This window comes from Aythya marila (assembly GCF_965140915.1).
Source record: "Aythya marila genome assembly, chromosome: 1".
NCBI classification, from domain to species: Eukaryota; Metazoa; Chordata; class Aves; order Anseriformes; family Anatidae; genus Aythya; species Aythya marila.
The window spans coordinates 95934653-96223010 of record NC_139042.1 but is presented as its reverse complement, the minus strand read 5'-3'; the positions used below and the strand labels follow the sequence as shown (position 1 = coordinate 96223010).

Genomic DNA, 288358 nt, shown 5'->3' with positions numbered 1-288358 from the left:
TGCAACAGCATTTTGGCTGACATACTGTGACAAGGGGTGCTTAAAGGCTCTCAAGCACAAGCCATGATAGCTTTACAGATGCCCACTGGGGCACAGTCAGCCTTATCCAGAAAGGTGCAGTGACTGATCCTTTCATGACCAGCTGGACATTCATCACCAGAGTTTCGTAAACAGAGCTGCTTGTTGCAAAACGTGCCCATGCCATCATGATGGAACCGAGCCGCAGATATTTCTGGAGCACTGCCGACTTGCTCTGGCGGAAGGTCTGGCATATGGGTTGCTTATGCAGTTCACCTTTTCTCATTTTGAATGTTTCATCCTCTTCTTTGTGGTTTTTGGTTGTGCTCTGGTGTCATGACTTCAGCTGTAGTGGTCAGTCAGGTATAACATATCTCTTGAGAGTGTTGGTATCCAAGAAGTTAGTTTACATTCATTGCTGTTCCTAACTGTAGGTTGGATTTTATACCTGGAGGCACTGTTTCTGTTAGAGTAAACATTAGGGTTGCTAGAGGAATTGGACACGTGCAATTTACTTACATCAATGCTCTGGCCCTGCCCAGTTTTCCTTCAGTACCTACAGTCAGATTTTGCATTGGCAAGGTCCAATAATACTTCAGATTTCGAATACCTCTTTGTCCTTCATTCTTAAAAGGGTGCAGTGTATTTTTCCAGGACACCTGCACCATTCAAATTCTAAGTAGACTTATTTAGGGATGAATAAGTCCAGTTTGGAAAGGGCTTTGCCACCATTCTGGAGGCTCAAGAAGTAGATACCTCTATAGCTAAATTTTAAAGCAAAGAGTTCAATGGCTTCTATTACTTTGGGACTAAAATGCAGTGATCAAGTCAAAAGAGTAGTTGCTTCTCAGGGTCAGAGTGGCTTTCTCTTCCCTCTAACCATGGTCATTGCTAGAAGAAACAGCATGCAATCCTATTAATGAAATGATGACCAGATACAAACCTGTTTTTGGGGGTGAGCGTGAAAGGCTGGAAGGAGGGGGAGGCTGAAGTTGGATAGCAATATAGCAATGCAAATCAGCCAGTGAGTCAATGACAGGAGGGAGGGGACCAGGGCCTCCAGAAATTTAATGCTAAAATGTAAAAACAGAATAAAACCACTTGTTCCCTAAAGAGACCTAGTCAGATGGAAACCTGGTCTCCATAGCAGGCCTTGAAATATTCTGGACACGTTTTACATATCGTAATAAAAGTGACTCAGTACCAGCTTTTATTTTAGTAGTGCAATTAAAATGCTTTTAAAACGCAAAATAAAACCAAGAGACACATGATCAGCATGAAACAATTATTAGTAAAACTACAACAATCCAGGATTAAAATACTTTATTAAATAAAGAGCAAATCAGTCTTCATACTGAGTTAGAATTAACTCACCAAATGAAAGCCAGCTCTAAGCAATCTCAAGCCCAACTCTAGAAGGCAGAATATGAAGTTTTGCTACAAACCTCACCCAAGTAACTATACTGAACACTGAAATTATTAATTTGAATTTAGTTGACTTTTATAATGAGTTCAAGGGTTATTTTGATTGCCCCTCTGCTTTGATTAAGAGTATATTCTTTAAATTGCATTATAGTTTTACACGGCACCTTGAAAATTAAGAAAGAGGCTAGTTTGTCCACACAACTGCTTAAAACAAAAGACAAGAGAAGTTGTTCCACGAGGAAGAAGCTTTGCTTCCTGTGGGTTTATGCCCCCTCTCTCTCAGCCTCTGGTTTCTTAAATTCTCTTCCTGTCGGGCTGTGCAGGCAGCTGGCCGTAGGTGTGCTGACTGCCTGGCTGTTGGTCCCATGCAGGAGCACAGGTCCCAGACCTCTCCCTTGCCAGGTCAGAAGGAAGGCACAGATACCTCACCTCTTGGACACCTCCCTTTCTCCATTATTTGGGCAGAAATAAACAGCCAGGTTGCAGAGCTAATAGCTGGGCGAACAATGTAATCACTTTAGCTTTGTGTCCTTGGGAAACCAGGCTAGAGAACAGAAGAGTAAGTAAGAAGATACTAAAAATACGAGGGCAGTGCAAGCTCTTCAGCTCTCAGTCTTCTGCATGCTTGTGTAGCAGGGGCTGGGAGTGCACAGCAGATGTGGTACTGTTTTGCTGGCATACTGCTTTCCACTAGGAGGGATTTTTCAGTCTGGAGCAAGGAAAGAGATGATGGATTAGTCAGCTACTGAAGGAGCTTTTTTTAATGTCTGTGCAGTGACTTGCTTTTCCCCAAATGATAGCTGTTGATATTCTGAAGCATCAGTATTCCCTCAGGTTGCTTGCTGACCCATAAGACAAGGCTTTTCTGCCTCACCCTTGAATTTTGTGGGTTGCCTTGCACTATTTCCCTTAGGGCCAGGCATCTTTGTCCAATCAAGCTTGAATTAGGTCACTGTTAACTAGTGTCAACTTGGAGGAGTCTTGCTGAAGCTGGCAGTCTAAAAAAAAAATTAAATATTTTCCATGCCACAGAGACTATTGGTCTGTGACCCACCAAAATATCAAAAATCCAGATGTATAAGACCAATTCTGATGAAGTTGGCGTAGTCTTATCTGGGTCAATTGTCTTAACAAGACATTATGTCACCAGTTAGGGGAAAATACAATCTAAAACCCCTAAAAATAACTAATGGGAAAAACCTTGCACAATAAAGCCAGTCGCACAGCATTTGGTCATCAGAAAAATAAAAATAATTTCAGACTCATGATATATTTAATCATCTGTATTTATTCCTCTGCTAATCTAAAAACAGGCAAATGTTCTTTTTCTTCTTGGAAACAACACAGTTCCGGAAAACTTCATATTTCAGGCAGCTCTTCAAACAGCTTTTCTGCTAAAACTTAAATTTCATTTTTTGTTAGGAGGAAAGCAATTGGAATGAAAAAAATTTGAATTTTATATAAGATCCTTTACCATACCAGCTATGTTGAGGAGAACTATTCTGTGGGCTTTCAGAATAGACACCAAAATAATATATTTTGTATGTTTCATTACAGAAAGAGAACTAAGATTTTGTGACAGTCATTCTGATCTGGTCTGGATAAAGCAGAACTGAAGATACCTGAAGGAAGCTAGACCAAGAATGAAAAAGCATCAGATGGGAACAAATATAATTAATCCATATTAGCTGCAATATTGCCCAAGAAGGGGAGTGGCAGCTCCGTAACAGCAGCAGCAGAAAGAGCCCATGAAAGAAACAAAAAAGCAGCGGAGTCTCTCGTGTCACGTGTATGTAGAAAGCATCCTGTGCATGAATTATTTTGCTGTGGTGATGACTGAAGCCTTCAAGATCACTTCTTCATTAGGAGAAAAGTTAGCTAGGTATCCTTAGACACCAGCTTCCATTTCCTTTTTCCTCCGTGGCTTTTTCATATAAAAAACATCAAGGCAGGAGTACACCAAACTATGGTATTGAGTCCAACCATTTATGGAGATTTTCAAGACCAGCCTAGATTTGAGAGGAAAAGAAAAAAAAAGCAGTGCAAGGAAAGAGTTGTAAAGAGGATCTCTAAGTCTGTGATGCTGCAAAAGCTTGAAAGGTCCTGTGTTCCTTCACCACAGCATTATCCAGAAAACACAAGATGCTTTCAGTGAGGGGATACCTTTGAGAAAGGAGATGCAGTAAAGCATTTCAGATGCCTTGGAGTTCTTGAGGATCTTGAAAATGCTTGTTTGGAGCTTTTTTTCTTTTTCTAAGTGGATTAGAGATTTGGTTGGATTAGGGCCTTAATAAATACCTACAGTGTTTGTCTTTCATCTGCAAAATGTTTGCTTGCTTTTAAATAGACTATTCTTGTTTGCTCCAGTGTTGTCATGTTGATGTGAAACTCTGGAAACAGGAATTCTGCCCTTAATTCAATAAAAGGATTTGGAAACCTGAGGCCAAAACTTGCCTCAAATATAACTGGTATAAATCCAGAGTAGCAGGACTTTATTTCAGCGCTGGAGAAGCAGCAGGAGACTCGCTCCTTGACAATTTTTGATGTCTGGATGACTTGTTTATGTGCCTCATGATAGTTTGTGGTAGTGTAGCTATTATTTTTAAAGCTCAGCCCTGGCCAGAGGGCAGCCGTTCCGTTCCACACGATGGGGAAACCCAGCAGAGACAGTTCCTTCGTCTGGAGGACAGAAGACTGCTGGCTATGGCAGAGATGAATGGAGAGGCCAGGCCTGGCCATCTTTGCTGGTCCGGTGGCCATGAGATCATTAAACGAAAGTGGATCTTGTTAAACAAGAACAGATCTCATGAAATCTTTAGGTGGCCTTGAGTCAAAGATGTGCAAGGAAAGGTGCAGTGCAACAGTGCTTACTCCTGGTGCTGTGCATCACTGCTGCTGCTCCTTTGCCTGTTTTTCCTTTGCTGAGTGGCTTGGGTGGTCGAGGGTGCAGATAAGCCTGTGCATACGATGCTGTTGAGAAGATGCTGCCTCCTCTGTATCCATAAACAGAGGAGCCATAAAACCTAATCCCTGTCACTCTGGCTATCCTTTGGATGCTCTTAACTAATGAACATTTCAAAGGTTGTAACTCAATGATGACAATTTATTGCAGCGATTTATAACTTCAGTCATGTACAATTAACAACCTACAGGAGGGTAATGATGAACATCTACTGCAACCATTTCTCATTTGTGTTGGTGGCCAGAATAAAGTATGTCAAGGCACAAAGGTCATGGACCGAGGAGTGGGAGCCACCTGCCAGCTTTGTGGACAGGGAGGACTCCAGCTCGGAGTGCTGACTCATGCCACTGTCATGAAGTCATGTTATGGCACTGTCTTCATGTCATGAAGACCCCCTCTCAGTCCCTCTCCCATCGAGGCATGCACGGGCCTGGTTGTGTGCTGGCACCATGGGGGAAGTTTCCCATTGCCGATGAGGCTGAGGCAGAAGGTGACAGTGGGACTGTCAGCACCTTCCCTTGCAAGGTGGGGTGTGAGGTGGAGCTGGAGGCATGGGGAGCTGCACGAGATGTAATTGAGTCATCACGGCAGGCCTGGCCCGTGGTGGCAGGGCTCGGAGGGTGTTCAGCAAGACGGCTGACTCCCACCATGATAGTTGCACCTGCTTCCTCCTTCTTGCCTACTCCCACTGCTCATCCCGCTCTCACTGCTCATCCACCTTCACCAAGAGATGGTAGCAAGAGGCAAACAAGACCCCTGCCCATTTTGGTGGCAGCGAGATGTGGGGCTCTCTGGAGTGGCCGGAGGGGACACGGGCCCAAGCCTGCTTCCCAGCCATCTGGGGAAGTGGTAGGGTTGTGCCTGCTCTGCAGGCAGAGATCTGTTTCCAAGGGCATTATTGACAGTCTCTTTGTAGAGCGGAGATTAGCTCAATAATGAATGCCTCAGAATAAATCAATGGTGGGACAGCTTCTAGACCTGGTGATTTTCCACCCTCTGCAGCTTCTGGGTAGCACACGAGTGCTGGCTTCAGCCCAGCAGGGATAGCAGGGCATGCTTCAGCTCTGCTGGAAAGTGCTTAAGGAGGGTACTGGCTTTTGCCTCATTTCAGGAACGTGGCCTTTTTCTTCAAGGTGCACCTCAGCAGCATTTTACGTATCCTCCAGGCTGACTTTTTTGCTTCAAGGAGCTGTAAAGGTCACCTACAGGGCTGTTCAGATATCATTACTCACTCTTTAATACTGAGTCCTTTGCCATCTGATCTTTTCGTATTTGTGATGATGGAGAGTGGTCTTCGTTCTGCCTGATGAAGACAGCTGCTAGCTTGCAGTGTTTATTTCTGCTCATGTAAAATCTTTTAAGAGAACTGTATTGATCTTTATAAAGGAAAATTACAAGGTCATAAGACAATTATCACACGCTGAATTGCATAGTGTACATTGGTATTGAAGAGGGCAAGTCCTACAAGTAAAGGTGAATTTTATGTGTGGAATATAATGAAAATTGACCTGCGTGTAACATCCCATAAGGTGATACAAATTATTACAATGTGTTACTTATATTTTAAGAATCCCATTTTTCTATCCACCACAGTCATATATGACAAAAAGAGTTTCTGTCCCAAAGCATTTCTTTTGGCAATGTATTCATGTGACAAAATGCAAGTAGGAAAGAGCAATAAGAAAGGAAGGTGGCAAAGGATGCAAAAGGACACCCATCAACCCAATGACCACAAATGTTAGCATACTGTCTACCTGCCCAATGTCAGCTGATTTGTAGACATAAACGACTGTTCAGCCCCATTTTTTTCTACAGAGATTGTTTTCAATACAGCCTTTAGCAGTCTTCTTGTTTTGTTTTGTTTTGTTTTGTTTTGTTTTGTTTTGTTTTGTCAGATTAGGACAGCAGTAGATGAGTTGGTATTAGACACACACACAAGGGAAGAAGCAAAGAAGAAACCAGAAGGTTCATGTCAGACTGGAGAGTCAACAGGGAAACTGTTTTATGGTGGTGAGAGAAAGATGTCAAATGACAGGCGGAACAGTTTGGGCAAGTGGAGGTGTTATTCTTTGTGTCATTTTAATGGCTGATGATTAGAAAAGAAGAAAGAGAGGGCAGGCAAGAATATTTTGCTATTAAAAGGGATAAGAAAGAAAAATTGTGTGATCTCCTAGGACAGATCACACGCCCAGAGCGAAACTTGTCACAACAGAATCAGGTTGATTCATGAGTCTGTGTGCTGCATGTAATTATACCTTATTTAAAAATAATATTAATATATATTAAAAAAAAAAAAAAGGAATGGTCTCCAGGTTCTGTGGCGCTGCTCCTGCAGAGCGAAATCCTGCCCAAATTAGGATGGAGGAAGCGCTGCTGGAAGGCCCTGAGCCGCAGGGCTCCTCCTGGCCAAACCAAGATTCCTTGGGATGGTTGAGGCAGTACGTTCTAGAAACGAAAACACACCCGGGCCTTCCTCCAAAGGCAGCTGTCGTGCTAGCAAGCCTAATAAACTAGCCACCCCCCAAAACCACACGCCGCGGTAAGCTCTTGCGTGAGCTTGCCCACATGGTGAGCTGGTCCTCTGTGCTAGCTCTTTCTTGAGTGTGGAGAACCTGATCAGCTACACGGGCCGGAAAAAGAGGCCCCCTACATCTGCTGAACAGCACATGATAGGATTTAGCCAAGAGATGACTTAATTTCTGTGGAAATAGCCTGTTTTTTTTTTTTTTTTTCCAGAGTGGCTGAGCACCACGCACATCCTACTGAGAATGAGGGGAGGGGGAAGAGTCAGGCGCTCAGCCTTGCTGATGACCACTGAGACGGGCTGTGCTCCTCGGTGCAACAGGAAGGGCTGTCAGGTTCTGCATGTCTTGCAGATGTATTTTTTTTTTTTTCTCTTGCAAAATTCAGCAATGGCTGAAAAGATCCAATGAAATTTTTTCTGACACAAAGTGGGGAAACTCCAGCCTGAGCAAAGAATTGCTCAGAAGTGTAGGAATACGTGATAATGGGATTCAAAAAAAACCCACAGTGTTGTGGCTCAAAGTGAAGCCATTGCTGCCCCAGGGGCTTGTGTATTCTGATCAGGAGTGGGAGGCAAATTAGGCTGGCAATGCCTCTGTCTAGTCACCCCACCTGCAGAGTTTCCGAGTATGGTGGTTGCTTTCTCTATTAAACAGCTGATGTTCAGCCCCTTCTGCACTGCTAAAACCATTTCTCTCTCATGTCCTTGATTATGTGATGGCTACTGATAATGTTCATCCTCTTCTGCCAGGTTCCCTTGATCTAAACTGCCACCCTTAGCAAGGACTTCGAGTCCAGCTGGCTGTCTTATTTCCTTCAAAACTGCTGTTTTTCATGACTGCCTCTGGCCAGGAACATAGCGAGGAAAGGAAGGCAGTGCTGCACAGAGGGCAGCAACTGGGATGGGACACAGACAGCCCAGGCTGCCAGCAGACGGGGGCCAGGAAGTGTTTGGAAATACCACGATCCTTCTTCACACTTGCAGATTCTGGCATCAAGCAGCGGTGCTGTACCCTGCTGTCGGCGCTATCAAGAGTCTGGAACTAGGTCAGTTAACAACGTGCAGGCTTGAGCTGTCCTCTGCTCCCACACAAGTTAACAGCACCATTAAATGTCAAATAGCTTTTGTCACCATTTTCTGCTCTTCGAGTGCCAGGTCTTAAACTGCATTTTGCTCATGTATGCCATACCTTCTCAGTGTTTTCATCTTCCATCTCTTGTCATCTCTTGCTTTGCCTTGCTGGTGTCATGATTGCAGCTCTGGAAGCTCTTCAGTCTGGGGCATGTGTATTTCTGAGGCATGTGTGACTGGTTTTGCATTGTTCTCCTGCACCCTGTTGACTTAACGGGGGTGGCACCTCTATACCGAATAGCAGAGCATTGCTCTCTGAATGTGAAACACGTTAATAAATAATACCCTCACTGACCAAATGCCAGCTGATTTTGTAAGCCTTGAATGGATAAACCAGCAATAACTTGGTATTTGCTTGTCTGGTATGAGCCGCTCCATTTTGTGAGCCCAGTGTGGGATAGGCACAGAGATGTGACCATCAGGCTCATCTTTAATTCCATTTTTAGGGCTTGTTGGGTAAGTCAAAGCTCTCATGACACATCCTTGTCTGTGGACACAGTCTTATGCTGATCTCCATCCATGCAACTACTTTCCTCCACATGCCTACTCCCTGTTGACATAACCTCTGCTTTGATTTCCTGTGGTCATGCTAGTGCTCGTGTGGCCGCAGTGTCCTCACAGCAATTTAGGGGCTAGCTGCTGGCAAGGGTGTGAACCAGAAGGAAAGGACTGACTCACGGTGAACAGAGAACTGTACTTGGAATTATGGCTGGTTGTGTGTGACTCCACACAGCTTCTTAGAAGAAGCCAAGGGGCCATGACCTCTTGCAGTATCATGATTTTGGTGAAGGCATAAAGATGTCCTAGAGGCTCAGTATCTGGAGGACAAGAGGTTTCTGAACATGATCTGAACGTGACAGAGCTCTTCTGCCAGGTGGCTAGGTTGTTTTTTTTGGTCACTTTGCACTATGTAAACAAAGGGCTGGATGGAGCTCAGTTTGTAGTTGTGAGTGCTCAGGCTGCCCCGTGCTTTGCAGCATTGATGTTTAGGCACCACAAAAAAAATGTGGAATTGAATCCTGCTTTCTCCTGAGCAGAGTATTGATCTTTAAATAGGAAAAGACCAAACCATAAACCGGAAACTCTATATCCATGGAAACATGGAGCTTAGCTCCTACGACTCAACAAGCACAACAGTAATTATTTTGCTGTCATTTTTACAACTTCATAGCTTAATGGTATTAAACGACCCTCAGCTGCTCCAGTTGATTATTATCTGTCATTTGTGGTTAAATAATACTGTCAATAGAATATCACTGACTGAAATTTTATGTTCCCACTTAAAAAATAACACCTACCACATAATGTTGTATTAAGTAGTTCTTGAGTTTTTAAAATTAGATAGATAGACAAATAGCTAGATAGATATTTTGGTCTCTTTCCCCCCTCTCATTTTTATTTTATTTTTTTTTTAATTTTATTTTTTTAAATTCAAATACAAACGCATTCTTTAGTTTTATTAGAGCCTTGATAGAGCCTGTTAGCTACATTTTGTTTCCCTGGTTGTCAGGTTGGTCTTTCACTCAGTAGCAAAGGAAGCCTTTTGTACAAAAACACTGTTTCAAAACTGAAAAGACAACAAGAATACATCTGGCAGGACCAGTTTATGCATAAAGACTCCTTTTTTTACTGCAGCATCAATACTGATGGGACTGGTTTTAACAAAGAGCAGAACTGCTCCTGCTAGTGAAAGCTTTTTTGGCTTATCTCAGAGCTCTGGGGAGCAAATGGGGGGCCATAAGAACAGGACGGGGATGGGGAAGGTGGATCTTGAGTGAACATGACCAAGCTTTGGGTGACAGGAAGGTTCTTATTTTAAATAAAAGGTATTTAACTGTGTTGGATCCCATGATTTTTTTTTTTTATTATTATTATTATTTCATAAATATCCACTTATTCACATTGTGGAAGACTGTGTCGTGCCATATGTAGAACAAACTAGCTTTAGATTGATTTTTTTTTTCTCTTTTTCGCCAGCTTTGTAACAAGCTGGTGGCAGGCTGAAGACAGCGTTGGAATACATGCATTGAATCCTGGGGAGAAGGAATGAAAAGGTCTGATTTCCTTACCAGAGCTTGCAGGATGCTCCCTAAGTGTAACAAGTGGTACTGCAACTCGCAACACAAAGGGCTCATAAACAAGGAAACCTTTATTGCAGAAAAGTTTCCACTGCAGCGAGTTCTCAAATGGTCCATAAAAGGGCATAAATTGGCTCTTTCATTTCAGAAAAGTAAAATGCCTTCCCACTTGATAGCACAAATAGTAGAACCCGAAGCCAGCTCTTGTTTAAGGCGTTTACAGGACTGGGCAGACACCAGAGAACAGGAGTGGAGGAGGGCAAGGGAGGAGCCCGCGCCTCCCTGTCTGGCTGTGGCACGTACCTGGGCCCAGAAGACTCAGCCAGAATTTATGTCAAAAGAAGCAAACAAACAACACCTTAAAGGTTTAAAATGCACTGGCAAAAGAGAAGCACCAGGAAATGTGCTGGTTTTGTTGCAGTCTGACAAAGAGAGAGAAGGCCTTTAATTTTAAGAGTTCCAGGGCTTTTTTTTTTTTTTCTTTCTTTTTTTCTTTTTTTTTTTTTTTCCTCAGTTATTCGCATGAGAAAATAACTAGGCATTCCAACAACATCATTTGGCAGAAATGAAATCTAAGTGCTCCAATTTGAGTTTCAATAAATCAGTACTAGAATTGGCTCTGTCACTCTATAAACTCTTGGGCATTGGCTTTTATACCCTTTTGGAGCTGGCTGGCTGCTCTCTTAAACATGCTGATCGTGACGCAGTGATGGTTTCATCATGACACGCACTAATCAAAAAAAAAGGCAGGCGAATATTTGTACTGCCCCCCACCCCAAAGATGAGCAGCATTTTTAATGGTTTTGTTACAGCCTAATCAAAAAAGAACTGTTTAACATTTACACGGTTCCTCTTCTTTTCTCTTTCTCTTATTTCTTTTCTTTTCTTTTCTTTTCTTTTCTTTTCTTTTCTTTTCTTTTCTTTTCTTTTCTTTTCTTTTCTTTTCTTTTCTTTTCTTTTCTTTTCTTTTCTTTTCTTCTTTTCTTTTCCCTCCTTCTTTTCTTCTTTTCTTTTTTTTTTTTTAATGATTTAGAAAAAATAAAAAGGCAATATGATACCACACAGCAGCCACTACTGCTAACATGATCTTTCTGTAATGGTGTGTGGAAAGAATGCACAACAAAGGAAGTAGAAAAGCTTTGTAAATATACATTGCACATTTTGGCAGAGAATAAACCCACCTGATTATCTTTCTGCTACTGCTGTAAATGATATTGCCCATTTATTGAACAGATGCAAGCCCTTCCAAATCCAATTAAAGGCTTCTCAGGTGTGCCCACATGAAGAAAGTCTGGATGCTGAGGTGTAAGTGCATTGGTGCTGCTACCGATATAGGCTGGCAGGTAGGTGTCATTTCTGCCATAAAAGCTATGAAGCTTTTATGAAGGCCTGGGTGTCAGTGTGCGTACATGGGGGACACTGCGCGTTTCTCCAATGTAGACACGCGGTCAGAGACTCTTAGTACCAGTGGATATGAAAAGCATTGTTGTTTCTCTAAATGTTATGGCAAAAGCATGAATGGAATTACAGCATTTCTAAATATTTTGCCTAATTAGTCTGTTGGGAAGAATTTGAACTCCACTTGTCCTGGATGTGAATGCAAAGTATTGACTAAACCCAAATATCGCACTTGCTGGCTGTTGGGAAGGCCCAGGGTCAGTGTCACCAGAGAGCTGCAAATCCCAAAGGCCATTTTTCATGAAATCCTCCCTCTTAGCCTTTGCATTTTTAAGTGTTTTTTTTTTTTTTTTTTTTTTTTTTTTTTTTTTTTGACTCAGTACCAGAAATGTCTCAGATTACAGGCCCAGGTCTTCCTCCCCTGGCTTACAGAAGTGTGATACAAACAAAAACAGAGGCATAGGCATTTAAATAAAAAGTAGCCCAGGAAAGGATTGTATTTCTCTAGAGCTGCTACTCTACTAGGCCTGGTCCAAATGGCCGTGTTCCTTTCTGCTGCATCCATCAGAGGGGAACCCTTTGGTGTGTTATTTCCTAGCTTATTCAAAAACAAAGCCTACATTCTGTGGTAGGTAAAGCAGCTGCTTTCCCACAGGGGAGAGAAGTTGGAGCGAGGAGATCTGCCTGCTGCTCCATGGCTGTTGCTGGCAGGGCTGGAAGTGGTGGGGCGAATATGGTTCATCAGTGTGACACGGGGCTGAAAAAACAAAAGGTCTTCAAATGCTCTCTCTGCCTTTGATCCTCTCTGCTGTGACTACCAAGACCACCACAGTAACAGTGAGTGGTAGGGTTCGCCAACAGAGATGTGATCCTCTTCTCTGAGTCTCCCTGGGATCCTCCAGCTCCTGCAAAGCTCTGGAGAGCAATGCGAGCACTCCTCACAGGCTCTCTGCCCACACCAGGAGGCTCTGCAGAACAGGGCCATGCTCCCAGGTAGCTGAGCTACCTGCACCTTTCCAGTGTAAATCCAATGGGAGCAAATCTTGCATCCAGTTGCAAGATCCACATAAGTCTCTGCAAGAATTTGGAGCCAGCAAAGGAGAGAAACAGGATGATGGGGGAGCTCAGCGGTGGGGAGAGGACATAGCAACAAAATTGAAGACATTGCTGAACTGGAGGCAGATCAGTTTGTCCTCATTCTTCCTCTGTGGGCAGGTGATAGATGGAAGTTGTCTGTTGTCTACTTCTCTTCCATGAATAGGCAAGATACATGCACTCCTTCCCAGAATTTGTCTTAGTCAGTTAAGAGAGGGTCTTCTGCTCTGTGTGATACTCAGAGGCTCTTGGGTGCCAAAAGCTTTTCCAGGTACCTTTTTTCTGCGTATCTCTTTGGTTGTCCTTCAGGTGTCTGCCTGTTGCAGAACACCTTAACGGTGGTTGTCTGGTATATGAATCTCACTTTGGTTTGGACAGCCAATATTCATGGAATCACAGAAGTGCTGAGATCGGCAGGGACCTCTGGAGGCCACCTGGCCCAACCCCCCTGCTCAGGCAGGGCCACACACAGCAGGTTGCCCAGGTCCACGTGCAGGTGGCTTTTGAAGATCTCCAAGAAGGGAGACTCCACAGCACCTCTGGGTTCATACTGCTCCCTTTCAGAGAGGGGAAGGAGCAAAATCTGGGGGAAAAAGTCACGCTACTTCTTGTCCAAGGGCTGAGCTTGTGGAAGTGAAAATATAGGTGCTGTTGTGTGTGGCAAGCAAGTCTATGTGCAAGTCTATGATGCAGGCTAACCTGCCATCACCTGGTAAAAAAATTCACAGTCTCCTAATAAAGCCTGTTCCCACTAAGCTCACTTCTGCCTTCCACCACTTTTCCCTTCCCTTCCCTTTTCTCTGTTTCAACCAACCCCATATCTCACCAGGGAACAAAAAGCCCCAGCTTTTCACCTCCTGCTTTTGCACTGACACCTTACCCTGCAAAAAACTTCTGCAAAGACGGAGGTGTCATACTCCTTGAATCAAGGTGCACCTGCAGTCACTTCAGGAACTAGCCAGCGATGTCCCAGGTATACTCTTGAGGACCCTAGCTGTGAGGTACTCTGAGACCTAACCTCTGTGATTCATGCTGGGTACATTCAGAATCACCCAGGCTGTGAAGATGGATTTGTTACATTTAAATAAACAAATAACTAGGAAACAGCATGTTAAAAAAAAAAAAAAATCAGGAGAATGAGAGTGAGGAATCAAAATTAGTGAGGAACAAAAACTGGCAAAAATGCCTACTTAAAGGGGAAACAGCCAACAAATTCTGTATTAGTGAAGCTTGTTAAATTAGCAGCCTGTTGTGACTGAGATTGTAAGACTGCTAGTGGGCTTCCCACTATGCTGTGATACACTAAGTCTATTAATGCATGCTTCAGCCCCGTGATTAATTTTTCAAGCAATTTTTACATGTGAATTTCCTCTTCTTTAGTTTTTTTGTGGCCAGCGTTAATTCTCTGAAAAGAGAGGCGAGGTGTCTACCAGGTAATGTGTTCGGTATTTAAAAGGCATCTTTTATCCACAGCCATCATGTAATGCTATCAGGAAAATCGCAGTGTTTTCTCATGTTTAGAGTAGGAAATAATCATAAGATCTGAGATGTCTCACTGAGGTTACGCACACCAACTGCAGGCAATTGAGGAACCTTCAGATCCTTTTCTTCTTGAGTTAAGTAAACCACCAATCTGTCTCATTTCTACACGTAGCCCGCGTTTGTGGTGAATTATTCTTTGGTTATATTCTCATGTGCCTGGAGGCTTCTACCTAGAAGCTGAAATTTGTTCTTTTGTTTCAGGAAGTTGTCTTAGATAGGGTTACAGCAAATGGCCCGTGGCAATCCTTAATGCTAATCCTTCACACACTTCAGAACATTAGGTTAAAGGGAGGACAAATACAGCACTTGCTCATGCAATTGATATGTTGCCCCTTTCACTTCCCAAGGTTTTAGCCGTAAAAGTGAGGACACTGCCATTGTGCACATCCTTTCTATAACTGCTGGTAGTCCTGCTGGTGATCAGGCAGCACAAGTGTGTGTTATGCCATTGACCTGCACACAGGTCTTGTACTTCAGAACAGGACTTGTCTGTGAAGTTTCTGCTCTGATTTTTTCTGAGACTTCCCCAGGATGCACTGACTTAGGACCATGTTATCAAGGGCGTGCTGTGTGTTACGATGCCTTGTTTCTGAGCTGTGAAGCTGAGATACTTGGGATTTGATTTTCAGACCAAAGAAGTTCTTGCAGTGCCACCTGCAATGGGTGGTTGTCCAGCAGGAACTCAGGCTCAAGCGAACCCTCCTTAGAGGGATGCAGAATGGGTGCTGCTTCTGAAAGTGCTCGCTTCCTTCCTGCTTTTCTTAAAAATCACTGCAAGTATTAATTTCCCTCATCAGGAGATAATTTGGCTGATAGCCTTTCTAGTCTCTGTGGGCTGTTTCTGTCTGATGTGCAAAGTGACTGAAAGTGTCAGATTTAAATTAAGCACAGACTGCATTTTCTTACTCGGTAACATAGCCTATTTATTAAGTTCAAGGTGGCTCTTCCTACTCCTTGGGTGCGTAGTTTATTAAGCGAGTACATCCCTAGAAGCAGGGAATGGGAAACATGAATAGATAACACGGGGAGACGTTGATTCATCTTCATTTGTAGAAGCGACTGCTTAACAAGTCTTGAATAACAGTGACTTCTGGGACCGAGTCCATCTGGGATGAATAACTTTTATATAACGTTTGGGGGTCTAAATTAAGAGCTGGATTCTGCCCTTGGCTGGCCCCCACAAGTAAGAGCGTAGGGAAGCACAGATGGTAGAAAAGCTCGGTTTAAAGTAGTGACCTTACATGCAGTATGACTGCCCAGCCAACAAATCTGCTCTCTGCACTGGGAGATATTGCTCATGTAGCAGACTGCGCGCTGAGGTAGCTCTTAGGAGCTAGAAAACAGCGAATGGACTATTTCTTCCGTGAGCATATGCACGTGCTGTTCTCAGCTGCAGAGGCAGGTGCTGATACAATGTGAGGTCAGTTGGGAAGAGGGGCACGGAGCATCCCATGGCCCCAGGCTGCCTGGTGCAAAGTGGCCTTCTGTGGCTGTGCGCTCGATGAACTGGAGCCAGCAGTACCTCTGCTATTTGCCAGCTGGGTGGGATGCATTGGCAGGGTGGTCCCTGACACTTGAATGGCAGCAATCAATTGTTTTAAGTACATCTCTGCAGTATTGGGCTCATCTTTTTGGTTTTTTTTGGGGGGTTTTGAAGACGAGGGAGTGGGTGTACATCCTGCTGGAAGAATGCCTTTCAGGCCAACTGATGCAGGTGACTGAGTGCCATTCCTTGGCTGGTCTTCACCAAATGGGGGATAAAAAGAAAGGGGAGGAATATGTGACCTTCCAGCCTTACGCTCTGCATACCATTTGACTGGTGGGTGGCATTAGCAAGGCTCCACTGTTCGCTGTTGTGGGTGTCTTTATGAACATTAGCGACAGAGAGCCAGCGGGCTAGCAGTAAATACAGGGAGGCACCACAATCCACTTTAGCACTTCTCCAGTTCATTGACAACAGAAAGGCTATTGGAAGTGCTCTCGTTTTTCGGAAGTTATGTGTCAAGTTTGGTTTGCAGTGGAGAGGTATTTAGGGCCATGGTGACATAATCTATCCCACCAAGCAAGCAGTATTTGCAGGGGACTGTGTACAAGCCAGCTATATGTGTGCTCTAGCCCTACTTAAAATAAACCTACACATACTATCACTTTCTTATTTTAGGAACCAGCTGAAGGGAACGAGGGCTGCAGCAGCTACATATCAGTATATGCTGCACATACGCTGATTACTCCCACTCTTGTCATGGCCATTTCTCCTCAGCATTGCCAGCGCTGCGGAGAGGCATAACTCATGGTATTTTGGAGAATGCAGGAACAGGGTAGTCAATGCTTGCTTTGCCCCCTTGCTGTTGTCAACCTAGGTGATGGATTTCAAACTGCACGTGTGCATGTGTGCACACCCAGCTGGGTTAAATTTCCTTGCTGGTGTTGAAGACAAAGGTGTATGCACTGAGGGGCTCCCTGGAGCCCGCAGGAATCCATCGGTGGTGTTAAAGTTGTAGTGTTACAACCCTAGTGATGGCAAAGCAGCAGCATGGAAAATGGGCTTAATGCTCACTCAGCAAAGTCTACAGACTCTGCCACCCCCCTCCCCTCTCCCAGTCCCCCCATTCTTTTCCATGCAAGTATGCTGGATAGCTGGTAGAGCTGGAAAAATACTTTAGGATAACGATGCTGAGTCATTAACCACGAGATGGAAACAATTCATCCAGTTATCACCAGCCAGCTCCACCTCCAGCCTCCCAGTAGCTGGGGGCTGTGAAATGGCTGTCCCTCCTCCCCAGAGCCTTCTGTATAACCAGGCCCTCCATCCACGCCCAGGAGCATGCTGTGATGTACATATGGCTCATAAACTGGACACCACACTACCTATGGTAACACTTTGGACCCTTTCATATCTAACACAGTTGGGAAACTCTGAACTATGTAGAGCGGGGGGGGGGGGGGGGGGGGGAGAATGATCATCGCCCCATTTCTTCTCTTTTACGTATTTAAACGAGTACCCAAAAAATAAATGAGTACCTGAGTACTTTAAAAGAGACCTCAGCTTGGCCTCTGAAGCTGTAAGTCTCAATTTTCACATCCATTTCTGCGTATGCACCATCCTGGGCATAGGTGTGCACACACTGCAGATGTTAGTTTGCATGTAGAAAAGCTATTTGTGCAGTTTAGAAGATGTGGGAAAAGCTTTTCTATATGCAAACTAACAACTAGATTTTGAAAATATGTCATTAAGTGGTAGTGTGTCACAGATTTTTTGCCTTCCTTCCTTCCTTCCAAAAGGATGTACGCGTGTGATTGAAATACTGTGTGAGCTGCTAGTTGGAACAGGATTTTCTGATTCTTCAGTAATTTATATTTACTTCCACCTAACAATGAAAACTGCTTACCGCACACAACTTTCGGCCTACTATGGATTAAAATGCATTTTGGAAATCTCCCCAGATTCCTGGCACATTTATTACAACAACTCGAAATATAGAGCGTTTTGGATCTTTAATCTTCACATTCCTGTAATACGAAAAGTTGTATAATCCATCTCTGAAGGACAAATCCTTATGAAAATATTGCAACCGCACACTGCTAGTAGACTTGCGTCATATTAAATCTCTCATCCATATTCAGTGAGGACAAACCTCTCATTTTCTTGCATTATGACATTTATTTGTTTGCTAAAAAGCACCCATGAAAATGCATTATTTTTTTTTTCTGAAGGTCCATTTTCCACCCCCCTTTTCTTTTCCGCACAGCTGGCTTCCTGATCATGTGGAATTTGTTGGTGGGCAATGACAGCATCCGAACAGAGCCTGCTGCAGTGCCATACCACCCAGGAGAGGGAAAAGAGGCAAGGTGCAGGGGATGGACAAGCAGATGGAAAGGCAGGGGCAAAGTATGGTGTACGCACTTCCTGCTCTTCCCTCTGTGGTGTACCTATTGCAGTAAGGAGCAGTCTTTTTCTGGCAGAGGTCTCATAGGTCATTTCCATCTCCAGCTTCTAAAGTGCTAAAGTTAATGGCGTTTTATTGCTTCATTTTCCAGTTCACCTCTAATAACTTGGCCTCCGCACACCGCAGCTGCAGATAAAACATATACATGGAGGAAAATTCCACTGAACATATTGTTTTTTTGCTTTCTCTTTGCTTCCAAACACCACTCTCAAAGCACGCAATGCCAAGTTACATATTACAAATTAGTCCTTCTTGTTCTATTCCTGGGCCCAGTACAGAAACCTGTTTGTCGTCTGTAAAAGCAGCCGAAGAGCAAGAAACAAATGCATCATTCTTTTATATGCGGGCCAGATAGAAAAACAGCTGAGCTGCTCTGTTGACAAAGACTTAGTATTAGAAAGCATACAATTTCCTGGAAAGGTGTGTTGTGCAGTGATCATCTATCTAAAGAGTGATCTCTGGATGTGACACAACAAGAAAAAGTCTAACTATTACTTGGATCCTTTCAGGGTAGAGACATTTTGGACAGAGCCTGAGGAACATGAGAAGCCAAAAAGAATCTGTTTAAACCAGAAAATCCCTTGTGGACAACAAACAGTGATTGTTAGGGATGTTACATAAAAAAAAAGGGGGATTGAACATACCAAAACTTCAACAGATTCAGTTCAGAACTTTGATAGTCTTTTGCTGTATGACATTTATATCAATCTTTTTATCTATAGATATAGATAAACCTCTTTCCCTTGTCAAATGAAAGGATACCTATAAGTCATTCACATAAAAAATGAGATATGGGACCATTGTTTATATGACATGGAACAATTTCATTATTGTTAATTATCTATTTTGGTAGAATTTTGACTCAGAACCTCACTAGGAAGTGGTAAAAGCCTTTTATTTTTATTTTTTTAAGAAAGATAGGAAAAAGCAAAATTAAAGTGTTCCAGTTTCTTTGGCATTTTCATTATTGGTAATGGGCTTGCTCAGCTTCAAGACTTAGAAATGCTGAGAGCCCAGGAAGTTAAGGTTAAGACAGACAAATTTTGTCTTACCCCTCTGCTAAAGATGTGTCATTTCCCTTGCATTTCTAAGTGCAATTTTATTGTACTTTCAACTGTGGCTATCAAAAACCCCACCACAAATCTTATGCAGGTTGGAATTGCTTTTTTTTTTTTTTTTTTTTTACAAACAAGTGACTGAACTTTTGTTTTGTTATTTTCCTTTCTTTGTTATCTCTGTGTTGTGTGTTCACCCCCCAGTTCTGCAGCCTACACTCACCTGGAGCAGGGCCCGAGTGTCCTGTGCACATCTCTGCAGTGGATGTAGACAAGGGGTAGCACAGTTCCCACAGCAGCTTGAACCACCAAAAAGACACAATTACAGCAATTCTGGTAGTGCAGCTCCACAGTTTTGTGTTTACACTGCCACCAGAAACATGGTCCCACCTTTCCTCTGCTGCTCTTTCCTCCCCACATGCTCATTCCTCCCCTCTCTGCCTGCCAACAGTAGCATCTATCTGGCTGTATGTGGAGCCAAATCACGGGGTTGATCTGGCTGAAAATTAAACCAGCCCCACAGCCCCTCCATGAACACATCTGTGTGTACACACACACACACATGCATGCCTTTGGAGTTTGTGTAGAGTTGCCACCACAGGAGGCAGACACAGGTCACCAACCTGTAAATAGTTTGGGCATTGTCTTGTTTTGTGCTCACAGTGTGCCTGGCGTGCACAGAGCACTGGACAAATAACATTTCCATGGAAATGACCACAGCCAGTAATAAGGATGATCACTAGGATCTGTGTCTTTCGAAGTTGAAGGAACCCCTGGAAAATCATTGTATTGGTACCCCAGGTAAGGGAAAAAAATTTTGCCACTTAATCATTGACAACAGCTGAGACTTTAGCCTCCCTGGCAGATATTTCATGAGCAAAGAAACTGAAGGAGTGTTGTAGAGGGCTTTCTGTCTGCCAAGAAAATCCCTAGCGTGAACACTGCCTGGAGCACCCCGATGTTTGCACTGGTCTGGGACCACCATGGAGAAGTTGTTCTCACCGTCGGTACCAACCTGAGTTATTGCAGCCTGTAGTGGGAGCCCCGGACAGCACGGTTCCTTTGTGCTTGGTTCCCTCTTTGTGCATGGGAGGGCACAGCTCAGGCTCAGCTGAAACCAGTATCTAAATAGGTGAACAAACAAAGGAGGGGAGGATGTGGTGTTGCTGTTCTAATTTTACATCAGGGGATGTTGGCACAGCGCTGAGCGTGAGTAGCTGGTGGTGCCAATGGAAACCTGCCAGAACTGTCAGCTACTGCATGGCCAGTTCTGGAGGGGAAGAGGGTATAATTATGTGCACTGCTGCACCGTTAGCATGAGGTAGGTGTTTGGTACCTCCTATCTCAGAATCTAGATTTTCCATGAGAACCAGGAATGGGGCACATTAAGGAAGTGCCAGCTGAAAAAAAATGATCTCGAGAATTAGTGATTGTATCATATTCTCTGCACAATTTTGCGCAGGGAGGGAACCACGCAGACATTAATGCTAAGAAGCAAGGAAAGGAGTTGCTGTTATGTCCTGGGTTGTTCTGCTGAGAATAGCACAAGTTGTTCTGCCTAGCCAACTTGTAACGTCTTATTACACAATACAGACAATTCCACATCCCATAAAGCAATGATACAGTTCATTGTTTCACGGTGTCCACTTTTTTTTTGTATCTAATTTCACCAGCGGAAATGGGAATTGCTAGGATGTTTTTTAGTGTATCAGCATTCATGACATCTCTGCAAGGGGCTATTTGATTTCCTACTTTCCTGCAGCTGTCATCTGTTTTGCTATTTCTTCCACATATTGTTGTGTGTTTCTTTTTTTTTTCCACACACATTTGCTATAGAAATAGTTCCGTGACTTACCTAATCATAACTTCTTTACACAGAGCCTGGTATTTTGCTGATACAATATACAGTTCTGAAAGCAATGTCCTGTTCCGATTCACCTCATTTTTTTGTAGCGTTGCCAACTCCATAATTGCTCTGCATGCATTGAAAGTCCAGTATATGTGACAGTTAGATCACCTTCCACTAAAAAAAAAAGGTATGATTTTTTTCCCAGACACTTGTAGCTGCTGAAGCAAGCCTGAAAATCCTTATTTTAATAGGATGCACTGCTGAGGAACACTGTGGTACCTCATAAAGACAGTCCCATTCATTCTCACTTGCTGAACAATAACGCATGCATGCGTGTGTACGTGTACGCTCCCTCTCCTGCTCTGGGGAGGGCTATGTACACTTCTGCCAGGCTCCATGCTTGCCCTGACTTGCTGTGCCTAGTAACTCAGGTTCAATGTACTCTTGCTCTTACCAGGCTTGCTGTGTTGTTAAATTGTGTGTTAAATTGCAGAACAGACCCAGCAGGACTGTAAATAGAAAGCAAATCCTACTGATTTTCTCAAAAGCTAAGAAGAAGGCAGAGATTTGGGATATAGATTGGTATCCATAAGAAACGATGCTGCAAATTGTTTTCAGCTGTTGCTTGTATCATTTTTGTCTCCTGTTTTGAAGTTGCTGTCCTGAGAGAGGTTTCTGAGTTCTGATTCAAAGTATGGAAGAAACAGCTGATCTTCTGTTTTTCACACATTCCGATATTCTTGCTTGTACATTTTTTTCCCAAGGCTTTTTCTTTGTTACTTTACTGTGAATAAAAAAAAAAAAAAAGGACCGAACAAGCTGGAGCTTTTTCCCTCTTACAGATGGGACGGAGCTGATTATTGCATTACATTGAGTTAACTCGGCAAATTCACTGAAAGCAATGGGATAGCTAAGATGCCATTAAGGCCATAAAAAGGGCAACACGCTTTATGACTGGAAATGATGCTTATGCTATTAAAAAAACCTCCGGATTGATCCTCAATGCCTATGGTTTTATCAGGTCTGGGGGGTAGAATACGCTTTTATTTCTAGGTGGAGCACCGTTCCTGCAAAAATAACAGATAAAAACACAGAAGCCCCGATTCCTTTTTTTTTTTTTCTTTCTTTCTTTTTTTTTTTTTTTTTTTTCTTTTCATGGCAGAATCCCTTTTAAAAGTTCAAACTAATTGAATGTTTCATGCTCACAAATGCAGAGTTGGCCTCTAATTGTCACTTACACAGAACTGTAGTGTTCTGTCACTTCATTCACTGAGGGACTTGAAATATATTATGCTGAAAATTTATTACAAGATTCATTAGCTTTTCCGAAGCCACCAAGTTCTTAATGTGGATTGGTTTGAATATAGCCATGATTTAAATATGGTAGATCCATGCACTGATTTTGTTTGATGGGAATTAGATATATAGCTGAATATATTTACCACGCAGATATGTCTTATTGCTTGCTATAAATCATTTCTCAGAATCCAGTATTTTAGTTACAGTAAATTTTTTAAAAAATATAATAAAAACCAAGACAGCAGATTACTTATTTAGTATACGTTTCATTATACTGTATTCCGTGAAAAAAAATGGTAGGCATGTATCAGTTCCTTGTCTTAAGGGAACTTAAAATCTAATTGTATTTGAATCAGATGGGTAAAAAAAAAGTAATATCCAGAGGTATTATCATTGTGTTGAATATTCATTGTTTAGCTAGAAAGCTTCATTGGGATAATTTAGTAGGGAATTAAATATTTTGAGGAGAAAGAAATGCATTCGGGCGACCACAAAAGTTCTTTCCAAATCAGTCTGTCCCAAGGGCAGAAAGAATATTGCCTGAGTATCCTTTTTTGCGTTAGCATTTTGTAGTGTGAAAACATCCCACACCATGCTTTTCCCCAATGTGTTTTCCCCCAGTATCCACTAAGATAATTTAACATCTGTAATACTTTAATTTCTGGTGTCATTTTTTCCACCTGCGCACTCTTTCCTAGCTCATTTGCAGTGTTTTATCTTCTCGATTAATGTGAGAGATGAAAGCAAACAAAAATAGGAACAAATGTGCGTGTTTATTTAAGATCTGGGTCAGTTGTTTTGGCAGCTCTGTATCTGCAAAGAGGAGAAGGGAGGAGTAATTGGTTTAGAAATCTGTTGTAATTTTAGTTCACGGTCACGGATGATCCTGGTCTGTCACCAGACAGCATCCCTCTGGTACGTACATCTCATGAGACACCTTTGACTGCAAGACCTCAGGATGAAACACCAGTTTTGTACCTAGAAATACCTTCACTTTAGAGAGGATCTTCAGCTGAGCATTTTCAACAGGGTTATGCTTTTCCTTGTGTGACTTCAGAAGTGCAGAAAGAGCAAAGTTAGGCAGGGATGCAGCCTCACTTTCTGCTCTTTGTTGTGCTACGTGAGATTATTCTCATGACGCAGGGATAAACTATTCCACTTCCTCCCAATGAACATACAAACTTTTTGATTTATGGTTTAAGTGAAACTTGGAGAAAGCATTCCTCAGAGCACCCGGAACCAGGAGTGAGTCAAGTGGGAGGTTTCATATTCCCCTGCTAACCGGAGGGGCAGTGCTTTAAACAGTGGTAGAAGCTGGTGTGCTTGCTGGGCTCTTGTGGCATTTTTTCTGTCCCACCATTACTGTGTTGGTCCTGCTTGACTTCAGAACAAGCTATTTAGTGCTCCCTTGGCCAGCTGCTGACCTTTTATAAGCTAGCTACCATTTCTCTGCAACCCAATTGACTGTATTTGTTCAGAAGACCCAAAAGACGGTCAAGGCCATTCCAGTGCAGCATATACCAGGCTGTCTTATAGCTTTTCCAAGACCTGGAACTTTCTTCTCTGTAAAAAAAATAAGAGATTCAGACATGCATCTATAATTTTATTTCAAGCCCCTAAATCTTGGGGGAATCCAGACAGATGTTCAAGCTTTCACTTTCGGTTTTGAAGTCCTGTTGTTGTACGGGATTTTGAAGAACTACCAAAAAGGCATTTTGTTAATGATCTCCCATCCAGCCAGAAAGACAAATTACCAGAAATTTCACAATCATTTCAGAAAAACTGTTACTGTAAACTCACACAATTCTCAGCTGATCTGATTTCCCAGGTAGATGATATCAGTAACGTTAAGCACCTGTAAGTGGCCTGCCCTTTGTAAAGGATAATACACTTGCACAAATGTAAATTGGACAAATTGAGTAACAACTGCATTAGTCACCTGTAAAAACTGAATGTGAAACTTCTGGTTTTAACAACATACACATCTCCTGTAGGTTGTGTATGCAGGAATAAGTCTATTATCTGAAAGATTTTGAATTCTCTAATCGAACTCATTCATATGGCACCAGATAGCTTTTTTAACATAATATTGCTAAGACTAAACTCCTAAATTCCTCTGTAGTATAACTACAGTGAACTGGAGTTAATACTGGGGAAAATATAGAGTCCTGTTTATTACAGACATTTATCAATTGTTGCGCCATAATAAAGAAACCCATAATAAAGACTAACAGCAAGGCTTTTTATTTTTAATTTTTATTTTTTTCTTTTTCTATGACAATCTTTCAGTGGCTGGCAGCATGAGAGGCAAACAGAGAAGCCGGCTGACAAATACTCTTTATGTCATGCCAAGAGAGAATTCCTGAATCTTGTGGAACGAAAGATGTGGGATATATAGCACATCTCAAAGTGGGAGTAAAGCATGTCACAGCTAGCTTACTTGCCAGGTGGGCAGCCTGGGGAGAGGTAGATTTGCCTCCTCACCTGCTAAACATACTTGGTTTAAGCTGACCATTTCCTCCAAATGTTCCTCTCTCTTCTCAATGGATTCTTAACTGCTCTTTCCTCTGTTCCTTTGAAAAAAAACATAGTGTAATTTAGGATTTAGCTCTAATTGTTTCTAATTTCTGCAGTATTTCTAATATCTCCACAAAGACTTATGGGGGTTATTTTTTATTCATGGAGATTGCTCAGAAAAAAAAAAAAAAAAAGGGAGCATGTTCTGGATATCGTGTGCTAAATCTGAGGCTTTTGGAGTTATTAGACTTGCTCTGCAGGGTGTTTTAGGTGGTCTGCAAATGCATAGTACGTCCAAAACATCCGTGCAGCATCAGAATTCCTGCACAGGTACTGATCAGCTCTACAATACCTGCACAGTAGATCTCATGCTTCTTGGAAGCATCAGCCTCCCAGTGCACGAAGCATAGAGGTGATCTGTGGTTACGTGATAGGCGATTCAATGATCGTTGGACACCCACCAGCCAGGCTCAAAGTCACACTTCCAGTCAGGCTGTCTGGTACCTGAAAATCGTGGAGAAATGTATGAAATCTGCATTTTCTGCCCAGACACAATTTTTGAATGGAGAAAGAATAAATGTCCAGGGAAGCCTGGATAAATGGTAACTTGGAGCAGAAATTATTATGCCCAGAAGAGAGTCAGAAATGAAAGCTGACTGAACATCCTTTGCTTCAATAAACTAGAGTTTGGGAACAGAATAGTCTTAAGCCAGGATGCAGGGCTTTCCCCTGGGAAATAGGAGACAGGTGGGCTACACTGAAATGAGAGAGAATTATACTTCAGGATTTTTTATCTTTTTTTTTTTCACTTTAATCATATATTTACAGGATTATGAGCATACATATACATGTCAGTATCACTAATAGGAAAATAATTGCGTATTTTTTTGCTTGTGTGATTTATAAGGGTGATGGGGTCAAACCTCATCACATCTCTAAATTAATCTGGGTTAGGGATTCCTCTGAGTGAAAGTAGTTTTAAACTAGATTACACAATTGGATCATTGTAGATTATTATATTTCCACAACACAATTCATTATCAGCAAATGCCCTCACACAGAGCATGGCAAACAGCTGTAAAACTAGGGAGAAGCGTTGTGCATGCGGGAAGTGACATTTTAATTTCACAGAATTGCATTATAGCTTTCATAGCACTAGAAAAATGCCTCAGCGATAGACACAGTCTGCAGCCATTGCCAACATACAACGCAACCTTCACATGGGTTCTCTGAAGAGGAAACCTAACTGTTGACACAAACACTGCTACAGCATGACAGCAGTGCTAGAAGGTTGATGGTGCTGGCATGAACACCAGGAAGCCTTGGGTTTTACTCCCACTCGTGTCATGAAAGTTTTGTGCAACGTGAGGCAAGTTGTTTTCCCCTCTTTGTACCTCTGCTGCTTCTCGCTCCGCTTTCTTGGCTTGGCTATGCAGAATATCAGGCCCCCAGGACAAGGACAAGGACGTTTGCCTCCCAAATGTTTGCAAAGTGATGCAACAAAACAGCTTTTCAGGTTCGTGAGAAAACCTTCCAGTCTCCTCATAAAGGAGAAATGCTAGTGCTTGTTTGTCTCCCAGGTGATGGGATTTCAATCTCCTTTGGCCAGAAATGCACATGATGTAGCTAGAAAAAAAAATTCAGATAAGTTACCAGTGAAGGCTTAATGCCTGTTTTTCACGTGTAATAGGAATCCCCTGCAGCAGTAATTCAGCCCTTTTGGCACAGGCTGCGTCTACTTACAAATGTAGAAGGTAGGAAGAGGCCTCAAGAAATTCTCTGGGGGTCAGCAACCTTTCAAAATTCGCATCCAATTTCTTTCTCCCTCCTTTGAGGTTACGTGTGCTGGGCAAAGCTTAGCGATAGCTGGGAGATGCTTTTCCCAGTGATGACACTCTCCCGGTGCCACGACTCCAGCTCCAGATGCTACACAAGCCTTTCAAACATGTGCCTGCGAGCTATTACGCACACTTGCCTGACAAGCTCCGGCCCTTGGGTCTAGTACGCCCTTCCCAACACAATGATGTCTTTTTCAAGGGTGTTTTAAACCATCAGCACCAGAGACTCAGTGACCTGCCCTGGCACCAAGGCTTCCTTAACCTCCTAGCTAGGCAGGTGTTCCTTATGCATAGCAGAAACCCTAACTCCAGGCACCATTTAAGCTCCCTGCCTCCCTCTCGGCATGGGCAGCACTTGCTGCCTGTCAGCGAGCAGCTGCCTTTTACATATTTCAGGACCGTTATCACGTTTCTTCCCAGTCCTCTCTTCTCTAGACTAAACAAATCCAGTTCTTAGAGATTTCCCTCCAGGGTTAGCTTCTTAAGACTTTTAGTATTTTTTGTTGCTCTCAGGACTTTCCCTGATTGCCCGTTCCCCTCTTAAGCCCAGAGTGAGCCCATTTTCCTGACTGAGACTTCATCAGTGCTGGGTAGGAGTGGAGAAATTTTTTCACATCTCACCTAAGCAGTTTATACATTTCAGCACAGTACTTGCTTTCCCACACCGGTATAGCATTGCTAATTCGTAGTCAGCCTGAGATCGACCAAAACCTCCCAGGTTTATTGCCCAAGTGTTAACAGATTACACCTGTACTTGCTGCATGGACTCCTTGTGTTTTCAGACCTTTTCCTCTATTAGTCAGGATGCCAACCCTGCTCACAGAACTTTCTCAGCAAATTTGATAGCTGTTCTCTACACATCGCCTTCCTAAACACAACAAAAGTAGTGAGTGGTGCAAGTCCCTGAAAGGGCATCTACAGAACTGCTTTCTGTAATTCTTCCACATCAACAATGAGTTGATGATAATTACTCTTCTAACACTTTTTTTTTTTTTTTTTTTTCCTTTCAAGCAGCTCTGAGTCCACCTTACAGCAGTTTTGTTCTAGCTCACTTACAAGAAATCACAACAGACTGTGTTGAAAGCCTTGTTCAAGTGAAGATACGCAATATCTATTGTCCATATGGCCCGCTACTTGTCAAAGAAGAAAATCAGCTCGGTTCGGCATGATGTGTTCCTGGCAAGTCTTTGTTGGCCTCTACTTATCCAGTCATTATCGCCCATGCACAAAAGAAAAGTTTGTTGAATTACTTGTTTCAGTGTATTCCCAGGAATTCCAGTTAGGCTGTTTTCTCTGCCTATGCTCCTCAGACTGCTTTTCTTCTTTCCTTAGCATGGGTACTGCCATCGCCTGTCTCTGGTCTCCCGTTCTCCAGGTTGTTGTGGGAAAGGATCCCAGTTCTCCACGTTCTTTCACGTGAGTTGTGTCAGGTCTGGCTGGCTGGAGAATAACTCAAGTAGTCTGTTCTGTTCTTCCTGTTATTTAGCCTTAGACATTAACAGTTCGTCAGCTGGTCATAACTAAATCTTTTAACTGAGGAATGAGGGAGAAAGGCATTAATCACTCTGGCTTTTTCTGTGGCACCTCTTACTAGGTTTCAGTCCTGGTCAAAGGGTAGATCATTGCTTTGCCATTGTTTTGCTCTGATTTGTAACGTACAGAAGCACTTTCCTGTTACTCTCACTTTCCTTTGTTAATTACATTGCTTTTTTTTTTTTTTTTTTTTTTTTTTTCCCCTGGTCCTTTCTGGTTTTATTCCTACAGGCTCCTACTATTCTTTTATTCGTGTCCTTAGTTTGCTGTAGCATATGATCACACTGGAGGACCCACTTGCTGAGGTTTAAAGAAGTGGCTGCCCGTAAGCTGGGGCACAGAAGCTGACAGTACACCTACTGGGGCTCTGAAGCTTTCTTTCCAGGGTCTTTTTCTACATGCTCATTTTATAGAGGTGTTTCCTTGTCATCTTTTATCCCTGGTAAGCTACCATTTGCAACCTGAACGCTCCTCCCCAACCACATCTTGATTTCCACAGCGCCAGAGCCAGTACCTTCGTCTGGAAAAACTGGACACCGTCAGAGTCCCCTGACCCTCCACCACCACTCCCATCTCCATGTAACTGTGTTTGACCTGTTCACAGCAGCCTTCCCACACCATCTGGGATTTGGGATTTTGGTGGGCAGGACACTTCCTTGGATATCAGGCTGGACAGCACAACTCCTCTTCCTCCTCTTTCTGCATAAAAGAATTCCCAGCCTTAAATACTTTTTGTTACCTCTTGGGTGCAATGGTTTCAGGATGGGCTTGGGTTGGAAGTATCTGTAGTTTAAGGGTTTTGTAGATTTTGACAGCTCGGTTTGAGACAGTAAGTATTTCAAGAAGTTGCTATGCTTTCCATTCAGAGCACTTTATATGTCCAGCACCAACTGAATTCATTTTCAGCTGGGATCATTCAGCACTTCTGCAAATTAGACCACAAAATCTCAATTGAGATACCCAGAAACTAGGAGCATGAAATTTATGGCCACCTGCAAAAAGTGTGGTTTAACCGACTTATCCAGCGTTAGAGAAGAACTGTGCAGCAAAGGAGGGATTGAATCCATCCCTAAGGCAAAGCTCAGCTGTTTTAGCCAGGACTTCATCCTTCTTTTTCACATGATCCTGTACTGTCACTTTGCTGCACATCTTCTGTTTTCTGAAATAAATGTGAAAAAACTCATGAAGATGGTGGCCTTCCCCACTATGTAGCGCCTGACATAGCTCCAGAGCAGCTCCACCCTGAGAAGTAAATGTAGAATAGACCCCATGGAAAGAATAGTATGCAATTATATTATTTGCAATTATTTGAAAATGCGTATGCAAGTGAGAGGAAGGATAAAATTACACACATTATGTAGTATTGATTTTGCGACCTAATCCTCATTTAAAGCAGATTTTATATGTGCAATTAGCTAGCTTTTTAAAAAGCAAACAGTTAAAAAAAAAAAAAAAGAGAGAGAGAGAGAAAAGAAAACCCCTTCCATCATGTGGCATCATATTGCTATAAATGTCATTAGGGCTGGAGCCTTTAGATCTATGGCAGAGAGCCCTGCCACTCTGAACTAACAGGGAAGCTGATAAGAGCAGTGGCTTGTCATCCATGTGTGGACAGGGGCAATATTAGACAAATTACTTTGTCAGGAGATTCACCGGTATTTGCTGACAGAGGAGGACTGGTGGCTGTGGGTAGGCGGGAAACCCAGACGTGCATTTTTATTAGAAGCTCTGAAGTACATCATTCTGCCTGTTTGCTTCTAGCATGGCCCATTCAACTTCCTACTGCCCCATCTTCCCCTACCCTAGTCTTCTTCAAGACTGCCCTATCTGAACCCTAGTCTTTCTCCATCCATTCCTCCCCTTTCCCCCCTTTTATATCCTCCCTTTAAACCCTACTCCCAGTTTGAGAGCATCACACCCCAATCTGTTCCACATTCCTTCCTCCTTGCTCCTGTCAGCTCTGCTCTGGGCTTTTTGCCCCAGACTTTATCCTTTTTCTTCTTTGATTTTTCCTTCATTTCTTTCTCATCTCTGTTTCCTTTCAATCCTCCCTCCAGGGAAAACCCTTCCCATGTTCCCACAGCTCCAGCTATTACTATCATCTCCTTCTCTTCAGCCTGGCTTGCTCATCTTCTCCCTCGGATCAGATGACTTCTGGCATTTCAAAGCTCTGATCCAGCTCCACCCATCACTTCTCTGGAGTAGGTTTAAACCACAATCACTGCCACACTGCAGAGCCACACAGGTATTCCCACGATGGCTTTATATGAGCTAGTTCACTTCCTGTTACTGCAGGTATACAGTGCTCAGCTACAAACCCTGCCAGGAAGGTGAGCAGATATTAGGGAGAAGAGGCATGTGTATCTGTATCTGTATTTGTATCCGGATCTGTATTTCTATTTGGATCTGTATCTATATCCCTGTCTGTGTCTATAGACAAACACGAGTACAAGCAAACAAAAATACACTTGGCAGTGTATCAGTGTACAGCAGATCTCTTTCCACAGGCAATTCCTGTTTTCTACTAATGCCTCTGAAAGTCTGTCCTGATTTGGAGTTCAAGATGGGCAACATCCTACTACTAAACCTATGATAAATTTTGATTTTGGGTTGGTATTGTGTGAAGTATCACAGCTAGAAATTAAAGCTTTGATTAAGAGGAGAGTATTGGCTTTTCTGTGGTGCACAGAGTACTTGTTTCACAATGAGGTATACTCCATCATAAGAAAGAAATCACAGAAGCACAATATAGTTATGCTCAGGCTATTAAATATCATCTTAAGGTTTTAAAAACGCACAATACATTTTATTTTCTTTTCTTTTTTTCCCTTAATTCCTACCATACTGGACCAGCTTCTTCATCAGAAGTCTATGAGATATCGCATGACATTTCTGAATTCCCCAAAACATTTCCAAAAGCTTTTTCAGAAGATAGGTTTTGTATTTACATATGCATATAGGATGCACGAGGACGTATTTTTATCCTGTGCTCTATTAGAAAGAGTGACGTTACTCATTAGTGCTCTCTGTGCTGCTCACTGGCACAGGGATGGGTATGAAAGACACTAAGGGGTAGAAAGGACGGCTTGCCTTTGTAGCACCCTCAACCTCCAGCATGAAAAAGCCATGACTCAGGCCTCTCAAGTCACATATTTACACTTATTACTTTTTAAAAATAAAATAGAATATCGGGGGGTGGGAGCGGTTTATGTTTGCTTTCCAAGTCCTCAGGGCACGGTCACTACATGTTTCTCAGACCTTCCCCTACTAGTGTGTGTTTTGAAACGGTAAACGAGAGTTTCCTACTGTCTTTGGATACTTGTGGTTATTGCTCTGAGGAACAAACAAACCCATGAGATTCAAGGCAGCAGTGGACACGCTGCAACAGCAGTGAGAAAGTCAAAAAGTGTGAGGAACTCTCACGAAGATACGGGATGTCGCAAATGCACGCAGTAGCCAGCTCATGAGTGAGTGTGCACAGCTGGACGTGGGCATGGAGCCTGAGACCAGAGGTCTGCATATGTGGTATTCAGACACAGGTTGATAATCACTGTACCTGCGTCACTAATATGCACATCAAGAGCCCCTCAAGCATGGAGATCTTGTTCAGAGAATATACACGGGAGCATGTATCTGGGAGTGTGTTTGTTAAATCTCATGCACAACCATTTCTGTGTGCGTGAACAGATGGCAGGCCCAGGCGTAAATGGGCTCAGGCTCACTCTTATGTTGGTGAGGTCTTGAGATGTTGCGCTGAAGGACACGTGTGGGTGAGGTTCACAAACAGGGAAGGGGGGCTTGTTGGCCACATGCAGAGGTGTATTGGTGGGGCTTGGATGTGGAATGTAGCTAAAAGTGCATGTGAATGGTGAATATAAATGTACATCCAACTGAGATTAAATACTGACATTTGAGTGGTACTAGAAATTTCAGTCTATAGACTTGGGGATTTCTGTGCATGAGAAAGACTTCAGGAAAGGAAGTTGAATGTGTTTCTTTTTTTTTTTTTTTTTTTTTTTTTCTGGAAGATGAGTATTTTAAGCAGGTAGAGCATGGGTAAGAGCAGCAGGACACAGATTTCATTCTATGGGACGAGAACAGTGTGCTCATGTGTGACTGTACCACCACCAGCAGGGTGGGAACTGCTGTCCATTTGTGTCTGTGTGGCAGGGGTGTCTGGGCACCCTCCCCTCCATAGGGGACCACCATTTGCAGACTATGTGGATCTCCTCTGGAATAACTCAGGCAGCTGTTCAGGACAAGGAAGAAGCTCTCTCCACACAATACCATATAAAAACCAACCAACCAACCACCACCAGCAACAAAGAAAACACAAAGCAAAGTGACCCAGGGAAGGCTTGTATGTGGTAAGCACCAGCAGGCAGTAAATTATACCTGTCAGCTGGCAGATTGGCAATGAGTGCCAAAGCACAGGTGTTTACCTGAGCTGGGGGGTGTAGGCTGGGAGTATGTGTAAAGACTTGTGCACAGGCAATTTATCCTGAACAGCTGACAACCTGTGGTGGTGCACAGAAGTGCCTAATAAAACACAGCCCCTGTGGGTGCTGCCTCACCTGTAGGGAATGACCTAGAACTCGAATTTGGAGAAGATGAGGGATGCCCACAACGTTAGCAGTGCTGGCTGTGCTGCAAGTCGCTGTGGGAAAAGTTTTCAGTTAGCAGTGCTTGCATCTCGGATTCGTTTTACCAGCTACTATATCACTGCTGTGCAAACAGAGCAAAAGCAAGCAATGCCAAGTTGATGGTAATTTTTTTTTTTATTATTTTTTGGTAGAGACGGGCAGGGATGGGCAGCTGAGGCCTCTCTGACTGGGGTGGGGCTGTAGGCAGGTAGTCTGAGTTTCTGAGTTGGTGAAAGTACACGTCAATGCAGAGTGAGGTATGAATTCCCCTTCCATTTTACAAGGAGGTTAAAGATGTACATAAATGATGAGTAAGAGGTTAGGCACTATTGAAGAAAAGAGCAGGGGGCGTGGGATTTCCAGCATATTTTGGAGAGAATGTGGGCTCAGTGTACAAGGGGACATGGGCATACAGCAAGAAGCTGGGGTGCCAGGATATTTCATTAAAGTTTTTTAGTCTGGAGACCTGCCTTCTTCCCTGCATCCTCATCACCTGGAGCCATGGCTGGTGAGGAGAGGAGAGATGTGCCACCTTGTGAACATAGGCAGGGCCAGGCCAAGAGGGCTTCAAAACCCAGGGCAGAAACTCAGCACGAGATCTCTCTTTAAAGCCAGCTCTGTGCTGTGTTTTTGGGACGCTCTTAAGCGTGTGCGTGGGATTAGGTGGTACCCTCAAGGCATGTTTCTATGCTGTAGAGAACAGAAATCCTTCTGAAACCAGCCTGACCATGCCGTGAGGCTCTTTCAACGTGCCTCTTCTGGGGCCGTGGGTGTTTGTGGACTGGCAGCATGGTCAGGGCTGGGAGCTGGTGTGTGGTGACCCTCCACTGGGGTCGCCTCACCACTGTACCTCAGCCTAGGTGTCCCTCAGGCACCTACACACAACCACGTGCTGCACTGAGATAAAAAAAGAAGGAAAAAAGGACAAAAAAAAGAAAAAAAAAATTAAGAAAACATTCACTGGGAGCGACCCCAACTCTGTGGGCACCAGGACGCCTCCACTCAAGGGCAGCCAGCTTCCCGTGAGGGAGCAGGGCGGCCACGCCGCCGCCCTCAGAAGCTTCTGGAAGGGCACCTGGGGCACCCACCACCCGCGGGCCCCCCTCGCCGTGCCCCCCACCCGTGAGCGTGGAGCCGTGGCCGCAGCCTCCCGCCCGTGGGCTGCGAGGCCCCGCCGGGTGCCGAGGGGGGGAGCGAGGGGCGGTCGCAGTGGAAATTTCCACTCCCTGCAGCACCAGCAGGCAGGAAGGCGGGCGCAAGCCCGGAGCCACCGCAGGGGGGGGGGGAGGGTGGTGGAAGGAGGCGCGGCTCGGGGGGCTTCGCCATCGTCCCCCCTTGTCCCTCCGCCCCGCTGGGGGCCGCAGGAGGAGGAGGAGGAGGAGGAGGAGGAGGAGGAGGAGGAGGAGGGAGGCAGCGGACCCCGGGCGGGCGTGTGCGGGGCAGCGGCGGAGGCGGCGCCAGCGGCGGGCAGGGGGCGGAGCGGCGGAGGCTGCGCAGCTGCCGGCGCCCTTTAAGCCGCGCCGCCCGCCCGCCCGCCCCGGTGTCTGTGCCGCCGCGGAGCCGCGCGGGCAGGAGCCGCCGTTGGGGACGCGCCTTCCTCTTCCTCCTCCTCCTCCTCATCTTCCTCCCTTCTCCGCGCACCGCCGCCCCTCTTCCTCCCCGCTCGCCCTCCGCATCCCCGCTCCTCCTCCTCTTCATCCTCCTCCTCCTCCTCCTCCTCCTCCTCGCGCCGCCGCCGAGCCCTGCGATGCCCCGCTATGAACTGGCTTTGATCCTGAAAGCCATGCAACGGGTGAGTGGGGGGGGCGGGAGGGGAGGAGGGACGGCGCCTCGCGGACCCCCCCTCAGCGCCCTGCCCCGGCCCCTGCCCCCCCCGGGGGCACCCCCCTGGCCCTTCATTTTCCTCCTTCCCCCCCCAGTATTTTGGAGCCGAGCTGCGCAGCCTGCCCCAGCCCCCCGCCTGCGCCTCTCCCTGCCCTCTCTCCCCCTTTTTTTATCTTTCATTTTTCTCATATTTTTTCCCCCCAAAAAGACTTAGTAGCCGTGCACCTAGCAGCACAGCCCCCGCAGGTCTCAAGCCCGAGCACCAGGGTCTTAACCCCCTATACCCCCCCCATAGCCCTCCCCAGCCCCATTGACCCTCGCCCACCCCTCAGTCCCCCCCCTTGGGGTGCTGTGGGGTGCTATGGGGTGCTGTAGGGTGCCCATCTGGTGGCCTCCCCAGCCTCCTGGCCTCGCCTCAGCAGAGGCAACACTGCGGGCATCCCCTTGCTGCGGGCAGGAGGCTGCCAGCCCTGCGCCCCTCCGGCCCTCGGAAGCCTCAAAGCATCATTTTTTAAAATATATACGTACATATAGCGTAGTTAGTTCATTTAACGCGCTTATTTTCCGTTGGTAACACCAGTTGAGCCCCGCTGATAGGGCCGGCCGTATCGCCCCTCCAAAGGGCTGCCGGTGGCGGCGTGGCGATAAGCCCGGGGTGACGCGGTGCTGGGCCAGGGGTGTGCGAGTGGACCTGAGCGTAAATATTAATAACACAGAAGCATCTCCATCTAGGTAGGACCCTCTCTCTTTTTTTTTTTGGGGAAAACAGTAGCTGGTGCTGGTCCTCCGCCAGTCCTTCCGCAGCCTTTTGTTTATCTGCCACCTTCCCGCTTCATGTGCGGTGCTGGGGTGGGAATAGCAGCCCTTCTGCTAGCCTGCAGCCCTTCTGATCTTGCCCGGTGTGGACACGCTCTCTCCTGCCTTTAACCTTTGTTTACAGGATCACCTGTCTCCGCAGTAGCATATCAGGAAGCTAAATAGCGTTGCTCTGTTTCCTCCGTAGTTACGGGAGCACGTCTTCATGCTTTACATGTGCTACATATACTAGTACATTTCCATTCATTTTACATGTAGCATCCACATGTCAGGGTTGGCTTTTTTTTTTTTTTTTTTTCAACTTGGCTTAACTGCAGAAGCTGTAGTAGACTTCTCAGGTGAGTCCCCTAGTGGAGAAATACGGCAACTGGAGCAAATCTGGTGGCATCGCTGCACCACCTCATGGAGCAGCATTCAGCCTGACAAAACACGCTTCTCTTGCTGGGCTTGTGTCACAGGGTGACTTCCATCCCCGTCCCCCCAGTCCACGTGTAAGCCGTAGGTAAGGTGATGAGATGCTTTCTGTATATATGCTGCTCGTGTGGGAGATGCACTGCTCTGTGCAGACCCTCTAAATGCAGAACAGGGCAGAAGGCATAGCAAATCTGACATACTGAGACACCAATAAACTGACTGCCCTGAAAGAATGTCATAGAGTGCTGTGCTGGTGAAAAGCATCTTTGACTCCAAGTGTTTGAGCACTGAGATGCAGGGATAAGCTTTTAGTTGCAAAATGCTTCTAAGGAGCCATTGATGCACTCAGGATTTAACATCTGCAACCTTTTTCTCTTTGGCTCTCTAGTACGCTCTTTCCTAGTAGTAGATGTATCTTAATGTGTCCTTTGTGGTGGTGGTAATGCACCGAGTTTTGGTTCAGGAATACTGCTGTTTCTAACCTGCCTTTGTCATAGTTCTAAAGTCAAGGGAGTTAATCTCTAGATGCTCTTTTTTTTTTTTTTTTTTTTTTTTTTAAGTATCTTACTACTGTTGCCATTTCTGAGCAGTGAAAACACTTGGAAGAAAATTTCTGTATGGGTTCTATGCTACGCAGTGTTGCTGCATCCTGACAAATGATCCTAATGATCCTGTAACAACACACAACCTGAAGCATAATGCTAACTTTAATTAGTCAAAATACGGAGACCTGAATTCAGTCTGAAATTACACAGCGACTACGTACTTCTTTCCTGTGGAAGCTGGAGTTTTCCTATGCAGTCCTGAATAAATTACGTGGCTTCTTAACGCTAGTGCTCTCCGATACAACGACCCCAGGCAGATGCTCACCACGCTAGCGTGTCGGTCCCTCTGTGCTGTGGCTGCACGCTCTAATACCTCCCTCGGTCTGAGACTGGAGCGAGTGCTGGCTCTTCTCTTGGTGTCTGCGGTATTCTTCCTCATCTGACAGCTCCCCTGCCCTGCAAAAAAAAATAAGCCCCTGCAGCCTGTCTTTCTTACGCTTTTAGCACTGTTGTTAACTCCTGCGGGCTCCCTGGCAGCTTGAGCGCAAACCTTCGCAGAGCTGCAGTCTGGTAGGCTTTCACAGCTCTTTCTTCGGAGGCAAACATCGTGATTCTACGGGGTTTCCCCCGCCCACAATTGTTTTTAATAGTTGCCTTGGCATTTTCATAGATCTAGGCGGAATAACCCCTCCCCCCCCCCCCCAGATCATTTTTGTTGCTTTAAACTCCCTTGCTCCCTAGTACTACCTGTGTCTGAGGTGGGTTCAAGTCATTCTTCTCTTGCACGTGGCTTCTGCCGGGACTGGCAGAGTTTGTTGAGCAGCAGCAAGGCTCCTCCGTATCCAGCTAGCCTCGGTGTGGTTGCAGGGCCCTCTGCTAGGACATTGTGACCCTACAGTCCCACCTGATGCTCCTGTGTCCATTTCTTGGCAGATTTCCTCCGTCTCTTCAGCTTTCCTTTTGTTGCCTTAAAAAATGCAGTACCTAAAAGCCTGGGGGGCAAGGGGAAAAACTGAGACTTTTCAGACTTTATCACTGGTTGCCTGCATGTACTTATCTCAAAAGATATGATGACTTTATCAACCATTCTCTGCCCTGTTGTGTAGGTAGTGTATGATCAGGTATTTGACTTGTAGTAAAAATCTTATTTGCAGATTGTTTGTGCACAGAGTTCTCAGTCAGCAAGGACCCTGGTTTGACTCCCAAGAAAAATCTAAATAATAAAAAACCCTAAAAGTGCCCCCCAAAACAAATACCTTAAACAGAGCAAAACCCCACAGCATTTCTTTGTGGCTTCACTGTCTTAGAGAAGCAGCTGCAGGGGGAGGCTTGGATTGTATTGCTGTGTGTTTGAGTACGAGGAGGAGATGCTTTTGGAAAAAGAAGGATGTGAGGCCAGTGAAGTGAAATAAGTGTAACTTATGGTGGAAATAATGAATTTTGCCTATGTCTGTGGCTCTTTACACTCAAAATGCCAGTGACAAATAGCATGAGGAGCTTGGAGAGGTTGATGGCAGGCTTGTTGCTGGTTATCAGTAGCACACAGCCGTGTGTAAAGACACACTGCCAACCTTCCAGAGCTGAAGTCAAAGACTGCAGTTGTGGGGAGGGTAGAGATACGAAGTGAGGACATAGCTGTTCGTGCTCCAAACTTCACTCTCCATAGCCAGAGATGATTTTCTAATTATTTCCAACTTTTTCCCAGGAGAGCAGCTTTCAGCGGGGGGGTTCTGGCAGGACGGGACCGCCAGCAGGAAGGGGCAGTGACCTGCTAGAAAATTTGCAGGAGCTCTCCCTGTGGGGAACAGGTTGTTTTCCAGGCAGGCTTCCTCTTGCTGCCCTCCTGATCCTGCCGAAACTCCCGTGGGAGCCTGGGGAAGGAAGGAAGGAAGGGAAAGGGAAGGAAGAGCTGGAAATGGTTTCCTCGTGCTCTGCTGTTGAGCAGCCTGATAGCCAGGCGGCAATGCGAGGCGCCCTGCTCCGATCCCTGGCCACCAGGGACCCCCACACTGCTCTCACTGCTGCGTGGCTCATGGAGTTTGGGCGCCTGTCCTCAGCCAGACAGTGCTGCAACCGCAGCTGAAGTGTCTGGGCAGCTTGAAGACTTCCCCTTATAGAAGAGTGAGAACACTGAGAGCGAGAAAGCGTGTTGAGACTTTACAAGCAGCATGGTCTTCACCCGCAGCACATCACGAATCCACAGTATGTACCATAGTCTGAGCACCTTGTTTCAGCAAAGCCCTGGGCTGGGGGACCCTCTGTGCCCCGCTGCAACACGATGGTAAACCTGGGCTCTCAGTCTGGCTAGCAGGTTCACATGGCGTGGCTGGTATTCAGCACCTCTTTGTTGCCTTCTGAGCAGGTTGCCTCATTTCAGAAATGCCCTAGCTGCCTTGGAGATCGTTCAGCTATTTTGAGAAAGCCAAAGTAATGGGCAGTAGTGTTGCTTGACATCTTGACTATTACACTTAATTGCTGCGTAGGCAGCAGCAGCAATTGGGCTTTTGATTTCTGCTAGGAGGAGGGTGGGGGACGCGCAGAGGGCAGTAAGCAGGCAGGTACTGTTTTTATTTTCTTGCCTCTTTGGTGAGCCTACCTGTTCTTGCAGCTGAATTACAAGTGCAGTTTTTCCTGCACACTCTTCCTCCCCTTCCTGCACCTGGTTGGGAAGGTCTTGTGTACTGGGGGAGGTGCTGGAAAGAAGGCCAAATAGCTGGAACCAAAAGAGGATTGAAAAGCCACAGGGTCTGTAGTTGACTGTCCTGTAGTCATCAGCCTTTTGTTTCCTGCCCTTAGCGTTTCTGTCAGAATTGCTGGAGTTGACCTGTTGGGGGAATGATACCCTCTTGGCTGACGTTTGCCGTTTTTCTATCTGAAGACCCAAGAATAGCCTGTCTTTTAAGTTTCTGCCAAGTGTGGGATATGTGCCTGGCTTGGATATGGGGGAGGTAGAGGATTATTCTCTTCCACGACGTAGTTTAAACCTTTTTATAGCAGATAGTTGTTAGCGAGATGAATTTGGCAAAGTTGTCCAAAGCAAGTACTAAGCTGATGGCAGGAATAAGATAGCCAAAAGCCTCTTGGTTTAAACAGCCTTCAGCTGATGAACGTGTGTACTGGGATGTCCAGGTTTAACTCTGCACCTCTTGTTCCCGAAGCTTTCAAGCCACGAGCCTGAGTGTTGAGGCAGGACGCTGGGCAGGACCTTGTGCCCGTGCTGGGACAGACAGACTTCGGTGGGATTTGGCTAGCTGCTCGTCAGCAGGCAGAAACGGCGGCTTAAACTTTAAGATAAGAGCTCCCCTCTTTGCCCCTGCTACCTGTCCAAGCTGTGCTGTTCTCTTTTGGCTCTGCATCTCTTCGTTTGCTCACTGTGTGTGTATATGGATATACGTACACACAGCACATATGATCAGGGAAGCGCTTGTAAAATGAATGAAGGAGAACCTGTTGTGGTGATAAAATCATGCCATTGCTCTTTGTTGTTGTAAAAACCCTTGAGTGACTCTTAAAGATGTCCATTACGTCAGTTAGACTCACCTGCTAAATTAGCTCAAGTCTGAATGTATTTATACACTTGCTTTCTTCTCTATAGTTTGTAACAATGAAAGTTCTTGCTGTCTTACCAATTCTTTCAGGATCTCATTTCTCAAAGTCCCTTGTTCCAGAGCTGTAATGCTGGTGGTTTCCACCAGAAACTTGCTTTTGGGGGTTGTTGTCTATTGATCAAGTCACTTGTCTTGTTTTTGTCAGACTCCAACCAGAGCAGGCTGTCAATTTTTTTGTGCCACAGCTGCTCAGAGCTCCTCCGCTACAAATCTCTGGTAGTGTAAATGTTGATTATGTGCAAACAGTTGTCTGATAGTGCTGCTTGTATCAGCCTCTGTGCTGTTTAACTGAGAGCGTAAAGAACCACCAGGTTATTCCCTTCCAAGCTGCCTACCTGCTGGACCAGCAGGGCTGGCTCTGGTGTGCATCCTGCAGAAGAGGCAAGAAAGAGGTGAAAGGGGGATTCAAGGAGGGGGAGGACAGACGGGTGAAATATACCTAGTTGTGTAGAAGAGGGACAGAAAAAAATGAGAAGTGTAAATTCAGAAAGCAGAGCAAGGTTTTTTGCAAGCTAAGGACCTGTGCCGTGGGAACACCAGCTCAAATACTGGCGCTGGAAATGAGAGACTACAGAAATGTAGGCTCCTGGTGCAGAGAGGGAACAGAAACAAGCACAGGGCAGCAGATGGCATAGAGTGTCATCAACCCTGGAAATGTGAATGGGAGGAACTACACATGAACTGCTGTTCTGCTATTTCTTGCCTTTTTAAAATCATTTTGTCCTGCTTTGTCCTGTTTTTGTAGTCTTTGTACTTCAGTTACACAAATGTTTAAGGAATAATAAGTAAAAGCAGAGGTACATGCAGAGCATGGATGGAGGGGGGGAATGTGTTCAATAAAGCTCTTGTGTTGACACTCTTTTAAAACAAATTGGGTAGCTTTCACTGTAGGTAATTACAAAGAATAGTACTAGTTGTTCTTTAATCAAGATAATTTCACTTATGCCTCATTTTGGTGTCTTGAAATGCCTTAGCAGGATCAGGAATCTGGCAAGACCATCAGCAGACTAAGAAGCGTGGTGGAAGGCCTCAAACTTGAACTCTAGGATTATATATGCCCCAAAAAACTTCGGTCTCACCTATCAATTAAACTTGTGATGCTTCATGTTGTTGGAAAGATGGTGGGCAACCATAAATGTGATAGAAATATGGCAAAGTCCTGAATAAGCTTAATGAGGGTGTGTTTTGTGTGTTTCTCTTTAGTCTGGGAAATTCTGGGAAGAATTGCTTCCTCTTCTGCCCAGTTGCATGGTGACTCTCACTTCCAGTGCTCCTTTCTCTTTCTTCAAGTAGGTTCTGAAGTCCCTACGCTCCTAGTCAAAATCCTCTTCAGATGGGGTGAACCAACACATTTTTCTATCTGAATTATGTCAATTATTTTAGTTATTGGTGAGTGCTGGTAGTAACCACCAACTGGATTGCATCTTTGTGCCTTGCAGCTAAAGAAAATGATCATCTTGAGCAGTGGTAGAGAGATGCATTTGCTTTCTGATGGTGTGCTTCTTACAGGACGGTAACATCTGTCCTACTCCCCTGATTATGTGGTCCCAAGTCCTCTATGGAAGTCAAATACTTGCATCCATTCTCTTGTTTTTGGTCTTAATCACTAACTACTTCATTAAACTGATTTATCCACAGATAAGTAGTGCCCGCCAGTGGAAATGTTGGCGCCTCTGAACGTCGAATAGGCCACCACAAGAAGGAATTCGAGTTTTCAGGCTCAGTGTTCCTCCACAGCTGCCAACATAGTATATCAGCTGACATCTTTACAAACTTACCTGGCATGGCAAATTCTGCCTGATGCCAGAACCTTCTCCCTTTTGCCATCTCCTGGAGGAGTCACCCCTCCGTACCCCAGTAAGAATGGCTTGCTGTCCCTCTGTCCCCTGTTGTGCTCTTTACCTAGTTACTGTTGACCACGTGCATTCTCTGTACCCTCCTTCCTCTTTTGCTTCCAGTTCCTGTGTAGGAGGAAGAAGGTCACGTGTCTATCTGGAATTGCAAAGGAAAGCATGGTTTTCTTGCTGAGGGAAGGAGCTGCCTGCTCATAGTGACAGCCCAGCTGTGGGCATCCGAGCCTCGTGTCCATCTGCTGGAGTTCTGGTGAAGGCATGAACGATTCTGCTCATGTGCCAGAGAAGCGTGGTCCAGTCCCTCAGCGGCGCTGAGCAGCTGTACTTTCTACTCTCCTCAGGAACTGATAATATCTGTCACCTGTGTAAACATCAGCCAGCTCTTTCTTCCGATAAGCAGAAGAGGAAGTCCCTACCTATGTGTTTTCATTGAACTAGTAGTCAGTTTAACTTAAGCTGATGGACTAGTCTTCCTTAAGACCCGAGTTAGCAGATTACGGTATGCCTAGATAGGCATGGAGCAAATGGTCTTTCTCTCTGGTAGCCCTCTGTTTTAATAAAAAGGAAATTTCTGCTTCCCTTCTTCTGTCCTTGCCTTCCTCCCCGTAACTGTGTGGAGTTCTGAGGAGAACGGTACAAACAAATAATCTGTTACTCCTGGCACAGTGCTGGGGATTTATGAGGAAAGAAGCCATCCGAATGTGAAAGCCACAGGCAGTGGCATGAAATGGCTTGCTGAGGCACTGCTAGTGATGTAGGTTCCAGAAAATAAACCATCTTCCTCTTGCTTTGTCATTCTTTAGTAGCCTTGGAGCTTCTGCTGTGCTGGGAAGTGCTGCGTAAGCACTACAGTAAAGCTGCATCCTCTTCTGCTCATTTTTTTTCCCCCCTTAATTTGTGACTTGGTGGGGGAACGAAAGAGTTATATGCTTTGAGGACAGGAGGTTGGGAGATAAATATTATATACATGCATATATATAATATATATTTATTTATATTATATTTTTAAATAATAATAATAAAAAAACAACCTTGATCTACTGTGCTAATGCTGTCAGTCATACTGGCCTTCAGCTTCAGCTGGCCTCACGATACTCTAGTTATGACTTCTGTAAGAGACCACAGTAGCATTTCCTTCCTCACGGGCAAGTGTAGCACACCTCTGTGAAGATGCATTTCTCTGTTTCTTCTGCTGAACTGCGTGCTGTGAGTTACTTACTTCTCTCGCGTTTCCTTCAGCAGTCCTTTAGAAAAGAATGTATTATGGAGCAAGCTGCTGCTTCTGATGCTGCTGTAGAATGATGAAGAACAGCATTGGAGTGATTCCTGAGACCCCAGCCATAAAAGCGTGTTACATGTTTGTAGTAACTCCTTTGAGTGGCCGACTTGACTTGAACTTTGCACCTTAAATCAGGCTTTTATGGTGGCAGCAATTTACACAGGTGCTACAGAGGCACCTGTGTTCTCCAAGGTGGCAGAAGTGTTAACGTAGGCTCTGCAGCCCCGAACTGGAACTATGTGGCAGACAGGCTGAGCCAGGCAGCTGCCCGGGTTAACTGTAAGGATGTACTCCTCCACTCCAGCATGTTGAGCTGCTGGAAATGATGTTGCAGGCTTTATCTGGTTTATTAGATGCTACAGGTCCACTGCTGCCTCTGAGGTTTGCCTTCTTCCTGTGATGTACCTATGTCTGTCTCGGGTGCGATCTCGCCTGTCCCATCTGACCCAGTCATTTTTGAGGGCAAGTCCTGAAACTCAGTTCCTGGACGTTTAGGGTTGTGTTGAGCAGCCCCTGCTTTCTCAAGGTCATACATTAAGAAGGCTACATTAAGAATAAGCTGATACATATCAATTTTTGATGAAGAACATTTTGTTCTCCTTCTTTTTTTTTTTTTTTTTGTATTCTAGAGTGCTGTAATAAAATGTAATACATGGAATATAGGTTTCTTTTTTTTTTTTTTCTTTTTCCTGAGAGATAGGCTGCCTCAGACAACCTTGTGTTTACTATGGAGCATTGAACAGGTAGGAACTTACTTGCGTTTCTGTAGCAGGTAGCCTGCAGTTTGAAAAGGACAGACAACACGCTCGAGGGGTTGAATGTTGTACAGGCCTGCTCAAGGTGTGAAATCGCGGAGAGATCAGGTGTTGAGCCTGGCAGTCTGGGTACGTTCTGCTTATGCAGGTGAGTTGTGCAATGGGTGAAATGCTGCTAGAATGAGTTACCATACCCCTGGTTGAAAAAGTGAGAATGAAGAAATGCTATTTCTGAAAAAAGACCCTCAAAACTGCTCTGTAGCCTATAAACAAAGTTAAGTATATGCTTCATTTACTAACAAGTGAGAGTGGAGGCTACTCCGTGTGATACATGGCTCTCTGTATCCTCAGGTTAACCCTTACAGCTTTGGTCATTGAGACCATCTCTTTAGCTGCAAGAGGAAAGGGAAATAAACTGGGAAACTTCCCATCTGCAAAGAAGAGAAATAGACTAAGCACAAACCAAATGGTTGCTTCAGGGCTAGAGCAGTTTGATTCTGGCATATTTAAAGGCCCATCTTATTAGAAAAGCACTGTGGAGAAAGTTTTCCTTTAAAGCAATCATATGAATTTCTCCTAAAAATCCCACCCTCAATCTGCTTCACATTATCTAGTATCTCTTGAGGGAATTGAGACTTTTCTTCTCTTATAGCATGGGCTGCCTGTTGGAGAGAGATGAGCATTGTTTCACCAGAGTTGTAGCCTTCTATCTTCACACAAGAGGGAAAAACATTGTTTTGCGTCTTTGATACGATCCAGCCAGAAAACAGCTCTAGGGAAAAAATTCACAGTCCTTGGCAGCAATGCTGTCTTTCTGTCTTTTTTTTTTTTTTTTTTTTCTGTCAGTGCCACAATGTATGCTGCTCTAATAACTGGAGATTAAACTCGCATGGGGCGTCTCAAAAGTCCTTCTCAAGACTTGAGGTCATAACTTGCTGAAAGTTCAGAGGGACGAGTCTCATTTTCGTAATGAAAAAAAAGTTCCAGGGTTATTTTAGAATTAGGTCTAATAAGAAACTGGTACAAGAGGCTACTTTAGTGCAGTAATTTAGTGACAGTGCAGCAAATTTGTAGCGGCTACTGAAAACTTTCCACCTTCCTCCTAGAGCAAGCTGAACCCTGCAGATTTCAGATGTTGATTACAAAGGTGATGGTACAAAGCCTCTGTAGACTGCTTGTTTAAAATGCATGATTTGGCTGTACCTTCCAGTGGAAAATAATCAAGAAACTTCACGTATTGTTTATTTTGGTTAGGACTAGCCCATAGTAGTTGGCAAGTATCCTAATTGAGAAATGTCACAACTTATTCAAGGGCAGCTGCATCTTCTACTTACACATTTTGCAGAGGGATTGAATGTGCCTGTAAGTAGCCATACCGTGAGCTGGGTACCTCTTCTGTCAGGTAGATGTAGTTTCATTGAATATTGTCATGATTTATATATGTCACAGTATAGCATAGTTCTGCAAGGTCATTGATTAACCTACAGGGAAAATGTTGGAAAGTGAACTAAAGTTCAAGTCCAACATTTTTTCAGCAAAAGAGCAGGAGGGTAGAAGAGGGAGAGTGTAACTACTTACAATTTCTTTATCTTGCCCATTATTCGGACTCTCTGTGTAGTAGTTTTTCTTCTTTCCCACCATGTGTCAGTTACCTCTTCTTCCACTTCCCTTAAAATGCTTGCATTGTTGGCATAAATGTTAGAATGTGGTTGCACTTGAAAACTTAGGGAAATGTAGCAAAAGAAGCAACACTATTGAAGTGTTACCTGGAAGTGCTTAAGAGCAAGAATAGCATGCAACACTTGCATCTGATGGCACCACACCATCCGCAGTGTCTAGAATTTTATGTTGGGTTAAACTAAACCGTGGAGTAGACCACTTAACTTCTGCTGCAGTTGTGGGTGGGGATAAATACGAATTCTTCTATGGAAGAATTTAAAATACATCTGTGGCTTGAGGCTTATGAGCACGATAAATTTAGCACACTACTGTAATCAGTCCATTTTGTGCCATGTCTCCATAGTCTCTCATTATTGGCTATAGCTCCCGCAGAATGAATATCTGTATTCTCATGTGGGTTTGTGGTGGTGGTGGGGAACCCTTATTATCTCGTTCTGATTCTGAGCTACTGTTGAAAAACAGCCAGCTCATCCAAGTAACATGATTGTGAATTTCTCCTTAAGGCTGAAGCTGTGGTTTGCTGTAAGCTTTTTTTAAAAATGCATCTGCCTTAATGAGAAGTGCGCATTCCTATGTCAGCACCTCCACTGCCATCATGAAGTAAGGCAGAGGGTGTGTGCACACATGTTTTTCCACCTGAACTACAGCTTATTATGGTCTATTTGAGAACGTGTAATGTTTTTATTTACTTCTAAATTTTTAACAAAGTGAATATACTACAGGGGTGCTGAACAGGAAACCGCCCATATACTGGTATGTTATCTAGGTGCTTGTATTAATCAGAGATGAATTCAAGGGGAAACGTGAGCTTCAGTGATTCTGCAAATGAGATGGAAGGGGGGAGTACCTAAAAGCGATGCTTATAGGACTTAGAAGGCTTATAGACATTATGGTCAGAACAGCAGTTGGTGATCTGTGTACCTACCTTTGTTAATGTGCAGGAAAGAGGAATGGGGTCAGACCCTGTTCTGAATAAGCTTGAATACCAAGGCTGTGCCTATTAGGTAATGGGACCAGAAAAACCTCATGTTCAGCCCTTTGTAAACCCATTAAATGGTTTTGGATGGGCATAGGTGAATATTTTCCAATGTAGAAATAGGAGATAGGAGCATCCTTTCTCCATGGGAGAGACAGGAATCCTAATGCAGCTCTTTAATCCCCTCATCCTTTCCCACTGTCTTGGTTATCTGCCTGCAACCCTTTTTATTATCCCCTTCCCTCCACTTTGAGTGCTGCAATCCTTGTTGTTTAAATAAGTTCCCGTGTTCACTGACATGCTTTGGTGGAATGGGGTATGACTGGGGGGCTCAGGAATAGAACAACAGGGTATGCTTGGCTTCCAGGATTTCTGCCCCTGAGGTTAATGGGATCCTCTTCATGCTTGGGTGCAAAGGGGTGGTGCTGGGAACAGCACTTTCTGACATCCTAGCAACTGGAAGCTGCCAAAATCCACCTGGTTCTTCCTCCTGGTGCCTAGAGTGCTCCCAGAGGATCCCAAAACCACATGGGTGCAGGTATAAAAAGGCATGTGGAAGACAGAAATACCCTAAAGTTGGATGTCAGGCATAGTTTTGCTTTTGTCATCTGGCTGAATGGGACTTTCTTCACCCTGTGTGTGTGTGTGTGGTATGTGTGAAGAGCTTTCAGAATAAAATGTAACCCTGTTGTGATAATCTGTACCCCAGACAGGTGCAAACTTGCTTAAAGCCTGCAGAATAACCTTGATTCTCCAGGGGATCTTAAATGTATGTTGTTTTTTGACAGCATTATGTCCTCACTTTCCTAGTTCTAGCAGCCAGCTGGTGTCTCCAGTGCATGCATGTTACATCAGGATCTATCAGGATTTGTGGGGTGAAGTGCTAGAGAAATGCAGGAAATGACTAGCCAGGGTAAAGTTCCTTTGTGTTTTCTCTTTTTCCTAAGATTGTCTGCAAGGGGAAGGCCTTTTTAGTGGCTTGAGAAATAGACTTGAGAGACTGTAAAGTAATGAAATAATAAAAATGCATTTGTGTTTCTTGCCTTGTTCTGGGGAATTTGGGTCACTTAATAGTCCGGAATTGCCGCGCCTCTTAAGGTACTTGTTAAAGTTGACTTATAAAAGGAATTACGTCTTAGTTTTACAAGTATTTAATGTATGTGTGTTATGGATTGCATAAATGCAGCAGGAAATATAAGGGGGAAAAATCTGTGGTGTTCAGTGATTGTTTTGCTAGACTTCAAATTTTTTCTCATTACTTCATGAAATTCTTCTCTAATTCAATCTTTGTCTTTTGTCTTTGCTGCCTTGCAGGGTTGGTACAGTAGGCCTCACTAAACTTAGCTGCAACTAAGAATTTCTCCTACATCAACTGAGTTAAGGCTGATGCTCTTGTGGAATGTGGATTAAAAGTGCGTGCTAAGTTCCAAATTTCCATTTGAGAAGCGGAGAAAGTAAATGTACCACAACCACCAGCATCAGGACAGCAAACCAAGGGACAAAGAATTTGATCCGCAGTGTTGATATATGTTAACTGGTTCACGTGTTGCTTAAGAGACGTTTGCTGGGGGGCGAGAAGTGGACGTCAGCTGTGCGAAGTCATTTTGTTTACAAAAATGAGGGCTTCTTTGGAAACAGCAGACATTGCCATTGTGGCTCTGTACTTCGTGCTTGTAATGTGCATAGGTTTTTTTGCCATGTGGAAATACAATCGAAGCACCGTAAGTGGCTACTTCTTGGCAGGGCGTTCTATGACCTGGGTAGCTATCGGTGCATCTTTGTTTGTGAGCAATATTGGAAGTGAACATTTCATTGGGCTCGCAGGATCTGGAGCGGCGAGTGGATTTGCAGTAGGTGCATGGGAATTCAACGCCTTAATGCTTTTGCAGCTTTTAGGATGGGTCTTCGTCCCCGTCTACATCCGGTCAGGAGTGTACACCATGCCTGAATACTTGTCCAAGCGTTTTGGAGGGCATAGAATTCAAATCTATTTTGCAGCGTTGTCTCTCATTCTTTATATCTTCACCAAACTTTCAGTTGACTTGTATTCAGGGGCACTTTTTATCCAAGAATCGCTAGGTTGGAACCTCTATTTGTCAGTAATCCTCCTTATTGGAATGACTGCGCTGTTGACTGTGACTGGAGGTCTTGTGGCTGTCATCTACACAGACACCCTTCAAGCTCTGCTTATGATTATCGGTGCCCTCACACTTATGATCATAAGTATTCTGGAGGTTGGTGGGTTTGAAGAAGTTAAAAGAAGGTACATGTTAGCATCACCAAATATCACGTCTATCTTGTTAACCTACAACATTTCCACTACCGATTCCTGCAATGTGGACCCAAAGCCTGACGCTCTTAAAATGTTGCGTGAGCCAACAGACGAAGATATTCCCTGGCCTGGATTTCTGTTGGGACAGACCCCAGCTTCTGTCTGGTACTGGTGTGCTGACCAAGTCATAGTTCAGAGAGTTTTAGCTGCAAAAAACATTGCTCATGCCAAAGGATCCACCCTGATGGCAGGCTTCTTAAAGCTGCTGCCGATGTTTATTATAGTTGTCCCAGGGATGATTTCACGAATACTGTTTGCAGATGATATCGCCTGCATTAATCCAGAACACTGCTTTCAAGTCTGCGGGAGCAGAGCTGGATGCTCTAACATTGCCTACCCACGGTTGGTGATGAAACTTGTGCCAGTTGGTCTGCGGGGACTGATGATGGCTGTGATGATTGCTGCACTGATGAGTGACTTGGACTCTATATTCAACAGTGCCAGCACCATATTCACGCTTGACGTCTACAAACTCATTCGGAAGAGCGCGACGTCTAGAGAACTGATGATTGTAGGAAGAGTCTTTGTGGCGTTCATGGTAGTTATAAGCATTGCCTGGGTCCCGATAATTGTAGAAATGCAAGGCGGTCAGATGTACCTTTATATTCAAGAGGTAGCAGACTATCTGACCCCACCGGTGGCTGCTCTGTTTCTTATGGGTATATTTTGGAAGCGTTGCAATGAACAGGGGGCGTTCTATGGTGGAATGGCTGGGTTTGTCCTCGGAGCCATACGGTTGGTACTGGCGTTCATCTATCGCGCTCCGGAGTGTAACCAGCCGGATACTAGGCCAAGCTTTATCAAAAACATCCATTACATGTATGTCGCTACAGCCCTGTTCTGGATCACTGGGATTGTGACCTTTATAGTAAGCCTGCTTACGCCTCCGCCTACGAAGGAACAGGTTCGGACAACCACTTTCTGGGCCGTGAGAAACAGGAATGTGAAAGAGCATACTGCAAAGGGGGAGCTGTACAAAGTGCAAGAAAAGAACATCTTGAGGTGCAATGAAAACGCTAATCATATCATTCCAAACGGCAAATCTGAAGAAAACATTAAAAATATTAAGCCTGAGGATATCAATCTTCTGGTCACTTGCAGAGATGACAGCAACCCGGTGATTTCTGTAAGTCACTCTGAAGTTGAGACACCAGTTGATTGCTATTCGAACGGACAAGCAGCTTTGATGGGTGAGAAAAAGCGCGAGGAAGAAACTGATGATAGAGAGAGACATTTGAAATTCATAGATTGGTTCTGTGGCTTTAAAAGTAAAAACATGAACAAGAGAGCTGTTCGGGAGATTGAGGAAGAGACTGTTTGTTTACAAATGCTGGAAGAGACTCCAAAAGTTAAGCTATTACTAAATACTGGACTGGTCTGTGTCTGTTCACTTGGAATATTCATGTTTGTCTATTTCTCTTTGTGAGTGAATAGTGAACTTTTAAGGGTATGGCTAAACATACAGAAGTTGATACAGGTCTCTGGAGATTTTTTTATTTTTTTTCCAAATAACATAACCGCAACCCAGGCATTGTTTACGCTATAATTGTAAAATCAACTCAACTTTAGCCTATTTAGAGACCATTTGAGACATGTTGTCCTATCTCTGCTGAAGGCAGAATGTGTTGTGTGGTGTCTTTCCCTTTTCCCCTTTGTCTTTTTTCTTCTCTTTTCTTTTCCCCATTTGCAGTATTAACCTTTTCTTTTTCCACAAATACGTGTATAAATATACCAAAGGCAGGCAGGTGGCTGTGTTTGAAGTCAGGCAGCTCTAGAGTTCAGTCAACATGAAGGTGAAGATAACAAGAAGTAATCGTTTACCTACGTGTAAAATCTGAAACGATTAAAGCTGTGTTGAAAGATTTTCAATGTAAGGCTGTGATACACATTATTGTATAGTTGTTCTTTGTAACGTAACTGTGTTACCTTGGCCAACTTAATACATATGAATTTCGCTCACTGCTTCTAGGTGTTTCAGTTTCTCAGTTTTCTTATGGCAACAACAGGATGATATTTTTTCTCATCTTGTAGTATTTAAAATGTGATACCTATCAATAGCTTTCTGTCATTTTTCCCTGCAAGGAAATGTCTTTTCTTTTTAATTCACTGTTAATTTCATTACTGAAAAATTGGTATATCTGAAAACAAAAACACCCTGAAGATTACAAACCCTCAATGGGGGGAGGAGGGAAGGAATTCTCTTTATTGGACACTTGTAGTATGCTGAAAGATTATATACTCAACCTTGTCTGTCCCAAACCTTTAGCCTTGTGTTGTCATTGACATAATTAGGGTTAGCCTCTTTGTAGAGAGAAGCCTCCACGTAGGTTCTACCACATGGGAGAAAGAGAAACGGGAAGCTTGCATGTCTTCAGTTTGGTAAACACACCAAAAAATAACCATCTTCCTCTGTGACGTATGTCTAAAAGGGAATATGCCGCAGCCCTACCACTGCTGGATCTGTAAGGGGACAAAAAGAAGGGGGAAGGGAGGAGGAGGGGGCTGGGGAAAGGGGTGGAAGTGGTCCTTAGTTTCTAGAGTCCTTTTACCTAATGCCTTACCCTACTTCTCCTTTTGCTCCCAGACCTTTTTTAAGGAATGAGTCCTGAGGCATTCTTTGTCAGGAGATGAGGAGTGACTGCAGTAGTCATCTGTGCTGGCATTTGAGGATTCCTCAAAAAAAAAAACAAAAAACACAACCCCAAAACCTGAACCTTTTCCTGGGCAGTCACAGGTGGTTAGTAGGTGTTGAGGCAGTCAGGGTCTCTCCTCCCAGAGGACGGTGACGAAACCCTCTAGTTCTGTGGGGTACATGTGCTGGCGGGTCCATGGGCTCCAGCAGACCAAAAGGCAGCAGAGGGGGGGTTTTGGCCACTGCCCCCTCAGTAAAACAGGAGGACCTGTCCCCAGCCTGGATGCTTTTGCCCTTACTGGAAACCAGCAGTGCTCGGCTTGGTGGCCATCACTTAGCCAGGCCACGGCCTGGTTACGTGCATAGTCACAGGCTGGACGAAGTCAGGGCTGGGTGTCGGGCACTGAGGCCTGCTGACAGAGAGTGGCCGTACACCTTCGAGCTGCCTTACCCCACAGAACTGCCTCCAAAATTAATTTCTGCAGCTGTCTTTGCTCCTGAGCTTGTCTGGGGAATTGTATGGGAGAGCAGTAACTGGCCAGGCCAAAGACAGCCCAAGGGACCATGCTGACTGTGTAACGGTGTAGATTCAAGGGTCTAGAAACGTCTCCTTGGCACAGTCTAATTTCTTAATGTAAACTTAAGAAGTTCTGTAGAGATGAAATTTGAGTTAATCTTGCCATTGACTGCTAGAGAAAGTTTGCTTTCCATTAGAGTGGTCCCAGAAGCTGCAGGCTGTCTAAAGAGCTTATAGTAGTATGACATATATAATGCATATTTTCAGATAAACTGATCGATGTCTAGTTGTGTGGGGGATTTTTTTGTTTTGTTTTGAAATCAGTTGAATCCTATTAGTTCTGAGCCTTTAATTGGAGGATGTGATGTCTAACTTTTGTCCACTTTTAGTTGTTGCCACTGGAAAGTAGAATAACTGGAAATACGGTAATAAGTGTCAGAGCTGTCTTGGAATATATGGAGGAGAGTTACCGTACCTGAGTCTTAACGTTAATACCAGTGCGACAAGACACGTTTTCTTAGTTTGTGTGGCTGCCTTCATTCAGGAAAAAAAAATAAAATCTTTTTTAATAGGACTAGGTGAAGCCCTAGTATGTGAGGTATGTTAATGGAATCTTAATTCATAAGCGGGGGGAACTGGGAAGGATGATATTATATGTAAAGTAAGATACAAAACATAATTAATTGCTTCTATTCAGGATAAAGTAGCCTAGGATGAAACTTTATTGATCACAGTGGAGTGAAAGATAAATTTGGAGGGTAAGGATAAGCCTCAGATCAGCAATATCTCCTTGAAAAGCCTAGGATCTAGAATGTCAGGTTTTACACAAGGAAAGAGACTCAGGTGCCAGGCACTGTCCCGTAACAACTCGGTGTATTTTTCCATCAGTGGCTGGTACTTGGGTTTTTCAGACCAGTCCTCTTGGCTCTAGTACTAACAAATACATTGCCACCTAACCTGTGAAGCCAGGTTAGCTCAGGGACCCTGTTGCTTCATCCTTGCTTATTTTTCCAGGGTGCCTTACGTGGTTATGAAGCTGAAGGCATGGCTTTTATTGCCACCTGAATAGTGGTTTGCTTCTCATGTCTTTTCCCTGGTTGTTTTTCCTCATTTCTTCCCCCAGGCCATTTGCTCTTTAAACAGAGCTCTGTTTAAATAGTTAATGCATAAGATGCATGTATCCTGGGCAGTATAACTACAATCAGATCCATGATGAAATTGATTCTCTGACCATCATATGGAGTCACAATCCTCCCCAAATGTGCAGTGCAACATTTGACTGTTGAATCTGAGACACTCTGCATTCCAGTTAATATATTCCATCTTTTGCTAAACTAACAAGTTGCTGAATTAATCACAGTGATAATTGGCAGGCAGTCAGAATCTTTAAGAAGTATTACTTTGCATCCCCCCACCTTTCAGACTGTTATTGTGAAGAAGCTTTTAAGCAAATTGTTTCTCCAGTGTTTTTTTCTCTTAGTTGAAAATGTTTCTATGCTACTCTCTGCCTAACGTCGGCCTCTTCAATTGTGTTCTGCTTGTATGTCTTAGAGGTCATAAAACTTGCTAATACTATTTGCTGCATGTAACCACCTAATGAAAACCCTTTATTCAAAAAAATAAATAAAAAATAATAAAAAAAAATAAGGCTTCAAGCAAACTGTTGGTGAGCAAGTACCTCACCTTGAGTTACGGACTACAGTGTAAGAAGCTGCTTGAGGGTTTTTTATAGCGTAAACATGCCTTTGCTAATTTTCTGGTCATGACCTACCTAGAACCCCGGTTAATATGTTTTGGTTCAAGCACCAACTTTCCAGTCTGGTAAAACCACAGAGTGTCTCCCACAATGGACAATCGGTTCCATAAATTTTAATGACTGGCCTCCTCCGAGGTGGGACTGGCTAGCTGTGCAGGGGTAGAGCCAGGAGGACACTTGGCTTCTGTCTCTGCAGCGAGGGGTTTATTTATTGCCTTGAACTTAGAATGACAGTCTTGAAAAAGTTGTTTTGGAATGACACCTTTTTTATTGTTATTCCCCTTAACTTATTTTTCTGTTAAGATATTTTAATCTTCTCCCAGAAAATTGTTAAAGCCTTTTATTTAAATTAAAAAAAAAAGTCAAAAAAAAAAAAGAAGGCTTCTTGAGCACTTAATAGTATGTTCTGGGAGACTATTCTTATTTAATTTTTTTTAAATGAATGATTTGAAGCTATTCTCTGCCAAAGGTTTTTTTTTTAACTGTTTTGTTTTTGTTTTTCCTGTTAGCTTTTGCTAATACCTGAAAGGAAATGGTGAGAGTTTTGTAAGAAATTAAAATGGCCTTCAGTATACCCTTTTGTATTTTTTTACTTCTCCAAATCTGTGTTTCCCTTTTCACCCTTATCCCAGAAGGGCCAGCATGAGACTTCTGATGCAAGTCATGAAAGTACTGTAACTGAGTAGTGGAAAGGATTTCCCACAAGGTTACAGTGAAGTGGGCAGAGCCGTCAAAGGATCTCTGCATGAACACTTAAAGCAGAAGATGCTTACAACTTTAAAACATACAGCTTTATTTTTTTTATATATATATTTTTTTAAATCCTGAGATAAAGGAGGTGTTGGGAGATGCTCCCTTTCAGAGAACAGGATACGTGGAAGAAGTTGGAGTTGATAAGCTCCAACTCTTTTGAGGAAATCTTTGGATTTAGCATGTATAGCAAAGCAAAAATACTCATCTGTTAATTTGGTATTCTGTATGTTCTGTGCCCTTAAATGTAATTGTTTTTGAAAATAAAACTAACCTTGTTACGTGATGTTAAAAAGCAAACTTGTGTGCAATGTTTTAAATTTTTTTAAGAAAATGTTTGTATATAATTAAATGGTTTAATGTGCTTTAATTGGCCTAAGGTAAAGAGTAGTCCTAGAATGTAAACATATATAATTAGATTTCTGATTTCACTGTGAGATCTCTGAACTCTCTTGTTTTGCAAAGTGGTTTGTTTTGTTTACAAAACACTTTCTATGATTTCTTTTATGGTGTTGGTTCAAAGGCATTTGCTTCACTTCTGTTCTAATATTGAATTCATGGTATAGTGACATCTGGTGACACTTAGCATTATCAGTTTCACTGTGTAAAGTCAGACACTTTGAGCAAAAATGGTAATGATATGACAATTCTCTGTGTCTATGAATACACGTTTTTAAATGAGGTGGTTATAAAAATAGTTGCTGTGCAAAATGTTAGTAGTCTTCTTCAAGAAGAAAGCAAATTTTCTAATATCACTAGAGCAGTCTCTTCATTCATCTTATTTTTGAAGCACAGTGTCAAAGTGATGCTGCTTTACCTTGTATCTCTGATATGTTTTTTTTAAATATCTGTGAAGTATTTTTTGTTGCTGTTGTATTTTTCTGCAGATTTTATATAAAATACCAGTTAATGAACTGCCTTTTTTTTAAACTATTCTACTAAGATACATTTCAGACCAAAACCAAATGATATCATATAGCATTTGAAACCTGCCTTTTTTCCTTGTCCCTTGTTTTTTTTTCTTTTTTTTTTCTTTTTTTTTTTTTTTTAGGTTCTGTTTTGTTTTGAAATAAGCCAAATGGGCATGTAGATAAGATCGCTATAATGGATCCAGGTCTCTCTTTTGGTAAAGTGTTATTTAAAGGTCTATTAAGATCTTATAAGACAATATACTGAAAAAATTATTGTAGTAGGAATATAGTTTTAGAAGTGTTAATGAGATTAATACAGCTTAATTATACTTGTAAGTTGCTACTGTCCATAATGACAAGCTTTTTGTCATAGAAACGATGTATGATAAATTAATTTTGGTCTAGTGTATAGAATTATCATATTGCTATAAATCTTTGAAGTAAATCTGATGCAAATTTTCATAGTTAGCATTGCTGGCCCTGTGTATACTGTTCTTTGTATACTGTATGCATATTATTTTGCCTACTGCATTAGTCTTCAAACTAAAACTCTTGTTAGAGAGTATTTGGATACTTCAGACTGTGTTTCTTGCAGTTTACATTCCTTTACCATGGCATTTTGTCCTGTCTAAAAGTATTGTATGGAAATGTTTAAAACTTCTGTACAAAGTTTCAATAAAAATAGAGGAAAAACCAGAATAGATACTTGTGAAGCTATTTTGCAGAACCTGTACATAATTGTGTCTCACGGATTCTTGCCTGTGATAAGCCTCACATCTACGTGAGAATACCTCCCCCCTTGCAGAAGGGCAAGCCTCTTGAAGCAGGGCTTGGGCACTTGGTTGGAGGAGTAAAACAAATCGAGAACAACCATAACAAAACCCAAGTCCTTTAAAAACTTCAGCAAGAACTTAAGGATGCAAAATATGGTCTCAGAACTTGGCTGCAAAATTTAAGGCCAACTCATGCTGTGGGTGAGATGTGTGGGTGCTGTGATGATCTGCTCTTTCTGCAACCAGGAGGTCAGGATGCTAGCAGGGGAAGGCTAGCCACCTGATGCACCTTGCAGAACAGCAGCTTACATGCAAAACAAATTATGGGTGAGCCCTAAACTCAGTCTTCCTGGACACTGTAAAACCACATTTTTTTTTCTCTTATAGGCCAGCTGTTGCTGCATTAAGCAGTTCTGGAATGGGACAGGCACCTTTATTCTTGGTACTGGAGTGTACTTAAATACCTGCAGTTGTGCTGCCACTATCCCTTTGGGACAACACCAGCCTTGGTGGCTTTCTTCTGTTTTACTTCTGACACTGATCTTGAATCAATCCTGGTGCCTGAGCCCTCCATCAGCCTGTGCTGGTGGTCATGCTCTGAGAATGATGAGTGTGATGCTGTTTACTGCCTCAGAGGAAGCAGTTACAGCTTGCAAGAGTCAGTGCTTACATCTTGGGGCTAGGAGGGATACCTGCTCATGATTTGGACTTGAAAAAGATTTAAAAATTGGCTCAGTTCTGGAAGAGGAGACCAAATGGGGTCTTCCGCTTCTCTCCCAGTCCTTCATAATGACGTATTTGAGCTAATAGCCATGGAAAGTGTGGTGTGAATCATGATTTCATTGCCCAGGGAAGAAAGTTCAGCAAGAAGGGGGGCAGGCCTGGTGATTAAACACCTGTTGAGTGGTGTCCAAGATCTTCCAGAACTGGGAAAAATTAAGGACACCAAACACAGATTTTCAGCTGTGCAATAAGTGATGCATCCATCAAAATTATTCTTGATATTCTCTTTTGCTGCCGTCTTTTAAAAGAAAAGTGTAAGCTTGGTTGTTGTTTGTTAAAGGAATGAGAGGAAGGCTTGGGCTCGGAATGAAAAATAAGCAGAGCTTCTTGCCTGCAGACTTAGTGTGGATTTGTGATTTCCGTGAGGGAGTGGAACCCTTGTGTTTTTATTAGTTAGCTGTTAATTAATTGGTTATCTAATTAGCTTATTAGGTGATTATTCAGTGAGCAGCTTTCCATTTCATTGATTTTAAAGGAGGTTCAAGAAGCCTTTGTCACCAGCTGGTTCTATTTGCGTTAATTAGCAATCACTCTCTCAACCCCCAATTTGTGGACGCTTGAGACCTTAATATTTCTTTGGGTGTGGAGTCCTGGCCTAGGCAAGTTGTGGGCACATTTTGCAAATGCTGCAGCAGCGTTTATTTTGAGGGTGCACTGGAAAAACTGAAGGAGATGGTGGTAATGAGTACTCTTTGCCTACTGGCGCTAAAGTGAATTCTCCCTCCTTGGATGTGGTTGCCCTAGTTTGTGCTGTGTGTGCGTTGTGCCAGGAAAGTCAGCGAGGCATAAAGTTTGAATTCGGTGCTTTTTTCCCCCTGTCTGCCTACTAAGTGCATTTAATCAGGGTGTAATTTGCAATTTGTTTTTTTTGATGTTTTTTTTTGAGGAGTATGTAGACTGATAGGGATAAGGTGATGCTTTGATTTCATGGCTGTCATGCTTATAACCCTGAGCTAGTTAATTATTTTTAATACTTACCTAAACCATGAAACTGTTTTTGTAAATTAGCTTTGAATATCTCTGTATATGTATGTGTGTATTTAAATATACGTGTTGTGCATAGGAGAATTTCACCAAGAAATTACCAAGTTTCAGTTTCGCTTCTGCACGCCAACTGGTCGAAACAGTGTGATTTCCACCCTACGTGCTATTCTGGGTCAGAGTCGAGGACAGTTAATTTTCTGCATAAGCAGGAGGATTTTAAACCTATGGCCGTGGTCCCACACATTTGTAAAGTTTATTACTTATTCAGTGTTTTTCTTAGTCCTGACACTTGTTATATAGCACTAAGGATGACATTGATGTGTATAACAACTAAATAGTAGGAATCAGACCTCCTGTTCTAGTCTTTAAGTCTAGTCTTTAACATTTCTTTCATTTAAGGGCTTAGACTAGTCTGGTGCTAATGGTACACCCTCACTCTAGAGTGTTTGGGGCTTCACGTGAATATATCCCAAGACTTGATGGCTGCAGTGGATGCTTTGGACGGTTGCACGTAATTATTCAAGGGTTTGGCTCTTGCTGGAGCTCTAAGGCTGGAAGCTTTTGACCAGGAAATGTTGAAATTAACAGTCTGTGGCCTTTGCAGCTGTGACTCTACCAAACTGGCGTTTCCCTTCTGTAAGGTGTGCAGTGCCAGCCTCCTTTGCTGCTGCGCACGTTTCCCCCAATTACAGAAGTGTGAAAGCTGACTTGAAAAATACCTAGCGTGCTGGAAGTGTCCGGTGCAATTACACTGAAAGAATCCCTGTGGGTTTTGAGCTGCCTGTGCGTGTGCTGTGTCAGACAGCGAGCTGGTCCCCGTGGGGAAAAGCACCAGGCTCAGTGTCACCTACTCAGGGCTGGACAGGGAGGCAGCCAGCATTGTAAAGGCTTGTGATGTTGTGTGCTGTTTGCAACACAGCGAAGCCCTTCTTGTTCATGATCCCTCTGACTTTGTTCCTGAAGTGTCCAGGACAGCAAAGTCACAGCAGCCACGTGACAGAGGTTTGATTCACCTCCCTCCCCTGACTTGCACAGAAGCTGAGGATTTGAGGTGATGGGCAGCTGAAGGAATTGCTCAGCTGTGCGTGTTCAGGCAGCCTTTTCCTTTCAAACACTGATGGTAAGCGGGAAAAATGGTTTTGGCTTACCTTGGAATAGCAGCCATCACTTTTGGACCCCTTCTGTCAGTTTCTGTAAGTCTTCCAAGCTGTAGTTAAATGCGTGTAAAGAAGAAAATGAGAGAAAATACTAGGGGAGTGAGATATGGACACATACACACAAAAGAAGTACAATAGAAAGTAAGGAGATGGAAACAAGGATGAGAGAAGAGATACTGGAAGAGAGTGCTTTTCTCAGAATAGATATCTTAACCCAGAATTAAAATTCTGACTTGAAATTAGTCTTGTCTTGAGAAATTTGATAACATAGATGACATTCTTGGGAAGTATGTAAGTCTCGATTTAAGTCTGCTGGGTAGTATGAATAGCCAGTTGTGTTAGCAGCAGCCTGTTTTTGTAGGAATTACGTCTTATTAAACATCGTAGCAAGTAAAATTGCACCAAAGGACCTCTTATGCAGAGAAGCCATAACCAGCTTTCTCAAGAAAGCAGTAAGCTTTAGGTCAGCTGTGATATTGGAAGATGGGGAGGAGGAAAGAGCAAAACTCTTCTCTCTGTGGTGTTTAAAATCCGGATGATGTCTAAAAATACTGTTGTGAACTGAATTTCATACTTGTCTAAGGATGACTTGATGCAGATCTTTATTAGATTAGGCTGGGCAGCTTAGTTTGGCTTTATGTTGCTCATCTCAAGGCTTTTTGAAGGTGGAGGCTGGGCAATTCCAAACCAAAAGCTTGAGGAATCAAAAGGAAAGTTTGTGAAGTCAGAAGAAGTTTCAGTTTTGTTTTATTATTGTTATTTTTTATTTGGCAGTTGATAGCTCTGGGGACGAGACTTGATTACCCAAATGGGCAAATTGTGCAACCACTTACCCACTCCTAATGTACTCAGGTGGAGGTTTACCAATGAGAGGTACTGGGATGGTAGAAGAAGCTTCTTGACTGTGGTTTCAGCTTCTGTATCACAAAATTGCAGAAGACTTCAGTTCTTCTCACTTCCCCCATTTTCTGTTCTTACTGTTAGCTTTTTGTTCCGTTCATTAGAATGCATTTGCTTTTTCATCTTAAACCTGACAAATATGGAAACAATAGGAATTGTAGGTGAACGTGTGTACATGCACATTTCAAACACCACAGAGAAAAGGCTTTTGGGAATAACTCCCAACATGCTTTTTTCCTTTTTTTTTTTTTTTTTCTTTTTACCATTTGAGCCTATTTAAGCTTAATGAATATTTAAAATAAATCTGATGAAATGTTCTTCATGACTTTTAGATATGGAGTACAAGGCTTACTTGTAGTTTCTGATAAGTAGACTTTAGCTGATCAGGAGCGTTAGATTGAAGTCTGTGTTGCAATTTATTGTGATTGAGAAGAAGAGGGTAAGTTTCTAGGTGGTGTTGTAACAAAGATGGCTCTCCAGTAGTATCCAATTATTAAGTTCAATGTTTCTAATAATAAACCACTGAAATGGCCCTGCATCACTGGGGATTTGGTTATAGTTGGCCAAGATGTTCAGTTCAGACTTAGAAGATACCTTCTAGAGTTCTTTTAGAAAGCATCAACTCTTATAATTTCTAAAAACGAAATAATTATAAGCTAACTTCAGTGGTGAGACTAAAGTGTTAAATTCACTGAAACTTGGTCTTTATTTGGAACTTGTATTTATTGTGTTTTAGTTCAGTTTTGTAGCTTTAATAACTTGCTTTGATGTTAAACATTGGGTTAAAAATATTGTGGAATTTAGGTTCTTTGAAGAATAAAGGTGGATTTGGGGACAGAAGAGAGGTTAGCAGCACTTTGACTTTAAAAGTTGCTTCCTTTGCATCCAGGTCCCTGGGCTTCACATTTGCATCAGGTGAAGTTGATAATGCCTTGGCTTACTCTCCGTTAAAATGCAATTAGAGAGCTGTTTCTGGGGGGATGCAGTGCTGCATTTAATAATTAGCACTGCATTATTAAATGGGATAATGTTGGTCACTCCCCCAAACTTATCTTCAGAGACTTGCCATCTATAACTTCACTGTTTTCCAAATCCATTTCTAGAATAGTATCATGCCTTCTTGACTAGTAAATTTTTGGTGAAAATATCATCCTCGGTTCTGTCATTTGTTCCTTATTCTATGTCTGGAAAATTACACCATCATAGTTAGAGAAATCAGTTCCTACCTAGTGCTGCTCTGTGCCCAACTTCCCCTAGATAGTTCCCTCCTCACCCCTGCCTGGCTCTGAACTTTGAATGAGGTGTCTGGAGTCCTGGTTCTTGTTGCTTGCTTTTCAGAGACCCTGCCTATTATGCTCAGAAGTCGCACGCGGGTCATTTTTAGGATGGGTGCAGCAGGGCTAGCACGCTTTCTGTTCACTTGATCTACCACTTTGATTTTTTTTTTTTTTTTTTTTTTAATACTACGTGTCCTTCCACGGTTGTGCTCTACTCGCTGCTGCTGCTCCGTGTTGTTTATGCTTTTACGGTAATTGCAGCTTTGCATCTTGCACCGGGACTTCAAGTTTGATCCCTAAGCAGATAAAGAACTAACCTGTCATGAGCTGGCTTGCATGCCCGGTACGTTTTTTGCTAATATTAGTGCTATTTTGTTCTTTGCTGTCCATTCTCAACCTGCTGATTGGTTTTTCATCTGTCTGCTGCCTCTTGTTGTGTACTAAGAGAGGGTGCGAGAGTTGAATGACTCTCCAGCTTCCCCTTGTTCCTCGTTGTAAAGTTCATCATCTTTCTTTCTTGTTGATCTTGGCAAGTTCACAAATGTATGTGTTTTTATCATTTTCGCTAATAAGTTTTTAGTATTTAATTACGTATTCAGTAACGATATGGACGTGTTTTCCAGTTTTACTGCTTTTGAATTGCAGTTTTTAAACATAGTTTTTGCAGTCTTTAATTTCCGCCTCAATGAATAGTCGCAGAAGAACTTTAACTGTTTAATAACCAAAAAGACACAGTTTTATGCTACTACTACTGCACTGAAGGGAATTTGAAGACTGCTGGATTCCTTTTTGTTTGTATTTTGAAGAGGTGTGCCCACTGGTTTTTAAATGCTTTGTATTAACAGAATGAGTTAGTTCAGAAGGACTTGAGTATAGTCCTAACTGACCCTAAAACTAGGCCTTCGGTGTCTGTTTCCTGTTCTACCTCTGAAGAAAGACTCTTTTAGGAGGAGAGCCCTGGTGGCTTGAGAAAGCTTCTTTTTTAGCCAGTTCTGTTTATTTCTATCCTTCTGACTTCGTCTCTCGAGCTCCCTCTGGCCAGCTCACTAGGTGGGACATGGAGCAGTGGTGCGATCTTTTTAGGTGGCTCTAATTACAGCCACAGAGTTGTCCTTTCCTTTAGGATCGAGCGGATGGCTCCTTGGTTTTTAGGAGACATCAGCATTACAAAAGCTTTATTTCATGCTTTTACCAATTTTCTGGTCTTTCTCAGCAATGCTTCTTGTAGCTTCATAGCTGACGAGCTCATCTTCATTTGGTCTCCAGTAGAGCAAAGGATACTTTGCCATCAGTATATTGCCTGTTTTTTTTTTTTTTTTTTTTTACTTGCTGGTTGAGTGAGTTCTTTACAACTGCTAGAAACTGTACTATAGTTTTTACTCCTGCTGGTGATATATAACAACTTCCCTTCACAAAGAGGTTGTTGGAGCTGTGTTTTGGTACTCGTTGGTTATTGCTGTGCGTTTGCGGCTTTGCTCTTGGGTGACAGCTGGCTGGGTGCCCCCCACCTGTTCCCATTTTTGCAATCTCTTGAGATCCTGAAGAAGTCTGTACATTAAATAGCTTTTTGTTTCCTCGTGACATTTATGATACACTGTAAAGAGCCACAAAGGACATACCATACAGCTGAAGATCTACCCAAACCAACCTTTGACATGGGGTGGCTTTGGGTTGCATGGAAGAAGGGGTGCAGTGTAGACAGGCCTCATTGACTTGGGCATCAGTCAGCTCGGGTCTGCATAGAGGCTATCTGCACTGGCAGGTGGTGGTGATGGTGGTAATGCTGCATGAATATGACCAAATGCCTTCCAGAGCCGGGTTGGCCCATTTGTACGGTGTGATGCCATCTTGTGCTATGGGGATTTACCATCAGGCACTTGATCTTACAGCCTGCCCCCTATGACTGGACAGAAGAAAGACTGGTGAGGAGAAAGGGACAAGCTGTAGGTATGGGGAAATGCCTAGGGCATGGTATGCGGCTGTGGTTTCTGTGATATATGGGGCTGTGCATAGCCTCTGGGCCCGCGGGAGCAGCAGCGTTTCAAGTAAACTTAGCTGGATTATTTGTGGAAAGGCGCCCGCTGATCTTGTGGCATTGGCAGCAGCAGCACCAGGTTCACCCTGCTAAGTGTGGCCACAGCATTCCTCATCTCTGGAGACAGCCAGCCCTACGCAGAAAGTGTCTTTTGTAACGTGCCTCTGCTGTTTTTGCTTGGTCAGCCAGCTACAGGCTTGACTTGCTAGTTGACACGTTTCCTCTGGGCTGCTCTGAGTTTAAAAAGTGCAGGGCAGAGGGGTGAGGAAGGTTGATCCATGGATAATTGTCCTTTAGTTATGTTTTCCAGGGGCAGTTTTCCAAGTAAATGCACTTGGTAAGTCTGCGGTGAGTTCCCCTGTCTTCCTTCCACAGCTTTGGTAGGCTCAGTAGATCTGTACCCCTGAGAATAAGGTAACTCACTCATGACCAAACAATGGGGAACTGAGTTCACTAACGAAGTTCATCAAGTTCACTAAGGGTGAACCCATTCGAAAGGGCTTGATTATGCGCCCAGGAGGGTGAACAAGAGCTAGAATTACATACCAAGGTTTACACACTCTTTCTAGCACTTCCTGCTCTCCAACATGGGTATTCTGGCACTGACTGCCATTTTCCCCTGCCTTTTTTTTCCTTTTTTTTTTTTTTTTTTCTTTCCCCTCCTTGTTTCCCCATATCTGTGGTACTGGAATTGCTGCTGGCTGTTCAGGAAAAAAATGTTGTGGCTCCTGGGTTGGGAGCCAGGCAATACCATTTCCTATGTCCTCAGCTGGTCTGGCTCTGAGGCAAACCAAGGAACCTGTGTCTGTGGATATTATGGTTAGCAAAGGCTAGCCTATATATAGTTTGGTTGATGGCTTTAGGCAAGCTATGATAAACCATGATCTTTTTTGGAGAGGAGGAATGAGAGGGATTACAGTGACAAGCTTTCAAAACCAACAGTTTATGTTTTCAAAGTACTTCCACAAATGGGGAGGTTGCAAAAAAGCGTAATATTTTACAATCCTGGATGTAGAAATCTGTGGCTTTCTTTTCTTGTTCTTTTTGTTTTGTTTTGTTTTTAAATATATAGGACTTTGTCTTAGGCTTCATTGTGTTTGGAAACTGCACATCATGTTGGACATGCTGCCACTCAGGGAATGTGCTGATCTGTTGGCATGTATAAAAGAGACGAAAAGCTTATGTGTCATTTGAGGGTAGGAGGGATGCAGAACAATAAGCTTATCCAACACCGTTTAACTCAAATATGCACGGTTGTTATAGCAGGGTATGTCAAACAAGTCCACAGCTGGACGTACAGCTGCTTGTATAAAGGTCTCAATCAATTACGGTCGCTTTCGACCAGAGCTCTTTTTATGGATCAGCATTTTTTGTTTGAGTGGGAGACAAGCGGCAACAGTAAACTTAACGGTATTTTTATTCATTGACCTGACAGATTTCTCCTGTGATAATTGCCTGAGCACCACGAAGGCTTCTGCAACCGAAGCATGCACAGCAGGAGAAGAGTTGAATGGCAGATCCTGTTGCTTTCCAAGTGTATGTTTCCCAGCCTAGTGCTGGAAGCTCTACAGGTGTGCTGTAATGCACAAAATACTAAAGCTATTAGATAAGTTGCCCTTTCTCTCCTAAAACTGCTTTTTTCATTGTAATATGGGTAAGTAAAACCCTAATGGTCAGTGTCAGATTCTCGTTTTGAAGTCAGAACCTTCTAGGAAGTAATATTTGCATCGGTGCTTGTTTCACAAAGGCAGCAGTTCTTGTTTTTTCCCTTCTTTCTTGAAAACAGGTTTCTAGTATGGTTCTTAGAGCATGAAGCTGTTACAAGCAAGAGTGCTGAGGTGTGTATTGATAGAAGCAGCATAAAAACGTGTCCAGAGTTTGCACCAGCTTCTCACACCTTTGTGTCCTGTAAGGTGAGCCAAAAGAGGCATATAAGGAACTTGGAAAAACAGTTTTTCCTGGGGAAAGTCTTGAGAGGAGCCTCAGCTCTACTCTTACCCCTTTCTTACAGCATTTGTGGAGAATGGGGTCAAGTAAAGCAAAGCTCTTACCTTTCTCTAGCTGTCATTGATGTTTCTGCAATAGCAGAAATCGTAACAAACACTTTCTGCTGTGGTACAACAAAAGATGGGTGTGGTGGAAAGTAAGAGATTTTTGGTTTATGGTCGATGTTGAAGATACTGTGAAAATGCTGCTTGATCTACTTACTTGGCTTTCCAGAGGGCATGACTTAAACATAGTCTTCTACTACTAAGGACTCTTAAAATAAGGAAAATATTAAGGAAGATATCCAGCATTCAAAAAATGCCATGTTACTGGCCCTTGTTACTCTCTTCTGTTTCAAATAAATACCTTCAGAGAGAATGTTAGTTGGGTAAGCTTCTGCAGCTTTTGGTTGCTAATATGCCACGGTAACACAGGGAGGGGTAGAACAGACCTTGAAAGCTGTGTCTCTGGCAGGCTCTGTACCTCATTAGCAAGATTCTGATCTTATTTTTAAGAATGTTCCTATTGTGGAATTTAGTATATTAAATTAAAACTAAAAAAACAAAACCAAAACCGTTTAGAATTCTGTTCCTCACTTTCAGTCCTGTCAGCCAACAGGTGTCACAGTGACCCTTCCTTCCTAGTTCTTGAGTTCAAAGTAATTCAAAGTAATGAGGTAGTAACATCCTGCAGCTGTTGCTTCCCAATTCTTCTCTGATAGTATTTGCTTGTCCTTCTAGGGCTTGCAGAGAGAGAGAGGTCTGTGTGTGTGGCTGCTTGGTGGTAGTTGTCAGATGTACAGAGGATGGAAAAGATGCAAAATATAAGCACATAGAGAAGACTAAGAATCCAGTCTTGGAGGATAATGCTTGTTTTGGTGGGATACTTTAGTATTTGAATGTAGTGTTGTAGTAAGCAGCAGGGTTTGAGAGATGAGGGAGATTTAAAGGAGGAAGAGAAAGTATTAATGTGGTCACCATCAGCTGTTGGTCAGCAGCATCAATGTGTAAATGCCTACATAACTTCACAGAATTTTTTGATCTATTTTTCTAGCAAAGTGAGGCCTCTATAGTTGTGGTCTACCTATCCATCTGTCAGTCTCTCCTTGGTAAGTTTTGAACACCCTGGTTTTGTTCCAGATAAGCTTGAAGGAGGAGCTGAAGTCAAATTCAGACACCTGTAACGTTTGTGGGAACAGCTTGCTTTGTGGCAAGAGGGCAAAAAGAGTTGTAGGGAAAACAAGAGAGTTCTCCATTTGGGGAAGGAGGTCCGAAGCATGAGAGACGCTTACTTGGAAATGTAATAAGTACTGATGGAGGCAACCAAATGAAGTCAATTGAAAAATAATGTTATTCCTGTTTTTGAGCTAAAGAGTGATTTAAAGTAATATAGTGTAATCCAAAGCTCTCTTAATAATGCCTTCATCATATTTTTTCATGCTGTGACAAGAGATACTTTAGTATTTCTCTGTTGTGAGAAACAATAGGTTTAATGCTTCAAACTTTGGCGACGTAGTTCAAATGTGAACCTCTGGTCCCTGTGATGGTTTTACAACACAACCTAAATATATATTGGGGAAAAAAAAATCCCAGGCGTTTTTGCTGACCTCATAACTGTTTAGGCTCTTTGTGTTGAAAATAAATTTCCCAAACAGTTCATCTAGCTGGTGAGGGGGAAATAAAATTTCTGATTGATAGGAGCAGTTAGGTGCAGACTCTTGACTGCCACACGGCAATTAACTCATGGAGGCAAGGAATCGTTTCAGACCATCTGTGCGTCGGGTCTTTCAAAGAGCAGTCAACGTTGCAGCATGTAATATGCCGAACATCTTTGCTCTGCATCTGGAGGCTCTTTCATATCACCTTGCATTTTCAGCAAAAGGAAAGAAATTCTACATGCCTGCATATAGTGAGGTTCTAGTACCACCTTTCTTATGAATTTCCATTAAGGGACTGGGGCATTAAACAACTGTTAGGTGTACATGTCTCCTTTAGACTTGGGAGACTAACTTTCAGTTGTCATATTCATGAAATGATTGAAAGATTACACAAGTTTTCTCCTGGCTGAGAAAAGACAGTGAAATTATTATGGTGATGTGATTTCACAAAATACAAACTACTCAGAAAATCATCTCTTTCATTACTTTTTCATTTACAGTGATTACCATCTTCCCAAACAGTAGACTTGGGAGTATATGTTGATGTGAAATGTTGCAGGGAGCAGAGAAGGAAGCTGTGCAGTTTTTGTTTAGTAGGATATCCATTTATTTTACTTTCTTTGTAGGATATCTGTTTCTTAAAATGCTTCTTGTCACTGAGAGTGTATACCAAGTTTGTAGTTGTTTTCAAAACAGTCTAATTTATACTTTATTAATATTTTTCATAGATATTATTGAGTGTTATTACAGAAACAATTCGGCGCTTTAGAGCTCTGTTATGCAATAAGCAAGAAAATATTTCATCTGCTTTACCTACTGCTTTTTGGCTGCCTGTCCCTCAAACTTGTTTTTCTGAGGAGTGAAATCTCTGCGTGTTAGTCTAATTACTGCATGTCAGTTCTTTAACTCTTAAAAAGGCTCATATGTCAGCTGTGCAAAAGCAAGGAGAGGTGCAGTGACTTAACCAAGGGTCCAAATGCCTATAAAGCATGTGCAGTAGCAATGACAATGCCAAATGAAGGTGGTGCTGATTATTGTCCCCTTAGCAAGCCACAGATTGGTGTTCCCCCCAAACTCTTCACTTTTAATGCTGTGGTGAACGATATTAATTAGCATCAATGCTCAGGGACCTTAAGTTACTCTTTGCCAAGTGTATTTACTCATACCTGTGCAAGGGTCAGCCAAGGTGATACCAGGTGAGTTAAAGCCATTAACTATGTCCTTTTTCCTGTTTGTTGTTGGGGCCTGCCTCTGAGATCAGTGGAAACTTTGCTGTTGCTGTAAGTCACAGAGGAATTGGCTGTTTGTCAGCTGTTTGTTGTTTAAAAAATAATCATAATAAATTAAATAGATGTTTTCCTTGGGAGCAAGTGCTTCCATTTTGCCATCTCAGGTTACTACACGCTCCCTTCCAGCACTTAGCCATGCAAGTGCATGCGTTGATTGTAATCACATAATCAGAATAACCAGATTTGTGTACATTTCCTGCTTTCTCTTTTTTTTCTTTTCAAGCCTGAGACCGCAGCTGTGCTGAAGCGCACTGTTGAGGCTCTCATGGAGAATGGAGCCGTTGTGAGGAACCTCGAAAACCTGGGAGAAAGGGCTCTGCCGTACAAAATCTCCAAGCACAAGCAGCGCCACAGAAGAGGAGGGTATGCACGATGTGTTTTTGCTTAAAACCCTTTCAGTGCTCACTTAAAATGTCCACAAGCCGCTGTCGTTGTTTGGTCTTCCTCGTGCTTTTGGGGAGCAGATGTGCAACGTGTGTCGCCTCAGCAAAGCAGATCGTGCTCCACTTCAAGTGTTTCGTGCTGCTTTGTTTTGTGTGCTGGCTGCTCCTTGTTCATGTGCTCCTTGTGTCTTGTGAGTGGCCTGAGCTCAGGCCTCGGGACTGCTTTTCCCCAATGTACACAATGTTATTTTGTTAGGCCGTTTTTACGTAACTGTTTTCCAAGGCGGGCAGGCTGTTTACTGATAAAAGTCTCACTTAATCTGCTGGTTGCTAATTGGCAAGATTGATCCTTTTTCTCTAATGCATCTGAGCTAAATGTTGATTACCATACACATCCCGTAAGGCTCACTCGTGATTTTGGTACAGCTTTAGCTAGAGATGACCACGTAAGCACAACTGGCTTGTTTAGAGGAGAAACATCTCCGTTTGTCCCCACGGAGGAAAACTGGGACATGGGATGTCAGCCTTCCCCTGCGAGGCAGAGCAGAGGAGCTGCGGCCTTCTCCCCTGACTGCCCACGCTGGCGTTTTGTTGCTCCTTGAGGCTGCCTCCGAAATGGAAATGGATGCTGGCTCTCCGCGAGGGCTGAGAAATGTTGCTAAGCAACCCGTGCTGCACCGGGGCTGCCTGCCGTAATCAAAATAACAATTAGCCGACCGCTTCTCCTCGTCCCCGTAGCACAACTGGGCATAAGTGGACCTGCTGCCTTCCTGTTCAGGCCTTCTGGTTCCTGCCGGCATGAGGTGGCTCTGGGGAGCGCCTTTTAGGAAGCCCTTGGTAGGTTGTCTCCTGAGGGTGCCTCACAGCTTCGCTCCCTTTGCCGAAGACCCCTTCCTTCTCCTGCAAAGTGGGAGCTGGCAGCTCGAGCAGACAGACAGTAAGCGGAGGGGAGGGAATCTCCACGTTGTGCCTGTTGCTTACCCAAAAGGAACAGCGATGTGGCCGTGGTTGTCTTCTGCTCCTGCTCCTTGGTGTCTGTGATTGCCTTCGAAACATGGCTTAATCCCGATAGTTTTGCATTTTAGGATGAAGTCTTGTTGTCTGCATGTGGGAGCTAATCAAAGCCTTGCCTCAAGACAGAATGATTCATTACCTCATCCATCCAACATTATTTCCAGGCTGATTCAGCAGGAGAAGGAGTTGGTGTAACTCTGGTACTACAGGTGGAGACCAAAGGCAGAGAGACTGTATTCCACTGATTTGGGATGCTGAAGTTGAGACTTTTAGCTTCTAGTTTCTTTTTTTCTACAGCACTGAGCCCTCTGAAACACTTCACTGCTTTGGATCACAGTTTTCGCTTGGCTTGGGTGGCAATACTCCACCGTCAGGGCTTGGGTTCTTCAGCAGGGAAAAGAGAAAAGGAGAAAACCATAACCAGATGTCACAAGAATTACGTAGAGGTGAATACAAGCCTTTTCTTGAGGGTATCTTTCAGACATGTAGGCTAGCTAAACTCATTTATTACAACAGATTACCTGTTTAATAAGCAGGAGGGGATCAGTAGACTATAATAACCCTCTGCAGAGCTGAGAGCAGACACATTTTGTTTTCTGCTTGAGGTGTGGTTTTAGTGACAAATAATTGCCATCATGTTTTGAAATATGGGCACGAAGCCATCAGATTTATGTCACCATAACTGTTGTTTCTCTACCTCCCAGTTCAAGTGTCTCTAAATTAATTTAGCAGTCATTCTGCTTGCCCTGGATTTGGATCCTCTGTATATGAATATGGCAGTTCCCTGCTCTAAATTGTTTGACTTCCTAAAAGGAAGCGATTAAAAGTAGGTACTACAGGAAAGGATAAGGTTGTTGTTCAGAGAGTTCAAATTCAGGAGAAACCAGATATTGCAATGGGAAGCAGCAGGCAGTTTCAGTACCTGGTAATGTGGGAGAATGCATTTGTGTAGATATGCCAGAGAGGCTGCAGTTCGGTGTACAGCTATGGTGGATTCCTGATCTGATATTTTATAAGGTCCAGAGAGTAACTTGCTCAGAATATTAAACAATCTAGGAATAGGGAGTGAAAAGTCAGTTCTTTATCCACCTCATAAAATCAGTCAGTTCTGTTTTACAACATCTGTAAAAGTAATCTCTTTTTTAACAGGACAACATTAAAAAGAAAGGGAAAAAAAAAAAAAAAAAGCTCTTCAAGATGGTTCAGTAAGTGCACTCGCTAAAAAATCCTAACATCTTTTCTCCTTCATAATGAATTTTTAATTCTGCCTGTCTCCCCTTCAGTACCGAGGTGGTGTATTAAGCAGTATAGTCTCTCACCTCTTCCTTATTCTGGGCTTTTTCTGAAATAACTGAAAGGGTTTCTGTGAGAGTGCAAATGAGGCTGTGTGTATGGGGAGAGTGGTGAACCCTTCAGAGCTTCTAATTTTTTTGGGGGGTGGACTTGTTTGTTTTCTTAGTTTGGTGATTCTCAGCAGAGCTTTGGCTAGTTTATTTTCTGAGAACGTGGAGACGCTTGTGGGCTTAGGATGCATGCTGAATCCATTACTTCCTTTGACCTCCTGGCTGGTTTTCCTGTGTGAAAATTAGGGCAGTACAATATTCATACCATAGGTCACAGCTTAATGGAGTGCATCTCTTAGAGACAGCTCTTGCCCTAGCGATCGCTACTCAAACCATCTTCCTGTCACTCAGAATGGCACCGAGTCTCCTCAGCTGCATGGGAAAACAAAGTGATTTTCCTAAACAGCCTGCTTCCTTTACAAATGCCCAGGGTTATCTCGGCTGTTCCCCTTACCTTGACTCAAGGGCCATCAGCCTGGCACTGCCAGCTGCTCACAGCTCTGCTGAGACGTGCTCTGTGGCATGTGTAGTATCATCCCTCTCCCAGCCTTTTGCTATGCATCTTTTCATTTAGTTAATTCTATCTGCAGTTCAAGCCTTTACACGCAGTGTATCATAACACTGAGTGACTGACAGAGAAAGAGGTGCAGTACACACAGCAAACCTGCCACTGGGCTCCACCAGGTTTTTTGTAGTGTCTTTAGTAAATAGGAAGGAATTAACCTAGAAAATGCGTAGTTGTAGGTCCACGAGCAGGTACTTTTTATCCTCAATACACATTATTTTCTTCTGAGTTCTGCAGTGCTTTCAGCATCATCTGTCTCAGCTATACAGCGTTACAGGCACATTACAAATTTACGAGTATCCAGGACGCTTTGCAGATCGATTGGCAGCAAAATTCTCATTCTCTGTAAAGCTGAGATTTTTCAAAGGCTGCCATAGGGGATTGTGGCCCACAGCTGTCACTGGAATGAACAGTTTTACTCCACCAGCAGCTTTGCAGACCTCGGATCACATGTATAATTGACTTGTTTCTTCTCTGGAAATGGTATTCACTGAGCAGGTGATGCATGTGCATTGAGAGTGTATTAAACCAAATTTAGGTCTTTCTCTTAAATGCATCTTTCTTTTGACAGAAAACACCTTCCTTTTTTAGAGACCTAATGTTGACAGGCTTTGAATTTAGATAATTATGAAAATAGTATGTTTCAAGAACCGTAAGGGTACATCTGAAGAACAAAACTTTTAAATTGTTGGTGTACTGATATTTTAAACCGAAGTCAAAGTAGCTGCTAACTCACAGTACTAATTGCTGTAGCAGAATGTTGTTTTGGCTTCAAAGTATTTAAGAGCGTGATTCAAGTACATTCTGTAGCATATCACAAAATTGTAACAAATACAAAGTCACCTTATGGGTGAATGAAATGTGACACATTGGTTCCAGCGTGGGTTAGGTATGGAAGTGTACTTGGGGCACTGAGCCTGAGTGACTTGCCCGTGGCAGTCACATCTCTGGAAAAAAACAGCTGAGGAATGTAAGTAAGGATTCCTGGCAGTATCTCCTAATGGGCAATAGATTTGTGCCAAATATTTGTTCTGCTAGCCACTACTTGTTTCTACTTGTTTATCATTTTTAATGAGGTGTACTGAAGTTGCTTTTAACACTGGCACATTTTTTTAATACTGTATCACACGTATCAGGAGGTGCTTATTTCTGGAATAAACAAAAGTGAACTGATTTAAATAAGGTGTGTATTAGGATATGAATTCAAGGAATGTTAAACTTTGAATTTGTTTGTTGTTTAAAATGATACAGAAGCAACAAATCCCTCAAAGCTGCTTTCAAATAAAGGGTCTAGACCAGGGCTGGGGGATGACATTGCCGAGCCATTGCTGCATATTTGGTCAGTGCTGAACTGGAGGATATTGCAACTGCTCGTAAAATGATAGATCTCAGTGGCACAGTCTGTGGGTTTGCACTTTGTGGCATACCTGTTTTCTTTGGCCTTGCCAGGCTGTGCCTTAATCATACGCTTGTGGCACTTCGTCCTTCAAGGCATCAGACCGAGGAGCTGGTCTGGGGGAGGCGGTTGGTATGCCGGATATTTTTGCTTTAGGGGAGCTGCTACAACAGAGGCTGCAAAACAGATCTTAAAAAAATGATTCAGGCACTCCTTTGGGAAGATAGTGGCTCAAACTTTTTGCAGACCAGGTTTGTGTTAAACTGGAAGGGGATAGGACAGGGACTCTGGGAAGAAGGAAGTGGTCGAGTGTAATTGGGGTTTGATTATTGCCTTCCATTTGATATCCTGGTATCCACTACAGATTTGTTGTAAGAGTTAGTGTTTTTTTTTTTTTTGTTGTTTGTTTTTTTTTTTTAGTTTGTTTTTGTTGTGCATCAGCCTGCTCAGTGCTCAGATTTAGTACCATTTCATAAATCAGCACAGCACTGTGGTCTTCTCCTTCCACTTTGTTCTGCGTATGCATGTGCTTTTCCCTGCTTAATCTACCTGTAACATGGTAACGTTTTTAGACCTATCTCCCTACACTTTTGACTGTTTCATTTTCTTTATTTGTGAATTCTCTAGCTAAACTGTGAATAATTTTGGTTGTTCCTAACAATTTCCTTTGCCTTGTTTTCTTTTTCTCTTTTAAACTTTGATTTTTGAGAAGACAGCAATGTTCTTTTGTTATTTGCTTGCTTGTCTCTTAATCTTTTTGTTTTGCTGTTCACTCTCAGTTATCTCATCAACCCACTAGTTCTCTGAAATAGCAAGCTCAGGTCTTACTTCTGTACGTGCTGAGTTGTATTTTGGGAGCTTACCTTAACAAGTGTATGGGGAATTTTCAGTCGGAGGTGTGCAAGGATCCTAGTGATTGCTGGGATCTGTGAAGTAGCACGGAATGTGTATATATAAATGTATGTACCTGCAGCACCTGACCAGAGCAGACATCAGGAAATTAAAGTTACAATTTGAGTTGCAAGGTGGGTATGTTTGTGTGACAGTGGGAAAACTGCAAGGCCCAAAAAATGAGATGCTTTCCTAAGGATGCATGAGGTTTTTAGGCTCTGCAGTGCTGTGATTGGTCCCCAGGAACTGGGAGCAGCTCACCAGGCTTCAGTACCAGCATCCCCTCCGCGATGGTGAGGAAGGCTGCATGCCTCCCACAGGCTGTCCTGGCCTTCCCACAGCTCACTCCCAGCTTCTCTTGGTGGTTTAGGGTCTGAAGCAGTTTCCCCTCCTGTGGAAGCACCTTGTGTTTTGCCTCTATTATATGGCACCTGACTTAATGGTCATTGCCAAAGCACAGGCTCAGGAAAGGAGAATGAGTCTACCTAATTTCTTTGTGCCTCAGTGGCCTAATACACAAGAAATAGGTAGTTATTAAGATTAGTATTTCAGTAATGGAGCATAATGTTCTTTAGGAGATCTGAACATATCTGTGTAAATTATGTCACATGCTCAAACTTTGACTCTTTCCATAAAGTATCTAAGTTTTGGAACTATACTTACACAAATTGATTTTAAACAAGCAGCTTGTGGCAGAGTAATATTCTTTGAGGACAAGAGAAGTTAAATTGTCATCCAGTCACCCATGCTGTCAGGATACAGCTTTACGAGTAAAATAATAGTTACCCATCAGAGTCATTCTCTTCCCAGTAAAATACAAGCTATCATGTAGTTGAAGGACTTCATCCTGAAGATAATACACCAACATGTGTAGCTTCCCTCAGGTAGGCTCACTTGATTTTCATGGCTCCTGAAGGCCAAACAGGGGCAAAGAAAAACAGAGGCAGGAGGATGCAAACTTTCCTTCTTTAACACTGCCAGCCTAAATTTATGGTTAGTGCACAACCTAAGTGTGATTTTTGTTCAGATTTTTGAACATTTTAATGTGTTTCAGCAAAAAGGAGTTCGGGATCTGTGATGTACTGGGATGAGAACAGACACAGTTTGAATGTTTGAGTATGAGGCATGCTTGTAACATTTGCTACTAAATTGATTGTCTTCTTCCACTAGATGGGGCTTTCTCCATTGATGAGTTGAACCATTACTTTTCCTTCAAATGCTTTTGTCCACATTCATGTATAAATGTGCATCTACCTTGGGTACCAGAGCCCTGAAATGTTGAGTGTTTTTTTTTTTTTTTTTTTTTTTTTTTCCCTCACCTTATCACTGAGGGTGCGATTTGCAGTTTTGAAGCTTTTTAGCAGGAATGGCACAGTACAGTAGTTTGTGATGCTGAGGTGCCAGCATCAATTTCTGGTGCGGTAAATTCTGTAGCATCTTTATGCAAGCATGGTGATTAAATGTGATGGCTGCACTAAATAGTGGTCTTGGTCAGGTGGGAAGCAGTCACTTTTTTTTTTTTTTTTTTTTTTTAAGCTCTGAATTAATACTTGCTGTGTAACTGCAGCTGTGCTCATAACAAATATGCAGACATTTCAAATGCTGCCCAGTGAGCGTGACTTTTCAAACACTCCGAGTAGGTCAGGCTTGTTTCTCTTTTGCAGTGAAACAGAATTTTTCTGCAACACTGCAAAATGTCTTTCTGTTATTTAATTAGCTTAATAACAGGCGTCTGGGTATAGAATTTGGCAAATGAAATTTCTGAAGAATGTGCACAGTTTTTTTTTTTTTTTTTTTAAAAAAAAAAAAACAGTATTTTTTTTCCCCCAGTATTAGTTCATTGTGGATTATTCGTGTCATTGCTGTGGCACAATCTAGTTACTAAAGCACTGGCTTTTGGTTTTGATCTGGAATGTCTCCGTTGCTGTCCTTGTGATTTTCAGAGGACTTCCATCTATTCCATAGGAGTGTTTTAGTTAGAAGTAGTAACACGTGCATTAGTCCTTCCAGCTACAAAACGATGGTCCTTCTGAGCATAAACTCACCCACCTGCCCTGCTAAGGAAGAATAGTGACCACGAGAGCCAAGGAGAAAAGCAAACTACTGCTCTTCAAGAGCAACGCAGTGGTTCCAAAGATGAAGTGGGCATGCTGGTAGCAGAGCAATTTCATTAACAGAGGATTACTATGGAGAAAACGACTGTCCAGCTACTTCCATGACAGTACTGCAGCTTGCTTTCCTCTAAACGATTTCTTGTTTCCTTCTGGGATGCTTTAGTTGTACATTTTCTTGCCTTTGTATCTTCCACTCTCCTACTGGGGAAGCTTACTTAGACTTCGTGTTGCTGCGTAAAGGAGAAATTTAAAGGAAAGATAGCTAATTGAGTTTATTATTAGAGCTTATCATCTTTAAGCATACAGACGTTTTCTGGGTACAACAATGGCACCACACAGCCTCTTCCAAGTCCCCTGTAAGTGTGCTTTTTCCCTCTGTTCCTCAGGTACATTGAACATAGCTTCACAGTCATAATCCAGGAGGATTTAAAAGTGAGTTTTGATCCAGGTGCCTTTCAGGGTTCTTTGAAGTCACAGACTGTCCATGTGACAGCAAAATATACAAGCATCCATAGGACTTTAGGACTCAAATTCAAATGATTTCTGGCTTGGATGTATTAAAAAGGATACATGAAACATGGCATTTTTTTCATATGCAAAAGCATGTCCTTCTTTTCCTGAAATCCTATGATTTTCCTCTTTTTTTTTTTTTTTTTTTTTTTTTTTTCTTTTTCAATTAACACATTGTTTCAGTACGTTTCAGTGGTTAGGCTGCTCTCCTGTATTTAAATCATCCTTCTATTTACAGTGGAGCGTGATGACAAAAATAACTGTGGTCTCATAGTGAATCAGTGGAATTTTCCTGCATTTCTCCCCTGATGACTCGGCTGACTCCTGGACAGCCTGAACGCTTCTGCATTTTTGCTTGCAGGAATGAGGTAGTTTCCCTCCTGCATTCCTGTATTTTTCCCCATCTTTGAGTCTGGCTGCGATTTGCTTTTGTTTACTACGCAAACAGTGGCGGCAGCGTGGTGTGTCGGGTCAGAGATGGCCGGCTGAAATTAAGGTTACTGCATGCTTTATGGAGAGCGGGCTTAAAAAAAAAAAAGCCCACAGCCTGATGGCAGCTAATTTAAATGCATGTATTTGGAGGAAAGGTGCTCCAGATCTCCTCAGGAATTGCATTATCAATTGCATTTGGTTGTTTTGCTTGCAGCAGGCAGTTTCTGCTCTTTCTTTAATGAAAGAATAATATTTTATTTTTTTTATGCTGGCCCTCTTTTCCTTCCTTCTCTTTTGGCACAGGGAGGCAATCATTGCTTGTTACGCTGAGGAATGGGTGTTGTTTCAAGAAATGGCATTGTCGCCAGTGACTGCAGTTTTGTACCCTCAGATAAAATACCTATTCTGCGAGGAGTCATATAAAGATATGCTGCAACAGCTCATCCTCCCTTCCCCCACTTCTCCTTCAGTTATCAACAGTGCGTCAGTGGAAATTTCCACCCTTTGCTAATGTGAGAGAAAGCACAAAGTTGCAAAGCAGCCTTTTGAGAGGGAGGGGAAAAAATATTGCCGTTTTAGGAACACAATGAAAAGCAGCATATGACTTGAAAGCAGAAATGAAATGAAATTCTGGAGAACTGGGAATAAAAAGGGATGGCAGAGAGCACAGGTTGCAATCCGAACGAATGCTCTTGTGAACCAACTGCTTGGGGAAGGGGGCAGGTGAGTAGTGGTGTATCATCAGCTCGAATTTCTCCCCCCGTCGTCCCTTTTATTAGCTGCAACTGATTAAGAATTTGTAAGGGTTCTTCCAAAGGAGGGGATTGAAGTGGCATCTGTTAAATTTACCAGTGGCTTTTAATGGCTTTAACAGAAGATGTGACTTTCCCTTTTCAAGGGGTGTGCATCCTTCAGAAGTTGCTATGCCACAGTTTTATTGAATTTTCCAAGATTAAAGCTCGTTTCTCTCCCTGAACTGTTAACCAGGTGATATCTCCTGTTTACTGGTCTCCAGAAAATAACAGGCAGCTCAGCTTTCCAAATAAATTAAGCTCCGTGTGTGAGGATCTGCAAGGGGGACCAAGCCCACCATATTTCCTCCAAATCCTTGCTAAGGTGAGCTTTTTCTGCAGCTCGTAGCAGCCCTCCTGCTGCTGTCAGAGGAGCAGCACCTTAGCTGACGTGAACTGGCACTGCTCCCTCGGCTTCTGTGATGCTCGGCCACAGCCCGTGCCAGCTGGGCACCTCTTCTGGAGGACTGGTTCCTTCCAGGCAGGCTGCAGGGAGATTTCTTGCTGTCGGGCCCTTCACACATGAGAAATTGTTGCTTCAATCTGCTTTTTCTAAGAAAGACTTCAGACCTGAATTGTGGCTATTAATATACACGCATCCATAAGAGGTTTGGGATTAGGACGTCTGGCTGAAGGGAAGCTTCTTTGCAGCGTTTTCCATGTGTGGATTCCACCCTGTGCAGCAATCCAGCACACGGTGCTTAAATCATTCCTGACCTGGTGGGTGTCCTCTGTGTGTAGTATATCTTGGTGTTACTTGTGCAACACATTTAGGTGGGTGAAAAAGAACCCCATGTGGGATAAGCAGCGTAAAAAACACAAATCTGTCTGTTGTTGGTGACCCCACCTCCTCTATTTCCTCTTCAGCTTCTTGTCTTGGGGACTTAATCCTCAAAGATTGCCTTTACCAAGGGGGACTGTGCAGTGTGATGTTTGTCCTACAGTTACAGAATCACAGAACTGGGTTGGAAGGGACCTTGAGAGATCATTGGGTCCAACCCCCCTGCCAAAGCAGGTTCCCTGGAGCAGGCTGCCCAGGTAGGGGTCCACACGGGCCTTGAATATCTCCAGAGAAGGAGACTCCACAACCTCCCTGGGCAGCCTGTCCCCGTGCCTTTGTAAGTTGCCTTTGTAAGAATCTGTACCTCCAACAGGACAAAGTCCCACCAGGTGTACAGCTCTTAAATGAAACTGTGATGCTAGATCCTGCTTGGGTTTAAGTGATTTAGGAATATGGTCCTTGGCAAATGTGTGGTATGACTTCATTTAGAAGATGCCGCTTTGAAATTATACTGATGCTTCGTGAGGAGGTGTGTTTGCGTGGACTATAAGGAAAGGAGAGCGTTAACAGGAGGATGCATAAAAATTAGAATGAAATATCTGAATGGTGAGTTCTGTCCTGAACACCTGGCCTTCAGATTACTGTTAGTCTTCGAAACAAGGTAGATGGTTTGATCCCTTTCATGAGATTTCTGAGGCAGTTGTGGTGTCTTTTTACGACAGTATAGTTAGTGCCATGCCAAACACAGACTGACTTACTATAAAGTTTTTTAATTATGGCTCTATTGACAATGGTAGTTTATTCACAGAATTTCAAGGGAGGAGGGATGGCCAATGACACGGCTTCTGTATCAGCATGGTACCTGGCACCAGGTCACCCATAACTTGGAGGAGTGGTAGGCATAATGTTGCAATGAATTCAAGGTATATCTCATTTTAAGAAATTTGCGTGCCTGAGATTGTTGGTGTGCAATACTAGCTGTGTCCCAGACCTGAAGTTGCATTACTCATGAAATGCAGTTGGCCTCTTCACGTGTCTGAGCCTACTGGAGTTCTAAAAGCCTCTTGCGAAATTAAAATGGAGCTCACGAAGAAGGTGCAGTTCTTCAAAGCAATTTATTGCAGAAGTGATCTTGGTGACCTAAGATATTAACGGGGAGCAGAGTTCTCCTTTCTTTGTGTAGGGGTAGTTTTTTTATTCTTTGTAGATGTCAAAGGTAGTCGTGTGGTGGACATGAAGCGCTTACCTGGTGCAGTGCATTTTGTACGTGCCGTGTATGTGTGGAAGGAAGACCTTTTCAGTCCTGCCAAGATCAGCAAGACAGTAAGCTTGTCAAGTGCAAGCTGGCATTTCCTACATGCGTCTTCAGCTCCTGCCCTCAGATCGAAAATTTAAGCCATGCTCACATTGGAGAGGTGCCTAATTTGGCATAAATCCATCTCTTTGGGTTTATTTTACTTTTTTTTTAATGTACATTCAGCTCCGAAACAGAACTTTAAAGAACTGTGTCCATATACATGTAAGCTTGAGGTGCTTCACACTGACATTTGTTCCCCAAAGAAACAATGCCATGAATTCAAAGTAGATCAAGTTTTTCCCTCAACTGTTCAAATCGAGATGTGTAGATGAATGGAGTAGGTACAAGACGAGTAAGGTCTCTTTAATGTCCTTGTGTAAGAAGTGCTGTGCAACAAAGAAGAGTTCAGACTGAAGCTGCTTGAACTGAACTCTTTGTGTTTGAAATCAAAATAATACCGAGCTTTGATTTAAAACAATTCTGGTAGAAATATTTAAGGAAAAAATAGAACTTTTCATTTAAGAAGTCCCACAGAACAGCTACTTGAATTACAGTTGCAGTACAGGTATTTTGTTTTATTGTGTGTGTGTGTTTCTCATTACAGGTATTTTTTGGTAGACTTAGAGGCCCCACCTTCGATTGTATCAACCATGATGGATCATTTAGGACGTGATATTGATGTAATTAGACGTGCTTTTATAAAACATCCCGTGTCAAAGACAGAAGAATGCAGTGGCATAATCCCGGTCAGCTTTGAAGACAAACTAGCTGCCAAGAAGAAATGAATATTTTAAATTGCATGTTTGAAACTTTTAAAAGATTTTTTTTAGTCCTGCTTTGAATACAATTGTGATAACTAATGTCCATCAAAAATTATCAGTTTTAGCCATATTACGTGTTTGGTATAGTACACTATCTTAAGTTATTGTAACATTTGAGGTTTCTTTTTTGTTTAAAATAACTTGAGTAGACTTAATCTGTTTGCTTATTTTGATATACGACAACTCTGAAAATTGATTTTCTTTTCCCTTAGAGCATTACATTGATAAGATTTATCCATCATCAGAATGCTCGAAATAGCATTCTTTTCCAAAGACAGATTACTTAAGAATGTGTATTTACATAAGAGATTAAGAAGTCTATGGTGTAATATAGCGGTATAGTATGTGATCTGTTTGAGGATTTTTCTGCTTGCTTTTGGAAAAAAGGTAATAAAAGTGTGCTTAAAAATAAAACTTGACTCCTTCTCTGGTCTTCAAAAAAAAAAAAAAAAAGTATAAGAAAAAATAGCTTACACTGCCAAAAGACATGCCGAACTTCTCTTTAAGGTTTTATCAGAACTCTGTTCAAAGCACAGGTAAAGAATTATTCAAATAATTGTATGAAATTATACAAAAAGCCAAGAATTTCCAAGTGGCATGTGAAAGAATAACCATACGTCTATATGAACAGAAGAATAAAAAATGTTTTATTTCACTATCAACCAGGCCCAGGCTGAACATTCAAACTGAGAAAAATGTCAGGAAAAAAGTCTTGATGTATATTTTGCCTTTTTTTTTCCTCACATAAAAACAGGACAAGCAGCAATGCATATGAAAGCTTATGTTACTGTCATATGACCTCCTCTTGGTCTGACGTACAAATTCATTAGTTTCTAGAGGATTTCCAGATTTTCCCCATGTTACTGAAGGAATGCACTTCCCATTTATCCCACTGAAGGTGTATATGTGTGCGTATGGTAATTTTTGTAGGAAAATGAAGTTGACATCAATCTGTTGTTATGCACGGAGGGTGTTCTTTACCTGAATGAGCTTCACCAAGAAACCTTCACTCCAATGCTAAATGATGCCAGAGGGAAGGCCCGTCCAGCAGCTGAGGTCAGATTCCCAGGGAAACGTGATGGGTCTCATTGGTGTGAGTGCTCTCCAGCGTGCTGTCTCTTCATGCTCTTTTTCATGGATGATGCTTTTTTTTTTTTCTTTTTTTTTTTTTTTCTTGGATACAGGACTTCAGGGGGAAATGAAACTAACTTTTCTTCAGAGTTTTTTCTTTTAAGGAAAAAGTAAGGTAGAAAAATGAAATTTTCTTTCTGTATGTCCATATTTAGGAGATGTGAACGTGTGTGTGTGTGTGTTTGTTTTTTTTTTTTTCTTCTGTTGTTAAATCTGCTTTTAAGAGCAGACTGTCACATTTTGTCTCTTATTTCCTGGAAAAAAAAGTGTACCTTTAGTAGAGTAGGTACACTCCACTTTTTTTGTAGCTGTTGCCATTACTGATCATGTGGCTGCTATGTACCAGTGCCTGTTCCAGTGCTGCTCCTATCAATAACTTTCGCTTGTAGGGCAGACCTTTTTTCTATACAGGTGTGAGCTTAGCTGGGAGGAGCTGTAGGACTGAATGTTTGTGCTGTGAATTGGGATCCCTCAGCTGTCATTTTTCTCTGGCCCGCTGAAAATTCAGACTGCCAGCTTAGAAAGCACAAGCTACAAATAGGGAAATATGCAATGCTTTAAAGAATGTGCTTTACTTGAGTTTCTCAAGTTTTTCTTAATAGAACACAAACAAAAACCTATAGCTTAAAGTCAAATCGAGATTCCGATCTTTTGTCATAGTTCCAGTGTTTTGTGGCATCAGGGCTTCATTGTTTTTAACACCTACATAATCACACAGCAAATTAATGATGTTTTTTTTTTGTAAAACAAGACCGGTTCTCCCTTGTATCACCACCTCTGCAAGCTATTCACCTACACCTCTCCCCACCTTAAAAAAAAAAAAAAAAAAAAAAAAAGGCTTAGGTGACCAAATAGAGTATTAGTTTGTTCCTCTGATGTTTTATTCTTTAAAAAAATTGCTTTCAAGTCTAGCTTACAGCAATTTCCCTCTGGCTAGGACTTTGGGCCCTGTCGTTCATTTGAATAGGAGTATATAAGCTTTCAGCCTTGCAAAATGAAGAAGATTGAAAGCAGAGGCTGTACACATACAAATGTTGTATGTTTGTCTTTATTCAATTCTCTTTAGCGTAGTATTAAGTCTTGCACTTAATTTGTTCCAATTTTGATGTAGGTGCCCACGTTCAGTAGGAAAACCCTAGATGCTCATTAGGGGTGACCGTGTCAGCTTATCTATGGTATGTGTGATTTGTTGTGAATTTAGGACCTTAGGTTAGCCAGACTTTCATGTCCCTGTGGGTCCCATTTCTGATCTGAACAGAGGATGCCAAGAGCAGAAGACTTGGGCACCTGAGCCTGGCTAATCCCAAGAACGGATCAGAAGCAGTGAATCTCTTGGAGCCTCAGCTGACCCCAAAGAAACGTGGCAGTACCCACTCTGAGAGACAGCAGTCCCCAGAAGGCCACAAAACAAAGCATGTGGAGATGTTACCAATCCAGTTCTCCTCTGTTCTGAAGTACTGAATGTGCAAAAGCGGAAAACTGAAAATCTTTGCCTTTGGGATGGAAATAGTGACCACCGAAAGTCACCGGCCACAAGCACTGCAGCGCTTGCAGGCCTGGTGCGTGGTTACACAAGCACTCGTGCTTTCTCAGCAGCAGGATTTATTTATAAAAGGTCTGCTGAATAGCTGGCTCTTAACTGGGTGTACTATTTTCTTCATAATTGATAGTTTCTAATATGAACAGATTTTTTTTTTTTTTTTTTTTTTTTTAATAGGGATTGGGTGGGGGAGGATGAGGAAGGAGTCTTGGGTTGCAATTTGTTTAGCCCAGTCAGCCACCCAGACTAGTAGTTAGCTATTTCAGGAAAGTAATGCAGAACAGTGTGTGCATTCTCTCTTGGTAGCTATAAATGCCGGAATGGGCATTGGATTATGTCAGAAGATTTGAGCAGTTTTGGTTTTGGGCAGTCCGAGTTGTCCCAAACTATACCTTGAGCAGTCGCAAATTCTCCCTACAGAGAGAGGGGCGATCTCAGCTCATCTTTGAGATGTGTTGGGGGTTCACTTCGCCTTTCTGATAGCTGTTCTGTCCCACTGGACTCTTGATCTCCAAGAATAAAATTTCAGGATGCTATGTGGTGTCAGTGGAGAGCCAGGAGAGTCGGTGCAGCTGGACCGTGGCAAAATAATAAAATGTCAAACTCCACTTTTGGCATTCCCGAAGGCGTAAACAATTTGAATACCAGTACCTTAAATTTTGTTTATCTGATAATGAAGCTCTTCCTGCCTTTGATCATGTTCCCAAGTGAATAAATGAGTAGTTTTATACTCCTAAATGCTCTGTTTTTCTTGTGGACTGTGGAGATGCACTGAGGTTGGTAAGTATTAAAGTAACAACTGGCAGTTCTCCTGCCTCAGAAATGTTTTCTGTTCTCTCTCCTACCTTCAGCAAACAAACGAGCACAAGCGGTTTCATGGTGAAGATCCTAGGCACATCTTCAGTCACTCATTTTCCCCGATTTTCTCTCTCTCACTCATTTGAATCTTGCACTGGGCTGCTTTCTCCGGCAGGCTGAGGGCACTGCAGTGTCAAAGCACTTAGCACTCTGCTCACAAAGCCCCTGGTGTGACTTGACCCTAGGAAGTTTGTGCACGCAGCGATTTGCTCCCACTGACCCAGAGATCAGTTTCTGTTTAGTAAGTTGCTACACGGTTGTGAAGCAAGACTTCAAAATTTAAAGCAGACCTGTTAAAGTCACAGATTTATTTATTTATTTATTTATTTTCTTCCTGAGACTTAACCCATCTGCCACATTTTATTCCTTCTCAGAGTAGCATTTAGGATCTGTCCAGCACTGCCAGTGTCTCCGGAACAAATGTTCAAAAATCATGAGGCAAGCCCCACAGATATTTTGAAGCCATGGCATGTAATCATGGGCTTAAAAATAATGAGCATTGATTCAAATGTGAGGTTCTTTTTATTGGCCTTTTAGACTTTTGAGCTTTTATGATTCACTTTTTTTAAACTTTGTGGCTGGCATGATTTTCACATAACATCTGACTGAAGAGCATTTAGAATAACACAGCTATAGCAAATGAGATCCTTGATAAATTCATTGGGGCTGGTGCTATGGCCCTACACCCACTGAAACAGAACAAGGGAAATTAAAAAGGGGATTGTTATTTTGTCCTGCCTGCAATTCTGAGCTTCAGATAACCGTAGAAGTGCGAATTGACGCGGAGCCAAAACATGCATTTTTCCCAACTGCTGCACAAAGGGAAGATTAAAAATGTGTTATTTTCTGTGACCTATGTAATGTGTTGCTTTCTTAGTGTTGCTCCAACAGACCTTTAAGCACAGGCAGGCTGCAGCTGGTGGATGCCGTTTGGCTAACGCCGCAGCTCTTTGTGCAGTGCTGCGGAGGAGTGGGAGAGTCACCACTTATTGAGTGCTGGCTAAGAGGGGGAGTGATGCATTGACAGATTCCAGTGCTGGAGTATTCAAGGTTGCCTCCTAAAAGCATTTTTCAAGGGGAGGTAACGCTTGCTGTAAACCCGGGAGAGTTTTCATCCCTGTTATTTTTGCATTGTGCTTAGGCTGCCAAGCCAACCTTGTTTGGGGAGTGCTAACTTGCCCACAGAAATTCTGGCTTATTAAAAGCTTCAACATGTTGACATTGGGACAGTTTTGGGGGACGGTGTGGTTCCACTGAGTCGGTAAGAGGCCTCTTGCTGAGTTCTGTAGAAACAGGGGTATCCTGACCTTAAGGTTTACTTTCTCCTAAGATCAAGCCACCTTGGTAGGGCCGGCTTCACCTTGAATGCAGCCGTGGGGTGAGGCAGGGTGGAGAAGGCTTTTCGTGGCGTCCTCTGATCTCTCAGGCTGTCTGCTTTTTGTGTGCGACAGGCAGAATGGAAATGTCACACGTAATCTGTGTCATCCGTATGCATTTGTACCTGAGAGAGAGAGAGATGACTGGGGAAAATGTAAAGAGCAGGATGTTTATTATCTTATTAGCGCATGGGCATCGTTCCCGTTCTCTTGCTCAGCAAGTGGGAATGTCAGGCAAGAAATACACTCACTGCTTAAATGTCAAGGAGGTAGGCACCTCAGAAATGCTAGGATCCATAGAGTGGTGTGGAGGGGTGAGTGGGGTTGAGTATCTTGTTCAGAAGTAGTGGTGATAATGGGCCACACCAGGTGAAAGGGGCAATGGGGAAGGGTGTCAAAGGAGCAAAGGGTCTGAGTGGAGAAGCCGATGGGTCCCACGCTAAGTACAGGCCACAGCGGCATGTAGGAATGCTGGGGGGGGAAAAACCAAGCGCATCCCTGCGTCCTGCCCTGAAGTAATCTGTGTGTTTGCACAGAGGAGCACTGGAAGCAGCTGGTGGGTATGGGTCTGTGCCCAGCTTGTTCAAAGTGTAGACACAAGACTTGTGCTGCGTCAGCACGCTGGAGGAGAATCAAACCAAAATTGTTTGATCCTCCAACTTGCTAACTGTGAGGCAGGGTAGGATATTGCCAGTTGTACCAGCCACTGGAAAGTGCAAATGGTTTGCTTTAGTAATCCCTGTAATCCCCTATAAATAATGCCCTCCCCTATATTGATGAAAAAAAAATTACATAACAGCTACACCCAGCCAAGGGGGAAAAAATAAACGAAACAAAAAAAAAATCATCCAATGCACTCGTGATGCTGGTCAGCTTCATCTGAGCCGCATTAGGAGAGCTTAGGATCGCAGCCAGAGAAAGAAGGACTATCATCAGGAAGGAAAATCTGCGTAATCTTCGGCTGGAAAAGCAGTTTTCAAGAAATTCCAGACCCCAAGGCTCTGTTTGTTGTGCTGTATGCAGGCCGAGCTGGAAGGTGGAGCATTGGCACGCTGGGTCACGTTCAGCTACTTGTTCGTAGGGACTTTCAGCCTGGGATTCCCACTCTGGTCTCCAGATCAGCTGCACCAGCTGTGGTGTGGTGGCTCTTCCATTTTCCGTGTGTATGGAGGCATGGGCCATAGGGTTATGCTTTCTGTATGTACCATAGCGTTATGGAGTGTGTGGAGAGGCAGTGCCAACGAGGGTTGCTGCTACACCTGCCTTTCTCCTCCACCTCCCAGCAAGCACTCCCCCACCATCCTGTGCTACCCCTGCTTGGACAAAAATGGTCCAACCACCTGGTCCAACCATCCCCCTACCACCAATATCACCCATTAAACCATGTCCCTAAGCACCACGTCCAACATTTCCTTCACCCTGGCTTTGTAGCTTAGGATCCGGGGAGGTGGAGAGGGCTTGCCTGGGATGGGGAGGATGGGGAGCAATGGCCTTGCATGTGACAAAATGGTGTCAGGACCGTGTGTGGTGCCTGGAGGCACCACACGTGGGTGGAGGAAGGCCACTGGCATGGTGGCTAGTGTGGTCTTTTCTGAGGATGAGCAGCAAGTGGGCCTCATCCCTGGTACCAGTGTGGTCCCCATGCACTGGTGCAGGGGGGGATGTGGGACCTTGGAGGAGACATGCTGTCTGTGGTGGGACAGCGAGCAGTTTGGGTGTGCAGTGGTTTGGCCTGTGCTGTGTTATCCTGCGGGTGCAAGGGATTTGGGCAGCTCTGGGACAGCCACTTATGAGGTTCCCAGCCTGTCGTACCAGCAGAGGGGCTCTCATCATATCCCCACAGACAGCCTGAGGCCAGGAGAGCATGGAGGGTCAGGGAAGGGGCACCAACCAGGCAGCATAGACACAGCCTGTCCTTCCAGTTGAGGAAGGCTCTGGAGGATTTCTCTGCAGGCTTTCTGTGCGCAGTGGGTGAATCACCGTCAAGAAGAGCAGCAGTTCTTCTTGTGTAGGTCTGTGCTTCTGGCTTCTCCACAGCCTCCGCTGGCACTGAGTAATTGCTCTGAGACAGCGGGGCCGATGACTGTGAAGAGGACTGTAAATCACAGCGTTGCGATCGCTCCTGCATGTGACATTCCTGTTGACCTCTGGGGACTCTAAAAACAGCTGTGGTCTAAAACCCCCCGGTTAATTGCATTGTGAAAATGAATTGGTAAGAGCAAGAGCCCCCTCTGAGTGTTATTATGATTTGAATTACATGGTCCTTAAATGCTGGCATTTAAAAAAGTACAATAGTGGTCTTCCTCATGTGAGAATCCACAGAAACGTTATGGGTTCTTTTAATGGTAAATGTGGCCAACCCACTGAAGCCAGTTGGAGTCCATGGTATATGGCTTTACCAAAAGTATTTGCTAAGGTATTTTTGTAACGATGAAAATTAAGAAGTCCAGATGGTCAGCAAGGTATCTCATTCCTGGAAACACATATATATGCTTTGTTTTATTCCTATGCCACTGATTTTTGTTCTCGGATCTGGGGGAAAAACATCTATTTACTTTGGATCCCCTATTGATTTCAGCCTCACTGCTTACTTGCACAAATCTAAGCACATACCTGAAAATTTGCAGGACCAGCAACTTGCTTCATGGCATCCAGGACTGAAAATCAGAGCTTTATGCAGAGTTCTTCCAAAAAGACTTCTACCAAATCTTCCTTGAAAAATATTCATTTTTTGTTTATTTATTTATTTATTTATTTATTTATTTAAATCCTGGAAATAAAGTCCAGAAGGTCACTGCATACCAATCATGTCCTCCAGATGTCAGTTTCTCCTTAGACCTAGGTGAAAATAAAAGTCTTAGAAATTCTCACTGAGCATTCATCTATTTTGATACCTATCTGTGTTAGCAACAGAGATCTTTTTTTTTAAAAAAAAAAAAGTTGGCATAGAAAAGACTCTCTGGGTGGTCCAATTAAGTTTAATGAGTTTTCTCCTCTTTGCTATGTGTGTCCACTATCTGAAATTAACTTGTAGAGTTCATTTGAGAGCCTCCTGAGGTTTATGGAAAGCCTGCTGGTTTCTCCAGGGTTGTGTGTTTGTAGGCATGCTTAGGGAAGGATGTAGTCTTTTTCTGATTTCTAATAAGCCGATACCATTTGTTTCTGACATCTTTTCTACATTTTACCATAAAGAAGTCCAATTATATCTTTTAGTTTGAGCTTTATTGTCAGGAAACAAACCATTTCAAACAGGATATATCACTCCTCTTGCTGTTGTAGGAAACTGCAATTCAAAGGTACTTGCACTTACTTGATTTTCAAGCTGTTCCAGGTGTCTTCCTATAATTAGATAAATTTTCACATATTCTACACTTCTGTCTTCATGTATTCCTGAATTAATTTCTTCTCTTTTGACTTCTGATTGAGCTCTTCTATTACCATCCATGGCCAGTGAGCTGTCTGAGGAACTTTCCGTCTTAACATTGCTAAGATGGACTCTGCAGAAATTATGGTGGATCAGGTAAGCTGCACAGCAAGCCTTTGAAACATTCAGAACTGCACCCTCCTGGCATCATAGAGTCATAGACAGCTCAAGGGCCAGAAAGTGCCTTAGATCATTTAGTTTAATCTACTGGTTATCACAGGCTCTACTTACTGCCATACTCCAAACAGTTATGAGTTGGCCCAACAAGTTCGGTTTGGCATAGATTCTCTCTCTGAACGGCGGCCAGACTTGAGATGAAGATTTCAAGTGAAAGCTAATCTAGTCCCTCCCCTGGAGAGCCTCTTCCACTGGTTAATCACTCACACTGTAAAATATGAGGGTTGTTTTTGCCGAGCTTCCTACAACTTGCCATCTATTTGAAAAAGGCAGGTTCCCACTTTGGGGTTTGAGAAATACATAGATTTACTTTCTAAAATGCATATTCTCCTTGCCCCATTGACCTTAAAAAAAAAAAAAGAAAGTAAAAAAAAAAAAAAAAAGTGAGATGAGATGTTGATGTATTGATTTTTAGGTACTGGGTTTTTCCAGATCTGCCCACTGTCTTTGATACCCTTCATACTATCTCTGGTGTTGTAGACAAGATTCTCCGCATCCTCCACTGGTAGAAGAGTGGAAGAAGCACGAAGTGGAAGGCATAAGCCCAGAACAAAGGCAGCCCAGGGCACCGTGCCTGTCACCTTCAGCAACAGAAGTCAAATTGTGATTGTAAGAATGTTCGTTTGTAAGTCTTACACTGCTCATGATTATATTTTTCTGATGTACAGCTTCCCATTAGAGTGAACAGTTTTATTAGACGCTTTTCAGAAGTCATCTATATTTATACACATATTGTTTATTTGTAGCTTTGTATATATATATACGGCAGATAAGTATATACATTCCAAGAGTCTTTCCCTGGAGGATCAGTACAAGGCAAGAAATTTAACAAGAGAAAAAGGGAGAGAATCAGGGGAAGTAAAAGAAAAGATGCAAAGCTTGGACTAAGGGAAAAAGTGATTTTCAAAGGAAAAAATGGGAAGACTCGAAGCAAAGGAAAATAATGAAATAGTGTGGGGAAACACTTGACTAAAACAACCAAGTACTCTAATCAGAGAAAAGAAAATTCAAGAGTGACTGAGGAAAGAAATTATAGAAAACAATCATCCAAATTATGGCCTTCATCACTCTTCGATTTGATTTCCTAAGGTATCCATAAACTGTTTGAGATCAAAAAGCACAAACACAGAAAACATATGCAGTGCCTACTTATTTCAGGCATTACATTCACACTTGAGCCTGAACTCCCTGTGAGTTGACTTTCTCTGGCCCTTACCTGGGCTGCAGCAATTTGCTGTCTGGGCACGAAAGGTTAGGTGCAAGGGAGGATTCGCTTACACTCAAGCTCTGCTTCCACAGGCACTTTTGATACCACCAACTCACATTACTTACACCTCCAAGCTCAGGTCTGAACTCCAGGCCAGCCACCTTGCCTGTGTGGACAAATCCAGGTGCTGCATTTGCGCTGGTGTGGCCAAGACCACATCATCTGCAGATACTGCTGGTTGGACTAAAGAAGGTTATGACACAGAGCAAAGTGTGATGGCAAGCACCTGAATGGTGATAGAAGGCTAGGCTCTTGATGTTATACCTAATGACCAGGTATCTGAATCTAGGTAAATCTCTCCTGCCACAGATTGCTTCCCTTTACACTGGAGACTCTTTCCTTACACTGAACTCCTGGCACTTTTTTTGAAAAGCTTAGGCTTGTGCACTTGGCTGGGGACAGATACTAGAGCTTTAGGTTCACTGTAAAGCAAAATGTTTCCAAATGCTTGTCCAGCAGTACGAAGTTAACCAAAATCTGGGCAAAAAGGCATGTAAACCAGGTTCTGATGGTCTTCTGAGGCCTTTCCACAGCAACATGTGTCTGTGTTTTCTGGCTTTTGTACTTACTTGCCCATTCACTGCCTGTTTGCCTAAAGCTGCTTGCTGGCTTATGCACACCTGCCTAGCATTTTGTTCTTGATATTGTGATACTCTGTTTCTGCATTGTTCTGCTTTCTTCAGCCAGCTGTAGACGATGCTGTCCCAGTCTGCTGACAATTGACCAGAGGAACGTGTTTTGGCTTGTAGCTAACTACAACAGGGAATGTGCTTTGGGAAGGGTCACTCAGCTCCCATACTTGTATGGAAAATTGTCTGGAAAGGGACTGGCATCGGGGTGGTCTGAGAAGCTCTTAAGGCTGAGGAATGCCCACTGCAAAGCAGGCAATAGTAACTGTGGTTATGCCTATTAGTTTTTCTGCAGGGAGTTCGTCTCGCTCTGAGTCTTTAAGCTGTTCAGCCTGAGATATCTGGAATTTAGAGCCTTGCAGGCATGCATATACGTGGCTTCACTGGAATGGCTACCTATGTACCTTACAAAGCCAGGACATGAGCACCCTCTAGGTCCTTGCATGACGTCTGGGTCAGTACAGTTCCAGTATGGCCACGCATGCTCAGATAAGAGCAGAACCAGCTAAGTTTGTAAAACTGAAAAACACTCGAGGAGAAAGGATGCATCTACGCATGTGCCATCATAACCTGTATGAGCTTTATAAACACACACATATAAAACTAACTGCTTATTTTGAGAGCAGGTGCCAGCCCTTCCCTCTGTGTAATGCTCTGTCATTCTCAGGTTGTGAAACAAAGTCCCCATCATTACTCTATGTCCACAGCTACACTTAGGGTAAGATTTGTTGCACTGATGGGAGATGTTACAACATAAGCAACTCTTCTCCCATAAAGCCACCAACTATTAATGAGATGCTTTCCTGTTAAATCAGACATAATATTAAGATACAGATCTTAATATCCTCCAGCTCCCAACATTTATTTCCCCTGAGAAGTTGTGGGGTTTTGTTTTTACTGCCAGACACCGGCTCCAACCTCAGCCCACTGCAGTGTCTATCTGGAGCAGACGCTCCGAATCCAATCTCAAGCACAGCAGGGGGCTGCTTCTGGTGATGAAGCTATTTTCTCTCTTCCACTCTTCATTAGGAGAATTTCTTTACTTTATGTAAATGGGCTTCTTAACATCTCAGGCTGTCAGCAAAGGGGAGAAAGAAAGTAAACAAGCACCCAACCAACTCTGACTTGCTCCCCACACCATTCACAAAGGGTGGTAACAGCCATGCCCAAAAATCTGATGTTCACCCCAATATGGAGCTGGACAGCTGACAGCAGGAGGGTGTCCTGGGCTTATGGTGGTTTCTGAGTGCCCGGAGATACAGGGGGAGGTGGCGATGGTGTGAGTGAGGCCTGGCTGGCCACTTCCCGACAGTGGGGACTCTGGGGAGTTTGGGATCTACTGTCCACCCATTTTGACATGAAATTTAAAATAACCCTGATTTAAAACATGTTTATTTTTATTTATTTATTTTTAGCTGCTTAGGACACCAGTTAAATAAGTCCTGTCCGGCCCTGCAGGACAGGTGGAGGCCTGATGGTCCTAGGGGATCTAATGGCTGCCACATGTCACTGTGCATGTTGCAAATGTTGAGTTCCTGCACAGAAGCCCTGGCCTTTTTCTTTGAACCCCACCTGAATAAAATCTGCCCTGTGGTTCAGGCAACAGAGATGCTTTAGCACTCTTTGAAAAATGCCAATATTTGAATGTGTTACTTAGTCATGGGCCTGGGACTGACTTTGAGGAGCTGCTTGTGGCCTTATCTTTAGTGAGGAATGTGCTTCTGTGTGACTGCTACTCAGGCTGATTTGTCTCTTTTGCATGCTTCACAGCTGCAAATTCCAGCTTTATGTTTTCTTGGAGTTTTGGCAGGTCCCTGAAGGGCCGCTGTGTGCAAATTCGAGTGAGTACACACCATGTCAGGATTTCTTCTTCCATTGCACAGGCATCAGCAAAGCTAGAGATGCTGCAGAAAAATGTTTCCCTGCAAACATAAAAAGTCAGGTAGAAACTGTTCACTGAATTTAGTTATTTTGTGCATTTTAAATACTGGGACAAATTGCTTGGGTATTATCCCAGTATATTCCAGATCACCTGGAGGTTATTAGAGAAAAAGTAAAGATAAGGTGTGATCGTTAATTAGTAGTGACACAGAAATGTTAAAAAAAAAAAAAAAAGAGAAATTTGACATGATTTTTTTTTTCTTTAATGCCTTCATTTTCTTTGAGAAAGACATTTTCTGAGCCTGTGTTTTTTTGCTATTCTCACAGAAGTGATTCTATCAGCTTCAAAGAAAAATGCTTTCATCAGTAAGATGGAGCCAGATTTGGGCTCAGAAATTGCAGCAGAATGAAATAGATTGCTACTCTCTTCCTCCTGCTGCACATTTTGTTTTGGAAAAATAACATAATTTTGTATACTTGTAATGTTATTTTTATTTCAAAGTATTTTTATTGCTTTATTTTGTATTTTTCATTGTTTTAAACTATTTCTAGATATTGTATGTGCTGTTAGCATTGATGTAGCGCATACAGTATGACATGCAGTTCAAACATTCTATCACTTAAATTTTACTTTTTATTTTATTTTAAACGTAATTTAGAGGAGCTTCTGCTTAGTGCTGACTGCAATATTTCATCTTCCTTTCTTTCTGTGTCAAAGCATCAAACTATCCTATGAGAGAAAAAAAGATGTTTTGATCAGTACTAGGCAGCAACTGCCCTTAATGGTGTTAAAAATAACGCTTTTTGGTTGAATAGAAGGATATTTACATTATGATATGTCATATTATGACATGCCAGTATTAGTCAGTGCATAATTCTATTGATTAGTCATGGAATATCAGGAAAATATGAAGTAAGAAAATTTCCATAAAATAAAATATGTTTTAAAATTAAAATTCTGTGTCCTGTAATTGACTCTGGAAACAACATGCCTTTCAACCTTTTTTTTTTTTTTTTTTTTTTTTTTTTTTTTTTCCCCTCTAGGTTGTCCATTTATTGAGAAATTGCTGAAACATTTGGTTTCATGCTTGGATCAAAACCAAATTTCAAAATGTCAGACTTCAATGAGAAAAGTTGAGTTTCAATCAGCTCTGAAATGAATGCATGTTGTTGGAACTACAGTCACAAAATGATCTCAGGTCATGTTCGTGTTCATATTTTATGACTTTATGCTGCTACAACAATATTGCATAATATTAGAAGCCATCATACATGGAGAATTTTACTTTTTTGAAACTTGCTTGTAGAGATTTTATGAGTACAATAGAGTTTTATTTATGGTAGAATTTAAAACCACTACAAAGCTCTATTCAGCATCTGAGACACAAGGCCAGTTTTAAATATGTGCCTAAGTTCCTTTTGACAGTAAGGGAATTCAAATATGAGCCTACACATAAGAGGCTGATTCTGCTGAAAAGGCGACCACAATCCCCTGTCCTCTCCTTTCCAGTGAATACTCATGGTATTAATGCCAGTGAAGTCATACACCATGCCAAGCTGATCTGTCTGAAAACCAACCTGACAAGAAAGATCTGTTTACAGATAAATCAGTTCCCTCATCTGTATGACTATCTGACCTCTTGAATTCTTGGTGCACGAAGGCCCCAGGCAGAGCGAGCAAAAGTGTGCTGATGTGCTGTGGGCTAAACACAAGAGCCATGCAGACTCGGTCAGTGGCAGCATAGACTTGTATTGATTCAAGCAACCATGTAAGCACAGCCTAAGTAACTTCAGGCTTTGTTTACTTGTGTTCATAAGACTGTTTGGGCATACTGGTTCCTGGCTAAAAGAACAAGTACATACGCGCTGTGTGAGAGCGATGGTTACAGATAAACATAACACCCATTTCCTCCACCCCCAAACAAACAATTTCAACGTACGTATCCTTTTGTGGCAAAAAAATGTGAGCATTGAGAACGGAAAAACTGGAGTATCATGTGATAGCCAATGTCTATCTACTTTTAACTCTTTCTCCGTCCCTCTCCAGTGGCAGCGCCTGCTGAACTCGAACTGCTCTCTGCCTGTCCATTATGCTCCTGTGCAGCATAAGTGACTGAGAGTGCTGACATTTGCAGGCCCTCTTTGTATGTGGGAAATAAGCTATCGGTCTCAACAGATAAGGCCTTGCAGCTGCCGAAACGTCCCCAAACATTGCCTAGCTTCCCCTCTGAGCGGTGGGGCTGCTACTTGTCTGCTGTCTGTAGAGTGGTGAGAAGAGGCGAAGGTGAGCGTCACCTCAGCAGCCATTAACCTTAGCCATATTTTGGAGTTTCTGGTGACTGTCAGCATTTTACCCTTGGGTGGTTTAAAGCTGGGACAAGTCACTAATGCCTTGCAGAATGTCCAAGAAGAGATTTCAATGAGAACATGCTCTCAGTTTACTCTTCTGGATCCTCTTGGCTTAGCATTTACCACAGTAGGCCTGGAAAGATTGATTCATAAGACCAGAACTCAAAACATTTTGTCCACCATCACATTAGAAAGCATTAACAGTACTTACAGTTATTGGTGTTAGATAATTGAACAGTTATATTAGAATTGCCTTGCAATTTTTGGGTACAGTCAATCTGTCCTGTTTATGGTGCAGAGAAATGGGGTCTTGACCCCTTCCCACTCTTCCAAGCCTATCCCCTGCTATTTCTCAAACCTCACTACATAAAGAAGTCATTTTTTCTTGATTTGATGGCATAGTTGTCTGTGTGAATACCCCTTAACCTGTTCCAATCAGAGCGCGTCTGCTGTGGCAGCAAAACCCTATTGTATAAACAGTTTAAATTAACTTAGCTTGTTTTGACTGAGTTTGGCAGATGGAAGAGGACAACAGGAGGGCAGTGACCTGTAGTGGCTTCTGTGATGCTGCCTCTGAAATGAGGTGATCAGGGCCTTTTTGCTGCTGTTTCTGTACCTCTGCTTAGGTAGGAAGCTGGGGTGATAATCTCTCTGTTCTGTTCTACAGGCCAGTTCTTCTACATCTACAGGCAGAACATCTTAGTATTTTGACTGCTCTCAAACCCTGAGTCAGGGTAGCCTGGACTCGTCTGAAGTGGCATGCATAGCCCTTTGCTGAGCTGATGCAGTTCTGGCAGTTTTCCCTGCAACAAGGAAAGGCAGTTTTCCCTGCACTGTGCATTATTCATGAGTAATAAATTTTGCTTGGCATCATATAACTGTTGTCCATCCTTCTGGAAAATCTTATTGCCTGACAGACCTAGATAACTGTGCACTATGGAAATGTTGCTGCTTCCGTGCATATTTACCTTTTCAGGTCATCAGCACTTGTCTTTAAAGACAGCAGACCTAGTGTGGCACCATAAGACTCTCATTACAACCTTTGGCCCTGAGAAAAATTGACTATTGACTTTGATGTCATTGTTTCCTGCTTTTAGATAATTTTTGCTGCATGGGAGTACCCATTCTTACAGCTTAGGATCATTTTGTGACTGCAGACCATGGACACCCGAGTGACGGTCACTGTGTTACAATGGCATGGAGATGCTTTGCAGATCAGTCGAGTACTGCCTCATTAAACTGGAGCAATTCTGTCACATCTGCCCCACACCTGTGGTGACTTCTTCAGGACTTCTGTTGTCCGTCTTTTGAGTACCTGCAAAACTTTGTCAGCCAGTTCTCCAGTGCCTTTACTTCTACATTCCAGGGAACAGATGACCCAGGAGTTTTGTAGGACAGAAACAAATTCTGTTAGAAATGGTCATGTCTAAGTGATATTCCTGGGGACCTCTTGCTCTTACACTGTTTTAAGCCGTGAGGCCTAGTGGTCTGTAACTCAGCTCCAAAGCTCTCTTAAAAAAAAGGTACAAACCTGTGCTGTCTTCCCAGCTGTTGAAACAGAGAATGCTTCCAATGAATTTACTGATTTCTTTAAGAACCTGACTTGACTCACAAGGAAGTTTCCCCTGGACTTAAGAGGGTAAACAGAAAGTGAGTGCTCTTTAAACCCATTCTTGTGCCCTAGCGCAAGTCACTACTATTGATGCATCCATCACTTAGTCAGCTGGAACCTGTATTGAAAAATGAAGGTTTGGGATAGTTACCTGCCTCCTCAACATCTTCAGTGCTAAAGATTGGAGCAAAGGAGTCTTTTAGCTTTTCAGAAATGTAGTGTTTACCTTGATTATTTTGCTAAAGGCTCCCCAACTGAGTGAGTTCTCAGGTTACTTCACACATTTCTCCCTTCAGATGTCATTTCAGATTCTCATTTCAAGATTTGGAGACACTGAGGCTATGTAAATGTTAGCACAAAGTGATGTCCAGTAGGAGCAGACCTGCAAAGCAGAACAGCTGGTGCTGATGAAGATGCAGTATCCACACACACTACAAATTTCAAGGGGATTTTATTTTAGATTTGCTCGAGCCTGGTCCTGTAAAGTGACCTCAACCTAGCAACTGCAGCACATTCATTGCTCTCCCCGTGTACATCTGGTTTAATTTCATCCAACAAGAATCCAGTTTGTCTGCTCTGAGATACGAACGAAACATATTAAGTGAAAATGATGAGATTTCCTTCAAAAGCATGCTGCTGATCTGAACTGAAGCACTAATGCAGACAAAGCCTTAAAGGACCTCTAGTTGATTTGTTTTAATACCTCAGGCTATTTATTTTTCAAACTCAATTTTGGCTGTTCTGATTTCTCTCTTTTTTTTTTTTTTTTTTTTTTTTTTTTTTTTTTTCTCAGTCATTTATCTTTGCCTTCATTATGAGTGGTTTTCCAAACATGCAACTGCATGTTAGCCTGGCCTGAATAGCCTCTTGTATCTTCCCATTTAGCCATATGTTGTTTCCTTAGGGCCTTTTATTAATGAACTCTCATTGGTGATGATTCTGTGTTGGCCCCAGGTGGCTTGTTACTTTTCCTTCTCTAATTTCAATGATTTGTGAGCCTGAACACAGTACCTCTGCAGTCCCACCCCCTCCCCCTTGCACTCCATGTAACAATTATACATTTATGAATGCATTTGTCATAGTTGATTATCTAGGACTTACAACATGCTTGTTTCACAAGTGTCATTTCTACTCTATTGTTCCTTAGGTCCTTGTTCTCATTTGCTTAGAAGCAAGACAGAACAAGCAATTACTGTCAGCTGCTTTGCGACTGAAACGAGGTGACCAGCTTTCTGGACTAGTCCAGGAGATGGAGCAGAGCCAGTGCACTTACCTTGATGAAGAACTTTACCGAAATCCCATTTTACACGCAGCCTCACAGCAGTGTGAAGGATGAGTGTTGGGAAGGCAGTTTAGTAGGTAGGAAAAGTCACCTCAAAGTCAAATGGTCAGAAGTGGATTGAGAACTCCTTAACTAAGTGCCATTTATTCTCACGATAAGGTCATAGAAGACATTTGGAACTAGACCTTACTGGCTCCCTGTTGCCACAGTACTTTTAAAGTTCACTTTGAAGATTGCACATATTCATTCTGCAGGTATATTTGCATATTCCAGCCTGGCAGTTGCACGCACAATTAGATGGCTGATTGTATGTGAACAATTCACTGAGTTATTATCTCATTTGTGCTCAGCAACGGGGAAACTTCAGGCAGGTATTATTATATGAACTGGATTCTTTACTGAAAAATTATCATAGCGCTGGCATTTTTCCTGTCATCTTTTGCAGCCTGTGAAATCAAGAAGTGCATCAGCTGTCTAAAAGAAGCCTAAATTTTGACTCCCCAACTCAGCCACGTTTAACATCAAATCAAAATTAGCTAATTATGCACCTGCCTGCTGGAGCAGCTTAGCCGAAGCTCTGGTTGCATGCATGAGAACTGTTTTGTGAGCACATGTGGCCTGCTTCTCAAGGGTGCAGGGCACCAAAAAGACAGTTCACAAAATTCTGGTTTTGGCCCGACTTGGAAATTTTCTGCAGTGAAGACACCCTTTGGCAACAAATGTGATCTGGCACTTCTTTCTGGCGAGTTTGCCAGGGATGAGGTGTCTCTCAAAAGGAGTCACTCCATCAGATCCTTTGGCCCCTCTGCACATTTTTGCTGATGCCAGGGTAAATGCTTTTTGCAGCTTTGTGGTGGAGGTATGCCTTGCTTATTTGTGTATGAAACAGAGCAGGCTACAGGACAAAGTGGGTAGTTTTGGCTCCTGCTCTTCCTCCTTGGCCCTCCTTAGGTACCAGTGTGTCTTTTGATCTAAGTCCTGGGAATGCTGTCTGAGATAATTGACCCCAGCTTTGTTGAATACGTTCAGCTGCTAATTAAGGCTCAGCAGGCAGAGAGATCTAGTGCAAATGAGGTGTACCTTGTTTACTCTTTAGCCAAATGGGTGTAGTAAAGGGGAGTAGTGCTGATTCAGGTACTGCAAGTTGCTCCTCAGACCGTGGGCTTCACACCCCTGTCCATCTTGTCTGAATGTTTCACATTGTTCAGTAGGAAACCTATGGCAACCTCAGATTTCCCTTACAGCTGAGACTTGACTAAGGCAAAATTGAATTAGTCTGTTCCTTGCTTCTTTATGGCCTGATAAATAGCTCTCATGGCAAATGGATTATGGCTTGCTAATGTTGGATTTTTTTTCCTTTTTTTTTTTTTTTTTTTTTTAATGTGAGAAATTTCAGGCCTTACATCCCCTCTCTTAGCTGGGGGGTTTCTAAATGAATGAGATATCACTTGAGGTTGAAACCTAAACTACTTCTCCCCTCCCTTACCCCCAAGGAGGGAGGACTAGTTGGATTAAGCTAATCCTCTTGACTTGAAACCTCATTGACTTGGATATTAAAGGACATTCCAGATGGGACCACACTAGGAGCTCTGTGCTCTGTTCTGGGCGTCGCAATACCAGAAAGGGCCTCTTCTCACTTCAATTTTTCTTGTAATGTGGGCTGTGCGGTGCTGTAGGGCAATGTTTGACCTAAAAATGAAGGAATTATTTTCATATGTCCCCAAGAGTGGCACTTTCAGCCATTGGTGAAGTAGTGTCATCTTAAAACAATTGATTAGAAGAAGTGGTGGCATCTTTCCCAGAAACTGTACTCCCTGGCACGAAACCATAGGATGTTTCCTTGATGTAATAGACTGCATGTGGGAACTGCAAGGGTACGGTGGGTAAGTTGAGTCTGGCCTGTTTTCAACTAGCTGAACCTAGGAAATTAGCTGGGAACTGACTGCATATGACTCGGTCAATGCAGTGAGTAGAAATGAATGGAGAAGGACTACAAACTTGCTGTGGCTTTTTTTTTTTTTTTTTTTCTTACTCTTTTTTTTTTTTTTTCCTCCCCCAAGTGCTTTTCTGAGCTAACCCAGCTCCATGCTCTGGTCGTCCATCCTGCCAGGTGACCTGCTGTGGGCTAATGGAAGGGGCTGTGAGTTTTTTAGCTCAGTAGCTGGTGTTTATTCAAGTAAACTAGGCTAAAACATCACAGGGCAGGCTCAAGGCTGTAAGGTGTGCAGGGCAGGGGTGTGGGCTGAAGCTGGGTCTACTGAGCACAACAGTTTTGTGGTTGAAATCAGTGGGGGCTCCTCTGCTTTGTGATGGGTATTTCCCGCAAGAGAGAAGCAGACCCCTTCTTTCACAAAGAGCCATCCACATTTGTGTCGTTAAGCAAATACTGCAGAACAGCCCCTTGAGGTGTTTTCCTGGGGCTTATGAGTAATGGAGGAGCTGTGAGTGGACAACACAAACAGTTATTCTTCTCTCTGCACCCACCACAAGTTGGTGTGAACTTATGCCAGTGCATCTGGGCTGCTGCTGAGCAGGGGTAGTGTTCTTGGCTGGGACAGCGCGGTACGTGTAATCTTATTTTAAGATTCACTCTGCTAAACATTTAGATTCCCTTATTGGGACTACTGAGAAAACAGAAGCTTAATCTCCAGGGAAGTGCAACATTTCCACAGGGCTGATCCACCTTCCCTCGCCTCCCTCCTTCCTTCTTTCCTCCCTCCTCCCTTGTCTGCTTCGCAGCATGCTGTGGAGAGAGTTCAAAAACACACACTGCGCAGAGAAAGTGAAACTGTCAGTGCATTAAAATGGGTAGCCCAGTGTAGTAAAACGTGGTAAAGTCTAGCTGCAGGCGGCAAGGCAGGGAATTAGCCTCGTGCTGCTGAGAAATAGATGTGTTTTCCAACAGAAGAGAAAATTGTAAATCTCTGTGATATGACAGAAATCCTCTCTGGGATGGAGATGCATTTACGAGGGTGGCACAGCATCTCTGTCCCTCCTTGGCCCTTGCTTGCATATGCAATGTGATGATTAAACCAGGTTGTGAAAAACAGATGTGGCGGGGTGCAGGGGATCTGTGGGCTATGGGAAGTGCTGTTTGGTTTGCAGGGGGTGCAACTGCCTTTCCTGGGGGGCCTCGGCACCGCACCCGCGTGCGGCAAAGCTCCCCGCTGAGCTTTGTTTGCTTTTGCTCCGTGTGGTGGGGCGGCTGAGCAGCGAGGAGGTGGAGGGAGCTGCGTTTAGGGAGCAGGGCTAACTGATATTCTGCCTGGGTGTGATACCTAGCTCGGGGCTGAGAAACCTCTGGTGGGTTGTGCAGGATGTATTGTGACTGTTTTGCAGGTGCTGAGGTGAATGTGTGTGAATATCACGCTTTTTGGCTCCCCTTGCTCCTCCTCCTTTTGCCTGGCCAAAGTGACTTGGCCTCTGCTAGGTGAGCTAGGCTCAATCCTGCCCCTCTGGTCAGGAGCAGCAGTGGTGAGCTGAGTAACACTTCCTAATACCAGGCATGGCCCACTGGGTTTTGGGTTGCAATGTATTCAGAAGGTTTCTTTTGAAGCCATTTTCATGCCATCGCAGCCCAAGAAGGCACTGAGCTTATGAGAAAGGTGATCTCATAAGATTTAAGATTTACATGAACTCTCATCCTACTCTTTGTGGGATTTGCTGTCCCCGAACTCCATAAACACTTTGCCTCTGATTCAGTCTTGACCTAAAGCTTATCTAGAGGCCTGAATCCTGCTTGAGGCTAGCTTTCTGCCAAGTGCAGACAATGGAAACTTTAGGTTACTTAGAGACATGAATATGGACTTACCACAGCAGCAGACCAGTGCTTTATTTCTGGAGCTGCCTCTTTTCACTGAAGGCCACAGACAAGACTGAAAAAATAAGGCTGTCCTTGGAAAGGATGTGTGTGTTTCTATTTGTCCTTATCTTCACTAGCATAGCTGTTTAGCGTCCAGAGAATGATCCTGTTCTTTTCAAAGAGATGCTTGTGCTATTTATCACAATGGCTTTCTGTTGTGGAAAATTCCCCAGATTGGCTCTGGAGCTCTTTGAGAATTATTTCCTTTTACCAGTTCCAAATGTATGGAGCTGTAATCTCATCAAGTGTGTGCTTGTTGCTCTTGTGTGGTATTACGGTGCTTGGTAATGTGGATATTAATGTGGGTATTACTGTCTTCTGATCAGCAGCAAAGCACAAATCTGTTGAGTAGCGAATTACTTTCTCCAGTTGAATGGAGTTTTTCAATCTTTCTGTAATCCTGCTTTTAAATCTCATCAACTCGAATGATTTTTTTTAATATCATTTATATCTAGAAAATTGAAATCTAGAAAATAACATTTTTTTTTTTTTTTTTTACAGAGAGTAGTAAGTTAGAAAAGTGCCATTAGTTTGCTATGTGAAGTGTGACCATATCATCATCCATGAATGTGCATACTCATGCTGTATTTTTCAAACAAAGTATCAGAATGGAAGTCCTTCATTAAATTACTCATGAAGTTTAAACTTGCAGCTAAATCTCTTTCTGACCAGTCTCTAACAATACAGCACAGTGCAACCTGTGTCGGCTAGAGGCAAGCTCTCTGAGGATGCTTTGCACTTCAAAAAGGCCATCAAGAGCAAATCTCAATTTTTGATGCAATTGGCTGCAAAGTTTAAGTGTGGGTTAAGCATCATTGCAATGTTGGTTTAATGGCATAATAGGTCAAACAAAGAAAAAGCTTCTGAACCCAAAGGCTTAAGCTAGTTTTCTGTTTAATCTGAGAGCTCGCTCTCCCTGCTTTGTACACCAGACGTGTTGGCTCAGATGTGTCACATAAAATAACTGTGAAAAAGCTATCCTGACATCTAGATCAGTTATGCACACAGCTTGTTTGCTGACTAAGAACAAGTCCTGTGTAATTTCAACCACGGTGTAAGTTTCAGGCCAGTAGTGGGTAGGAGTTGGCAAAACTGGCATAGTAAGCATGATTCACTCATTTTTCTTGCACTATTTTATGCCCTTCCATTGGTTGTTGCTGTTCTAACTCATGCTCTCATCTTCATCATATGGTAGTTATAGCCAGCTTGGGACTGAAGCATAAACTCATGTGTCATACATCTCTGGCCTCAAGCCCCTGAATCATGATGATGAGCTGCCTGAAGACCTGGATCTAGGATTTAGCTAAACTGTGCTCTGTTTAGCCTGGTATGTTGCCTCCAGCAGCCATTTAAAATGCATGTATGCACGGATTGCACACTGAACCTGCTATGCACAAGGGCAGTGATAATGCCTCTTAGCATCTTTCCTCAATAGTTCTCAAAATGCTTCCAAATGATGTCAAGATTGATGTCCCCATTCCACAGAAGAGGAAAGGGAGGCCTGGGGAACTAGAAAACCTCGCTGCAGTTGCTGTGCAGTTTGGTGGTACAGCTGGCAACAGAATGAGCTGTCCAGTATCTCCAGCCAATGTCCAGTCTGTGAGGTGCACAACTCTGGAACAAAAGCTGGTTTAAGCACACAGGCTCCTGTTTACTCAGAAGTTAGGCATGGCCAGATTCGGCACTGTGTGAGTTGCCCTGACATGCCTATCTTGTGCAAATATATAATGCCATATAATAGGATCATGCAGGGTTTTTGAACAGAATACCTTCTGTAGGATAGGATTATTCCTCCAGAGATTAATAATAATGGTGTAGTAAAGGAGAGTGCTGCCTGGAGTCTCATCACTTGTTGCTGAAGTAGGAATACCTGGAAGGTACAAAAAATGGGCTTGTGAGTGCTGGAAGGGCAGCTGCCTGGTAAAAAAGCCTCGTGCTGGCCTACTCTGGGCTAGGCTGTTGACCGTGTTCGCTGCCACAAAGCCTCTGTGTGATCCTGGGACAATCATTCATGCAGCCACAGGTGGTCATGAATGGCGTGTTCCTTATTTCCTGAATTACTTGCAAGCCTAGGGGCTCATTTGAGGCGCATGCAGAACTGCTGCCAATAGTATGCTACAGAAAGCAATTCCTGCCTATTTCAAATTGGGCATCCACTCTGACCAGACACTTTCATTGCTTCAATTTCCTAACGAGGGAATAATATTGTCTGCCCTGCCCTCCGGGAAGTGTTGTGAAAATAAATGAATTGATGTTGTGCAAGCACTGAGAGCCAGTTTTTCAAAGGTGTTTATTCAAATACAGTCAAATATTTAGGGCAGTATACCAAACACTCCCAGCAATGCTGGTCCTAATTATTTAAAACTCTATTTAAACATCTGTCTGCATTCTTGGGCTCCTGAAAAAAAACTATTGAATCTCTAGGCCTTGGAAGTGCTAACACTGTGAGTGCCACAGAGAAGGAAATGAGTAAGGAAGTGAATGGGGTTATATTTAAGGATATAAGCTAAAGGAAATTTACTGTGAGAGGTAATGACTTTCTCCACAGACAATTCAAACTGAGGGACATAGATAATGTTTGTCAATGCAGCTAGGGGAAAACAAACTATTGAATAGGTGTTTGCTAAGAGGTCGTGGGCCATTCCATGTGTGGACTGAGACACGGGGCTGAAATAAAACGGCATGTGACTGCCATGAAAAGCTGTATCGGAGCACAGAGTTGTAAGAGGCAACCACAAGCTGTAAGTTTCAACACAGTCATTTTATCTGAAAATGCCTTGGTTGCTTAGAAAGTCAAGGAAAGTGATCCTGTGTCCAGTCCTCTGAATGCTGAGGCCGGGACATTGAGCTGTGCAGGTATCTTTGCAGCATGTGCACTTACACTACTAAAGAGTAGTAGAGAGCTGCTATTCCTGGTCTGCCCTGCTCAGTGCTCAGCTACATGCCGACCCTTTGGTGCTGCTTCATGTTCCTCACCTTTCCCTTGTCCTTCCTCAGGCCCTCTCTTTGCCGACCCACTGTCCTGCCCAGTCCCAGTCTCTGCTTCTCAAAGGCCTTACTTTGATCCCGTGGCTCTGCTCGATTTCCTCATTGGGTAAATTTGTAATCCACTCTTCCCTCAGGAATTGCTTCTGACACACAGCATACTCCAGTTTTCTGTCTGATATGCCTCTCTTCTCCCATGATTTCTATTTGTGTCCTGTTCCACACTACAGGCCTGTCTGCCATCCGCTGTGTTTTGTAAATGGTAGTCTCGTTCCTTGGGCTTCTGTTTTATTCTTGGTCTTCACCTGTCCCCAAACCTTTCTTATCTCAGTTTCTTTGCCTGAACAGGCTCATGTTTCTCTCTGTTGTGTATGACACCAGTAAGATATGACTCCCCTCACTTCCTCTTCTTTCTCTGTCCTCATTACCTCCCCAGCTGCTCCTCTCCCAGTGTCACTATCTGGTCCTTCACCACCAGTGTTTTTCTCCTCGTCTCTACGCTCCGCATCCATTCCTGTGACTCCCCTTCTACTGTTTCTGTTGCCTTCAGTGGCTCCTGCCCCTGCTGGGTCCAGGTCCTGTCCCCCTCACCCTCATGGTTGCCAGTCACAAGCTCTTTGCCTTGTGGCCCCATGTTGGCTCCAGCTCCCAGTCCAAACAGCTCCTTTCCCGACGTGCTCCAGTCCTTTGCTCCAACTCATTGTCATAATTTCTCTCATATGTCCTCCAAACACTGCCTCTGAATGTCAGTGTACCCTTTTTTCTTCTCCCTAGTCCTTTTTCCTGAGTCACTCACTCTACTGTTGGACGCCAGCAGGGGCAGCATCAGAGTACAGCAGAGCTGTCTCCTGCTCTCAGGTCTGGTGCCCAGTCTCATGCCAGCCTGGAAATGCTAAAAGCAGCTTTTGCAGGCTTTTCTTGTTGTTATCTACAGCCTGAACAGCATTAAGAGCTGTGGAAGGAACAGGTTCAGAGAGAGCAGTGCTGCCAGAAACATTAGCTGCCGAAAGTGAGGAAGTCTCTTCTAAGGGTGTGTGAAGTGTGGTTTCTTGTGAGATATATGATTAGTCCAAATTCACTTGGACTTTATGGCAGAAGGTGCAGCCGTAACAGAAATAGGCTACATTTTAAGCTTCTGCAAAATTTTATCATTTTCTCCAATGATATGAGAGTAATAATGTTCTTCAGAGGGAAGTTTATTGGATTTTTTTTTTTTTTTTTTTTTTTGCTTTCAGTGATAATTTATCACCTCCAAATCTCATTCTGGGAAAGAACGCAATGATTTTGGCTAAGCATTTTTAAAACAAACGGCAGAGAGAATCCCACCTTGGTTTAGTGCCTGTCATAGAAACTTTCATCCCAAATTGTTACAGTTTTTCCAGGTGATGTGTGCGCAAAAGCAAGGTGTTATCACAGATACGCTTTGCTGTATCACTAGCTAGCCGTTCCTGCTAACCCCAGTTGGAATTTGTTAATATTGTTTCATTTCCTAGCTTTCCCCTTTGCAATACTATTAACATTAGAAATGCATTTCAGAATTTGTCCTTCAAAAATCATGGCACCGAGTGGTACTGGCTGCCTACCAGGCTATGTGTGTGAGAATTTTTTTTTATCCTGTTTGGAATTTGGTAACTTTATAAGATCTCCCCACACCCTTTCTCTGCAGGAGTCACTTAATTTCTTTGTGAGCTTTGCTGCTAAACTGTGCATAATTTGGGGTTTTCATTGTTCTTACCCTGCTTTTGAAGTTGCTTTGTGATTTTTGAAAAGATGTTAATTTTCCTTTTGTTGTTTTCTGTTGGCCACTTAATCCTTTCCCATTCTAATTGTTATTCTTATTGGTCTCCTCAAACTTTTCTGTTGTTTGAAATGTCTGTCATCTAAAACTTGCCTTTGTTCTTCCAACAATGATTTTGGGAGCCTCCCTGCTGAGCTGCATTCCAAATGTGTGTGTGGCAGTGGATGGGGGGATTTTGGCCTTCCTTGCTCTTTGACGCCTCTCTTTCCTATATCTGGGCTATCAACAAATAAAAGCAACTCCAGAGAAAACCCTCCATTTCTGTTTTCTTGGACACCGATTGCCAGACAGCCCAGGATCGCAGAAGCTGAACATCACTTTCCAAATCCTATTGCTATTTTGTTAGACTCTACCTTGGTGTATTTATCAGATCTAATTTAGAGGTTGTGGGCTGACGAGTCTGACTGAACCTTTGTTCAGACAATCCTGTTAGAAAATGAATTTCTTTTTAAGTCTCTTGAGCCTCCCAGCTGCTGCTCAGCAGCTCTGCAAACGTATAAAAGCTGTATACTTATCCTTGCTATAAAGTGATAGCAAACCAAAATTATGAATTATTTCTTTCAAAAGTAGTTTAGAATGGGATGAAATATCTGAAGCTATCCCTGGAGATATACACTGATCAGAGGGGAAATCTAGTTTTTATCTTGGACTAAATATTTTCAGTTCAGTTCAGCAGACCTTGGGCCCTTATAACCATCTTCAATGAGGATGTGGGAATCATAGTTCTGTTGACTTTTGAGAAACTTGGAATTTTAAGGTCCAGATTTTAAGGCTCTTTGAGTACCAAGGGTTAAATTCAGCCACGTAACAGCAGTATTAGCTACCTGGGCCTAAAAGAGAGATCTAGGTAGCTACTTTCATTGGCTACCACCTTCTGGAGGTGTGCAATAACCAAGTGATGAAAATGGGATGTGGACACATCCATTCTTGGCAGTTTTCTTGTCTTTTTCATTTCCAGATGAATGGGTGTAAGTGCCAAATATTAGGAGAGGATTTAGGGCTATGAATTCTGTGCAGAGAGATGCCTCATTGCTGCCCTCTGTAAAGTGCCATTTTTTAAGTGGGGGGGTGTGGGATTTAGGGAATCAACTACTTTGTGGGTCTGCACTGTTGGCTGACTGGCAGCTCCATGTTTGCTGCATTAGTTTCTGTGGATATTGAAGCAGCTCTTCCCTGACGTCCTCAGAGCTTATCCCAACCTCACGGCTTTCAGTCAGTGGCTTAGGAGGTCTGCACTCAACACTGCTGTGTGAAAGCACTCTCTGACCCTGGAATGGATGTGCTCTGTTACATTTTCACATCTTCTGTCCTGGGTGGAAGTGTTTTAGGAACCTGAGTCACAGAGGTGCTCCGAAACATGTTCCTTTAGGAGAATTTGCCCCTTGCTGAACTGCTGGTGATGGGATATGGTGGAACTGTGGCAGTCCAGTGGCTGTGTTGTGTCCTTGCATAAACTGATCTGGTCTGAAGTGTCTATGCCTGCAAAGCCCACTTAAAATTATCGCATTTTTTATCAAAGAGAGGGCAACAATGTAAGGAAATGGGCTTTGTGTGTCACAACAGGTGGCTTTCTCGGTCAATGCTAAATGCTTCCTCTTTCACTGACACAGTAAAAACTGAGTCTTGAAAGCTTTATTCATAATTTTTTCCAGGTATTACAGCACAAAGCGGTAGCATGAATATAGCCATAAGTCCTGCTTTGTTTTTCTAGCTACAGTAACACATAGACTTCTCAATGACTTCTGCAGGTTTCTTTGAAGCCTTGAAGACTGAGACAGCCTCTTCTCTGCTTCCACTCTGCTACTGTAAGCCTCACCTCTTGGTTTCCTTGTGGTCTCATACTAGTGATGAGAACTGGCTTTGAGTTTGCTGAAGGTGCTAGTGTCTTGAACTGGCTTGTTTCCTGGCTGGCTGCTGGCCTAAGGCAACACTTGCTGGGCTTAAAAAGGTTTGCAGGGCAGAAAATACTGTACTGATGGCCTGATGGCACGCAGATTTGCAATTTCCATCCAAAATGATTTAGTTCATGAGAAAGAAAGCTTGGGATCGACTGTGCAGCTTTGTAAATGTATGCCTTTTGACCAAACTGTCTTGGATAGGAAAAATGCTGACCCTGAAGGAATTCTGCAGAACATCAAACATTTCCTTCAGGGTTTATCTGAATATGGCTGGCTATAACTCTGCTAGATATTAAAGGAACAAGCTTCTCTCCCTTGCCAAGGGCAACTAGAAGTCTTGGGGGAAGTCCAGTTCTGCCAGGGTAATTGTGCCAACAGTTGGGCTTGCAGCAACTGAGGCTGTGTTGTTGGAGTTCATCCCTTCACCATCCTGACCACTTCAGCAGGCCCACTGCAAGTCTGCAGTGTCAATGTAGTCATACTTCAGCACTCCATCCCCACAACAGCTTCAGACAACTAGCTGATGAACTGAAACCCTCCCCATCCTACCTGCCAGAGAACAGTCATCCTGTTCTCTGAAAGCGTGCCAATTCCCTAATGAATCTCCCAGCCCTGATTTGGGCAATGGTCTGTTTTCTGTTCCCAGTGAGGAGCAACTTTCTTCCCTGTATGAAACACTGACATATTTTTAACTTGACAGTGTCTCTTAAGCTAGTGACAAACTCTGCTTTCATGAAAACTAACCAGTAAATTCCCAGTGATGTTGGTCTGACTGGAGGTGATTTGCCCAGAACATGTTGCTGGGAATCAGTAAACTGCTGTAGTTCAGTAGTCTGTCTTCGTCAGATATGATCTTTACTTCAGTAAATTCATTAGCCTTACAGAGCTTCAGCAACACAGAGACTCCCTTTTGACAATTAGGACCACAAGGGAGGGCTTGAGAAGATGATTGCTCCCTCCCGGGAAGAGATGAAAGACTACAGTTGCAAAGAGAAGAGATTTTTCATTATAGATCTTAAGATTAAACCCCAGGGACTGCTTGTGCTGGAAGTCTGCCTTATGTTTTGTATCAATAAGTGAATTTCAAATGCTTGGCTCCTGGTCATGTTTTTAGGTAATGGTTCTCTAGTTTAGCTCACTCTGATTTCTTGGAGATGGATTAGTACATAATTAAATATGTGGAACAGTGTAACGAAAAACATGATTCTATCAAAGCAAATTAATTGCTAGGCCTGTTTTTGAACTTAGTGGAATCACTGCAAACAATGAGTTTGCTACATCTTCCCTAAGTACTCTCCTACTGCCCTGTCTATTTACATTATTGTCCTTGGTGTTTACTGCAAGAAAACATTAAAGTAATAATTTTCTTGTGCAAATAAAAAAAGGGGAGGGGGAGGGGAAGGGAGGAGAGGGACCTGGAGACCTGCTTCTCATGTATATTAAAGCTTCTGTGTCATCTGATGGAAATTAGTTGGTGTAAACTATATTTAAGCCCCTATTAGGCAACTACAGAGATCTATAAAGGAACCTCCTTGGAGATGAAAACCAGGTCATTTATCTTCTGTTGCATTTGTAAACAGTTTTTCTTAAATGGCAAAGAAACTGCTAGTGCCTGTCTAATAGTGCATCACAAAATATTTGTTTTCGTGATAAGGAGTTCATGCGGAGATGGAGATTTAGCAGGAATCTTGGCCAGAGAATCAGTCTTTTTGGTTTGTGGCTCCACAGACAACTCCATCCTCTAGAGTACTTAACCTGGCACTTTCAAGCCTGCTAAATAGGGAGGAAATGCTGTCACTTTTTAGTACTGGGCAGGGAGAAGTCTCTGCTAAAGTCATGCTTTTAAGCGTGAGAAAAGCTAAAACTTCAAGCACTGCTGTTATTGGTCTTTATGCTAAGAGGCTGATTTGAAGGTAAATGAATCTCTGTCTGTCCCACACACTCTTACCGTGTCATCAGCCTCAGAGTATTCTGTTAAGATTGCTACAATTTCCACAGAGGCTGAAGAGTAGACAGAACAGGAGATAAAAGAGGCTCTGGCTACCCAAAAGCTAAGGCTCCTCTCTTCCTGTGATTGCTGGAATTGTGTCTGTACTTATGTACAATTTTTAAGTGTAGGGTACTTATATTTATGCAGTTCTCTGGATTTGGTTTTATTTTGTTTTTGCTCGTTTCAGTTGTTTTAAGCAGGGGGAGAATGCTTGACTGCAACAGCATAGTAGCCCTGTAACAGACCTGTTTAATCTCCTGTACCTTGTCCAGCACTGATGTGAACAAGAAGGAGCAGAGAGCCATCCACCTTGGTTGTTGCTGCCGTTTGACAGTTCTTGGCATGGCTGGCTCTCCCAGAGGAGCAGCAGCCCAACTATTTACACTGTGGTTGAGTCTACAGTAGCATATTTGAGGAAATCTCCCATCGTTAGGCTGCTGGCAAAGACAGTAATAGTGGGAGAACTAACATTGGCAGGGTGTTGTAGCTTTTAACCATCGAACTGGCTAATCCTTTGGCTATTCTTTATGCCTCTCTAAGTAAAAATTAGGACAAACAATCCAACCCTGAATGTGGCTTTACTTTTCTCGACTTGTTTGCTGGGTCTGCTTTACAGGTTCAGTGAACACAAGTACATAAGCCTTGAGTTCTCAAGGTTTCCTCTTGCTTCATTCAAACAGAGACTTGCTTCTGAATTTTGTGAGAGCAGGATTAGAATTTAGTACTGCATCATTAGGCATTTAAGCAGAAGAGAATGCAATTCTATTGATCATTTGCCCTTTGGCATAGCCTTCCTTTATGTTAAAAGCATATACAGTTGTTTAACCCAGTTTTCAGAGCTGTGGTGTGTCCTACAGCAAGAAAAGAATCAGTACTCCTGTGTTAATTTTTTTTTTTTTTCTGTTTGCAGTCAGTCTGTTGTTTTTCTCCTCTCTGAAATGCAAGCTGAGGGATTGAAGAGCTAGGAGTATGGCATCATGAGAAAGAGATTCAGACATCAAGTCACTCTTACTAAAAATGCTAAGTCATGGCTTTGCCATTCATTTATTTGGTATTTCTGGCTTGATGATGTTTTCTTAATAGTTTAAAAATTTAGAAACCGGCTTCTTCTGCAGTAATATCTGAAAACAATTCTAAAAACTCCTTGGATGGAAGTAAGAGCTCCTTGTCCCAGAATGTCTTACTTCCATCAATTCAGAGCCTATCAGTCTGAACTGTGGGCACAGACAGGCACCCTTGGATGAATACTCACCAGTCTGCTCTTTTAGACCCCACTGGGCTAGTTGTGTCCATATAAGTTGTATCCACCACCACATTTTCTGTGGGATGTCTCTTTGTCCCAGTCCAGCTAGCCTTACAGTCCAGCTGTATCTAGGCCCTTCTTCCTTATTCCCCCTAGGTACTACACCTATCTAGACACCCACTTTCCAAGGGCTCCATCTCTGCTGTTCCTCCTTCCTGCCTCTCTTTACAGAAGGTGTCTTCCTGGGCAACCATTTTCTAATCCTGATGCTCTGATCTCCTTCAGCAGAGCATCTGAAGAAAAGCTATGCAGATGACAAAGGTACCTGCCTAAGCACAGATTTCATCAGGTATCCTGCCTCCTGGAAGAGTGATTTCTGGGGTCAGAGTCCTGTGTGTTAGATGTTCTTCTCAGTTTGTTTTATAAAATACCTTATAATGTTATTCTGCATTTGGAAGCCTTTCAGATTCTGTAACTTCACCTTCAATATATTTCAAAAAGATATTTCTATTTGATGCCAGCCTGCTGGCCGCGATGAATTATTTCTTTCTATGTTTTCTAGCCTTCAGGTTGCTTAACTCACCTGTTCGGCTTTGAGCAAACTCTTCAGGCTAGGTCTAAGATGTAGCCAGTATCCTTGATCACACCACCTGAGCATCCAGCATGTCCTTGAACACTTCCAGGGATGGGGCAACCACTGCTTTTCTGGAAAACCTGTGCCAGTGCCTCACAACACTCATAGTAAAGAATTTCTTCCTTATATCTAATCTAAATCTACCCACTGTTAGTCTAAAACCATTACTCCTTGTCCTATCACTGCACTCCCTAATAGAGTCCCTCCCCAGCTTTCCTGCAGGACCCCTTTAGGTACTTGAAGGCCTCTGTAAGGTCTCTCCAGAGCCTTCTCTTCTCCAGGCTGAACAACCCCAGCTCCCTCAGCCTATCTTCACAGGAGAGGTGCTCCAGCCCCTTGATCATCCCCATGGCCCTCCTCTGGACTTATTCTAACAGGCCCATGTCCTTCTTATGCTGTGGGCCCCAGAGCTGAATGCAGAGCTCCAGGTGGGAACTCACGAGAACAGAGCAGAGGGGCAGAATCCCCTCCCTCACCCTGCTGGCCACGCTGCTTTTGATGCAGCCCAGGTACAGTTGGCTTTCTGGGCTGCCAGCACATTTTGCCACCTCATGTCAAACTTCTCATCCACCAACACCTCCAGGTCCTTCTCCTCATGGCTGCTCTCAATCCATTCTCCACCCAGCCTGTGTTTGTGCTTGGGACTGCCCTGGCTCAGATGCAGGACCTTGCCCTTGGCCTTATTGAACCTCATGAGATTTTTACAGGCCCACCTCTCAGCCTGCCCAGGTCCCTCTGGATGGCATCCCTTCCCTCCAGTGTGCCAATGACACCACACAGCTTGGTGTCACTGGCAAACTTGCTGAAGGTGCACTCAATCCCATTGTCAATAGTTACTGAGCATCCTGAATTATTTTTCTCATAGTTTTTGTCTGTGCTATTCAAAACCCTGTCTTTCACTGACAGCAGCTAAGAAGCCTTGCTTTTTGAATGTTATGAGCCCCATACCACAGCCTTCAAAGAGCAGAGAGGGAGGGACGCCCTGTTGTACCTCAGAGTTAGGAAGAGGAGGGTTTCACACCAATCCCAGTGCTCTGCTGTGGGACTGGGCTATGGCTGAACCAGTTCCACTGTTTCACCAATTTACTTATCCCCCAAGAGGCCAATCCACATGGCTGGGGAAACAGTGCCTGGTAGCTAGTATGCTCATGTGGGAGAGGTAGGTCAGAATCTCACCAGAAAGGAGGAACAGGCCCCAGATCCCATGATGAAAGCTCCATCTGTTCCTCACACTGTCTGGGATGACAGTAGGACCCTGTGCAAGAAGGGGGTGACTTAGACCTGCCCTTTCTAAAAGAAAATGCTGAGGCATTTCAGTATAGCGAAGGAGTCAGAGAGTGGAGTGGTTTGGAGGCAAGTACTTCATACAGCCTGGAATAAGGCATCTGAGCCTTGGGGTTGGATGTAGGATTTGAATGTATGTCCTTGGCATTTCCTCTGAGCCATCTAGAGCATCTGTTATCCATTGAATGAACTCTTGTGAATCCTTTTGTAAGGGCAGATCCCTAAGCACCCTGTAAAGAGCCTGGCTGCCTAGCCCAATGCTGGGATCCTGCTGTGGAGACCAGCACCCAAACCTTAAACATCTGCAGTGTTGAGTGCTGTAGGTTCAAGTACCTGTGTAGCTAGGCATCGTGTTGGTAACCTAAAGGCTCACATTGACATCAGATTGATTTGTGGGTCTTCAGGATACCTTAGCATGTTATTATATGTCCATATGACTGACTACACCATAATTGTGTGGGCAATTATATTATAACTGATGTGATATATATCAATTATAGTTGATAAGGTAAGATATATATTTATAAGATATATATCTAATATAATTAAATGGGAGTGAAACAACATGCACTTTTGGCAACACCCCTAAGCCTCTGTACTGACTTTAACAAATTGCAACGACTAGCTCTGTAGTATTTTCATCTCTTTTGTATTACTGATTAATCCGGAGCTGGACTGGCCTTTCTGCCTGCAGTAGTCATAGTTCATGTGAAATACAGCAGAATACAGAATGGGACTAACTTATCTAAAAATACCTTTAACCAAGTAGCTACGTAGATTTTATTATTCGAGAACTAAAGTTAGAATTGCTGAAACTTTGCCTATTTATATGCACATGATGTTCTTACTAACTACACAAACATCTCTATTCAGACTCAAAACATCTTTACTGATGAAAATTATGTGAATTATCCTAATTTGGTCTTCCATCATGACAATAAAGTTATTTTTCACCAACGAATTGGTTACGAATTCCCATTGCAAAGCAATTAATTGACCTTCTTAATGCTCTCCAAATGTTAGTTGGGTTTGTCTATCCAGTAAACTAAATGTGCATTTTTTACAGAAGGCTCCTCATTCATTCAGCAGATTAATCTGTCTTAAGAAAGTGTGTCATTAAATGACAGAATAAATCTATGCTTATCCTCTTCTCAGGTCTTAAAGAAGATTCAGCATCTTAGATGAGTAAGTGGCTGCCAGATGAGCCAGCCTGAAACTGTAAGCCAAACCAGCATTTTAAACACGTTAATTGACAATTTCCAAGGACAGCAAACAGAAAGGTGTTTGTGCCAGGACTTTTTATATTATGATTAGCTAGTATAACTGCAATGTCCTGCAGTGTGTGTTCTCAGCAGAACTACTTGTATGGTCAGAGTATGCTCATGCTTCAGTACATTGCCAAAACAAAGCATCTACTTCTTCCTCTCCTGTCCAGTTTGGATATTTATACTGCACCATTGCCTGCAGTAGAAACCTCTTCAGAGTGCTTTTTCAGTGGAATTTTTAACCTGAAATACTTTTTTTTTTTTTTCTCCTCCTTTTAAATGAGTACCATCATGTTAGTCAAAATGGAAATTTCCTTGGTTAAAATATCTGGGTTTAATTATATTTTTATGTTTTATATTAGGAAAACTGAGAACTGAAAATCTTCTTGTGTATGGCAATCTGAACTTAAACAAGTGGCTAGCTGTCATCTGACTAGCTGAATTTTTAGAGTTATATTTTTTGATTGTAGAAAACTAGAAAATATTTTGTGGAGGGGTTACAGTTTCATGTTGAGAGTTTGAAAAAATCTGTGGAAGAATGTAGATGTATTAAAAAATATTTTTATTTAACACATGTATTTTCTATATTAAAACCACCTGAACTTCCAAGTGGGTTCTTAAACCGATCACATTGTTGTATTGAAACACATAATTTCATACTTGCACTAATTTTAGGTATCTAATTCAGAAGGCTGACTCCTAGGCTGTCTGTGTAATCCAGAGAGAAAACCTGCTCCACAGCATGATTCTGGACATATAAATCAGAGTTTTGCTCTCAATTTCCTCTTGTAGCAACCTCTCTCTGTCCATTAACCATATGGTATGCCCAGAGAGACCAGCTTCAAACTGGAATGCTTTAAGATATTCTGTGTTGCTATTACCCTTTGAGTGAAAATGGATTGGGTAAAAAAAACATAATTCAGGTATTTTTTGGGAGCATTGTGATATATGAAATTAGCTGCATGTATTTATTAACATGAAAAGGTTGGATAAGATTGTTATGTGTGCACCACGTGTATTTTTCTGTATGTATGAGAGGAAAAAAAAGGAAACTTTATGTGAATAGCTAAATAAAGTTTCCAAAAATATTCTGTCCCCAGGAATGTGTGTCTGCTGGCAGTCTTCCTTACCCATCCCCTTGAATTCTCTATCATTTCTGGCATTTTTGTCTCTCACAAGCCATCCTCATGCCACAGCATCATCATTCCTCCTTTAGCCCCTCTTCCTTTTGGCTAAGAGCCCCGTGCTTCTCTTGGCATAGTCAGAATCTTTCTTTCTCACTTTCATGGTATCTTTCTCCACTTCCCTTCAAGCCCTTATAGTGTCTCACCGCTTCCCTTCAAGCCTTCTTTAAGTAATTCCCAGCTCCCCTGCTGCAGAAGCAAGGCCGTGTAAGGACCTAGAAGGCTGCCTGTCTTCTAACTCAACTGCTTGTCTGGCTCTGGTCAGTTGCTGAGAGTAACCTGAGCCAATGCAATGCGAAGAGGAACACAGAGACCACTCCGTGTGGGTGATAAATACTTAGCTATAGAAAGTTGAAGTGGCTCCATAACACTAGAGGAAAAACTACAGAAAAGGTGGGAATCTTGAAGCACATCTTGAGAGATGTTTTAGTCTCCTCCTTGTTCTGCAACAGGGAATATATAAATAATTATATTCTCATCATCTTTACTCCCCATTCTGCTCTCCTTCCTTAAGCAAAGGAGATTTTAAACCCAGTTGAAGCAGTTGAATCCAGCTGTTGCAGGTGGATACATCTAGGAAAGGACATTCCAGTCCCCATAGTATGCAGGTCCAGGACCTAACTCCTTCCTGTAATATTCCTATTATATGAACCGTCCTATAATATTGCCTCTGCCGTGTTTTCATTTATTTTTTTTTTTATAAAAAAGGAGTGTTTCCATGAGGTCAGAGTCAGAGGACTGTGGACTTCAACAGCACCCCTGAGCAAGTTTGGATTCAGCATCACAGCATGCAGCAGACAGTTCTCTCATGCCTTGTCACAACCCATGCCATGGCAAGGTCTGGAGGATTCCTGGGGCTTCCTCCCCAGCAGACCCAGAGTTAGACCTAAACCATACCACCTCTGCTTGTTGAGAAGAATGTGAGACAGCGCCCAGCAGCCAAACAATGCCTTGTATTATTATGTCCCCCAACCATTGTGTCTGTCATCCTTTACAAGGAGGGAATTATATTAGTTCAACACAATTTGTTCTTGACGAGTCCAGCATAATTGTTGTGGTCTCTAGGTACTTGGAAAATGGTAGTTCTATTAAATAAGAGTTTCTGGATTTCAGAGAACCCAGTTTAGCTGATTGGTGTGTAATTCACTCATCCTTTTTTGAAAGACAAATACTGTGTTCTCCATCTACCAGCCATTCAAGGCGATGACTAGACTCTCAGATTACTGCAGCTGGTTGCTTATCATGTGAGGGAGGATTTCCTCAGACCCTGATGATTTGAACATTCTTAATTTATCCAAATATTTTTCACCTGTGTTTTCTACACTGTGGCCTACCTTGCTATTTCAATGTTTAATACTAAGTCATAGTTAACATTTTTTGTGAATACTGAAAGCAGCAGGTTTTCATATATTTTACATCTCTGGCATCTCTTTTCCTTTTCTGCATGGAAAAGTACTACTTTTACTCTTCTAATTTATTTCTTATTGCCTTTATATCCTTTGTCACTTGCTACTCATTTTTATTCATATGTGCTTTATGCTGTTCCACTTCACTTGGTTATGTGCTTTTGCTTTCATTATTTGCACAAGCTCTTTTTGATATTCTGGTCACTGAGGATCTCTGCATTGCAGGCTCATAGGTGGCATCAAGACATTTCTTTTGAAATAGAAACCTTCTCTTGTGGTTTGCCACTGCACATTCAATACAGTATCCTTTGCTAACTCACAGCAATCCCCAATTATCTTCCCAGAAGACTCTACCAGCCACTTGCTTGACTAGTGAAGCTTGCTCTCCTGAGATCTATTATTCCTTTTCTGCTGCTCTCATGTTTCCTTTTTTTTCTTAGAATACAAACTCTGTCACTTCATTCAAATTATCTCTCAATTTGTCACTTGTCAATCAATTGGAATTGGACAAAAGGCATAGCCAAGCCTTAGCATCTTCCTTCACCTTAAAAAAGAAAGTCTGCAGTCAGCATTTTGCATATACCTGTCCCACTGAACTGCTTGTCCAAGAGAAAGCCATGTACTTTAGGATACTGTCTTCAGGTCCTTCTGATATTTGCTCAAGAAAAAGATAATTCATCTACCTCTGCCTTATTTAAGTGGCCATTAGTAACTTTCTAAGATTATATTGGTGCCAATTTTTTCATCTCTATTTTTAACCCAGTATTCAACAAAGCCATCTTTTCTCTTTCTTGAGACTTATCTGATAGAAGACAGATGAATCTCTGTGTTTATTCCTGACTTTTTTGCCTATAGTGGTATTCTAATGCAGAAATTTGTCCTACCAGTGATGTGCATATGACTGAAATTATGTACACATTAGGTTGACATCACCTTTAAGAGATGATCTGGGTTGCCTAAATCTTGCCCTACAGCATATCCCTGCGATATCCATCTCGCTAGGGTTGCACACACATAGCTGAAAATGACATTTAGACAAATTAATTTCCAAAACCTCTCTCTCTCTTGTACCCAACAATAATGCAAAGCTAATAGTAGACTATTCCACCACATTTTCTTCAATTAAGGGTATTTTCTACCAGTTCTATGCTATTTCTTATTTAGTAAGCAGATTCCTAATTTTGGAGAAATTTGTTTCTTTTTCTTCTGGATGAATAAGTTCTTGGATGCTTAAAAATGAAATCTGATTCCCAATTGAAATGGTTTGCTTCCATTGTGAATTTGCCAATGCGTTATTACAGAGTTGCACATGATTGCTAGGCTCTGGCACAGCTTTTCATAGTGAGGATGGGGCGAAAATCTCTGAAGTATTTAATCTGAGGGTAGTAGTCCTGCAAATAAACATCATGGGCCTTGCAAATAGCAAAGGAGACTCAGCCTGCTCCACTAGATTGTCCTCAAGAGAAATTACATCCTGCTTAGGGTTATAGATTTAGGCCAAGTAGTTTTTCTACTGCCCAGTTAAGAAATCAGGTGATTTTTATGTATTTGTCTCTGTTAAACAATTAGAGCAAAAACATGTCTACAGACCCAGACTGGTTAGCTGCCTTGTCAACATCTCTTTCTGTGAGATTTTTGACTTCTTTTCCATTTATACACTGCTTGTAAACAATGTTGCTTTTAAAATATATTTTTATTGTGCCAATTCTGGGACAGATTCGTGGGGAGTCAGGGACTTTTTCACTCCCTTTTCAAACTTTTTTTATTTATTCCCCAGTCTTCCAGATTCTTGGAGACAGAGTGAGAGAATATACCACCTTCATTTCTGTACTGAGGCTATATTTAGTCCTGCTCTTCGTAATCACCAAAGAAATATTTCAAAGCATCCCTCATTTGGGGATTACACTTACTGCATTTACTATATGTTTTTTTTTTCTATTAGCTTTAAGTGCTGTGGCAGAAGAATGACCTGTCTTCTGTCCCAAACAGGATATTGATGCTTTTCTTATGGACTACACTGCCAGACCAAATAAGCTGTGTGCTGCTGACCTCTTCCCTGTTTGAATCAGGGATAAGGAACAGGGAAGTGAGGGAGGGTTTTGGTGACGGTGCTTTTGCAAGCCAGGGGAAAGGCTGTTTTGGGAATAAAGGTGCTCCTACAGTGTCAGAAAACTTTAGAGCCTTCTCAGCTTTCCCTTTCTGGGAGATGTGAAGAGACACCTCCCCAGGTATGTGTTTGAAATCCAGGCGCTGTAGATGGATCTGCCTGGAAAGAAGTGAAATACAAGCAAATGGCAGCATTCTCTTTTGCAGTGTAGAGATGTCTTTTCTCTATGTGAAGGCTGAGTTTGGTAACTGTAGATGTAAAAGTAGAACCTCATGTCTACAGACGACCCCAATTCCATGTGTGAACTAAGATGACAGAAAAATTTGGAGTAAGAAGGCAAGCGCTTGCACATCATGAGCTCAGAGTGAAGGTTAAAGTTCAGATTTCTCTCTGTGTCCTACTTAGGAGCTTCCAAGTGTAATCTAATTTGGTACTTCTTGTTTCACCCCCAAATGCTGCCTAACGTGCTCTGAATGGAAATTTCAAGTCATAACACTTAAACGTGGAGGCATTACACAACTGTGGCTCCTGGATACAACCCCAGAAGCTGCCTTGGCAGGCTTTAGGCATGATGGTGATTCTTATCGCTTGCTGTGTTGCGAGAGTGTCTGGAGATCCTGGTGTGCCAAGCGTTGTACAAACACTTTGGAGGAAGCAGTCCCTGGCTGAACGAGTGCACAGCCCAAACACCCAAGGCTATTTGCCAGAGACGTGGAGGTGTGGGGAAACATAATGATTTTCTCAGCTCTGCAGTTTGGTAGCAATGGTGTTTCAGGAGGACCTGCCATCTGTGCTGAAGGGTGGCAATGTTTCTGCTTTACCAGCCTTTAGAGTAGTACATCTGGGAGAAAACCCTGCAAAAGGAGAATTTCTTCTCTCCTCATTCTCCTGCACGCTCACAACCAGGCAAACACAGTGTATCCTGTTTAATATTTGGGGAATTTCATGAGAAGATTGGCGTATTATGCTATAAATGAAGTTCCTTGCTTGGCAGTTTAGACCTTATCATGCAGTGTTCTGTGGCTGTCCTATGCACTCAGACACACATCACAAACTGTGGGACTATTTCTGCAATCAACAACAGTTTTATTGTATGTTAAAAGCTGTATATTCATTCATAGTTTCCTGAGATGCAGAAGGCTCCTTTCTTTGTAGTGGAGTGTATCTTATGAAGAATTCTGCTTTAGGCCATAGGACATCAAAGTTATTATTATTATTTTATTTTCTATTTCTCTCCCAGAAACCATGATCTATGAAGATAGATCTTTAAGATAGAGTTGCCTTCAGGGCCATAAATATTGGTTATAAAATACTGGAACATGAAAGAACAAAATAACTATTGTTTGATTGTAAAACACTTTTTTTTTTTTTTTTGGCTGATCTAATTTTAAAACGGAACAAAGTAATGGTCAAGCCCAAATGTGCTAAGAACCACTTTTTTCAAAGTACATAGCTCTCCAGCCTGCCCACTCTTAATCCAGTTTAGATCACTTTGCATCCCTTCTGGAGCAGACATCAGCTTCAGAAATTTTCCATTAGTTTCACTGGACTTTGGGCTGGGATATAGGGAGCAGACCCTGTGGAGGCCAAAACAAGTGGCAAAACACCAACAATGTGGTAGGGGTCTGAGAGCACCTTAAGGAACTCTTAACCTTTACCTTTAGGTACTTCTACTTTCTGAACCACCAGGGTTCATACCATGCTATGAGAATGACCTCTGCAGCATGCTCTGTTTTTATGAATGAGCAGAGGCTAACAGAAAATATGTGAAACTGCTGTCTGAAAGACATTTGTAAAGGAAGAAATATTCTTGAGACTGACTTGAGCAATATTTACCTGCTCTGCCATACAGCCTTGATTCGTGCCTGAGTGTATCTTGGCTATGCTGTGGTCTAAGACTTGTGCTCAAGCATAGTACGATGTTTTTTTGAGTTCTTTTGGGGATTGGATTCTAAAACAAGATTATTGGAAAGAAAGTGTATAGAAAAGTATCACAGAAACATCTGGAAAAAGACTGCTAGATGAGGAAGTAGCCATATCCCTCATGGGCAGCAGTAAAATCCTTTGCAGACTTCATGATATGAGCCGTAAGTATTTAGCAAAGAATAAATATATTTGCAATTCTCACTGGGGTTTCCATCTCTAGGTGTTTGCAGCTGTGTGCATGAGTGTTGGCCACCTGTTTTATGCATTGCCACCATGGCGTGAGCTTCAGCTGCCAACACAACAACAGAGCCTCGCTGCTGCTTCTTCTGAGGGTCTCCTGAAGGATCAAATGTTGCAGCAGACAGTGGAAAGTTTGCCATTGCCTTAAGAAGGAGCAGATTAGGGCCTCTAAATTGCACATTTTTATATATAGCGTCCAGTGCTATTTTGCCTGGCAAACATTCGGAGCAAGTGTGGTTCCACATGGCTCCTCCCACTGTGTTGCAGGACAGGGCTCTTCATGTGCATGTGAATATCCCAGATGTTGTGTGTTGGACAAATTTAGCACTCGAGATGGGATGTGGCATCATAGCACGTAGACAGGATTTTCCTGGAAGGAATGGAGAAGCTTGTACTATACTTGAAAGAGTAGGTTGCTACGCAATTCGCTTCACTTTGGTTTGTGCTGTGAGAAATATTTCTTTTTGCGTGACCTCCAGAGTGGTCATGACAGCCAAGCAGGAGTACACAACGTCTAAATTTGGCACAGTCCTTGAAAATGTATCCCATTTTGTTTGACAGATGTCCACTGAGATGGGAAAGACCTTTCCCCTGCCCCTTAGGCTGGCTGGGGACTTCAGCAAGCCTCCTCCCAGGGAATCCTGATGTTGTTATTCTTCATCAGTAACATCAGGTGGTTTTATTTCAGTTCTCTGTTGAGAATTTGTGGAGCTTTTCCACACACTCAAACGATGTGTTGATACTTTCATCGTTTGCCGTTATATTTTTAATGTGTGTATCCTTGAGAGCTAATATGGAGATCATATCTTAACAACCTACTGAAATCATTCCTTTGAAGTTGCACCTGGTATTTCTGAGTCATCAAAGTAATGAAGGCTTAAGTTGAGAAAGAGCTGGAATGTATACCTCATTAGATTAATACAAATGTTTTTGTATGGTGTGAAGGAGGCAGTGGAGGGAAATGCTTTTGAGTGCACACAGGTAACCAACAGTGGAATCTGACTTAGAATCATGGAATCATCTAGCTTGCAAAACACCTTCAAGATCCAACCATCAACCTGACCTACTGAGTCCCGTCACTAAACCATGTCCCTTAGTACCAGGTCCAGACGTCCCTTAAATACCTCCAGGGGTGAGGACTCCACCACTTCCCTGGGCAGCCTGCTCCAATGCTTGATCACCCTCTCTGGAAAGAAATCCTTCCTGATATCCAATCTAAACCTGCCCTGGTGCAATTTGATGACATTTCCTTGGGTCCTACCAGTACTATCTGTCCTAAGCCATGAACAGCCAGTTTCTCCAAGATACTACGGGGAACAGTGTCATATATTTCACTAAAATTCAAGTAAACAACATCCACAGCCTTTTCTTCATCTACCAAGTAGGTCATCTTGTTGTAGAAGAAGATCAGGTTGGTCAGGCAGGGCTTGCCCTTCATAAACCCTAGTTGGCTGCATCCGATCACTCAATTGTCCCGTATGTGCTGAGGGTCTTGCTGGGTCAAAGATTTTGCTTTTTCATGTCAGCAGTGTACTCCACAAGCATCCTTGGCTGCTTCATTTCCATTTTGTTGTCTTTTCATGGGAGCAGGTCTTTGCCCAGTAAAACCTGGAAGGAGTTTTAGCCTTTTCCAGCTCATCCCTGACTTTATGCGTGGCCACATCTTTGGCGATAGGCCACTCCAGAAACAAATGAGACACTGCTTTGTTGAAGCCACTAGTTATCTCTATATTAGTAAAATTAGGGCTACTGAAATAAGGGGCCTGGGCCCAGGCACATCAACTTGATTGAACCTACTCTTCAATTCTTAAGGTAATAATTTAATAGTTCCTAGGGTGGTGGTGGCAGGGGGGCAGCCACCTAAATATTTGCAGCACAGGGGGTTAACTTCCTCAGTGCAAGGACCATCCCCAACAGACAACTTGAATGTGTCCACCCTGATTTGTAGGCTAAGAGTATTTAGTAGCACAGATGTGGCCAGTCTGTGCCAGTTGACCTCAGGGTCAATACGTGAGCCTTGCCACTATGCCGTTTGCTAGTACAGGTGTAGCCAGAGATGCAATGACTCTTTCTATAGGTGAGATCATGATACTGAGCCCGTCAGTTTCTGCAATGATCTGTTTTTTCAGACTCTTTTCATGACTGTCTCCTCCATCACAACAGGGTCGTCTACCACTCCCTTCAACCAGCCTGCTCCCCGGCAGTGTGGAAGACCAGGGCTGGGGGTTACTTCTGCATAAGGTCTCTTGTCCCCAGGGAACCAGGAGTGTGCATATAGCTTGTCAGCTCCGAAACACTTATCTCCCCAGTGATATACATGGAGCTTTACGCAGGCTGGCCAGCTACCTGCAGGGCTGCAGAGATACTGCCCTGTCTTAGTGCTTCTGCTCTCACTGAAATCAGCGTGACTTCAGCAGTTCAGGACTGGACAACAAACCGTAGCCATTTCTGGGATCCTTTAAGATGAAAGGCACTCCACATGGGTAAGTTATCATTATTTGTTATTATCCTCTCACTGATCCACTTTGGAAGACAGATGTGCATTCTTTCCCCCCCTGAGAACTGATGAAACACGAAAATCAGTTCTTAGATAAGAACCCCCCCCAAAGTCAACACAATACATTGTGAGCTATTTGGTTTCTAATCTCTGAAAATGAGCCAGGTCAAACAGACACAGCTTCTCTGATAAATTGTTATTCTTAGAGATTTCGTCCTTCCATGGAAAAGTACTGAGCTGGCTCTCTGATCTCCTCTTACACTGTCATCAGCATACAGCAGCGGGCCAGTGGAAAATTGGAGAAAACCAGCTGCATGTAGAGTGTTAAGGGCATTATTTTTAGATGCTTCGTTTCTTTCTGACTACACACACTTCCCTGTGGAAAACAAGGCTGTCTATACTAGTGACTTATTGGCAGCTGCTGCATTATGCACGGTGAAGCTGCTCTTTAGAAATGGGATGCTAAACCAAATAAATAGGAGAAAAACAGATCTATAAATTTGTGTAGTGCACAAGTACACACAAGGTGAGGAAGATTTGAGAGCGAATGCATGGGAGTCTTTGGAAAGCACACAAGCCCTTCTGTCAGTGGAGATATGAATTTGAGGGGGTAACTCCAGTTCAAGCTCCCTTTTTCCCTGACTGGGGATTTTGCTTTCTTATTTCCACTAGCTGTTGTGGCATTTAACAAGTATCAAAGCCGAATGCCCACTTTCCTTGGAAATACTGATCTTCTGTCACTACAGGACTGCTAAAGAGAGCAATCCCCAGTCCAGCTCTGCTGAAAACTATGTTAATAACCAACTGCATGAGGACTCGGATGCAGTTTGAAACACGTGCACACGTGGATTACTCCACTGCCTCCTGCTGCCAGCCTGCCCGTTATCTCCAAGGGGTGACTTGCTGCTTAAGCTGCAAGCAGTTAGGTATGCAATCTGCCAGCATGCTGAAAAGCTCGGTCTTTCCTTTTCTTCTGGCTCTACACAACCTCAGCTGGGTGCGAGAAGGAGGCATCTCTGGGAGTGCAGCAAAACTTTCACCTCCGAGTGTGGGGTCACCCTCTGTATGCCCAGGGCAACACCTCATGAAGAAAGGACAAGTGTGAAATCTGTGGGAGGAGGACAGCAGGGAGGATCTCTCCACCACTCAAAATCTCTATCTTAAACACTCACACCAGTCATACCAGTTATAAACCTGTCTTCTTTAGGATTTTTTAAGGGAAATGGGAAAGAAGAGTGTAGTGGGGACTCCACAGGCACATAGCTGCCATGGCTCCAGGTCCCGATTTGTGGGGCATCATGTTGATTCTGGATGGGAGTAAAAGAGTCTCTAATTGAATTTTCACTTGTGCAAGTGTTTCACATTTGGGATACAGCTGGATACAGCTTAGATAGCTTGTCAGAGGCCTATTGTTAATTACAGTGCCTGGGAAGTTTTGGGTATAAGGCAATGTGTTATCTTTGCCCCAGAAGCTATTACTGTCCTAGAGAAAAGTGTTACTTTTCTGCCTGACTTTAAAGAAATCCAACAGAGTGTTAACCCTCTCTGTTTTTCAAGACTGTCCATCCTCCTAGCTTTTGGGGCACTCCAGCTACTTCTAAGTTGTGGGCATTGGCAGCACGCCTTACCTCTGAGTACACATCTTCGTGAGCATCCTGACAGCCAGTGGGGGTGAAACCTGGATGTGCTCCAACCTTTCTGGCTACCCCAGGAGGTAATTTGGATGCCAGACAAACTAAAGAAACTAAATGGTGCCAGAGCAGGATGATGCCTGCTATTGAAAAATGAATTATTCTCTCTTGTGTTTATACTTTGTGTACATACACATGTATAGTACAGGTAGGTCTCTCCTAGCAAAGTTTAGATGTACCCATTTTTTTTTACTTTTTATTTTTATTTTTTTTAATTTTTATTTTTACTTTGCCAGTCTTGAACCATTTTAGTAGGTATTTCCTGGGTCAAGTATCCATTTCAGATTGATGTATTTGGGAAAGATTTGCCTAGATTAGCTCAGTCATTTCCAGGAATTAAGATAGAGAAAATTGTTGTTTTGTCCACATTGCATTAAAAAAAAAAAAAAAGTAAAAACCTTCCAGAGTTTTTGCTGAGTTTCTTTGGTGTTTCCATGCTTGCGATTTCGCAATGGGATGCCACAGTGTCAGGGGCATGCCTTTTGCTCTTTTTTCCAAGATAAATTGCCTTTATTTGGCCCGCTTAGCAGCTCTTGAAATTTGACAGTCGCATGTAGTCAGTAGATAGATTTAGAAAAGTCGGCACTCAGGCATGCTTCAGACCAAGACCTCGGAAGCTGAGCAGAACTTCCTAGGTAGCTGCTTGGGAATGCTGTAGTGCGAGGCACAGAAACTGAGACAGCAAGGCTGTTCTGTGGCCCTTAGTGCTCCAGAAAGCATGCCAAAGAGCAAGACGGAGGAAGTTTTCTGGATTATTATGAAGGGGTATTAGTACATGGTGGGAGGTGGTGGGAAGCTGAAAAGGAAGAGAGACAGACTGGATCGGTAGAGCTCAGCAAGCAGTGGAGGTCTGTTTTCACAAAGTATGTACAGACTGCAGTTGGCTACGACAGTCAGCCTCAGCATGGGAGACGGTGAGGATTAGAGATAAAGCAGCAACTTCAGCTTAATCCCTGTTGCTTTATATGAGGATTGATGAGCACTTATATTTACATGGGCTGCTTGAGCGTGCTGACCTCCTCCAGATCTCAGCCTCTGATTGCACACGAGTTGTGCATAGACCAAGGCTGGTGCTGGCTGCAGCTTTGCTTGGAGAGTTGCCGAGATGAGGAGGTTCATTGCCAGTGATGCAGAGGGTAGGAGGCAAAGGACAAACAGCCTGGGTCTCAGCAGATGAACGCTGGCTTGGCAATACAAGTCCTCTCCCTGCCTCCTGGGGGAAGTGGCCAAGATTCACAAAGTGATGTAGTTTTTGGATGGGGAAAAGTAACACTGGACAAGTTTTATGCTACCAGGGGTGAAAGCCACTGGCCTTGGTGACAGAAACCAGCAGCACCCTCCTCTTGTCCCCTCCTCCCAGTGAGTCCAGGAGGCCTGAGTTGTGCCCAGCTCCCCTCCCCAGCCTGCAGCAGGCAGGATAGACGGACAGACAGAGCCAGTGTGTAAAGTGCTCTCCCGACTGGGAGGGCAGTCATGCCATACGGGACAGGCTGGGCCAAAATATGAGTAAACACAAATATTTCTAGTGCTTTTTGGCTGTCTGTTTCGTTCTTGTACAGGCATCCTTTCATTCCTCTTCACTTTCTCATCAGAGCATGGGTCTGCAATGGAAGTCTTGCATGCACACAGAAACGTCACCTGCTTTTTGTCCCTCAGTGACAAAACCATGGCCTAGAAGTTATTCCCAAACCAGTCAAAAGCCTCCTTCCTCTACAGTGCTGACCAAATAAGCCTTGTGATCATCATCTCGAGTTTGGAGAGGATAAAAAGAAAAACCACATACAAATCTCTGGGGAAAAGTAAAAAGTGTCTTATTTATGTAAATGTCATATCCATGCCCTAGTATCCTAGATAGCAGTGTTTTGACTAACTACTAACTAGAATGGTTCTAGTTCTCTCCACCTCCAAAAAGGACTCAAAAATATAAAGAAAATCAGTGAACTTACTGAAGTAGAGGCGTAGAGGAGATTGGTTTTGTTTTTGATCTTATAGTGGCCAATGCGATTAAGCCTGAGCAACGTTTTTGCAGTTCTATCTCTGTGATAAACACTGGAAGCTGCTCTTGCTGATAGGATACCTGGAAGCCACTTTGTTGTTGAAGTGCTTCAGAGCCTTCATTTCATTGTTTACGGCTTTGCAAGTGGAACGTGGGCAGCTGCGAAGCTGAGAAAGATCCGGGAGGCCTGCATGCCTCAAGGTTGTTCTGATTTGTTTAGTACCCTGTTTTATACACGCTGGAGACTGATAGCATTTCCCTTCCCTTTTTGGTTATTTTGTGTTCCTTCATCAAATCTCAGGAGCCTCTACCATTGTGTCCTAAGGGCAGCCTCCTGCCAAGAGTCTGTTTATTGTGCATATGTCATTATTTACAGGCCTAGTGTCTGCCTAATGTGTCTCAGGCCTGATTTATACTTCCAACTAATGTAAATTTACACCCCAATCTTGTTTAATCCTCTCCTGCCAGGCTCACACACTTGACTGCCTAGCCACGGAACGGATCTTTTCCTATTTGATTGCAATGTCAGACTCTCCAGATTCAGAGCTCTGCCCTGTTCAACACTTTCTAACTGCAGAGGCAGGGAGCTGGCTGGATAGGTAGGTGCTAAACTGCTTGATGTCATGATTTGGAAGCTTGTTTTGTTTATAATTCTGGGTTTGTGCAGCAGTGTGTTGAGTACAAGCTCTCATATGACGTCTCTACTAATCAACAGAGGCAGCAATGTGATTTAGCATACTTTGAGGAGCAATAGAGGGCATTGTACATGCGAAAAAGTGATGGGCTGTGTCTTCACAGGAGATAATAAAACCTGGGAGATGCATCTAAATGCTTCGTCCTTTACTGTGCTGTTCTGAGGCCGGCAGCTTTGCCTGTACAGTCCAGACAGAGCTACCATCACAGTATTTATGTCCCCTTTCTCAAGGTGAACTGGGAAGAACAGGCAATAATAATGCTTCTTTACTGTGAATTGCCTCTGCAGATCCTCACGCTTGGGAACATGCCTCAGCACAGTCTACAGAATATCTCTGGCACAACACCGGGGATTGGTTCATGCATATTTATCAGGCACTTAGATATCTTTCAAGCGAAGGTGCGAGGCATGCATTGCATTATTTGTAAAATCTGGTGAATGCACTGCTCCTTGCATTGCACACTGCTAGGCTGGGCTTTAAGAGTCCACGGGCTCAAAGCAGGCACAACAGGCAGTGCTCAAATGCTTTGGAAATGACTGTGGCAGAGCAGAGCACAGCCCTGGCCATGCACACACATAAACGTCCATGTGCATATCCATCAGCAGTGTGCTCCCAGGGTCGCTCACCTCTGCTCTTTGTGGATTGTCACCTGATACAAAGTCTCTGGCAATTTCTCTTCCTTCCTTTGCATAATTTGGAAAATGCTGTCTCAGCCAGTGGGAAAGAGCTAGTAATGGATGGCTTCCTCTGAACATGTATTTTGGGCAATGGCACTGTTCCTAAAGCCAGGTGTGGTAGCAGAGATGGACCCTTTTTTTTTTTTTTTTTAATGTTAGACTGTGAGGGGTGCATCTGCCTGGTTAAAAACCACCTTGAAGCTGGTGTCCCACCTTTGGCTATGTGATAGCCCAGATGTCTTGCCTGCTCTGTACTCCGTGTTGAAACACCAAGTGGTTCTGTGGTCCTTCCTCAATGCTAAGGACTCCCACTTACTCCTGTGCTACTGAGTCCTTCTGGCCCAGAAACAGCTTACACATAGCAGAACAGCTTCAACAACAAGAGGGCTGTTGCCCAACAGGAATCTGAGCTGTTCTCTGTCAAGGCTCCCCTTTTTCTGAACCTGCTAATATGTTCCACCCTAGGGGAGCCCCCACACCCATGTGGCCACTGGCGAGCTACTGAAGAAAGAATGATCGGACTGGAAAACTAACCTGGAGCTGGGATCACAGGCAGGTCTGAGCTCAGGAAGCTCGCTGAGCTCTCTGCTTGGTTGTTAGTGCTGACAGAAGAGGTGAGAAACCAAGACGCTTTAGGGAAAAGAGAAGACTTGGGCAGCTTGGATTTAGATTGTTGCTAAATTTCTCCTTTTGAATTTGTAGTGGGACACAAGGCCAGGTTTCACTCCAGTAGTTCAAGTGGCATGCTTTTGCTTTTCCCTCACTGAAGCTAAACATCAACATCTAAACTGAGCAAAGTGGTGCTTGGTGCCCTAACCTGGAGTAAAATGGAAAAGGAAATACTTATAACCAAGCATTGCAACTGATAGGAGACCAAACTGCTGATTTTTGCAAAGAGCTCACTATGCCTTGTGGAGCAGGGCTTTTTTAGAAATATGGCTTATAGTGTAACTGCTTAGAAAGTGTATATATATATATGTGCATGTGAGTATACTTATGTACATGTGTATTTATATAGATGTATATGTAATATATATATACATTCATAAACTTAAAAAAAAAGGGGGACAGCTAGTACAGTTGTAAACTGCCTTCTTAGCTATGTTTACTTTGAATTTATAGTGGTACTGTTATATGTATTTGCAGGTTTTAGTGATGGTAGGAGAAAAATTAAAGTCACAGTTGCTTAGAAAATAATTTCCAAGCCTGTGGGGGCACACGTTGGTGGCATGTTGCTTGGTGTAACTTGCTGAGGTACTGCAGACCTGACGAGTCCCCATCTTTGCTGCTGCAGAGCACCTCTACAACCTCCAAAATTTGCCTGGTTCTAGGCAGCTGAAGGGAGAGCTAAAACCCGAGCTGCCCACTTGCATTTTGCCATTGACAAAATTTGTTTGGTCTGTTGGTCTCTGAGTTTAGTGTTGATGCTTGCCGCTGTTTTTCTGTTGCAGTCTTTATTCTGTTTTAGGACAGAGTTTTGCAGAGTGTTTATGTCCCGGAGGATGAGATTTCGTTTTGAAGTCAATTAGGAGCAAAGGGCTACTTCAGCACTGTCCTCAATAAACTCTTGTTCAGCTAGCAGAAAGCTCTGCTTGCTCTGAGCCAAAGGGCTGACGTAGGAGCTGTGTCAGTGGAGGACTGACAAGGCACAGCAGGAGCCGAAGAGGGGAAATCTCAGGCAGCACTGAGGAAGAAGAAGGTTCAGAGCAGAGTGCATGGGTGCGTGCTTGGCTTAGGGGACAAGCTGAAAACTTGGTAGGTCTTTTCTCTGCTTCAGGGAGGAGCAAAGGTCCCTCTCCTTCTCAGGCTTTCCAAAAGAAAAGGATCCAAGATGCAGGGCTGATCAGCTCAGCCCAGACACCAGTCAACATCTCCTCACTACACTGCTCTATGCAAAGGACACAGGTCAGCCTGGGTGACTTCTGGCATTGTAGCAGCTACAGCAGGCCCCCTCTCCCAGAGCAGAAAAGCACTTGGGGAAACTGGTGCTTAGTGCCCTAACCTGGAGTAAAATGGAAAAGGGAATATTTATAACCAAGCACTGTAACTGATGTGACACTGAACTGTTGATTTTTGCAAAGGACTCACTACGCCTTGTGGGGCAGGGCTTATTTTCATGTTCATTTTACACTAGCAGAAACCAGCAACCAAAACAGCCATGCACCATTGCTTACTTCAATTCCCACAGCACTCCTCTCTCAGAGACACTGGCACGAGGGTTTTCAAGGCTATAGAGAGAACTGGATTGGCTACTGGTCCAAGTTAGTCTCCCTCTCCAAAAGGAAAGATAAATGTTCTCATTTGATTCACCATCACATCATGAGCACATGGGATGATGAGAAGAAGTGAGCAGCATGGGGTAAGAATAAGCAGCTTGGGGGCTAAAGGCAAGGCCCCTTTTTTGGGGTCCATTTTTGCTGCTGCTAATGGTAAAACAATGCCCAAGCCCAACCTGGTTCCATCACTTGTTTTGAAACCAGAAGAAAACCTCTTAGAAGTGTGTTCTATCTCAACCAGGTGGACCAATCTGGGGAAAATCACTGTGTTTCTGTGGTAACCAGTGACAAGCCTCATGCTGCTTTTAAAAAGGTGCCATTCCCAGTGGATTCATGCATGATTCACGAGCAGCCAGCCAGCAGCTGACTGGTGACAGTTCCCACCTCATCCTGTGGAAGAGTAAGCAAAAGATTGCTTCTTCCCATAATGGGTAGAGGAAGCCACTCTGGTTTGAAATGATTAAAATGGTCCCAGGTGGAATGCTTGAGAATTTACCATCTTCTGCCAAACAGAGTGTAACAGAATTTATCAGTCCACATTTCTCTGGTAGTCTGAAGAGTGATTTCTGATACATTAATTTGTAGATAATTGAAAATATTAATCTAGTCTGATATTTACCTTTTTTTTTTTTTTTTTTTTTTTTTTCTTCATTGGATTACATTTTTAGGAACAGAGGTGGATATTGCGTACAAAACAAATACATATCAAAGTTGAGCCCTTTAAACAAACAAACAAAACTGTAATCTTCTGCAAACTAAAAGTTTTTGAATAACGCTTTTATGCTCAATATCAATAAAGTAGGAAGATTTTAAGAGGTTGGGGAATCAACATTTTCTATGCTTTCTTATTCTTTTATATAAAGTCAGTTGTAAAAAAAATTGCTTGGGTAATGAATGGTAAGTTATTCATGACTTTTTTGAAGAAGAAATAACAATGTGCCTTCTGTGAATATTAAGTAAAAGTAACCTTAGGGGGATGGGTTGGGCAGTGTGAGTCATGCACAGGTTTTGAATTATTGATGTTCTACAATTGTCAGCCTTTAAAAGCTCACACCGTATATCTTAGTTCCTTTGAGGCAGGTGGAATAAGTTTCTGCAGATCCATGTGTGTTTCCACAATAAGGTACTATGGCAGCACATGAAGGAATTTTGAGTTGTGCTGATTTTTGAGCTACCTCTCTGCAGAGCGCAGCCTCTCTTGCAACACAGCGTGTAACTGTGCTTTCCCCAGGGGCTATGCAGGCACACTTTGTGTGCTCCAGCCCAGTACATTTCCATGAGCTACTTCCCATGTGCCTATTTTGAATACTCTGTGATTGCTTTACGAGTGCGGTTTCATTAGCTGCCTCTGAGAGCTGAGTTTTTGATGAAGGTAATTTTGATGGTTAACAAGTCTCTGCCCTATCACTTTATTAGTATCTTCAATCTAAGAAACCAGAAAATGTGAAGATTGGGATGTAAAGCACTCAGAAGTTATGAAGAAGAATTGAATTGCTTGTGTGTTGTCCATTCCTGCTGCTTGCATGTATGCAAGCGCGATATGGTTTCCAATTACGTGCTCATGTGCTCTGTTTTCTGTGACATGATGTCCCCTTTTGGTGTGCTGGCCGGATGGTCCTCATTGACTGGGTCACAATTCATTATTACTGGTTCATTCTCAGCATTCAGCGTGTGGCCCCAGGCCTTATTTACTGCAAACCATCTAAATCCTGCAGAGACTCCACTCTAATTGATTTCCTCAGCTCCACTTTGATTTAATTTATGCCACTCTACAGTATGCAAGCACTAGAGATAAAATTCACCCTCCTGCAACGAGTGGAAAAAGCTTATGCTCCCTTGGTGGCTCCCCTGCAAGCTCCCTAAAGGGAGGTTGAGGGGAAGTCTAGTGGTCAATAGTCCTTGGACTACAGAGGAACTTCATCCCTGTGTTTTATGGGTGGCAGCGGTGGGCAGGCACTACAAGGCTTTGACCATCATTAGGAGAATCAGTGGGGCTGCCTGATGTGTGGAGGTGGCAGAGGTCCTGGTGGGTGTTTTGGCCCTGTGGATGGTGGTCAGAGGGACCCCTTCCATTGCATGTTAAGTCCTTCAGCTGGACACGAGCTGCAGGGCGCACAGACATGGATAGGTCAGAGGGGAAAGCAGAGGGGTTGTCACCCTACCGTGCATGCGTGTGGCAATGTATACACAAAGGCTGTCTGATAGGTGCAGTATCATTTAATCCTCACTGTCTTAGTGGGCCTACATTCAGGATTTAGCATAAGGTGATATAGGAAGTAACATATAATTACTATTAGAGACAGATTAGGGTGAGAATAAGAGCAGTAATTTAGCATCGATGAATAGCTGTTGCAGGCAGCGTGTGTCAGCATAGAATTAGATATGCAAAACAGAGGCTAGATGATCAAGAAATATTGGAGGTGCAGAGAGGAGACAGACGAACTGGGCCAAAATGGCAGAAGACTTTTTGCTAGTCAAGCAGCCAATAAACATATATATTTTTTGGCCTTATTTATATTAGAACAAGATCATACAATCATATCCAGGCTTCAGCCACCCACCCCATCTGTTCAAAGGTCTGGGGCCAGGAGGCAGCGTGACCTCTTCCCCATCTCATTCCTCTCATCCTCAGTTTTGCCCAGAGGGCTGGGATCAGCCTGTAGGGTTACAGGGGGAGAGACACAGCCTTGGTGTGAGTGGTTCTCCTGCTTCCCCAGGCCGGGTCAGTGCAAGTTGTGGTGGTGCAGAGAAAGGTAGAGATGTGGACTTCCGCGTGCCCCACAGAGGCTCAGCTGCAACCAGCAAGGCAGCTCCAGGCTTCCTTTGTGCCTGTCCCGAGCGGTAAATGAGGTGCCAGATTGCTGTGTCTTGTGTGCAGAAGCTCAGCAGGCTGAGAAGCTCTTCCCATCTCCTGTCCTCCTCAGAGTGGGGTCCTCCAAGGAAGGCTGCTGCTCAATGCACCACAGGAGGTGACCTGAGAGGAGCCTGCGGTCAGTACTCCCTGCCTGTTAGCAGGGGTGGAGGCAGCCCCTAATAGTCTGAACACTCAAGTGCATTGATAGCCTGCTTAAAATAGAGCGGCGGGGAGTTTTACGACAATCCTGCAGTCTCTTGGGAAACTCTGATGAGGCAAATGGTTCAATGCAAATAAAACCAGACAGGTCAGGAAGAAGCTTTTCAAGCATAAAATACCAGGCCCAGAAATATCAACTGAAAAATGTGCAAACTTTTTTTTTTTTTTTTTTTTTTTTTTTTAATGTGAAGTCTATTCGAAGTTAGCCTTGCTGGTTGTAACCATTTCCTCAGCCCCCACACAGCAGTCTGTCTTCATTTGCCGCTATGTTTTGTTTAGAATCAAAGCTTCCAAGGACTGCGATCTATCTGCTTTATGTGTTTATAAAGCTCCATATATGTCTTGGGAGTTGTTTGAACAGTGATATTAAGTAAATAGAAGGTAGTTTGAGCTGAAATGTTGTAAAATATATACTTCAGAGTCCTGTAAGGTTCTTGATTAAGTATATATTTGATTTGGGACTGCACCTGTGTGTGAAATCAGATGACAGAGGTCCAGGTGATCTCTCAAACTGGAAGCCAGATGTGTTGTGAAGCTGTTTTCATTCTTATTAAGCCCCTGGTGCAGTCTGAAGGGCTAGTCTTTCCCAGACTTCTGTGGTACAGGCCTGGAGTTTTCAATAAAAGTAGGGTAATGAAACTACAGATCAGAGCATCTGCTCTTTTTTTTTTTTTTTTTTTTTTTTTGCTGAGATAAGTGACAGTTGTTGATAAACTGGGTCATCTGAAAAGTGTCTGGAGGTGGGATTCATGTTACTGAACTTTAGAAGTCTGGGGGTAGGTGTCTACTTCAGAGCTGCTCCCCTGAGGACTTTGTTGCCCTAATTTTGGTACCTGCTTGAGGGTGGGATGAATCACGCCCTGCAAAGCACCTCAGCTGGCTGACTACAAAGGAAGCCTAGCTCAGAGGTTGGTGACTGCAGTGGGGGAAGCCAGCATTTGGGGTAGGCAAATCCCGATTTGGAGGTTTTTATGCACAACAACAAGCTGATTGATATCACGAAGGAAAATTTTGTTTCCTTTTGCCTTTCACAGCAGGATGGAGGTGATGGGATCTCTGGGAAATACAGCGTATTGGTTTTTCCTAGGATGCTTTTGCTTCTCCAAAGTTGGTCCTGGAAAGGGTGCTAAGAACTGTGCAAGGTAGAGCTTATTTTTACAGGCTTGTATTTGGGAGTATCATAAAAGCTGGCAGACGGCATATCTTCATGGGCAGGTACAGGCTAACTTCTACCCAGAAGTCAAATATCTGCATCAGCACACCTAGCTAAGAAGCCATCCTGGAGAGCAGAGAAGACCTGAGCTCTGTCTGTACATGTCCACACAGGCATGATCTGAAGCAGTTGTCTATGAAGGATGGCAAAAACCTACTGCTGGAATTGAGAAAGGTCTGGATCCAGCTTCTCTGAGGTACATACAAAAGGTTACACACAGTGAAATACCGGGCAACCAGAAGTGCCCTTGATGTAGCCTGAGAAGCTACATTACAGGAAATATTTTAGTGATGAGGGAGTAAGAGTAGTTAGGGGCGGAAGGGCTGTGGAAATAGCAGAGAAGCAATCTTGGAGGAACTGTCGTGATTCATAATAGCTGGGCATTACAGGGTAGCCAGAGTCAGAGCACTCCAATCAGGTACAAAGCCAGCATCAAGCCCCCAGTCTCTCTGTCTCACTGCTGTTCATAAAAGCAAGCAAGGAGCTGAGGCACACGAAGCACTCTGAGACACTTCTGGCAGCGTGTCCATGGCACAAAATCTCTGTTGTGTGATCTAGCTAGCAGCAGCGACCGTTCACAGCCTGCCCACACAACCATGCCTTCAGCTGCTACGTGACCTGGCAGTGCCGAGCGTTCACATGACTGAGGGATGAACTATGGCCTCAGAAGATGCAAACAGAATATAGCATGTGATATCGAGCTGTTTATAGCAAGGTGTTACTAGTTGCCTTGAAGCAAAATCTTTGCTCCATAGTAATCTCCTCACACAGTGAAAGGGGAGGAAAAAAACAGATGAGGCCTAGTCAGAAGATAAGAAATGTGGGCTGAGACGTTCTCTAATTGCAAAATGGAGGGTCTACATCAGAGGCAGTCTCTGTACACGTGAGAAAAAGAAAGCCAACAGACAGAAATGGTTATGTGTGTCATCATGAGAAAAAGCAGAACTGACAGAAGGGGGAGACTTAGTAACTGTGAGCAAGAAAATATTCTGCTGTCATTTGTTTCTCCTTTTTTTTTTTTTTTTTTTTTTTTTTTTTTTTCTGGGAAATAGGACTTTGTGGGCATACTTTGTAAATAGGATCTCACCAAAGAATCTCTCTGATGTTGTCATTAATTTTTTCCTCCTTCCATAAACAAGCCTAATAGAAACTAGTTCTAATAGTGCGGTCGAATGTGCCCTCAGGAAAAAAAAAAAAAAAAAGAAAAAGAAAAAAAAAGAAAAATTGCTTGAAGAGAAAAATCTTGGAAATATGATTTGTGGCACAGTTTTTATTTAGATCCGGATGTAGGATAAGATATAGCCATATTTGGCTCAAACTCTTGACATGAGATTTAGAAGAGAAAAAAAAAGGGGCCCCATCTGAACTGAGGACCTGAGAAAACTTAGGTTCCAGGCATATCCACATGAGACTTTCCAAGATAAATTAACAGCAGGCCAATTTGTAGATGTTCAGCTGGACTTCTTTCTACGGACAGAGATGTGAAAGAAGGCTAAGAACACTTCACACAGCTATGTGATTTGCCAGGGGAAATGAACCTCCATTTGTAGCAGCCCACCAGGAGAGCAAGCAGAAAAAAAGGTAGAATTCAATCGCTAGGAACCCCTTTAGTCAAGATTTGCTTCTGGTAGGCATCAAAAGCAAAAGGCAATTATAGCCTGGTCTATGATATTTTTCAACTCTGTTGAAAAACATTCAAACATTGTTATATTTGATTTAGAAAACAAGAGGATAACGCAGAAATTCAGGAAGGCTGTTCAGCTGATTGCAGTTGTGGTGATGAAGAAAGAGTGGATAGAAAAGGGTTGCCATCTCTTTAAAGCTGGCCAGGAGAGAGACTCACAGCAGCCTAGGGAAAGGTCTTTGGAACCAAGCTGCTGAAGTTCAGCTCTTGTGTCCAAAGGTGGCTTTGGGTCTGGGAACTGGGCAAGAACAGAAGACATTTGTCTACTGAACAGGCAGTAAGGCTATGAAATGCACAGCTGTGACAGACAGCAGTTATATATAGCCATTTCTTGGAGCTGTTAGGAGTCAAGAGAGCACTGTTCTTCAGGACCTTGAGTTCCTGCCTGCATCTTAGACTGTGGGAGACAACAGAGTCAGTGCGAAAGAGAGGGAAGGCTGTATAAGTTGCCTGATAAAGCTTCAGGCTGGAAGAGCTTTTTATTAATCTGTTATTCACTGTGAGTGCTGCTTATTGGCGCACAGATGAAACACCTAAGATTTGGCGGGGCGGGGGGAATCCTGAAAGCTCTGCTTTCTCCCAGGGTATGCAGTTCATTTCTGCACATAATTGAAAATTGGCCATGACATCTGCTGTATCTGTCAGACGCTAGCACAGACACTGACAATTAGCAAACTTTCTCATGCAGTAGCTGAACACGCTGGTCGTTACCACAGCTGAGATTAGAACCAGGAACCACATGCTTCAGAGAAGCAACTCCACCACTGTGTGATGTATGAACCAAGAGGAGGCTTCTTTCTAACCTTGCCAGTGCTCAGCTCGCTGAGGACGAACTTCAGCTATTTTCTCACATTCAGCAATCCCCATGTTCTTGTAGGAAGTGGGAGGTCTAGACAAATGAAAGATTTTAGGCACTCCTATTTGGGGAGCACCCGAGGGAAGGACTGTTTGAGTAATTTGTTTGTACAGTGCCTAAAATAAAGGGGGCCTGATCTGTAGTGTTAAGGGAATAGAAATAATAACAGTAGTCTTTCCTTTTTCAGTGGGGGCTCCTTTCAGGATGAACATAGAACGCAGTAGGCTGGATTTGGCCTGTGACAGACTTGTAAAATTATTTTTCTTTTTATTCTTTTTATTATTATTTTTAAGCTCTGTGTGGATAGACTCTTTCTGACATCTGAATATGACTTATGCTCTATTGATGTTACAAGTGAGGAGGAACGTGAGAGCTGGCTCTGCCTTTGGGTATAGGCAGATAGGTTTCTGTTGAAGACGGAGGGTTGGACAAATGCATCCAAGTGGGGAATTTGAAGTACCAAAATTACATCCTGTGAGTTCTGAGTACACAGTGACCACACTACAGGTTGTTGATTTCCAGACCTATTTTATAGCTGGTGGTTTTCTCCGTGTGACAGACAGGAGATAGCCCTTCTCAAGGACTCTGACAGTCCTGGCTTTGTACAAATGCTTTATCTTCAGAGGATACCCGCATGTTGTGGGGCATTTACTGAAATGTGAAGGCACTGACTTGAATAATAGCTGAGCACTCAGTGTTCCCAGCTCAGCTGGGCTCCCCTCTGGTGGATTTGAGGCACAGAGCGGGAGGGAATTGAGCTGTTTGGATCTTCCTTTTTGTTCAGATATAACTGCATAGAGAAGTAAATGAGTGCTTTCAAACTGAGTCCTGTCACTCCTTAGTGATGAAGATGCTGGTATGTGAATTGCCGTGTTTTCCTCCTTTAGCCCGTTAGCAGTTCATGCTACAGTGGAACTGCTCCCTGCTGAATTTCACCTGAGAGGCAGCTGCTCTTCATGGGGCAGGGTCACCAGGAGTAGAAGCTATCAAAGTGAGCTGGACTTTTGGGGGTTACAAATTGCTTTTGACACATTGCTTTGATCACATCCTCTTCATCAAGGTTCCTGGGTAATGGCCTTATAAACACCTTGCCTCAGGGGCTTGCAGAGCCCCATCTTCATCTTTTACGGTAGGTTATAGGTGGTACTGTGGGCTAGTGCTAAGAGAAGCTGCTCAACCAAGATGTTGGAAAGGTCAGTGCTGCCTTCAGCAAGGAAAAGTTGCTTTACCCTCATCCTTGCTGTATCCTGATCCTTGCTGTTTTACCCTGCAGTTTATTGAGTGCTGATTCCACAGAGGACTTCTCTTGCTTTTTTTTTCTGATTGTTCTGTCACTGAATTGTGTAATTAATGACTTTAATATGGCAATCATAACGTGAGGCAGTAACAGAGACACTCTGGCAACCAAAACAAGTGAAAACCCCTGTAAGATTAATGCTCTTGTTCTTTCTCCCATGGTAAAATGTCAGTATTTTAGGAGAGAAAATGTTTTCAGCTGTGCACAGAAGGGTTTTTATTTAAGTGACCACAATTTCAGAGTTTCCATTGTGTTCTCATTCTCCCTCTCTCTTTCTTTATGAACATGCTAGTATCATTTATTTAAAATTCTCCCTGTTTTCATTGGAATGTAGTTAATTGACTTGGAAGGAGTATAATCTCTTGAAGAAAAACATGCTTACCATGTAAATAGCTCCCTCTGAAAAGGTTTTCAAAAAAGCAGATTATGTACAAATTCTTAGAATGTTCAGTTGTGCCAAACACTGTTGAATTTGTTTGTATTGGTCAAGTTCTGGCACCAAAATATGACATTTGTATGATTATTCACGTTGTTTATTAACTAATGTATAGCTGTAATAGTCTAATTGCTAATGATCTTAGTATGGCCATGTAAGCTGTTCACAGCAATAGCACAAACCACATGCAATTTGGCTGGTTTCAAGTTTAAGCAGGGAAGTAAAAATTACTGGGTTTCATGCAGAACTGTTTGGCCCATGAACCTTTCATCAAATCTGCAAGAATAACTTATTTGTTTTTGGTTCCCCCCTCCCCTTCTCCCTATACACACCCCTATATTATGGAAAAGCTTAAATGAATGCTGTGTTTTTGTTATGTAGCTTTGGGCCAGGGGCTGAAAATCGGGCGTATGGTAGGTTTCCTGGTTGCTGATTGACCCAAACCAATGCCTTTTTGTATAGATAGGCAGAGCAACGTATCTCACTGCCATGGGCCATCCGTCATGAAATGCTGAGAAAGTCCTTGATTATGTCCCAGGTGGGACAAAGGTACTTCAGCTTCGGTGTAAATGTTTGGATTCAAAATTTAGCTCCCTTGATGAGTTGCCACAGAGGCAGCTGGACTCTGTGGTCATCTGCATCTCTGATAAGAAAACAGTTAAGATGTCATTGTGTCTGGGGCTCAGCACCAGCAAAGTTAGCCAGACTGGGCAGGAAGGGTGAGGGGACAGTGCGGATTTATATGACTGTGTCAGCAGGAGAGGTAAGTACCATGCCAGCTCCATGCTGGCACCAAGCTGGAGGGACCTGAGCCAGTCCTACAAGGCATTTCTATGTGTTGGATCTGAGCTGTGCTGGCAGTAGGGAGACCTGCTCTGCCCTTGGATGTGCAAGGAAGGTGCAGTGCCATGCTCAGTGGTGGCACAGGGCTGGGACTGGCATTGGCTTACACTTTTCTGGCTTGGGCAGAGCTCACAAGCAGTCACTTTCTGCATTTGAGAGTACAGACATGCCCTGTAAGCCCCCAGACCAGCTGTTCGGGCCATAGCTAGAAGAGAAGAACCTGGCTGCAAGCTGTAATATCACTGCATATTGAATAGGAAGACCAGGCACAGGCAGAGATATGTATGGGAGCAGCCTATGTGGGAGAAAGGAGAGGGCAAAACCGCCCCGCTCACTTCTTTGTCAGCCTTGGAAAGTCTGGGCATGGATGCTGCTGCTCTCCAGGGAGGAGTCTGGATCTTTGGGACTGTGACAACCACCCATTTGTCTTCCTTGGAAGCAGGACCAGCAAACCCTGGATTTCCACTAGCACTGCCACTCTGTCTGCCCCTTACCTCTGCATGGTCCTTGGTTTTGGGGCAGCAAAATTCAGTTTTGCTGACAATGCTGAGCTTTTAGCTGGCCTTGGGAGGGAGAGGACTTTTCTGAAAACTGCTGATGGCATCCAAGTCCTGGGGAGGGACAAGGCTGAGACATACCCATGTTTTTGGCATTTCCCACGGCTGGCTCAGCAAACTGCACTTTGTGGCTCTTGCTTGAAGGCGTGCTGCTCTCATGCCTCATTGTGGGAACTGAGGCCCCTGTATCTTGGATGCTGTGAATTCCCCATGGCAACCCAGCATCTAAAAATTAGGCATGGCCTCACAAAGTGTAGCAATGCCCTGGAAAACCTCACTCTAAGACAAAGAATAATGGACAAAGGCAGGTTGGGGAAAGAAATTCATGGCGTTGGACTTACTCGGCTTTGACGGATACACGGTTATTCCAGTTTTTGTTTTCTGTTTCTTCAAAACAGGTTTACTCTACCATCCTTTGAACATTTCATTACTTTTAAGCAACAGTATAGCCTCAGGGAAATGAATGGATGGCTCAGAAGGGGAAGTTTGTCGAAAGGGATGGCTGAGGAGGGAAATGAGAACACTGGTGCTTCGCTTCTCACAGATCAGGGGTGTATTTAGCTGAATTCTGCAGCTCCGCTGTCCAAAAGTACACAAACAAACATGTTTTATTCACACACAGAATTACTGTTTTTGTGCACTTAGGGAGGGAGGCAGGCAGGGAGTGGCCGGACAGAGAAGGGCTTTTTGTTCTCATTTTGCCTTTGGCAAACGCTCCGCCACTCGACTCCAGCAGTGTTTGGAGAAGAGCTGAGATTCTCTGCTGAAAGGTGCAGAGCGCTGGGGCGCTGCCGCCAGTCCTGCAGGCACGAAGCCGGCACGTCTGCAGCATGGGCCTAGCTGTTTTGCAGGCAGATTACCACTGCTTTCTGTCTAAAGTGAGGTTTTCCAAAAAGGAAAGGTGCCACCAAAAAAAACACACACACACACACAAAACATTCTTTTTTTTTTCCCCCCAAGCATCAGCATTTCTAAACAAATCATTTTTAACCAGCTTGAGAAAAGGCAAATTAATCCTACATGTTCTCAGTCCATTGCCTTCCACCATCCGTCATTCAGGAGAACGATAGATTTTGGGTTTATAACCCAGTCAGTCGTTGTCGACGATTCCCTCTAATTTCCTTGAAGTGCTTTCTGCATCTTTGGTTCTTTACAATTGCTCAGCACAGGGAAAAGGAGGGGAGTGAGTCAGTTTCCAGATACCTGGTGGGATTTGTGAGTGTGGAAGAAATAGAAAGCTGTTGCTGATATCTCAGGCAACCATGCAACCTGCTACTTCAGAAGCAGTCTCTCCCACCATTTATCAGCCACGCGTGCAAGCCACCCCCAGCCTCCTGTGCTGGAGTCTTCATGCTGTTCCAGTTTTGAGACCCCTACAACTTCGCAGTGGAGGTGCTGACCTGCTGATCTGTAAGTGCTGTATAGGGAGTGTAAAATGTCCTTTTATGGACCCCCTTAAAGGTAGGTGGGAAGGCTTCTGTCCACAGACAAACCTCTCAACAGGCTCTGCAAACTACAGTTTAAAAACTGCTACCTGCAACAGACCTGCACCAAAAGCTGTCAGAGTGCAACGTGTCACCGAGCAGCATCACGTCTGGCCAAGTGGACTATCAGCATTCTCAATTCCTGCAGTAGTAGGGTTTTGACATGGTAAAAATACCCAGATTTTACTGAGAAGGGGACATTCTTTGTTGGGATGGAGGAATGGAGGATAACCCAAAGATTTCTGCTTTCTGAGGAGAAAAACGCTTACTGACCTCAAGACTAGGGATTGGGAGCAGATGTGCTAGGTACGCTGACCAAGCAGCGCTGAGGTGGATTTCACTTGTCACCCAATGAGCAGGTCACTGAGAGGATGAGCTGAATGGACAGAGGGGAGCATTTGAGAAAGGGATGTGAGCAGAAATGGCAGAGGAGAAGGGGGACAGAGACTGGGGGCATAAGGCTGATGTTTTCTTACAGAGCAGTGGGAAACAGGCCTGGGGAGAAGGATGGGGATAGCTGAGCTAGCCAGGTTTTTATGGGGACTGTAAGGTTGCTGTGGAGGGAGAACTTGGGAGAGCTCCTGGGACCCGAATTTGAGTTCAGCAATATGCTCAAGATTATTTATTAGTAGTATTACAGGCATGCCCTGGAGTCCTAGGCTGGGACCAGGACTCCACTGAGCTAGCTGTTGTCTTTTGCTTCCAGAACTAACAAATCATGAGGGCAGCCTTTTCTACTGCACAGTAATTGTGCGCCTCTCTCCTTCAAAATCCAGTTTCCATGTGAATCATTTTGAGTGTACCTAATATTTTATTATTAGGTATTTGGAAGTGGGCAAACCAAAGAAAACAGCAGTATCTTGACTTGACTTTTAACGCACTACTGAGGATGTGACTTACGTTTGTTACTGATATACAGCAAGGCACTAGGAGTCTGTGCAGTCTGCAGTCTGACTTTAATGAACCATTTTTTGTGCAGGTCTGTAACACCAGTACTGGCATGCTGGGACACCGTGCCCCAATGGGAGGAAGAGGAGGTCAGACAGGAGGAAGAGGGATGGACTGGCCAGGCAACAGTCAGTGAGGCCTGAAGGTTTTCAGAGAGAAAGGGTGTTAGCATGTGTCCAGCTCCATCCTCGGACCAAGTTTTGGCTTTTATAACAGGAACCTATAGGTGGGCTGTGTCAAAACACTAAAGGTTTTCATTTGTGAGGTAACTGGAGTGTGAAGAAACCTTCACAGACATGGTTACCAGCTCATTGTGTGCTCTGGAGCTTTCTTACTGCTCTACCTGGTTTTTCCTCTCCCTGGGAGTCACTTGTGTCCTACAGCCTACAGGGGTAGGACCATCACCCTCTTGTAGGAAAGGATTGAACTGAACCTGGGGTAAGACATCAGGCCAGGCAGTGGGCAATGCCTGATTTGTCCTTGTCCAGTGATAAGAAAGCAGGTTGATGCTGCCAGCATCTCTTCTAACCATTTATCTTAGTCATAGTCACCAACTTTTGTGTTCACTTTTTTTTTTTTTTTTTTTTTTTTTTTTTTTTTTTTGACAATCGCAGGGAGACACTGCTTTTTGGGATGGCTTATTCCAACTGCTCCAAGGCAAAAGCTCTTTTCTGAGAAGGAAGGAGCCTGGTCTTGCCAGATCATTCTGAATCAAGGACACACTGGTCTATGAGGAGTGCCAGCAAGGGGAAGTGTCTACCTACAGCTTACAATGCATGGCTGACATTTAGAAAAATGCTGAAATGTTTCTCTTGGTCTTGTTTTCCCTAGATTTATGCTGTTGGATACTCCCAGCACAGGGTGTTGGACTAGGTGGACTTGTGCTATGAGCTGGTGTGGGCTGTTCTTAGGTTCTCCCAATTTTCTACTGTACAGTACTGCACCAAATCTTTATTAATTGTTAAAATATTCAGAGTAGAAACACCTATGAAAGAAGTTAATTATTATTATCACAGCTCTGAAACATCATTGGCAATCAGTTTCTGCTTTGCTGGTCTCTATTTGAGCATATAGAATGCATATGGCTTAAAAAAAAAAAAAAAAAAAAAAGGGAGAAACTCAACCACATTTTGTTTCTGGTATGCAATGAAAATTTCTTCTGTTGCCAGCCTTGTAGGGCTGGAATCAGCTTCTCCTAAAGGAGGACAACTTTCCCTGATGCTCAGCTGGGTGAGAAAGAGAAGGTGGAGCATCTTGCAAAGTTGCATGGGTCTTTGAGTACCCCACGTTCACTGATGCTGTCTTGGAGAGACACTCTCTAGTATACCTTCTGTGGACTCTCACATGGTCCTGGAGGACGCTGTGAGGCTGGACACCATGGCCACAGCAGGCAGTGAGAAGGCACTGGGGAGCTTGCTTGGGCACAGGAGGGCTGCAGCAGTGCCTGTGCAGAGCTCCACGGGGCTAAATTTAGTGAGCAGAGCAGGCAGCCACCTGGGGTGCCAGCTGGGTGGGGAAGCAGTGACAAGGCTGTTTTCTGCTGTCTGTGCCTGAGCCCTGAGAGGTGAGGTGGGAGCTGGATTATGAGGAGTGGGTGGTTCCTGCTTCAGGGCAGAAGGGGAGGGAGAGGACACAGAGGACATCCTCCCTTCTGCCCTCTGGCAATGTCAGATCTCACCCCCTTGGCAGCTACAAGAAGAGCTTGCTGGAGAGCATTATTGCTCAATCCTTGTGCCTACGGCCTGGGAGCGTGTCCACCCTTTCCCACAGGAAAGCCATAGGTTCTTCCGGCTCTCTGGAACAAGAACAAGTAAGTCTTCATTCCTGTGGGTGCAACATTCACTTTTGCCCATTGTGCTGGGAAGTCTTGAGTGTTTAACGCCCAGCTAGGCATCTCTGTAGTGCAGACAGAGCCTGGAGAGAATCTGTGAAATCGGCAGGCCTTCTGCAGGCAGAAATCCCAGGCTTGGGTTAGCAGGTCCCTGCTGTGGACCTCAGCACCCATCCCAGGTCCCTAAGGTCCCTTGGTACTGACCAGCCCCAACAGCATCCCAGTAACAGAAAGTTCATGGCTCCATAAAGGTCTGGAAGCCTGTGCTGGCACAGTGAGACTTCAGTGTGTGCTCAAGGGCTTTGTTGAACTCCTGCTCGGTCTTACACCGAGGTGTAAAAAAAATCCATATGCTTAAGTGCTTTTCTGAAGCCGAGCCTTAGATGCCACAAACCGATCGGTCGGGAAGAGGCATGTTTTTCTTGCTAGGGATGTGCTTTGTCCCTCACAGCGTGAAGTTTTAAAGCTCCATAATTCCCCTAATAGGCCTAATGCAATAGGGCAGGCTGTGCTCTTGAAGCACGTACGTGATTCCCCTGAAAGCTAATGGAAAGTATATGCAAGTTCAGTAGCTGGCCTAGACTCTAAAGTCAGCTTCTTCATATCAGCCTAGTCAAGTATTTTATTCTCTCTTGCTGATTGGTTTGCAAAGTACAAGCCAGCTTGGCTTCACTCAGAAAAGACTGTCCCCAAATTATGATTTATAATAATCTAGATTTATTTCATTTCATCTTTAAATTCATGTCAAATCAGAGGAGGGTGGTAGTAAAAAACAAACATTTTTCTGAAACAATAACAAGGACATCGTTATGATAATTGCAACATAATTTACTCCATCAATCACATAGTTGTGTGGGTTTTCTTCTTTTTTTCTAAAAAAAAAGAGGATAAATGGTTAGAAAGCCATGCAAAAACAAAACAAAACAAACAAACAAACAAACAAAAAACCTCATGATTTTTTAGCCAAATGTTTGTCTGTTGTTAATTATAAGAATCTGAATTTGCTGGCTGACTTACGACTATCTTTCCACAGAGAATAGCAAACCATATGCCCCTTAACTAGTACTAACCTGCCAAAGTTATGTTTTTTGCTGAAAGCAATCTGGAGTGGCTAGTGCACTCACTGCATCTGTTTTGCAGATTAAGAGAGAGGAGCACAAAGAAAACCATTGTACTCCTGCTTTTTTATTGGCATGTCAAATAATAGCCAGGAGGAATATCACAATGGTTAAAAACTGAGATGAAGGTGATGGAAAGATTAGTTTTGTTAATTAAGTATACTAATTATAAGCCTATTAAATCAGGTAGTAAAGTCAAGACAATATGGGACTCTTAGATTCATTTTAGTGTTTTCTCTAGTCTGATTTTGTACCTTGATGAAATTCTTAGGAAAAGCTATGTATATATGCACAATTGAATGCATGTTAAGTTCCAGCCCTTGAATTTGTGGTCCTTCAAAGACCAAGAGCATAGTTTTTGCAAATTTTGTTGTTTCACTAGTTCCTCAGCTGCCTTGTATAAGGCTATTGGCTTGACCTTTAATCTGTAACAAAATTATTGCAAGAAATTTTACTGTCTCACTAAGAAATATTTCTTAGCCTGTTAAATTTGACCAAGGGGGAAATTGCAACATCACTTAAAAAATAAAATAAAAATCTGTTAACTTCATTTTCTAAAACTGCTGCTAAGCATCATTAGTTCATGACAACCCACAGAGAACAGCCCTGGAAGCGACGCCTGCACCTCTATTCATGTGAATGATCTTCCCTCATGTATCAATGAGACAGAAGAGCTCTGCCTATTTGAACAATGATATTTGCAGGACTCTGTGTGGGTCCCCACTCTTACACCAGGCTGGTCTTTATTTTGCACAAGCAGCTCTGTGAAAGCCAATGATCTTCTCAGGTAAATGAGCTCTTCACAGAAATGAAAGGCTGTACCTTTGTCTGGTCCAGGGTCATACCCTGTGTACATGCCAGCAGTTCTGCTAATCCAAATTTCAATCAGTAATGTTTTTCTAAATACTGAATTCCATTCTTGATTAGTAACCAGTCTTCTTTTCTAGGCAACCAGCACTGGTCTGCTTTTAAGATTTTTTGCATCTTGGACTGTTATCCTCCCATGTAAGTTAGGGGAACACTTACCCATTTGTGTACTTTAAGCATTCAGGCATACTGATCCTTACAGCTCAGCTTGTGGTAATGTGCATGGTTGGATGGTTTTTCCAAGCTTGTATCAGTGAAAGGAGAGTGAAAACTACATTTTGTCTGACAGGATTCAAATGAAAGGGTAGCTCTTTGACTGTAGGCATTTTCTTTATTTTAGTGTCATCTTCCTAAGATATTTGTGAACCTTCTTGTATTGATACTTAAACACTGCAAGAATAATGAAGCAACAGACTACAAAATTTTTTTTTCTACTTCTTGCTCTTTATTGAGACAGTAAGAGGACTGGAGATGTGTTTTTGGAAAGCTCTTTTACTTTTAGTGAAAAACTTCTTTCCTGTTACTTGCCTCTGGATGGCAGATCCAAAGGGTGTCCTGCCTACAGGTGTTATCCACACATTTCATAGAATCAGAGAATGGCTTGGACTGGAAGGGACCTTAAAGATCATCTGGTTTGAACCCTCATGCCGTGGGCAGGAAAGCCACCCACCAGACCAGGTCGCTTAAAACCTCATCCAACTTGGCCTTGAACCTTGAACCTTGCCCAGGACTGGGCAAGCCCATTCCCTGGGCTGCCCAGGGAAGCTGGGCATCCACAGCTTCTCTGGGCAGCCCATTTCAGTGCCTCACTACCCTCAGAGTAAACGGAGTAAACTTTCTTCTTCTTTATATCTAAATCTACCCTCTCTTAGTTTTAAATCATTCTTTCTTATCCTATCACTACACCCCCTGACAAAGGGTCCCTCCCCAGTTTTCCTGTAGGCCCCTTTAGGTATTAGAAGGCCTCTATAAAGTCTTCTCAGAGCCTTCTCTTCTCCACGCTAAACAACCCCAACTCTTTCAGCCTGTACTTGTAGGAGGGATGCTCCAGCTCCTTGATCATCCTTGTGGCCCTCCTCTGGACTCGTTCTAATATGTCTGTGATGTATTAGATACTTCATGCTGCTGCAGAAATTAGCATTTCTCCATCTCCAACCATTAATAAATTGTCCAGGAACAACCTGCCTTTTTTACATTGTTTTCTCCTGGGATAAGCAGGGTGACAAGAAATTCTTTGGATGCCTCTGCAAAAGGTGGCCACTCTCCTGGGAGTCCCAACTCCTTACAGACTTCTGACTGAAGCAAGGGAATATCTGTCCTTGTCCAGTGTGTTACATCAAGCTCACATCCTTCTTCTGTGGTCTCTCATTGCCTCCCCAATCTGGTTCTTCATGATCTCTCTCTTATATTTCCCTCTTTCCTGTAAATACTATGTTTTGATTTTGAGAGGGATATTGCAGGGCAAGGGTTAGTTCTGCTGTTGTTATTATTAGCTGTTGAGCATCCTCTCAAGGACCAACTTTGCAGTGTATAAACACAAACACAAACAAACACCCCACCAAACATAACAAGAAGCCTCTTGTCCCAAAGAGTTAAGAGTTAATACACAAAAGCAATACTAGGAACTCCAAGTGGCAACCAAAGCAACTGTCCAAAGGAGATCAAGGTTTCACTAAGGTAGTATCAAACAATATTGAGGGTGGATGACCTTTGAATCTGTTGGTTGTTCTTAGCAGCATGACTAAAGCAGATGCACAACCCTCTCCTGTGCTCACAAGCTCTTATGTTAGTTTACCTGTTGTTAAGAGCTCATCACATTCACAAGCTCCCACGGGGAAAGTATCCTTAAACACCACTTGAGAAGATTCCCATCATTATGATAAGCATGCTTGCAGCACACCAGGAACCTAAATGCTGTCATGTCTTAATCAAGGACTTTTTAGTTCAGAGGATGTTGGAACTGGGCCTAATTTTTTATTTTTCTTTTTAACCAGAGTTTCATCCGCTGACCCATGCTGAACAATTGCATTGCTCTGTCCAGGGGGCCTCAGCAAGCCCAAGGAAAGGGGCAAAGTGGGACTGTAAGTACTGGGGAGGTGGCCTGGTGAGAGGGTATCTTGTGCCATCCCTGCATTTACCCAGCTCCCATGGTCTAATGGGAATAATTTCACTTCCTTCTCACTCTAAGAGAAATATTGTAATACTTTGATATGTTGGTGGTGGAGCACAGAAATGTACTTTTTAAACACAGGCATGCACAGAGGTTAGGGATGATTCTCTGTTAAAAAAAAAAAAAAAAAGAATTGTGGCGGGACAAACAAGTGGTTATTTGACCTACTAAACACAGGAAGAATTGTTTTCTCTGAGGCATCTTTTGTGTGTGTGTGGTTTCTCTGGTGTCTAATAATACCTTGTAGTAATTCACACTAATATAAGCGACTCCTTCACTAGTCTACCCATTTTCATGAAATACTGTGTGAATTTATTATCTTTGAAACTTCTGTCAAGTTTTGAAAATTGGCCAATTGCTTCAAAAAACATCAGGGAAAATGGGTAGTTTGTGTGAATACATAAGCTTGATTTCCCTAAAAAAACATGAGAAAAACCTTGGGGGGGGGGTGGTGGTGGTGGAAACCATTACCTGTAGCACAGCAATTGCAGCTAATGTCATCTACCTGTTTAGAACCGGGCCTGATATAAACACAGTGTTTTATGGTTGACCACACTTCTCCACAAGGTTTTTCTCCTGTCTTGAGATACTAGAATAATTTTTCCTAGCTACAAATTGATAGCTGTAATCTTTTAAGAAAATATAATGTTACTTTATAAAACAAGGTGACATTTACATATAAGGTACATCTTGGATTTCCTCCCCAAAGGAAAAAAAGAAAAAGTGTAGTCCAAGAAATCTGCAAAATCATGAACTTGATGTTTGTCCAATCTTTGCAGAATGTCTCAGTTGTTTTGAGTATGAGCCAGATGGTCTCAACCTCTGCTTGAAACTAGTTTACAGTAACGTTTCACACACACACACACATACACACATGTAAATCATTACAAAGGTATATTTTAAAAGATTTTTAGTAGGTGGGGAAGGATCAGGTTTAAAATTGTGATTTTTTTTTTTAATTGAATCAACTGATTCAATTTATTCCAGTTAATACTTACATAGATAAGAAGTGACTGCTTTATTTATTTATTTATTTATTTATTTTTTTGCTGTAGACTACAAATAGCCCTTCTAAATCCTAGTTCAGCTGGATATGTACATGTATGTCTGGCTCTGAGCAAGTGACGATTTCCAGTGAAATCACTTGTATTTTTAAACTGTGTCTTTATAATTACAAAAACAAACAAACAAAGAAAAACAACAACAAAAAACAACAAACACCAAGTTAGACCACATAAAACTAATAGAACTGTGATATTCTTGATAGCAGCCATGCTGTAAAAGCAGTTAGTAAATAAATGGCCAAATTGAACAATATATAATTTGGTCCAAGCTAATCTTCATCATCTTCATTTTCTAATTTCAGTGGTGTGGGGATTTATGAACTATCTCAGACAGAAAAAGCAGGACCTGTCTTCCAAATTTTGACTTACTTCCCAGCATGGCTGCCTTTCATTGAAGACTGTATACTGCTCACATCTTTCATTCCACCTTGATTATTATTTTAAATGGGAGTTGTATCCATGCAGATTATTTCAGATTCAGAAAAAAGAAAATGTACCACCTAATACTCATATAAGCAGAGAACATTAGAGTGATTTTTATTTTTATTTTTGATTAGGGGTGAAATTTTTGCCTGTCAGGATTCATGTTTTGCAACTTTTATGACAACCTTGTTCGAGCAACTTGCTTGAACAGCACGAATTGTCTGAATACCTACCAAATGATAGGAGGACTGTGAGCAAAAGTGGTATGGGGGTAGGTCTGTATGAGGGATGAGTCTCAGCCTCGCTCTTAAGGAACTTACTTGAGCCAGGAAGATTTGCATTGCTGCTGAGCCAACAGTGCTTTGGATGCTACATTTACACACTGGCAAGGCCACCGTTCAGGGACTGAAACCTAATTCGGCTTTTATACCATGAAAGCTTTTCATGAGCGTGATTCCTCCCAAGGCCCTTGCAACTGCACCACCGACCGTATCACTGGAACATTTTGTTCTGTGTCCATCGCTGGGGGAACATGTGTATTGCGTGTTGCAGCTGGTCACGCCGGGCTGTGGCCAGCATCACTTGCTGTACATGGTGCTGGTGGTGGCTCCTCTCCCATCTCTCCCCCTCATACATTGATGTCGGGCTACCTAACACAAGGTGCACTGGCTGAGTAAACCAGAGTAGCTGCAGCTGCATCGTCTTAGCTGACAAATTGTTTAGGAAACAGGGAAGCCCTCAGAGAAATCCGTCCTGCGAGGTGTAGGCGTGAAGGGAGCTTTTTGGCAGTTGGTGTGTGGGATGTGAGCAGCTTTTTGGGCAGCCACCTCTGTCATTGTTGTGGCCTCCTTCCCTTGGAGAAGTGGTGTGTTTGGGGACACTGGTGTAGCAGTGTGGCTGGCAGGACCTGCCACGTGGCCTTGGGGTGCCACCACAGCTCCATCCCTCCTTTTCCACATGCTGTCCCTTGGCAGTACTGGTATCGTGACCTTGCTGAAGCTGGCCCGGCTGGTTGTCCAGTGCCTGGCACAAGTCCTTAAAAGAGGAGAAAGATTTTTGTACGTACCTAGAGGAAAAAAAAACAACAGCTGGAAACATAAAAAAGATCATTACGGTTTTACACAAAATCATGAACTTAGTTTAGCCTGTCACTTAGAAGTACAGTTGTAGTTGTGCGTTGGACTGAAGGATGAAGTAATGTGCAGTGCAGATGAAAGCTCGCAATACTGGGCCTGATAAAGCCCAGCAAGCTGTAAGCAGAGGGACTGCAGTTACACTTCCAGAGACGCGGATCCTGCAGACACCTCATTGCCTTGCATTACACAATTGTCCAGAGACAGATGCTAGAAGACAAACATTGTGCCGCGGGGGGATAAGGGATGTGCTGTCACATGATATCTTCATCTGCCTTAACCCTGGGGCCCTGGCTATGAGGTCAGAGCTTGCTGGCATGTTTTGCACAGAACTTTAGGCTGTACTCTTTTTTTTTTTTTTTTTTTTTTTTTTTTTTGTATCCTCATGAGTTTTCTTGTATAAATACTTTTGTCAAATAAAAAAAAAAAAAAAAAAAGCTTTACTTAAAGCCAGAGGAACTGTAGCTAAGGACTATTAAAAACCCCAATTATTGTCTGTTAAAGTGGCTTTTTGTGACCTCAAAACGACCTTCTGAGTCCCCATAGAAATAAGGTCCTAAAAAGCTGGTTGAAAGCAAGAGAGATCCTCCTGGAAGAGCATGAGATGGAAGGTGAATCTGTTTAGTGTGGATCCAAGGAAAGTTAACAATGGTTAAGCTATGTATCATGCTTATGTGCATGTGTTCGTATATGTGGACATGTTTTTGTTGTTGTTTTTTTTTGTTTGTTTGTTTTTTAATATGCAGGGTTAGCAATTGCCCATCATGCAGAAGACCATAGAAGAGAACAGATACCCTTCTGTAATGTGAATGGGAAGGGTATAATGGTATGAGAAATATTACTTTACAAATAGTACAGACAAAAACAGACTGAATTGAAATAATAATAAAAAAGGACAGGTTACTTAGCATGTAATTATGTTTCTACAGCTGCAACTTGAGAGTCACGGGAGATGGATCTTTTCCTGCTAAAGAGGGCAGAGGGCTTCAGTAGTGTAAAACTGAATACGGGGCAGAGCTAATCCCATTGCAGTATGAGTAGCCTACTGCACACGTTTCATTGTTTCTGTTAGTGCAAAAGTATGGCTCTATCATATTTACTCTGCCTCTCTTAGGGACTAGAAGAAGCCTCTCACATGGCGGAGAGAAAATCTGTATGAACCGTATCTGAAAGAACAGGGGATGTACTGGTGTGTGATTAACACCAGAAGTACCTCTGAGAGGTATGGTGTTCATTAGCTGGAGGCTGCAGTTTCTCAGCAAGATTTCCTACTAGTTCAGAGAAAAAAATCAGGTTCATGCAGTACAATTACAAACAAAGAAGATAAAAACATTGGTATTATGATTTTTGGCTTCTTTCCTTTCCTTCTTCTGCCTCTTCCCAATTCTCAGATATGTTTCTGGTCATTGTCCAGCAATTCATTCTTTCTTCGCATCTGTTCATTGTTCATTTGCATGCTTCATGATTCTGCATTCACTTATCTTTCTTTATTCTCTTACACTCCTTTCCTTTTTAGTTTTTACTCCTTTTTTCCCCCTCAATTTCTGATTTGTCTTAGGTTTAGTTACCCTTTTGCCTCTGTATCCCTCTTTTCTTTTTTCTAGTTCTGTTTCTGCTCTCTGTATGATTTCCTTGTGCATTAACTGAAGCTGGTAGAAGTTGTCATAGCTGTCCTTCCTCTGACATTAATCTTTGCACACCCTTCCTGAGAAGTCAGCTATTCAAATTTCTTAGAGACTTCTAGGAAATTCTGCATTACTGATATGTTCAGACACCTCACTGGAAAATGTAATCTGTCATTGTTGGATCCACTGGAAATCCAGCACCTCATGCTCATGAGGAATGCCTCATACTTCATGAGATTATGAATCACTGTTTTGCAAAGAATAATTTTGGAAGATGCTATTATTTTATAAGTCCATCCAATAAATCCGCAGTTGTAGTGCTGTTTACTATGACTTCAACTGCTTTCATAATCCAAGGAGCCAGGCTACCTGCCCTTCCTGCCTGTTTTCATGCTATCTTTCACCTGACCACCTGAAGGCCAAAGGATATGGCTCACAAGGAAATCGTATTTCTGCAGGGTATGTGAGTGGACATGAAAAATGCCACACTGTTTGTTAGAGATCTTGTGATGTGGGAAGTGGTAACTTTCTGTATAACTCAGTACGTGGCCAGCATGTGCTGATTCTACCCTACATTTCAGAGAAAAAATCAAGCAGCAGGCAGTTTGCACTGGTTTCTTGCTCTGTGTAATATTAGCAGCATAAACTCTGATAAATTTATGGCAACATTTTACTGCCACGTTTTGCTTTGCCAATCTCCATAGGAGTTTCAAAGAGAAAAAATTGCACAGTACTTCAGGTAGTGTTTACCTCACCTCTGAATCAACATTTAAATATTAGTTACCCAGTCTGAGCTAGTTGATTAGAAACTCTCTGGGGGTCAATATAGAGATATAACTTTATCCTTAGATGTGTTTGGCTGTCTTTTAGACTGCTCTCTTTCTGTACAAATTGCATGGGAGTGTAACAGTCTGTACTGCAGTGCTGTGCTTCCTGTAGATGACTCAAGTGAGGTAAGATGAATTTCACTTTTCCGAAGTAATGTCCAGTGCTATTTCTCACTCATTCCATACAGATTTGTCTGTAAGTGGACTCATTTCTATGGCATGTGAATTGATGCCTATGCACAGACTCAATCAGTTAGACAAATGTTGTCACCAGGGTTATGGTTATTATAGTCTTATAAGTGTAAAATTGTTTTTATTTAATTTTCTTTAGCACCTGTTTGAACTACAAATTAGCTGCTCCTCAGTTCTGAAATAAATTATTTCTCAAGAACAAACAAACCTCTGATAGAAGATAGTTCAGTGACACGTTAACCTTTAACTGCACTTCATGTCCTTTCATTTTTACACTACTTTCCAGTTATTTCTACTTGCAGAGCTATATTTATCAAAATACATAGTTAACAAAATCACTGGTGATGTCAGCTGTATTTTCAGCCCATTGTCCTTCAGTGTTATGGGTGGTCTTTTTCAGGCCATTTTCTTGAAGGAATTATTTGGGGGCAAAATAAGAGTTCTTCTGGCAGTTCAGTTCTTGGATGGTACAAGAACTGTACGAATACCCGTTGCCTTTTTTACTGGTCCCAAAAATAGTTCCCAGGGGTATTGTGCAGGTTTGAAAAAAGCATCAGCCCAGATGAAGTTTTTGAATAAAAGCAAAGCCAACGTACCAAGCTATTACACTATAGGCAATTGTTCTGTGTAGTATGGACAATCAATTTCTCCATATTTCTTTCACCGGAACTTAAAGTTAATGGCACATTGTACAGTGGTGAATTCACACGATGATATCACCAAGCTTTCTTGCAGTTAATCACATACTTTTCCAAACACATTTAAATGTAATTCCAGTGGAATTTTTGGAAGCTTTCTGGACATTGTCTGAAAGGCCATTCTGCTGACACGTATGCTGACTGCAAACTGGCCTCCTGGCTGCAGTCCCACCTGGGGAGGCAGAGTGGTGCTGTAGCGGCGACTGTCCTGCATGGGTGGCTTTGGGCAGCTGCCTGCAACAGTGAGGCTGTGCTGCTTTCACCTGGTCCTCTTCCCTGCAAGGATTTGCCCCTTTCAGTTTTGCAACCTGGGCAAGGGCTAAGGTTTACTGATTTTTTTGCTTGGGAATCCCCTAGATTGTAATGCCATAGCTTCCATTCACTCTGCACTCATCTCCATGTCTGTGTTCGGGGACAATATCAAGCCATCCTTACCTGCTCGAGGCTCAGCCTAAACCAGTTTTTCTGATCTTCTCCTTAATAAATCAGAGGATCCAAGACTCTGAGATGAAATAGCTGGCACTCAAGTAGGTGGAGCTAGTCTGATGCACACAATTAAAAAAGCCTTGATAGAGGAACACTGCTTGCTGAAACAAGAAATGCTTTGGGGAAAATGTTTGGGGAAAAGCCTGGCCCTCAATCTGATCCCAAAAGAGTTATCTTGAGGATGGATGCTTTGGAAGAGGAGTCTGAATACAGAGTTAGATTTTGCCTTCTCCTCCTCTGGGTGTGGGAGAGGACGTGCAGCTCTTGGTGCTTCCCTAGGATAGCACATTGAAGGTTTGTTGCTGTGATTCCAAACGTTGTCATCTGAGTCCCCTCTATCTCCAGTGACTGCACATTGTACAGACCAAAAATGTTGCTTATGCAAACAAGCAAAAGATCACGTGAATATCATAATTTTATAACACATCTGCTATCACCAGGAAAGCAAAGTGAATACTGATGCCATACACATCCTCTTGCTGCAACCTCTTTGTCAGGGACTGGTTTATCAAGACTAAGCCTTTTCACTGCTTTTTTTTTTTTTTTTTTTTTTTTTTTTTTTTTTTTTAATATGCAGGAAACAACAGACATTATCCTGTAACTGCAGGTTTTCTTTGGTTTTGTTGTATCAGAAGGGGGACTTCCAATATATAGTTAATGAATATCTGTTTGTGTCATCGAAGATAAAAATCCTGCTTTGGAAATGAAGAATTTTTTTGTTGAATTCAGATTGTGCCAAGTAAGACTGTAGAGAGTTTCTATCTATTTCCCATTCACACCATCTAGACTCAGCAAATGAAATGTGTGTGCACTTTTTTCTAGGTGCATCTGAAGGCTTTTTGAAACGTTGGTGAGCAAAGTCTGGATTTTGCTCTTTCCTGTGCCTTTAGCGCTGCTGAAGTTAACGGGGTTACTCTTGTGTAACTCAGAGCAGAATCTGGCCTCACGGATGGGCGTAGCTGTGTTATAAATTAGAACATGATACAATATGTAACCATGACAAATGCTCTATTAGGAGACCAAACCAGGCTTTGGTGCCAAACTGGTAATAATTTACCATCTGGCTGGTCACCTCAGGCTTCTCTGCAGCAAATTAAAAAAAGGAATAACTGAGATTGTACATTTAATGCTAGGCACTGGCCTGCTCCATTTGCATAGAAATGTCTGTGCTGGGCTAGCTGCAAGCTGACCGACTGACAGCTGGGGCCTTGCTCTGTAAACATCAAGGCAGCATTTTTGTGGTGCCTCTATTCCGTGATGCCTGAGGGGAAAGAATAACCTCGTAGCGATAAAGTCTATTTTAAAGCCCTTGTCCTTACTTGCTGACCATTTCTTCTGCTGTGGAAAGGAGGGTGCCTCTAGTGAAGGGTGAACTTCAGGAGAACAAGACTCTGTTCATGTAGGCATCCATTTTAAAGCCTGAACACCAGCCCTGTTTGGTCTGGAGGATATTCCTGGAAATTCCAGAGCATCAGTGCCATAAAAAAGAAAATTTATGTCTATGGATAAATTGGGAATGAACCTATCCCACCTACAATACAGGTGATTTCACCTGCCTCTGATTTATTCCTTCTGGTCCGTTCAGCCGATTTGCTGTAAGAGGGATCTATGAATACCCTAACAGGGATCTGTGTTCCCTGCAAAACTGAGAACTTTTGAGAGCGAGCGATGAGAGAAATAAAAAGCATTCTTTTGGCAAGTGAAAGGACAAAATAACCCTGGCATCGCATGTGGCCTGGCTAAAACTCTCTGTGCACTCCCAGCAACCCTGTAGAGGTCTAGAGGAACTGCTGAGCTCCCACAGCTAGAGCAGGAGTGAGGGTACTTCCAAAGGTAAGAATTATTATTTTATGGGAAAGCTTTACCCATTTTTCACACAGAAAATGAAGTCTCAGCAGTTTCAGCTGTGTGTTGCAGGTTCTTGCTATGAACCTTATCCAGTGTTAGAACAGTGTGTGCATACAGGAGAACGGAAAAAGAAAAAGGAAAAAAGAAAGAAGAGATGTTATAAGGTGTCCAGTGCGACGCTTCTTGCAGATCTTAAGCTGCTCTGTGGTAAAGAGAGGGCTTCTCTAGTGCCAGCTTACCTACCTAATGAGACATTTCTTGCAGCGAAGCACAGGTGCTGGTTATATGGGGTTTGGGTTTGGTGGCCTGTAGGTACGAGCAACTGAGTGCTGTGTATGTGCAGGAGCTCACTGAACTGGATGTGCACTGGAATGGAGTTTGAGTCTGGTCTGGAGTAAAGCAAAAAACATGTTTCAACCTCATTCAGGTGCAATCAGGGGAGATTCAGAATTACATTTTCCGTTTATCAGAATTGGCTGTTATCTCCAAATAACTGTTGTGGGTTTTTTTGTTTATTTGTTTTGTTTTGTTTTGTTTTGTTTTGTTTTAATGTAAACTCAGGAGTCCTTGCTGATGAGGTCCAGTAGTGTAACATCTGGAGGAGAAAGGTAGTAAAGCACCTGAAGCATTCACCTCGAGGTGGCAAGTAACAATTTGTTCACATACTTAATAACAGTGCCTGAGTTCTCAAAGGCAACGAGGCACCAGAATTTCTTTACATCATCAGGGCATTGCTCTGCCTTAAAATGCTGCACTGACCCTTGTTCTTGGTGTTTTTTTTTTTTTTTTTTTTTTTTTTTTTTTTTTTGTATGTGTTTTCATTTAAAAAGCATTAAGAGGAACTTGGCAAAGTGATTTGGCTAGGCTACAAGCTACAATAGCTTAATCCAGGTTTTATTATACTGAGACTTTGTTATACAAAGTGAGTCACTCTGCAGTAAGAAGTGAACTTCAAGGAGTTTGAGGTTTTGCAAATCACAAACTAGTTTGGGATTTGTGAGCAGTGAGCCTTTTACCACTGTGGTATTCATCCATTTCTTTCTTCAAGGCAGTGGTGAATTAAAACCCCTGTGGCTAAAGCAAGCCCAATGTGTGAGGGAGAAAACACTTCCTCAGAGTTATGCTGGCAGAAATGCATGCCCTACATATGGTAGGTATGCTCTGTTTTTAGATGACAAGTTCTGTCTTGCTCCCTCTTTTTTTTTTTTAATTTCCTGATCAAAAAAGACATGGACAGACTGGGGAGGGTCCAAAGGAGAGCCCTGTAGATGATCAAATGGTGGAGAACCTGCCCTATTGAGGAAAGACTGAAGGAGTTGGGTCTTTTCACCCTGGAGAGGAGAAGGCTTGGGGGGGACCTCATCTCAGTTCTACAGTGCTTATAAAATGGCTACAAAAGGGGATAGGCAGTTTTCTCGAGGAGATGACATCTCCACATCCACATCTCCACAATCTCCTCCACATGGAGAGGACAAGGAACAACAGGTACAAGCTGTAGTGGGAGAGGTTTCACCTTAATATAAGAAAGATTTTTTTTGCAGTAAGAAGAGTCGATCACTGGAACAGCCTCCCCAGGGAAGTAGGGGACTCCCTATCACTGGAAGTTTTCAAGACGCAACTGGACAGGCTGCTAGATAATCTCATCTGAACTCCCCTTTCCAGGAAAGGTTGGACCTGATGATCTTTCGAGGTCCTTTCCAACCTGGGCTGTTCTATGTTTCCGATCTGTGTGCACTGATTCTTAAACCCACTCCTTGCCACTCCTTGCTCCATTTTCATCTTTTTTTTTTTTTTTTTTAAAAGCAACTGGCTTTCTATTTCTCCCTACTGTCTTCTTCCAGCAAAACACAAACTTGAATGTTATTAAGTTTATCATGTACTACTAGCATGCTCACATGGATTCCAACAGAAGGCAAGTGTCTGACATCACAGAAAGGACACAAGGAAGGAGCCAGTTAAGGTCATGCACATGGCTCATGGCTACAGGAACAGAAACTGGGCAGAAGCTTAAATGTATTCCCTGACCATATAGACACTTCAAACTCGGTGTAAACCCACAAAACAAGCTACTACAGAAGATGCAGCAGTTCATCCTTGCTTTTGTAAGGTAACACCAGTATGAAGGAAGGGATGCTGATGAGTTTGGGTATGGACCCTAGCAGGGCAAGCACCAGCATGCTGTGGGTAAGTGGGAGCTGTCTTAGCACTGAGGCTGAGACATCCAGGCTGCCTCTGGCCAAGTCCTAGCTTGGGCCATTGTGGAACACCTGCCTGGGTATCCTTGAATCCCGGGTGTCCTCAGGTGCTGCTGTGTTTCTCTTCTTCCTGAACCACTCCTGACCATCTTGATCCATCTCCCAGCCACTGGATGTTGCTGTGTCTGTGGTGATGGGGATTAAAAGATTCGGTTATTTTCCTTGGCTTATCCATCTTCTCCTCCCGTGAGCCGAATAGCATGAGGTCCCAAAGCGTGCCACTGCAAGAGTTTTTTCTGCCAACCGCAGGATCATTCTCAGGCCCTCTTTTTACTTCTGTTTAGCATTCCCACATCCTTCATGAAGTGTCATGTCAAATTCACCCAATTCCTTTAGCCAAAAACACAAACAAACCCCAAATAGAAAAAAGAGAAACATTTCACTTCAACTGTCCTAAACTGAAACATTCCTGTATTTGAAATTCAGAGCAACAAATAGTTCAGATATGCTTGAATTTTGTTTAAAAGAAAATTGAGTTGTTTCCCTTTTGGTCAAATTAAACATCTCACTTGGCCTACAAAGTTTTTTGATCCTCAGACTTAAGGTTTACTACAAATAAATACTAGAAAAGGTTACTATTTCTGATTGATTTGAAATGCTATGAAGATTTTATTATGATCTGCTAGTTAACTGAAATGTCAATAATATATTGCCATTCTTGCTTTGAGTCCCATGGATAAGGCACTGCTGTATTTGTAAGAAGCCAACAAAAATATCCTTTATTTCAGTCAGCTGCCAAAGCAGCCTAACATGCCTAGCCATCCTGACAGTATCTCTTTAAGTTTACAAGGAATATTTTTCATTTTCTATGTTGCTATCAAATGACCTTACATTTTTGTTTTTCACCAGCTACCCATCTTAGTTTGGTAAAAAGCAAATAACTATCCCTGTGGATCAGAGTGGTTTACATTATTGCCAATAGTCTGATGAATTTTACATACTAGAATAATTAAAGAATCACTTTCAAGTTTCCACATGAGAAAGAAAGCCATCGGGCACTGGTCAGTCATAAGTTTTGGTACTTTATTTTTAGAAACTCCCATAAATCAAATTATTAATAAATAGAGGAAAAACAGACACGGCTTTTCTTTTTTGAATGTTTTATCATAGTGGGATTCACATATCACTTTTTCCCTTCAGGGAAAGAAGACACTGGGGCTTGGTGTATCCTTTTGTGGAAGGTTTTCTTTCTCAAGTTGTAAAAAATAGCTCAGCCTTGATTGCACACTGACCACATCTTTGAGGACTCTCATTCCAGGTCAGTGTAAGGATGGGTTGTTCTTTACAGTGCAATTACTGCAGTTTTGTCTCATCTACTTTTTAAATACTCCCAGTTCCTCTCAGTGGTTACTTACAAAATCCACAGCAGTATTTTCTGTCTCTCATAGGTGATAGATGTCTTGACATCTTCTCTTGTGACCTTGCAGAGGGGAGAGACTTCTCACTAGCTAATGCAACCTGTTGATATCAAAAGGCCTCCAAGAGTAACTGCAATTACTTAAGTTCAGTGACTACTGGCTGGACCAACAGTTGAACATATGCATAAGTGTTTTGTTGTGTTGTGGGCTAGCTCTGGATGGATTTATAGCTGGTGATTTGAGGAAGGCAATGTAAGTGTGAGGTAAAGTAATACCAGCTTGAATTCCTCATTTCTGAATTTCTCTTTCCGGGTCATGATTAAAAAGTGCGAAGCATTATGCAAAAATTCAGAAGCTATTTCAATTTATAGAATGAGAGAATAAATAGCTCCCTCCCTTTCTTCCTCCCTTCTGAACCTCAGCTGCAGACAATGGAAATATCAACACAGAGCAATATATTTCAGGAAAATCTCAATTGGTATTACAAGGAGAGTGAAGGAAAGATCTAAACGGCACAAAATGAAATACACTGTTAAACAGCACATGCTCTAACACTGACCTCTTATGCATTGCTAGCCCTATATTTTACATGATGCTAGCTTTTATTACTTTTTCTTTCCTATCCTTTAGCAGCTCTGATCTTAAAATTACTTATTGCCCCCCCAAATAATTTTTGATTCAATTTTTGTTAAAAACAAACAAACACACACACACACACACACAAAAAACAAAAACCACACACACACACACAAAAACCCACAAAATATATTTGGCACTGGAAGTAATGTTTTACTGAGAACCTAATATAGCTGTAATACTTGTCTTGCTTAAAGTATATTGCAGTCATTTTTTTTTTTATTGTGTCAAAAAAGGCAGCCGTATCTTTCTTGACTAGATTTATTGTCCCATTTATTGCTCAATAATCTGTTATTTTCCAGATGTTCAGTAATTTATTTTTCTTGATATTTGTTCCATTACTGCTAGATACAGTAGTCAGACTTACGAGGGGGTAATTTTGGGGACCATTCAATTTCCTGTTAATTGCTAGTCATTTCTGTTGTTTTATTTTGAAGGCATCTGAAAGCCCCACCACGATCAGGGCCTATTGTAGAAAGCACAATATGTACATTTAAGAGGAGACAAGATCAAGCTGCCCATTGTAATAACAGAACCTCCCCTTTTATTGAAAATCTGAATTTTGCTTTCCTCTAGCACTGCAGTTCCTCCAGTCCTGCACAATGAAGGAAAAATTATTGGCATGGCAAATTCATTGAGTAACTCCTTTGATACGCTAGAATGAACACTACACGGCTAAGAAAATGTGTTTGTATCTCACATAATCCCTCTCACATTCTTTCACAATAGTTTTACTGCTTGGTGAGCATATAAAATGGATTTTCTTACTGTTCCTAGTTAAATGTGAATCTTAGAAAGGGAATTAGCACATTTTGGGGCTTTTATGAATTCAGACCTACCCCTTCAGCTGTCAGTAGATGTATTTCCCATAGTATTTCCTTACCTCTCTGAAGTTGTCAGTTCTGTTCGTGTTCAACTTGGCTAACATCACTGCATAGTGAGGGGGTCTAGTTTCTGATAGCTCACTTGAGACCCTCTAAAAGCTTGAAATGGTGGGCACTGAAGGAGAACTTAGTCGTCCTAGTTGTGAGCCATCGGATGATCATGAAAAATGAATGGCAGTGAAACACTGAAGTTAGCTCTGGCTGAGCTTTGTTCTGCCAGACCCAAAGCCTGATTGTTTAGGGTTATTCAGGCACCTCCACAGCTGCTTGTGATGTGCCGGGCAGATACATGTACACCCCTTGTCTCTAAAACCTCTCTTTAATTATGCCTTTGTTTTTGTTTGATATTATGCCACTTCCATAAGCTGCTGCTATCACCTGCTTGAGGAACATCCCCAGGTGAGCACAGCTGAGACCTAAGCTAGACCTTGAGTAAAGTTCTCTGACATATAAATTTGGCTGTGAACTTCTATGCCCTAATTTAGAACTAGGGCCTAGGGATCCCATATAGAAGTCATTTGGAGTAAAGATGCTATTGTCTTTTTCTCTCAAACTCATGTTTTTAAGCTGTCACCCATTCTGAGATGCAGAGGAAGGAGGTCAGGACTGTGGCTTCCCAGACAACCACATTGTAGGAGATGCCAGTTTGCCCAGGCTTGATCAGAACACCAAGCAGACAACAAGAGCTTCATGCTTGTTCCTTTTGATCAATGCTCTTTAAGCTCTAAATGTGGCACGCACCCTTATAAGCCTGGCAGGCTGAAACGACCTTAACCTGCTCAGTAAGCTGTAGCTTGGAATATCCAGAACAATCCCTCATACTCATGGAGAGCTCTTGGGCTGCTCATGCATTACTCATCCTGTGCATATGGGCATGTCCATGTGTCCCAAGCAGCGTCCAGAAAAGAAGGAAGCTGCCATGAAATAGCTGCCTTTGGTCTACTTCTGCTGGAGCAGACTGTGAGAAGTATTCTCATGGCAGAGGCCTGTGTTGGCTTCCCTCTTTCTCCTGAGAGCCTCTTGGAGTCAGCACCCGGGTGCATTGTAAGCCAGATTAATTTCTCTGGCAGTGCTGGTAGCTCAAGAGACTTCCTGGAGGCTCTGTGCCCCGTGTGTCCCCAGTAAGATGTGGTGGGAGAGGCTAGCAAATACCCTAGAAAGGAGCCATGTAAATCTCACAGGAGCTGGCCGTGAATGTTAAGAATTGTTCTGGCAGGCCGTAGATCTTCATGTTCCTCTACTGATACCCTTGGTTGCCTTGGATTTCAAACCTGCAATGCCAACAATGTGGGCGAAAAAATACTCCTCGTGGATAAATTTGGTGTGTGTTGACTATTGCTTGGCAATATCTGCCAGTGGGACAATCACCAAAAACTGTCTCGACATCCCAGTTCTGAGGCAATTTCCTTAGAGGCAGCATAACAACCTCCTCCAGTAAAGTGTCTCACTCCACCTCTGTTCGTGCAGTTTGACCCAACATTAAGCCCATTCTGGCATGGCACCTGGAGAGTCTTTGAAAAATCTCTTGACTTGAAATCACATTTAGTATCTACATTAACCACGTTAAACAAGATGGCAAATGTTTGGGTCTTCTCAGGTTTCTTTTCTTCTGAAAGGAACCCAGAACTGAAATTTTCTTGTGGTCCAAGGAACATATTTTCCACATCTATAAATTTCACACAAGAAGTGGAGCAGTCATGTAGCAGCACAAGTTTTGTTCCCCACAAATTCTCAGTGGTGGTTTTGCATCCATAATTAAGATGTCTGTTGCTACCACATAACTTGTTATATTATCTGCTAATGACCCAAATGTTTCATTTTTCTGACATGGAGCTCAAGGATATCAGCATTATTCCTTACAGAAGGCAAGAAACCGCTTGTGAGGCCTCAGAAATATGTGGGATTTGCCTCTCAGTAAGGCCTGTATTCAAAAGCTAAGATGGGCTAGAAATGGGGAAGGAAAAAAAACGCTTTCTTGTGTTGTTGTTAGGACCATAAATCAGAGTGACTGAATCATAGGGCTTAGAAAAGTTGCTCTTCCTTATTGACCCGGGTGGGTGGTAGCCTGAGATTTGGGTGAGACTGGCCCAGGTGCTTCCTTTGGTGACAAAGCTGTGAACAGATTCACAGTGGCCATGAGCAGCAGGGTTGAATCTCAATTAGCAGTGGTCAAAAAGGACAGAAGGAAACACTGGAACTAATAAATAAGTATTTAACTAATATGTAAGTATTCATTTGTCTATTTCTTCGAGGTCCTGGATGCATTTATCACGGGAGTAAGTGCATCTATCTTCTCAAAGCAGACTTGCTTTCTGCTATATTGCCTCTGACATGGTCTGTGAGCATTTAGGTGCCATTCCTGCCACAACGTTGTGAGTGGGATCTGCTTCCAGGGTTACCTCTTGCATTTTCAAGAGTTGGGTGTTGGCTAAAGGCTTTCTCTGGGAAATGTGTCTTGCAGTCTGGGAACCTTTCAGCTAACCCACTCTGGGCAATAGGTATTTTTCTTGCATGGAGATCTGGAAATGTGTTCAAGTGTATGTTCCTTGTTTTGTAGCACAATGCTCAGTGCCAAGTTCTGCATGCTTTTCTTGTCTCAAGCTGTTACATGTTGCTCTCTAAGGGTTTGGACTAATGTTAGTTTTTAATTCCCCCTCCTTTTTTTTTTTTTTTTTTTTTTTTTTTGCTCTCTTTCTCTCTCTCTCTCTAACCTGGAAGCACAACAAAATGGTTAGAAGTATCCCAGACCTTTTTTGTTGATGTTATTTAGTTACAAAGTCTCTGCACATACAGTTTTAATACAACAGGTTTTCAAATAATTAGTGATTAAGTCAAGAGCTGATTTATGCTTTTAGCCACCTGGGCTAGATATTGGCAGCAGCAGCTAACTGGGAGATTGCAAGGATATGACAAACACTATAGAGAGGTCATCTGCCTACTAAAGTCAGCTCAAATTATAGTAACAGCAAATAATTAAATCGTAGCTTGCTTTCTAGACGTGAGTCCCACTCTGGCTTGGTATTCATGTACTATTTGCCTGGCTTTTTACTTTCAATGGTTTATAAACTTTCTTTTCCTTCCTTGAATTATCTTCTATTTTTTCCAGGACTCTTAAAGCAACCAAAAAACTTTAAGGACCTTTCTGTTTGTTTGTTTGTTTCCTTGCTTGTTTGTTTGTTATTTAACATTTTTAGTCCTGTCTGACTGTAGCTGAAGAATCCAGAGTCAGTCTTGTTTTCTCTGGGATGCTACACCCCTTTGATGAAACCTGTTATGGGTAATTCAACTCACAATATAGAGACAAAGACAAATTAATTACTTAAGTTCTACGAAAGTAGAACAACTTATCAAGCCCTGCCCGTGTGTGCTTTCTTGCCCTGATAAATAGGGGGTGGTTTCCCTGTACCCTGGTGGATATGGGGCTAACTGACCTGTGCTGGCTGTGGAGGAAGCTTGGTGGGTGTGCACAAAGTGTTACCAGACCAGCTGGAGATGCACACCTGAGTTTACATCTTGGTGCCTGTTCCTGTTCATGTCCCCCCAAGGTATTTTTGGGACCATCCTTTTCCCTGTTTCCTGCTCCTTCTTCCCACACAGACATCATGTGGCTGGGATCAGTGTCTTGGCCAGCTGTGGAGATCTTGTTTCTGGGCTGAGTCTTCCCTCCTCCCGCCCCCTCTCCCCTTCATCACCACCTCATCTGTGTTGGCATCCTCAAGCTTTTCTGTGTCTCCTGCATCTGAGGAGCTGACTTTCCTTGGTTTCCTTCCCACTCAGACCACTGGCTACCTTCCTTGCCTTCCCTGCAGAGCAGTGCTGTTGGGTTTGCTCTGGCACTTGCCCTTCTCCCTGCCCAGGAGGGTGGATGCCCTCTGAGTTAAGGTGGTGGATGTCCTGGCCCAGCCCTACAGATGTGCTGCTGCCACCTCAGGAAAATGCATGCATCGCTCTGTCTCTTTCCTTTGTTCAAGGGCTTTTTGTTTACAGCTATCCTGACAGAAAAGCAACAGCTTTCTCTGTGCTGTAAACCCACTGAACTAGCAATAACTCTTTTATAGTTTTGCTGCCCTTGCTGTTAACAGAGAAGTGTTAAGTGTCTGTATATTCTTACTTGGCTGCTGGCCACCCTTTCAATTTCTGGTGCCTTTTTTCTCCTGATACCAGAGCTTCTCATTGTAAAAGCAGACCAGGTATGTTGCGATAGCCTGGGTATGTTGGAGTAGCCTTAAATTTTGTAATCACTATGACTTTTTTTTTTTTTTTTTTGTTAATGGACTTAATGTTTCTTTCCATTGCAGCTGTCTCTCTTCAATACCTGCCAGTTGCCAATCAGCTCTGTGCAACTATCCAGCACTGACAAGAATTTGTTAGGTATTTGCTGGATAGGACTGAGAGAGAGGAACAGGAATGGGTGACAAGAGGGACATGCAGGATGCAAGGGACAGGCGGGAGAACCTGAAGTAGGTGGGTGGCCTGGAAGCTGCCTCTGACGGGGTAGGAGCCTAGCGTGGGAGAGAAAATATTTTGCTTGATTGTTTGTCTGTGCTGCCTGCTGATATTTTGGACGTGTCACTGAATATCTTCTCATGGTAGCAGTATGGTATGTGGGCCTACATGCAGCAGAGAGTGTGGGGAGGCAACTGACCTCTGAAATTGAGAAGGTCAGCCAGTGGAGGAAAAACAAGACCACTGTACTATCTTCTAACATGGATGTAGAGGCATGTGGGCCAACCCAGCCTTAGATCTCTCTGAGACTATCAGGTGGTCCCGGTGCTGCCTTCTGTCACTGAGAATATGGCTAGCAGTACAGATACAGGCTAGTACTACCAGTATGGATAGTAGTACAGGTTTAGTAGAGCCATTGGGAATAGCTCAATAACCCCATTTTGTGTGAGAAAAGCCCAGGCAATTTGTGAACCTTTCAGCATTGAGGAGTCCTGTTCACAACCTTAGGGGAAGGACAGACATTTTCAAAAGCCTGGGGGTAACTCTGGGTATGTATTATCAACTGGATGGGGTGATTCCATGGAGATCACGACAAGTCCAGCTGGACAAGAGGCCCACTCCTATTTCCCAAGCTTATGACTACGGACTCAAGGAGAGGTAGGGCTTAAAGCGAAGTGGATCACACTGGCTCAGTAAACGTGGTAACTTTGTCTTCCATATCCAGATAAGTTTGAAGTTCCAGGGTCTTCATTTTCATTTCCAAAGTGGCACTGTTTGACTACCACGCTGCAGAGCTTTAATGAGATTGTAGGTGGGATTTGGAATCTCTGGTGACTCACCTTGCAGAATCAACAGAAGAAAGGATCCATCAATATACTGCTAACAGCACTGTCCACTTCCCCTTGACTACCACCTTGTACAGGGAGCTTGTGGCAAGCAAGAACCAAGTTGGCTTTGGCATGTTCCCTGTATCGCAGTGGGCCAAATCAAAGCACCCCCAGTGCTGCTGTGTAGGGGTTGTTGTGAGGTTGGGTGAAGTAGTGCTTGGTTTTCATTAGCCAGCCAGTTTGTCAGCCATTTATACTGTCTTGTTTCTTTTGTGTATTAGCTGGTGGTTTAGCTGGTCTGGCAGATAAACAGGAAATAAATGAGTAGTGACACTCCCTCATGCACAAAATATCGATCCATCTGTCCCATTCAACATATCACAGAAGATGACTAACAATATAGCAGCTCACCTAATGCTATTCATTCTTAGATAGCAAAGGGATATTTCTGCTTATCCAGTGACGCAAAATATCTCAGGAGATAAATATTTATTCTTATGATCAGGGTTTGCTGTTAAAAATGGATATTGCTTGCAATAAACTAAACTCTTTATTCTTTTGCTTGAGTTTCATGTACTTTATTTTAGGCCTTTGTTATTGAGACATTGACAATTTTAGTAGTGTTAAATATGCTCAGTTGACACTAACTATGTATGAATGTGAGTATCTCATGCTTTCAAAATTCAGTTCTTAAAGGGACGTGTACATAAACAAATGCATACAGTGGAAAAGTGAAAAAGAAATATGTGAAAACTAGCTTCACTTTTGTTGCTAAGATCTGTATGCAGTGGAAGTGTTGGCCTCTCTAATTTATTGGTACCTGGAAATCTCATGCAAGAGATCATCTGTGTGACTTTCATGATCTCTCCTATTCCAAAATAGATGCACTGGACTGTTGCAATGCAACTAGAAGTGATAAATTTGTGCGTCACTCTGACTAATTCTTCGGCCAGAAGGACAAAGGGACTTAGGATGGAAGCACTTCAAAACATGAGTCACCCAGAAACAGGGATGATTTTCTCTTCATTCCATGCAGGATCTACTTTCTACTAGAAAGCACAAACATGGAACCCATAGACCTGTGTCTACAAGAATTCATCTTTGTTGTTTCTAATGGCTGTGTTTTTCCAATTCCAGGTGTTCCAATATTAATGGATTTTATCGTGTGTTTTTGAAATATTTGAAAACTAGTAAATTTCCATCATACTGAAATAGTTGCGATATAACTGAAATTCATTGATTTGGTTGACCAGCTCTAACAACAACAACAATAAAAATCTTGTTTCTACCTGGGTAGTCTAAATTAATCTGATGGAAGCATGCAGCAAACATGTTATAAGACAAGAAAAAAATAGTACTAATATTCCTCATCTCTGTCAGGATTCGAGGGAGAAAGCACGTAATTGATCCAGGCCCTCAACTGAACAAGCTTGTATTGGAATAGCTCATAAGGAGACAAGGTTGTAGAGCCAGATATCATGAAATCCAAAGTCGTTTTGCTTCCAGTTGCAGTGATTAGAACAGGACTAGAAGTTTCTTCCCACAGTTGCTTTCAGGGTTGGCTGGCCCATGGACAAGACCTGTGTGATCCAAAGCCTGATGGTTGAGTTACTGGCTTGGCATGCAGGAAATCTGGTTTCAAGTCCCTGCTTTGCCTGAAGCAGCGCTGACGTTTTTCATTCCAGACCTTTACTGCGCTTCAATCTGGGTGACTTGAATTTAGGACTCCATGTGCCAAACACAGTACCACAACCATCAGGGTATGGAACATTTGTCTTGAAATGGAAACATTTCCATTAAAACTGTAGCATTGCTGACAAAGCGACCTACTTAGATTAAATGGCATTCGTTTGTTGAAGGTCATTCCTTAGACGAAATGACTTTCTTGAGAACAGAACCATTCAGGAGCTGGTACTCGCTAAAATACAAATGCACTCTGGTCATACCCTTTGCCCTGCTGGAAGCTGTGAAGAGAGTGAAGACCCAGGTGGGAAGAGCTCTTTACACTGAGATCATCCATAGCCCAGGATATTTTTTTAAGAGGAGAAGCACCAAGCAGCTATGAGTCGAGTGATCATCTGTTTCTAGATCCAATCATTAACAAAGCCTTTCCTTTGAACAAAAGAGCAGGCCACCTCACTGTTTATAGCTGTGCAGGCTGGCCAACCTGCAATAGGGTAGCCTAGATGTGGCAGATAGATGAAATTGAAACAAAGCTATTTTGTGGTGACATTCATTAGTACAACTTGTCTGTCCTAAGACTAAATCATCTCTGGACAGATCCTGAAGTCCTGCCTCAGTGTGTTTTGGTTCAGACCTTAATGAAGCAAAACTGCTGTTGAAGCCAAGATCATTTTCTTCCCTCAGTGGAAAACTGCAATGATGTCAGGACTTGGCCTGATAAAATAATGATGAATCTCCACATCAGACCTTTTATAAGCACTGTTTATATGACGATCTCAATCTATTAAAAAGATATTAATCAAGCTTCAGTACCTGTGTTTGAGCTGGATGGCAAGCAGACATTTTTGCAAACTAAGGTAGAAGGAAGCAAAGGGATACATCTGTGGCCACGTTGTATGCTGATGACATTTCAGTCATTTTTGCCAATGGTTGGTCTATTGGCTTCAGTTGGCTCTCCTCAATATTGGAAAGCCAAGGAAAAAATGTGAGAAGGTGTATATATATATATTTATATATAAAGTGGTGGCTCAGCATATCCATGTACAGATGGGTTTCAGAGAAAAAATGTAATGATTCAAAGGGCCAATTTTAACTTTGCTAAAAGCAGCTAAATGATGCCCCTGCCCTACATTAAACTATGCTGCGATCGAAGGGGGCAGATGCCAAGTACTTGTGGTTTTACAGTTTTCAAATAAATATTGCTCAACCTCATAAAAAAGAACATGAGAACAGCGAGTGAATTTTTTCTTTTTTTTTGAATTTTTATTTCTTTATTTTCAGTATGCTTTACAGGTATAGGGGATATTGCTGCTATTCCTTCTCAGGGTTTCTGCACCACATTCAGCTGTGAATGCCACTTGACCTTAAATCCAGTTAATTTAGATTGGCATGTTCAATCACAAAATGTTTTATGGGCTGGCAGATAGAGAGCCCTGGCAGATCTGCCATGGAGCTGCAAAGTTCCATACCCAGCTGAAACTTTTTTTAATTCAACACTGTCATTTTTAAATAACAGTGCAATTGCAAAACAAATTGGCAGGTACTTATGAACTGAATGCTGCCTGGGGCTCTGTCTTTTCATTTTGCTGACCAGTGTGTCTGGTCTTCAATTTAGAAAAGCACACAGTAGTTAAAAAGCACTGGTGAAACCTTGTAATGCAGAGCTAACCACATTGTTCATGGAGCAAGAGATGCCTACTCTGACTTGTTGATTCCTACAAACTGGTTAGCTTCATGGTGGTGGAGGGCAACATTTAAAAATAAAAACACTCCAAAGTGTCTATCTACTATAGTCACCAGCTGAGCATGAACTTTTTTTTGCAAAAGTTTAAGCTTTCTGCCCCAGGTCTTTCATGGAGCTTCAAGGAATTTTGGAATATTGGAACTGGGAGCGCCCTGTATGGTCACTGACTCTGAGTGCTCTGTTGTCTTGGGCAACTACCTTATACGAGATGTCTTTCCTGGACGGTAGATTGCATTAGATACATGTGGGCCATCTCCTATAAATCAACATGGCTCTTCTGAAGCTGATCTTTGAAGTTTCAGTTTCTGATGTGTGACTTTGTAAAACTCCTTGCTTCTTTACCTATGTGTTTGCATTGCTGTTTCCTAAGCATTATAACCAGAGGTTCAATAGGATGTTTAAAATAAATAGAGGCATTCAAGTTATCTTACAAAGTCCTGCATCATCACTGCATGAAGCCCTAAAATTGTCAATCTACTAGCAATCTGTCTACAAACTGGTCAGTTTATCTGCCTGTAAGGTAAAGTTTTGTGTTATGATACAACCCAGCTGCCAAAAATTGTGCTCAAGGTATGCTTTGATGACCCAGTGGAGGATACAGCTTTCATAGATGGATGTCTTCAGTGTTTTGATTTTTAGGTAAGGCAGAACCCAGGAAGGACCAATAGTAGCTTCTTTGAAGGCATTTCATTTGCTGTAAACCAGGATGATCCAGGTATTGGTCTACCAAAAAACAGAATACCTCAGAAGGAGGTAATGCCCAGACATTAAGCCTGAGCTACTTTCATGCACATTGTGGTCATCTGTCATACAGTGTGGGCCTGAACTCTGCTGTTTAGTGCACATCTCCTGTTCACATCATTTTACCATGGGGCCACCAAACAGAGAGTGCCTTACAGACTCCATGAGCATCTCCAGTTGCAGGATTGTGTGAGTTACACTACTGAGATGTGACATTGAGCTAGCCGATATCTTTGATTGCTTAAATAATTCGGCCACTTCTTCAAGGGAGATCTACCTAGGACATTGTAGTGGGTTTACGTGGCAAGGTTTTGGTAGCAGGGAGCCATAGGGGTGGTTTCTGTGAGAAAGATCTAGAAGCTGCCCCATGTTTGGGAAGGGCCCCATTGTTTTCCAGATCTGAGCCAATAAGTGATGTTGTTTGCGCCTCTGTGAGAGCATATTTAAGACAGGGAAAAAAACGCTGCACCAGACAGCAGCCGGGAGTGAGAAACAGCCTGCAGGTGCCAAGGTCAGTGTAGAAGGAGGGGGAGAGGTGCTCCAGGCGCCGGAGCAGAAGTCCCCTGCGGCCTGTGGTGAGGACCATGGTGAAGCAGGATGTCCCCCTGCAGCCCATGGAGTACCACGGTGGAGCAGGGTTCCACGCTGCAGCCCGTGGAGGAGACCACGGTGGAGCAGGTGGCCCTGCACCGACGGAGGCTGCCGCCTGTGGAAGACCCCTGCCGGAGCAGATTCCGGGCCGGACCTGTAGCCCGTGGAGAGGAGCCCACGCAGGAGCAGGTGACCTGGCAGGAGCTGCTGCCCGTAGGGGAGACAGGTTGGAGCAGTTTTCTCCTGAGGGATGGACCCCGTGGTACGCACCCATATCTGGAGCAGTTCTGAAAGAGCTGCTGCCTGTGGGAAGCCCACGCCGGATCAGTTCATCAAGGACTGCATCCCGTGGGTGGGACCCCACAGCACAGGGGACGAGAGTGACCGAGAAGGAGCGGCAGAGAAGAAGTGCTGTAGACTGACCATAACCCCCATTCCCCCGTTCCCCTGCGCTGCTTGGGGGGAGGAGGTGGAAGAGGGTGGATGGGGGGGCAGGTGCTTTTGGTTTGCTTTTTCCTTTGTTTTCTCACTTCTCTCACTTGTTAGTAATAGGCAATAAATCTTACTAACTCCTTATGCCGAGTCTGTTTTGCCCGTTATAATAATTATTGCGTGATTTTCTCGTCCTTATCTCAACCCTTGAGCCCCTTTTCACATATTTTCTCCCCATTCCTCTTTGAGGAGGGGGAGTGAGAGAGCGGCTGTGGTGGAGCTCGGCTGCCCACTCGAGCGGAACCACGACAGACATTTACCAACACCTGTCTTTCCTAGTTAAAACTGAAGTAAAAGCTGTTTTAGTCTCTGGGCCACTGATGTTATAAGTGATTGATTTCTGTACATTATCTGGAAACTTGAGTCTGACACTCTGCTGAATAGAGAGGGGAGCATAAGGATGTTTTCCTCAAAAATGTTTAAAATACAGCACTAGGTACTCTACACAAGGACAGCAGAGTCAAGGATAACAGTCTGCCATCTAAGAGCAGCCAAGCACATTTTGACTCTCACTGTGAAAGTCCCCTCTTCCCAATTCACAGCATTTCTACAAGCAGTGAAGAATCTAATCAGAATACAGAATACTTCAGCATGTTTAAAAGTCCCTAGTACTTGCTGCTGATATTTATATTTATTCCTTAAAAATAAACGGGATAAGATATCACTTCCACAAAATCCCTTTGTACATCCATCTGGAGTGTATATGTCTTCAAGACTACTGATTTTTCAGAAGAGCCTTGCTTACTCTAAACGTTAATTACAATTAAAATATAAATTGAGACAAGCAGAATCATTAGTTCTGCCTCAGAAAAATGGCCTTCATAGTCATGAGAAAAGGAACTCATTTTGAAAGGAGACAAATATAGAGTTTCCTGACATAAAAATACATGGGAATAGGAGATATACCAGACAAAAAGATTCTAGTCTTTATCTTTTAGCAGAGCGGAAGAGTTTATGAGAATATTTGTGCAAGTTTTTTTTGGCTAAGTGTGTAGGTTGTTGAGGTTTTGGTCACCTGGTGTGTACTTGTCATTTTGCCAGCACTGAAAGAAATATCTACATACACTTCAAAGTAGCTTCTTCGTTAATACAGCTATGCTGGTCCCTGTAATCATGAAAGTTCATGCAGAATGTTATGACTGTAAGAAATGTTAAGGAACCCATTGCTTTTTAAGGCAAAATCTTTAGTTTCCTGGCTTTCTCAGAAATGTGAATCATCTAGCATTGGGTGAGTCTTTTGGTCAGTTGTCTCTGCACATTGACCAGTTCAGTTGATTTATGGCCACATGAACTCTTCTTGAAATTTCTGGCTAAGTGCCATAAAAGTTCTAAAACAATCTTAGAGGTTTTGAGTCCTTCTCCTTCTCCTCTAGGGAAGGGAAGCTTGTGTATATGTGGTTATTCTGGGAAAGCCTATGGTTTTCTTTTCTCTCTCAAGGGGGTAGAGATGTCTTCCAAACCTAGTATTGAGAAAAAGGGCCAAAAGACTACTTCAGGAAAGAAGATGCAACTTGGAGGCTGATCTGCATTTTCTCTCTCCAAAGCTTTTTGAAGGAGAAGATACAAAGCTGTGAATATATGGACTCTGTCACCTGGACACTCTCTTTCATTTACAAGGATCTTTCTTGCAAGAGAAATAATAGAAGCTAGCAAAGTCATTCCAGTGCACCCACACTGAGTGGGCGGAAGAGGTATGTGAATATTAAATGTATTATTTGGAAGCTTCTCTGGATGCTTCTTTCTTTCCTGTGGAGAGGAAGGCCCTAGCACTGTTTGGTCCTATCTATTTTTTTCCCCTTAATTGGCTTCAAGATTTATCAACCATTTCTGCCCAAGCAACGTGCTAACACATTTAAAACCAGTTCTGTTCTGAGAGCAGGCTGGTGCTTGCTGGCAAGGTAGGATATAGAAATGTTCCACAGCTTATTTTGGAGCTTTTTTTTTCCCCCACTTTACTCTGGTATTCCCAACAACCCCCTCATTCTTCTCTCTAGTGCATCTCACGTGTCAAACATATTGCCATACACTAGAATTCTTGTTTTTTACGAGTGTCTCCCTCAAAAGCCAAATGCATTCATTACATTCCCCATCAGACACAGGGTGAAGCTCTCAAGATGGCCCAGTTTTACAGCAGTGGGGTTCTGTTGCCTGGTCCAATCATGCAATGAAGCAGTTGCTTCCCTGTGTTTTGAAAATAGCAGTCAAAATGTTCTTGTGGCTGCTCCCCTAATAGGCTCAAATTACCTTGTACCGTAAAGAACTGTTTCTCTTGCTTTGTTGATGCTTTGACAGCAAGTGATGTGCTGAAAAAGAGTGAGACTACTTGTGCTTTTGAGAGCATTTCTCAGAAGGTTAATTGCATTGCTGATCTGGGGCTTTAGGGATAATGCAAAGACAGGGACTATCCTGTAAACAAGGGATCAGATTGCTCTTATGGAATCTCTTTTACGAACTGGAAAGCTTGGCCGCAGATGAAAAAAGTGACAAACATAAGAAAAGCAACAAATACCCAGATCTTAGCAAAGTGCTGTTGTTACCGTTGTTGATACACTTAGCTGCTGGTTGGGTCAGCAGTTCCCTTCTGGCCAGTGCTAGTACTAAATCACTAGTATACAAGACAGAAGTATTAGCCTCATGCTACCTTAATGCTCAAAGAAAATTCTGTGTCCTGTGTAACACAGACTAAATGATCCTGATCTTCTCTTCCATTCTTAAAATCCAAGGCACTGACCTTCTCAAATGCATGACTCATCTATTGCCAGGAAGGTGAAAGTCCAGCTGTTAATGAGTTGCTTTATTGTACACTGCCTTCAAAGCCAGGCCTCTGCAATCAGCTCAGCTGAACACTTTGGATCTCTTCCCATCACTTGATCCTAATCACGAGCCTGCACCTGGTCCAGCTTTCTGTTTGGGACAATATGTTAAAAATTCATTGTTGCACTTTTTTTTTTTTTTCCTTTTAATTGACTTTTTCTTCCCCTCTAAGTTAAATGAATGCTTTATAGGATGAGAACTGAACAATGTCAATGGAATGAATTGTGGGGAGAGCCAGAGGAACCACTCATATTCAGGAGAAAGTAGGAGTATCCAGCTGTATCCTGCTTGCCTACTTTGATGTCTTTGGCCAAGAGAGTGATGCATGGTTCAGACCACCTACTCTCCAGGCCCTGGTTCCCAAGGCAGTCAAAGGGGAGAAGAAATTGTGAAGCCAGCACAGCACACCTGTAGCGTGCCTCCTGCATCCTTCTTCACTGACAGCACAGGGAACTGGTGTCTGGCAGCCTTGAGCACTGTGTGGTTTCATGTGTTTGTCCCTTGCTTGATCTTAAGCACTGTAGTTTGGGCCTGCGTCCACCTGAGGCACCATGGGTTGCAGTTTGAGTGCATCTTGATGTGAGAACGCTGCTTGTGTTTGTTTCACAATTTCTGAATAGGAAAAGATGATGTGTTTGCTGTGTCTACAGGCATTGGGCACTGTCAGGGCACTCTCCATCTGGCCCAGAGGGACCAGCTCTGGAGATGAATATGTCTGAGGTAAATCCAGCACTTCAGCTTTCTGTAGACTATCTTAGGGTGTTCATGTTGCTTTGTATTAAACACTTTTTTTTTTTTTTCTTTTTACCAGATCATAAAGGCATTAGGAGGCATGAGGAGGCTCAGAAATCACAGCACTTTGGAGGTGATGCTCACTTTGTTTATTCCTTAGACTTTGGAAGTCAGTGGGTTGGGTTACCTCCGTGTAAGTGACAGAGAAGCTGCTGCAACAGTGGTGGGTATGAAGGAAACCCATAGTCAAAGGCAGTTTATCTGCCAGGGCCTGCTCAGCTGCTGGTTATCATCCATGTTGCATCTGGCTTTTCACAGTACATCTGTTTAGCATAAATAACCTTTTTTATTGGTGTCCTATGGTACATCCAAACAATGAACAGAAGAAAAAAGAGAAACTGTAAATAAATTTTACAATGTCAGTAAGAGCATTCACATTAAGGGAAACTATTTTGAGTGAATGCCAGTTCTTAATAAATTGCTATTATTCTGATGTTTTTACAAAGACCACAAAGAAAAAAAGGAGAAAAAAAAAAAAAAAACAACAGAAATTGTTAAAAAATGGAAACACTGAATGTCACTGCTCAATCACTCCTTTTAATCATAAATATTCCTAGGCTGTTCTCCTAGCAAATGAGGTGCCAATATATAAATCTCTCTCTCTTTTTTTTTTTTTTTTTTTTTTTTTTTTGGTGTCTATGGTGTCTATCTAAAAGCCAGTGGCATAAAATGAGACCATGAGTCACCTTGCTGAGTTCCCTTTCCTGAATGCTCCCTGTTCCCTGGGTGGCTGTGTTTCAGCCCATGTTACCAGCCCTTGGTCTGAGCAGGCTTCCTTGCACCTTGGGGCTCACCTGCACAGCCTAATGCTCTGCAGAGCTGCCTGCACTGACTCCAAACCCACAAGCTCAGCCCCCAGTAGCAGGTGAACCCTTCTCACCCCCACTTGATGGGCCATGCCAAGGAGCAGCAACACTTCTTAAGATTACATGTTTTGCAAAGAAGGATGTCCACAGTCTTCATTCATAGTTATTGATTCATTTTTTGGTACAATTTTTCAGAAATGGGTCCCTACAGTACACTTAATCCCTGAGGAACACTGCTTGTTTGTTTTTGTAGCGATCAGGCTATTTTATGTGTGTGCATTTTACAGCCCTTCTGTGTGTCACTTGGTTAATTCATTTCTGCAGGGATTATAGGAAGCTTTTTTTTTTTTTTTTTCCCCTGGGGTTTCCCCACAAAGAGGATCCCTTTGTTGATAAAAGCCATGGGCACCACAGGAATAGGGTATGTAGCATGGGTCTGTCCTGGAAATCTTACATTAGAAATAGGACACCCCACCTGGTGTTGGAAAATCAAGTGTTAGGCTGCCCATGAGGGATGCTGATTGAGGGTCATGTTCCAGCAGGCAGGAGAAGGAGCATACTGGGAATAATGGCAGAGGATGGGGCTCTCATGTGGCATAGGTGCCCTCGCTTGCCCTTCAAAGGCTTGCAAATGCACTAATCCCCTTCCTTGTGGAAGGATTTGCTGGGCAATGCAGCTGTGGGGCCGCATGGTGGTGTGGATGGCACTGAGGTCTGGGAGACCGGGCATCTACCAGCCAGGAGGAGCTGGGCCTTACCCCAGTGCCACAGGCACCAGTAGGCTGGGCCAGTTTGAGGGCAGCCATGCTGTCCTCTCTCTTTCTAACACAGCCTTTGGAGCTGCACCTAGGAAATCTGAGGCCTGTGCAGAAGAGGCAGTTTCGCCGACGGTAGAGGCTGGCAGGAGGGAGGGCTTAGCCCCCAGGAGCATTAAGGGAGCCAGCGCTCGCGGCCATGGCTGGCTGTGCCCACCACAAAGTCTCCCAGCCAAGGAAGTGGGTCCTGGGCCCGGACCAATTCTTTTGCCTTCTCGCACACCCCAGAAGTGCTGTTATAATGAAATCAGGCCAGAGCCCAGTGAGCCAAAGGGAATTAGAGATGTTGTATGTGCTCACATGCTTGCTTCATGGGGCAATTTTAATGGGTAATTGATTGCTAATTATATGTGCTGCTTTGTGGTGAAACATCATGGTACTTTGATATGGACCAGGAACTGAAAGTTGCAGTTGTGCTTATTTTTGAAAAACATTTGGCCTGCTGATCTGTATGGGGTATTTTGTGCCTGATTAATTTAATGTATTGTCTTGGGTGAGTGTTGATTTACTTGCTGAATTCAAGATCAATTTTAATGAAGCTCTTAGTGCGTGCTGGTTTGGGGACACAGGGTGCCATATTATTGGTTTGTCTAGATTGCTCACTGTTTTGTTAGACTTCAATAAGAAAAATTCTGGCATAGTGACAGCTTCCCACTTCCCTACAATTGAGTAGACAACAACAGAGCTTAAACAGACAACAAACTTTATTAAACTCACATGTACATACATAACTAGTACAAACTTCGGAGCAAGCAAGTCTGACCTACGGGCCAATACAAACCAAAAGTATATTCTTTTTTAACTCCCAAACCAGGTGCAATCTGGGAAACAGCAACTGCAGCTGAAGTGCCAAGCTGTAAATTAAAAGGGAAAATAAAGTGCAGACATCACCAAGGATATTAATACCTGCTCTTTTCTTTGCCATCTCTGTCTCCCTCCAACCTTTCTCTTTTCCTACATCTGGGGCAGGTCATAAAAGTCTTCCTGGGAGACAGATGGGGCAGTGGGTCAGAGTGCTGGGAAATGCCTTGTGGAGCTCCAAATAACAAGGGCATGGAGCTGGGATGCTGCTGGACTTCAGGGTGCAGCTAGCCATGGTTCTTCAAGGTGCTGAGGCTTGCCCAGGCACTACGAGCCCGCTGTGGAAATGCTTGAACCTGGAAGGCTTGCAATAGCATTGCAACCACAAGTACCTCTATTGATGCAGCTGAAACTCTGGCATCTGTTTTTCTCCTCTTCAGCAGGATATGCTGTGCCCCCTGGATCAGCTGCTGCATGTTTGGAAGAACATCCTGCTTCGACTGAGCAGCAGAAGTTAACTAGGACTTTGGAGCTGGTAGTGGTTATGCTGGGAGCAGACCAAGGGGAATATTTGCTTTCCAATTCCAAACAGAGGAAACTACAAGTGGATCCAGCTTGCAGAGAGTGTGGTGTGGGAGGACGCTCAGAGATGTGGGAACAAGGAAACACAGGAATGCTGGTGTAGTACTTTTCCACCCTTGAAATGCATGGCCATGGTTAGCTGTGGTTAACAGTGAGGCAAATCACGTCTCCATTCCCAGGACTGGAGAGCACCTGTGAGCTACTCTGACCTTGGGAAATGTCACTTGGACCTTCCAGGGTGTCCTCACCTTGGGAAATGGCACTTGGACCTTCCAGGGTAGACAAGTGGGTGGTGCTGCCAAGAACGTGAGCACAAGTTCTTTCTTATTCTTTAGAGAAGTCACACACTAACTTGTCATGCTCTCTTTAATTTGATCTTGTATGACAAACAAGTCCAACTGTTTAATGTCCTGTGCACAAAAAGGAGAAAGAAATTATTATGCTATTTGAGAGGAAAAAGACATTTTCTTGCTTCTGTAAGCAAAACATGAATTGGCACTTATGGGGTCCAAAGGACCACAGAATTTTCTACAGTATCAGCTTCCAGAATGCCGATGTTTCTTTTCCAGAGAGATTTAATAGCAGGACGAGACAAAAGGAAACACAGCAGGCCTGAAAAGTTCTTCCTCTCCTGAGTAGTCCCTGTCAAAGCAATGGGTAAATGCCTGCAGAAGAGGACCACACTGGAGTTCTGTTGGTAGGTGAACAGCAACGATTGCCAAACAGGGCACCCCATTCAATCTGTTTTCAATGATTTAATACTGAGCTAGAAAATGTGAATCCAGGCAGGAACTTGGCATTTAAATTATCCACTTGAGATGACTGAGCTTATTTTATTTTATTTTATTTTTTAAATGCAATTTAAAAAATGATAATCCTGAGGGATGTGAAAGGAGTTAGGGCATGGAGATGACATGAAAACAGAGTCCTTTCATATGCTGCTTGACATTTCAGTAATTCTTCAAGCAGCATTTCTGATTTCTTTTTAAATGTAGAATATTCTTAGCCAAGTTTGCTGCAGGAGAAGACTGAAGTTTGATCTTTTCAACATACACAGTCTTGGTGTACAGATAACTCTTTCCTGTATGTTTGTGCTACTGCATGAGTACACATATACATGTATAGAGTACACATATACTCACCTGGTATCAAGCCTAGGAGATAATAGCATTAGAAATGTTACAGATGACACAGTAACTAAGACATTTGGCTAAGTCATGCACTCACACAATCTTGAATGAAAGAGCTGTATATAGATATAAAATTAAAGTCTAATATACATCGTATATATTCATACTATAGGATATATACATAACTTATATAAAATTAAAAGTAAGTGCACTTAAAAGCGTTTAGAGTAATAACTGGCTTCATGGTTAACAGGATTAGAAAGAAGTTGGTGCAAATTTTATTGTTAATCAGTAGTGCTAGGAAATAATAATTAATGTAATGAATATATATAAATAGCAGAAAGCTGATTTAGGATTAAGGGGATCAACGTGAGCCTCAGGAGGTCTGTCTTCATTTCCCTGCACTTTTAAGACTCTTCCCGTTTGACTGCTGATTGTATCGCTTCAGTATTTGGGTGTCTGACTGCTTGTAGAATCCATGGCAGGTAGTGTCATTTGAGAGTGCTGCCGGGGGGGCACGGGAGTGAAGAGCATGGAAGTGGTTCCCCAGAACTGTGGGCTGAGATAACTACAGGGCGTTCATCCTAGAGAACTTGATGTTCCTGATCTTCAGGCACCTAAATCTATTGCTTTGGTTTTGGTAACAAGAGAGGCAGCACTCCACCACTGTCTGACTATTGTACATGCACAGGGTGCTGTGCCTCTCTCCTGTGCTGTGGCTCAGGGCAGCTCACCTCCTCAGCCACAGCCAAAGCTCCTCAACAGCAGTCCCAGTTTCAGTACTCCAAAGGGCTGTCATACATCTGCTATTATTTTTGCTTTGTTTTTCCAACCTGGATATGCCCTCTTTCTATTCCCACCTGAAAATGCTGATTTGGCAGGTTTTGAGTTTTCCTGAAAGCTTCCAGCTGCTTGGTTGTCAGCCTTGACATCCAAAAAGTGCTACCCTGTTTTGACAGTGTGATCATAAGATAGATCTGCACAAGAGCTCCTTGTGTTATTAGTTAAAATCATGTTTTTGTTTTGTTTTTCATCCTGCACTGACTCCTTGGAAGATGTGTGGTGTATCTCTATCACTTCAGGGTGCACTGGATGGATCTACTGCTTACGTCTCACATGTAAGTGCTAAGTTCAGCACTCCCTGCTGTTAAGCACAGAGTGGGTGATGAGGCCTCTTTGTCTCACGTTGACAGTTCCAGTATTGGTCAGTGGCTCTGGGACCATGTTCAAAGCACACAGCACAGAAAACATCTAGGGTGGGGGTGCAGATGTCCTGCTCATGTTTTGCACAGTTGCTTGGGCCCAGGCACTTAGCTCTGTTCCTCTGAGTCTCAGTTAATTTGCTTTCAAGACCACCTCCCGGAGCCATCTAATTGTCCCCAGGCTCTCTGTGAGGAGCCTGTATGCCCAGGCACTGGGGTCTCAGCATGGGGGAGCCCACAAGCTGTCAGGGCCTCTCAGAGCTAGATGTGACCACACGGAGTGGCAAAATGCCAGGGTTTTACCATATGAACAGCACGCACACGCTGTGCTGAGTGTCCCAAGTGATCAAGGATGAACATGACCCCATTCTTGGCTTTCTCCTTTCCTCCACACTGGAGTGCCCTTTTATCTGGGAGGCTATAGCTCCACGTAGCCCACCCAAAGGTCCCACTAGTGAGCTGGGTGGTCAGAGCCACTTGCGAGAGTCATTGTCTGGTTCTGCTCACATGTTTTAACACCAAGTCTATTCTTCTTCCTTATCTGAGCACAGTCCCCTAGCTGTGCAGTCTGTGGCACATATAAATTTAGAGAAAATAAATAATTTGCTTTGTTGAAAAGCAACCCACAATATACTCATTGCCTCTTCCTTTTTCAATCTGCACTTATTCACTGTGCCCCCCTGGCCCCTCAGTGCTTTCTGCTCCCTCAGCATGAGCATGCATCTCCATTTTTATCAGTGTTTAGGACCCACTGATAACCCTCTCACCAGTGCACCGTCAATGCACTGGAGGAGAGCAAAAGAGTCATAATTCAGGGCCGTGATGCAGCAGTATGCTGGGAGGGGATGCTCAGATCGCTGTGGCGTGCCAGCAAGCTGTTGGCAGCTGTGCACCATCTACCAAAAGCAAGTAGCCCTGCTGGCATTCATCTGTGCTGCCAGTGCTTTAGCACAAGGATATTGTCTTGAAATAGTGGTTTACAGGGTTCCATCACAGGAAGGTATCAGCTGCACTGCAGGCATTAGCCACTTGAAACAGGATGGCAGTCTCAGGTATGCTGGTGCCCCAGCTTTATGCTAACATTGCTGTGTTGTTATCAGCCATTGGATGTGGCTGATGGGAGCTTTTGTGAGAAGTTACACCTGTGGGGTATCATCTAGTAACTCAGTTACTGTTGTCTGAGGAGAGCAGTTTGAATTGAAGCTTCAGGAGGACTTGACAGTGAGCAGAAAACAAGAGACTCGAACACCTGGCAATTAACTGTGACAAAGTCATTGAATTGCTGTTTTTCAGCATTTTGTTGGTAAGAGTAAGATTACCTCCCACCTAAAATATCTTTTTAGATGATGAGAGTAGTAAGAGGCTTGACTGGAATTTGGATCGGGCTCCTTAGAAAAGACAACACTCATAGTAGCTACCTGCCCTTAGATTCAGCTTCTTGACCTACTCACCTCTCTGCTTTTTATACAAGCCTTATGTTACCTCATGCATGGCAGGATGGATAGATGTGGCTCAGCTGTTCCCCATCACTTGACCCAGTCACATCTTGGCTATTGCTAATTGGGAAAACTCAGCTTGTTTAGCTCCCATGGACACCTGCCTTGAATGCTATCCATGTGAGCTTGAAATCAGTGGGGTTTATTTAATAGGGAACAAGAGCAGGGACTGACAAAAGTATTTTTTACCCCCCTGTTTGTAAATGCACATACCCTGGTGAGTGTGCAACTGGCCTGGGGTGGATTGGCTCCTCTTTGTCTTTGTCCTCACCCACATCTCCTACCTGCCCCTGACTCCTATAGAAAATCCTCTTTGTTGACATGCCAACCATTGTTTCCTAGCACACTTAGCCTACAAATCCCTGCTAAGTGTATATTGTTGTCTCTCCAAGAAGGCATGAGTCTGGCAGCGTGCAGTTATGGGGATTGCATATGTGAGCATCAACTCATTACTCACGGCTTTTTTCAAAGAATTTTCAACTTAATCTTCGGTTGCCTCATCTGAAGGAAAGGTCAAAGGAAGGTGCAGAGAAAATGAAAAGCATGTAAAAGGTGGAGTGGCTTTGTGCTGCATTGAGGAATCTTCTGTGCTTTGCTTGTTGTGTAAAGCCTGTCGGAAGGAGGGGGGGAATAAACAAAAGAACTTTCTTCTCAGCATGTGCTGGGACCCAGCACTGCACATAAATGCATTGTTAGTTGAAATCAGTGTTTTGGTTTCTCCCTTCCTTTGTGAGATGTTGTAGAGGAAGCAGATTAAAGATTGCCAGCTTTCTGGCAAAATATACTGGTGGCATCATAATGACTTCATTATGGTCTCTAAATGAGCTAACAGACTAATAATGTGTTCAGGAAAAAATACACATTATGAACATGCACACAGGTGTAGGGTTAACCCTTTCTTTGGTGCCCCTTGCTTCAAATCCAGCGTAAACCACAATTCTGTGCTCTACTAGCTGGGCAGTAAAAGATTTAATTTGACAGCTGCGTGCCAACTAATTGCAGCTGTATTTTTTTCTGAGTTCATCTACAATGCAAAGAACATGGCAGCTGTTTGTTTGTTTGCTTGCTTGCTTGCCTGGTGGTGGCTGGGAATGCTGCTGCTAGGTGGTAATGCCAGCGGAGTGGTGAGTAGGCTCTGTGAGACCCTGCAACTCAAATCTTTTATTGAAAAGGCTTACAGAGGTGGTTTATATCACCCAGCACTGTTTTGATTATGCCTTGTTGCTGTATTGCTGCATAAAACTTTTTCACTGGAGGAAATGGAGAACAGGCAGTAGGCCAGATCCTTCTGTCCAAAATAATTCTTTGCCTGTGTTGCTGATCCTTAGATATAAGGAAGAAATTCTTTACTTCTGGGTGGTGAGGCACTGGAACAGCTTGCCCAGAGAAGCTGTGGATGCCCCATCCCTGGAGGTGCTCAAGGCCAGGCTGGATGGGGCTTTGGGCAACCTGGTCTGGTGGGAGGTGTCCCTGCCCATGGCAGGAGGTTGGAACTGGGTGGTCTTTGAGGTCCCTTCCAACTCAAACCATTCTGTGATTCTGTCTCCTCATGAATGGCTCTGAACCTTTGGCATCGCTGGGCCCAGATTCTTAATGTCCTCATCACAACTCCTAGAGGCCTCTCAGCCACCTTATCTCTGCCTTCATCACTTTCAGCCTCTACTCATCTGTTGCTTAAGTCTCTACATTGTTTTTTTTTTTTTTGTTTGTTTTGTTTTTGTTTTTTTTGTTTTTTTTTTGTTTTTTTTTTTTGTTTCAGATTAATTAAAAATCTTCCAGAATCTCTTTGCCAGACATGTTTAGCTCTTACATATTTGCTCTTGAGGTTTTCTGTGTGTAGTAATATGGATATTGTGGTTTCAGAATTAGCCCATGGAAGTACAGGATGCACAGGATGTTCTGCACATGCTTGACAAAGCCAACGTTTTCAGAACATGTGGGACTTTTACTGCGTGTGAAGACCAATTATTAAACAGTTGTTCAGGCATCTACAATACGGGTCAGAAAAATGGGGTCTACCTGCCAGATACGTGTCCTGCACAAGGTACTTACTGATCAGATACCTTTGCTGTATAGTGGAGTGTGCCCATATAGTGAGGATATCTGTGATATGCAGAAGTCTGTCAGCTTTGCTACCCAGGTCTCACTGCATCTGCCAGAGGTCCAGAAATCCAAACAAACATAGGAAGTTCAAAAAATGTCCCCAAATGTCCTAAAATAGGAATAATTTCTAGATGGAAGAAGGGCATTCAGGAATAGAGAGGTTCAGGAAAATGCGAACAAAGCCATCTTTAATGTAAACCATCCTTAATGTACAGACATTGCTATCCTATGCCATGATTTTTTGAATGTATATGTCCTGCTTTCTGATGGGTTTGAATCCAAAGGCTGACTTTGGTATTTAGGAATAGGCAGTATCTGATGGAAGCTCTTAGGCCATTGGCATCATGTATATGGCCTCTTTCTTTCCCATGTGATATTTACTACAAGGTGAATTCATACTGCAGTGGATGGTACGGTCAAGGCAAATGATCTTCTAGGGTCTCTGTCTTCTGCCTGCCCTCTATTTGCACGAATAGCATAGGAATTTTCTATCTTTGAGATGGCTGTTTGCCTGCCAGATGTGGCTGAATGTAGTCATTGGATGAAAACATTATGAAAGGAGGACAAGAGATGAACACTTACATGTGGATAATATGACCATACTGGAATTCTGTCTTTAGGAAATGAGGCCAGTATCTTAGTCCGTTTCCCATTCTTCCACCTCACAAAGTGCAGCAACACCATTTTTCTGGCCTTACACTACATGTAAACATACCTAATAACTTTCTGTCAACAAAGAATCTAGGGAATATTGTGTTCAGTGTGCTGATCTTATCTGTTCAACCCATACGCTGGGTCTTATCCCCTACTGCTTGTACGTATCCACACTGGTCTGATAGAGAGTTGTCTTTCTCTCTTGTTTTTGTGGCGTCATGTATGGTAACGTCATCTCTCATCTGCCTTGTCGTCTAATGGCAATGTTACATCTTTAATCAGAGTTCTTTCTGCTTTCCCACACTGTGCTTCACTAGTGGAAAAGTGTCCCAGGAAAACCTGTGAAGTCACTTCATTATTCCCTTTCAGATTCTCCTCCCTGGGCTTCTGGAACTGAAGCTTGGCTGTGACAATATGCTATGCTCATGCTGGTGTGCAGGTTGAAGACACTTTCTTTGAAGAGAGAGACTGCAGAGCCCAGGAGTCTAGTTGGCATGCTTCAAAATGGATGAAACTTCTTATATATCAGGAGCATTGCTTCAGTCTTTTTTATCAGTCAAAGCCCTTTGCAATTATAAATTTCAGTAAGATAATCTGTGAACCTCTGATTTACCATGCTCTGTGCTGTCCTTGCCAAAACTGATAACTATATGCAGATGTATGTGTAAGAAAAGACGCCTGGGATTGGTTTATAAACAGTATATAACAAGCAGTTCTTCTGTAAAACAAGCTATTGTTTATGTATGACTGCATCACCACTGCGTCTTATTTTTAGGGTTTCTGTAAGAAGTGGGCAGTTGCCTTCAGCAAGCACATAAGGAGCTTGGCTGTTTGGTGAAAAATGGAAAACAGATAGAGAAGTTTTTTGACTGAGGGCAAAATATAAGCTATGAGTGGCCATTATCCATATCTTCTATTCCTCCAAGTCTGCAAGAAAGCAGACCCAGGAGTAATAAAAGCTGTTGAGCTGGCATGAATGATTCTTTAGATAGTGTTCTGTTTAAGCCTTCACTCCTTTCAAGCTATTTTCTTACTTTAAAACTGCTTTTTAATATATGTAGCTTAGGAGCTCTTTGTAACAGGCAGAAAAACCTGACCGCACACAGGTGCCATTCATGAACAACGTCACCTTAGAAGAAGAGTATATGGATTTTCTTTGGTGACACAGAGGGATTCTTTTGTAGGAACTCTGTTTATTAAAACAGGTAATGTACATAAAAAGCAGAGAGTCATTTTCTGCTCCCATTGAACATATTCAGTCTAGGACTTTCAGACTGATTCAGGTATCTGGCAACTTTAGGTCTCTGGGAAAGTGGTGGCCTTGTGTGCTTTGTTAATCACTAAAATGATTGGGAGTGAGCCTGAACATGAGAAGCCTGGCCTGATTTTACTGGAGTAGCCCAAACACATAGCAGATAGAGGTCTGGCCATGAAGACTCAGTCCATAGCCATTGATCTTTTTTTTTTTTTTTTTTTTTTTCCCTATGTACTGTCAGGTCTTGAAGAAGCTGGTGATCAGCTCTTGTTCTCAGTTCTTGACCGCAACATGATTGTGCTGTAGACTTAATGGCTCACATCTTCCTTCTTTTCTAATCCTTTTTTTCTGGAATGTAAAGGAAAAAATATAGCACACAATGCATCAGCTTCCTGTTTCAATACTGTGAATGTTTTATGGAGACAAGCCAGCTTTGTTCCCAGCAGCATGTTTGCGTGGGATTTGGATGCAGAGTGTTCCTATAGGGACAATGAACATGTCACCTGGAAGAGCAGCTGGTTTGCATACAATCTCAGCTACTGAGCTGTTCGGTGCCAGGAGTGAACACTGTGGCACTCATCAAAATGCCTTTCATTCATGGTAGCATAAAGCTTAGCAGCAGTTGAGTTTGCACGGTCTCACCACCTTTCTGTTTGTCTGCTCTAAAGGTGAAATCTGTCACCAGCATGGAGAACATATTCATCAGTGAACATTTATTGATAGGAAAACAATTGAAGGAACTGAGCACTTTCCAAAAACAATAAGTGGGCTTTAAGGAAGGTATATTTGATGTATAAAATTCTTCTTGTTACCGTGTAACACCCCTTGTGAGGATACTACACCCTGTACAAATATGTAGGAGTTAGTGAGAACAAGACCATTCATGTAGGAGAAAACAAAAAATTTCTTGTAACAAGATATAAAGCAATCTTAACTCCTTTGATGGTGATGGAAAACACCCACTAATACTGAATGAGCTTTGGATGGGGCCTATAGCAAGTGCAAGAAAGCATTACAAGGAATCCAGGTCGTATCAATGGAATCATCTACTTTCTCTCCAAAAATGATTTGGAAGTGGTATTCATTTTGGGAAAGGCTTTTTGTGGTTTTGTGGGTTTAACACCAATGCGCATTAGTTGGAAATGATTTCATCCTTGTTGGACTACTGTAGAAATGAAAACTATTATTCATACGGATGAGGATAGTACAGGTATTTAAACACAATTACAGGCTTACACTAAGATGAAAAAATGAAGTAACCTGAATTAATACTGTGAAGGTTAAGGTGATGGTATGAAGGAAAGTGAGAAAGGGGAAAGGAGACCTAGATGTATTAAAGGGGATATATGTCATAGGGTATGGTTAAAAGAGGAAACAAAGACCCCAGGGAAACCTAGCAGAGGACTGATGAGATAGGTGGTGAGGGGGGGCTCTTGGAAAAGACTGGAAAGGAAAGAGAAACTGAAACATGGTTTGGAGAATGTAGGACATCTGTGAGAGTTTCCTGCTGATTATACACTGTTAAAAATGGCAAGTCACTAGCTGCTTTCTGTGTTTGATATTTAGAGGAGATTCTGCATTTTGTCTCTCAACATTCTTCTTCTGCCTCCCTTGGACTGGCATAACTCTGTAATAGAGTCACAAGACATCATTTAAAAAAAAAAAAACAACAACAAAAACAACAAAAAACAAAGACTGAGAGCTTTTTGTTGGTTTTGCTCTTTTTTTCAGAAAGAGCCTAGCATTGACCTAAGGCTGTTCCCAATGAAGTCAGTGGTAAAGTTCCCACTGACATTTCATTAGAGAACAGTTGTAGTGTCACGGAGGCTTTTTGAAAATACTGCCCTCTGCATGCCAAACAAATCAAGAGCAAACAATACGAAACAGATCCTGCAAATGAATTAGTTTCTGTCCCCTTTTCTGGGCCAGAAGTGACAGGAAGTGTGTGCAACCAAGTGAAGACTCTGAAAGTGATGGGGTATGGAGGTGTGCAGTGGATGTATTTTAGGATCTGAGGGGGAATTCCTTCCAGCAGAGGTGAAAAATAGTCAAATTCTGAGTTACAAGGGGCTGTCATGCCATGTGTGGTTGATACATGCATCTTTCATGTTTCTTTGTCCCTGTCTTCTAATTAAGGTAGAGATGTTCAGATCATCCCATGGTAATCTCTTTCACCTTCTGCTTTTGGTGCTTTAGAAATCCATAACTCACTATGGTCTACAAGGAAACACTTTTTTTTATAGTAATTTTGTTTGTGTTGTGAGAAGCAAAGTCTGTGAGGAGATTCGTATCCTTTAGTAGGTCAGCTGGTATTTTGATAGATTTCATTATCTCATTTACAGCAGTGTTTTCAAGCATTTTCTGACAGTGGACACTGATTTTTTTTTTTTTTTTTAACAGGCGAAACATAGCATAAGCATACTGACAGCTGTTCTCAGTCACTTCTCCCAGATCCCTTGTAAGCAGTTCAAATGTTGCTATGGACCTGTAGGCCAGATGGCCGGCACTAATTCAGAGGCTCTTTTGAGGCTTTTACCCTTCCTTTGGGTAAAAGCACAATGAAAGAGACAGCCACTGCCCCAGAAAAGCGGCAAGTTAAACAGGGAAGACATTAAGAAGCATAGGTACAAAGAGGGGATGGACTTTGAACCCCTTTACTTTCTAATGATTTATTGATTTGTCATTTTTTAAAACTAATTTACAAAGAAGAGTGCCACTAGTTTCTGTTAATCCCCCAGTCCACCTCTATCATTATTTGTCTGTAGGAAAGGGATGAGGCCCATCTGTGGATATTAAAAATAGCTCACACTTTATCAAAAGCTTTCTTGTATGCAGAAGCTTTTTCTACATGCAAGGCATCTGTGTGTTGATTCAAGGTTTTTGGTGGACAACCTTAGCTTCCTCCTTCCAGAATTGTTGGGGTAAATACTTGGAAATATTTGAAGCAACGCCACAACAGTATGTCTGTAGTTCAGTGACTTGTAAATTGTGCCACATCTAAAAACTGTCATCAAGCAAGAATGCAGTCTAACATGTCTGAATGCAAATAGGTCACTATAAACATACTCTGAGTGGGGTCTTGGTTACCCTATTTGTGTGAATATGTACCTATCTCACGTTAGTGTTGGTGAGAAGTCAGTAATTTATGCTGATAGAACACTCTGAAGGTCTGAACACATTGTGCATGCCTCGTATTGCTATTATATGTGGTCAGATCATTAAGATATGGTACGTTAGCTGGCTTTGAACAGACATGGAAATGTTATATATCCGGTTGTTAAGTGTTCTGCCCTGCCCCAGGTGCAGAGTCCAGCACTTGTTCTTGTTCAACTTCACGTTGGTGATTGCCCAGCCCTCTAGTCTGTCAAGATCTCTCTGCAAGGCCTCTGTTCTTGAGGGAGTCGACAGCTCCTCCTAATTTAGTATCATCTGCAAACTTATATACATTTGAGTTCTGCATCCAGGTCATTTATGAAAGCATTGAAGAGCACTGGCCCTAAAATGGAGCCCTGCAGGACCCCACTAGTGACTGGCCACTGTTTAGTATAACACTTTGAGCTCAAACTGTCTACCAGTTGTTCACCCACTGTATCATATATTTATCTAGCTGCATGCTGGACATTTTGTCCAGAAGGATACTTGTTCTTTTAAGGTCTAATTCAAGAGCTTTTATGTGGTAAGACAAAAGGCATTTGTCTTAGAACAGGTGTAAGGATTTCGGCTCAAACAGCAAGACATGCTGCTCTCTTCCACTGTCCTGCTTCTCCCCACCCCATATATTTCTTTTATTGTGTGATTTTCTCGTGGCTTGGTCCAGGAGATTTCAAGTCTGTTAATCTCCCAAATCACAAATTTTCTAGTTCAAATACTTAGGACTGAAGTGACCATGATGCCAGTATCTTCTTTTGTTTTACCTCACATTTTCTTATACAATACTGTTGTTCCCTTTACTTGCTCTCTTCTGCACCTTCTGTCTTCTGCTTAGACCCAGGGCTTGTCAGCCTCAAGGTGCTCTGCTAGGCTGGGAAGGTCTTCCCCAAATTACACTTCAGATAAGTTTGGGAGCTGCCTCCTACAACGTCAAGAGGCCACCTATTAGCCGAGTGGTGGTAACTTCTTCCCATGTGAGGCCAGAGGGTGTTGCTGGCTGAATTCAGGGTTTTCTGGCAGCCATGTGTTTGAGCGCTGTCTTTTCACCTAAGAACCAGCAACTTCCCATTTACAGCAGCCTAGTGAATACCCTAGCGTCCCCCCACCAGCTGTGGTAACCCTCCTGCAGCTTTCTCCCTGATGTTGCATACCCCTCATTTTTTTTCAGACATGAGGCTCCCCAGTTGTTTTGCCAGGAGTCAGACATTTCAGATCACCCCAGAAATGGATACCTTGTTAAAGGTCTACCAAGACCCTACTGTGGGATGCCTTTGGCTAAACTCTGGGGACCAGAGATCAGGCACTTAGAGAGGGAAAAAACATATCCATCCATTTTTGAGGGGGAGGTTTCTGCTTTGGAGTATAGGGTGCTGCTGGCTTCATTTCCTCTTGAAGTCTTCAGGTTAGTGCTTGCACAGGGTGAGAGGCTTGAGATGAGATCTCATCCACAGTTGTTCATTTTACAGTTCTATTAAAAAAAAAAAAAAAAAAAAAAAAAAAAAAAACCAACATGGGGGAATTTTCTAGATTCCGTCCAATCCATAATAACTTTTGAAAAGTTAATTTGCTGCAGCTGCTTTATAACTTCTCCTAAGGCCGCAACTCAACATGATTACACAACCGCAGTAACTTTTATGGCTGAGTGGAAACACTATCCTGGTTTTGTTGTTCTACAAAAGCCAATATTTGGTTTAAAGATTCCCTTGGATTTTTAATCCACTTTGCTAGGAAATCTCACTCACCACCACTATTTTGAGAAACTTCACCTGCTTTTGTACTTGCTTCTTACCACATATTCACCAGATCGAATACATGTTGGAAAAAATGACTGCCCTCCATCCTCCAGGGAAAGTTTCTAAATGTGAAATACGTCATATTGGTATCTTCTATTAGGCTGTACTGTGCAGGTCTTAATGGGGATTCAGCTTAGGTACTCTGTTCCTTCTTCCTGATAAACCCCTTCTGTGTGAGAACAGAGTGTTGAACACAACATCCAGCTGGCCCCTGGGTATGCTAATAAAAGTTCTCCTTCTCCAATCATCCAGCTTTGCCTAAGGAGTCTGTCAGCAAAAATAAAAAGGATATTTCTATTTAAATACCATACAGTGTCTGCACATTGAAAATATTTTTACCGTGGTAGCATACATGCCACTGCCAATAAGGGTGTATTGTTGTTATAAGTTGGCTGTTAAAATTCAGCCAAGACTAAAAATTGCCATAGCAAGTCCCAGCCTAGAAGGTATTTGTTTATTTTGACAGGTTATTTAAAACAGAGAATGAAAAATAATTAGTGGTTTTGGACTTCTACCTTGTATTTTTCTCTTTAAAAAGGTCTTAGATTATATTTGCTGGTGACTGGATCCTAACAGAAGGCTTATCTCTTGGGGAAGTGTGGGACTGAAAACCTAGCAGGCAAATTCTGGGGTTCCTTTTTTAGGAAAAAGCCTCTAGTTAATTTTCAGGGTGAGAACAACTGCTAGACCTTTCTGCCCAGCAAGTGTTGAGTTTTTCACCACTGAAAACACAAAAGGGATATTCAATGACGGTTGAAAATCAAGTGTAATTACAGAGACATAATAAACATCAGTAGGAACAATCATTTTTGCATTTCTCTGTTTGGATAAGGGATTAGAGCATTTCCACCTATTACACACAGGCTCTGCAAGGCCTGAAGCAATAAAAGTGTGCTCCTGGGTCCTCTTCATTCATAGGTGGAAAGTTATTGGCTCAGAGAGATCAGTCCCTGTGTGATCAGCCTTATAAACTGAAGACAGGCACCTAAGTTTATGCATAGATAATTGGCCTGACAGCCAGGGAACATGGTGCTCTCCCCAAAATTCGGTGGGATGCTTGACTAGCTGTGTAACATGGCTACATAGGTGTTGAACCAGAGACATATAGGTCAAAGATTTTTAAGGAGTGGTTGCTGAAAATAAGGGTCCTAAATCTATACTTAGATAAACAAACAAACACCTGATTTTCAAGCTGCTGAGCACCCAGTGGCTTGGCCACAGGTTTGAATATTTTGGCTTACGTGACTTGTCCAAAGCCACACAGGAAATCTGCTGCAATTCCAGGAATAGAGCAAAGATCCTGTGCTTTAACCACAAGTTGGCTATGTTTTATTTGTCAGCAGTCATTCCCACAAGGAGACTAAACCAGGGATCTCACTGCTTCTCAAGTCAGCAGGGTTACCTTCTGGTAATGAAGCTAAAAGATGTTCCTTGTTCTCTGAGCACTAAGTTATGCAGAGGACCCTGGAAGAGCAGCTGGGTACTTTGAAGAGTCTGTCTCCTTTAGGACACGCAGGATTGGACATCAAGGCTAAAGAACAGTGTGTCCACATCTGCTTCATCTGCATTTCAGGCTGCTGCATGGGTAGTAACTGTGCAGATTGGAAGCACTGTTGTAGTTGTGGAGGGGAGTGATAGGGCATGCCCTTTGGTTTCTTTAACAAGCTGCTTCTGGGCTATCCAGCAGGACAGAAGCTCCACTGCGCACAGCTGATATTTTTTCTGCTGCCAGCCATGTGAAGGTGGACACCAGTCCGTGAGGACACCAGTCATGTCCTCTGCCTGATATTGCTCATATGGCCGCAGGGCCAGCATCAGCTTGTGTGTGGCTCTCTGGCTCTAAACCTGCTCTTGCCCCCCGCCCACATTTGCATGCACGTGGCTGCAGGGGTGGACTTCTGACTCTCTAAAGCAGAAGGGTTTGAAGGTCAGTGGCCAGAGCTGGAGCCCAGGTTCTTCTTCCAGTGGCTGCATGCAGGAATGATGAAGCACACCACAGGTCAGGTGTCCAACAGGCAGCACAAATGTGGTTTCTTCAAGGAGTCCATGTAGTGTGGATGAGAAGTGTGCTTTAAGCCAGCTCTTAAGCCCATCAGTGCAATGCAGGGATGACCTTAGAATGTTTTTAGGAGATCTCTGCATAAACATAACTTCCGTCACGCCACCAGGTTGATGGTATCAAGCATATTGAAACCAATTGAATCCTAAGACCAGGCTTAAACTGATAGAACTAGTTGTTCATTGATGTTATATTGTTTTATGTTATCAGGATCAAATTTTATTTTGTTTGGTTTTTATGAAAGAACCAGTTGTTGTCTCTCAAATTGCATTTAACTACAGTTCCCATAAATACCAGAATGGATTTGAAAATCTGTTATTGCACATTGCAGTTTGTGTCTGTTATCTTGAACTGTTTTATATGGAGATGTTGTGCAGGTAAGAATGGTATAGGAAAAAGGCATTGAGCCATGTCTTCTATAAAGAAAATGTTGAGACTCTCTTCAGGGTATATGCATTTGATATTGTATAATGCTAGACAGTGGTTTCCAAATGACATCTTATGTAACTCCTGAGTCAAGTAAGATAACAAAAAGGTCTGTGTTGCAGTAAAATTACCATAACTAAAAAATTTCTGAACATATACTTATATACTTATTGCTAAACCAGTAAGGACAATTACAAATTACAAAGTAGAAAATGTTTGAACATTCATTACCATATTTCTTATATCAAGGCAAACCACACATTCCTCTTAAACGTGTGCCAAATATGAGGCTTTAAGCAAAATGTTTCTTGAATTATCCAAGTACAAGGAGCATCCGAGTGATTTTCTTAATTGTTCTGATTGTTTGGTTCTATCTGAACAGATTTTCTTCTCTCTTAAAAAGAAATACATTGAACTCTGGACAGACAAAACACAGAAAATTTCAGGCTACTCAGTCATATGAAGAGGGGTAGGGGAATTGCAAGTGACAAGTGGGTTATATTGGAAATCACATTTTGGTTTCAACAATAGGACTGATATCTTGATACTTGCATTTAAGAAATGTGGATTTCCACATACTAAGCATCTTTCATGAATTACTGCAGATCTGACAAATTTGAGTTATTGTGCTCCCCCTGGGAGATTTTTAAAGCCAGTTGTAACAACAGATTATATGAAACAGCTGGCCAAACAGAATGAGGAACCAGTTCATTGGCATTTGATGAATTAATAAAAACAGGCACAATACAAATTTCAGCAATAGCTAGCAATTCTCCAGGAGAATTTGAACCAAAAAGAAAAAAGCAGAAATCAAATTACAGCAGCTGTTTGGCCAACAGGTAGGGGGTAGCAATTTTTTCATGGCTAAGTTCTTGCAGCTTATGCAGATGATAACAAGAGTGCAGTGCTTAAATAAGTTTATGGCTGTTATTTTGTAGAAAAGCCAGTGAAAGAGACAGAGGTTGTACATCAGATTGTCTGCTAATGCAGGGACAGAGAACAGCCTTGGGTGTCCTGTGGGGAATGAGTGGCCTTAGGGACAGCAATCCTTTCGCTGTTGATTTTACATTCCAGTGGCAAGCGGAGGGCTTTCAGAATCAATCTGTATGACTATCTGAAGAAATGGGGAGAGGTATTTCACAACACCAATAGCACTGAACTTTGTGGTGCTTATGTTTTCTATAGAGGTTCATGTAGAAGTTCCCATGCAGGATGCCATCTTAACCTGAGAAAACACATGAAGGTGAAACATCAAGAGAAGGAGCTAAACAAGCAACTGATGAAATAAATAGTAATGAATTATCAGGGCTGGATGGCTTTTACCCTGGAGTGCAGAGGGAAAACAAATGGAAACAGCTGAAATGGTGCTTACAGTGTGCTCTCTGTCACCACCACACCTGGTGGAATAAAGAGCCATGGTGCACGGGGATAATGGAGGTTTCTGAAAAGCTTTTGATGAGGCCACTCACTATACACTGTTAAAAAACAAACTAACAAACAAACACAAATGGTTTATTAGATAAAATGTAAAGATAGAAAAAAAAACGGTAAGAAAAAATTATCAGATTTCCCTGTGGAGGGAGCTGGCCAGGAGAATCCCGTTGGGATGTCAGCTGGGACCTGTGCTGCCCATCACACCTATCAGTGACCTCCGGTGAAATTTCACAGACTTTCCTATACAAGTGGTACTACTTTATGGCTTTACACAATCCAAAGTAAACTGCAAAGAATTTCAGAAGGCTCTGAAAATACTGCATGATCAAGTGATAAAATGGCATATGAAAAGCACTATTGACATATGCAAGATAGTACATATGGGGGGAAAAACACCCTAGCTATGAGCAGAGTGGGATCTAACCGAGCTACTGCTATTCAGAAAATTGGGCTGGGAGTCACTGATAATTCAATGAAAAGCCAACTCAGTGTTCAGTGCTGGTCAAAAAGAGAGACAGGAAGGGAGGAACAAAAACAAAACAAGAAATACATTATGCCTTTGTTCAAATACATCATGTGTAGTTCTGGTTACCACAGCTAGAAAAAAGATAGAAGAGAGGGCAATAAAGCTGATCAGAAATATAGAATGGTTTCTGTAGTAGAAGAGACTAATGGATTAGGGAGGTGATGGATAGTAATGTAGGTCCATAAAACCATGAAGAATGAGGAAAAGGGAAAGATTTCTCATTGTTTCTTGTAATAAAAGCAGTAAGGAGAAGCTAGTAAAAGTATCAAGCAGAGGTTTTAAAACAGGCCAGAGGAAACACTTTTTAATGCAATGTATGTAATTAAGTTGTGAAAGTCTTCATCACAACATACTGTAGAGGCCAAAGGTTTAAATCAGTTAGAAGACAGATTAAACAAATACACATAGGACAGGTTTGTTTGTAGCTAATAAACACTGGCTACAGCCCCAGCCCAAACAGTAAATCACCGATTGCCAGAAATGCAGGTGTGTTAGGGAAAGGACTATGGTGTATGTGCTATTTCCTACAGTCTTTCCACTAATGAATCCCTGATCACAGTTAGAGGCAGTCTCAGATCCAGCAAACCATCTATGCTGTTTAAATTTGCCCTGTGTAGAGGCAAGAGAAGTGGTCAGTGTTAGGGAGTTTTAGGAGGTGGCATTCTCCTTCTCCAGCTCTTCCAGATATTTATTTGACCCTCAGTATAAATTTGAGTAGGTGGAAGATATACGTAACTGAAGCAGAAAATGAACGGCTTTCAGCAGCTGCGTAGTCAGTATATGTGCCTTCCTGGAGTATCACCTCTCCCATGTCATGAAGATATCCCCATAACACATAATGTGTGTCAGAAAAGGTAGTTGCAAGTCATGCGCAAATATCTTTTATATGATATCAATAGCTTTTTGAGGATGGATCCTTTCCTAAGGATATCCTCAGGCTGTAGATGTCTAGAGAAGAGATGGATCTTGAACCTTACCCTTGCGTCAACTTGTGGCATGGCATCTGCATAAGAGAAAACAGCCTCTGTATTTGAAAGGTAGGTGTTTGAAAGGAAGTCTCAGTTCAATCCCTGAGACAAACTTGCTATTATTGAGGACTCCACAACTGTTTGAGCAGTTGTATACCTTGCTGCATTTTTTTTTTTTTTAATTTTTATTAACTTAGAACAGGTAAGCCTGTGTCTGCAACCCATGTCCTGGGCTGTGTAGCTGGGAAGATCAGTGCTCTGCCATGTGTGGCATGCATGAAGGCAGCATGGATTGAGCTAGAGCAATAATTACAACTTTTTACCAGTTTTAGTATTAGATGAGGTGAGCATTAATTAAAGGTTTATCTACTTGCTTTACGGGAAATACTTCTAGAGGCCATGCAAACAGAGATGGGATTGTAACTGAATCCCTCTGTTAGGACAAAAGCAGTGTGGCATTGCTACTGCGGAGGTAGCCCTCGTTGACAGTGAGGCTGGTATTAAGACCTCACCAGAGACTTAACTGCAGTGTGTATCTTTATAAGATTTTCTAACAACACTTGCTCATGCTGTCATTTTTCCTTGCACTGAAGAAATGTCTGAGTCCACAAGGAGCTCTCCCTCAGCCTGGGGTAACACTTTATTACTTGCTGAATGCTGCAGGATCCTTAAGGAATCACGGTGCTGAGGCTGAATGATGACTGAAGGTTCTGTGTTTGTTTCTGTGTGTTTCTGCCTTGTTCAGCACTGTGGAGATCTAGCCCTAACTCTGGACATACCCTTGTTTTCTGATAGTGACTTGTTACGATTACCCTGGAACCCTGTTACTATCATAGCCTCCACGTCTTAAACACACAAAGGCTATGGGGAAACACCATGGAATCTCTGTTGTTTTGCTGAAGTGCATTAAAAGGTAAGATGTGTTTGATAATGCTGAAATACTTGAGAATATTGCAAACTTCTCCACAGCCCTTCAGTATGCTTAGCTCTGACCTAAAGCAATCCAGAATACTGCATTGCCCATGACCTTTTGAGGCACAAGGTTCTACCAGAAGAAATCACTACAGTCTCAACTCAGTCTTCTGCAGTAGGGTGCATTATCATTATAACCTAGTTAGGAATAATATGTGAAGGAGAACAGAAAGAAGTGCAGGGCTTGAAGCATATCAACTTCAGACTACTGGCTCATTTGAACTCTGTCCTACAGCTCTTTTAGACAGGAGTTATTTTCAGGAGTGACCTAGAAGTTTTTAGTATGCTATCTCAGTGGAATAGCACTCCATCTTCCAGCAGCAGATACTGAATAGTTTATATGTTCTGCACTCATGCAACAAATATTTTTAAGCCAAGTTTTCAATGATTCTTTCAAATATTACTTTTTAATTTGAGGGAAATTTTGCTTTATAATTTTCAGAAGGTGTAATAGATTTTTATTTATTTATTTTTCCCCACAGGGCTTTTGTAGACATTTTTTGCCACACCAAGTGTGAATGACCTATTGTAATCTATTTGATGGGACTCAGTTGTGACGTTGTCCATTTTTCAGTGTCGATTTATCTAGGATAGAAAATATTACTTGTCCCTGGAGCCTGAACTCAGTTAACAATAAACACTCCATTGAAACATCCACAAGAATTTTTTCAACAGGCAAAAGCCCAATAAATTCTCAGCTGTTCAAAATGTGTAAGAATGAGTAAGAAAATGCTGCATAAAGGTTTTGGATGAAAACCTAAGTATTCAGTTATCATGCAGAATGTCAATCAAGGATTTTCCATGGGGGACTGAGCTGTTTGGCTGGTTTACTGAATAGCAGTCAAATACTTCAGGCCTTGAGCCTTTTCTAAAGTTATTTTAACAGATTAAATAAGAATCAGGGAAGCTATTAATTTTTCAATCATATGATCTTATATTTACTCTTCTAATCAAATCACATTCCCACCCCCACAATTTTACTGAAGAAATGTGAATCTCATACTCTGCCTACAGTTCAAAAATATTAAATTACAGAGAGTTTACTTTATATGGAATTGCTTAATCAGAATACAGAGTTCCACTAATCATATTTAAATATAGTCACTGTAAGCCAAATATTGACCTTAGGTTAAAAGATTTTTATGGCTTACTTAATGGAGACCCATTTATAGAGCACCACAAAGACTTCTAAATCATATACATGCAGGGCAAAATGAGATGATTAGAAATGCAGCAATGAACTGGCATAGACATTCTCATTCTTTGGAAATGGTATTATTTTACATTGCAACAGCTGTAGAGACACTGTAATTCCAATAAAAGTATTGGGGAAAAAAAAAATAAAAGCAGGAAAGGAATGATTTTTGTCTTCAGAACAGTAGAGAATTCATGAAGGTAAACATGAAGTCCAATCCTTTTGTACCTCAGACCTTTATATCTTCACTATACTCTTCTGGGCCACCAACACAAGGTAGATATATGAAGGGGGAGATACATGTGCAAAGATATGTACCCATCTTTGTCCCCTTAATTTTTCTTCTTGTGATAGTAATGGTGTCAGCGAAGATTCTCAAAGGCACAAACAGATGTTTTGCTGCCTAGCTTTCACTAAAATGTGAGGGAATTAAACATTTACCCGGCAGTCATATCATTGAAAATTTCTGCTTAAGGTGCTAGCATTTCATGGTTGCCATTGTTCAGATCATGATTTTATCTACCCCTACTCATGGTAGGTGTAGTGTCAGTATAGTTTTAACTATATGGCAGGTAGAACAGTGTTGATTACTGGTACTCATAATGTAAAGTTGCAGTAAAGAGCAATTCAGGTGAGGCTCTGGCCAGGACATACTGTTTCATTGGATGATCTGGCTGCAAGAGCACAAACTTGAATTTGGTGGACTTGCTACTCTTGCATGGTGGGTTTCTTATGATGGTCTTATTTTCATTGGTTTCCCTTATCAAAGAATCAAAGAATGGTTTGAACTAGAAGGGACCTTGAAGATCATTTGGTTCCAAACCCTCTGGTTCCAACACTTTCCACTAGACCAGATCAAAGCCCCATCCAGTCTGGCTTTGAACACTTCCAGGGATGGGGCACCCACAGCTTCTCTGGGCAACCTGTTCCAGTGCCTTAACACCCTCTGAGTGATTACCTGTGCAAAATTTCTCTGGACTTCAGTAACAGGCAATTGGCAGCCTAAGCTACTGTGTCAGAATTTTTATTTACCTACCATTATAATCTTAAAGCTTGTACATTTTCACATGCAGTTTTTATAATAAACGTAGACACACAAAAATCAAGCTTTCTTTGCCTTGTATCCTATTAGCAACAACAAGCTTTTTTCCCTGCTCTGTTCTGTTTTCATTTTGCTCTCAATTTAATGCTCTCTGAGTCTTGTTTAGCTAACATTTCTGAGAATTGGAGGCAGAGGTGGATTGGCACTTTCCTGGGCTTAGAAATGGCTGAGCTAACCAGTGAGTGAATGTGGGCCAGACAGCTTAAGAAGAACTTTAGTGCTGATGGGCCAAAGTTGATGTCCTGCATCCCAGCAGTCCCTTGCAGATGGGCTTGCAGGAAAATAGCATTTAAACTCTCATCTGGCTTCAGTCAAGTCATTACAAGCCATGTAAGTTCTCCGCCGTTTTATCTTTCAGTGCAGTGGCCAACTTTTCTACGTTCAGACTGGCTCCTTGGGGAAGCTCATGTTGCAGCACCGAAACTAAGTGCAAACCCTCTATCTGTCTGTCTGTCTTTCCAGTCTTAAACCAAGATATTTATATCCTGTGCCTCACCGAAGCAGAGCACTGTGCCGAATTTCACAGATCCCACAAACTTTCATGGATGTGAGTAGGCAGAATTTGGCCTTGACCAACAAGCTGTGAAGCTGAATCAGCCCTTTTTCTTTCCAGTCTTTCACAAGTTTGTCCATGGGAATGGCTTCCACTGTTCTGCTTCTTGTCCAACCAACACAGCTTTCTCGAGGTCCTGGGTAGTTATCCGCTCATGGAAACAGAGCGCCAAGTTCCTTGAGGTGCTTAGGGAATACAAATTTGCAGTTGGCAGCTAGTCAGCACAGAGAGTCTTGGGCACAAGAGAGGGAAAAGGTGAGAGAGAATAATACTGTGTCTGATCCTGGTTTCTCTTCTGTTCAGCCTATCTGTCTACTGACCTGCAGGACAGTGACCTGTTAAAGCCTCTCTCAGCTGAGAGGCAAGATCTCCTTGGCCTTTGCAGGGGAAAAGGTATGCATCTTACCCTCAGGTGAAGACTAGAGGGGAAAATGCCACTTCCAGCCATTATTACCCCTCCATTGTGCTCCAGGAACAAGGAGAAAAGAACTTTCCACCACTAAAATGGCAGATACCTTGTATGAAGGGAGCAGTAGCAACACAGAAAGAAGAGAGTGACCAGAGATGTGAAATGACCATTCTATAGTAGACTGTAACTGAGAACAATACATGCACATGAGCATGATTAGGCCAGAAGGCATCAGAACGTGCAGATATGAAGCAAAGGGATAAACGTATGAAAAGGAGAATAGCCTGGGGGAAGATGTTCCCAGGGAACAAAAGAAGGAAGGAGTGGAAACAGGTGGTTATAAAGACAAATTCCCAGGTGACCCATTTTTTAATAATGGGGATTCTTAATTCTTGGAAACAGGGAAGAAAAAAATATTTTGGACATACCTGTAAGCCCAATGGCCAGACCTGTGAGGATTCAAGGAAGCTACCTACTGAGGTGAGAAGCGTCGATTCTCCTTCTGTCAGGAAGTGGTTGAAGACTTAAGCATTGTGTAGGACAAGGGAATCCACTGCAGGGTTGTGTTCAAAGTCTGATAGATTTTGGGACCCACGAAGTGCAGAAGAAAATTACAAAAACAGATAAAATAGGAAGAGGGAACTGTACTGGGCACAGTGAGAAGAAAAGAAGATCATCTGGATCTCAAAAAACATTGACGTCCCATGTGGCTGATAAAGACATTCAAGACCAGTAGCAAATAGGGAACCCTCTGGTCTCTGATGACAGTACTACATGCTAGGAGCACACTGCCATTTTCCTCACAGAGATTGTGAGATTTCTGCTCCTGGATATGAGATTTCTTAAACTAGGGAAGGCTTAGTTGGAGACTTTCATGTTTCTTTGTGGTTTTCTGTCTTATACCTGTGTTTATTTACTCTCATATAACTTTTTCTTTTCTTCTCCCTCTGTCTTTCTATGTTCTGTACAAATTCTCATTTTTCTTCCTGGGCTCAGATTCCTACCTCCTCAGAGTTCAAGAGTCCAGGTTCCTACAGCAATGAATGCAGTCATTTTAACAGGTTACACTGATTCTTGTTTTTCTGAAGAAATCATTTTGAAATGTCCCATAGTTTCATATAAAAGCTTGCAGGTTTTCCCTAGCCAACACAGCCTTCTTTTGCTTCAGAGTTTTTTTTCTAGCATTCAAGCAAGGAGCGTAAGTTGGAAATAGTAACATGCTGGTTGGCAATACTGACAATCAGGACCTTGTCTGTTAAATGTGGTCAGTGTCCCCATTTCCACCAGAAAGCAGCACTAGGATCCATCTGATCATGTGCTGATATTGACAATACAGGCATTTAAAGCAGGACTGGTCACCCTGCATACCCTTTAAAGTCAATAAAGACAAATAAGCACTTGCAGAGCACATTTCATCTTATCCTAAATCAATCATCTACTTTAGGCCAGATGAGTCACACCCTAAAAGCATTTGTTTGTTGCCTAGTGTGAGTAGTTTAATGCAGGTGTCCGTACTGTATTTGCTAAAGTTAATGGGATTTCTCTCTCCATGTTGCTGTCTCATGTATGAGCTCTGAAGTGCTGGCTCCAAGTATCTCTTCGACTACTCATCATAGGGCAGTTCATGCTGTGGAGTAAAAAAATACTGCAAAGTGGAAAAGGAAAGTAACAGCAGAATCAGGAGTGCTCAGCCCAATGAAAGACAAAATTTCTCTGTCCAGCTGTGCAACTAAAAGGGATTTGTGATTTGAATTAACGTTTTGACCAGTGCATATGGATCTTTACAGTCATTCCCCCTTCCTTTCCCCTCAGTGAAGGAGTGTATAGTGAAGGGCAAACAAACAAATTGCAGTGAATGTGGTTTAAAAAATAAATAAATAAATAAAAGCAAACAAACAAAAACCCAGCCAACAGAAAGATGACAAGATAGGGAGTTAGTTGGAAAGGTGGAATGGGGAGCACTTCTCAATCAACACCTTCTTCTGGTGAGTCTTCTACATGAATCTCATCAGGGACCTTGACTCAGAGGTACAGGAGTCTTTTCAACTTTTCAGTTCTGCCTCAGATAGTAATTTTATCTTAACATTGGCACTCTACAGAGATCCCTATGGAATATCTTGAAGCTACACAAACACAAATCCTGGAGAAACAATATTTAGTTTTCGAAGACAATTGAAATATTTTTAAGACCAACCACTGTTTTGGCCCAGGGTATGCACTTTGTGCATGGCAATCTCCAATTTGTACCAGATGCAAAGGCAAAGATATTTACTACACATACCCCAAACTGCGCAAATTCCTTTGTCTTTGTGTTCACTTAACCTCAACTTCCATTCCACATAACTTACTTCACCTCAACTATGTTTCTTGGAATAACATTGAATTTTGGTCAGTTCATTATTGGCTTTGTTTGTCTTCGGTGCACTGTGCGTTTCAGGGTTGGCTTGAAACACAAAATAACGTGGAGAAGAAATCCAATATGGTAATACAGTCATTTGCCTACTATTGCAGGAATAGTTTCCATTATAGCCTCTATTTTTCACACTCATAATTTTCCAAAACACCTTTGGAGCTTAAGTTTTCCCTGTTTGAAGTTTGCCTGGAGGTTAAATTTGCCTTTGTCAATGGAAGTTTTAGCAAAGACTTTTAATCACTTACATTATGGGAGAGTGGAAAAAAAATGCATTTTTTCCAGCTTGGGAAGAAAAATATCTAACCACATTTCTAAGAAGGGTGAGAGTAAATCTGCTGAAGGTTGAAATTTGACAGGCACAATCAGTTGAGTCCAGTCATATGTTACAGACCATGCTTTTTGAACTCTTCTCAATGGCTCCTGGTGTCTACAGAGGACTATTTTTGTTCAGTAGCCTGTGGGATCAGAGCAGAAATGACCAGTCACCCCAACTACTAGCAACTAATTTTTGTCCCTTCTTTCCCATGCAAGCACAGAATTAGGAGTTGTATTAACAGCTCTGTCCCTGGGAGTCCGGAAATGCTAAACTTATATTTCTAATTGTGTTAACTTAGTCTCTTGGTATGCATATAAGTTTGTGCATAAATGAGTTGTTTGCTTAGTTAAACAATGAGAACTGAATGTTAAAATATTTTGTATCTTCCTTCTGTCTTTTTTTTTAAATTTATTTCCTTAAGATGGGGCTTGGATCTGGCCTGTAATAGCTTGTGAATCCTACATGAAGTCTGCCTATAGATATAATTATTGTATCACTACATCTGGTTATTGATGATTACATGCATGAATACATTTTCTAAGCTTAATAGTCAAGACACACCATACTTCCAGAAGAGCAAATTGTTGGTTCACTTATCGGGAACTCTTAAAAATAATGCCTGAGCTGCAAGCTGTAAAGAAGCTACATCCACACAACGCACAAGTCAAAAAAGCCAGTAAGATCGTCATCATTGCTGAAAGGCTGAAAGGGCAGGCTGCGGTCACAGAGACATCACTGACAGATACTGCATGGGTGGCTGAAGACAACAAGTTTACTCAGGACCAAGACGGTTTACAAGTTTTAGGTGAGATGAAGGTACAAGTTTCTTCACAGTTTTGGGGATGCAGACATACATGGAGAGTGTTGGAAGCTTTAAAATTCAATATCATGTTTCTACTGCTGAGAAGACCCTTTTAAGTCACCTGCATTAATGAACAGTCATTACCAATTAGCTGAAAACTTGTAGCTTCTGATGGCAGTGGAAGTGTTAAGGAGTTGTAGCTGGGAACTTTGGTAGGAGATTTGCACTAGGCATGTGCTTGGTGAAAACAGAGTGGGGAAGAGAAAGAGGTAGTCCTACAGCCATGAAACCATGTAAGGGTAAGCCATGAAACCTTCAGTAAGGGTAATTCCAGAGCAGGAGCAGTGAATGAAGAAATGTAGCTTGCTCTGGCTGGACCTACACTGCTCTTTAAGGGGCTCCAGGGAAGGGCTTGAACACCATATCTGTCCCCAGGTACCACAGTCCATAGCATATGGCATTTCTCCTACAAGTCCTTATAGCATTTCATGCAAGCCCCCTTTAATACATATCCTCAGTCCCAACATATCTGCCTGACGCACACACTTTTGAGCTGGCCATGCTTGAGTGCAAGGCAGAACTAGCTGGTCTCCTGAGGTCACTTTCAGACTGAATTATCCTATGATCCTGTGACCATATTGCAGAGCAGGCCTGCTGTCTGTTTTTGCCATGGATCTTGGTAAGGAGAACAATGCTGCCACATTTGTGTGCCACAGCAGGTCACTGCAGTGTGGCCAGTGTCAGAGTGGAGGTCAGTAGCACCATACACTGGCTGGATTATTATTCTGTTCCTGCTGCCCTGGACATGCGAAAGCATCTTCCCCTTTTTGAGCTCATAGGCAGGGCATGCGTTACCCTGTGACATCCCTGTGTAGGGCAGCCACAAAAGGTTTTATCAGGGCCCCTCTGGTCACTGCAGGTGGCCCTGGCACACACGAGTCAGAAGCGCAAGCTGTGTGCATTGTGCCTGTGCTTCTGGGAAGTCCTTGATCTGCCACCTGTGCCAAATGTTGACTCTCAACTATTGACATGAGATATCAGTCTCCACAGTGTGATTATCTCCGCTTTCATCTTTATCAGTGCTGTGTGATCCTCCACAGCCTCCACCCAGATGACCATGGGGAGTTCAGTCACATCCTGAGCTCCTGCCAAACGTGTCTTTGGGTACCTGAGAGCTGCAGAGGAGGTCAGCTGTACACCAAGACAGTGGGTGCTGCCATGCCTGCTGGTGTGGCTGCAAGCTAGGACATGGCAGAGATGGCTGCTCTCAGCTTCTGTAGGTCTGGTCAGGCTGTGTTATTCCTAAGAGCTCTCCACCTCTCTGCCTGCTTGTTCATCTTCTTCCTAAGTCCCTCTCCTATGTGTGAAAGCTTGCACCCTGAGGTAAAAGCCTCTTCACCAGCCTGCTCCAGGTTGAGCAGCAGTCCTGCTCAACCAGAAGCAGGGATGGGACATGGCAAGGACACATTGCCCATGGGGTAAGACAGCAAGGGACAGAGGTAAAGGCCCTTCTACAGGTCAACAAGTCCAGAGAAGGGTGTGTGTTGTAAAAATGCTTTCTGGTTGTCAAGTGTAAAGCTTTTTCCTGTGGTCATGGACCAGCAAACTGCATTGGCCTCACACAGAGAAGCTCCTGGCAAGACATCATTCCTGAAAGCCAGCTCGCATTATACAGGGCTCTTGGGACTGCTGGCTCCGTGGAGACAGCGCATGGCCAGGGGAAATGTGAAGGCTGGTCAGCCCTCTTCCCACTGCACCTCCCTGCACACTGGGGACCAGCTCAGAGCGGTGAGCGACTCCAGCTGTTGTAACCCAGCCTTGGTATGGGGAGGGAGAAGGTAAGGAGAGGACATATAGCAGTGACAGGCTTGGCACAGAGATCTCCCCACTTCCTTTCTTTCCCCCCCTCCTTTCCCCTTCCCTCATACCACATATGTCTTGCTTAATCAGAAGGGAAGGGATCAAGACAGCTCAAATTAGGCACCAAATGGAGAAAAAAAGCTCCTCAGTGATCACTGGGGTAATTTGCAATCCCTGAGATCATTCATCTTCATTGTACCCATAAGAGATGGGTCACGATACTGGCAGAAAGGCTGAGTGTAATCACAAGCCACATGCTCTCCTGGCCTTTTTTCTTAACCAAAATAAAAGTTAAGCCTAGAAACCCTCTGCTCATGGCAGTGACTCCGGGTTAAGAGCTATTTGCCCTTTCACATGTTAAACAGTCAGTAGTATCAGAACCTGTAAAAGAAAGTACAAGATGCATCCTTCTCTAAAAATTACAAAAATCGAGAGGGTTATAAAACAATGGAGCTGAAACAGAGCCCCAGGGCCCTCACGGAGCATGGAGCCCTTCTGTCTCCATTTCAAGGAGTTCCCTGACCCTGATGGCCTGATTACTTCTGGCTTAAGGGCTCAGCCTTGATATTGAGAACATAGGGTTGAGCCTCTAGCCACTTTGCCTGGCTTCAGTTCCTGAAGCCATAGACATGGGGCCTCAAGGAGCATGCTGATGGAGTAACCTGACCAAAACAGAAATATGCTGATCCATCCAGGAGCGAGATGGCCTGAAAGAAGAAATCCCACTGGACATGGTAGCTATGGTCCACTCTTTGCTGTCTTCCAGGAAGGACTTTCAGTGTGCTGTTGAACAGCAATGCAGACGTTTCCTGTGGTATCAGTCCTCCAGCCCTGTGTAGTCACTGTGTAGACTCTGCTGCTCTATGCCACTTCACTTCAGAGCCACTTGCTCTCCCTCATGCACTCCATAGCCTGTGTGAAGCTTCCCGTGGCCAAGGTTTTGCCTTGTGATCAGCTGGGGAAGGCAGGATGCAGGGTTTCTCTGCAATTCAGGCCTGGATGGACAGTGAACAGGTTATGCCACTAGGGGTAAAACTGAAGCAACTTGCTCACATGAGATGAGGTAGGTAGGGCAACTGCAATTTTCCCAAGTAAGACAGTCTTTTCCATTAGGATGGCGTGTGCAGGGAAGGAGTCTGTATTTTGCTGTGCCTCTAAGCTGAAGGCCTATGTGGCAATGGAGAGAGTGAACCTTAGTGTTTGGATCTGATCCTAGGAGCTTATCCTCTGGCTTTCCACTTTTGTAGATGTGGGGCTGTGTCCCATGGCTTTCCATCGGGCTCCTCCACCGTGAGCCATCAACATACAATTACACTGCTGAAAACCAGACTCACTGGTTCCCTTCTTTTTCTGGAGCAACAAAGATGGCTAATCATCAGATGACTGACTAGCCAAAGAATCTTTGATGCGAAATGGACTGATGGAAGAGCTAGTAATGTGACCTCAGTAGGTGGAGGCATGGCACGAGCGCCTTGCTGAGATGGGGCTGGTGGTCTGGCCCTAGATCTTTCTGCCCAGAAATGATGATCTGAGCCACAGAGTAACTATTGCTGACTGGTGGTGTATCTGTAGTGAGATGAGGCCTACTGTCACAGTGATGTGCTGACATGCCACTCTGAGAGCTGTGAGCTTTCCTTCAAATCTGCTGCAATCTGCTGGTGGATGAACAGTCATCTTTCTTTCATCTAAGGGCTTTCCTGTCTGTGGGCTTCCTGAAAGTCTTTATAATCAAGGAAGAAGTATCTTGCCCTATGGAAAGCTGTTGCTCTTGCTCTTGGTTTGAAGGTGTCCTTCAAACTTTTTCTCTTTTGCCTCTCACTGCTCTCAAATTTGCCTTTATCCCAGTGAACAGTCTGGCCAGGGATCTCTGTGTGCCTGGTGGCTGTTGATGGTCTTCACTGTGAAACCATGGTCCTACATGTACTTCTTCTCCCTTTTCTGCCCACCCCTTTCCCCATTTTAGCAAGATGATATGGGCCTCATCTGACCCTAGTGCTCCCACCCTTGAATACCAACCAGGTGGGTGGCAGGCCTGGCTGCAGATGAGAGGATCCCATGTCCGCCTTGAATTGCCCAACTTTTGAAGAGACGTGCTGTGTTTGAAAGGGCAAGGGAAGGAGGTAAGGTGTCACGGCCCACATTGCTCTGCCCTTTCAGATACACGATAGTAACCTCTGGCGTTCCAGAATTTGGGAAAACAAAACCCCACATTGTCTCCTTATCGCACAGGCTTGGGAGTGTGGTCCAGCACGGCAATAAGAGACAGCCACAAGCCTAATCTGGTTCAGGTCTGCTGCGTGCCTGCTGTGTGGTCTTGGCAATCGGGTCACTTTTCCATCTGTGAAATGGGGCTAGTGGTGCTTACCTTTGTTTTCAGGACGTTTCAGATCTCAGTACGAAATGTTTTATGCAAATGAGGAGGGTTTCTGATGCTATTTTTTAGTAACGAGCAGCAGACCTTGAATTTTGACCTTTACATGTTGTGGTTTTTTTTTTTTTTTTTTTTTTTTTTATGTACTCGCCTCACCGGGCCTGGACTGAGTGGACTGGTAGCAATTGAAGGTCAGGACTATTTTCCTGCCAGCTCTAACCATATAAGTAGGGGTTACAGCAGCGCTGGAGGGGGGTGTATTTATGGGCATGCAGATGAGCTACCACTTGGAAGCCTTTCTGCGGGTGGATGGAGGGATGGAAGTGCAGCTCTGTGGGGACACGGTGTGGTCACTCCCGAAAACGGCACCTGACGTGCACGAGCTCAGCCTCTGGCTTTCTCCTTTGCTGTCTGGATATAGTCAGAGTGCAAGAGTGAAGGTGAATCTGTGGCTTAGCAAAGGCGAGTAAATAGAAGTGCCAGCTCGTAGGGTTACCCAGCCGTCGGCTCCAGCCTTTTGGGCGGCCATACTTTGACGCTGACTAGGTTGTAAACATGAAGAATATCGATGCAGTTTTCTGCACTTTGATTCTTGATAACTTTGCCCTCGGTCTTCTCAGCCAGACTGAGAAGAAAGGCTAAGTGCATTTCAGCCAGCATAAGGCATGCCTTCTTCTTCCTGGCTCCATTGGTAAATGGTACCAGATTCATCTCGGGGTTTGCCTGCACAGTAACCACACGTGTGCAAGTATCTCTCTGTGAGTGCTAACCTAACTGGCAGAGTTATTCCCATAAAAGTTGGCCTCCTCCATACACTTCAGTGTCCTCAGTGTGCTTACAGCTTCAGCAACCCTTCCATGGGAACTTCTGCAGCCTCTCCAAGATTCAGGCCCCATCTTCAGTAGATCATAATTCACACTACATACCTCAAACCTGAAGCTGGGCAACTGATTCCTCACTCCCTGTGGTTTATCATCTAGTCAGAAGGATGCTCACATGGTTACTGTGTCAGCAAATAATTCTTCATCAGCTCCAGTGGGCCAAGCCCAGACCTATCCTTATCTACTGTGGGTGCCACTGTCTGGGTTTCTGAATCAGAGCAAGTCCTGAGGAGGCACTTGGTTTTGATGACCATGGGCTAACCTCTCTTTTAACTTGTTCATATGTGCATCCAGGAGCTCCTGTCAAACCCTTGCAGCAGCTGACAGTAGCAGCAGAGGGAGACTGCCACGCTGGAGCATGCAGTGCTCTCCAGAATACAGCAGCAGTATTGTGTTAGTACCCCCTCTGGACTGGATCCATCACCATGGCAGCTGGCTGAAGAAACAGCAACAAAACAAGGAAATCACCAACTTGTTGAAACTTAATGGCTTTAGGTTTGGATGAGATTTTGACAGACCCATCTCACAGCTCCTCAGTGGCCCAGGCATCATGCAGACTGCACCTGTGCTTCCTCCTCCCCCTTCCCACACACCAACCTGAGACTCCATCCCCTTTCCGAGAGGAAGATGAACTGTTAGAGTTCTGTCTGAGGTGGAAGGCAACTGTATTCAATAATAATAATAATACTCTGTAAAAGGGGATTTCTGTGTTCTGCCTACTTGCCATTTTGATGCTGTACAGGCTGTGATTCTAGACCCTATTTTGCATATGCATTTGAGATCATTTCCTTGATTACAGTTGATGATACCATAAAAATTACCAGGGACATTGTTCTGGGATTATGGCTAACCTAGGAAGAGCTCAGGTACACAGTGATATGAATTAGGATCAGATTCTATCACAAAGATGGCTCTAAGCTCCTGAATTCCTCCTGTTAAATGGGAGAGTTGGTTTCAATCCATTATTAATGATTCCTGACACAGTATCTGATCTCCAGTTCCGCAAAGTTCAGGATGGTTCAGATGAGCCTTTGGTCATCACTCATCTCATGAACTTCAGCTACCTGTGATGTGTCATTAATGATCAATTAAAAATACTGCTTACCTGTGAATATAGGGACTGTTGTTTAAAAGAGCAAGGGCAATTCTAGGACACTGCCAGATTTCTGGGGACTTTCAGACAGATTTTCATCATCCAGGTAGCATGGATGTTAGGTGTAAGGTAGGGCATTATGTAGGAATGAGAACTCTGATGCAGATCATGTGGAGGACAGGGTTCATAAATCTCTCTACGGCAAAGTTATCAGGGGTCAGTGGGTGAGCAGAGACAGCCACAGCTGAGAAGACCTAGGCTCAGCCTTCTGTCCCATCAGAGTCACTCAGTGACCATAAAAAACACTCACTCTGTTTCTCAAAGCAATTGCATTTCCTAGCTCCCATTAATTTTAATTGTATTACACACCTCATTTTCCTTGAAAGTCTATGTTTTCCGTTCCTTTCCTGAAATGCAGTCTGCAAATTAATGTTTTCATTTGAGCTGCTCAGGTACATGGTGGTCCTATTACCCAAAAAAGTCCCACAGACAGCAAGAGAGCACAGAGTGCAGTCCTGCAGATGTGGACCTCCTGGGATGGCATACCTTGAGGCTGCTCTGTGTGGGTAGCCAGGCTCTGTCTCTGGGTGGTATGTGTCTGTGTCCTTCAGAAGTAATGTTCTCACCCTTCCTCAGACTCGTATCAGCTGTGAGATGCTGCAGGGTACAGCTCATGCTGTTCCTGCCTGGTGAGATAAAGCTCCCTTCAAAGTTCCAACTTGTTAAAGAAAATCTCACACCACATGCAGTGCGTCTGGAAGCTTCCAGATTGTTTAGTGTTACATGAGCAAAACTGTATCTGTATTTTCAGCAAATATCTTCTAAAAAGATAGAGCTTAAAAATACATTGAGTTTGTCAAAAGATTCCAGTGAAAAGAGCTTTCGCTCTAAGACTGAGCCGGTCTTGTGCTTAAAGCAACTTTGAGACTTCCAGACAGAAGTGTACCTATCAGTGCAAGGATATTAAACAAAATGCCTGTAGCCTAATACTGGTAGAGCATCGCTTTTTCTTCTGTGGCCATTTCTTCACGGCCATTTCTTCATGGTCTGCTTCTTTGTCTCATAGTCCTCAGCTGCAGACAGAAAGAAATAGGAGGAACCCATTTTGGGTCACCTTAGAGTGCTTTTGCTACTGGCCTGATATCTGAAGGGAAAGATAAAGTGTTTGCTACCTTAATAAGACTGCAGTTGGCCCTTCAAATAGGAAATGGTATTTAGAGCAACAATGCCAGCTGTGGTTGAAGGGATCTGCATCATCTCTGGTATTCCGTGTTCTCTGAGAGAAAAAGCAAGGGACATCTCATTGTTCTGCTCTGTGGAAAAACATGTCTCTGGAAGAGATTAAATCCACTTTTGCTTCACTGGCAGGCATTCCAAAGACACAGATATTTTTATATCTAATCAGCTTCCTTGTCTTCTATGATGACATTTAGCCAGAGATCCAGGTTAGGCACAGGGCTTTGAGATGTGTGCCAAATATGGTCTGATATGGAGCCTTTGAAGTAAGAAATGTGAGCGATCTCCCTATGGGTTTGGTCCTCCTGATAAATGGGAATACAGATGACACACCACTCTCTTCAACCCATTACAGAGCACTTATCTGGTGTGTTAGCTTTAGGGTAGTTCTTAGCTGTAATTCAAAGGTTTACATATCAAAACTAAAATCTGACCAGAGAAAGCAGGAAAACAGACAAACAAAACAAAAAAAAAAACACACACAAAAAAACAAAAACATAAAAAAAAAAAAAAGTTTTGCAGATCGGTTTTAAGAAAGAGTCTCCTTGCTGAAATTTTGGAGACTTCCCCTCCAAGTAGATGAAATTAATCTAGATGAGCCTCAAGCTACAGAAACTGTGTTTTTACTTTAATTGTGAGTGTGGGTTGGCAAAATCAAAAATCACAGAGATGATTCAAGACTTTCTTCAGCCAGTCCCTGTACATTATTACATTTGGATCTGGAATGTTTGGGGTCCTTCTGGAGAAGAAGCATTTTGCTGTAAGGAACCCTTTGATTTTTCATTGAAGGCCAGGAGCAGGGGTGACTTCATGATGCTGCATTGAGATCTCAGGTTTCAGTTTACCCACTGGAGTAAATTTTTAATGAAGGAACATATGAAATTAACTCAAAATAGAGCCTCTGTAAGCACACTAACCATTTCCTGTATAACATACAGCACAGTGTTTTTTACATTTCCTTTGGACTGAAATGTAAGGAAATTTTTAATCATTCAGTATATCCACTGGGCAAAACATAGCCCAGTGTCTTAACCTTTTCTTGAAAGCTTGTAAGGTATTTGCCCTTACTCCATGTTTCTGGGCAGAAAGCAATTTCCATTTATAGAAAAAACCTCTATGGACAAATGGGGAGACATACAGCCTTTGTAGCCCAAGGCTAGGAAGTATCCCCTGCTGTCACTGAAGAAACACTTATGGTGCTTGGGAGGCAGTGAAAGTTGTTGTATTGACTTAAGTGAGAAGAGACTGAAAGCCTGATCCTTTTCCAAATGTAAGAAACCTTTTGCTTCTGTCAAAGCAAAGACCTGCTTGTGGAGCTTCTCAGCTAGGGACTGGAGTAACACAGCGCCATGAGGGATTTGACGTGAAAAGTGAGTAAATATCACATTTAAGACTTGGATTAAGGTCTCAAAGACAGCTCCTAGGCACCTCTAACAATCTCTTAGGTAGTTGCTTAGAATGGTTTTACTGTAAACTTCCCAAGTGAAGTAATAAAACTGGTGTCCACCAGCAGATGGTGCTTCTGCCTGAGAATTGTTTTCCTTCATGACCATTGAAAGACAGTTTACCTCACATCATTATTGTGAATGAGGCATTACATGGCAAAACATTTGCTATTGTATCATATGGATTCTGTATTTGCGGTAGTTCCTGTGTATGCTTTTCCATCTGCTCCTTCCTTACCTCCAGTGCTGCTTTTCTTTTAAGGGCCTTTGATTATCAGCCAGTAACAACTTTTAAAATTATCCCATAAAAGCTCCTTGTTTAGCAGCTGTAACACCAGGCTGCAGAACGTCAGTGGTAGGAAAGACAGAGATGGGTCATTTTTATTTATTTATTGTTTTTAACCTGGGATGCCCTTCATGCTAATTTGAGTGGAAATACATATGCTCAAAACCAGGCAGGCAGTCTGTCCCTTGCACCCTACTGATTCCCAGCTCTCCACGACAATAAACTGAAGATTGTCAGCTCTGAAAGAATCTGGAGCAGATGAGGAGGTGGCTAGCAGACAAATAAACACCCACTTGACTCCAGACTATTCACTGTAGTGTTTGTGGGAAGAAACTACCGACTTTTATCTGAAATTTGCATTAGAAACATTTTCCTGCTATTGCAATAGCACTAAGCACTTTAAAATGAAGATCTAGGACGCCACTTAGACAATACATTGTCATCTTAAGACTCCTCTCCTCCAGCGTATAGATACCTCGGTGGCTGATACATTTAGTCCCATAGTTCACATGCCACTGTGTGTGCTTAGTGAATTGTTGCACATGTCAGGGTATAAACTCAAGTTAAGCCAGTATGGTGCTGCTTTGGGGCTGAAGGGTTGCAGTTAACACTGAGCTCATAGATAGCTCTGGTGGTGGAGGAGGGGTAATGGTAAAGGTAAATCTCTGCATGTACTGTAGGTGCCTGAGGTATGGCCCTCCCTGCAGAATAGCATAAATCAGGAATTTGATTCAACAGTTTGCCCTGGACTGTGGAGCTATTCCTTATCCTTGAGATCTCATGGGATTGAGACCCAAGCCTGCCCTTGGCAGTCTGCATACTGCCTCCTGTGCCCTGGTGCTTTCCAGGCTGCTGTAGGCAGGTTCATCCCCATCCAGAAGATAACAGCATGAAGCCTGTGGTCATCCCAATGAGAAGATGAGACCTCTGAATGATCTGGGTAAAGGTAAAACCAAGGTATGGTATCAACATATGATGGAAATTTTGTGAACACATTCTTAAATTAAACGTAACAATCACACACTTACATGCAGAACAAGGTACGCATACTTTGGTAATGCAGGTCTGCAGATGTTCTTGGGAACTGTGAAAAATCTAATTTATTTCAAAAGTGATGGAGTTTTTATGAAAATTGTTATTTCTTCTTTCTCCCATCTCAGAAAGGGTGAGTGAAACCCAGCAGTGGAAATGCTAAACTCAGCCTTCTTGAAGAAAGCATTTTGAGGAAATGCATGCTATATAGGTCCAAAAAAAAAAAAAAAAAAGAGAGAGAAAGCAGGACAAAAAAGCATTTCCATTATTTTGATGGGATAAATGCATATGCCACGCCACAATGATTTCAGCATATTTTCCTTGACACCATAGTCACAGTATTTTTGAAATCTAAAATGAAGCAACATTTCATGGCTCTCTATTGAAGCTTTTACCATAGGCTTTGATGGAGATGCCAGAATACGATTTCTAAAGCACTGGACATTAGCAAATCCAAGAAGGCAATTAATCAGGTGGAATCCAATCAAAAGATTACTTTCCTGATCTCCAGGATAGGGTGCTACAGGGACGCACAAAATTATCTGCTGAAATCCCTCAGGCAGCTCACCCAGAATAACCTTCTTTGGACCCACTCCAGCTTCTGGCGGAGGCTCAGCTTCAGGAAATTTTCTTTATCCAGAGCAGTGGAATGGGCTTAACATTAGACATGTATGTAAGAGCCACTTCCAGGAAGGCTGCACTTAACTGCAACCTACCTGCCTCCCTAAATTGAGATTAATGGCAAGGGAAAGGCTCCAGCTGATTTCAGAAAGCTGGAACGATGCTGCTGCCATTTCTGTAGCTGCTGCATAGCTCCTTCATCCAATGAGTGTTCATAGAGCTATGCAGTACATGGTATGTCAGAAACCACACTTGCATGGCTTCTCAAAAGTGTTGTCTGGAAACCAGGCTCCCCACCCAGGTGTGGCTGCTGGTGTTTGTATGGCTACAGGTGCTTGGGGCATCCTTGCACCAGGCAGCCACAGAAATACATCCAACCAGAGGAGCTGCTAGGCCCATGCTGAGTGTGCTGCTGTAGAAAAGTTACTGGAGAGCCTCCATGGGAGGAAAGGAGGCTCTAAATGATGGCTCCCATGGCAACAGGATTAGACCTCACTGATTAAGTGTGTGCTGCTACTGCTGAGGGGAGAAACATAAATTGAAAGCAGATGAGTGCCTCAGGCTGACACCATTCCCATGGGTCCTATCCCTGGTGACTGGAGAGAATAGATTGGTACCTGCCCCTCCACTCCCCCTCGTGAGGAAGCTGTAGACCACGACGAGGCCTCCCCTCAGCCGCCTCTTTTCCAGGCTGAACAGGCCCAGTGACCTCAGCCGCTCCTCATACGTCTTCCCCTCTAGGCACTTTGCCATCTTTGTAGCCCAGTATCTTACTGACTTGAAGAAAGAGGCTTTAATCTCTCCTGCTTTGTTTACTAACGAAGGAGCTTGAAAGAGACGCATGTCCTTGCCTCTGGAGAGGAGGTGAAAGAACAGCCAGTGCAAGGAACACAAAAATCGGTTGCGCCAGACTAACATGCGGTTGTATCTGAGCTTGGAGACTGCAACCCTCTTCAGACTTCCAGATCTAGAGGAACACTTTGGCTGCAGCCTAAAAGCCACGTGTACATAAGCTCCCCCAGGCCAGCCGATCTTTCCACGAGCTGCCAGGAAGCAGCAATGTAGGCATGTACCCAAATCAAAGCCCAAACCTTCAGCCCAGTCCTTGACCTGAATAGTGAGTGAGGATCCGGATCCTGGCGGGATCCCAGATCTGGTCCCCAGATCTGGTCCCCAGGAAAACCGTTCTCTAAAGGCACCGTGACTTAGCACACAACACATTGCTGCAAGTATTTTGGAGGAACTGTAGAAGGGACGTCGCCTCCGGCCATGGCATTCCGAAGCATGGCATCTTATGGGGACCAAGTTCTGTGGTGCACAGCATATCCTAAGCCACACTTGGGATCTCAAGCTGTCATCTCAGCTTGACTGGCTCCTGAAGTTGCAAGTATGCAGAAAAAAGTCAACAGGGCGCTCCACCCTTTTTTGCCGTAATGTCTTAACTGTGGTGCTTTGCAAAGGAGTCTTGTGCCCTGGCAGCAATACTTTAAAGTAGTTTTGTGGCAATGCAATGTAGTTTGGGAAGTTGTCTTGCCCTCTTCTGCATCTGCAAACTCCTCCCTTCCTCGAGAGGAGACAGTAGGAAGTTTGAAGCTACAAATCTCTTATGCAGAGTAGGAGCCCCACAAAGTAAAGGTAGCTGTTCATCTTGGAGGGGGTACGTCTGAATGTAAAACCCATCTTTAGGACCGAAGCAAGACATCAAGCTCTTTCTTCTAATAGGAACGCGACTTTTTCTGCCTGGAGCACGATTCAACGAGGCAATCCACCATTTCTTCATCTTTGAAGATGCTGAAATGGACCCTGGGTTCAAAAGAACCAGTTCCCAGCCTGTCTCCAAGAACAGTTGCTTAGGGCTAAAATCTAAGTTTCCTTGCTGTTACTTGAAGGTCCAAAGGGACTCCTCCTCCCTTCTCAGTTGAGTTCGGTGCTGCCTAGTCTTAAGATTTGCAGCACTCGGTGGTGTGTGTACCTCAGGCCCTCATATTTTGAGAGGGATTGTGCTCCCTGTAAATACTACGGGAATCCCATTTTTCTGTCTCAAGGGGGAATGGTGTAAGGCACTTCTAAATACTTCTAAATCATTGCAGGTTGTGGTTGTAGTCAATTGCCATGTAAATTAAGGCCACGCAAGTACCTTCTACTGTTTCATCTTCCCTTTCATTTGTAGTCTGGTTACTCCTAAATACTACGTATTGGGTGAAATGTCCTAAGAAAACAGTACTTTTTTAATTTTAACAACTTCTTTTTTTCCCCCAAGTCCGCCAGTAGCTGACACGGTAGAAAGATAGGCTTTTTCTCTTCTGCTCTCATGAAGTTAGAGGCAGTGCCAATTTAAACTGTGACTGAGGCTCTGCAACGATGCAAGTCTATCCTACTACTTCAAATTCAGTGATGCTACCTGAGTTTCCCTTAATTAGCTTTCAAGGATTCAACCCATTTAAAGCTTTTGGACAATGACAATTACTTGGAAACATTCCTACGGGTTTATTTTCTTCATTTACACTTGTTTGCTCTCTCCATCCCATCCAAAGCAGTCAGGACTGGTTGGCTTCTCTCTTCTCCAGAAACTTGCACTAGGAACCGCTGTTAGAATCAGAATCCTGATCTAAGAGCACGATGTCAAATGTTGTGCTCCACGTTGGAAATTGGAGAGGAAAATGTTCCTATATACGTAAGGATTCTACTCAAACAGCTGATTACACTTTTTCTTACACCTTAACGGATGCTTACACCTTTTACCTTTAAACCTGAGAAGCAATGGGTAGTTTCTACATTTCCCTTGGGGATAGTGTACTCTTCTGTATTTTGCTTCTATACAAACAGCTCCAAATTTTAAAGTCATGTTGTCAGTCGTACACCCAAACAACCTTGCATGGCATTACATGTTCCCCCCCTCTCCACCTCCCCCCGCCCCTGGCGGATAGGTCAAGCCCTGAAGGCAAGACCGGACAAGTAAATAATGCTAACATGTAAAACTGACTTGTAAATACGTTACTTTTTGGCAGGTTTTTTTGGCACTCTGTGGGGCTTAACTGTGCTTCAGTGAGAAGAATGTCTTCTGGTGTGAACTGAAATTATACCTCTATGCCACAATGCATTGTTTTTTTTTGTTTGTTTGTTTGTTTTTTTCTTTTCTGTTTGTTTTGTTTATTTTTACTGGGGTGGGGGAGTGGCAAAATAATAAAATGTAGGTGAACAAAAGTTCCTTCTCTGTTGTTTTTGTTTCCTTTTCTATACAGTCTTAAAATGAAGGTCTCATTTTCTGGCCTTTGGCAGAGCGTAAGCATGCCAGAACACTTTGCATTACATAGATCATGTTTGTCTGAAATGATAATATCATACCTATAGTCTGCTGACGGCTGAAAAGTAGCCTATGCCTCGGGTACTGTTTTCTGCCTTTGTCTCTTTTGTTACTACATCCCTGTAAGTCTGCAAAAGGGAAATGAAGTTATCCTATTCAGAAAAAAACACCATCCAGAAGAAACTTTGGTTGTTTTCAGGGCCTGAATTCTCACTGAAACCAAAGGCGGGTATAGAATCATAGATTATCCCGAGTTGGAATGGTCCCCTAAGGATCACAGAATTTCTAGGTTGGAAGAGACCTCAAGATCATCGAGTCCAACCTCTGACCTAACACTAACAAGTCCTCCACTAAGCCATATCACTAAGCTCTACATCTAAACGTCTTTTAAAGACCCCCAGGGATGGTGACCCAACCACTTCCCTGGGCAGCCCCTTCCGATGCCTAACAACCCTTTCGGTAAAGAAGGTCTTCTAAACATCCAACCTAAAACTCCCCTCGCACAACTTTAGCCCATTCCCCCTTGTCCTGTCACCAGGCACGTGGGAGAACAGGCCAACCCCCACCTCGCTACAGCCTCCTTTAAGGTACCTGTAGAGAGCGATAAGGTCACCCCTGAGCCTCCTCTTCTCCAGGCTGAACAAGCCCAGCTCCCTCAGCCACTCCTCGTAGGACTTGTTCTCCAGACCCCTCATCAGCTTGGTCGCCCTTCTCTGGACTCGCTCGAGCACCTCGATGTCCTTCTTTTAGCGAGGGGCCCCAAACTGAACACAGTACTCGAGGTGCGGCCTCACCAGAGCCGAGTACAGGGGGACAATTGCTTCCCTAGACCTGCTGGCCACACTGCTTCTTATACAAGCCAGGATGCTGTTGGCCTTCCTGGCCACCTGAGCACACTGCTGGCTCATATTCAGCCGACTGTCAACCATCACTCCCAGGTCCTTCTCTGCCAGGCAGCTTTCCAACCACTCATCTCCCAGCCTGTAGCTCTGCTTGGGGTTGTTGCGCCCCAGGTGCAGGACCCGGCACTTGGCCTTGTTGAACTTCATGCAGTTGACCTCAGCCCATCGGTGCAGCCTATCCAGATCCTCCTGCAGAGCCTTCCTGCCCTCGAGCAGATCGACACACACACCTAACTTGGTGTCATCTGCAAACTTACTGAGGGTGCACTCAATGCCCTCATCCAGATCATCGATAAAGATATTGTGAGATATGTTCATCTGATTCATGTCAGTATGGAACAATGCTAGGGCCGCACGGTGTGATGAATGTGACCTTCTGTCTTACATACCCTTGTATAACCACAAGTCTAAGAAAAACAGAGTGGTTAATGTATATAATTCTTGTACCTTGCAAAGGAATGTTTTAGCAATTCGTGTCAATAGAGAGCTCGAAGGGAAATGTATTTGTAGGCTTTTCCTCGAAGTCTCTGATATCTGGGGGGTTTCAGAATAACTGCTAACTATGACGACTATGGCATGGGACACTATGCAAGTCTCTGATATCTGGCCAGGAGATTAAGGAGACGGGGAGAGCTGAAGAACAACTAAAAGACAAAGCTTGCAGGGGACGTTGCACAAGTCTCTGACATACAGACAAGCTGGACAAAGGAGAAGGACAAGAGGGAGGAAGACTATGAGCCTTCAGCAAGAGAGACCCCCAGAGGGACCACCAGAGACTGATACGCATGCTCCAGTAGGAGGGTTTGGATTCCAGAAACTAATAATAATAACCCTGTTTTTTTTTTAGAAGTAGTAGTGAATATATATTAGCCTAGGAGCATAAAAATCAGCTGTTTGATGTAACTGGTGTGCGTCTTGGTGGAGCAGAGATTCTCGGCGCACCCAGCGCTGTTTGCTTACCTCTATTCCTTTAATAAATTGTAAACTTTGATTACAGTCCTATTTTGAAGACTGAGCCATTTATTACAATATTAAAGAGGACCGGCCCCAGTACCAAGCCCTGGGGGACTCCACTAGCGACTGGCCTCCAACTGGATTTGACTCCATTCACCACAACTCTTTGGGCCTGGCTATCCAGCCAGTTTCTAACCCAACGAAGCGTACGCCAGTCCAAACCTTCAGCCCAGTCCTTGACCTGAATAGTGAGTGAGGATCCGGATCCTGGCATTTATACGTGATAGCTTATACGCAGCGGGAGTAAATAGTGTAGTCAGAGGTCACGGGGCTAGATTTTGAAAAGTCCTGCATAACGAAGACATCTCAGAAAAGCAGATTTAAATAACGTTAATGCCAAGAAGAGTAATTCTGATTGCTATATTCTTTATCTGTTGTGACTAGACAGATGAAACTCTGTGATAGCAATTTTGCCTTTAAGGTCATTTTCTTTTTTCTTTTATTTCTTTTCTTTCATTTGTTTATTTATCTATTTATTTATTTTAACAGGCTCTGTACTACTTTTCCTCACAGAATGACTAACAGAAATATGACCCTTGTACACCTTTTGCAGTTCATTCATTAGGTCAACCCTAACCACTAAGCCCCTTGTCAGGTTATTTCTATAAGTGATAAGGAGCAATTGACCTTAAAAGACTGAAGCCAGGTAGATGAGCCTATTCCACAAGGTGTCTTGGCTCCACCCTTGTGAAGCGAAACCTGCCAGGTGTGGATCATTTGACCTTTGCTATATAGGAAGCCTGAGGACTTGTGGGGAAGTGCCTCCATGGGGCGAGTTTGAGGCTCAGGTTCTCTAGGGTGCTTTCCCGCTGTCGTGGTGAAGTGGGCTCAGTGTTCCCCAGTGGGCTGCTTTTTATTTGTGTTTTCTCCCATCTCTGTGAAATAGTTTGAGTGACTCTATGAGCTAGCTGCATTTTTGGTGCCTCCTCGGTACAGTGAGAGCCTGGTGGTGTGACTTCACTGTGAAGCAGCGTGGAAGTGACTCAAGTTCAGGAGCTGGCAGGTAAGTGTTCCTGGGTTCTACAGTTCTTTAATGTTGAGGAGTTTGAGTACTTCTTTCACCTTGTCTGTTTTCAGTGAAATTACTTCTGTGGATTCTAAGCTCCCTTTCCAGGCCTTAAGAAAATAGTAATACTAATAAATAGAAACAAACCGCCACCAACTCAGAAGCTCAAGTGCTTACATTTAAGCCTGACTCTGCAGAATGTTCTTAACTATTTCTTAAGATTGAACAACAGGCAGTGTGAAAAAGGTGCCTTAATGTGAGCTCAAATTATGCCCTGTGGTAAGTGGAAACAGATTGGGATAGGTACCAGTGGCATTACTGTGACTTCCACTAAGCAGAAATAGCGAGACTGGGCTGTTCATAACAGAAATGCTGTTTTCACAACATGTAAGTCCAACCGTCGTAACGTTCACTATCTGTAATCTTCTTTTTCTCATGATCTGACAGGAAACAGTGATGTTGAGATGTAACCAAGTTGAAGTTGAAACCTTAATCTCCATACTTTTCCTGAGCTCCAGAGGGTCTGTGGAGAAAATGGATGCCGTGTGTTTGGGTGCTGTGGTTACACAGGTCAGCTGCATGCGTCTTCTTATGCCTAATGCAGTGGTGATGTCGATTCTGGCCCAGAAGCCATCCTTGTGGCTCTGGTACCCCACAGAATCCCGGAATCACAAAACAGTTGGGGCTGGAAGTGATGTCTGTAGGTCACCTGGCCCTATCTCCCTGCTTAAGCAATACCACCAGGATCAGGGAGCCCAGAACCATGAGAACCATGTCTAGGCATCTCTTGGATATCTCCAAGAAGGGAAATTCCACAACCTCTCTGGGCAGCCTGTGTCAGTGCTCGGTTAACTGCACAGCACAGAAGTGCTTGCTGATGTTCAGACAGAATCTACTTTGTTCCATTTTGTTCCCACTGCCTCTTGTTCTGTTACCAGGCACCACAGAAAGGAGCCTGGCTCTGTGCTTTCTGCACCCTCTCTTCAGGTATTTGTATATATTGATGAGATCCCTCTGTGTCTCCTCTCCTCCAGGCTGAGCAGTCCCAGCCTTTCCTCACAGGAAGGGTGCTCCAGTCCCTTCATCTTTTTTGTGGCCCTTCACTGGTCTCTCTCCACCATGCCCATGTCCCTCCTGGGCTGAAAGCCCCAGAACAGGACTCAGTACTCCAGGGGTATGATGATGTGTAGCCCAGCACAAAGTGCTTGTAGTGCCACATCCCCATGCCTGCCACCTTCCTGGCATCCCTGCCTGCACCCCTAGACGGCCCAGGATGTCCCTGCCCATGTGGTGGCTGTGACGTGATGGTGCAGGCAATGCTATGAAGCCAGTAGAAGTGTCTGAATGCCAGCACCGTGCAGACATACACATGTGGGTTTCCTTTGCTTGCTGTGCTGGTGGTGAGGGTTTTTTTTCTTGGAGTCTGAGCTGACGGTGGGCAGATCGTACATCCAGTTTGCACGGCTGGACTGCAGCCATATAAGCAAACGGGCCCAAGGTCAAGGAAGGCTGAGGAAACAAGAAACATGCCTATTTGTGTGCAACATGCACCAGGTTAATTAAGCAATTATTTCTTACATCATGTGCTGACTCACTTGTTTTCCTTCCCTGTCACTGGACTTGCAACGATTGCTTCCCTTTACTTTTTAAGAGCTCTTGGGGTGATGCAGGCCTTGAGATATGTTTTGGTCTCAGTGACCTCTATGGACTGTTGTAAAAGATTTTTCTGCAAAAATAAATACTGGTTTAATGTACTCTGACAGGGGAGTTAGGCTCATGAGATGATACCATTGCATGGGGTTATGTAGGGTGCTCACTGTTTTTCTATTTCAGTAAAATCTCTTGGCTTGGCTTCTGCTTCCCCTTCATTATCCCTGTGTACGTAGTATCAACTGGTTTCATGCTCACAGAGCTTTATTAATGTCCCAGGTATAACCAATGGGCATCTCTACTAGGTTATATCCAGGCCAATAAGTTGGGAAAAATAAACTCCACTTTTTTAATAAGGATAGGTGGAGTTCAAATAAACCAAAATTAGATCTAGATCTAACTTGACATATCTGTAAAATATTGAGCCTGTCAGTAAGCTGTAGTAACCATGGGTGGATAGCAGTTCATACTGGTGTGTCCAGTTCTGGGTGCACTCCTCCTCCCACTTGCACAGGATAACAGTGCTTAGTAATGTAAGGAAACATTTCCAGCAAGGCTTGAGAGGCCCTGAAGTGTCTTGTAACTTTTCAAAGGCTGCAGGGAAGGCTCAAATTTAATCCCTCTCTTCAGTCCTCTCCCTTCTGAACAGCATCATTTAAAAATGTGCCTTGAAAAGCATTCCTGCTAAGGAGTCTCAGCAACCCTTCTGGAGAAATGGTTGAACTCTACTGACCGTGTGAATCAGACCGTTTGTTTTGCTGAGGAGTTATGAAAACAGATGATTCACTCGTATGTGCCATTTTTCAGCAACGAGTCCATAAGTCTGTAGACATGTGAGTTAACAACGTTGAGCCCGGCAAAAGTGGGTATCAGCAGTAACTCCAGCTGGAGATCAGACTCCTTTAATTTGTTCTGTTCAAATTCCCCTCCAGGTTCTGTGGATTTCACTTGAGCTGGGAGTACAGAACCAGCCCAGTTATAACCTGGGCTGTGCTGGAGAGGCAGCCCATGGAAGAGCTGGTGCCAAAGCTGGACTAAACACCCATGCACATCTGTCCTGATCCATCTCTGACCCCTTGACTCTGGTGTCATCAAACCCAGGGCTGAAGCCCACTCCAATGCATCAGGAGGCTACAGCTTCTTAAGGATGGCTATCCTGCATCACCCAAAATACCATCTATCAGTAGGTTGTTATTCTTCTTCTGACCCTTCCAGAGCCTCCTAGCAAGGCTCTGAATGATCCCTGCCTTCCCCTTTTTATTTACCTTGTATCATCTGAAGCTCCATCAAGTCATAGCACCCTTGCCCCAAGAGGAAGAGTTTTGATGGGAGCATCCTGGTGGCCTTTACAAACTTGGCTTTGTTTTCTGCATTTTCCACTGGACAGGTTGTTTTGTACATGCTTATTTACTTTCCTCATTGTCCGCTTTCCTGCTTCTCCCTCCACTTCAACAGCCAGGGTGGGGAGGTTTTGTCAGTCAAGAGAATTTGTCAGTCAAGAGAATGGACAAAACTAAGAATATAAAAGTGGGGCACAAGGGACAGTGGAAGCTCCATACCACCAGTAGCACTGGTTCAGTGTGTACAAACTGGAACACAAGAGACTCTGTGATCATCAGGAAGCACTTCTTTGCTGTGCAGGTGACTGAACACTGGCACAGGTTCTGTGGGTTCTCCCTCCTTGGAGATCTTCAAAAGTCATCTGGACATGGTCCTGGGCACCCTGATCCTGGTGGCCTTGCTTGAGTAGGGAAACTGAACCAGGTGACCTCCAGAGGTTGCTTCCAGCATCAACCATTTCATGATTCTGTTATTTATCTTTGCTTTCAAACCTCACCATGGCTGGGGTTTGAACCTTTAGCCAGCCTGTAAGATAACCTGAATCACTTAGCAGCTTCACCAAGGCTAAGGTGGGCATACTGATGAGGAATAGCAAAAAGTACTTTGAATTTATCAGCTGCTCTCCCACATGTTGGACTATGCTTCTCTCAGAGCTATGTTACTCTCATTGTGAGGGTGCAAAAGCTGTCCTTGTGGTCATTGTTTGGAAAGGTGTTTATTTTCTATCCTGCTTTCAGAAACGTGACCTCAAAGGGGCTGAGAAGCAAATCTCCTAAAGTCACTAGAACCTAAGCATCAGACAGGGTGAATTATTAGTGTTTGCTTTTTCATTTAAACGTTATGTGCAGGCAACACCCTTATTTATCATCTAAAGCTTTTGGAACAGCAACATGTAAAACCATAGCAACAAAGCCGAATGATTGCAGTGTCTGCCTGGCCATGATTTCTCCATCCCTGCAGCTGGGGCTGAGGGAAGCAATGCGTTTCTTGGCAGGGTGGAAGGTGCATGTATCTCGGCTGCTCTGCAGTCCCAGCACCAGGCACAGACAACATTCAGAACCTGGCTTATTCTGCCTGGTTGTTTTTTTTTCCAGCTTTCAGAGCTGGAGAAACTGCTTAGGCTTGAGTCCCTCACTGTTGAATGCATCCTGATGAGATATGCTCTTATCTCACAGACACAAAGGGTTTTCCTCACAGCCTTGCTTACGCTTGTACTGAATAACAAAATTTGTTTAAAATGCGCTTTTCCTCCTGAATATTTTTTCTCTCTCTTCAGTTATGACTGGAAGATGTTAGTTTGCCAAGCATATTTTCCTTCAGTCACAAAGGACCATTCCAGGTGGCCCTCTCCACTGTCCACGCTATTTTCATTGCTTCTATACAAGACATTAAGGACAGTGCACCCTGATGTAGGTCTCAGACCTACAGAGGGAGTGATCTTTAGACAGAGTTTGTCTCATATTTAGAGATTTTTTTTTTTACCATTTATGAATATTTTGGGGGCATCAGGCCTCTCTCAGTGGATTTTGTGTAAAACTTGGAGCACGGGAGGTTTTGTTTGAACATAAGGAAGCACTTTTTTATTGTGCGGGTGACTGAACACTGGCACAGGTTGCCCAGATGGGTGGTGGGGTCTCCCTCCTTGGAGATCTTCAAAAGTAATCTGGTCATGGTTCTGGACATGGTCTTGATCCTGGTGGTCTTGCTTGAGTAGGGGGACTGGACCAGGTGACCTTCAGAGGTCCCTTCCAGCCCCAACCGTTTCATGATTCTGTGATAATCTTTAAACCTTACTATGGCTAGGGTTTGAACCTTTGGCTAGCCTGTGAGCTATCTTGAATCTGACCAAGGGTTTCAAGAAAAAGGCAGAAGTGGTCTGCCTCTCTGCTGAACTGACAGGGACAGAAATCCTGTGTGAAAGGATGGGAGTTGATACCTTTTCAAATGTACCCAAAGTGCTAAAATAGGTATAACAAACAACTAAGTCTTAGGGTCTCACAGAAAAGCAGAATAACACAAGTGTTGAACCAGCAAATGTATTGCCTTAGAGCAAACAAAGGCCCAAGAAAATAGGTTAAGTATGAAAACTGCAATCATTGCTCCCCAAAAGATGGAAGAACAGTTACATAAGAAATAAACAATTGCAAAAGGATTTTCTTGCTTAAAAAGAAAATCCAGCCTATACAGGGCAAGACATCACAATGCCAAGTTGTGCTAAAGACAATCGTCTTTGGAGGAGAGGATGTACGAATTCATAGTCCTTTGCACTGGGCAAGAAAATAGCATCCACCATGCACGCATGGGGTGAATGCAGAAAGAAAATGAAGTGATAATGAGTTGCTCATGGGAATGGCAAACAGAGGCATAAGAGTTAAATGTTTAAGAGGTGGGAGGTGGAAGTCTAAGCTCCAGCAGAGGTGGTAGCTTGCACATGCTGGCCCACTGCAGAGGCTCCTCATAAGAATGCGGGAAACAGATAAAAGACTTAGAAGAACAGAAGTGGAATAAAATGTAAGGAGGCAGCATCTTTAATTGCCAATGCTGTTAAGATAAACCAGAAGAGCTGGAAAATGTCCCAAGATGTAGTAAAAAATGGATTATAAAGAAAAATCACTGTGGGAAAAAATAGTTCAAATGGAAGTAGTAGATGTAATCTTGAGTAATTTTAGGAGGAAAGACTTTGGCACTCACAGTTAAGGACAAACTATAATAACATAATGGCCTTGGTAGGACTCTGTTTTACTGGGTGATCCTCTGCAGAGCAACAGCTTGAAAAGAAACAGCCAGACCGAGGGACAGAATTGCTGATTTCACTAATGCTCTATTAGGCAAATGTGTAAATAATAGAATGAATCTAGGAGGGGTATCAGGAAGGTAAAAAGTGAGGCAGTGGGGAAACTAATTAAATGTTATCAGCACTTTATGTATCAGTAGTTAGCAGTATAGCGTATCAGTAGTTAAAGGCTGAAAAGATTGTGGGTTAAACCTGTGTATGCAAAGGTCTGAGAGGCACAGTGAATGGGTACAGTATTATGACTTAGCCAGAACAGAAGAAATACTGAAGAAAAAATGCATAGATAAGTATTAGAGGATACTCCTACCTCTCCAATAGCAGTGCTTAAGAGCTATATTCTTTTGTTTCTGAGAATTAAGTCTATATAATTAATGATCTTAAGTTATAATTCATTAATTGTTTAATATGAAGGGAAGAAAAATGTAAAATCTGCATATAAATATATCAGCTGCTGATTTAAACTGAAGTGTAAATTTTGACTGTTTATTTTAAAGAATATAGGGAAAGAACTAATGAATGTCAAAAAGGTGACAGCATACTGGAAGCTCCTATGAAGGGAGATGTTTCTGTTTGTGTGACAAAGGTCAATATTAATAATCTTCTGTAAATCTCATTTTCTATTAGAAACAGGTAAAATTGAGCATCCCATTCCAATCCTATAGGTGGTGAACACCACCACTCTGCCTTCATCCACTGAAACCATCTTCTCATAACAGAAAAAAAATCAGCTTGGTCAGTCACACTGTGCCCTTGCTAAACCAAAGCTGGTTGTTCCCAATCACCTTTTGTTCTTCACATGCCTGGTAATGGCTTCCAGCAAGATTTGCCCCTTAATCCTCCCGAAGTCTGAGGCATTGTGGTTGAGCATCCTGCAGCTCCCTGGGCTGCCATGGCCCTTCTGAAGCATAAAGATATTTGCCTTTTTCCAGTCATCAGGGACCTTACACAATTGCCATGACCTAGCCATTCTTGGGGTGGGTGCAGGAGGCTCAAGCATTCCCACCTTTCTCTATTGAGGACAGGAGCATTTTACTACTGCTGTCCCAAACAGAGACCAATATTACAGCTGTTGTGTTTCTTAACCAAGGTATTTGGCTGCCCCTCCTTCTCCAACAGTTTCACACTGCCTGTCCTTGATCACCTCATTGGTGTAGAGACTAAACAAACCCCGAGCAAATGTGACCTTCAGGGGGACACGTAGCAGAGTGGGATTATTCAAGGACTCTTCTTGCTTGGTTGAGAACAGAGCAGGCAGTTAAACTCCATGTCTGCTTCACAACATGCATCTTTTATGTATGTATATATGTCTATGTGTGTGAGTGTATGCCTGCGAGTATTGGCCAAGCAGGACTGGCCAGGAACAGGCATCAGAAGAGGCTGGCTCATGAAGTAATAAATCCTGTCACCTACTTATTGGCAGCCCAGGGCAGCAGTTCCCAAGCTGCTCTGCTTGCAGCCTAACCTCCAGGGCTGTGCCTCCTCTCTCATTCCCATGTCCCAGCTCATGGCCCTGCATTTGGGAGGCTCCCACTGCCTTCAAACAGCCAGGAACAAGTAGGGTTCGTCTCTGGCTGTGCTTGCAGTGGCTCCTCTGGCTTAGGGGTTTCACCAAAGCAAGCAGGAGCAGTTTGCCAGCTATTTTGACGTTGAGGGCATGTATGAAACTGCCAGAGAGGTGTGTGGGATCACAGAGGAAACACTGCCAGCAGCTCACCCCCATGCTGGGAGGTGTTTGTGCACAGAAAATCATCCGGAAGAAATGATAGCAGTAACCATGACGATGTCAGCAGCACAGCACTAGCGGGGCTTCCTCAGGGATTAGCACTTTTCAGCACCAGGTGCATATCTCCCTTTTTCTGATGTATGATGTTGATTCAGTGGTAGTCCATGTTTGCTTTATCTTCCTCAAAGCAGAGCTACCTGCGAAACTGTTTTCTCTGCAAATTGCTTAGGCAGGTCTACCTGGAAAATGAAGATATATATTTTTTTTTTTACAAGGAGTCTGTCCCTGCCTGTGTGCTTGTGGAGCACTTTCTGGATGTCTGCATCTTCACCCTAATCCCCTTCTGCTGAATCTCCCCATCACAGCCAGGAACCACTGCTGACTAAAACCGAAGCTGTCTCATTTCACTAAGGTGTGACTCAGTGACTTTCGGTGAGGTGTCAGCATGTTTGCTGAGAAATAAAATCAACATTAATTAATTCTGCCTATTTTTTTTTTAATGTGGGTTTTTGTCTTTTCACACTCCTGATTATGAGTGAGATACACAAAAAGCACAGCTCAGAGAGGCTGGTCCTGGCTGTGTTGGGGGAGCAGCTTCTCACAACATAGGTTTCATGGAGGGGCTGGTCACTAACAACCACATCCCTGGTGAAAGAAATGGAAAAGCAAAATGTGGGGGATCCAGCAGAAAGGGAGAGAAAGGCCATGGTCTTGTTAATGGCAAAGGACAGGGGAAACATGGAACAAGGGAAGGAGAAAGAGACCAGAAAAAGAAATGAAGACTCAAGTCTGAGCTCCCTATGGAAGTGAGGAAGTACAAAATTCTTCCCTTTGGGTGCTAGCAGCCCTGCAGGCCTCTTACAGTGCCTAATCAGTGCTCAGTCTCTTGTGTCCATATCAGTGAATGGAATTATTATTCTTATCATTATTTTATAGAATATATCTTTACTCTTTTGTTTGGGTCAGAAAAGACCAAGTTGTAAACCCCTAGAAAGCACTGTTTCTTTTTTACAATATATGAAATTGCAGTAATAAGCATAAAGAGTGGTACTCAGCATCTGACAGGATGACTGATGTAAGCTGTCAGCCAATATTTGACTTTCCAGGTGAGATTAGATTTAGCATTTAATTTAATATAAAGTGTGCAGTACAAAGCACTTACTTAGTGCTTAAAGCCTTGCAGCAGGCTGGAGGCTACCTGAAGTTTAAGATACCTCTATTCCTTTTTTGAGTATCACTGTATTATCCAGTGGAGTTTGAAAATCCTGGTTGTTATTGTGAATCTTATTAGTAAAGGACACAGGAAAGGTAAGTTTCTGTTGGTAATTTTTTATTTCATATTGAAAAGCATAATAATTTTCTTTCTGAATGAAAGAACAAGCAGAGAGATTTTGCACAAAAAATAAAAATAGTTTCAAGACAGTTTGGGCTTGGATTTCCTTAGATCTTGCTTGCTTCCATTAGCTTGCCTTTATCCTGCATGTTTGAGTGTGTGTGTCTAATCATACAGAGATATACATGCATGTGTATAAGTGTGCTTCTCTGCATGTGCATGCCTGTTCTGTGCATGAGGACATTGCAAGGCTAGTCTAAGAAGCAGAGGAAGGCAGACTGCTGAACTCAAGTTGAAAAGACACAATAATTTTGTACTAGTGATGAAAATCCATCACCCTTTACCATAGGCTGTAGTAAACTCATCATTGCTTGAAGACTACAGAGACTGAGAGATGTTTTGTGGAAGCTTTGCCACATGTTGTAGGACTCATCTGGGCTGAAGCAGGGAAGTACAGGTGTTATAAATGAGGATCAGACTGAAATGCTACACCAAACCCTTTCCTTTTCTGAAGGCTAGCAGGGGGCAATCCAATCACACCCTCCTATTTATGTAGGAAAAGCAGAATAGGACAGCAGCTTTTCTCAGAGCTCCTTGAGAACTCCTTCAGTGGAGTTATGTGAGAGTTTCTGCCCTGGACCCAGCTCAATTTGAGTAAGCCCAAATGGATCAGCACAAAGTGACTATTTGAGCTAAGTCATCAGTTGCTGAGGAGTTGTCTCCCCACCCTATTGCTCTGCTCAGGGGTTGATGGTCTAGAAGCCTCAGCTGTCTCTTTCTCCTACCCTTTGCACCTCTGCTAGCAGCACTGAAATCCAGCCTTAGATAAAGACTATTGAAAAAAACAGATCCCAACAGGCCATGGTGCAGGGGTATCTGCACCATGCCCATACAAAACTGGGGCAACCTAGCCCCTGTGCAGAAGGGAGATACCTCCTGTGAGATAGAGACCTGTTGCATGGCTTTCTTAGCAGCAGCTGAGTCAGACTGGGCAAGCTTGGGGGGCTGGGACAGGGGCAGGAGAGATGTGGCTTTGCAGCACTACTCAGCCTTCACACCAGATCTAACATGTGAGACCAAAGAGGAAATGGGGAAGGTCACATCCTTTGTGGAGAGATCCTGGGCAACTGCTTGGAGTGGCACTGTGCTGCCCTTCAGAAAACCCAATGTATATCTTGTCTTTTCCTGGGTGAAATGTGTTTTCTTCATGCAGTGTTTCACTTCAGTAGGGGAGTCAGCGTGCCTGAACCCCTGTAACGTGGGTGACATGAGCTCATTGCACTTCACCAAGGCATTCTTGGACTCTAACAGACTGGAAATTACCTGAGTGAGAAGTAAGACCTCCTTGGGCCTCTGAACATGTTGAATCACTCAGAGATGCGGATTCTAGCTGGTCTAATATTGGTTTTACATTTTCACCAGCAAGTGGCAGGTGTTATTTAATTTACATAATGCAGACAAAACAAATGAATGTAATTGCTATATTATGGATCTTTGATTAAAATAAGTATCATATTGTCTTTAGTACCTGTAACTTGGAAGGATGGCTGAAATACGGAACTTCACTTGGGCGGTGGAAGATATCTTCAAGGAAACTTTTCTCACTTACATGAATGGCTGGAGGAAAAACATGACAAAAGCAGCAGACGAACTGCAAGCCAAGGTTGACGCTGAAAACTTTGACTATGTTATCCTTTATCTCATGGTGATGATTGGTATGTTCTCCTTCATTATTGTGGCAATTTTGGTGAGTACTGTGAAATCAAAGAGGCGAGAGCACTCCCATGACCCTTATCATCAGTACATCGTTGAGGACTGGGGTGAGAAGTATAAAAGCCAGGTTCTGAATCGAGAAGACCTCAAGTGTGTGATCCATGAAAACTTTGGTGCAAGGGACAAAACAAGCCCTGGATCACCTTGACGTTTTGGAAACATCGGCAATGAGGAAATCATTAAGCCACATACAGGGATCTCACTGAAATTATACATAGCTGTGAAAATGTTTATTAGCTTAACACAGGTCAAGCTGGAACAGACTGCTGAGGAAATCAACGTGGCTGCTTTCTGTGAGAAATTTGGCATGGCTGCTCTGGGGAACACCCAAGAAAAATGCATAATTGTGCTTTGCTTTGATATTCTGTTCTTCAGGAAAATAAAGCCATGAGAAAGAATAACTTGGATTTTTTTTAGCATTTTTTTGAAATCCAGAAGCAGATCTGGATTACTGAAAAACAGGCCACAAAATAACTACGAATTTTCAAGTGGTCAACAGTGCTGATTTAGATCCAAAGTGTATGACTTAAGCCCATCTTAAAAATAACATGAATCTGTATAACAAAATATCAAAACCTCTATCTATTCATTGAACAATATGTTGTGGTATGAATCACAGGAGGTAACCTATATCTACACTCACTTATGCCAAACAATTATTTTAATGATCTGGCTCCTATTTTGTTGTTGTTATTCATTGGCTGCAAAGATTGACTCAAGGCCTTCTGAGGAGGCCTGGTTTATAGCAAAAGTGCAGCTAGACTAGCAGTCTCATCTAACAGCATATCCTGGTTGTGCAGGGCAGCTTCTAGAGGTTCACCATCTTTCTTCAAGTCCATGGCTAGCCAAGCTCTCTCTTCTGCTGCTCCTCAGCTCTCCAGAGTGATCTAGCAAGCTGGGATGCAAGCTGGCTGATGGCAGCACCGGCCACATCACTACTAGTGGGATGCAACCCATTAGTGCAAACCACTGGGCTCCCACTGTGGTTTTCAGGGGAATTTCTATGCCCAGCTATCATGGCTGTCCCATTGATGTGCTTTCTAAGGGCTTCCCATGTTGGGTACTGCTTTGCACTGGCCGAGAAATGGATTTTCAAGATGGTTTATCTTCTTCTGTGCTGCTAAAGTACCATAATGTTGGCTCTTGGAATAATTAGAAGCAGAGCTGGTAACACTTCTGGTATTAAAACACGCTTCTTTTTGTAAGGCTCTGGGTTCAGCTCCTATTCATGTTGCCAGACTTAAACCGCTTAAGCTTAAAACTTCCTTGCTGGCTGTTGATTGTGTGGGCTTGTTGTATGTTTTTATAAAGTTTTGGCTGAAACACTTCAGCCATGCCTGCCACTGCATTCCTGACAAGTTTGCCTCACTCGAATTAAGAAGAAATGAAAAAGTAAAGTACTTCTTTTGTTGGGAAGCTTTGGCTTGTTTAGGAGACTAGTCTTGAGATTTGGCACAGCATATGCTGTCGTGCTCCAGATGTGCCTTTAGCTGGCATAATAACAAGTCTTTTAATTGTCTGGGACCTTGAGTGCTAGCAAAGGGTTTTCGGGTCCTAGGGCAGACTGCTGGTGAGTATCTCCCCACCAAGCACACTCCTGTTCCTCCCATCTCCCCTGGGTGACCCATGGGTGTCTGCCAGCCCTGAAGCTCTCTTTAGGACTGTGCCCCACCTCTGGGTGGAAGCACTTTCCTTGCTGCTTATCCTCGTGGCCCGCAGGCTGTAAGGGTGCAGTTATCGTGTTCAATGAGGTGGAGGGAGCCTGGTGGCCATCTGGCTACACAGGTGGTGTGGTTGGGGAAAGGATGTGGCTTTTGGCAGGGTATGACGGCAGAGGTGTGCCCAGAGAAAGAGTCCGGCTGTAACAACATTTTCAGCAGCAGCTACACTCGCCATCAGAAAAAAGTGGCAGCTTCCACCGCTGGCCGTGCCCCACTGCTGGCTGCTTGCAGACAAGCAAAACTGGGGACGAGGACACAGCCTGGCTTTGCCCTTGGGACGCGGGGGCAAAGTGCTTTAGCTCAAATGTTTCAGGAAGAGACGCAGTCCCCCCCTCAGCACACATCCCCAGGCTGTGCAGAACATCTCACAGGAAAACGAAAGCAAAGCCCTGCTCCTCGTGGAGTTTAGGGTCTGGAGGGGCTCACCGCTCCCTCACAAACTGCACATCCTAAACCCTCGGCGGCACTTCCCCATCGGGGCCGGGCGCTGCCGCTGCTGGGAGATGTAGTCCCTCCCGCCCACAGCCATGGCCGCCCGCTGAGGTACGAGCCGTGGGGCCGGGGCTTTCCCCGCCGCCCTCCCTCCCTCACCCGCCCGGCGCCGGGCAGGGGGCGGCGGCGGCGGCCGGGCGGGACCCACCGATGGCCGGGTCGGGGCCCCGCAGGGCGGCCTGGTCTACCCCAGCCCTGCAGCCGGCCCCGCGGCCTGCCTGCCCTCCCCGGGGTCGTCCTCGTAAAAGGAGCTGGAGGAAATAAATCTAGCGGAGAGGGATCTGAAGCCATCGCTGGTTGCAAATGGCACTCGGGTGGGAGGGCTGCGTGGGGAGGGGGCGAGGCGGTGGCGGCAAGCAATGTGGCTGGAGTGACGGGGAGCCGAGGTGCAGATGTGCCACCGATGGTTTTGGGGGTTGGTTTGGTCTTACTTTTATCTGGATGCCCTCACTGACACCTCCCGTCTGCTCTGTGCTTACTTTACAGCGGCTGGAGCGTGTAAGGAGCCACCCGAGGAATCACTCGTATTTTCATTTCAGCTTCTTCAGGTATGAAGGTCTTATACGGCTTTGTGTTTGTGATGTTCCTAGAGTTGGAGACAGGTTAGGAATTCCCATATTAAACTGAGTGATTACGCAGGCCTTTTTATAGAGTGATGTCTCGATCTATACATACTCATGCAGGCTGTAAGTGTGCACAGGTCTGTGATGGACTCTTAGTGTAGCACCTCTGGCTTCCACTTGCCTCCACTGTGTTTCTCAGTGCTCAGTGTGTTTCTCATATTACTGCTTTTTTCCTCTGCCCAGCAGCCTCCCTCTTTTGAGGAGGCTCGATCCTGACTTGCAGATGCTGAGCCTGATGCATGTCGCAGCAGGCAGTGGTAGATCCTCCAGTGACTGTCCAGGTGGGAAGCATGCATTTTGATTCCTGAAAAACAAGCCTTAAAGAAAGCAGCAACAAGAGACAGGTGTAATGAAACGTCCCTTTTCTAGCTCAGGGAATATTCAGCCATCACCCTGTTTTAAATGCATCAGTTCCCTTAAGTAGCTCGCTGCTTTCTGAGGCCTTGTGGCTGGTGACTTTTATAGCTTTCCACAAAGTGAATAAGAAGGAGGCGCTCAGAAACCCCCAGCAGACAGAGGAATATCTCGAGTCCCATTCTGTTGAGTAGATGGAGTTACTGGCAGGCTGAGTGAGACATTCAGCCAAGACAACTCAAGTGGGGCTGTGAGCACCCGGATGCCTGTGTGGAAGTTTTCTGGAGCATGCAGGCCAGTCGATATTCTGCTGCTGCGTAAGAAAACAATGGCGTGAGTGGCTGGGCTGTGATGTGGTTGCTGTGGTGGAGTGAAGCTATAATTCAGTGGCTGAGAGATCTGGATTCAATTCTGTGCTCCACCACAGACTTCCCATCCGACTGGAGCCCAAGTCAGTCTGTCCGGGGTGGTCTGTGTTGCACAACACAGCGTTGGGCAGAGATCCTGGGGCTGGCATCAGCTAAAAGCTAGCTCAGGGAATTGATGCAGCCCTCCCTGGGAGCTCGTTAGCCCTGCTGAGGACACGAGCCTCTAGTGCTGCATTGGTGACCCTGTCTGCCGGCTCTGGACCCAGCAGACCTCACAGCATTTGGAGCTGATGGAGGATTGCGAGTACAGAGCTAGGGTGCATGGCACGGGCAGACTCTCTCTTCCCTTTCCTGTTTGCAGTAGTTTGATCTGCTTCACAGAGGTCTGAGTGTAATTAGGCTGGTGATAGTGAAGTGCAGTCACAGGGAAGAAGGCCACAGACACGTGTGAGAGTGAAGTCATTTTATCCTTGCCCTGCATAGGAGCGTATGAGTATGTGATGGATAGATTATGAAGTCTCTGGCAGAGCTTCAGGCAGAGCCTAGTGCTCCCAGTTCTTTCTCACATGGCTCAGCATGAGACCTTCTTGCTTCTGAGCGAAGGTAATAGTGACCTTCCATGGGGCCCGCTCTCCGTTCCCGGTAGTGCAGTGTTTGTTAAGGGAGCCTGTATTTTCTCGGGGAACGAACAATGCCTGACTGTAGATGTGTTCTGAACTCCTATCTTTGCCTTATCTGCCTCTGGAAAAGGCAAACACGAAACTTCAGCTGTTTATTTGCCTGCTTGCTTTTAAGATATCACAACCTTGAAAATACAGTGTCTGAGCTTTTTACTTCTGAATTAACAACGTCAGTGGTAACAAACGTTACTTTTCAGCGTGAAGTGAATCTGGCCATTTTCTCTTCCACTTTCTCCTCTCCACCCTATGTCCCAGCTCCACCCTTTTTTTTTTTTTTTTTTTCTGTCTTGGGGTTTCAGCTATATTTAATAAGGTCTGAATCAAGATGGAGATCAGAAGAGTCAAGAGGAGAAGTGGGGAGAAGTGTATGGCCACTGGAGGCTGGTGGCACAGGATGTGGGAATGCAACAGGGAGAGAGCGGTGGCTTCCCCACTCAGTTCCAGCCGCAGATGACACTGTAAGGACAGCCCACCAAAAGTGTCAGCTCTCACAGAAAGCATTTTAGACTAAAACACCGTAGTTCAGAACAAAGGGAGAATTTCTTTGCTTGCCTTGCTGTGTGACTTCACTGCAGCTACTCCTAGTAGATACACAATCAAAGCAGATTCAGGCTTGTGTCTCAGCAGAGCGGAAATATTAAAATGTTGTGCTGAATGTTTAGATAATCGCCTTGCAAACAAGCGTTTGCAGGAGTGCACACTGTGATACGCGTTATATGCTGCTTCTCACCAGTGGGACAGTACCCTACAATCAGACCCCACAGATGGGCTTGCATAACGTGTGCTGAGTCAAAACCTTCTTCTGTACGTAAAAATCACTAAGACTCCATTTTCAGCATCGTATGCCAGATGCTGGCATGTGTTTGAATGGCTGAATTCATGCCTCTTTACAACGTGTTGCAAAATTGATTCCAACTGAGTCACAGAATTTAAAGCAATTTAGGAGAAGAGTGAAGGCTGTGGCTGATGATGAAGTCCCCACTGAAGTCAGGGTTTTGAGATGAGGACACACCACTTGGGAAGTTCAGCCTCTTCACAGCAGGCCAGGCTTCTATACCTTGGGCTTTCCTGAGAAACATGTAGCAATCTGGACCATGCACTGAGAACCAAATTGTGCTCTGATGGGTGATTTTGTCTGTGACCATCTGGCAGGGGACTTTAAATTTTATTGGTGACTGGAATTCTGGAGGAAATGTTAGAAGTTTTAAGGCCTTTTTTTTTTTTTTTTTTTTTTTTTTTGTAAGTGAAACACTACTGACTTGTTATTTCACAGCTACCCTGACATTTTATCAAGAGAAGGGAGCTGCACAACTCAGGGTCAGCACAGTAAATACAGAATGACAAATAAGTTGGCCACTCTACTGCTCAAATATAGTTAGATTTTGGTAACAGTGGCTGACCTCACAGCTTCTGATATTCCTGACTTGAATCTGCCCTGGTGGGATATAATCCTGGAACACCCCATGATGTGCACTGAGCCATGTGGTTGGTGTGAGACGGGCTACCACCTCCAAGCTTGGGAATGCTTCTCTGAGGGCTTCTTTAGGATAAACAGAAGGGCTTCCCTCTGCTCCCTGAGCAGTGTGGCAGCTAAGGATGCCTACCTGAGCTGCACAGGAGCTGCAAGAACATTTCCTTGATTCCCTGTTTGTGAAGATGGGTCAGAAGCAGCTGTTGAGGTGTGGTGGTGATTTGCTCAGCCTGGCTGCCAGTAAAGGTTTTGACTAAGCCTTGCTTCTGCTTTCCAATAGTGACTCTGCTGTTCCACATACAGGAAATCCCTTGGGGCGCTCAGGCAGGGAAGTGAGCTTAATTTGAAATCCAGCAGCTAAAACGGCGTCAGCACCGCTGGAGCAGCAGCAGAGACCAGAGGGCAACGTTGCAGCTCTGTACTGCAGCCTTTGGCATCCCCTCGGGCGTTTCTCAGTCCCAGAGTTCAGCTCTGAAATGTACATTGCCCACCTGAGGGATCGGCTGACTGGCTGGTTCTCTGAGGTGTTGCTGTGAGCTGTACTGAAAAATTAATTTAGGAGCAAACAGGAGAGAATTGGGAAATGGTACCATATACCAGGATCCATTAGGCATTCAGGCTTCGAACAGGGCAGATGGGTTTAAAAATCGCAAGAAGCAACTCTGGGTGTGCTTCTGTCCTCTACATCTCAGCCACCAGTGAGGCAGCTCGATGTGCACACACGCCAGGCTTTTGAAAGCAGCAGCGTTGTGCTTTCAGTCAGGCAGCTGCTGGGATGTGCTGTGTGCGGTGAAAGCACAGCCTCCCCTGTGCACAAGTGCGGCACTTGCCCGGTGCCCGTCAAGCCCCTGTCCTTCAGCAGCACCCCACATGGACATTGCTCCTGTCACTCAGCCCCAAAAAGGCCCACGAAGGTCATTGCTGAGCCACGTGGCGCAGATACCCTGCTGGGTGCTGGGCAGCAGACGAGCCCCTCAGAGAGGTGCTGGGCGGACATGCAGATTAGAAACAGATGGGTTAATTCTTTTTTTTTTTTTTTTGAATATCTATTTCTTTTAATTTCCATTTCTTCAAGATGCTTCTGCCCTGGTCTGTGCCATTAGAAGTGTGACGCTCGTCGGTGCTGGGTGCCGGACAGGCAGGATCGGTCCGCAGCCAGGATGGTGGCGTTTAACTGGAAGGTGAGGATGTTTCACATTCATGAAGCAATGAACTTCTGCTCTTTCAAGGAAATGGATCTGAGATGTGGTTGGGTAGGTCTTGTGTTTAAAGGTGCTTCCCTTGCCTAGGTGAAGGTGGCTTAACCACCGCACTCTCTGCACCGCAGGGTCAGGGGAGTCGATGTTGGTGTCCTTTTCCTGCCAGACACACTTGCAGGTTGGGGCATCACACCTTGAACCTGAGAGCAGTGCTCTGCTCTGCTCACCTCTGCTCCTCCTGGCCTTCCTCTTTCTAGGCTTTTCTCTGGCTGTTCTTTCCTCAGCTCTTTTTGTTACTGGAAGGTGGTTTCTCCGCTGTATCTTTTAGTACCTTGGGGCCATAAGCACTCTGCGGGGTACGCATGTGAGGCATGGAAATGTCTGAGCAAGTGCCTCGTGCACTACCAATTTTAACATGTTCAATTAGACCATTTGTCATAAAAGCAACGCTAACCACAAGCCTTGGCTCTACCTCTCTGGTGCTGGAGAGCTGCAGTTTAAAGAGATTGCCACTAAAAATGATGTTTTTAGCAAAATTAGAATGGAGTGGCCTGATGTCAAAGGTAGCATGCAGCTTTGCGTTCTAAGAGCCTCTCATTTGCAGACTTTAAAGGCACATGCTAATGGAGTGTGGATGCAAGGCTTTTTAAAATTCAGTATTTGACAATGGCCAAACAGCTTTATGAGGTGCTGGAAGGCCTTCTAAGGGTACAGGGGGGCTACTGGGAGGCTTGCCAAGGGAGGACTTACACTGTGAACCTACTGTGCATCACTAAAAAGCTGGACTGATCCTGCTGGCCAGGTGGCTTTTTGAACCAGTGTGCTGGGAAGTTCATGTACCTTCAATATCCTTCTGGAATTGACATCTTTCGCTGAGTGCCTGTGCAGCTCTCGTTGTATTCTGACTTCAGAGTTACCATTTGCATCTTATTTTCCACTCCATATGCACTTACAAAGTGTGCTTTTATAACATAGGAATATGTTGTGCAATTTCTCTGGTTCCAGGCATTAAAAACTCTTGAAACTGGATAATTGGAGGCTGTGTCCTTTTTACTTCTGTGGTTCGAAGGGATTTATCTATACCTTTTATACTTGGGCAAGTTAATTGCAAAACTCCCATGGATTAAAATTTCTAGGGGGACAGAAGTACATTCAGGAACCTTATCTTGACAGCTGATATGCATGGTTCCATCACTGATATCAAAATTATTCAGAAGCATTTTATCTTTTATAAGCATCCTAAGATACCTAATTCTTTCCTTTTTTCAGCTCCAGCTTTTGCCAATATTCCATTTCCTGTAACGAAAACAAAAGCAACAAAGACCTGTTCAAAAGAGTTTCATATGCAAACTTGAGTAAAGCGAACCTGTTTTTGCCCTTCCCCCTGGGCTATATACCTAGTCTAAAATTCCCTACAGAAAAAAAAAAGTGTCAACAGAGGAACATTACCATTGCTTTGAATAATGCCATTGCTCTAGGAAGCTATATAGCAACCCTGTAGAATAATTTTTAATTGTACAATTGTTCCAGTAACTGCTTAAATATATTGTTTTGTATTTCAGGCTTTGGAGAATTTCCCACTGCTGATGTACATTTTGGCAGCTAAAACGTTGATTCTTTGCTTAGCGTTTGCTGGCGTAAAAATGTACCAGAGCAAAAAAATTGAAGAAAAATTGAAGAGGGAACGTGAAGAGAAATTGAAAAGAGAAGCAGAGAAGAAGGATGATTGAAGAGTCTCTCAGGTATAGAATTTATTTGATATCCTGGTGTTTGATAATGACAGTGCTATATTAATCCCATTATGTTTTGGTTTGGATACATTTGGATTGTGCAGTTAGAACTATTACAGTTATCTGAGTCCTTCTAATACTTGCTTCCTGTGGTGCTTCAGTTTATTTACACATCCAAATCATGCCGCATCTTTGTAAGAAATGCAGTTACTACCAAACAACTTGTCAGCCATTGTTTGTGGGTTAGGGGATCTTAGCACAATATTCATTTTCTGTTCTAAATCACCTTGAATTTTTTATGCCCAACTAATTGCACAGGAAGTCCCGATAAACAAAGAGATGGTTAAATTGGGGCAAAAATTGCATGAGAGGCTATGTCAGACAGAATGGTGTATTAAGACCCCTTGGCCTTAAGTCACGTAGTTAAGATAGAAAAGAGTCAGCCATTCCATGTTAGTTGAATACATGACAAATTGTTGATGGTTCAGCTTGAAGGGCCAAATCTCATGCCACGAAGCTTCTCAAGGTAACAGAAATGCTGCAGGTTATACAATGTAACACCCATCATCCATACTTCACTGTGAAAAATGGACATCTTTCTGCATAAAATGCTAAATGGACATAGTTACATTTCTGAAGTTTGGGGTTTTCAATCCCCATGTTGGATTCCTTCTCACTATTTTGAAAGTTTAAGCAATCATTGCCTGATTGGATCAAATCCATTAGTAAAATGAGTGTGGTTTAGTTCTAAGATTATGTTCCCAGGCTTGCTTGATATGTGACTTTTGTATCAATTCGTTTCACATTTCTCTGTTCTGAAGCAAAATGGGAATTCTATTCCTGCCTGCCCTTTGTAAACTCAGTGGGAGTTTGATATAATGTTACTCTTCACTAAGCTAGAAAATTTAATTTTCCTTTTTGAGGTCATCACCTGACATATGAAGAGAATTTCAGTTTTTAGAAATGTTTACTAATTTTGATTTCAAACCTATCACTGTCTTATTTCGTGCAACGGGGAGTGGAAATTGTGACTAGAAATGGGGCCTGGAAATAACCATGGGAACAGAGCGGTTCACTCACATAGCAAAAACCAACAAATACAAAGGTGTTTTTCAGTCCCCTGTTTACATCATACTGAGGACTCGTGTCTGGGCAAACTTGCCATTTTAAATTCTTACTTTAAATCAGTTTAGCTAGCCACAGGAAAATATTGTGAGAACATTTTACTTTCAGCTTAGGCTGAGTCAGTCGGACAGTGTAAGTTATATGGAGTTTTAGTAATAAACAAATGGGAGATGGGCACAAGGGCACGCTGCCCTGTGAACGAGCGGGCCTGCTGCTTTTCATGAGGAGACCTTATTGTGCTCTGTGTGCAGCCCTGGGCTGCAGAGAGTTCTGCCTGGCAGAGCCCATAGCCCAAAGGATTGCTGCACCAGGGTAAGGAGCTCATTCCGCAAGGCCTGTGGGTCTGGCGTGTGTCGTTGACCTTGTTGAATGACTGGCATTAAAGCATCCCTGACCAAAATCTTCTTGGTCACCCAGAACAGCCCAGCAGAGGCCCAGTCTTTCCTAAATTCTGCTGTCTCTAGGACCGTCAGAGTGTCGTTCTATAATGGGTCTGTGAGAAGGGGTGAATGCTCCTGCCCTAAAAATGTTCTCCCGTGTCAGCACTGCGGAGCTGTGATTAGCTCCGATTGCAGCGTGCCACGTGGGCAGGCAGATTTAGCCCATGTGCTGCTAGCATATCATGCCTGCTGTTCTCACTGCTGTTTCCCCACCCTGCAGATTTTCTGACACTTGGCAGCTTGCTCGGATTCCTTTCCTGGGAGAACGAAGGCTTCCCGTAGATGAAGGATGTGTCAAAGGAATAAAACCCTCAAGAGTAACATTCACTTAAACTGTATCTCAACTTTTTATACGTACAGCAAAATACCTAAGCCTCTATTTATGCAATAAAAAACTTTGTAAAAAAAAAAAAAAAAAGTAATGGCCTTGGTTATTGCTTACTCAAATGCTACACTTTGGAGCTGCAGGGGAGGCAGTTTTTAAAGATTAGCTGAAAGCAGGAGGCTGGTTTTGAAGAGATAACACTGAGTGTATCATGGATCTGTGCAGGGTACACAGACAGGAAGAAGGAAATGGGGGTGTCTCTGTGTAGTTTCTTCAGACCAACTGCTTCCTGCAGGGGTATAAATCTTGGATTTGTGGGGCTTTTATTAAATCTGGATGAACAAATCCAATACAGCAGATTTTCAGGGCAGGTCTTTTTCAAACCACTTTCCATACCTGGGATTTACCTTAGGATAACGCAAATCACAATGTCAATATGAAAACCTTTAGTGAAATTTAATAATAGGAGGTGTCTTGTATTATTTTGCTTTGTGTAGTGTCTGAAAACTGTGTATGACTTACTATTTGTTACTTGGCCTAGGAAATAGAGACAATTTTTTATTGCCATTACTAGCCATTCCTGCATGATCAATAACACCAGATCTCAGAGGGTAAGCTAACTTGGTCATGGTAAGTTAACAGAAAAGTTTTTTTTTTTGCACAGAAAAAAAGTTTTTGGCATCTGTAGCAGTGGCAACGGATATGTTTGCCTTCACGTTTCCATTATAAAGCACTTTCCAGATCCTTGTATCTTGTGGAAGCGAAGATGATGCTGAAATATGACAGTGTAGAGTGAGGAGGAGGGAAGAGCAGAGGTGGAGGGCCCTTGGAGAAGCCTTGGGACCCCAGCAGGACATGGGAGGCCTCTGGTACAGCTCGCTCCTGCCCTCTCCCTGTGGCTGCAGGCTGAGGTGCCTGGTGTGGTCACGCAAGGATGCTCTGCCGCAGTGCCCGTTTCACAAGCGTTATCTGACTGCGTGTGCAGCTGGCACGACTGGTGCTCAGACAGCTCTTGGTGTGCTTGGGTTACTCACCATCAGCTGCAGGGATTTTTAAAACCTCACTATTCATGCAGTAGCCTTGGTGACCAGGGAATGTAGGCATTGCAGAAACCTGTTCCTGGGATAGACAGAGCAGTATCTTTCCTAGAGCAGTGTCAGGACTGCCTGGCAGGGGAATTCTCAGTACTATTGTAAATCAGCTGTTTTCTTCCACTGTCTCAGCAGTCGTCTGTGTATGCAAACATGGGACTGAGTGGTAATTTAATTAAATGGCTCTGTGGTGTTCGGTGAGGACAGACTCTTCTAACCACTTCCATTAAACAGCTTTGAGGGAAATTGTTGAAGGAAACACACCAAGAAGTTTAGCTAAACCACGTGCCCAAACCTTAAGAGGAAATTGTCAGGGTTGCGTAGTGTCTTCCAGCCCCAAAAGCAAGCAGCATGTTGGCTCCGTGCAGTCATTGTTTGCCTTTGAATATTGGCCTCACTAGATTTTTTTGGAATGTCAACCAGGAGTAGATTTTTCTAGACCAATAGTAAGAATGCTGTGTAGTTTGTTTGTATATTTTATCTGAAAGCTGAGCTTTTCTCCCCTTCAATAAAGCCACCCTATAAGCAGAACCAAAGGCACACAATCTCCCTTTAAAGCAAGTCATTTAGCATCAAAACAATTGACCTCCCTTCAGTACTGAAGACTGGTATTAAAATCTGGGGGGACATAGCATGCTAAACATGTGCAGGGCTGGAATTAACACGAGGAGCCCATTTTTTGCTCCTGGATTGAACACGGACAAAAAAGCAGTTACGAGGAGTCTCCTCAGAAGTGCTCCACATCACCACCTCTTTGCATCCACAGCCATATCTGAAAACCTGTTTGTGTGTTTAAGGCTTCAGGTCTGGTTTCAACCTGGATTTTATTTTTTTTTTCCTTCATAGTAGCAATACAGTCTAGGCAACCCCTAGTGCTTGTAATGGGTCTGGTCTCATAGCAGGCTGATATCCTGTATGTTCAAAAATTAGAAGAGATCTTATCTGTTCCCAAATCTGAACCATTTTTTCTTCTCTGGTATATGTGGACAGAGACTTGACTAATGCTATGAAGGCCAACCAAGGAGAACATACCTGTGTTTCCTTTCACTGGGTAGGTTACAGCAGGTTTCTTTACCCGTGGGCATTGTATGTGCCGCAGTGGCAGCCTTGAACAAGAAAATATGCTGACACTGGGGGGAGACAGCAGCTCAGATTTGTTTGTTTCCTGTTCAGAATCCAGCTGGGGATCTCGAAGCCTGTTTTCTTACTGAAAAAAAGCATTATATCATTAGTCTAGGCAAGTTTACAAGGGGAATAGAGAATTCATCTGAGTTTCTGCAAGCAAAAGGAGGCAGCAAGAAGAGGGAGTCTTGAAGTGCAGTGTGCATGAGGTTGCAGCTTGTTGGACAGCAGGTAGTCTACACAGGCTTCCTTTGCAGATGTTCCCATCTCAGAAAGCGAGCTAGGTCACACTCTTCTGGTGCTTCCAGAGCTACAAATTCTTTCCTTCACCCACCCTGTTCCCCAAAATGATTCTCTTCAAAAAGAGCACTTGTTGTACAGAGGGCAACTTAATCTTAGGCAGCACCTCACTTGTACGGGTGTGTCACTGTTGGATGTTGTCGCTGTCAATACTGCCAAGTTGAAGAAGGCTGGCAAAATAATTGTTTAAGGCTTTTAGTGTTTGCATCTTTAAGATTTCTTCTGCTTACATGAAGGCTGTGTGGTTCTAACCAAAAGACAAAATCCTTGCGAGGTAATAAATTAGCTGTTCTAAATTTAAGGAAAACACTAAATACTGAACAGATTCTGAGAGAGAGGACTGAAGTGGCTGCTGGAACAGGGCTCTTCCAGCACAAAGGAGCTCAGCATTGTGAGGTCAGTCAGAATCTCTGCCAACCTGCTGACTTTCAACCTGCGCTGGCCTAGAGGAGCGCTGTGACATGCCCTCAGAGCATCCATGCCAGCTCCATCATGGGAGAAACCAGTAGACTAAGCTGACACACACCTCTCTTGTTTCAGCCTTCACCAGGCCCAGTTGTCCAGAGCCTCCCCAGAACTGCTTCCAAAGACACATCTACTTGCTGCATCCTCTCCATGTTCATTACCTATTTACTAACCTCAGCCTTCAAGTCAAGTTTAGGGAGAAGCTGACAGACCTCACTTGAAGAACCTGACCCCTGTGACAGTCTCAAGTCTGATCACACGGAAAATGAACCAAGCTATATGGCTGTGCAAGTGTAAAACCCACAGGAGTGGGTGGAGACACATCAAGTAAAATTTCTGGAACCTGTGTTTACATCCCCCCTACCCCCCGACATGTGCCAGAAGTCATTTCCAGAAAGGATAGCTGTAAGTGGCCACCTGGTTCAGGGACTCAGAGGTGGCTGCGTGTTTGCACACAACCTACATCATTACACAGCTTGACTTTGGCTATTTGAGCTGGTTCGTTTTGGCTACTGGAGCAAGCTCAGCATATCGTTTAGGCTCAGCTGGACCTTGACTGGCTTATGTGTGAATCAAACTTCTATCATGGGTATAATCAGAGCACCAGCTGCCTCTTTTCCACTTCATAACAGGAGTACCTGATAGCTGCCAGAATAGTTATCCCCACAGCAATGGGCTTCTCATATGTTCCTGTAGAGAAAAAGTTTGTTTGGGCACAAATAAGTGATTAGGCATGTATTCATGTGAATCTCCATATGGCATCAATTTCTCCCACTTTGAATCTGATAAAAGAGCTATTGAAAATGTCTGTTTGTAATGGCATCAAAGGCTGTGTCTCACTGGGAGACTGTTTCCAGTCTATCCAAAAGCTCTTGAGATGGCTGTCACAGGGTGAAGAACGTGTATGGCTGCTCCCATTCAATCACTAGGAACATAACATGGGTGTCTTTTTTTTTTTTTGTCATTTTTTTCTTCCTCGATTTCTCCATACTGGTTGGTTTTGCTCTCCAGTGCCTCATCTTCTGTTTGTGTAGCACTTTTCCAGTCCTATTGCTCTTTCGATTTGGTGTGACTCATATTCCTCTGGCCTCATCACTGACTTGAGGAGGCTTAGAGCTAGCCAACAAGAAAGGTCAGACACTGGCGGATAAGTGGCATGTAAGTCATATTAATGACTGGCCCTTATGTATATTTGTTTTCTAAAGCGTTTTTCCTCTTTTGCATTTCTTGCATGGAATGTTGTCCCTGCCTTCCTTCTTCTTTCCCCTGTGCCTTTCTATCTTTGTATGATCATTTCAGCAGGAGGTTTCAAGGGACAGGATCACAGGGGCAGAGGCTGAGCTTTGAAAGTTGTCTTTCCATTGCCTGACCAGCCTTCTCCCAGTTCTCGTGCATGGCCTGAAGTGTGCTCCACTTTGCCTGCTCTGTCCATGAAGCTCAAATCTTGTGTCCCACCATTATATCCTTGACTTGGGTCTCTGTAGGCTCTTGGCCTAAGTGCATTTGCCCCATCTGTGCTCTGGGTTGCAGCATATTGTTAGGACAGTAGACTTGAAAATAGTGGAAAAAAAAAAAAAAAAAAAAAGTGCTTTGAGCCATTCATTACAGGCCTGCTTCATGGACTGGAAGAAAATAAAAGTGTGTTTTTTTTTTTTTTCTTTTTCTTTTTTTTTTTTTTTTTTTTTTCCATGAAGACAAGGCTTGGAAAAGCATTTAGAAGTAATTAGTCAATGAGACATCATGAAAATTCAGGTGATTTGCATTCCAGCTAGCTTAGAAGAGAGGGACATCTGTTATAGCTGCCTCATCAACATACACATTTGCATCTGCCTCTCTTCTTTATGCAAAGATACTTTAATCGTGTTATTCTAGTGGTGCGTTTCAGTCACAGAGCTGGGAATGGGAACAAAGATGTTTGCTTTGACATCCTGCGATGGCCAAACACTCTGGGCCTCAATACAAGAGCTACCTAATAAAATAATAGCTATTTAAAATCCTACCAAGAAGATATTGGACTCATGCATGCTATTTCAAGTGCTCTTGAATGAGGTGCGTGCTATTTGGTAACATCCTCCTATTAGATTGTTTAGTCATATGTTAAAGGAATTGCTTGTCATCCTAAATTGCCAGTTGAGTCAGAACTGCATGAGCCACAATATTTTTCTTCAGTACAAAGCGCTACAAAGTTTTTTAGAAAACATGGGCTGTAATTACCCTTATGCAGCAGCAAAGGGGGAGGGAGGAAGAAAGAAGAGGACTCATCTCAGAGGATTTTATACAAAATACCAAAGTTCATTTGGTTTCAGACTTAGTTCTTTTCCTGCCCACAGGTTTCCATTCACTTTAAATATGACTGGGTAGAAAAGTTTCACCAGCCCTCAGCCTCCCAGGAGAAGGCTGGGAAGAGTGAAGGTGTTTGGCGAGGCCTTCTCAAACCTTCCTGGTACTTGGCAGGGAAAGGATGTTTTTCCTTTGCTCTCTGGATGATGTGCCATCAAACACTTCTTTCCTCATGCTTGTTTTCAGGAAGGCTTCACCCTCATTTTACTAAAGAATATGAATTAGGGAAGACTGATCAATTCCTGTCAAGAAGTTACTTCCTTACTGTTCTTCCTCGTTGCTGAAACAGCTGGACAGCCAGTGATTCTGCACCTGGTCCCGTGGTCCCCACTGTGAATTACAGATGGCAGCAGACACACCCTAGCAGCACATAAGTGTTGCAACGTAGCCCTGAACCCACAGTTGTGTAAGCCGGGGGCAGGAGGAACCCATAGGGCTGAGCTGCAGTGGGGAAGCAGTCTGGGGCTCTGCTCTGTTCATGTTTGGTCTCGCTGCTTCTCATGTAAATCCAGAATAGAGCAGTGAAGTCATCAGATTTTTCACACCACTTCATATTCATTGATATTTAGTGGCAAAATTCCTGCTTCAAGCCAATATGAAGTTTTGTTCAGGGCCGTGATACCGTGACAATTGAAACTTTCCTGCCTCTCTCCAATCTCTTCCCTTTTCTCCCCCACTGCCCTGAATTTGAAGCACTTAATTTTCCATTCTCTGCTACTTCCGTGCTTATAAAAATGAACAGATGTTTTTGCTGATGAACACGATGCTGAGAAAAGATGGTTATTTTTCCCTGTATATTCATATTTCGGCTTTAGAGAATGATACGAGTAGATTCTTCTGAAGGTAAATGAGACTCCCTGTTCAGATATCTCTCTGCCACACCAAATTACAATGGTCATTTAGATAGTTTCCACACACTGTAGAAAAACTGCACAGATTTTCCTCAGTGTATTGAAACGTTTTAGTGAACCTGTGAATCATCTTATAACTTATTTATGTTTTCATGGTTTTAGTTTTCTGTCTTAAAAGTACACAGTAAACACATGCAAAGTAATTGGCTACATGGAGAAAGTAAATTGGGAGCCACTTTACAAAAACAAGAAAGCATTCAATGAACTTGAAAAGCAACACATTTAAAACTGATGTTAAGAAGCACTACTTTTCATCACTCGTAAGTAATCTTTTGAACTCAGTTCTGTGAGAAATCGTTGCATCTCAGGGCCCAGCAGGATTCAAAGAAGAGTGAATTGATGTCATGGATAAGGAAAATCTGCAATGATGAATGCCGTATTTTATCCTGAGAGACCAAACTACTCTTCATGCTTTAAAGCCTGAACCGACTACTAATTATTAGGCTTCAGAAAGGAACTTCCCTTTTAAAAAAAGATGTACCTGACATTGAAATATTTATTGCAGAGCATTTCTAGAAGCAAGGCACTAGGCGTAATGAACTACTGGGCATAATGAGCTGATAACAGATATTAATGCCTATGTTATGGGCAAGGCACAATAAATTCTTCTGGCTTCCTTAAGCTGTGGTCTCTGGCATCAGTCATGGTCCGACATATTCCCTGTTCAGGAGCAGATCTTCCGTGGGGGTCAGAGATGGGCCTGACCTACAGATTTCATTTTGCAGCCCAGTCTTTCTAAAAATTGAGGACATTTCCATCTGTGGCATGGTCTGAAGCCTCCCATGTCAGAGGAACGTATCCAGAAGGCAGGCTAACCTGGGCCTTAGGCATGCTTTAGCCCATTTTGCAGTAAGGCAAATTAACTGTCCCTTCTCAGTGCAAGTATGGAACTTATCAGCCTAGTCCAGGAATACATCTGAAATGTAACATTCAGATTTAAAATTATCTCTTTTATTGGCACTATTGGCATGGTGGGTTGTTTTGTTTTGTTTTAAGTTTATATCCTTTGAAGGGAAGGGCTCAACAGAGCTGGAACCATTATCAAAACACATCGGAGGTGTGACTGTAGGAAGAACTGTTCAAGAAAATGTGTCAAGGTAGTAGTTTTCCCATTTCTTCACTCTGTTAATCGCTACCTTCCATTTGTTTGGGGTCATCTTCTCTATTCCTTTAATAATCAAGTCACTGAAGAGGATGCACCTATAGGAGTGGGTTGTCTCAACAGACTTCAGGGCAAAGTCCTTCCTGTTGTTTATAATAAACCATTTCAAAGAAGACCAAGCAACATCCATTGGAGACAGATAGCTGTAAGATGAAGGCGCGACAAGCAGCTCATGGCCATTGGCTCTAGCAATCTCAGGGCAACACTTAATGCCAGACATGTAGATCACTGGTGGAACTGGAGGCAGAGCTTCTGTCTCCTGCTCCTTGCCATCTTTTGCCTCAACATGTGTCAGCTGCCTTTTGTCTCTTGTCACAATTACACAATTCCTATAGGACATGGTCAGAGAATCACACAGCTCCTGGAAGACACTGTTCTGCTGATGGATGGGCAGTTCATCTCTTAACAGCACTTTGTACCTCCAGGGCACCCACCCTTGGCTGCTGCCAGCGTGAATGAGTGTCCATACTGGCCAGCGCAGGCTGGCCTCCTCGTCGATTTTTTCTCCTGTAATAAGACTTTCTGGAATATCTGTTTCCCCTAAAAAAACAGTGTTGAAACCATTAAGCTGCAGAGTCCTCAGAGCTCTTAAATACTGCAAGCACTGTTTCTTTGAAGCAGCATCAAAGCAGCCCCTGGAAATTACGTGCCTGAGAAGCGGGTTTGTGAAGCGCTGCATGTTGGCATCTCAAGGAACAGAGAGTTGGGGTAGGAAGCCGCTGAGCTCACAAAGAACCCGGTTGCCCCGGTGGCACCTGCGGTGTCACACTCAGCCAGCAGCAGCCCTGGGGCTTCCAGGGGGCTGATCAGAAATAACCCAATCTTGGAAATCAGTGGTCCCATCAGGCTGAGGAGGATGCAACTTATCAGCGAGACTGGATCCAAACCCCAAAGCCATGTGTATGATGTCCACCATGTTCAGCCTGCCCAGTTTCAGGCCCTGGAGGGGGAAGAAACCATGATGCCTTGGGCATTGCTTCAGGGTAGTGTATTTTCAGGACTAATCTGTTTTTTAGAGACCTTTAGCTTTCCACATTGTGCACCCATTTCTACAGATGAACCCCTGAGGAACCTGCATTGAGCCTGACACCAACACCATCCAAAGGTGAGCAGCCCCTTTAGAGAAAGGGAAGTGATTGTGGGGGGGAAAGAAAATTGCTCATGCTGTACTATTGAACACACACGTGAAGACTACCTTGACCTGCTTCGTTTCTTACCTTTTCTTTCTCCTCCCTTAGATGCTCACACAGACTCTTACCACAGGAACAAGCTTGTCAGTAAATTTACCAGTTGACTGGTAAATTGCTCACACTTAGCTGTACCTACAAGTCTGAGAGTGAAAGGTAGCAGCAAATGAAGATACCCCATAGGACAGGTCATTCTCTCCAAAACATTTCTCCTCTTAACACCTTTCCCCTAAAGCAGTGGGAAACTGTGAATTCAAAATATGTGTGAGCAGGAATGTGGGGGCTAACTCAGCTGTCTACATGCTCTCCTTGCTGAGGCAGATGAGTGGTGGGTCACATCATGTTAGCACCATCACGTGGAGATCAGAACTCTGGAAATCTGATATAAGATTGCCCTGTCTTCAACTGAGATAGAGTTAATTTCCTTCCTAGTAGCTGCTACGGTGCCATGCTTTGGCTTTAGAGAAAAAATAATGCTGATAACACACCTGTGATTTACTTTACATTAAGCCTTACATTAAGTAATTTATATTACCTTACATTAAGTCAAGGACTTTTCTGCTTTTCATGCTGCCCTGCCAGCAAGGAGGCTGGGGGTGCACCAGGAGCTGGGGGGACACAGCCAGGACAGCTGGCCCAGGCTGACCAGAGGGGTGTCCCATGCCACAGGCATCGTGCTGAACAATGAAACAGAGGGGAGTTGGCTGGGGGCAGGGCATTGCCAGTGCTTGGGGACTGGCTGGACATAGTTGGCTGGTGGTGAGCAATTGTGTTGTGCACCACTTGTTTTGTTTATCTTTTTTTTTGGCAAGGTGGATGAAGGAGGCTCAAACCAGCCTTTCTGCTTGTGAGGCCTTAGGCATGGGCGAGGTCTGTTCCACTGTGTTTTGGTGCTGTCCCAGGAAGACAGTGTCCCTCCTGGCCTGTCAGGTGACATCACTGTGCCCTGTCTCCTTCAGCCCCTAATAAAATTGGTCTGAACCTAAGTGGTTACAAAAACACTAACTATGATGCTAGTCACTGATACCTACTGAGACCAGAGTGATGAACTCTTCTCATCTCCTTTTCAGAGGATTTATTTGAGAATTGGATTCCCCGCTGCTCCAGTCAAGTATATGGCAGAAAACCATCTGTTAACCTGCTCTAGAAACAATTGTTTATGGTTCCAACATCTCAATACTATTTAAAAAAAAAATACAAAAAAAAACTTGGGCAGCAGACATAAGGTAGTAGGCTGACATAAAAACATGTATTTTATATTCCATGCTACATTTAGTCTGCTCTGTTACTTTTTGCCTCTTTTCCCTCCCAGCCGTTGTCTACACAGACAGTGAGCACTTTGGGTCAGAGACCTATGTTTCCTTTTGCAGTTTCAGACTTGTGACATTCCCTAACATGGCCACACAGTGCAAAATGTATGGACATAGCCCCTGCCTTGAAGTGCATCTAGGATTTGGGAAAAGACACTTCCAATTGTTACCTCATTCTTCAAATATTGAACCAGAGCCTTCTCCTCTTGCCCTGCTGCCCTGCCTTCGAGCTCTGCCTCTGGCAGCAAGGCAGTGCCCTGAAGGTTGTGGCTGGGACCACCGTCCTCCTTGTGCAAAGCCATTGCACCTGACACCCTGAGCACGCTGCACCAGATGGGGGTGACTGCCCCCCGGCTGCTGTGGGCATGGGTGGTGGGCTCAGAGCCATGTGGAGCACTCCCTAGGGATGCCCAGGAAGGATGGTGAGGCCTGACCCCCCCTTAACGAGCTTTTTTGGTGCTTTCTGGAATTCCAGTGTACCACTTAGCTAAATGGCAAATTTACCAATTACCCCTGAACAAAGTCCCTATTAATGAGGCAATTAGGATACCAATTATCAGTACATACCAATTACCCATTTCAGTAGTAATTATGTGATTAGGTTACCACTCACCATGTTTACACAAGCTAAAAATCATCACAAACCCTTTATTTTAAAATACAAAATGAAAACATAATGAAATATGGAACATAATGAAATACACATACACAGTAGGCATGATGTTAGGCAAACAGTGATGTTTCTGCTGATGTACTGTATTAAGTACAGCAGCTTAAATTAAGTTAATCTAACATTTTATATTTATCTATATAAAATGTAAGTACAATTTTTTTTTCCCAAAAAACAATATTTGAGAATATTATTCTACAGGAAATCTGTGGTGGCTTTTTTTCCAGTCTTATGTGGAATGAGGGAAAATAAGATTATTTTTTCTGACAAATACCATGCCCAATTTAAATAATCCATTTTCCCTCCTAGCTGTCTGATGAAGTCCTGAACACTAGCTAAAGTCTCACTCCAAAGTCTGGTATCAAAAGAGAATTTCCAAAGGTGTGTAATTATAGCTCTCAATCCACGATGGAACCAATACGAGAAGCACTTGCCAAAATCAAAGATGTCCTAAGGGTGGAAACACAGAAAAAAAGTGGAAACTTCAGAAAATAAATTAAGCTCATATCTCAAGTAACAGTGCCAAACTCCTCAGAACAGAATTAATACAACTGCCAGAGGTTTCCCACAAAGATCTGTGATGCACCTTGTGAAAACTGATGAAATTTGGTTTCCAGCATTAGGGATTCTCTGCAAAAGTCGACTTTAGCAGCTTTCCTGTTGGTAGTATCAGAGATGCTGCTAAGCTGAAATACACAGCCACCTTTACCTGGAATGTGTACGAATGGGGCACCTTTAGGAGCAAAAGCTCTTATATTTCATGGTGGAATTTGTATGTACACACATTTGCATCTCCTTGAAGTGAGGAAGGGAAAAGAAAAGGAAAGGTGTTTCAAAGTGCACTGGCACTTGACCACCTGGATGAAAAACAGAGGAGCTCTGCAAGGCAGGACATTGTTTGTAGCACTTACAAACCCTCCAGGACCACCAGAAAGAAGGAAATATGCTGCCCCTGCTCAGCCAGAAAAAGGGGACAGCACCTCATCCCTATTGACCCACCAGGACCCAAAAACTTTTGGGAAGACTGCCTCCCTCACGAGTATGGCCCAGGTCGGTGGTGATGCAGAAGCTCCCTCAGCATAGAGGTTGAGCTACACTCAGGTGGCACTTAGAGCTCATGGTCCCACAGACATCCAGATGGAAGGAACCTGGTAAAACACCCCTCATGGAGAGCTTTCCTTCACAGAGAACAGGGAGAGGATCACTCTTTTGATCTCACCCTGAGTTTGCAGGGAGGCAAATAGTACTTCCCAGGGCTTTGGAGTTCACCCTCTAGCCTGGTGCTTCCCCTGCTTCAGCCTGTCAAGAAAAGGAGCAGCCACTGCTAAAGGAGGTGAAATTTCACTGCACAGAACCTCATGGAGGTGATGGATGTCTGAAGCCTATTTCTAACACTCGTGATGGAAAAAGAGATTTGACTGGACTGTTGAATATCTATAAAAATGATAAAATGAGTCCACAAAGCAGGAGGAATTGTCACCACTGCAAGGAGGCAGGCTAAAATCTCTTCTCAGTGCTGGCAGAAATTGATCCTTCTTCAAAACTGACTGCAATATTTGCCTTCTTGTGAAAAATACACACACGGAGCAGAAGGAACAAATGGAACTGCAAATGTTTTTTTCCACCTTCAAAACACCTCTCTCTTTTTTTTTTTTTTTTTTTTTTTTTTTAAGATCTGAATAGCTGAGCTGCAGTAATGGGAGCGTGGCTACCAAGTGCAGTCAGGAGCAGTGAGCATAAATAGTGGATCCTGGCTCCAGCCAAGCAGTTATTAAACCAGACATGGTGATGAAGCCAAAGGTAATGGGGTCCAAAACTATCTGAACAGCCTAATTGGTCTCTGCTGGAGACAGTGTCTGGGGAATATTCACCTGTCCAAAAAAGGACACGTCTGTGTTGGAAAGCTGAATCTCTGGAATTCAAGCAAGGAGTGTGGAAAGCCAAGAGAGCAGTGTGGATTTCATCTTGGCTATCAGCTGGGAGTATCAGCCTTGGAACGTGTCTTATGAGATCAGGCTATGGAAATTCCCTTTAAGGAGATGGACCACACGAAGTAAATCATTTCCAGGCAATTGGCCTGGGCCAAATGGTGGCAAAACCCATGACAACAACACTATATCATGGCAGCAAAGGATGCATTAAAAAAGAGCAAAATTAAGATACAGGTTTAGTAACACCCTGTTTGGGAAAAATTAGAGAGAAGAAAAGGGAAGGAATGTTTTTTAGGATATTAAATTGTTGAGAGCTTTCTTCCTATCAATAGCAAAATGCTAATGCAGCAACACAAAGGAAGCTGAATGGAGCCAGCAACACCACCCCCCAGGCACAAAATTTTATAGGGTTTTATAGGATTTTTGCAGCTATAACAAAATGTCTTCATGTTCTCAGAGTACCTGCACCAGCAGTTTCCAATTGTTTTGATCTCCAGACTCCAGAGATTTTTCCAATGCATGCACTGATAATAGAAAGCTGAAGCTCACTGCTGTTTGTCTCCCCATAGCTACTGTCCTGAACCCCTGTGTGCCAGGGCTCTGCAGGACATGGGATGAACAACCCTGAGCTGTGTGGTGAGTAAACCACTTCTTCTTGTGTTTGCTGAGGCCTGGAAGGCCCTGATGATGGCCAGGTAGGCCCTGTGATGGACCCTGGAGAGACATCAGGATGTCACCTCATTGTCATCCTGAGCTTTTGTATATGTCCAATGTGCAGGAAGAGAGCTGCTGAGAAATGCATGACCACTGTCCAAAACCCGCTGCAGACCAAGCCTGCCAAGCGAGCACACAAGTACAAGTCTCACGGGTCCTCCATGGGTCAGCCTGTCACCACCTCTGGTGCCCAGCATGGTGAGGAGTGTGGATGAGGAGGCAGCTGCTGCTCCTTCTGCTTGCAGAGCACACACCCAGTGGGCTCACGTGTAGCTCCAACCCCCTCCCCCCCACATAAATAAACAAATAAAAAATAATAACAGCAAACAGGCACAACAACGATGCCCCAGCTGGAAGCATACTGGCCCTGCTTGAAGCAACAGCATGAAAAGGAAGAGCTTCCGTTCTCCCGAGAGGCAGGTTATGAAAATGCATGATACACGCAGCCATGAAGGAGATAGACCAGTAAGGACATGATTCCCAGCCTCTTCTCCAAAGGCCTAGGGCTGAAATAACACAGGTTGCACGTTGCACTTGTTACCTTCACATCATTCATATGGGAAGCTTGCACAAGACCAGTCTGCTTCTTTCCTGGCACAGCTCCTCCTTTCTTGTTTTCATGAATGAAAAAAAATATTCCTGTTTGAGCTCCTTATGCACAACAGAAAAATAATAATAAAAAAGAAACCATTTTTATACATTCCTCAGAACTGCATCTGCACTTGGTGCCTCAGGCCCAGTGTTGTATTTACCGTCCTGCCTTTGCAGCTCCAGTAAGGCAGTGCTGTTAATGATAACAAAAGTGTCTTTGCTCTCCTTTCCTGGAAGCTCCACCTTGCTTCTCTGAGGGTTAAACTTCCCAGAATAGAGATAGTCGATGTAATTTTCAGGCTTGCTGGAAACAATGTTGCTGAGCATCATGACAAACAGCAGAAAGCCGAAAAAGCCAACGATGATGAGGATATAAAAAGAGGCCATTATCTCCTCTTGCATCTCCAAGGCCGGGTTGCTGTAATTATTGAAGCGTAGGGTCTTCTTTTGTTCCACGAGCATGTGGAGTAAATCCGGCACGGCTGAACTGCCATTTGTGTGGTTGCTGAAAGCCATCTTCTGTTTCCACTCTGGCTGCAAAAGCTAAACAAAACAGAGCAAAAGAACCAACTTAGCAGGCTAACGCACTCCTGTCCTTCGTGTCTTCTAGCTCAGGCCTTACACACTTTCCTTTGCTGTGTAACTATCTGCTTTTGGCTGTCCTGTAGCTACACAGCTTACATGCATGGAGCTGCTGTGAAAGCCAGCAGGAAATCAATGCAGAAACCAAGGGAATTAAACACTTCTGCCACCCGCACAAAAAGACGTGCACACACATGCGCGGGCACATGCTACTCCTGCACCCTGGCTTTGTTTTGCTGGTGACGTAGCATCCAAATCAGGACATGTCAATGCATAACACTGGTGATTCCAGTGACTATCCCAAAGGAAACAGGACAGCCCACTCCGAGGTACCACTGCAACGCAAACAACAACAACACCGAGGCGAGAGGAGGGCAGAACTAGTGTTAAGCTCTGGCTCCTGAGTGGAAGGGCCATCAGCACTAAATCACCCACAGCAGAACATGCTGAATTGAAAAAGAGCTGTCGGGAGGAACTAAATAAATCCAAATTTATGTAAGTTTGTTATCTTGCTGAGAAGGAAATGAGAGAGAAACAATTTACTGCCAAATTACATTTTGTGAGGTCGTCTTCCTTTTCTTTATGAGCTTTTCTAAAAGTTTTTTTTTTAGCACAAGAAAAACTTAACACATTGTCTCTAAGCAAACCACGAAGTCATTTTATTTTCAAAAACCTCAAGATAAAAAAGTTTTGACTCCTTCTCCCAATTCCACATCCAGATAATAAGCTTTTTCTTTTGGCAGCAATAATTTTCCAATTTTGATACAAATCTATGGGTAATTTTTGGTTCTCTGAAATCCCCTTCTTTGGGAAGTATGTGTTAATCTTAGAAAAGCTTTGTGTAAATCTGCCTGTAAGGTCTTGCCCAGCTGTTAATGCATAACACTGGTGATTCCAGTGACTATCCCAAAGAAAACAGGACGGCTCACTCTGAGGTACCACCGCAAAGAGTTTTATCCTGAATGTGTAACCCCCACTAATTTAAAGTAATTCACTCTCCGTGTTGCTGTTTTCACTGCTTTGCAGCTAGCACTGGTTAACCAGGGGAGCTCTCCTGTTGGAAAGGCTCTGTACAAACTGAGGATGCAACCCCATGTATTGCAATAAAGAGATCTGGGAATTAACAACACCTGATTATCTGACCACTTCCATAAATACTTTCAATAATCTATTTAAAGAGCTAATTATGAATAACATTTTCTGATGGACACTACAGCAAGCTCCCTCAGAGCAACTCCACCTGTTGGTCACCCAAGAGATATTTGGTAGGATTAAAACAAGTGTAACCCTTGGAAAAGCTCATGGCCTGGGTCATGGCACCCATCATCCCCATCTGGCAGCCTCCCTCCCTTCTCTCTCCAGAGCAGGTGATGGATCTTTTCTGCTTGTGCTCGCGCCAGGATGAGCACTGCTCCTGACTCAGGGAAGGCAGGCATTTCCTCTCCGTCCAGCTAGGATGAGCTGGTCACCTGAGTGCTGAACCACTGATCCGGTGTCTGAAATTGTCTGAACATCCTGGATAATTAAGGCTGTCTATTCCTGGTTAGGTTTCCTCCTTCTTGCAACTATTATCTTCTAATGAAGGTGTTTACTCTGCTGGCTGGGTGGTGACTGGCGTGCCTGGCATCTATTAATAGCCAGATCACCACTGCAAGCAGTTACATCAGTTGAGCACAGAGGTTATGTGGGACCCATTCATAGAGGCACACAGAGATTTACAACCACAGTATGGGAACTGGAGATGTGCCCGGGGAACATCAGGAACTGCAACAAAAGTGGGTGTTTGGGACCACATGGTTCATGTAGAGTACAGCCCTTAGCTAATCAAGATTTTTCAGTCTGTACAGAAAAACAGGCAAAATTCACTCCAGATTCCAAGACAGATGCAAGAAAACTCCCCATAGATTAAAAAGGGTGTTTGGCTACATCTGCTTGCCTGTGGTAGAAATTGGTGATCACGATGCTCTGCAGAAGTGGAATGTGTCCTGGTGTTCCCCTTCCAGAGAGGGAATGGGGCACAATGTGAAGAAAAGTGATCTATGCCTCAACAGTAGCTATTTTTACTCTGAAAAAAAATATTTACTGAAAGTAGATTGACTTTCTGATAAGATTTTCTTTGTTGCTTCCACACCCCACATATCAGTTTTGTGGCTAATGCCACGATGAGCTGCAGTGCCTGGAGAGGAGCAAAGTTCAGGGTTATACCATTTGCCCTTATTCTGTTTCACAGGCAGACTTTTTAACTTGCTGCAGTAAGGGGAAGGACAGGCTGGATGGACCTTCCCTCTCACCTTCTGGAAGGTGACCTCAGGTTGGGAACCACAGCCTTGCTCTGCCCTCCCTGTCCCTTGGCACAGGCTCCCATGACTCCTGCCACCACAGGAGCAGGACTGATCCTTTCATGATGCATACAAATTGCTGGGCTTCAAGATTTAATACAAAAGCACAGTGCTTTTTCACACGGTTCTCAGACACTGCCTTTGAAAGGGTACACTGCTTTGTGCTCTAAAAAGTGCAACTAGCTAAACATCACTAGACTGTCACTTAAAGGGTCTGCAAGCATAGGTATCACTGAGACACGTGCCACCTCACCATAGTAAAATCTTGCACATGCAGAAAATTAGGGGGGGTGGATGTATATATGCATTTTTAATGCTTTTCTGTACAAAATACGACAGAAAAAAACAAAGGTGTGAGTACTGATCCTCAGAAAACAATAATGAAAGGCTTGAGGCAAATGACATAACAAGCTGAAAGGGCAGATTATCACTTGCTAACTTGAACAGCCACCACATTCCCCTTAGGCCTGGCAGCAGTACAGTGGGATTTTTTTAACCAGCAGGTAGTGGGGGCCAAGCACGAGTGTAACGTCATGGAAAGGCAGAACCTGAGTTCACTCAAAAGTGAGAAAGAAGCCTAGGGTAAGGTCTTTGGTGGCAACTAGGGAAGGATTAGTGACTGCGGTTGTGCCACACCAGGCCTCTAAAAGAGAAAAAAGAGGTCTCAGGTGGTTTTGTATAAATAGGGCTGTGTGTCACAGGTCTATGGACACGTGTACCCTCACATCCCCCACACATCAGCACCCCCTCAAGACTTCAGCCATCTGTATGGTGACCTCTTCCCCACCCTTGTGTTGGGCGCATAGGTTAGGAATCAACCTTTCTTTCCGTGGTGGGACTCATCCCCTTTCTACCAATTCCCCTCTCCACTTTTCTATAGCCTAAAGACTGTTTTGTTTTGTCGTTGTTGTTGCTGTGGTTTTTTTCCATTTCAACTGTTTTCTGTATATGTCCAAAGCGGTGTTCCACACACACCAACCATAGATACACACTATCACTTGTCTCATAAGTTGGCATAAGTCCATGAACAAAAATGCACACACACAGATGTGCATCCACATACTTCTTTCCCTACACACACAAACAAACACTAAGATATAAAAACAACCACATATTATATATGTATAATGCCATATCTAGGAAATTTTCAAAGAACGACTGGTAGCTTGAGTGATAAGCAGAGCTGCTTTTCAGAGGACAGCACCTGTGAAAAAGAACGATCTAGTAGATGTATCCAAAACACTGGAAAAAAAAAATTGAAATGAAAATTTTAAACAATGTCTACTTATCACTACATAGAGGAAGACATACCAAGAGCTACGAAATGTTGTACCTGCTTGGACAGCTTACTTACATGCAGACTTGGCTGTGTCTGGGGAGCAGCACCTCGTTCAGCTGTCAGGCTTGCGCCCAGCTGACCAAAGCATTTAACTATTTAAGGAGCATAGGAGAGGAGTGGCCTCTGCTTCTCGCCTCTAGCAAGTAATCACGGGCACATTATGCACGAGGGAGTGTCGCCAAAATAATGTGGTAACAGGATACTACGGGCATATCAGGCTTGTAGGCAAGTGGTCATTTGTGTTCCCTCATCTTGCAGAGGATGAGGATAGTGTTGACCAGAACTCAGTTGCCTCAATACTGGGCAAAATAAGGCATGAAGGCCATTCCAGGCAAGTTCTTGTTGCTGGACAGAGCCCATGTGAGAGAAGATGTGAATCTGGGGTGATTTTTGGTTTTGTCCAAGATCTGTCATTTGAAAAGCCAACAGGTCTCAGAAGTGGGAAAGAAAGAGTCTATGTCCCTGTCCTCCCCCAATGCATTTGGCTGATGCCACTTCATCGTGCCAGAAGGAAGAGGCTAGGCAGTTATGTCTGCTCGTAGTACACACGTACAGCCCTGCTCTTCCTGCTCTACCCTTCTGGTGAAAGGATGGGGAAAGAAAGTAGATGGGAATAGGAAAGAGGATGTCAGATGAAGCAACCTTGTTATCTTTCATCTCGCATCCTCCTGCCACAATGTCTTATATCCTGTTCTGCCAGATGGGCATGGGTGTTTTATTCCATTCATACACCCTCCACATGGCAAAACAGCACACATTACACCCCTTCACAATTAAGTCTCTTTTTAGGATCAACATATAACACCAGCCACGGCTTGCAACACTTCAGATTTAACTCAAGCCTCGTGACGGGAGTCACAAATGACTGCTGCCCTGGGGTTGCTTTGTGCAACCAGAACAAAACTGAAGGCACCTCAGGGAAGAAGAAAGCTCATGTTAATGTGGGCTTGGTTTCCTTCCATGCCAAAAGACAGGAGGGAGTAGGACTGTTAAGTTGAGGGTAACCAGGGCCCCATGACAGCAGGGTATGTCTGCAAGCAGCAGCAGCTATTGCTATTAAATTGCAGTCAGACAGATTCATAAATCTTGCTCTGGGACTCAGTTCAAACTACCCTTTTTTTCTTTTTCTTTTTTTTTTTTTTCCTTCCAAGTTTAATCTTCACTGGATAACTCACGCTGCTCTGAAAGCATCAGCAGCTCATTAGATGAGCTGCACTTCTGGCTAACAAATGTAGAGACACAAATAGGAAGAAAATCAGAAGCAGAGAGCTACTGGTTGGAGAAAAGCAGATCTGAAGGCTCCCAGGCAGCAAAGCTGATGGAGAAAGAGAGTTTATGGAAGGTCCCTCGTGTGCTTCCCCCCATCCATGCATAACCTGCTCTGCTGTCAAACTGCAGGGATGTTGCACAGCTAACTGCCATCTCCAGGAGTGAAATGTGGTACAGAGAGCATTACTGGTCTAAAGCCATGAGCCATCCATGAGACAAAAGCCCGTGGAGAGCACAAAACACCCACAGGCCTGTCTGTACTGCCTTGCACCAGGCTGAGACAGACGCAGGCTGGCTGTGTCCCAACCTCTAGCTAGAGTATGGTGAAGCAAAAGTCTCCTTTCTTTACTCTTCCCTAGATTTGATGGCCCTTTTTCTTGAAAACAAAATCAAATGGAAATGTTTAAGTATAAACACTGATAGTAGTCCAGTCCCATTGGTGATTAAGTCCATCTGATGCCCTGAACAATGTGAGAGTATGAGTGGGACAGCCTCAAGCATACAACAAAGTTTGCTGTTTGGGGTTTGCTTCACTGCCTGGGACTCTGGAGCTTCCTTGCTCAATGGGGAGAGACAGGTAGCCCCAAAGGTTGATGAGTCCATCTCTCAGCACAACTTGCCCTCAAGAAGGTCTTGCTTTCTAATGACTGTGATTAGTGTCAGCCTCTGATGTGACAACAGTAAAAGTGCTGTAAGTTGGACTCCCCCATCAATCATACCAGGGCAAAAGGATGTGGGATCCCTTCTTATCCTTCCCAAAGCAGGACGGTAATGATCCCACATCACCTGGAGGAAGCATTCGGACACAATTCTCTATAAAGATAATGAAGGGGCTGGGGTAGCCTTAATGTTTAGGTAAGGGGAAGGACGGAAGTTGTGGGAGTGCTGGATCCCATTGTGGTGGTGGATGGCAAGAGGTGGGCAGCCACAGCCCTGTCCCTTGAGCAGGAACAAGCACTCAGCACCTGCCTAATGGTGACAACCTCCTTCCTCCACCCACAGCCATAGAAGTCTGTGCTGGGGCCAGGCAGCACCTTTCTTTTTGAAAGGTATGAAGGAGGAGGGAATGGGTTTGGAGCAGAAACACAGCAAAAGGGCCTGAATAATTATTTCTGACAGTCTTTCAGTGAAGGTATATGGACCCTTGAATAAGATGGGATATTTCCATCATCTTTACAGGAGGTAGGCCAAGGCATATCAGCACATGGGCTTAGCAGAGGGGGACAATCACCTCCCTTGCCCTGTTGGTCACCCCTCTGTTGATGCAGCCCAGGATGCAGTTGGCCTTCTGGGTGGCAAGCACACACTGCTGGCTTGTGTTGAGCTTTTCATCCACCAGAACCCCCAAGTCCTCCTCTGCAGGGCTGCTCTCAATGAGTTCCTCTCCCAGTCTATGCTCATGCCTGGGATTGCTCTGACCCAGGTGCAGCACCTTGCACTTGGCCTTGTTGAACCTCATTAGGTTCACGCGGGCCCAACTTAATTATTGAAGTTTCATTTTTCTTTAAAGACAATGTAAGGAAACAATAGAAATTAGCAAGGCTACTTTAATCATATTTGTGCACTGTTCCTGAATTTTAGTGTCACCAACTCTACAGTGAGAATCAAAACCCTGGAGGAGGATTCAGAGGCTGGTGGAAATTGAACCAGTCTCTGTGCTCTCTGCTACCAGGAGCCATGGACACCTGGGAGCACATTACCAAGACAGGCAGACATGTCTTTAAAATCCAGTGGGTGGGAACAAGTCAGGAATGAAAGATTCAGCATGCTATTGAAGCACCTGGACGAGCCCAGATGAGCTTCAGACTCAAAACATTTCCCATGCACACTTTCCTCTGCAATGTGCGAGCTTGTTTTCCATGCTCTCATTCCCGTTGGGGAAATAAAGTAGATCATGTCTTCAAGCAACGTTTCCTGTTGAGCCAGAGCGACCTGCCTGCCTTGGAGGAAGTGGGATGAAGGAATGTCTGGATCTAAGATGAGCAACGGAGCCTTCCTCACGTGGCTGAGTCCTGCAGACAGACCACACCGGTCATCGAGGACAGTGGGGTACTGTGGACCTCAACCCCATGTGGTGCCTTGCATGCAAGCCTTGTGACTTCCTCCAAAAAAATCTGGGTCATGCCCTGGCAGGTATTTGCTCTAGGAATGAACCATCCCCAAGACTGGGAGGCCTAGGTGTGTGTCTTCCTCATCAGCCCTCCTTGGGGTTACTACTGGCCAGAGGCTGAGGAGGATTTGTTAGAGGACAGAGCTACTTTACGTGGAAAAAACATTCCAAAGACCCTTCTTGGGCAGGGCTATCATCTGCTGTGTCCTCCTCCCAGCTTCCTCTTTGTGGTGGCCAAGGCTTCCTGGTTGGTGCTGAGCAGGGACCTTCCAGGCCCTTCAGCAGGCACAGCACTGAGGGGGGGCTGCAGGTAATGCCCCCAGCACAAGGCAGCACATGCAGCCTCTCGCACGGGTCACAGCATGTCACGAATCGCATAGCCCAAGCCTCTGCTGCTGAGGATGAGCCAGAGCTTTCATTTTGCTGTTGCAGCAATAGGCCTTGGGCTAGTCCTTGCTCTCCGGTGACCTGTTTCTCTCCATGCCCAAGTGTAGGTGTGAGAAAAAGCTTGTCTGAACCCTTGAGTGTTGATGCAAAGCACTGTTGCAGCCCTGCTCATATACAGGGGCTAAGGGAAAGCAGCATGGTGCTGGCATGTGTGCTCAGGAGTTTCTGCTTTGTGCCCAAGCACTGCATGGCAGTTGCATGGCTCACTCCCTTAAAACTTTTTTATTATTATTATTTTTTATTTTTCCTACAGGATCTTTAGGTGTCCCTCCTCAGAAACAGGAGCAAACCCTGGATAGCTTTCTGCACAGTGAACACATCGGGAGAAAGAAAGGGCCTTCTGCTGTCTGTGAGATACGCAGTGTGAGTCAGACTGCAAAAATGATGTTATTAGGCAGACTGCCTTATGAGTGATTCTAATGACAAAAGTCTCAGACAGAGAAGTTTAGATTCCCTTTTGTTTCTTTACTTTCTTCCTTTTGTTTATTTGTTTATTTATTTTAGCCTTTCCAGTATTTATTGTCTGATTGTTCTAAGCTTTTCGCTTTCTCCATGCTCCAATGCAGCAGTGCCTCCACATCCTTTGTGGCTCCCTCACTCTTCTCAGGCCCTTCCTCTGCCAGGAAATCTCATTTCCTAATTTTGCCTGAGCACCACACATCCCTGGGAGGCAGCCATCGCAGCCAGGGCCACGGAGGCCCGTCCTCTCACAGCGGAGCGTGCTTCAGACAGCAATGTTGCAAGGCAGTGCTGACCTATCTGCACTTCATCACTTGACTCACTCCACATGCGGTCTCTGTGCAGTTGTAACCACTTCAGGAGCCGGTTGTCTCAGAACCACATCTAGGTTTTGCCACTTGTGACTCACATACTGGCAGTAAAATTCTAGCTATTGCCCTATAATTGTGCCTGGGAAGCAAAAAAGATCCACGTTTATTGTGGTCCAATGTTCACGTTTTTGGCTCCCATCCCAAACACATGGTAATACGATTTGAGTAGTATCACCTTCGGGACAGCCATAAAAGCAATTGCCACTCCCATCCTGTGCTTCATATCCTGTTTCCACCACAGTCTACACATTAAGGCGCTCTTGCTGAGACAACATCACCCTGGGACAACCCTAGCCAGCCCGCGGCGGTGGCTGCTGGCTGTCGGTGACACCAGAAGACAGCAGTGTCCTTCCCACAGGAGGAGAAGAGCTAGAGGAGGAAACCCAAGCACAGCGGGATGCTGAAGAGCAGCACCACCTGTGGTGAATGCTGATAATGCCCATGAAAGTTCACAAAGACCTTTTTTTTCTTCCATGCTTCACTCCTGATTGCACCTAACCATCAGGTTGCATGGAAGGGGAGGGGACTTACAGCAAGGGGAGATAAATCAGTTTTGCTGCCCTGTGAATGCGGTCAGTAGGACGGATGTAGCCGTGGTGGTGTGGTTACCCTTTTTGCTGCATTACCAGCAGTCAGGGCTTTATTTCTGAACCATTGTTATGATGAGCTTCTTCAATATTGACCTTGAGTTGGACACTTCTTCAACCAATAGCTGGGAGCAACCATCTGTCCATAATGTCCCCAAAATGGAAGAAGGAGGTGCCAGCAGAGGAGGAGCGTTTGTGTAGGGCCATGATTTTGTGAGGCACCCTGGGTGAGGGCACACACAATGGCAGAAGAGCAGGCAGTTTGACAGGTTGTCCCATGTTGTCCCAGCCATTGTAATTGCTCATTTCCTCTTCCCCCTCCTCTGAAGATCTCCAGATAAAACGTGTCAGACTGAGCACCTACCACGGGGTTTAATGTTTCTTCAGAAGAGGCAGCGAGTGTGCACTTGTGCAGCAAGGTACCGACTGGTGCACGCTGGTCTGGTCCCTGCTGTAGGTGTGTGCTCGCTTGCTTTGTTGAATGGAGACTGTAACATCTTATAAAACAACAAACAAATCCAATAAAACCACAGCCAGGTTGCAACATCCCTTTTATCCCTTCTTTAAGTTTTCACAGACTGCTTAGTTCTCTGCAGGTTCCCCAAAGTGCCAACTGCTCCTGTGGATAACTAAAGAGGAAAAATAAAGAGGAGGCAGGGTAATGCATCACCTGTGAGTTCTCATTGAAGAAATCTTGAGAGGGAAGAGGGAAGTTGCCTGGAGATGGAGGAAGGAAGCAAGATCTCTCAGTGACTCAGGTCCTGGCTGTCTTAAGGAGAGAGCTGGGCAGCAGGTCTGGGGTTTCTGTGTGGCTGCTGGTCCCTGTGAGCAGCCGTTGGGTGGATTTACTGCCTTTTAACTTGCCCAGCACTTCCCTCTGCTGTTAATGCAGTTTTGACGTGGCATCCAGGGGCTGTGCTGCAAAATGTGTAATGCACACCATGGCAAGGTAGCTCTGTTTGTTCCTTTATGCCAGCAGATCATGAGGTATCAGTTTTCACCATGTAACACCTTTCTTCAGATCAGACCAGCTCCCTTGCAGGCCTGGTGACCGCAAGATAAGGTGATGCCCTTGTCTTTGACCCTGGTGAATCCAAATCGGAGGGTGACATCCCACTCCTGCTGCTGCCAATGACAGACAGTACTGCCACCAGCAGAGACATTGCTGTTAGCTCTACTCCCACCCAAGCCTAGCCAGGAGGGTCTCTGGGGAAATGAGCTGCCCCACATAGCCACGGCAGATGTAGTCATATTCCCCTGGAGGTACATGGGAAACAGGAAGAAAATAGGACAGAAATCTGAGCTGGGACAGCCTGTCCTTGAGATGAAGGGTGCTCTGTACAGACACAGTGGGAAAGAGGAAAAATATCCTCATCTAAAATCAGAAGATCTGCTCCAGCAGCCAGACCAGCTATCTACCTACTCCTGCCCTCCCCCAGGTAGTGGTACGTGTGGGTGCTCAGGGAACACGTGAGAAGGGAAGTGTTGTGTTTGCCACACCAAACCTCGGTGCTCAGCAGCTGGTGCCCAGCGTGCAGAGAAGTTTCCTTTCACAGCAACACTTCTGGAAGTTTGGTTTCTAAAATGAACATCTGGGAAAAGATCTATCGAGGCAAGTTTTGTGGCATAGGACCTGAAAGTACCTGCAGAAGTTTTTCTTTACGTCAGAGAACACACAGCAAATATCATTTGAAGGCGGCCACTGCTCCTGCTTGTCCCCCTGAGCCCCAGCAAGCACAGCTTGGCTATTTGACATTCTTTGTGCCTGGGTATAGCTTCAAGGGGGCTGGCAATTTCTGCACATTGGTGATTTCTATGAACAGAGATCAGGAGTAAGAAATCCAAAAGAAAAGGTGCTAATGACTAATAATATATTATTATTATATTTAATAATATTAAATTACACATTTTTGCACATATTGAATTAAATAATCTGCTGTAAAGGAAGAAAGTCCTTTTGCTATTGCCCCTGTTCTGCAGTGAGCTCGTCATCACCACTAAAAACTTTGATTAGCATGAAGCATTCCTCATCTGCTTATTTTTATTCCACTTACATTTTTCATTCTGCTGCAATCCCTTTCTCAGTGTCAGGATTTGGATGGACAGTCTATTGGAGTATTGCTGCTAAGGTGAGAGATTTTACTTTTTTTTAGGAGGGAGAGAAAATAAATCAAAGTAGAGCAGGTAGTTTATTTTAGGTGTAAACCCTGCCACGGGCTGTCTGAAGGTAAATCTCTGTGGCTCCCTGGCTTGTAGAGGGTGGCTAACCAATGACTATTCCATTGTTGCACCACAACTCGTGCATATTAAGGTGGAAAATGGTATAAGGATGGAAAGGATTTTGTGTTTTATTCCTCTGCTCTCTGTGTGCAGCTCAGGGTCAGGGAACTGAACTTATGGGAGTGGAGCTGCAGAGGCACCTACGGGGAGAGCTTGGCTCAAGCAGCCCGGAGAAGGGATCTGCTCTGCAGGTGCAAACTTGGTATGAGATTATTGTTTGCACTCTTTTCCCAGATTTGTTTTGCATTGTTAGGTGAGAAGCGGATAATAAATGCTTGAGAAAATACAGCTAGGGCAAAAAGTTCCATCAGATTGGAGGTCCCTACACCTGCTTTTGCCATGGGTCTGAATAAAAACCACAGGTTTGAGGCTTATGTGCACAACAATGAACCAGAACAGCTGCTGAATCAACTGTTCCCCAGACAAATTACCCTGCCACTTGAAGCTGGAGGCCGTGAGGAAAAAGGAAACAGGAGCTAAGATTCTGGGAACAATGGGTTAGATTCTGCGCTGATACAGCCCCCTTTGGCCAAGGCGGAGGGGTTATGCTCATTTCTGATGGGCAAGGACCTGTGAGCTTTTGGGAGGCTGGGGAGAGAGGTCTGAAGGCCAGAGGTTGTGTTATAGACAGAAACCCTGCAGAAGGGAGAATAGTGCAGTGTGAGAAGGCAGAAGTAATAGTGCTGATGGGGTAGTGTCCCGCAGAGGAGCAGGACCTCCACATCAAGTAACTGTGTTCTGCTGAGTCCCTCCCTGATCCTTGGGATCAAATCAGAATGAATGCTTATGTTCACACTTATAAGTCATGTTTTGCTCATATAAAAGTAAGAAAGCTACTGCATATATATAAAAATAAAAAAATAAAAAATTAATAACCAGAACTATAACATACTGGGAATCCAACCAGGCCTTAGCCAAAATCAACATATTTCTGTAAAGGCCAGCTGTGTTTAGGATTGTGTGGTGCACTTGCCATGTAACTGCTAACATATTCACCACAGCAATACTGAATTAAGCATTTTTTAGAGTAAGTGCTCTCACATTAAGGAGTCACATTTTATTTTCCTCAGCTCTTGGTCTTAGAAGGTTGGTGAACCCTGACCCAATGTATGGATTTTGTGGACTGAGAAGAGGAATTATTTCAGCAAGCCTGGGTGTACATTTGACAATAATGCACTATAGCCCAAACAGAAACTCTGGGCCTGCTGGAGAAAGTATTGCATTAGAGTCTTTGGCCTTTCTTCTGCTAAATCAGATCATAGGGTCACTGTGCTCACTTCTGGATTTAGTATCATGCATTTTCCATTTATCATATGCATCTTCCCTTTTCTTTTATCTGAAGGACATCCATAAATGCTGTTGAAGGATGGCTTGAGAAAAAAAAATGCCCTTGCAAGTCCTGCACTAGAACAACCTAGAACAAGAATTAAGTAATTTGCTTGAGCATTCTGGCATGGCATGTGCCTTTGCTTCTTGCCATGTGAAGGCAGATTCCTAGGACTGTTCCTCTGCTTGAACCTGTCCACGAGGTCAGCTAAGAGGACAGGACATCTTTGGTCTCAGGGAACAGAGTCTTGCGTGTGTCACTGGTGAAATGCAGCGTGACCTTTCACAGCCTCCTCTGACAAGCAATCGCTTTTGTGCTGGTCCCTTGAGCAATTGCTTGAGAAAGGCTTCGTGGAGGTTTCACAGGCGTAGCTGATGGCTCTGGCTGGGTAAGGAGATTAGGGAGTGAGTTTGGCTTACCGATAACGACGTGTAAAAATGAAACAGGATGCCATAGAAATATGATATAAGATAATTCCAGTTATCAGCTGTAAAGAACGTTCTGCTTACTTCTGATTGCTCGTATCTTCTATTTTTATCGGCTTCCTCCTACTAGTCTTTGTGCATGTTTCCCGGTGTAGCAGGTCTGACCCAACCGACTGCAAATAAAGATAACACTGATAACTATAAAGTGAGGTGGGGGGAGCTCACTTCAAACTTGCACACTCAGGCTGCCTTTCACTGTGAAGTATTTTCCAAATGGAGTTCTTAGCACCAAGGGTCTGATCTCCCATACTGCCGCTAAGGATTTCTGCTGGGTGTGTTTGAAAGCTGCAGCAGTCACGGTCTTGACCAGAGCCTGGGCAACATGGACAGGTTTCCAAGGCAGGCAGTAAAAGGGAGAAGAGGGATGCCTTGGCCACCCACCATCCAGTGGCCACACAACCTTGTGAAAAACTGCCCGGGAGCTCCTCGAGTACTGTGTTCAGCTTTGGGCCCCTTGGTACAAGAAGGACATTGAGGCACTGGAACATGTCCAGAGAAGGGCTACAGAGCTGGTGAAGGGCCTGAAGCACAAGTCCTGTGAGGAGTGGCTGAGGGAAATGGGGGTGTTTAGTCTGGAGAAAAAAAAAAAGAAAAAAAAAAGCTCAGAGGAGACCTTATTGCTCTGTACAACTGCCTGAAAGGAAGGTGTGTGGAGCTGGGGGTCAGCCTCTTCTCACAGATAACTAGTGATAGGACTAGAGGGAATGGCCTCAAGTTGCACCATGGAAGGTTCAGGTTGGAAGTGAGGAGAGATTTCTGCTCAGAAAGAGCAGTCAGGCATTGGAACAGGTTGCCCAGGGAGGTGGTGGAGTCACAGTCCCTGGGGGTGTTCAAGGAAACGTTGGACGTGGTGCTTAGGGACAGGGTTTAGGGGGCAATATTGGTTGGACCAGATGACCCTGTATGTCTTTTCCAACCTTAATTATTCTATGATTCTTCCCCCAAAGCGTGAAGACTGACCTGCCCCTCCCAGAGGTACACTGCAGAATCTTGTCCACATTTGCGCTTTACCGCAGTTATTCATATATATTTTATATGTGTAGCTTTTGTAAGACACAACTTCCAGATTAGTCTGCAACTCTACAAAACTTCTCAAAATACCTGCATATGAAGGCTTTGACTTTGGTTGAGACCTTTGTGCATTACCATCATATCTCTGTTAACAATGTAGGGCTTAGATTCAGCATGCCTTTTTTCCATGTAATGTTAACATTTCTACATAGTGCCATTTGTATAAAACATGAGTAGCCAGAGAGCAATACTTGGAGGTGCCCAGAGGTACATTCATTAGGCCAACCAGCAGCAAAGCTACCAACTGGAATAAGACACAGATGATGAAGCCGGGGATATTGAAGTCTTGAGAAAAATGAACCTCTGACAGTTTCCCAAGGTATTTTATGTCCTCTGAGTAAAATCTTTGGAATTTGGGGCCAAAGAAAATACAGTGTTTGCCTAATAACTTTAAGTTTCTTCCTTCTCCCCAACAAGGAGGAAATCAGAAAATGTGATTGCTGTGTGCTGATAATTATGCAACAGGTTTGCTGCTGGCCTTTTGTGTATGGCAAAGGTGATTTGTGAGTGAACTAACCACACATTTCTAGGCACTCCTTGTCCAGCCGATGCTCTCTCTCCTGTTACATGAAGCTGGAGACAGGCCCTGTGTCAACCCTCCAGCATTAGTCAATTGTAATGACAAAGGAAGTGGCAATTGTGTAGAAGCCCTGAAAGATTATGTAGTTTGGCTCACACTTCACATCTCCAACACTGTTATTACATAATCGAGAAAGGGATTTTAGAGCCTTTTTCAAGGAGAGTAAAGAAAGAGACCTGGCTGACTTGAACCCTTAAGATCTCATGATATGTACTCATATCTCTCTGTGATCAAAATGATCCTTTCTAGCCTTAAAAATCTGCCTCAACAAAGCATCCCAGGATGCTCCAGCAGGGAGGCAACCTCTCCCTTGCTGGGGGGACTCATACCCCAGAGCTGTTACTCCCATTTTGCCAGGCTGGATGTCATTTCTGGGAGGGTACCTGAACTCAGGTCCCCCCGGGACAGGTCACCGCCCCCAGGTTGTCCCTCATTCCTGCCCATGAGATCCTCCACCTACAATGTGGAGGTGCTGCAGCTGTGTGCAATGCATGACCAAGGGCTGCTGCCAGGATTGCTGCACCTAACACTGAAGCGAAGCTTGTCCTGGGTATTGCAAACCGTGGGAGTTCATGTGAGGTGAGGAATTTGTCCCTGACATTTTGGTGTTTCTCCAGATCTAGGTGTACTAGGAGAGATTCCAGCACACAGGTCTGGACCTTGTGTAGGTGTAGGGTGTAGAAATGGGTTGGGTGAATGGGTGCCCATCAAGTAGTATTGGTGCTCTTTCTGTGAGCTTGTGAAAAAGATCAGGATAAAAAACATTGGAGGCCACAAGTGCAGTCTGTAATTAATATTTTATTGTTTTGTGCAAGTGGAAAACATATGGGAGAAAGGACAAGCGAAAAGATTGAAAGGTAATGTGAAAGTCCATGGAAGGAATCTATAACTGGCACTGAAAGGTGATTTGTAACCTGGTTACATAGGAAAATGCTATGACTAAGGCATAATTGTTCCCCTCTTATTATAATAAATAAAATGGCAGAGAAGAAAAAAAAAAAAGAAAAAATAAAACTAAAAAGAAAAGAAAAGAAAAGAAAAGAAAAGAAAAGAAAAGAAAAGAAAAGAAAAGAAAAGAAAAGAAAAGATAGAAGTTAAGTGATGCTGTCAATCATCCTTGTCACAAATAACTGCACCAGAGCTACAAAAATAAGGTGACCAACAAGTGCCTTGGCACAAAATGCCTGAAAGCACCTGAAGTGGAAGGGGAGCTGTAGGAGGTAGCCCTTTTGAAATGCTTAATGTTCAAGGTTTTAATGTAATGGAGGCCATTTTTAATGCAAGTTTGAACATTCTCATCAATGCTGCACAGGCCTGCACCTGGAGAGCCAACAAGAAAGAGCATTTATACCCTCACAGGGGGGAGGGAAATGCAAGCAATATACAGGCTGCATGGTGAGAACAAAAAAGAACAATGCCCAAGCCAAGAAATCAACGTTTTTCCAAAGCCTGGCTTTGATCTACATTCCTCCAGAGGAAAAAGTGACTCAGAGAATTAAGCTGATGGAGATTTTCCAAGCTGTTCAAGGCACTTAAAACATTCACCTTGCCCTCAGCTCAATGGTAGGCACCACATAAATATATTTTTAAAAATACGCTGTGTTTTTAATTGTTCTAAGTTCAAGTATTCTGGGAACACAAACATTGCTGGAATACTACTTTAATGAAAGTGCAGTGCTAAAGAAGTACCTATGCATAGAAAGGGAATATGCTCTGACTTGCATCCCCTGCCTGTCCAAATACTTGGGTAGTGATCTGTCCCTGCTCGGCCCTCGCCTTGCCTTTGAAGTGGTTGCTCTGCATGACTTTCTTTCAAGCCTTTCCCAATTCTTCTCACTCTCCAGTAGCTAAAAATGGGATGTGTATCTACAGAGCAGAAATAAAAGTCCCCTCCTGCCCAGACGTTGCTTCTTTGATCCCAAACAAGAAAACAGGCTTCAAGCTGGCTGGGTTGCTATTTTGAGCTATGCAACGTCCAGGGGAGATGTATTTCTGCCTGTTAGCAGAGACAGCTGATACCTGCTGCCACAGCAGTTGAGTTCATCTGCTGCCTTCCCCTTGCAGCTCTGTGGTCACAGCCCATGGAAGGAGAGCATGCAGAGGCCATGGACAGGAAAACCTCCTTGGCACGGACCTCACGTCAGATACTGCAAGAAATAAACAGCTGTGCTGAGTGGGGCTGGTCTAGGGAGCTAGAGGTACGTCTCACAGGTTTCAAGTTAAGCAGTCACATAAGTTGCACCAGTGATTAAATAGCAGAGATTTGGGGAAACTACTCTTCACAGTGTGGAAACTCACTTTCCAACCAAGGGCTAGTACTTAAGTCTTGTGCAATAATCAGATGTGATCAAGACACTTGAGCCTGTATGTTACTGAGGCCTTGTACAAGGGTGGATATTGCTGCTAAAACCAACCTCAATTCACAAGCAGGAAAAACCCGAGTAGTCTGCAAGGCTGCTCTGGTGGACCTGATGGGAAGTAGGGACAGTCACTAAAAAATTCCTTCTGAAGTCTGCATTATTCCACAAAAATTGTTTTTAGAAAAAAAAAAAAAATCTTTTTCTAAAATCTTATCTCAAAGATGCAAATGATTCTCAGAGACACGGGTCATCCACAACACTGTACAATGCATATAATGATTATTCTACACTGGACAAAAATACAAAGGAAATATTTCTGCTACTTCTTCCTGGAAGACAATGGTCGCACTTGAAAATAATTGCCTAAACCATACTTGGCTGTTAAAGCCTCTAGCTTGTGCTTCATCCACATTGGTTTTAATTACACTGACTACTGCAAGCATTCATGCTGGCAACACCAACATTTACATTTTTCACTAGGTGAAGCTGATGAGCCCACAATACTCCTATCGACTGTGTCCCCTCTTCGTTGACCTTACAGTGGCTCTAAGAAGGTGGTTGAGCACTTTTGCAGCACTAGGTCCATCACAAACCCATCAGCTTCACCATGAGTTCACAGTTGATCAGCCTAACCTAGGCCAGCACCTGTGGCTCTGCAGATGTCAAGGCAGCTAGCCTGGTTCATAGCAGGTGTCGCTTGGGTTGTCCCCATGCAAAGTTCAGTCCTTTCTCCCATTTTGCTAGGAACATTTCACCTCAGGAATCTGCGCGCTCGGCTGCTCCACAGCCAGTTGGTTTTCAAAGACACAGCACAGCTTGTAATTTTCTATGAGCTTGGCTTGGAAATACTCCTGGTCCTTCTTGTGCCAAATGTCTGTTGCGATGTACATGTTGTAGGGGTCGCGGGAGTCCTCCAGCCTCCTGGCGCGGATGTTGGTCACCATGACTCCCACTGTGAAGAAGCCAAAGAGGCCGACCATCATCAGCACATAGATGATTTCAAGGCTGCCGCTGGCACTGCTAACCTGAGATGGGACAGAGCTATTGGTCTGCTCCAGTTGGTCTTGAAGCAGATTGGAGAAGAGGGAGCTCATGGCTGTGTTGTTAGACAACACCAACATCTTTTTTTTCTTCTGTCCTTCGCACTTCTTTCCTTCTTAGCTGTAGTTTTTCTAGAAAATAAGAAAACCAGGGACATGCCATCAGACAAGACACAGTTTCCTCTGTGCCCCTTACTGCCCTCCCCCCCAAGGAAGCTTTCTGAGGGCACACACAGAGGCAGGATGGCTGGTGGGGACTGCAAGGTCCTGCTCGCCTCCTCCTGCCAAGCAAGGCCAGCGAGGATGAGTCCATCCCTTGCAAATATTTGTCTTAGAAACCCTCCACAGTGTGATGTCCTCAGTCTCCACAGACACTGCTGCAGCGCTTCTCCACCCCAGCCGCTGGCCACTCATCCAGGCCCCCAGCCCAGGCCTACCCACTTGCCCTTACAGCCCATGACTTCTCCCCTGAGGCCTACAGGCACGAGGAGTGTCTCCCTCCCACACCCCAACAACTGCTTCAGGCTTCAAAGATTGTTATCGTGGCTTCCTTCAGCCCTCTCTCCTCTACCTGCAGCTTAAGGACAGAATCTGTAAACAAAACCTCTGTCCCTCATCTGCAGTGGAAATAACTCAGTACCTGCAGCAAGCACCTCATGTCCACCCCCTCTGAGGAGCCTTGCCTTTCTTCTGCAGCCCTCATAACAATATACACCACGCAAAGACTGAGCAAACAAACACCTGACAGAAATATATCCCAAGCTTATTTAATGCAACTCCCCATTTGCCCAAGGAAAGGGGTGCACAGGGAGTATGTAGCAACTGCATGCCCAGCAGTGGCTTTTGCTGACTGGAAAGGAAAAGCATCTCCCTCTGTCCTCCCTCTCATGGGCAGAGAGGCCCAGTTAGTTCATGGCTTTCTCCTCCAAACCGAATTGCTGTGCAACCGGTGTTATTGACAAGTTAGGATGACTTCCACCAGCATTGCTGCGGATGAGGAATGTGTCAGGAGATGGCTACAGCAAGAGGCACCTGGACACACAAAGCCTCCTAGCCATGATGCTCTGTGGGTCCTTTTCCCCTTTCAGTGCCAGCTGTGAATCTTTTAACAAGAGCAACCCATTCAGCGCTGCAGTCCCAAAGCCTGAACAGCCAGGTAACATGACTGACAACCTCACTACAATGCTTAATTTAAATATCCCTAGAAAATTAAGACAACGGTTTCTTTCTGCTTTCGCCCATAGCATGTCTGAATAAGGTACTGTTATTCAAGGTGACTTCTGTGACAGCAATCTTGTAATAACTTAAGGTGGCTGTCAGTGCTTTCTACAGTTTTAAATCTGTGACAGCAGGCCAGCATGCTAGCAAAAGCTTCTCCAGCATGCTTACCCTTTTTGTTTCCTTTTTTATTTTTTTAAAGAAGGACTATATTATATTCATTTATAATACATCAAGAACAAAATGAACCCTCGGGCAGAAAGCCACCAAAAGACCCAGGCAGCAATTACACCCAACATTAATGATGCAAAGATGTTGTGCAGGACCTCTGTGCAAGAGGGAGTTTCGCTATGCACACAGCCTCCAGCTGCTGGTAATGACACTGCAGTGGATATGATGTGTCTGGGGGTTCTCTGAATTGTCTGCACCTCGCAATAGCATAAATTGAGGGAGATGTGGAGTTAGAGGAAGCAAGAAAGGGACACTGGTCCTGTGACCTCCTGTCATTCACATGGAGAGTAGTAATTTACTCCGTTCTGTGTCACTGTGACCAAACGAAGCATGCCATCAGTTCAGACATGAATATGACCAAACAATTGTATAAATTAACTGCTAATGCAACCGCCTATGCTGATTTTAGCTCCAGATTTGTCTGAACCATTTTACCAGACCTCCGAGCTGTGCGGTCATGGATTTGCAGCTGGGTCTCATTGAAAATCAGATGCTCAGCCCAAGATTATGTGTATGTTCTATGGTGAAAGCTCTGCTCTCCTCAGCATACAGTCCTGGGGGATACGAGTGGCATCAGCCCACACCAGCTGAAGTCAGACTCCTTCCCTTGGTGAGTAGGTGAGCCCAGATGAGGCTCCTGCGGGCAAAGATTCACACCACTCCAAGCAGTTCCTGCCATAAGGTGCCTTGCCAGCAGGAAAAATGAGCACACAGGGGAATATGCCTTGGTATTTTGGTTTTAAATAGAGCTGAGCCTGGGGGTGGCAAAGGGAGACAAATTCCCCCATACAAAACAATATTCTGATCCAACTCATTTCTGCAGTTGCATGAGTCAAAGCTACAGGAAATAACATCTTGGCAGCCTGAGCTCAATAGTTAAAATCTATTCACATTTCACAGCTGCTTTCAGATCCTTTAAAAGGGAAAGGAAGAGAAAAAGAAGCTTAAACTTTTATCTGAGATTACTCCTCCTATCTGTGTAGAACGTGTCAACACTGTAAAATGGAAAACTGCTAACAACTCGTTGCAATAACTTTGCCTGTGCAGGACCGGCCCCATTTCCATAACCACATTGGACAGTGATAACAGGAGAGGCGAAGCGGGGGAAGAGGCACACTCTGGTTCCCAGGGAGGAAAGTGCCTCCTGAAATCTCAGCAAGCATAAAGGGCTCACCCGTCACCACACGAGCCTTGTTCAACTCCACTGAAATCCTGAAATCCATTCTGGGGCTGGCTTAGAGCTGTACTGCACAGGACTGAGAAGAACTGCCTGTGTCACTGGTCTATCCCATAACAGATGATAACATTTCACAGTCCCCCAAAATCTCTGTTCTCCACTCTCCCCAGGTGTATATTGATGAGCTACAAATTACCATAATTGTCCCAGTCCCCTTCTGTGGCTTCTTTGAGGTTCGTCCGAATAAAATTGTGAAAATTGTGCCTACCCCAAGATCTGTCAGAGCTGGTTTGCACTCCTGTAATCCCCCTGGGTTGGTGGTCCCCATCCAACATCACCCACCGGGAGCTTTCAGTGTGTGGCAGGGTGTGTGGCACCTCTCCTATCTGCCTGGGGGACAAGCACAGAGCAGTGCCAGTTCACTACCTGGTGTTAAAAATTGCCCGGAGCAAACATGTTAACAGTTCAGCAACTTTTTCACTGGGCAGCGATTCAGAGGGAATTCCCTAAGGTTCATAACAGGCTAAGCCACATCCTGCTCCCAGGTGCACTGCTGCTTTTCTATCTGTTACACTAAATACAGGTCATATATTTACCTCCAAAGCAGGAGGTGTCAGTGCAAGTTTCTGTCCAAATCCCAAGTTTCTCAGTAGTGCAGATGGTGAGAGATGGAGAAAGACCTCCTCCGAGTCACATCTCCATGGAGAGGGTGGGTTTAGGACATCAGGCAAGATGCCAAAGGCAGGTTTCTGCATTTGAGGAGTGACCAAAAACAGGGGTCTAGGAGACAGGTCTAGACCATAAATGTCCCTGGCTAGATGGGGATGGCCTGCAGTTTCTACAATCAGTGGACGAAGGAAAAGTATCTGAAGGTAGCTTAATTGCCCCTTCCAAAGCATTTTAAAATATTGCTTATAAATGAACAGGATCTCAGCAGGTGTATAACCGTGCATTCAATCCAATTTCAGTGAAAATTGAAGGATTCTAGGACAGCATTTGCTTTCTCTGTCTGCTGGCTGGGATCAGGTCCCACTCTGCTCATGCCCAAGCACACCAGAGTCTGCTCATGCTGGTCATCCCCTCAGCACCTCCCACCCTTCCTACAGGAGCACCTGCTGCTCGCCCAAATACCTTTGGCTTGGGCAAGAGCTGTGGGGTGCAGGAGAGAGAAGGGAACGGAGACCTCTCAGAGGTCTTACAGCAGGGCTCTTTGGCTTAAAAGGCTGCTTGTGGTGGTGGGCTGAGATGGCTGAGCCCCAGGAAGACCCAGCTACTCTCAGAGCCACGAAGCAGGACATGCTGTGCAGCCAGAGGATGGAGGTGTGTGGGTAAGCATGGGAAGGCCCCACTCACATCACATCTCCCTGCCAGCCCAGAGGCTGTCCCCGGGCACAACCGAGGCCACATCTCTCCAGTATGATGATGCTACAACGGACTGACTCCCACATCTTGATCTCTTGAACATCCAAGTGCTCACAGCTGAGCAGCTGGAGCTGTGGCAGCCGCGTCCCCGCTGCTGAGGAGGCGGCGCGGTGACGGGGGTGCCGCTGCAGAGCTGCAGGCTGACACTCGAGTTCAAGCAGAGCAATTAGCAGCTGCCGAGCATCTGGCACTTATTATCGCTCCTGTCTACGTTGCAAACATCAGAACTGGCTTGCATCTGGCGGGCTCCCAACAGAGGCAGAAGGGAGCGGGTCTGCGTGCTGAAAGGCAGGCTGCAGCCTGCTGCCCCAGCCCGGCTGCCACTGTGCGTGGACAGGGTGCTCCCAGCCCAGCTGGAGCCCGGGGATGCCAGCTGCAGCCCCCTTGGCTTCACCCGGGGCTGGCTCCCAGCAGCTGAGCTTCGGCGGGCCCCAGCGGACCGCTAGGGCTTGAAAAGTAAAGAGGAGATTTTCTGTCATGTCGTGTACCTCGGTGATGTGACTCAGCCTAGCGGGAGTTTTGTCCTCCAACACTGTGTGGGCAAGTTGATTTGCCTTGGCGAGTGGTCCTTCTCTTCCCCGCCGAGGTTAAAATGTGATATTCCTTACGCAGACAGAGGTGGATGTTAAATGGCAGATGCTCTTCCCCTGTTACCGTTTCCTCAGCTCTCATAACTCAAAAGACCTCTATTATAATTTGTGCCAAGCAAATGTCTCCAGCAATCTTTCTCCCCTTGCTGTCAAGAACATCACTAACCAAGGGACTCCAGAGGCACATCTACCTTTAAAATATACTGCAGAAGCAGCTTGTCAGGAGCTGATAACGCACAGAAAAGCCTGTATTACACTAGCAGCAAAAGCTAGCACAGCACGTTGCCCACCTCCCAGCACTGCAAAGCAATTATAAAGCTTCTCCGGCATTATAAAGCAATGGAGCTACTGACCTCCCCGGCTCATTTCCCTGCCTGTTCATTACAGGGATGGGTAGGTCAGACAACTAACTTTCTGGAGGCCAGAGCATTGCACAAGAGAGACCCGTTTCCTCCCTCCAGCTCCTGGAAATTGGTGCAAGAGTACAGCACTGCAAGCCTATCTGAGATGGTACAAGAGAGCAGGCAGGGTTGTGATGATGGATTTGCAGGTATCCACAAGATGCACGCACCTCCTGCAACCCCCAGCTTTCTCTAACACCTCTGTAGCCACTCCAGACCAGTTCTCAGGACATCCATCACGACCTGCCTGAGCACCACTTCAAAATGCACTTTAATGCACTTATAATTGCTCTTCAGAAAGCATCGCTCTAAAATGCAGCACCCACGTGCTGGGTGCAATCATTTCTTTCCCAAAGCACTGGGGAGAAGCCCAGACCCCTTACACAGACTGTGTACATACCACACAATTCCTGGGTGGAAAACCCAGCATCCGCCCCAAACAACAAGCAGTGAAGTTTATCCTCCCAGATGCGGCTGCCCTGGGCTCGCACCCAGCCCAGCAGAGCAAGCAAACACCGGCAGGGCTGTAACAGCAAACAGAAACCGGCAGGCAAAACCCCTGCTGCCTCTTCTCCTCCATCACTCAGCCCTACGGCATGCCCCTTGGAGCCTCTCTGCTTTCCACCACCCCGTGCCCTCGTCCCCAGCTCGGTACAGACCTGGCAGCTCAGCTCAGCTGGGTGCAGGGCTCCAGCCCTCGTGGGGAAGGAGAAGGGGGAAGGTGGGAGCCCTGGGGAGCCCCTGGGCTGGTGCCTCTGGGGTGTCTGCAGGCAGAGGCTGGCTCCTGGCTCCTGCAGGGACAGCAGCCCAGCCGTCACTGTCCCCGCCGTCCCTGGGATCAGTGCAAAAGGTAAGAGGCGAACAGGAAAACACCCAGGCTCACCGGGATGGGGGAGGGCAGGAGCCCGTGGCGTGGGTGCTGGGAGCCGGCCTCCTGCTGCAGGGTGCGGACACTGTCCTGGCCAAGGGCGCGGGGCTGGGAGGTGCTGGGGGGCACCTGCGGGGGGCACCCAGCCCTGGTGGGTGCTGCTGAGGGGCGCAGGGGAGGCAGCTCAAGGGGAGGCATTCCCAGGGCTGCACCTTCAGCCCAGCACGAACAGCTGGCTCCGAGGGGCATCGGCTGACCCCTACCCATCACCCAAAAAGAGCTGCTTTCCATTGGGGAAGAGCCAAAGGGAGGTTTATTACTGCACACTTGGAAGCTATAAAGTGAATTTGTTAGCTGTGCAGGGTAGCTGAATTTAAAACACATGCGGAGGGTGCTGGTGGTGTGGATAGCACAGACACAGCTTCCCCAGGGCTGTGCATCTGCTTTCAGGAGCTTCATTCATTTTTTTTTTAGAGGGGTGTGGGGTGTAGCTTGTGCTTGCACTGCCTGGGGTATTGCTGTATCCCAGTAAAGAAGCAGGTTGTTAAAAGGAGATGCTGTAAGGGTGGGCAGTGGCTAATTAGGGAAGCAGTGCACTGCTCAATAAATAAATCGGTCAAATCCTCTGACGATGCAGAAGAATTGAAAATAGGGTTAGGGCGCTGTGTCTGCGGCTGCTGAGGGCAGGGTCCTGCCCCTGCCCCACTCGGCTCCTGGTTGGTGTGAGGGCACTGAAACCCACCCCAAGCTGGAGAGAGCCCAGCAGGAGATGGGGCAGGAAGAGGAGAGCACGCATCATCGGTGACAGCAGGGAGCAAGCAGCGGGGCCCTGCTTCCTCTTCGCGGGGGAAATTTGGGATAAAATGAGATCACTTCACTTCCTCTTCCCATGGCTGAATGACCAGGAATGTGTTGGGAAAGAGGATGCCTCAGTGTGGGCTGGCAGCCCTGACCTTCCTTTCGGAGAGGGAGCTGCCGGGATGCAGGGGAGGCATTTTGAGACCAGGCTTAGCAACAGCAGCCCAATTCCTTGTTATTTCCCTTGCTGGCACGAAGGACAAGAGGCCATCGAGAGTGCCTGGTCCGTGCTAGGGCAGCATCTGCCAAACTCAAGCTAAAACATGTGAACACAGCTCAAGGTCTGTGTGGGACCTCGCTTCCTCCATCAACCCCTGGCTCTGCTACAATGGAGAGGGGGACTATGTCTTTGTTTCACAAAACCAACTCCATTAGTTCATTATTTTTTAAAAATCACATCCACGTAACTTCTATTTGACTTTGGTTAGACCTGAGAGGGAGATTACTGGTTTTTTAATTTAACAAAGGCAATATACAAAGGCTAGGCTCAAAGCCACAAAACCACTCCGGGCAAGACGTTCCTTTGCCCTCCTGGATCTATCACTAGCCCTAGGTTTCATTTTCTTCACCGTAATGATGACATGTGGAGTGACTGGATCTGTCAGAAAGCGAACGCGGGTCAGCTCTGGAAGGTGATAAGGGACATTTCACAAGCACAGGAGGTTGCAGATCTGAATCCATCTGTCTGGTGGTGGGAGGGAAATTTTATAAATTGGTCTCAGCATTGTTTTCAGGAAAGAAATGCTGAAGAAGGTGAGGAGAGTAGAGAAAATAGTTTATTCTTTCAATGACTCTTCGCTCTTTCTTAGAAAGGTTGCTGCTGTGGCTCTTGCACATTAAGAGATAAGGTCTAACGTATTGCCGTCCCAGAGATCATTATCTTTGGCAGTTTCCCATATGTACCTTGTTAATCCCTCAAAACCAGGGGAAATCACTGGAAAGCTGTGCAAACTAATTTTCAGAGCATTTCTGGGCTGCCTGTCAAGGCCCTGAGAAGATATGAAAGGGCACTGAGTAATTCAGAAGGTGCCTTTGGTCTCCTCTGGTCCTGCAGTGACCTGAGCTGGGCTCAGCTCCCCTCTGCTTCCTCATGGCTGGCCGAGACAAGGAGAGGACAACCAGGGCTCCAGCTCTTCCCCTGTTCCTGGAAGACCTTCCCACCAAATGGCCCTGTTGGGTCTTGGCTGGCCCCAATGGGTCCAAAGGGTCTTGGCTGGACCCTTTGGGAAAACCTCTGATTCAGCCCAAACGTTGTGGAAGTGACTTTGAATGGGGGTGATCCAAGTCATCATGCAAAGGACGGGTTTCCAGGAAAACCACAGCATGAGCTTTCCGTAAGTGAAGCTAGGTTGTAAACTCAACAACTAAAGTACCCAGAATTGCACGCCACATTCAGCGAGCCTGGCCAAGAGAGCGACACTAATTCAATCGCTGCAATCCCAGCACTAACTCGAGTGCGTCCAACTCCCAAAAGCCAGGCCGTGGGCCACCTGCTGCCCCTACGTGTGCACGACCTCTGCTAACACACAGCAGCAATGCGGAGTTGCCCTTGGCTGTAGAAGCAGGAGCAGTGCCAAGCGGTGCAGCTGCAGCAGAGCGTGGCCTTGCACTGGCTGCAGAAGCAGGCTTGCAATTTGCAGCCTGCCAACCAAACGCAATTTTGACCATAAAACCCCACGATGTCATATTAAAAATGTGCTGACACCTGCAGCGTTTGGAAAAGGCACTGGATGGAGAGGCTTCCAACCCCCACAACAAGGTTAATTTCAATTCCCTTGCACTGAAGAGTAATTCCTGGATGCCAGTAGAGGCACAGAGGCTGGAGCATTACATTTTTATGGTGATGATTCAGATGAGTCATCCCCAATCAGCAAGCAATCACTGCTTTAATGACCAGACAGGGAAAATTGGGTTTAGTGGTGACCCATGCTGCAGTTTGTTCTTCCAACCATGCACCAAGTGCTGTGAGAAGGCTGCATCGTCAGCTACAAATTCACATACACTCCAGATCATGGCTCCTGGCTGTGGCTATCAGCTCCAGCAGGACCTGTGTGGCAGTTCCTACTCCTTTCCAAAGACAGCAGTTTGGGCAATCTGCCCCTTGTCCCTGCTTGGTGCCAGACAAACACCTGGATACAACTCAACAGCCACTGGCATGCTGGCATCCAGCAGCAGGGTGAGTTGCTTACCAAATATTTCATTCCTTTTCTTTTTAAACAGACTGTGAATAATTTTTCCACAAATAGATTGAGTCTGGTAAATAAAAAACAGAGTTTTTTTTTTTTTTTTCCATTACCCACCAGGCTCCCCTACAAATGCTCAGTCCTATGAAAAGGTGTTTTAAAAATGCTGTTTGCATGGGTGAAAACGCCATTTATATAGGGGCTCTGTGTTTCCCTCTGCATCTTTGAGACAGAAAACAACAAACCCCATGTAATTCCTCTGTAGAATTTGCTCACTTCTGCCTCCCTCAGAATATTTGCTCATTAAAACTCATTTGCTCATTGAGGCCCTCTCAAGGGTTTCCAAGTCAATCTTAACACGTTGTCCAAACCCATCCAAAGTTGCAATTTAAAAAAAAAAAAAAAAAAAAGAAAAGAAAAAAAAAAAAAAAGAAAAAGAAAATTTAAAAGGTTAGTTGCTGCCTCACTTCCTCGCTTGTGCTGGCCTTACTCAAGGTGCTCAGGTGCCCCAGAAGGGGCTCACATCCCCCCTGGGACCAGCCCGCAGCATGTTGGTGCCCTGCTGCTGCCAACCTGCAGCCACCCTGCAGAAAAGGAGTGTGCCTGTCTGACCCCACATACATGGTACAAGGTCTTAAGGGTGTAGGAAGCCCTCTCCTTGCACAAAAAGAGGGAAAAAGAAAGCCATTTTCCTCCTTTTGTGCAATGAATCTAAGAAGTCTTGGAGCTGTGCAGGCACAGCCCGGGCAGCCTGCGGGGTGCTGTCCTGGATAGTGGGTGATCTCCTTGGGAAGCCACCAGGCAAGGCTGGGCACCTCAGGATCCAGTGCCCAGCTGGGTGACAGCTTTGGTTGGGATCGCAGCCCCAAAAGCCCTTCTTTTCTCAACCACTGTCAAGGAAGGGCAGGGGGAGAGCAGGGAGGTCCCAGGTGCAGCCAGGAGGAGCCATGTGTGCAAGAGGCTCTCCACATCTTCTTCCTCAGGTTGTCTGCCTGGGATGAGGTTCCTGTTTGCTGTGTAGGCATAAAGAAAGTGAAGCTACACACATCTTTCAAAATAAAGGATCAATCCGAGCAAAGTACAGCTAAATAGCACTTCAGGCGTTTTGAGGGAGGATTTAAAGATGCTGTCTGAAGTTCTCACTTACACCAGGTAGAAGTACAAAAGCTATATACTCATAAAAAATAAAGCATTATGAGCAAAGTGTCCATAAAACGGCGCAGTGGAAAAGCACCGCAGACCTCCACACTTTGATGCCGGTGTCATGCTAACACTAATTAGTGAGCGGAAAATACTGTAAACTTTCTCCTCCTTTATAGTGCACAGAAGTCGAAATTCATGTCAGATTTCATTAAGAAAGAAAAAAGGCATGTCTCTGAAGAGTGTGCACATGTCCAATGAAGGCTTCAGGACATACCAAGTAGAAATGAGAGCAGATGACTGGACAGGGGACATTGCTGCTTATCCCACCTTGTGGTAGGGTCAGGAAAAAAAACTAGCAAGCCACAATCCTGGCTCAATCAGGTGGCAAAACCCAAAGGTTACACTCTGGACCCCCCAGTATTCAAAAGTCCAGTCATTAATCACAGAATCACAGAATTTCTAGGTTGGAAGAGACCTCAAGATCATCGGATCTCCAAGCAAAGCCAGTCTTGCACACCTAAATGCCTGTGGGCAGAGGAGGGTTTGTATTGGCAGTGATCCATGAGGAAGGATTTTTGGAAGCCACAACAGAATCCCTGCATTGTTGGAGCCTTATTCTTCCTCCTGATGTTTGAAGCATTGAAAACCTCACAGGTTTGCACTGTTCTCCTTCGATGCTCTTGAACCTTTGGCTTTTCCTCCTCTGAATCCAGCCACCTCACGGAGCATTTTATACCCATGCTTTTATCAACAGGTCTCCCCGTACAACAAAAAGCAGAGATGTTTTATGCTCAGAAACCAGTTTTGCTGTCAGCACTGCCAGCAGAAAGCAAGATCAAAGATCCTCTAATGGTACAGAAAGAAATAGCTGTTCA

At 43.7% G+C, this 288358-nt stretch overlaps 5 protein-coding genes and 2 long non-coding RNA genes across 9 annotated transcripts; 5 read left to right on the top strand and 2 right to left on the bottom strand.

The window, feature by feature from the left end:
• Nucleotides 1-34503: 34503 nt before the first annotated feature.
• On the top strand, nucleotides 34504-51635 carry SLC5A3 (solute carrier family 5 member 3). Of its 3 annotated transcripts, none has more exons than XM_082769758.1 (3): nucleotides 34508-34646; nucleotides 43963-44077; nucleotides 47919-51635. In XM_082769758.1, exon 3 carries the CDS (start codon nucleotides 48221-48223, stop codon nucleotides 50360-50362), a length of 2142 nt encoding a protein of 713 aa, XP_082625884.1. In that variant the 5' UTR covers nucleotides 34508-34646; nucleotides 43963-44077; nucleotides 47919-48220; the 3' UTR covers nucleotides 50363-51635. The 3 variants fall into 3 exon arrangements, with proteins under 3 accessions (XP_082625883.1, XP_082625884.1, XP_082625882.1); XM_082769756.1 differs by having other exon boundaries at nucleotides 43963-44096; XM_082769757.1 differs by lacking the exon at nucleotides 43963-44077 and having other exon boundaries at nucleotides 34504-34646.
• Nucleotides 34509-81111, top strand: MRPS6 (mitochondrial ribosomal protein S6). Its single transcript, XM_082769789.1, has 3 exons — nucleotides 34509-34646; nucleotides 68567-68706; nucleotides 80465-81111. Exons 1-3 carry the CDS (start codon nucleotides 34602-34604, stop codon nucleotides 80643-80645), a joined length of 366 nt encoding a protein of 121 aa, XP_082625915.1. The 5' UTR covers nucleotides 34509-34601; the 3' UTR covers nucleotides 80646-81111.
• A 43104-nt stretch (nucleotides 81112-124215) lies between these two features.
• LOC309884278 lies at nucleotides 124216-217206 on the top strand. Its single transcript, XR_014318593.1, has 7 exons — nucleotides 124216-124512; nucleotides 150063-150149; nucleotides 175736-175882; nucleotides 177817-177870; nucleotides 180660-181498; nucleotides 182987-183049; nucleotides 212166-217206. It is a non-coding gene; the product is annotated as an uncharacterized lncRNA (long non-coding RNA).
• Nucleotides 217207-234194: 16988 nt separating this feature from the next.
• Nucleotides 234195-234572, top strand: KCNE2 (potassium voltage-gated channel subfamily E regulatory subunit 2; the record flags this gene model as incomplete). The annotated part of the gene is made up of 1 exon (XM_082784803.1): nucleotides 234195-234572. One exon carries the CDS (start codon nucleotides 234195-234197, stop codon nucleotides 234570-234572), a length of 378 nt encoding a protein of 125 aa, XP_082640929.1.
• Nucleotides 234573-236566: 1994 nt separating this feature from the next.
• Nucleotides 236567-241285, top strand: LOC309884272. Its single transcript, XR_014318588.1, has 3 exons — nucleotides 236567-236688; nucleotides 237124-237185; nucleotides 241209-241285. It is a non-coding gene; the product is annotated as an uncharacterized lncRNA (long non-coding RNA).
• A 10975-nt stretch (nucleotides 241286-252260) lies between these two features.
• Nucleotides 252261-253144, bottom strand: LOC309873915 (protein FAM243B; the record flags this gene model as incomplete). Its single annotated transcript, XM_082751720.1, has 1 exon — nucleotides 252261-253144. Exon 1 carries the CDS (start codon nucleotides 253020-253022, stop codon nucleotides 252261-252263), a length of 762 nt encoding a protein of 253 aa, XP_082607846.1. The 5' UTR covers nucleotides 253023-253144.
• Nucleotides 253145-277092: 23948 nt separating this feature from the next.
• On the bottom strand, nucleotides 277093-277473 carry KCNE1 (potassium voltage-gated channel subfamily E regulatory subunit 1; the record flags this gene model as incomplete). The annotated part of the gene is made up of 1 exon (XM_082753227.1): nucleotides 277093-277473. One exon carries the CDS (start codon nucleotides 277471-277473, stop codon nucleotides 277093-277095), a length of 381 nt encoding a protein of 126 aa, XP_082609353.1.
• Nucleotides 277474-288358: the final 10885 nt, after the last annotated feature.

Excerpts from the sequence above, each read along its gene's own strand:
- SLC5A3 (XM_082769757.1), top strand. The coding sequence starts at position 48,221 with ATGAGGGCTTCTTTGGAAACAGCAGACATTGCCATTGTGGCTCTGTAC.
- MRPS6 (XM_082769789.1), top strand. The coding sequence starts at position 34,602 with ATGCCCCGCTATGAACTGGCTTTGATCCTGAAAGCCATGCAACGG. Across the intron at positions 34,647-68,566 it reads TCCTGAAAGCCATGCAACGG|CCTGAGACCGCAGCTGTGCT; the intron begins GTGAGTGGGGGG and ends TTTCTTTTCAAG. Across the intron at positions 68,707-80,464 it reads CAGCGCCACAGAAGAGGAGG|GTATTTTTTGGTAGACTTAG; the intron begins GTATGCACGATG and ends TTCTCATTACAG.